The 274,525-nt window shown below is 43.0% G+C and overlaps 30 protein-coding genes, 10 long non-coding RNA genes, 1 other non-coding gene and 3 pseudogenes across 67 annotated transcripts; 25 read left to right on the forward strand and 19 right to left on the reverse strand.

Annotated features, from left to right (window-relative positions):
* Positions 1 to 9,595: 9,595 nt before the first annotated feature.
* LOC135617030 (probable E3 ubiquitin-protein ligase XBOS32) lies at positions 9,596 to 17,326 on the reverse strand. 2 transcript variants are annotated; one of them, XM_065116902.1, is made up of 11 exons: positions 16,988 to 17,326; positions 16,537 to 16,682; positions 16,378 to 16,437; positions 16,107 to 16,178; positions 15,822 to 15,997; positions 15,585 to 15,745; positions 13,454 to 13,512; positions 13,327 to 13,373; positions 12,370 to 12,510; positions 12,198 to 12,289; positions 9,596 to 10,477 (listed from the first exon to the last, which is right to left on the reverse strand). In XM_065116902.1, the coding sequence occupies exons 1-11, from the start codon at positions 17,001 to 17,003 to the stop codon at positions 9,990 to 9,992; spliced, it is 1,458 nt and encodes a 485-aa protein (XP_064972974.1). In that variant the 5' UTR covers positions 17,004 to 17,326; the 3' UTR covers positions 9,596 to 9,989. The 2 variants fall into 2 exon arrangements, with proteins under 2 accessions (XP_064972974.1, XP_064972967.1); XM_065116895.1 differs by having other exon boundaries at positions 16,537 to 17,326.
* A 6,931-nt stretch (positions 17,327 to 24,257) lies between these two features.
* On the forward strand, positions 24,258 to 25,963 carry LOC135636560 (RING-H2 finger protein ATL13-like). Its single transcript, XM_065148333.1, has one exon. The coding sequence runs from the start codon at positions 24,275 to 24,277 to the stop codon at positions 25,625 to 25,627; it is 1,353 nt and encodes a 450-aa protein (XP_065004405.1). The 5' UTR covers positions 24,258 to 24,274; the 3' UTR covers positions 25,628 to 25,963.
* A 1,335-nt stretch (positions 25,964 to 27,298) lies between these two features.
* Positions 27,299 to 32,761, forward strand: LOC135617037 (eukaryotic translation initiation factor 3 subunit C-like). Of its 2 annotated transcripts, none has more exons than XM_065116917.1 (4): positions 27,299 to 27,450; positions 27,739 to 27,826; positions 27,915 to 29,750; positions 31,583 to 32,761. In XM_065116917.1, exons 2-4 carry the CDS (start codon positions 27,803 to 27,805, stop codon positions 32,537 to 32,539), a joined length of 2,817 nt encoding a protein of 938 aa, XP_064972989.1. In that variant the 5' UTR covers positions 27,299 to 27,450; positions 27,739 to 27,802; the 3' UTR covers positions 32,540 to 32,761. The 2 variants fall into 2 exon arrangements, with proteins under 2 accessions (XP_064972989.1, XP_064972984.1); XM_065116912.1 differs by having other exon boundaries at positions 27,313 to 27,450; positions 27,761 to 27,826.
* A 315-nt stretch (positions 32,762 to 33,076) lies between these two features.
* LOC135617043 (probable alpha,alpha-trehalose-phosphate synthase [UDP-forming] 9) lies at positions 33,077 to 38,172 on the reverse strand. 3 transcript variants are annotated; one of them, XR_010488596.1, is made up of 4 exons: positions 36,003 to 38,170; positions 35,075 to 35,348; positions 34,085 to 34,654; positions 33,077 to 33,971 (listed from the first exon to the last, which is right to left on the reverse strand). XR_010488596.1 is itself a non-coding variant. In XM_065116932.1 (4 exons), the coding sequence occupies exons 1-3, from the start codon at positions 37,967 to 37,969 to the stop codon at positions 34,334 to 34,336; spliced, it is 2,562 nt and encodes an 853-aa protein (XP_064973004.1). In that variant the 5' UTR covers positions 37,970 to 38,172; the 3' UTR covers positions 33,077 to 33,971; positions 34,303 to 34,333. The 3 variants fall into 3 exon arrangements, 1 of the variants encoding a protein (XP_064973004.1); XR_010488595.1 differs by having other exon boundaries at positions 34,068 to 34,654; XM_065116932.1 differs by having other exon boundaries at positions 34,303 to 34,654; positions 36,003 to 38,172.
* Positions 38,173 to 41,640: 3,468 nt separating this feature from the next.
* Positions 41,641 to 44,410, reverse strand: LOC135636567 (uncharacterized). The gene is made up of 2 exons (XR_010495923.1): positions 44,061 to 44,410; positions 41,641 to 41,859 (listed from the first exon to the last, which is right to left on the reverse strand). It is a non-coding gene; the product is annotated as an uncharacterized LOC135636567 (long non-coding RNA).
* A 521-nt stretch (positions 44,411 to 44,931) lies between these two features.
* LOC135617052 (uncharacterized) lies at positions 44,932 to 48,736 on the forward strand. Its single transcript, XM_065116952.1, has 7 exons — positions 44,932 to 45,310; positions 45,954 to 46,016; positions 46,183 to 46,319; positions 46,943 to 46,980; positions 47,089 to 47,137; positions 47,519 to 47,683; positions 48,428 to 48,736. Exons 1-7 carry the CDS (start codon positions 44,976 to 44,978, stop codon positions 48,622 to 48,624), a joined length of 984 nt encoding a protein of 327 aa, XP_064973024.1. The 5' UTR covers positions 44,932 to 44,975; the 3' UTR covers positions 48,625 to 48,736.
* A 796-nt stretch (positions 48,737 to 49,532) lies between these two features.
* LOC135617050 (cyclic nucleotide-gated ion channel 17-like) lies at positions 49,533 to 62,745 on the forward strand. Its single transcript, XM_065116941.1, has 7 exons — positions 49,533 to 49,938; positions 50,377 to 50,884; positions 51,599 to 51,802; positions 51,943 to 52,253; positions 52,956 to 53,067; positions 60,279 to 60,515; positions 61,713 to 62,745. The coding sequence occupies exons 1-7, from the start codon at positions 49,880 to 49,882 to the stop codon at positions 62,424 to 62,426; spliced, it is 2,145 nt and encodes a 714-aa protein (XP_064973013.1). The 5' UTR covers positions 49,533 to 49,879; the 3' UTR covers positions 62,427 to 62,745.
* A 2,143-nt stretch (positions 62,746 to 64,888) lies between these two features.
* LOC135617062 (protein SMAX1-like) lies at positions 64,889 to 69,490 on the forward strand. Its single transcript, XM_065116965.1, has 3 exons — positions 64,889 to 66,857; positions 66,942 to 67,215; positions 67,298 to 69,490. The coding sequence occupies exons 1-3, from the start codon at positions 65,647 to 65,649 to the stop codon at positions 68,861 to 68,863; spliced, it is 3,051 nt and encodes a 1,016-aa protein (XP_064973037.1). The 5' UTR covers positions 64,889 to 65,646; the 3' UTR covers positions 68,864 to 69,490.
* A 2,414-nt stretch (positions 69,491 to 71,904) lies between these two features.
* Positions 71,905 to 80,860, forward strand: LOC135617072 (uncharacterized). Of its 5 annotated transcripts, XR_010488604.1 has the most exons (5): positions 71,905 to 72,043; positions 73,607 to 73,713; positions 78,946 to 79,393; positions 79,597 to 79,679; positions 80,169 to 80,704. It is a non-coding gene; the product is annotated as an uncharacterized LOC135617072 (long non-coding RNA). The 5 variants fall into 5 exon arrangements; XR_010488602.1 differs by having other exon boundaries at positions 78,946 to 79,679; positions 80,649 to 80,860; XR_010488605.1 differs by having other exon boundaries at positions 78,946 to 79,679; positions 80,671 to 80,860.
* Positions 72,417 to 79,207, reverse strand: LOC135617065 (glutamate receptor 2.7-like). The gene is made up of 5 exons (XM_065116971.1): positions 79,075 to 79,207; positions 75,804 to 77,134; positions 74,899 to 75,211; positions 74,228 to 74,634; positions 72,417 to 73,681 (listed from the first exon to the last, which is right to left on the reverse strand). Exons 1-5 carry the CDS (start codon positions 79,196 to 79,198, stop codon positions 73,145 to 73,147), a joined length of 2,712 nt encoding a protein of 903 aa, XP_064973043.1. The 5' UTR covers positions 79,199 to 79,207; the 3' UTR covers positions 72,417 to 73,144.
* Positions 80,861 to 81,890: 1,030 nt separating the features above from the next.
* Positions 81,891 to 96,343, forward strand: LOC135617097 (uncharacterized). 5 transcript variants are annotated; one of them, XR_010488612.1, is made up of 4 exons: positions 81,891 to 82,128; positions 82,334 to 82,471; positions 83,715 to 83,794; positions 96,154 to 96,343. It is a non-coding gene; the product is annotated as an uncharacterized LOC135617097 (long non-coding RNA). The 5 variants fall into 5 exon arrangements; XR_010488613.1 differs by lacking the exon at positions 96,154 to 96,343 and adding an exon at positions 92,278 to 93,345; XR_010488610.1 differs by lacking the exon at positions 96,154 to 96,343 and adding an exon at positions 85,345 to 85,589.
* LOC135617084 (glutamate receptor 2.7-like) lies at positions 85,517 to 89,252 on the reverse strand (annotated as a pseudogene).
* Positions 96,344 to 96,411: 68 nt separating the features above from the next.
* On the reverse strand, positions 96,412 to 100,316 carry LOC135617090 (glutamate receptor 2.7-like). Its single transcript, XM_065117001.1, has 5 exons — positions 99,811 to 100,316; positions 98,110 to 99,416; positions 97,709 to 98,021; positions 97,211 to 97,617; positions 96,412 to 97,137 (listed from the first exon to the last, which is right to left on the reverse strand). Exons 1-5 carry the CDS (start codon positions 100,100 to 100,102, stop codon positions 96,598 to 96,600), a joined length of 2,859 nt encoding a protein of 952 aa, XP_064973073.1. The 5' UTR covers positions 100,103 to 100,316; the 3' UTR covers positions 96,412 to 96,597.
* A 5,801-nt stretch (positions 100,317 to 106,117) lies between these two features.
* LOC135636571 (protein GLUTAMINE DUMPER 3-like) lies at positions 106,118 to 106,779 on the forward strand. The gene has a single exon (XM_065148348.1). The coding sequence runs from the start codon at positions 106,161 to 106,163 to the stop codon at positions 106,644 to 106,646; it is 486 nt and encodes a 161-aa protein (XP_065004420.1). The 5' UTR covers positions 106,118 to 106,160; the 3' UTR covers positions 106,647 to 106,779.
* A 976-nt stretch (positions 106,780 to 107,755) lies between these two features.
* On the forward strand, positions 107,756 to 114,221 carry LOC108952375 (uncharacterized). Of its 4 annotated transcripts, none has more exons than XR_010488617.1 (5): positions 107,756 to 107,941; positions 108,044 to 108,398; positions 111,445 to 111,581; positions 111,706 to 111,842; positions 112,502 to 114,221. It is a non-coding gene; the product is annotated as an uncharacterized LOC108952375 (long non-coding RNA). The 4 variants fall into 4 exon arrangements; XR_001977209.2 differs by having other exon boundaries at positions 111,736 to 111,842; XR_001977208.2 differs by lacking the exon at positions 112,502 to 114,221 and having other exon boundaries at positions 111,706 to 112,392.
* Positions 114,222 to 122,199: 7,978 nt separating this feature from the next.
* Positions 122,200 to 123,792, forward strand: LOC135617125 (mitogen-activated protein kinase kinase 5-like). The gene has a single exon (XM_065117063.1). The coding sequence runs from the start codon at positions 122,451 to 122,453 to the stop codon at positions 123,495 to 123,497; it is 1,047 nt and encodes a 348-aa protein (XP_064973135.1). The 5' UTR covers positions 122,200 to 122,450; the 3' UTR covers positions 123,498 to 123,792.
* Positions 123,793 to 125,383: 1,591 nt separating this feature from the next.
* Positions 125,384 to 126,299, forward strand: LOC135617138 (pathogenesis-related protein PR-1-like). The gene has a single exon (XM_065117081.1). The coding sequence runs from the start codon at positions 125,661 to 125,663 to the stop codon at positions 126,219 to 126,221; it is 561 nt and encodes a 186-aa protein (XP_064973153.1). The 5' UTR covers positions 125,384 to 125,660; the 3' UTR covers positions 126,222 to 126,299.
* Positions 126,300 to 126,446: 147 nt separating this feature from the next.
* On the forward strand, positions 126,447 to 128,090 carry LOC135617119 (myricetin 3-O-rhamnosyltransferase UGT77B2-like). The gene is made up of 2 exons (XM_065117054.1): positions 126,447 to 127,081; positions 127,158 to 128,090. Exons 1-2 carry the CDS (start codon positions 126,592 to 126,594, stop codon positions 128,045 to 128,047), a joined length of 1,380 nt encoding a protein of 459 aa, XP_064973126.1. The 5' UTR covers positions 126,447 to 126,591; the 3' UTR covers positions 128,048 to 128,090.
* A 264-nt stretch (positions 128,091 to 128,354) lies between these two features.
* Positions 128,355 to 132,389, forward strand: LOC135617144 (uncharacterized). 2 transcript variants are annotated; one of them, XR_010488625.1, is made up of 5 exons: positions 128,355 to 128,654; positions 128,730 to 129,053; positions 129,145 to 129,237; positions 129,336 to 129,469; positions 132,163 to 132,389. It is a non-coding gene; the product is annotated as an uncharacterized LOC135617144 (long non-coding RNA). The 2 variants fall into 2 exon arrangements; XR_010488623.1 differs by having other exon boundaries at positions 128,359 to 128,654; positions 129,340 to 129,469.
* A 396-nt stretch (positions 132,390 to 132,785) lies between these two features.
* LOC108952293 (uncharacterized) lies at positions 132,786 to 134,631 on the reverse strand. Its single transcript, XR_001977059.2, has 2 exons — positions 133,275 to 134,631; positions 132,786 to 133,183 (listed from the first exon to the last, which is right to left on the reverse strand). It is a non-coding gene; the product is annotated as an uncharacterized LOC108952293 (long non-coding RNA).
* A 1,418-nt stretch (positions 134,632 to 136,049) lies between these two features.
* LOC135617113 (AAA-ATPase At5g57480-like) lies at positions 136,050 to 138,687 on the reverse strand. Its single transcript, XM_065117046.1, has one exon. It carries the CDS (start codon positions 137,657 to 137,659, stop codon positions 136,151 to 136,153), a length of 1,509 nt encoding a protein of 502 aa, XP_064973118.1. The 5' UTR covers positions 137,660 to 138,687; the 3' UTR covers positions 136,050 to 136,150.
* Positions 138,688 to 138,977: 290 nt separating this feature from the next.
* LOC135617131 (beta-1,3-galactosyltransferase pvg3-like) lies at positions 138,978 to 140,119 on the reverse strand. The gene has a single exon (XM_065117073.1). It carries the CDS (start codon positions 139,950 to 139,952, stop codon positions 139,005 to 139,007), a length of 948 nt encoding a protein of 315 aa, XP_064973145.1. The 5' UTR covers positions 139,953 to 140,119; the 3' UTR covers positions 138,978 to 139,004.
* A 953-nt stretch (positions 140,120 to 141,072) lies between these two features.
* On the reverse strand, positions 141,073 to 142,206 carry LOC135636573 (beta-1,3-galactosyltransferase pvg3-like). The gene has a single exon (XM_065148360.1). It carries the CDS (start codon positions 142,170 to 142,172, stop codon positions 141,225 to 141,227), a length of 948 nt encoding a protein of 315 aa, XP_065004432.1. The 5' UTR covers positions 142,173 to 142,206; the 3' UTR covers positions 141,073 to 141,224.
* An 864-nt stretch (positions 142,207 to 143,070) lies between these two features.
* LOC135617153 (histone H4-like) lies at positions 143,071 to 143,713 on the forward strand. Its single transcript, XM_065117107.1, has one exon. The coding sequence runs from the start codon at positions 143,086 to 143,088 to the stop codon at positions 143,473 to 143,475; it is 390 nt and encodes a 129-aa protein (XP_064973179.1). The 5' UTR covers positions 143,071 to 143,085; the 3' UTR covers positions 143,476 to 143,713.
* Positions 143,714 to 145,626: 1,913 nt separating this feature from the next.
* Positions 145,627 to 145,697, forward strand: TRNAG-CCC (transfer RNA glycine (anticodon CCC)). The gene has a single exon. It is a non-coding gene; the product is annotated as a tRNA-Gly (tRNA).
* An 8,030-nt stretch (positions 145,698 to 153,727) lies between these two features.
* On the reverse strand, positions 153,728 to 155,593 carry LOC135635908 (flocculation protein FLO11-like). Its single transcript, XM_065147375.1, has one exon. It carries the CDS (start codon positions 155,591 to 155,593, stop codon positions 153,728 to 153,730), a length of 1,866 nt encoding a protein of 621 aa, XP_065003447.1.
* A 1,562-nt stretch (positions 155,594 to 157,155) lies between these two features.
* On the forward strand, positions 157,156 to 158,795 carry LOC135635916 (uncharacterized). The gene is made up of 2 exons (XM_065147384.1): positions 157,156 to 158,574; positions 158,760 to 158,795. The coding sequence occupies exons 1-2, from the start codon at positions 157,156 to 157,158 to the stop codon at positions 158,793 to 158,795; spliced, it is 1,455 nt and encodes a 484-aa protein (XP_065003456.1).
* A 1,285-nt stretch (positions 158,796 to 160,080) lies between these two features.
* LOC135635929 (uncharacterized) lies at positions 160,081 to 162,243 on the forward strand. Its single transcript, XM_065147400.1, has 2 exons — positions 160,081 to 161,396; positions 161,481 to 162,243. The coding sequence occupies exons 1-2, from the start codon at positions 160,081 to 160,083 to the stop codon at positions 162,241 to 162,243; spliced, it is 2,079 nt and encodes a 692-aa protein (XP_065003472.1).
* A 16,072-nt stretch (positions 162,244 to 178,315) lies between these two features.
* On the forward strand, positions 178,316 to 181,289 carry LOC135617157 (AP2-like ethylene-responsive transcription factor AIL5). The gene is made up of 9 exons (XM_065117120.1): positions 178,316 to 178,760; positions 178,850 to 179,156; positions 179,273 to 179,355; positions 179,492 to 179,500; positions 179,606 to 179,694; positions 179,783 to 179,856; positions 179,993 to 180,043; positions 180,133 to 180,209; positions 180,314 to 181,289. Exons 1-9 carry the CDS (start codon positions 178,673 to 178,675, stop codon positions 180,973 to 180,975), a joined length of 1,440 nt encoding a protein of 479 aa, XP_064973192.1. The 5' UTR covers positions 178,316 to 178,672; the 3' UTR covers positions 180,976 to 181,289.
* A 5,023-nt stretch (positions 181,290 to 186,312) lies between these two features.
* Positions 186,313 to 190,324, forward strand: LOC135617161 (VIN3-like protein 2). Of its 4 annotated transcripts, none has more exons than XM_065117140.1 (5): positions 186,323 to 186,559; positions 187,003 to 187,342; positions 187,473 to 188,157; positions 188,459 to 188,766; positions 188,860 to 190,324. In XM_065117140.1, exons 3-5 carry the CDS (start codon positions 187,664 to 187,666, stop codon positions 190,041 to 190,043), a joined length of 1,986 nt encoding a protein of 661 aa, XP_064973212.1. In that variant the 5' UTR covers positions 186,323 to 186,559; positions 187,003 to 187,342; positions 187,473 to 187,663; the 3' UTR covers positions 190,044 to 190,324. The 4 variants fall into 4 exon arrangements, with proteins under 4 accessions (XP_064973207.1, XP_064973212.1, XP_064973197.1 ...); XM_065117125.1 differs by having other exon boundaries at positions 187,003 to 187,117; XM_065117131.1 differs by having other exon boundaries at positions 187,003 to 187,117; positions 188,863 to 190,324.
* Positions 190,325 to 191,156: 832 nt separating this feature from the next.
* On the reverse strand, positions 191,157 to 193,539 carry LOC135617173 (uncharacterized). Of its 2 annotated transcripts, XR_010488631.1 has the most exons (3): positions 192,911 to 193,539; positions 191,403 to 191,473; positions 191,157 to 191,245 (listed from the first exon to the last, which is right to left on the reverse strand). XR_010488631.1 is itself a non-coding variant. In XM_065117153.1 (2 exons), exon 1 carries the CDS (start codon positions 193,500 to 193,502, stop codon positions 192,933 to 192,935), a length of 570 nt encoding a protein of 189 aa, XP_064973225.1. In that variant the 5' UTR covers positions 193,503 to 193,539; the 3' UTR covers positions 191,276 to 191,473; positions 192,911 to 192,932. The 2 variants fall into 2 exon arrangements, 1 of the variants encoding a protein (XP_064973225.1); XM_065117153.1 differs by lacking the exon at positions 191,157 to 191,245 and having other exon boundaries at positions 191,276 to 191,473.
* Positions 193,540 to 194,096: 557 nt separating this feature from the next.
* LOC135636578 (replication protein A 32 kDa subunit A-like) lies at positions 194,097 to 197,953 on the reverse strand. The gene is made up of 10 exons (XM_065148370.1): positions 197,754 to 197,953; positions 197,576 to 197,686; positions 197,378 to 197,475; positions 197,244 to 197,285; positions 197,060 to 197,137; positions 195,656 to 195,734; positions 195,378 to 195,470; positions 195,175 to 195,257; positions 194,409 to 194,477; positions 194,097 to 194,331 (listed from the first exon to the last, which is right to left on the reverse strand). The coding sequence occupies exons 1-10, from the start codon at positions 197,859 to 197,861 to the stop codon at positions 194,247 to 194,249; spliced, it is 846 nt and encodes a 281-aa protein (XP_065004442.1). The 5' UTR covers positions 197,862 to 197,953; the 3' UTR covers positions 194,097 to 194,246.
* A 484-nt stretch (positions 197,954 to 198,437) lies between these two features.
* Positions 198,438 to 201,575, reverse strand: LOC135617182 (formin-like protein 3). 2 transcript variants are annotated; one of them, XM_065117179.1, is made up of 4 exons: positions 200,768 to 201,575; positions 200,593 to 200,690; positions 198,884 to 198,961; positions 198,438 to 198,787 (listed from the first exon to the last, which is right to left on the reverse strand). In XM_065117179.1, the coding sequence occupies exons 1-3, from the start codon at positions 201,432 to 201,434 to the stop codon at positions 198,899 to 198,901; spliced, it is 828 nt and encodes a 275-aa protein (XP_064973251.1). In that variant the 5' UTR covers positions 201,435 to 201,575; the 3' UTR covers positions 198,438 to 198,787; positions 198,884 to 198,898. The 2 variants fall into 2 exon arrangements, with proteins under 2 accessions (XP_064973251.1, XP_064973245.1); XM_065117173.1 differs by having other exon boundaries at positions 198,438 to 198,790.
* A 906-nt stretch (positions 201,576 to 202,481) lies between these two features.
* On the reverse strand, positions 202,482 to 207,529 carry LOC135617178 (adagio-like protein 1). The gene is made up of 2 exons (XM_065117167.1): positions 207,049 to 207,529; positions 202,482 to 204,247 (listed from the first exon to the last, which is right to left on the reverse strand). Exons 1-2 carry the CDS (start codon positions 207,378 to 207,380, stop codon positions 202,642 to 202,644), a joined length of 1,938 nt encoding a protein of 645 aa, XP_064973239.1. The 5' UTR covers positions 207,381 to 207,529; the 3' UTR covers positions 202,482 to 202,641.
* Positions 207,530 to 212,471: 4,942 nt separating this feature from the next.
* Positions 212,472 to 216,434, forward strand: LOC135617194 (uncharacterized). 2 transcript variants are annotated; one of them, XR_010488637.1, is made up of 3 exons: positions 212,472 to 215,657; positions 215,746 to 215,913; positions 216,145 to 216,434. It is a non-coding gene; the product is annotated as an uncharacterized LOC135617194 (long non-coding RNA). The 2 variants fall into 2 exon arrangements; XR_010488634.1 differs by lacking the exon at positions 216,145 to 216,434 and having other exon boundaries at positions 215,746 to 216,141.
* Positions 216,435 to 216,832: 398 nt separating this feature from the next.
* Positions 216,833 to 219,576, forward strand: LOC135617210 (uncharacterized). Of its 3 annotated transcripts, none has more exons than XR_010488647.1 (3): positions 216,833 to 217,259; positions 217,520 to 219,220; positions 219,317 to 219,576. XR_010488647.1 is itself a non-coding variant. In XM_065117223.1 (3 exons), the coding sequence occupies exon 3, from the start codon at positions 217,827 to 217,829 to the stop codon at positions 219,054 to 219,056; it is 1,230 nt and encodes a 409-aa protein (XP_064973295.1). In that variant the 5' UTR covers positions 216,833 to 217,259; positions 217,403 to 217,483; positions 217,632 to 217,826; the 3' UTR covers positions 219,057 to 219,576. The 3 variants fall into 3 exon arrangements, 2 of the variants coding, with proteins under 2 accessions (XP_064973295.1, XP_064973289.1); XM_065117223.1 differs by adding an exon at positions 217,403 to 217,483 and having other exon boundaries at positions 217,632 to 219,576; XM_065117217.1 differs by having other exon boundaries at positions 217,520 to 219,576.
* A 3,644-nt stretch (positions 219,577 to 223,220) lies between these two features.
* Positions 223,221 to 227,911, reverse strand: LOC135617201 (probable E3 ubiquitin-protein ligase RHG1A). Of its 3 annotated transcripts, XM_065117194.1 has the most exons (7): positions 227,299 to 227,627; positions 227,096 to 227,193; positions 225,281 to 226,639; positions 224,939 to 224,989; positions 224,770 to 224,868; positions 224,064 to 224,222; positions 223,221 to 223,513 (listed from the first exon to the last, which is right to left on the reverse strand). In XM_065117194.1, exons 3-7 carry the CDS (start codon positions 226,589 to 226,591, stop codon positions 223,364 to 223,366), a joined length of 1,770 nt encoding a protein of 589 aa, XP_064973266.1. In that variant the 5' UTR covers positions 226,592 to 226,639; positions 227,096 to 227,193; positions 227,299 to 227,627; the 3' UTR covers positions 223,221 to 223,363. The 3 variants fall into 3 exon arrangements, with proteins under 3 accessions (XP_064973266.1, XP_064973282.1, XP_064973275.1); XM_065117210.1 differs by lacking the exons at positions 227,096 to 227,193; positions 227,299 to 227,627 and adding an exon at positions 227,659 to 227,911; XM_065117203.1 differs by lacking the exon at positions 227,096 to 227,193.
* A 1,607-nt stretch (positions 227,912 to 229,518) lies between these two features.
* On the forward strand, positions 229,519 to 244,994 carry LOC135617231 (uncharacterized). Its single transcript, XR_010488654.1, has 3 exons — positions 229,519 to 229,656; positions 230,234 to 230,367; positions 244,597 to 244,994. It is a non-coding gene; the product is annotated as an uncharacterized LOC135617231 (long non-coding RNA).
* Positions 232,592 to 234,745, reverse strand: LOC135617220 (RING-H2 finger protein ATL43-like; annotated as a pseudogene).
* A 1,440-nt stretch (positions 244,995 to 246,434) lies between the features above and the next one.
* On the reverse strand, positions 246,435 to 247,427 carry LOC135617228 (uncharacterized). The gene is made up of 2 exons (XR_010488653.1): positions 247,287 to 247,427; positions 246,435 to 247,194 (listed from the first exon to the last, which is right to left on the reverse strand). It is a non-coding gene; the product is annotated as an uncharacterized LOC135617228 (long non-coding RNA).
* Positions 247,167 to 248,465, forward strand: LOC135617223 (probable xyloglucan endotransglucosylase/hydrolase protein 23). Its single transcript, XM_065117241.1, has 3 exons — positions 247,167 to 247,598; positions 247,687 to 247,880; positions 247,972 to 248,465. Exons 1-3 carry the CDS (start codon positions 247,167 to 247,169, stop codon positions 248,351 to 248,353), a joined length of 1,008 nt encoding a protein of 335 aa, XP_064973313.1. The 3' UTR covers positions 248,354 to 248,465.
* Positions 248,466 to 256,574: 8,109 nt separating this feature from the next.
* Positions 256,575 to 260,961, reverse strand: LOC135617244 (uncharacterized). The gene is made up of 2 exons (XR_010488658.1): positions 258,868 to 260,961; positions 256,575 to 256,877 (listed from the first exon to the last, which is right to left on the reverse strand). It is a non-coding gene; the product is annotated as an uncharacterized LOC135617244 (long non-coding RNA).
* A 2,791-nt stretch (positions 260,962 to 263,752) lies between these two features.
* LOC135617234 (probable protein phosphatase 2C 59) lies at positions 263,753 to 269,966 on the forward strand (annotated as a pseudogene).
* LOC135617239 (AAA-ATPase At3g28540-like) lies at positions 269,958 to 270,732 on the forward strand. Its single transcript, XM_065117266.1, has one exon. The coding sequence runs from the start codon at positions 269,992 to 269,994 to the stop codon at positions 270,706 to 270,708; it is 717 nt and encodes a 238-aa protein (XP_064973338.1). The 5' UTR covers positions 269,958 to 269,991; the 3' UTR covers positions 270,709 to 270,732.
* The last annotated feature ends 3,793 nt before the right edge of the window (positions 270,733 to 274,525 follow it).

Genomic DNA, 274,525 nt, shown 5'->3' on the forward strand with positions numbered 1-274,525 from the left:
CTTGTTCTGTATTTATTTTAGTTTATATGTTTTCCAGGGACTATGTCGTGATTTTGTTGGTATCGAAAGCTTCATCTGTAAGTACAGCATAGAATGATGAAAGATCACTGTTGACTAACTAGGATTATATATATAATATTTAAGAGATGAAATTGCAGATCTGTTCATTGGCTTCTATCACGGGATGCTTGCAAAAAGGACTGTTCTGCGATCTCGAGTTGTAGCTTTCGATGGATTATAAGTGCTAATTTCCTATTGGCAAACAGTGAATCCGACATAATTCCCTTTGATGATCGAGTCAGTCGGCAATTTGGAGTTTCATTCTATTATTAGGTAGCCGGAGAAGGATTCGGTCCTTTAAGTGTACCTGTCGCGTTGCAATCGCTCATCACTTCACGGTTTGGATGAGCGAGCGAAAAAAGTCTTAGGACCTTACCGTCCGGCAGGCTTCGATCGATCTCTCGGTCCATTTCTATGAGAATGAAGACGAATCGACACAAACAATTTGGATTCAGTGTGTGTGACGGTAAGAAACCCTACTTTTTTGTTAAGCTGATATGATATATTTGGGCATTCTACTTTCTTGCTTTGCGCAGATTTCTTGGTACAACCTATTCACCAGGGAGTCCAGGCCTAGCTTGTAGGAGGAGGCTGCAAACCATGGGGTCTATGGTAACATTAGAGGGAGAAAGAGACTTGGAGGACCTCAGGGAAGGGATGAACAAACTAATAGGAAAGGATGTAACAGGAAACCAGTGCCTTTGTGTTAAAAGGCACACCACATGCTTGCGCATATGCTGCTTGGGGGTGGATGGGATTGCACTAGGTTGCTTCTCTTCTTATATGTGGCAATCCAAGAGCTGGCTGAGATCATGGTTGAGGGACATTGGCTGTCTGCCTTGTTCGGCTATGGACATGCCTTTTTCTAATAGTTTGACCCCTTTGATTGCCGAGAGGCATGCAGCGTTCTGCAGCCTTTTTACTGTGCCTGAACTGGTGGGACTTGAGATAAACTCCTGAGACTAAGCATAGAAAGGCCGTTAATTTTAAACCCTACATGTTATAGATCTTAAGCACCAACTGATGTTATTTTGCTTGCACTAGCCACTAGGCACCATAAGAGATGGAAGAACCTTTTGGATATAATTCCACTCTTGAAACAAGGACAGGAGTAGGTAGATTTCTTCTTTACAGCCTAGCAACAATTAGATGTGTTGCTTTAGATATTTCCTCAGTTGCTGCATGTGGTTTGGTTGTAGTGTAAGCTGTTTGATTTGCTCAAGTTACAAGAGATGCTAGAGAATGTATAATTTAATGATAATATATAGTATGTATGATGCACAGATTCTAACTAATATTCCAGGTGTTATGGATGAGACTATGATCAGGTCAGTCACAGAGTAAGCTGTTTTTGGCGCATTGAATAGGAGTATGAACTTCAAAAAGATACCTGATAGCTATCATCTGAATCTTGACCAAGACAAAAAGAGCTCCACTTTGTCCTGCAATGATTCTTAGTTTGTTTTTTAACTTTTTTTATTAACAAGTAGTTGTTTCTCTGACAGATCTTCTTATGATTTGTGCATATGTTGTCCGTTCACCACATCATTTAATTTTGGCCATGAAACTCAAATACTCAAAGCCAGAATATATACTCTTACTACTGACCTCAATGATTTTGCTTCTTTAGCAACTGATCCAACCATGAAATTTTGGTGGCTTTATTTTTTTTTCCTTAAATTTCAATTTTATTCTCAAATCATTTACTCTTATGGTTCAATTAGCTTTGTCCAATGTTTATAATGAACCACCTTGAGTTATTTGTGGACATCTTTGTTCATACTAATCATGAACCAAAACCTATTAGTGCTGAACATGTATGCTTGCTGTATCATTTTTTGGCGATGGTATCTTAGCAGCTGTTGAGGATGGTCTCTGATGCAAAACCAAACTTATAGCCATGCCAGACTAATTTTGTCATAAGTAGATGAGAAACAAAAATCTTCAGGTTCTACCACTTCACCTCTTTTTCAGGGAACTGAAATCACATGAACTCAGTTCACTCCATCATGATATATTTTTTCTTTTCTTGTGTGAAGAGAAAACATTTTGTCATGTGTTTTGTTTACCATAACTGCCATTGTTTCTTGTCTGTCTAATGGAATCACATTTGCACCCAGATTTTTCTTGCAAACATCTTCTTTTCAGTCACATCAGGTCAAAAAAGAGTCAGCTCAATAGGAGTTCAAACATGCATTTCCAGTTCAAAATGGCTGATTCTTAGATTTTCTCTTTATGGATTAAGATTTGGCTGACTGCCTCACATGAAGACGGCATGAGAAATATCAAGTGTTACATTATGTTGCATCTCTTAGACATTCTTTTTCAATCAGACTATCTTTGTAGTTGATTGTGAATAATCACTTTAAAATAGTAGTGCATGAATTCCTTGCATCACCTTTCTAACTTTAAGGCTTAGACAGCTGAAAAAAGCAATTTGGAGATCTGGAAGAGTAACACTAGTTTCTTCTCGATTTATAGTGCTAATAGATCATGATGAGTTTCCGGCTGATCAAGTGTTACACTAGTTTTTTTGTTTTTCTTGAAAGTTGTGTTTCTGCTTAGGTGAATGATGAGTTTAATCATTGTAGGTGATCCCATCAAGAAACTATGATGACAGAGGAAATGGATATATTATGAGATAATCTTGCCAAATATCTTAGTAGAGTTGCTAGCAGGAATTACAACAGAAAATAAAACTTACTTTCTATTTCTTAACCATATAGCCTGGATTAGCCTTTAGAGAAACTATAGCCTGAATCACCCTGAAGGTTTGATATTCTCCTCAGAATAATTACTTGCAGCTCCAGGAAGGCAATATACTCGGCTGTTCTCTGAAGCAGTTCTTCTAATTCAACTTCTTGGCACCCTGGGATGATCTTCTTGAGCTTCTTTAGTTTCCTTGTCACCATAGCTTGAACATGGCTCTTCCCCCTCACTGGAACTGTCCCTCTTATTCTCCTTCTCAGGGAAGTTGAGGGAACTCCCATTGTTGATGACCTATCCATGCAAGAGAAAGTTGGTGAGCCATAGGGAAGTAGGATGGAGTATAAATAGATATGAAATAAGGTGATTTTGCTTGGCATTTGGGAACAATTATTAGCCTCCTACCCCATGCAAAGCTTATCAAGTCAAGTCATAGCAGTATTTGGAGCTCACCTAGATCACCAGCTGACAAGATGACATGTAGCAGCAATCAAGAGCATGCGGGCCATGCCTTCTTACTTTTAAATGGCAAGTTTGCCTAATTTATGGACCACCCAGGTAAACTTAGTGGCCAAGTGGGGATGAAAAAGTACTGACTTTGATATGATACAATGATGCCCTGAGTTTTAGCACCATCTTGACCTTTTTATCAGAGTATAATATTTGTAGAGATATTTTAGTTTTGAAGTAGCAATTAACAGTGTCAGATCTGAGCTAAAAGCTTATATGACAACCAATAATAGTACCTCATTCTTGTTTGACAACATACTGAGTTACAATGTGTCTATCGGATGGTTTACAAAAAATTCTGAATCTTGGCTCTGTAAGTATCAAATGTTGCAAAAGACATTATCTATGTTATTGATACAGCTGGCGATGTATGCCACTGGGAATGAGGTGGTAGCCTTCTCCGGGTTACAAGACAGCAAAATAGATTTGTGGATAGGCATGATATGAAACCTCATGTTCAGCATTGTCTGCATAGCCTTCCTATTCATGTGCCCATCTATGTCTATTCTATAAGAATGGTTCTCTTGCTCAAACTTGGATTCATGCTGTTTGAAGATTTTCTGCAGCAGACAGACGCAACTCCTTTTCTAACAAGTTTAAGGTTTTCATGTGCATGGAAAGTCTCTCAGAACTTAATGATTGACAGCAAATGAGTACCGTGATAGAAAGGTGAATTGAAGCCATTTGGGAATACTACTTGCCTGTAAACGAGTACTTGGTATGTTGTCTGTAAACGAAAGTTGATGGAATCCACCTTCAGAATATTGGAAAAAATAATCAAACTGGATATAAGTTCAAAATTTTCTAGGTTGGCTTTGGGTTATATATCTAAATATAACCTGTGTTTTGTTGAACTGCATTAATTGGTTCCTGTCTGCTTTTGGCCATGTTCTAACTTGTCATGATCATATCTTGTGATGTATTGGGTGAGTAATACTTCAGGTGCATAACATTTGGATCTGGTTGAACCTTTCAGGTCCAAAAAGGGACAGTGGTCATCTTTATCCTCATCAGTCAAGGAGAGGGCACAAGCAAAGTTCATCTGCAACATTTGCTGAATTCACTAGTCACAGATGGGAGGCAAATCCAGCTTCCCTTTCAAGCATTGATGGAGCCTATTCAAGGTTAGTGGGCATGATCATGGGCACCCCTTGAGACATGGAAGATTGCTTTTAGACCTGCTGACAAATCTATTTAGTCAGTCAAGGTATCCCTGTGCATATATTGCTGGAATCATAAAGAATATAATCCTACAGTATGAAATAAATATCCATCACAAACAAATATATACATAGATCCAGGATATCTTCTTTTAATAATGGCTATTCCTTCATAACAATTGGAATATATAATCCTTGTACGTTCAGTATGGGCTATTCAGCTGATCATTTAATGCACTTAAATTGCTTATATGATATCATTGCTTCCAGAAATGTAGTCAAGATAATGTTGGTATACATTGAATATGCTAGGAAGCTATAAGTTGAGTTGTGTCAGATAATCTCTTCTGCAACATTCCGAGCTTTGTTTGTGTCTGATGCTGCTGAAACAAATGAAATCAAGTAGAAGTTGACCATTCTGTGTTAACCTGATTCACTAGCATGAGGAATATGAAGAAACTTTCTTCTAGGATAGCTTTTGAGAGAGAGAGAGAGAGAGAGAGAGAGAGAGAGAAGGACACGTAGGCGTTTGGTGAGGATAGGCAATGCCGAGACAAGAGGCATGTGAAAGTCCCCAGCCCCTCATGGGTTGCACCAAGTTCCATGGTCACCCATGCAAGGGAGGAAAACTCCCCTGTGCATGTGGGGCTTCACAAATCGGTGATAGGATGTTTGGATTTGAGCTCATAAGATTGAGCTCTGTGTATGTCGGTGGAAGAGCCAAAAGACTTTGATTTCTTAGCTTAGCAGTTGCAGACAGACCATTCCAACAGCATTATGCCTGCCATCTCCTTTCAAGAGAAACTGAGAGAGTGCTAGGAGACATGGACAATCCATCAAACATCTCCTATTTGAACTTCTTCTTCTCGTAATATGTATGGTGGTACTAAGCACTAATCATCCCCCGCCTGTTTGGCTGTTGGTGTACTGCATGTTTACTGTTCCATGTGGGTGCAATACTAGGCTGTTTCAGCCAGCAGCCATGGCATGTCCTGAGAGAAAAAGTCCAAGTCCTAGATGTACATCCAAGGAAGATAAATCAACTAGTAGGGCCATCCCAACACATGGTGTGTGTTCTCCTACATCACATGTGACCACCCTTGATTTTAGCTGCAGGAGTTGTAAGTACACTGATCAGTTTGAGGAGTTTTCAACTCTAGGCTTTTGGACAGTTCAAGAACAGTGTCTCTATCAGATTCATTTCAGCACCTTCGTGTTGATCTAGCAACTCAAAGCCTGCTTTAATCTTTCCTGCTTGGCTGGGGTCTGATTCAGAAGGTCACAGTAGATTTACCAAACAAATCTTAGGTTATATTCATGAATTGCTTCACAAGTTCTTCTGGACACTCTTTGGAGGCTACTAATTCTCCTGTTTTTAACATATAGACACCAACTAAAGCTGAATGCAGAGTTCTTCACATGCAAGGATATATCTGTAATCACCTACATGATCGTGAAGACACGATGGTCTTTGCAGGGAAATTGCAACCTGCAATGGGGTCTTCATCAATAAATGGTTGAAGTAAATGCAGCAGCAGCAGCAGCAGCAGGGAGCAAAACGCTTGCAGAGAGCAGAAGTGCTTGCAGCAGCACATGAAGCTATTGCACCAGATGACACAGAAGCCAGCAAGAAGAAGTCACTGAAAGAGCGCGCAGTTGCCACTGCAGCTGCTTTAGTCGCAGCTCAATGAGCCCAATTTGCAGAAGCTGTGGGGTGCAAAGTGTCAGCATGTCTTCAGCTATTTAAGAAGCTTGCCACAGATGCAAGTAACATCATCAATTAGCTACTACCGCAGCAACAAGTAATCTCAATAGCCTTACCTATTCTATTTGAAGCGTACATAGACTCATAAAAAAGTACTATGATATGAACGTAAATATTTTTCTCTGCTAGCAAATTTTGTAGGTAAACAATAAGCTGATGCCATCCCAGCTTGCAAATGTAACGCTTCTTTTTTGTGTCAGCAATGGAAGGTGTAGTCACACGCAAGAGGAAGACAAGATCACCAGAAAACAAAGGGGAGTTCACCTACACTTCCTTCTGATGAGTTCAACTTGACTTTGGGAGGTGCAGGGCATTACTCGCAAAGGGTGATGATGATGATATCCTTGTTGCATCACCAGATGGTAAATAACATTATACAGTTCTGATTTCATTTTCTGTTCTATGAAATCCAGCTGAAGCTCAATCATATCTATAACTAATCTGGTGATGACCCCAGGAATCATACTTGACATTTACTGCCACCAAAAAAAGCTTCTACATCCTAAATTTATTAGCTTCTTTTGAGATTGATATTAACATTTCAAACCAGCTGACCTGGAAAAATGGGGCCTCAGATATAGCCCTTCATCATTCTCTAGCCTCCACTATCAACAGTCAAACATCTCAAATAGTTTGCCTCACTTTATTCACTGTTGAGCTACTCAAAGTAACTTACTAGAATGTTCTCCTTGATAACTCTTATATTTATTATTTACAGCATTTTCTCAATTTCTGATAGATGAATTAGTGACTAATGATGTCAAATGCCCAAAATCCAACTAGAAATAGCAGAGATGGGTTTTATGGTCAGTCAAACAATTCATCATCAGTCAGTTTTCTTTTATGATGTTGCTCATATTCCATATTGTTTCCTCTTCATGTTTCAAAGCAGGTAAATGCAGATTTAGATCAGCAACAGCTCTCTTAAACAAGGATGCCAATATAAAATCAAGAAGAATGCAAGTTGAATATTTCCTGCCTCACTGTGCCACATAAATCCATCTGGTTGGTTCTACATAATGCAGATACTGTATATGAGCCTCTCCAGGTTGCAGGTGGAACCTATTGCATTGAGCAAAGGGAAGTTTAAGACACAAAAATGAATGACTACAGCAGACAAGCTGAAATTTTCATGTTCATAACAATGATAGCAATAATCAATAATGTATCCAAAATTTTCTTCATACATGTGAGTATCACTTACATTTTTCTGATAAAACAGGTTTGTTTACATGAAAATGAATTAGAGCTATTATTCTTGTTTCATGATTGTTTCTTGAATCCAAATTGTTTCTGAACTCTCAAGCTACCATCTTTTGCAATTCAATGTTGTCCTCTTACATGTAGCAATTCAAATGATTCGAGGATTCCATGCACATCAAAATAACACACGTAGCTAAGACAACTTCTCTGATGTCAAAGCATTCTATCACTCGGACTCAGCAAAGTCAATGACGCAGGGCTTCTTCGTCCTCGTAGGTCAACAACACTAACTAGCATCACCTATCAAGAATCGATGAAAGGAAACAGCGCCCTGCCGAGTGGCAGACCCCAACACACACTGATCTGATCCCTCCCCATCCATTTCTTGCAGAAACGAAAGCAGCTTCGGCTGATATGGTGGTTGGAGCAGTGATGAGATCACAAGAACAGTAACTCTAGAATTGAAAGCAAACACTGCCCCTCTCTCTCTCTCTCGACCGAATCCGAGAGGACTTTGTTTGCAAGCCTAGCTTCGTCTCCGCCTGTGTTGTCACTTCTGCCGTGGATGGGCATAGTGATCATGAAGCGGTGGGTGGTCGTCAAGTCTCGCAGGGATTCTCTGTGCCCTCGAATAATTACGCCTAGCGTAGGCCAAGCTCGCTAGGGCACAGAAATCTTAAAGAAAGCAAGAACGGAAAGGAAAACCTAGAAAGCTACACCACAGCGTGCAGGCTTTTGGGAAGATCTGCTGATTGTTTCGCCTCAACTGAGCAAAAGATTTGGTCGCGAGGCGAGCCGATTGGATCTGACGAAGGGAGGGAGACGCAAGTAAACCTCCGCCACACCACAGTATCTGTGAAGGGATGCATGCATGCACATGCAAGGTGGCCGAGAGTCTTACGTACGTCGACTGCATAACCATATCAAATATTAACCCACACATCGAAGTCAAAAGAGTCTTCATCTCATGAAAAGAACAGCACAATGGCACTGCCGCAGTTTCCGATGGCGTGCAAAGTCCACAGTTATTGGCTTTCTTTCCTCCTATAATTCGCATATGACACATCTCCATCTCAAGTTGCGTGAGTTAGCAGCTAAGAGATGTGGTATTTTGTGATGTGGAAGTAACACTAACCACAGCTGCTGCACGAGACTGCACCTCTCATCGGTACTTTCCCCCACTGTGAGCGACTGTAAGCATTGGTTGCTGGTTGTGTCATGTTTGACTTCATTGTCTGTGGAGTGGAGGGTGGGAAAGGCTGACTCTTTTTCTCTGCGGCAGGTAAAGGAACACAGATATGGGAATGTTAGGATAACTCTTCTATCGCATCACATCACATCAATCCTCACGGTGTTGTTTTCCTATATAAGACGACTCCATCCCTCCACCATGCACTACAGCTTTTGCCGTTTTCGAGTGCCTACGGTTGGGAAGAGCCAACATGCAGTTTGCCTCCGGCTGCAGCCTCTCTTCTTCTTCTTCGCCTGCTATGATGTGTTGCTGGAGATGGAGAGCTGCTTCGTTTTGGCCTCCTGGCTTTGAATGGTATCAAAGGAGGAGATCGAAGGGTTTAAATGTCAGCTGTGCCACTTCTAATGGGTGCTATCCTTACCGAGCTTTTCTCTCTCTTTTTTATTTTTATTTATTTTTTTCATTCATCCTCTATATATGATTTTATTTTTATTCAATGTTGAAAGGATTGCATGTCATTTTCTTGACCTTGCAAGACTTTCTAAACATGAGATAATATTTCTGGCCGCTCTCTACTCCGTTTTAATTTACTTTGAATTTTTTTATTCTTGTGAATCCCTTCTTCTTTCGCCTTTCTTTCTATCCCTTCTGAGCTTTAGTTTCATGATATGAGAACTTTGCATTCAACTATTTGTGAGATGCTTCAGTCTTTTTTTTCTTTTTGATATGTAGTGATATTTTTGTTCTTTTTGATGTCTACTTGATTATAATTTTTTTTCCACTTTTGGATGGTTTTCTTTTTTCTGGATTTCTCTCCAACTGAAGCATGTTAGATCAGTAGTTGAATCTGCAGTGACAAGATTTGCCAGCAGTAGAATGTGGAAGTGGTGAGTTAGCTGAGAGATGCAATTGCTGTACTTGTAATCTTAGGTGGGTTTTAGCTATAACCAGCCATTATCTTGCTTGTTGAGCTTCTATGGCTACACTCACTCAAAGCACTATTTCAAGTTGCTTGCAATGAATTCCAAGGTTTGGATGCCACAGATACAATGTTGTGATGGTTCACTCACTTCCAAAGTAGTAAATGTTCATATAATTGTGTTCGGCCTCACTCCATACATCACAGTATAAAGATTGATGCCATCCCAAAACTTTGAAGCCAAACATTGCTGATTCACAACGGCAAGAATTGCATTTTGATGGTTGCAGCAAAGCTGAGCTCAACGACGCAGCACAATAAGAACTGTGATCGAAGCAACTAGCAAAATGCCGTCCATACACAGCACACCAAAAGCACAAAACAATCTATTCACAGATAATAAGAATATTTCTATCAAACCATTCACGCAATGCAGCAGCAGAAGAGGATGACATGACGCGGCCATGCACCAAGTCAACTGCTGTCGGCAATATGGCTGAAGGCAAAAAGACACGATCTCCCACTGCTCTCCCCTTGAGAGGCCGATCGCCTCAAAGACCTCGAGCATCTCATCAGGCATGAGCTCGTCTCAGGAACTCCCATGCAGAGCGAGGAGTATAGCTTGGTGGGGGGGAACCTTTGGCAGCTCAATGACCAGAACGAGGAGGAACCCAGAGGAGGGATCCGTGTGCAGTGGAAGTCTGGCTTGCAGAGCTGAGTGGCCATGGGAGTAGTAGAATCCGATCCGTCCGCGGCTGGGCATGTGGCGCAGAGAGACAAGGAGAGGCTCGTTCTTGGCAGCTCCCTCATTGGGCTCATCCCTGGGATCTTGGCAAACGATACGATGGCGTGCCGGCAGAGGGGGCAGGGTATTGATCCCGGCGGAGAAGACAGGATGGTGGATGTGCTGTTGGTGGAACACAGGTAGAGAGCACATCTGGTGCAGAACTCATGATTGCAACCTGCGATGTGAGAATAATTCTGCTATCAGTATGCTACAGTTTCTCTAAGCCAAAGCTTCTTTGTGCCTAACAGATGCATTAGCCAAGTCTTAGCACCATTTCTATCCATGAATTGGACTACAGGTGGAGAGAGATTGACTTGTAACATCAGCTAATGTAATCTTGTTCGTAGTCAGCGAATACGACTAATATGTTAATCGACGACAGGTTGTTAACAAATACTTACGACTAACATATTTATCGACAACAGTTTGCCGCTCATAGTATCATTAACAAATAATTGCGACTTACAAGTAATATGTCTATCGACAACAGTTTGTGACTTTACGAGTATCATTTACAAATAGTTTAATAAATAGTTACGATTTACGACTAACATGTTTATCGACAACGACTTACGACTAACATGTTTATGTTTATCACGGTTGTCGCTTATAGTATCATTAAACTTATGACTAACATATTTATCGACAACAGTTGCCACTCATAGTATCATTAATAAATAGTTGCGACTTATGACTAATATGTTTATCGACAAAAGTTTGTGGCTTTAGGAGTATCATTTACAAAGAGTTCGACTAATATGTTTATCGACAATAGTTTGCGGCTTCTCTTACGACTTACATACAACAACGGTTTGTGACTTTAGGAGTATTACTAACAAATAGTTACGACTTACGACTAATATGTTTATCGACAACGGTTTACGATTTTAGGAGTATTATTAACGACTTACATACAACAACGGTTTGTGACTTTAGGAGTATTACTAACAAATAGTTACGACTTACGACTAATATGTTTATCGACAACGGTTTACGATTTTAGGAGTATTATTAACAAATAGTTATGATTTACGACTATCATGTTTGTTTATCGACAATAGTTTACGGCTTTAGGAGTATTATTAACAAATAATTGTGACACTTATGACTAACATGTTTGTTTATCGACAACGGTTGCCGCTTAGAGTATCATTAATAAATAATTGTGACTTACGACTAACATGTTTGTTTATCGATAACTGTTGCCACTCAGAGTATCATTAACAAATAGTTATGATTTACGACTACCATGTTTGTTTATCGACAATAGTTTACGGCTTTAGGAGTATTATTAACAAATAATTGTGACACTTACGACTAACATGTTTGTTTATCGACAACAGTTGCCGCTCAGAGTATCATTAATAAATAGTTGTGATTTACAACTAACATGTTAATCGACAACCGTTTGTGGCTTTAGGAGTATCATAAACTAACAGTTGCAATTTACAGGTGCATTCATAAACAAATCATTCAGCACAAAAGAATTAGTTCGAGTAAAGTGTCATGATCAACCTAATGTGATAACTGATTCATTAACTTAGTAACAATAAACCCTTATGTTCAGTTAATAGATCAACTTAATCAGACTCCAAAATGCTTAACCTAAAGATAATAGTACTCATCCTGTCCTATATATCAACTTAATCCTACTTGAATGGTGACTTTGCATGATGTATGCATCTGCAGTTTGGTTCACAAATAATCCTCTCTTGATCCATTAATTGTCATCATCTGACATCTGACCCAATGTGAAAATTGACTAATTAACTCCAAAAATCTGAAACTACATGATTCACTTCAATCTATTGAAATCTTCATATCTGAGTGATCAGGTAGGTCCTGACTGAAAGCATTATTAGTACATGGAATCTGAAAGTTTCAGAGATGTGTACCTTCAGCAGCAACTGTGCATCTTCTTTCCAAGCAAACAACACATGGATCAATGCATGCAGGCGACTGGATTGTGCTTCTCCAACCAAATTCTCTGCAGGAGATTAGATAATTAAAATAAAATACATGAAATTTAGCAAACAACCAAAACAAAAAAAAGCACAGAACACTTACCTAGCAATCCTCATGATGCTCATAAGGGGAAGAGATATATACGGGGAAGGAAGGATCTTTACGCGATGATCTGGTTGATTACTTAAGATGCCCTCAAGCCAATTTCTATGCCATGAACGGGCTACCATTAAAGGAGTCCAACTGTTGAGCAAAGCAGCACTATATAAGATTATCCATGCATTCCAATTTGACAGAGAGATGGAAATAAGTTGAACATAAAATAGAAGTAAAACAGTAAAAATGGGTAAGAGAAGGCATCAAGTTGCAGTATATCTAGAGAGCCAGCATCAGCTTATGCCATCAATCGGCAATGATATGGTTGACACTAAAGGATCCCCAAGGAAATACATGGACAATTCTTCAGAGCGATTAAGAAAAGAAAAGAATATTGAATTTGGTTGTTTGATGACTAAAAAAAGAGCTGGGATTAAACAAGCTAAATTTTCAGAAACAACTAAGAGCTCAAGCTTATTTATTACATTAGGTAGGCTACTTAACAAATGCAATGGATCAGTATATATTTTGTTATTGTTAACTATGTGCTATGTACTTCCCCTTACTATCTTTGAAGAATTAACAATCGGCTTGAGCCATAAAAGAGGATAATTGAAGTCCATATGGTCAAAAAAGGTGTCAACACAACAAAATTCTCCAATGTATAGTCAAGTTTGGCACTTCATTAGATAGTGTGCAACAGAAAATCAACTGATTCAATCCCCCTTTTAATTACCATGGAAATGTATCATCTATTTGCACTTTCATCAGGATTTGATTAAAGTCCAGAGAGTCAGACAAGGTATCAATCCTGAAATGAATTTTGCCAAACTTGTTACTTAGATTAATTAAGAACAGAAATTGCAGTTGATAAAGCATCTAATTAGTCCTGCAGATTCTAGCTCTATCTAAAGTTTAAGTTCCATATCAACCTAGAAAGCTTTTAGCATATCAGATACATACCCATTCGAGTTTTCAGCATCCAAACTAGCTCCTCTGGCAATAAGAACCTGAATGCCCACATCTAATAAGTAACCACAGTAATTAGCATACCAACAGACAAAACCAAATAGACATGAAACCAACTTACCTCACAGCAAACTGCACTTCCACCACAAGCAGCATAGTGGAGGGGCGAGCTTCCAGCACCTGCAAAATGAGTTTATTATACTTGTTAAGCTAAACGCGACATCAATATGGTCACAATTTGTTCATACATCACGCATTAGCTCTATAATTTGCAATATGGAATAAACTTGCATTGTTCTAAATTATCGATATCTTTGGTTGCTAGATCAGGTTAAAAGATATGGTAATTGAAATCGGTAGTGAGAATTATCACTCTAATAAGCTGAAGTACAATACAGTGTACAGAAACCTTTTATTGTAAAGCAAGAAAATTCAGAACTACTTCTTTCTCATGGTATTCAAAAGTGATGACTGGAATTTGAGAACCGAATGGAAGCAAAGAAGGAAAGACTGAAAGCAACAGAGAGCACTCCGTATAAATGAGTTTACCCATCAATCCATCAGCTAAGTGTAACATTTCTTTTCCACATCATTTGCAACTAGTTCCTACACATCGCCAAAACCTTATACAAAAACCAGTATTGTCTTCCTTTTAAGTCATGCTAATAGTATGTCCCATCTGAGCACAATTAAAAAATGAACCTCCATCAAATCTCTCCTCCAAATTATGTGCTGGAAGTGCAACAATCACAAAGACATCGTTTGGCTGGTGCAGATTCTGGAATTAGTTTCCCACAGTACTAGCACTGCATTATGGGTAATGCTCAGTCTCAACTACAAGCATCAACATGTAGTTCCTCCATGATCAAGTAATTATGACTTGTCTTTCTTTAACCTTGTTTCTATCCAGTGACTAATGCTTCCTTTATGCAAAAAATGTCATCAACACCATCAACTTATAAAATTTCTGTGTATATCTCAGGTGAATTATTATTTTACTGCAACTTGTGAGACCTTAGATGCAATATCAGATTATACGCAATTGAAAGCATTATATGCTTCATGAAGTTCTTGATCTATTCTCATGAACCTAAACTCCCAGCCATATCTACTATGACTACTCTGTTCTGTGCACGAACTTTCAACACTTCCTCATATGCCAAGTATCTATCAACCTAGAATCTAACATATGCACCCATCCATAACCTAGATCAGGAAAATATGAAGTTCCTTTTGTATGGCAGAAACATTAAACATAAGCAATAGAAGAAAAAAGTTTAAAGACAAAAATAACCACATAAAAGCACGCAAGATAACCACACAGAAATATTTTAAAAGGATTTTTGTTGTAGGAACTAAAATACAACAACAGTTTGTTATGACAGCACAAAGAAAGGTCCAAATGGAACATCTCATCTTATCATGAGCAGAGAACTATATTACACGAGCACATAAATAATGCCTAAGACAGACAGACAAATGAAAACAACCATTATCATTTACAAATTTTCCTGAACAGGTTAAAACTTAAGACTATTTGCAATAAAAGAATGTGAAAAAGAAGAAATCATCCCTCCTAAGAATGTTAGCGGCCTTTGTGTGAATTAAAATGATAGGAAGTGAATTAAGTAGTAGGCCCACTTAGGTTAATACTAGGGATGTAAGGATGGATCTCACAACCAAACAATACCAGTTCTCATTATTCCAAAACAATATGAACAAGCCCAAATTTTCTTGGTAGGCATGTGGTCACATATGTTGAGTACCTCTTCCTACCTATCTATGGATCAGCTACATGGAAACTTCTTCTTTGCAATTGAACTGTTGAGTGCAACATAAATAATTAAAACTAAGAGCCAGCAAATCCTTTTTGTTGTTTCCCAAATATTATGATTATATCTCCATCTTCCAAAGCTCTCTAAAATGGGACTAGCATGCATCATTCTAATAAAATCATGATTCTAGAACCATAACCGGTGGTATGCTTACGAGAATAATTTAAAACAACCAGAGTTACTAGAAACAAGAACTGACATGCAATTAGAGAACCTAGACACACCAGTGTTGTAGTAGGATTATAACTGAAACAATAAGTTTAACAATGTCCACATAGATACTGGCAATTCCAAGATATCTGCAACTAGTTTAAAAGCAGCAACCACATGACTGTACAAGAGACAACTAAAGGTATGAAGCTTTTCGGTGGAATCTTAAAGTGACCAAGAATGAGGATGACAACAAAAGAAACAAACCTATCAGATCAATTGTTGACCCGTCTTCCACCGTGACCTGGGAAACAGAAGCACCCAAGTCTAAGAGTAAGTGCATAGTCTCCGCATGCCCATTTAGTGCTGCCATATGAAGTGCCGTGATGCCTCCATCTGCCTTTTGGTTAACTAGTTTAGACAAGGAACTGCCAAATACCAGTAGAAGATATAATTTTTTTTCTAATAAAGATTTAGAGAATGTCCATAAGGATAAAAACGTACCTCTTGTCAAAGTCAGGAATAGAGGATTCATGGGTTGATTTTCCCCTCATCATATTCCAAAATTCAGGTATGCTTGGAACATAGTCGGTAAGGAGAAGACGGACGCAACGAGTGTGCCCATTCAGAGCAGCTAAGTGGAGAGCTGTTCCACCATTGAGATAATCTGTTCTGTGAATCTATCATACAATTTCCGAATACTACCTGAGAGTTATTATGAGACCACCATGGAACAAAGAAACAAAAAAACAAGCACCATGGGAGAAGAGAAAAAGAAAAGCAGCTTACATTAGCTTTGAAAAGCATAAGAGTCTGAACAACCTCCCAGTGACCATATTGACAAGCTTTCATTAATGCAGTCTGCAACAGAACACAATTGTTGATAGTAATAAATGTGAAATTTAAACTTTTTCTCCTTCCTGAAGACAAAGAATGTACACTAACTAATTTCAACATCCACTTTTCCAGAATAAAAGATCACCAGATATTTAACAAGTTTCCGGCCATGTAACACACAACAAAACAAGAACAATCAGAGGGATAAGGATCTAGGTTTCACCTGTCCGCTTATGTTCCTCAGGTTAATGTCAACTCCAGATTCGATCAAAAGAGAGACAATCTGAAGACCAAATGACCAAATGAGCTTCTACAGAAGCCATAGATTGACATAAATTCTGATAAAAGACATCAAATTGAACAGGAGCCTGTGAGAAATTACCTCATGGTGGCCCTGAGCTGCAGAATAATGAAGGGGTGAGTTCCTAACACCAAAGGTCGAGTACCGGGCAAGCCGGGGATTGTATTCCAGTAGCGCTTTGGCCTCCTGAAGGTCCCCATCTCTTGCCGCGGAGACCAGTCTCTCCCCTGATGCAGAGCACCCGAAGGAATTCCCCATAATACTTAGAAACCCCATAATCCCCAAAAGCTAGCAACCAAATCGGAGAACAATGGACAAAAAATCGCTACTTTTTTTGTGGCAAGAACACCTTTCTAAATCCACCAAGAGCAATCTAATAGAAAACTCTCAGGATGGGGAGATTACCACCCAAAACAATCTCCACCAAGATTCAAGAACTCAAAGAAAAAGAAAAGAACAAAAGAATCCTTCTGATGACTAAAAAGACCCCTTTTTTACGAGGAAAATGAGAGCTCGAACGCGAATCCCCCACCATTGGCATGCATCATCGAGAAAACATGTCCCCAGTCGCCATCCTTTGTCGCCCGGGCCTGCTTCCAGATGGGATTCAACCCAAAGACGACGCCTTTTTCTTGGCTTGTTGCAAGGAAAGAACAATGGAATACCAAACGGCGCTTACAACAAGAGGAAGGAATAATTGTTTAGAACAACAAGGACATAGGAATGGTAGAAGATATTATATATATAGGATGAGAACACAAGAAAATAAAAAAAAAGGCCACAAGAGGAATGGAAAGGAGAAGAGAAGGGAAGGGAAGGGAAGGGAAGAGAAGGGAGAGAGAGGGGGAAAAAAGGAAAACGGGGGAAGCAAATGGTAGAGAGAGAGAGAGCGAGAGAGAGAGAGTTGATATTGCAAGCAAAATGATCCTGTAAAGGAAAGCACGTCTCCATGATCGGCGTGGACAGCACCAACTCAAGTCAAATTGCCTGGTCAACTCCTGTTTTCTCCAGTGAAGATATAGGAAGGTTGACATATATCTGTAGATCCCTACAAGAGTCAACTCCTATTGAATCACCCAAGAAACGGTTCAGGGTTGACGTGGTCTCTCGGTCACGAGGACTGTGCATGGTTTAACAACAACCATTGTACTTGTCAGCGGTGATTCAGGCTGCCTGCAGACTAACTTATCTTTCCTAAGAATAAGTAGAGGATTTAATATACATATATATAAGAAATCTTGGGCATTGATAAATAAAAAGAATATAGGATAAATGTTGATACATATATCATCAATAAAGATTTCGAGGGTTACATTTTTATCATGGGAGTGGGGCATGATTGTGCCTGACCACATCAGCCCTGAAAATTTTTAAGGGTGAGATATCCCCATGTCCTATAACCAAATGTATGGAGATTTGCAAGATAAAAAATAATTATATATATATATATATATATATATATATATATATATATATGTATATATATATATATATATATGTATATATATAATGCATTCACCTCTAGTGATCACATCTAGTGTCTCATATTTTCCATTCACCTGGTTCATGATTAATTACAGATTATTGAACATCATCATATCCTAGACTTGAACCTCTCAGGTGAGCTAGAGCTACGAGAGAATTGTCTCGTACTCAATTTCGTTATTATATATTTTAAACTCGAATCGAAGAGCTTGCTTATACACTTGTCTGTTCGAGCCTTTGAAAACTAGTTCGACGTCGCCTCCATCCGAGATGACAGTCATCCACAAACAATGTCCTTATAAGAGGAGCGTGCTTGTCAACCTCGGACGAAGGAAGAGTTAGTTCTAACATAAAGTCCGTCAACGCTTAGGTCTTTATAATAATCATTGAGACATCGGATATCGTACTCCCCTAGCTCTACTAACCACCTTAGCAGCCGACTTGAGATATCAAATTGAGAGATAACCTGTATAGCATGTGCCCGAAAATAGAGGTGAATATTCCTTGTATTCAAGACTAGCACAAATGTGAGCCTTTTAATACAGGGTACCACTTCTCGGATCTACTCAAAATGTGACTAGTATAGTAGATGAGCCTTTAAAGTACTGTATCATTTCGTACTAACACCAAACTGATAGCTAAGTTGGTGGTAGCGAAATAAGAGACTTAGAATATCACCTAAGTTAAAGGAAGTGGACCGTGGTAACTCAGTGATATGGTCTTTCAACTTCTCTAATGCATCTTGACACTTCTTGATTCATAGAAAATCCTTCAAGTCCTTCAATGCCCAAAAGAATGGCAAACATATATCATCGAATTAGGATAAGAATTGACTAAGTGGTGCTAGCCAATATATTAATTATTGAACCTATTTTACTGACTAAGGTGGATGCATCTCTAATAATGACTTATACCTTCTCGAGGTTTATATTTATTCCTCTCTGATGTATGATGAACTTGAGGAACTTCCTCGAGTTAACTTCGAAGACACATTTGGTTAGATTGAGGCACATGTTAAACTTTTTCGAAACTTGAAATATCTCAGCCATATCTACCAAATATGAGTTGGTCATCTTGCTCTTCACCATCATGTCATCCACATAAGTTTTAACATTTCTCTCGATCTGATGCTTAAATATTATATTCACTATCCTTTGGTATGCTGATCTTTTATTTTTTAACCCAAATGACATGACTCGATATAATATATATCGTAGTTTGTGATAAAGGTAGTATGTTCTCGATCCTCCAATGCTATTCTGATTTGGTTATACCATGAGAATGCATCTATAAAGGTGAGGAGCTCAAGACCTGAGGTAGCATCAATCAATTGATTAATTTAAAAAATAGGTCAGTTATCCTTTGGGAATACTTTATTATGATTGGTACAATCAACACATATCTTTTAGTTTCTATGAGATTTTTTTAACGAGTATAACATTAGCGAGTCATTGGGCTACTGCACCTTGGTAATAAACTCTACTCCTAACAACTTATCCACCTCCTCACCAATTGCTTGCTGGCAGTTAAGGGCAAACTTACGAGGCATTTGCTTTATTAATCGTGTCTTAGGAAAAATATTCAAATGATGCTGAACTAAGTTAGGGTTGATTCTCGACATGTTTCGGTGACCATGTGAATATCTTAGAATTTTTTTAGTAGAAGTTAATAGGCTACAATTGATTCTCCTCAAGAAGGGTCGCTCCAACCTTGATAGTTCAGATATGTCAGGCTTTATCTATGGGTACCTTGATCAGTAGCTCTATTGGCTCGAGATGTAGGGTGGACCTAGTCAAGTCTCGAGGGTCCATAGGTGGTGTCTCGGGTCGGGATTTCAGAGATCACTATTAGGTAGCACTGGCATAAGTCTCTTGGCTTGCTTTTTAGCTCTCCGATACTAGCTCTCATTAGGAATTTCATCGTTATATGGTAAGTCAACACCATCGCTCTTAGTTTACTCGGTGTGGGTTGGCCAATGATCACATTGTATGTCGAGGGGATATCTATCATAATGAATTTAATCAATATTGTATTAGAGCAGGGCTTACCTCCAAATGTGATGTGTAGATTTATAGCCTCGAGAGGCAAGATAGAGTCATTGGTAAACCCCATCAGTGAAGAAGTTAGAGAGGTAAGATCGTTGGTTGACAACCCAAGTTTTAAGAAAATATCAAAGTAAAGGATATTAGTAAAGCTATATATATAGATCATGACCTTTTCACCCAAGCGTTGATCATCCTTATAGATACTACTAAAGCATTATTATAATTTTGGTCATGGTGCTCTACCTCTTCTTTTTTAAAAGTTATTTTCGAGTCACCCGCTATCCTCAAGTATTTTTCAGTGGTAGCTCGAGTATAAGTCTTATGGACCGAGAAGTTGTCTCTCCCTAGGGTTGGTCTACTAATAATGATATCAATTTGCCTCTCTACTAGCCCCTGAGATCAGGGTGAGGGTTCTTAATGCTTTCAGATGAACTACCCGAGGTGTCCTCGATGTTTAAGCTTTTAAATTTGCTCTTTCAAGTTGTGACAATCTTTAGTGTCATAGTTGTAATCTCGATAGAACCGATAGTGCTTGGACTTATCTCTTTTCGTCAATGGGGTCTTCGTTAGATCGGGGTCCCATAAGAGCATTTTTTTCTTTTATATGGAGGAAAACTTTAGTTCTAGTTATATTTAGATGGGTCAGCTCAAACCTCTAACGAGATAGCTTCGGTCGTTCATTTCTCTTCTATCAAGGTGACCTCGGGATTGGGGCTGATTGTGGCTACTCCTGCTTTGGCCTCTTATGTGACTATTCACGCTTGCTCAAGACCATTGTCTCAGCGACAATGTATTGATTGGTCTTTTGAAATATTTTGGGTACAATTGTTAGTAGTTTTTCTATCAATAACCAAAAGAAACGAGAGAGCCTAAGTCCCATCATAAAGGTCTATATAATAAATGAACATCTAATATACCTCGTATCTTATTCGCAAATCGAGTGATAAAGTTTGTAAGCATTTCTTCTTCCTGCCACATAAGTCCAAGGAGTGTTGCCACTGAAGGCCAATGATGTACGTTCCTAAGAAAATGAAGTTCAAACTCCTTCACTAGTTGTGCGAAAGAGCATATAGAAAGTAGCTTTGAGCGAGTGTATTGTTCTTATGCTAGGCTTGGACGGAAAGGTATGATATATTAGGGTGTTTGAGGTGCCATATAGTGACATTTGGGCATAAAAATTGTAATGTTCTCTATCAGATCAGATCGATATTATCGTCAAATACCTTCAAAGATGGGAGATGGGAGATGAAAGTTTTCTAAAATTAGTTCCTCCTAGATGTTTGAAGTGAACAGTGATTGACCCAATGTGGGGTTAATAAGCACTTCCCCTTCTGGTTGTTGGAGTGTTCATCGCATCTCATCCAAACGTCAATCCATCTGTTTATTGATTGGGCCTTAGATTCAGGTGAGGCAGACCGAGAGTGGTGTGGTCCGTTGAATTCCATGATCATGGACTATGGTGCCCCCTTAGCCGACGATTCGATAGACCTCAAGCGCTCTTGGAATGTTGATATCACATTGAGTTGGGGAATCTTGACGGGTGTCGGTATAGCTGGGGAATGAGGTGAGCTGGTGGCACCACCCGTTGGGCTTGTATCAAGCCTGATAGCATATGCACTTGTTAAATGAGGTTTAAGAACACATTGACAGGGATGAATAGGTGGATCGAGGCCATTTTTAGAGGTGAGAGACCTAGGTTGTTGAATAGGCATTAGTAATTCATCTATGTCTATATCGAAGTGGATGCACTAATGTACGAAAATGATAGCTACTGCTCCCCTTAGGTGAAAGTACTTTGGTTTGGGGGAAAAGCCTCTTTACTCAAGTGTTCATTGAGATGATTGACGGACGGGTGTAATATCGAGCTATTCTTCTAGCATTGAAAATGTTATGAGAATGTGTCATTGACATCTTGATCTGCTTGACGTAATTTTGACTCGTATGCATAAGATTGTCCGAAGTATAGTCGAGCTGTCTCCGAGATAGAAACGTCGAGTTCCAAAGGTGCCACTTGTACGAAGATTGAGGTTGAAAGAGGTTTTCTAATTCGATCTCTTTCACGTGCAAGTTAGTAACTCAGGTAAATGGATATCATAACCTCCAATAATTATGTTAAAAAGTAAACTTTTATAACTGATAGTGAATGGATAATATATTTTATTAAATATTCTTTGAGAGAATAATCTTTAACAGTCTTTAAAAATGTTGTTATCATCTAAAACGTTGTTTTCAGTGTAAGAGATCACTAGGAAGAAAAGACCACTGTGGAGTATTTCCAGAGAAAAAATTGCAGTGTTTTCTGTATGGAATTGAACTTGAAGATGGCAGGGAGGAATCTGCTGCTCTTCTGAAGAGGAATGAATGATACAACAGAAGATAGAATGTGTGATGTTGATGAACACACTGTTCCTGTTTGGTTCAAAGTTTCATATTGAGACTGCTCGATTCAAGGAAAGGAAAATACTTGATGGATTCAAATTAATTATATTTCAAGTTGCAAATAGGTTTGACTTCAGATGAATTTCTTCATCTTTATGAGGAAAAAAAAAAGAAATCAAGTAAAAAATTTGAGATTGTTTTGCAGACACTTCCAAGAAAGCAAGTAAATTTTCGAGTATCAAATTGCCTTCTTGAAAACCATCTAATATTTTGGTGACAATTAACTTCCTAAATTTCTCATCATAATATTATTGAGTCCATCTCACCATATCAATGAGTTTTTATTCTTACATCTGACAGAATAAGATATAGTAACCAATTGATGAGCATCCTTTGTGACAGAATATTATCATTATTGTTATTTCTGTGAACTACTTTTTGTTGCTCACATGATATCTGTAGTCATTGAAGGAGGTAGGGATCCTTTGTGATGCAGAAAATAGCTGAGGAACTCAGAGGCAAATCCATATTTTCCTACTTGCAGAACCACATTGTTCATGCTTTAAAGGTCATGAATTGGTCCAACCATGCATGGTTTCTTGGGTGGGTCTGTGGATTCAGTAAACACCACACACTGTGTCTTGGAAGATCAAGAGAGACAGCCATATAAACAAAGATGAGGACAGGGTAGCCAATCCCTTGTACAGCTTTCGTTTTCTGTCCTTTGTTTCATCACATGATCATGAGTGTGACAAGTCTACTGGTCCATTAAATGGTTGTAAAGACAGGCTTACAAGATTCAAAGTTAAAGCTGAGTTCTGAATCTGAATTTGAAGTAAATGTTTGCATCTCATCTGCTGCATGAGACAGGTGTTCTTTTCTTTCTTCTCTTTCTAAGCTGAAAAATCTTGACTTCAAGAAATCAAGTCTAGTGAGATTGAAACTAAATGATAAAGATAAAGTGCACTTGGAAGAGAACAAGAACTTGGATCAGCACTGACAGAATAATACTTGTTATTAACAAGAATACAAGTCTCCTATTCAGAAACCATATAGATGGAAGCTTCAATAGCATTGGAAAAGGAACCACTGTGGCTATCAACTGACATCACTTGTTCTTCTTCACCTAAAACAATGCCACACTCATGGAATTACAAGTTAGCTATACTTCAAATCTAAATGATAATCTTGTTGTACCCTCCTAGGCTGACTGATACTGGAATTTAGCAAGAACTGTTTTCTTATTGGAATTCAGATACTTTGTGGGTGAGTGAAGTAGATTCTTTACTGATCTTTCTCTTAAACAAATCAATGGCAACCACAAAATTCTATTTAAATGTCAGCTTTGTGTTGAAGACTCCATGATCCCATAGCACACAAGGCCTCCCATGAGACCCCAATCCTCCTCCTTGCTCAAAAGCCATGAGCTTTCTCACCCCCAGTTATGTATGCATTACACAGTGGTGAAGAGGAAGATGAACTGCCATGATCTCCATTTCCAGTCTCATGATCATGTGTTGAACAAGTACCATTAGGCGAATAACTGTACATGTATAAACACATTCAATTCTATTTGACCAGCTGGGGGCCTTTCTTGTGGTGGTCTTACCTTCCCTCCCTGCACAGTAATCAATTCTTGTTTATCAGGTCCCATCAGCTGTCACCTCTTCATTTTTTCCTCCCGTTAAGGATCACATCTTCCTAAATTGACCTGCAAATTCTGCTTCTCTTTCCTTCCACGACCACAGAGATCAAGTTTCGTGAGCCTAAAGTGCTCAATTCAGAAGAGAATGACAGGGGAATTTCGAGATAAAGATGATCCAATTGAACTGCAGACAAGATAACAAAGGCCTGGTGAGTCTTATCTTTCTCTTTTCTTTCAATCTTTGTGCCTTTGCCAATACCAAAACATGGACTGGGTCTTGCATGAAAGCATCAAAGGAGGGGACTTTTCTTCCCCAATCCCACTCCCATTACCAGTCCCACCACCTCCTCCTCCTGTTATTAATTCTGAGAGAAGGATTAATCTTAGTATCCTTATCATATTTCTCATACTAGCAATCATCTTCTTCATCACTGGGCTCCGCCACCTCCTTGTGAGATACCTTCTCAGGCCTACCAGCAGGGAGCGAGAAGACTTGAACAACGTTACAGCACTGCAAGGACAGCTGCAGCGGCTGTTCCATCTCCATGATGCAGGGGTGGACCAGTCCTTCATCGACACTCTCCCAGTCTTTCTCTACAAATCCATCATATACCTCGGGGACCCATTCGATTGTGCTGTCTGCCTCTGTCAGTTTGAGGCTGATGACAAGCTCAGGTTGCTCCCAAAGTACAGCCATGCCTTCCATGTACAGTGCATAGATACTTGGCTCATGTCCCACTCCACCTGTCCTCTTTGCAGAAGAAGCCTTCTTCCCGACCTCTCTCCCACCGACAGTTTTGGTCCCGTAGTCCTTGTTCTTGAGCCTGGAAGTGAGAGCTCAAGAGAGACTGCTTCTGAGAGGGAGGACTCTATGCCCAATGTTGACCTTGGTTCTAATGGAGACGAAGACACTGGGCCTTCCATCGTCCACACTTCCCAAAGGGCGGTGGAGATGGCAGAAAGGGAAGAAGTTGGTATGGCACTGCCAGTTTCAGAGGCTTCGGAGACAAAGGTAGTGCCCGTCAAACTTGGCAAGTTTAGGAGCGTGTATGTCGGTGAAGGAAGCAGCACTGCCAACGGTAACTTGGACCAGAGGAGGTGCTTCTCCATGGGTTCGTACGAGTATGTGATGGATGATAGGGCATTGCTTCAGGTTCCCATCAAACCACCAAAGATGAAGCCCGAGCACCGGTTTGCGGTGTCGAAGTTCGGTTGCCATTCGAGAAGGGGTGTGTTTAAAGGATCGGATGCACTGAGAGCTACAGAATTCAGAGGTGACGCTGGTAATGTCGGTATCAGCAGTCATCTGCACATGAAAGAGAGCTTCTCGGTTTCCAAGATATGGCTTCAGTCCGAGAAAGAGAAATCTATGGCCGGGGATTCTTCCCGGCGGGCCCTTTCTTTCAGGACTGGCGATGAATTGTATCTAATAAACGGTATCAGCCATGCTGCTACTGCATCTGAATTAGATCCCACAGCTGGGGAGAAGAGTGCAAGCGAAGTAGATTTAGATGTGGAGGTAGGAAGATGCAACGACGGCGTCGGATCTTGGTCTGATGGGGCATTCTCATTTGCCAGGAGAACATTGCTCCGGTTAGCAGGAAGGCAGAATTTATGATTGTCTGTGCCGAGCATTCTTGCATTTACGAGATGCAGGAGGTGATCAAGAAAGACAGAAAAAAGATCATTGCACACACCCTTTGAGATTCCCTTTCTTTTTTTTTTGTCTTCTGCTTGCAAATTCTTCAAGAAACTGATGGAATGTCATATACATGTTTCTCATCAAAATCTGAAACTGATGTGTTGCAGGAAGTGGAATTTGTTCATCAGTTTGACTGTAAGCAAAGTTGTCATGAATTGTGTTATGTCACTGAATATGTGATTAGATCCACTTATTCTGACCAAAATGAAGTAAATAGCTGCAAGACAAACAGCAGAAAATTAATATGATATATGCAGCAACATTATTAGACTAAAATAACCAGACTTCTTCATGAAAAGAAAGACTCATTCATGAAAAGAAAAAAGATGCAGCAAATTCCACTCTCAAATTCAAATGTGCTTCTCTTCCTTGTCTAGTAAGTTGGTACTGTTTCAACTTAGAGCTAGCAGAAAGGAGCTCTCCATTCAACTTACAAGTTTCACCTCACTGTAAACATCAGTTATCACTGTACTCATGCAGATGAAGACAGTTCCCCATGTAATTCTTTTTAGCTAGAAAGGTTGCTACACTTCAATGTATTCTCCTATATGGCAATTAGAAACTTATGTACATTTGTCCTTCATAAAAATGTTCAGATGATTATGATCAAGTGAAGTAAAGAAGGATCAACCAAACTCTTTTAGTGTAAGGCTGATCCTTCTCACTATATCATGTGTACCAGTGAGATCAAAACAACTTCATGTTCATATCTTGTCATATGGTTTAACCAGAATTGAAGGATCAAAAAACATGAATGCACGTAAAACACTGTGAGTTTAATGTTTGCTGAAGTAGTTTAAGGTTTTGAACTCTTTTCTACTCAAATAAAGAATGCAGCAGTGAGTAAACAGAGGTACTTCATGTCACTTCTGGATTGTTTCAACAGCATTGCAGATTCTTACTGAGGAATAAAGACAAAGTAGATATCAACTCACAGTCTCATTTTACCAATGCCATTGGAACTCAGAATTAAAAGAGGGAAGCTGCTCCTGAAGGTATTGTGATTGAATTAAGTGAGGATTATTCATAAACTGGACTGATAGAATTGATTGCTTGAGTTATCAGTGCTAACAAAAACCTACTTCAGGAAATTAATTCTCTTTTCTTTCTTTTCCTTTCCTTCATTCTTAAATACCAAAATCTTTCAAATTATCTATATTCAAAGTATTTTATTCATATTGCTGATTCAACATTCATTTTATTCATTTATTTTATGTTTTTAAAATACATTTATAAGATTAAATTATATCATGTTATTTTATTTTTTTTTCTTTTATAAAATTTTTTATATCATTTTAGTTATAATTTACTTTATAAATAATGAATGATAAGCTTGAGGTCAGATTTTTTTCTTTTTGCTAGGTTGAATTTAATTGGTTGATTTGGGTTATTTGTTTTGCATGATAGGGAGAATTAGCATTTTTCTTATTTTTCTATTATTTCAATATATTTTATCGATTTATTTATTCAAGTCCGGTCTGGCGCGGTCCGCTCCGGTTTATTTTTATAACGACAGACCGGACCATGTTCGTTCCGGTCCGAATATCCGAAACCCTAGAGCATACACACGTGAGAAGCACGTGATACCAGCATCTCCGTTCGCTTCCTTGTCATATAATTCTTTTGGCCGACTCGACGCCGCCGCCCCTTCCTTCCATTTCTCCTCTGCTGTCAGTCGCCTCGTCCCCCGGTCTCTGCGGATCTGTAACGAGAGCGTCGTGGTTTGAGCATCCTAAAAGGTCGGAGTTCAAGCCTTTCTCCGTTCGATTTGATTTCCGTGTTGTTTTCTGTCGTAGGTTCTTTCGAATTCCTTCGCCTTTTTCTCCGATCTGTTTTTCTCTAGCTTCCGTGCCAAGGGTTTATCAGAAATTCATCTCTCTTAGGTTATTTTGTTCTTTTTCGGCGCTATTTGGGGTTTCTTCCCCTTCCTTCTCGATCCTGTCTTTTTCTTGCTGATGATACGGTTCATTTCGACGCAAAAATTACCGCTTACTAATTAATTTGGAGATTGGGCTTATTATCGGCAGATCGTTTCCTGTGGAATTTTAGGGTTCTTTTCACGGTTCGAGGTAGAAGAAATCAGCAAGAGCGATGGCGTCTCGTTTCTGGACGCAGGTGCGATTGGGTTGCGAGATGCGAGTCCTAAGACATTCCTTTGGTTTGTTGTGCTTAAGAACCTTTTTTTTTTTTTTTTTGGTCTCAGGGCGGTGACAGTGACACCGAGGAGGAGGAGGAGAACAGCGAATATGAGGACGGGAGTGAGACTGAGCAGCCGGCCGGCGATGGTGCCGGGGCCAACGCCAGAAGCCGTTACCTCCGAGATAATGCTAGCGATAGTGATGACTCGGACGGGCAGCACCGTGTGGTCAAGTCGGCCCGCGACAAGCGGTTCGATGAGATGGCTGCAACTATCGATCAGATGAGGAATGCTATGAAGATCAATGACTGGGTTAGTCTGCAGGAGAGTTTTGAAAAGATCAATAAGCAGCTTGAGAAGGTCATCCGGGTTACAGAGTCTGAGAAGGTCCCGAACCTTTACATTAAAGCTTTGGTGATGCTTGAGGACTTCTTGGCTCAGGCCTTGGCTAATAAGGATGCTAAGGACGCTAAAAAGAAGATGAGCAGTACCAATGCTAAGGCTCTCAATTCAATGAAGCAGAAGCTGAAGAAGAATAACAAGCAGTATGAGGAGCTGATAGCAAAGTACCGGGAAAAGCCAGAGAGTGAGGATGAAGCAGCTGAAGATAAGGATGATGAGGAGGAAGAGGAGTCAGGCTCGGAGGTTGAGGAGGATCTGTCAAAGATCACAATGTCTGACGAAGAGGATGATGAAGAGGAAGATGACGATGAGCAGGCTGAGGGTGGTGGGACCTGGGAGAAGCAGATGAGCAGGAAGGATAAGCTCATGGACAAGCAGTTCATGAAAGACCCTAGCAAGATCACGTGGGATATTGTCGACAAGAAGCTTAAAGAGATTGTGGCAGCGAGGGGTAAAAAAGGAACAGGGAGGGTAGAGCAGGTTGAGCAGCTTACTTTCTTGACTCGTGTTGCCAAAACACCTGCTCAGAAGCTTGAAATTCTTTTCAGTGTGATATCCGCACAATTTGATGTCAACCCAAGCTTGCTTGGCCATATGCCTGTAGGTGTTTGGAAGAAGTGTGTTGGTAATATGCTTCTTGTGCTTGACATCCTTGAGCAGTATCCTAATATTGTAGTCGATGACACAGTTGAGCCTGAAGAAAATGAGACACAGAAAGGTGCAGATCATAAGGGAACAATCCGGGTCTGGGGAAATTTGGTTGCATTCCTTGAACGTCTTGATTCAGAATTTTTTAAAAGTTTGCAGTGTATTGATCCACACACTCGTGAGTATGTCGAGAGGCTTAGGGATGAGCCTTTATTTTTTGTCATTGCTCAAAATGTTCAAGAATACCTTGAAAGGATTGGAGATTTTAAGGCAGCTTCTAGGGTAGCACTTCGCCGACTTGAGGTTATATATTATAAACCTCAGGAGGTCTATGATGCAATGAGGAAATTGGCAGAGCAGACTGGGACAGAAGCTGGTGGGGAGACGGGAGATCCAGATGAAAGTGATGAGAGTCAGACGGTGGAGGAAAATAGGGGCCCACCAGATTTTGTCCCAATCCCTGAACTTGTGCCTAGGAGGTCTACATTTCCAGAAAGTAGTAGAACATTGGTGGATGCATTGGTGTCTCTTATCTATAAGTATGGTGATGAGAGAACCAAGGCCAGGGCTATGCTGTGTGATATATATCACCATGCTATATCTGACGAGTTTCCTGTAGCTCGTGATCTTCTGTTAATGAGTCATTTGCAGGATGGGATTCAGCTCATGGATATATCTTCGCAAATCCTGTTCAACAGAGTAATGGCACAACTTGGGCTATGTGCCTTTAGGGCAGGGTTGATCCAGGAAGCTCATGGCTGCCTCTTTGAACTATATCAAGGTGGTAGAGTAAAAGAGTTACTGGCTCAGGGCATGTCACAAAATCGTTACCATGAAAAAACTCCTGAGCAGGTTTTTTTTCTCCGACTCTCATTGATTTCTCTGTATTTTACATAATATGAGCATCTCATCTTGGAATGTTGTATGTATCACAAAGTGAATTCTGAACTCAAACTATTTATTTTGGTGTATGTGTGGATAAAATCTTCTAATGTGCTTGTAAATTTATGTTGTATGTACTGATCAACAAAGGCATGATCTAGCTTTTGATTCTGTCATCATAATGTATTATCATAATAGTTTAGAACATGTTAAGTACTATTAATAAACATACCAGCTTATATGAACTAACTAATTGTACATAAAATGTAGACGTTAGATTATAGAATGATTGCAATGCCAGAACACCAATCTGATCTGTTGATACATGCATCTAGTTGAACATTAACCTACCTATTTCTGATTGTTGTAATGTTTTTAAAAACCGATGAACATCAAAAACTGATGTGTACTACTCTGTGCTAACTACATTTTACAGCACAGTCTGTAGTCGCTTTTTGAATTAATAGAAATTCTTTTCTTATTGGGAAAAAAAAGTTAAACATTAACCTACTTCTGATTGTTGTAATGTTCTAAAAAACCATTGAACATTAAAAACTGATGTTTACTACTATGTGCTAACTACATTTGCCTGTCTTCTAAGCAAATGTCATTTCAAAGTAGGTGTGGATAGTAGAATTAATCTATTAACATAATTATTTAGTGAATACCTTTAGCCATTGGATTCCAAGTGGTTTTTTTGAAAGTTACAAAGTATACAGTAAGTGTTCTCAGATACACATCCAGAATATATCCTGAAAGACTTCTGTCACAATCCGACTCAATGGGAAATTGACCCATTACTTGAGTTTGGACCATTGATTCAAATGCTTAAGCTCATGTTAGTAAGCTTTGATTAATAGGAGGACAACCAACTAGTCTTAAAAATCAATTTGAATCTTCTCCTGCTTCCGATGTGACACTAAATAAGGGTCATGTAAGAGCTTAACTTATTCATCGAGAATCAGTATCTTGGCATGGTGTATGTGAGGCCTAGCCTAGCAAGGTGTCTCCACATCATTTCATACCTTGTGCTTCTCTCATAGGGTTGATGTTTTCTATTTATCTCTATTGTCTTGGACTGCTGCCACTTTTCACTATTGACTTACCAATTTTCATCATCATTCTTTGTCCCTCCAGTTAGATTTCATGTATTTTCTTTATTAGCTCATTCAAGGATATCCAGGGAATCAAAATGATATGCTTCCCCAGTGGAGTAGCTTATGGGTGCATGTACCTATGTGGTAACTGCAAGATATTATGGGAACCAGAAAACCGTATGTTTCCTGCTGTGACAGTTATCAGCTTAAAGAACTTTGGTCATCCTGTTTTGAAGTTGAAGCAGCTGGTGAAATGTTAGTCATAATTGGCATTCCAAGTCTCCAACAAGATATATTTAATCTGTTGCATGTACTTATATGATATCTTTTGTAAATCACTCATTACAAAGGTTTTCTTTTGCTTTTCTCTCTCTTTTAGGCCAGAGTTGGAACATCTGCTAAAACATAATTTCTTGCAATAAAGCTTGCACCTCAACTTGCTTTTCTTTCTAGGATATCTTGTTTTGAATGTGCAGCATTATTTGATCGTTCAATAGCTATCTTTCCCTTTACTAAATCTCCATTAGCATTGTGGCATTCCTTATTCTTGTTGGCCTAATGATGATTGCGATAGCATTATATGCCTGCTTGAGATTTCATAGCACAATGATTTTAGTTCTCCTTTTGATGATTATGATAGCATTATCAGCCTTGGTTGAACTCAACTTTTCTTGTATGTCGACTCATTTAGTTTTATTTCATCAGGAAAAGGCTGAGAGGAGAAGGCAGATGCCTTATCACATGCACATTAACCTTGAGCTCCTTGAAGCGACTCACCTGATATGTGCAATGCTTCTTGAGGTCCCCAACATGGCTGCTACCACATATGATCCAAAGCGCAAGCCTATTAGCAAGACATTCAGGAGGCTTCTTGAAGTGAGTCAGAGGCAGACATTTGTTGGTCCTCCTGAGAACGTAAGGGACCACGCCATGGCTGCCACAAGAGCCTTGACCAAGGGAGACTACCAGAAAGCTTTCAATGTCATCAACTCTCTTGACGTCTGGAAGCTCCTTAGAAACCGAGAAAGTGTGCTAGAGATGGTGAAGTCCAAGATCAAGGAAGAGGCTTTGCGGACTTACCTCTTTGCATTCTCGTCCTGCTATGATTCATTGAGTTTGGGCCAGCTTACTTCAATGTTTGACCTCTCTGAGGTCCATGTCCATAGCATCGCTAGTAAGATGATGATTATGGATGAGCTGCATGCTAGCTGGGACCAACCAACAAAGTGCATCGTCTTCCACAATGTGGAGCAAACCAGGCTGCAGGGTCTACTCTTCCAGATGGCAGATAAGCTTGTAATTCTGGCTGAAAACAATGAGAGGGCATTTGAGGCGAGGACCGGCGGGGGCCTTGAAGGTCTTCCACCAAGACGTCGAGAGGGTCAGGACTATACCGGCTCAGCATCTGGCAGATGGCAAGACGGCTCTGGTTCTGCCTCGCAAGGTAGGCAGGGTGGTGGCTATGGAGGACGCGTTGGATATGGCGGCAGGACAGGGGGTTCTGCACAAGCAACTGGCGGAGGTTATCAGAGAGATCGCAGCGGACAGGGCTCACGGGGTGCTGGTGGCTACTACGGGAGTGCTGGGAGGGCAGCTGCGAGAGGTTCACAGTTGGAAGCTTCTGCAGGCATGGTCAATCTCAGCAGAGGTGGTAGAATTTAGTGCCGGAGACAATACAGTAGATCGATCCAAAAGAACGTAAAGCAAGCCCCCCGGTTTTTGGTCATCATTTTGCTCCTATTGCTTGGAAGATACTCTCATTGACTGTTATATTACCCTACCCATTAGGTTTCCATTGAACTAATATCTCTTTTTTTATTCGATGTACTGTGGATCGTGAGAACTTATTATGACTTGCGTTTTCTTGGTGAAATTTGTTGTTCATGTCTGTTCTCAATATTCATAATTTCCTTTACTTTTTCTGAAATAAATCCTTGATGCCAACATTGAATCTAAGCCTGCTTTTACTTGTGCTGAGGTGGGTTAAGAAGATCTTCATTACGGATAATGTTAAGAAGATCTTAAATCCTTGATGTCAGCAGTGACTGTTCTTCATCATGCATCTTTTGATTCCTTAATTTGGTAGTCACCGGAGTAATTATTCCCAGAAAAAAATATAGATAATTAATATTGGGTTCAGAAGAGATAAAAGTATTCATTTAATGGTGCAAAAAGGTGATTGATATAAAAAATCTCAGATGATTGGAACAACTTATCGTGTGTTATTGGTGACCACAAAAACTATATATTACCGCTAGAAGAGATCTGATGTCATGATTATGGTCAGTATGAGTACCATCAATCGAGTATTTGTAACTCTACAGAAGAAGAGTTGGTGGCAGGCAGCCATCGCAAGTCGAAAAAAAATGTAACACAGTTTGTTCTTTCTTGCAGACTTAAATCTTCTACGGGATCTTTTTCCTCCATAATATTCTTCTTAGCAGTCAATTCATCTTCAGGCAAAAGCAGCCTTCATTTTGAGATGTGGCACGGCGTGGACGCCGAGATGAGATCAGGAAGCACAATGGCATATTCCAACGCCACTATTGGCCTTTGCCATGATTTCTCACGACAAGGATATATCTATAGTTGACAGGTCTCCCACGACTCTCCCATCTCCAATATTCTCCGGTCTTCTCGCCAAAGATTCGTCCAAGGATCTAAGTGGATAAAAAATAATAGAGTTGGATCTCCTCACGTTTCTCCTGTCGCCCCATTGGACAAAGACGGTAATGCCCAGTGGCCAGTGGTTAGGGATAAAGATTTGGACCTCACCATGGCAACAAACACTGCACTCGACAAGAACACATGATTCTTTTTCCTCGACCACAACAGCACTACACTGCACTCATCTGTTCAACTTGTTATCCTCCTCTGTGCAAATGGGGAGGAAGACCAGATGCAGAATCTGTGCAAGGGAAGAGAACCATCAGATGTGCATGCCTCCTGCTGCCAAATTCATGTTGGGTTTAGGGTTTCATGGACATGGAGGAGGCTGCTGTTCGATGAAGTGGTCCTTGTCTCTGAAAAGTTCCTGGAAAATGATCCATGGGGATGAATTTGCATTCTAGGGTTCCAAATGCATGGGGTAAACCTAGAAAATGACATAACGTTAGAAGGAAAACATGAGCCGTGTCGGATTATGTATCTGTTATGGTCTACAAAGAAGAGAAAAGGAAGAAAGAAATACTTTTAGGGGATATTTACAATGGAAAGGATGAATTGATTTCTGCCTACCAACTCTGCTTAAGGTGTAAGTCGATTATTTAGACATCTGAACCATTATGATTATTTTGTTCCTCGTAAAAAAGTTCCTAAAGCTTTCCACAGCCGGTGGTGTCTCCACTTCTTCATGCAATAAATCCTCCTCCTCGATTACCAAAACCCAGTTCAGCCAATTTCCGATACTTCATGCGAGAACTTACTTGCTCGGCTCCTGCAGAAGAGATGTATCATTCAGAGAGCCCCTTCAAATGACACTCCAAGGTCTGTATGTTTGTGTGGCTCTGCTGATGCATGGACAAGGCCTTGAAGCAGTTTTATGACATCGACTATATCATCAAGATAGTACTTAGCCTTGCTCGGCTTCTTGCCAACAGTGCAGGCAAAGACTTCAGCTAATGCTGGAACCAATGCCTCATTTGTGGAACTAATGATGCTCTCAAACATGTCTTCATCAGACTGGTCATCACCAATGCACAATATGAAATCCGGTGGCTTTCCGGTTCTCAACATGGTCGACAAAAGGTTTTCAACCACCACGCCTTTGCTTATCCCCTGCAAATGATCCCCCATATGATCTAGTTGTTAGTTGCTGTTGTCCAAATCAATTTAACAGAAGAAACAAGAAGTCATGTTTAAAAAAACTGCATCTAACTAAAAAAAGGAAGAAACAACTGAACCAATTCAACACATGGCTCTACAGAGGTCCTGATTTGTTTAAAAAAAATATGGCAACAAAAGGTGTGGGCACAATAAGACTGTCATATGCATTCAGATATATGTTTTGCCACACATGGTGATGGACAGAAATTGTCTGAAGTCAATCCTAATCCATACCCCATTATTTGAAATTGTTACTTATTAGACCGTGAACATGTTATGGATGTGACATTGATGGTTATTCTTTTGGTTGGACTGGAAGCAAACAACTAAAGCAAGGTGGCAGAACCAAAAATCCATGTTACTCCTCCATACCTGGGGGTTCACCTCCACTATATGCTGGCCCCTTTTCACAACGACAGGCTCGTTGGCAAGCACGTTTTCTAGGTGATCAAGGAGTTCTTTTGCCTGGCAAGATCCAAAATCTGGATCAGCATCTTGGTGATGCCAAACTAAGCCGCTTTCTTTGAATTCAATGCTGGATCCATCCGTTGCCTCAGTGTACAGCCTCATTACAGGTTCCGCAATCTTCTTCCAATTAAAATCTGTAGCTAGCATGAATGATTCCCATGGAGAATCCCGATTCCACCTAATAGCAACGAAACATAGCCCAACAATAATCTGTTAGCCATTAAACAGTGACAACTCCATACAAATTTTATAGCCTGGAGATACTTAGCAATAGCATTATAGTGCCACCAATCAGTTCAGTATCCTCCATATATGGTTAAACATAATTTATTTCACAAGACAGTTCATAATGTCGTTGGTGCTTATGTGCATAGTTTAAAGGATTTTCAAGTATTTCTTATGTTCCACTTGAACTTCTAAATAGCAAACTATGACCATGTCATCTAATTTGATTACATGGAATGCCAAAACAATATTTGGTTCACGACAATCACAAGAATTTGCTACGATCATTCTATATGATTTACATCATCATGCAATCTTCCATGTACATATCAGAATGGAAATAAAGTGATAATTTAATGTGATTTTCAACAAGCACATTACTGGTCTAGTAGACTTATAACTCCCTATAGAGGAATATATGAGTTCCTGTAAGTCAAATCAGTTTGTATCTGAACTGTCTACCTGTGTGCAAGACACTGTACTTTCTTTTTTAATATCTGATTTTACTCGGTTTCAAAATTGAAGTGATAACCAACAAAAAGATCAGTATAGAACAAGGTACTAAGGGTACTAAAAATTATAATAAGAATTGAATATGAGTGATTACCTTGTAAAATAGCCATGTTCAGCAGAGATTCCTAACTTCTCACAAGGGGCAAACCACTTGCTCAGCTCATCCTTCCCTCTACCACTGACCACAAAGACTATGTTCTTCGGGTCGCTGCATAATTCATTCAAAACTGAAATCACCTCGTCACTTGGGCCTTTGTCGACGGAAGTCTGAGGCATCATCGTCCCATCATAATCAAGCAAAATGAGTCTACTATTTGTATTCCTGTATGCTGAGACTATGTGCTCGACTGATAGCTTTCTGAAATTGGGACCCAGTGCAACTACTCGGAAGCTCATCCCAAACCCAATGCCCCAACATCTCCTGAGGAAATGGTCCTTGCAAGCCCGCTGCAAATCCTGATCAAAAGACCTTGCCCAGTAAGAAACATCATGAGAGCTAACATACTTGTAGTGTTTCTCGTGCCGCAACTGCTTCTCAACCTCTGGCATTGTGATGGCCAAATACATTGCATCTGCTACAGCATCCACGTTCCATGGATTTACCCGAATAGCTCCGCTTAGGGACGGTGAGCACCCGATGAACTCTGAAACCACAATCACACTCTTCTTTGGAACACCTCCAGGAGCAGGGCTGCATTGTCGACACACTGTGTATTTGTAGGGTACCAAATTCATACCATCCCTCACCGGGTTCACCACACAGCACTCTGCCATGGCATAGAAGGCTGCCTTCTCATGTGTCTGCACAGTGCGATCGATCAGCACAATGGGCTCATATCCAGGCTTTCCAAACCTTTCGTTGATCCTCCTTGTGATGGAACGGGCCTCTTCCTGGACCTCCTGAACATCTCTCCCTTGGCTCCTGGGAGGGTTGGCGATCTGGACCAGCACAGCCCGTCCCCTTAATTCCCGATGCTCCTCCAACAGCTGCTCCATCGCCAAGAACTTCAAGCCTATACCTTTGAAGAGATCGACGTCATCAACCCCAAGTATCAAGATCTGATCTGAATACTTCTCCTTGAGTTCCTGAATCTTTGCGGTCGTCTCCGATGAAGATATCACCGATTCAAGCTGGCCCAAGTCAATCCCGACAGGAAGGATCTTGACGGTGACAGTCCGGCCATAGTACTCGATGCCGATATACCCTCTCTTGGACTGGTAGTCGAGGCCAAGCAGTCGGGAGCAAGAGGAGAGGAAGTGGCGGGCGTAATCGAAGGTGTGGAAACCGACAAGATCACTGTTGAGGAGGGCCCGCAGGAGCTCGTCGCGGACCGGGATGGTACGAAAGATCTCAGAGGAAGGGAAGGGAGAGTGGAGGAAAAATCCAAGCTTTACTCTAGGAGAGCGCCTGCGTAGGAAGGTGGGGAGGGCGAGGAGGTGGTAGTCGTGGATCCAGACGAAATCATCGTCCGGGTTGAGGAGCTCGATGAGGCGCTCGGCGAAGAGCTTGTTGGCAGAGAGGTAGGAAAGCCAGAGGGTGCGGTCGAAGGCGAGGCCACCGGTGGAGGAGGGCGACAGGGGGAGAAGGTAGTGGAGGAGGGGCCAGAGGTAGTGCTTGCAGAAGCAATGGTAGAAGCGGTGGTGGAGGTCGGCAGGGAGGAAGACGGGGAGGCAGCGGAATCTGGCGTAAAGGAGTTGGGAGACGGCGGCGCGGTGGGCGGGGCCGACGGCGGCAGGGAGGGTGCCGACGTGGAGGACTTCGGCGTCGGGCGGGAGGCCAGATCGGAGCTGGAGCCCGAGAGCGTCGGGGTCCCAGGCGAATGCCAGCCCGGAGGACTCCGCGGGATCAGCGGCGACGCGGAGGGGGAGGCGGTGGGCGACGACGATCCGCCGGTCGCGGGCCGGCGTGGGTGAGAAGGAGGAGAGCTGGTCGTCATCTCCAGGAGCGGCGTCGGCGTCGGCGTCGGACATGAGGAGAGCGGGGGGCAGTCGGGGAGGGCGGCGAGGGTCGGGCTCGTCGGCAGCGACGTCGAGGAGGTTGGAAGATGAGATGGAAGGCATGGCCGTAGTGCCGCGATTAGGGTTCGCTATCGGTGGGTGTTACAGAGGGGGAGGAGGAAGGAGAGAGGCGGAAGCATTTGATGCGACGAGGTTTACCACAATGTGTCATCTCTGGGATCACCGTGATATATATATATAGGAAAGGGGCGGATAGGCGGAATAAGGTATCCCTGCGAGGATATCTCCTGCATTGGAGTCATCTCTGAAGGATGGATAGAGGAGAGGCGATAGGAATACGGAGGCGGAATAAAGAGGGAAAGAGGATAAACTCGGAAGACGCTATCCATCCATCGATGCATCCATCCGATACAACTTCTCCATAAATTCGGTAAAATTGTGCCCTTGCATGGATCAGATTTGCCCTAATAAATCCAAAATCTACATAGAGGTAAGAATTGACTGTGGCTCATAACACGCACTGTTTGGTCCGGATTGGGTAGAGGGAATCGATGTGGGGGGATTAAGAGTGTGGATGGAGCCGTGTGGGACAGGCGTTAGGAAGGACCCGTGCAATGTTGGGCTGGATGATTCATTAAAGTCACGTGTGTTCTCATTGTCCAGTTGTCTCTGTCGCATGCTTTGGGTTTCCCACCCGTCCATCGATTTATCATGCCATTTTTATCCTGCATCTACCACTCCATCTATCCACGTTTAATCTAAACAATTACAATTACAATGATTATAATATGAGTTCCAAACTCATTTCTTAATTTTTTGTTTTCTGTAAAATGCGTTGGATTAAGTCCTTAAAAGGACACAAGAGTGAGAGGGGTGGTAGAAGAGTCGGGAGGGAGGCGCGCGGATAATTACGTGCACCTCCTCGAAGACTGCGCACCTTATCCGACACGTGTCGGTGGGGGTAAGTGTGCAAAGGACGCGTTCGGTGAAAGTACGTACCTAATTCTCCGCGAGAGAGCCACGTAGGACGGGAAGGCTTTCGGGTCGTGGCAAGATAGGATCGGCCGGCCGAGCAATGGGACGATCCAAGTGGGCCCAGAGTGGTGGACCCTTTCCTCCAACATCGCGTGCCGGGATCGGATTGAACGGATAGACTTGCGCGTCCGTTCCGCGTCCCCGCATAGAGCTTCTATGCGGGAAGCATTGCTCGCCTGGATCGTCGAAGTCGTCGAGCAGGGAAGAGGCATCCTCCCATTCGCAGTCGACGGTGGGTTCACGAACCGGAAGATGCCATGTTCCCTGGCTCGGCAGTGCACGAGGTAGCCGCCACACGCATCATCCTCATCCTTACCCCGCACGGCACAACACGTCACCACCGATGAGGCCTACCCACGTTATCCATAACAAGGCTTCCATTTCCTCGAGGCAAAATACAAAAAACACAACATAGTAGGTTTGAGATATAAAAAAAAAATGATAGAGGAATTAAGTGAAGAATAAATTGTAATACTTCAACGATTAGTCAGATCCAGACACGAACAGCGATTAGTCTATCATTTTCATACATGACTTTGTAAATCCTAAGGTAGTTATGGCAAATTCAGTGAAAAAAAATGCATCGGATGACCAATTAGGAAGCTGACGCTTGTCCATGTTCTTAATCGTCTTCAGAGGTCACACATTTGTTTGGCGATTTAGGTGGTATGTTTTACGAACTACATATCCTACCTAACACACCTACCTTTCTTATGTGTCGTATGAATATCTTCGAAATTAATGGAAGAGGTAGAGGTGTGCATTGGATCAAATACCTTGTGCACCTTATTAGTCTCTGTCGTTTTCGACGACATCGAGGGTAAGATTAAAGAGGAGGCAAAGTTACATAGATATTATAAATTATAGAAACCCTACATGCTACGTTTCGTCGCCGGACAAGGGACACGAATCCCCAAACTGGTGCACTCCTCGTCCACTGGGTGCGCGACACGTCTCCCATTCATATCAAGAATAATGGCCGGCAGGATTAGGTCAAAATCATGTGTCACTCGATCACGGAGAATGCATGCACTTCTCAACTTCAACTACAAATTATGACTTTCATACGAGGTCATACAACAATCCTTTTGATTTATCTCTCGGGAGAACACGCTGAGAAAAGAGACTCAAGATAAGGGGGCATGAATGATAGATACGAGACGAGAAAGTTGGATGAGGGGGAGACGGTTTCGTCCACATGTCGAAGTAAAAGAAGTCTCAGAGATAAATATTGACCGCTTTCCAACCTCATCCAAGAAAAGATGGCCCTGCGAATCTTCCACCAGCAACAAGTCAACAACCATGTCGTGAACATAAAGACAAGTGCCGTTCTCTGTTCTTCCACCATTAAAAAGTGCTTTTCACTTGTGCACGTATCGACCACTGCTCCGTCGCTTTTTACGTTGTACCATTCATTAACTTGGGATGATTTTATTAACGTGCACACCTCCTTCGAACATTGACACCTATCGACTTTTTAGGGTAGTTCCTATGTCCTCATTTTTAGGAGGGGGCATCGATATAGGTTTCCCAATATTCGATTCGTATCCAAGTAGTTTAATTAGGACGAATCTGCCACTTCCTATAAAAATTATTGGGTCAAACCTTCACATGTCAAAATATTGGGTCAAACCTTTCTTGCACTCGATATTTACTGATCTGATCAAGTACTGGTAAAGAAATCATAACTCCTATATCACTTGAAATCTATAATTATCATTGGTACCAAGATTAGGAGTTGTTACTGGACAAGTATCAACAATTTTGGTGGACCATTTGGATCTATGAAGTCCAAGGACTACCCAACTTTACAAAGGACTACAGGCGTCATGTACTTAAATGTGATTTAAGATAATTTTCCTGATAAAACTTCTGCCTAATCCTCCTCAGCTCCATACCCCTCATCAAGAGATTAAAACAAAATAAAAAAGGGAGTGGCCATATCTGCAAATCACAAACAAATGTCATGAAAACCACCCGAAAATCATGGAAAGCGTGCAATGCCCACATACAAGATCCCCACACTCTACCCACCAGTTCCCTGGTCATTGGCTATCTAGCTTTTGTCAACAAATGATTCAACCTCCTTGCCGCTTTTCATTCTTGTTCAAATCCAAAGAAGATAAGACTGCCTACTTGTCCGGGAGATTCAACTCCCATGTGTTGGCATTAATGGTGGAGAAAAACGTGGACCTTTACACTGTCAGGGTGGGGTTCCTCTCTCTTCCCCCCCATCCCCCACCCCCCACCTCCCCTCCACACATCTGATCCATGGAGGACTTGTACCGAAACCAGGAAATATCTGGAACGGAGCTCGCATTCGTGGCTTAACAGCAGCAAGTGAAAGGCAAAAAGGGACGGAAGAACAGAAACAGGTTGAAGTGCCTAACTTTTGGGTGTCACTTGGGGCATGGTCTTAACTTGTCATGAAAGATAAGAGCAAAGTGTAGAAGTCCAAAAGCCAGTAATGTATCGGAAGCTAAATGTTCAAGACAAGCACGATGGGAACATGGGCTTTAAGTCCAGACTAGATGGAAATTAAATGTTGAAGCTAAACATCCGAAAATACTCCAGCTGAGTCAATAAATTGTGTTATAAGACTTAAGTTCATACTAGACCTTGGGAAGAATTTGCTACACCAGAAACAGATATAATTGAAATTTCTCATGAACTCCAAACCCAAAACCTTGAGAGCAAATAATTAGCATCAAATCAGCACAAAGAGGAATTTCAATACGTGGCATGAAATTGACAGATATCAGAATTCCTAGAAGTCAATGTAAACAGAATCTAAGAAGTCAACGCCTAATTGATATACTGAACGAACTCACCTTCATTGCACTGGTCGAGCAGTCTCCAGAGAGTCGCTCACCACAAACTTGTAACAGTAGCAGCTCTTCGTGGTTGCTGTCCACAACTGCAGCTAGATGTCTCTCCTGTTTACCACTTTCAATCACCTGGATGCATAAAGAATCACAAAATCATCAAGCAGAAATTCAAGCTGCTTATAGAGGATGAGTGGAGACAAGTTAAAAAATAATGTAATCATATCAAAAGAAAAAGTCAGGAGGAATTCCAGTAAATGATGGAAAAAGACAGATAAAACAGAAATGCTTGCAACTGCCAGAAGTCTCAGCAGGAGTACGACCCACTGTTTCAAAAACAAACGGAAAAGAAAATTTATATTGCTTGCTTCTGCAGAGATCATTTGTCAATTTATTTGATAAATGGCATGACATATTATACATTATTTGTCAAATTTATCGTAGAGTGATGTACTATTGTTGACTAAAACGATATAAGTTGGTAGCTAACAGAACATAGATACACTTTGGTCTGTAGATTTTGCTTCTTCAGGACCCAGTACCGTGAGCCCTTACAAATACAATGTTCCATACGGATCTTCAATATCTTTCAATGTTTGCCTGGACAGCAACCAAATCTCCAGAGAACATTTACACAGGACCACATTGAATCTTTCTATTGTTTGCTTAGACATTAGCCAAATCTATGTGAAGCATTCACATAGGACCACATTCTCACTTGTCACTACCAAATATTGGTGAAGCTCCACAAACAACTTATAGTTTGTAATAATAACAAAAATTTATCTGCCACATCAGCAAGCAAACAGATACCCTCTTTTCTTCTGATGAGATAGATGAGCTTAAAGACACTAAAGGTGTTGATGATTTAGCTTCATGGTGAGACCTGATAGAGTCTTGGGACTTAAACTATGCATGAAATGTATATCCTAAAATATATTTTCCAAATTAACCACCAATCTCCGCTTCATCTTATCCTGAAGTGCATTTCCTCATGACATTCTTTAAAGTTTAATCTGAGCTTTTCTCTTAGCTATGTCAACCAACAAATTTCTGATATCAGCAGTACCTTTCTAAAATCCACTTTATGAGCCTTTTACTTGTCTTAATTGCCGAAGATATTCTTGATACAGTGATCAGCTCAGACCCACTCCTACAACTATGAAACTGAAATATATAACTCATTCACAACGCAAATGAATTCCAGCACACCAACAAAACGTGGGCATTGAGTCCTTTTTATGCCAGTCATTAGGTGTCAGTTCAAGGAGATGAATTTATCACTTTCTTATTATAACACACTGACCAAAAAAATGTCTATGCAAGGATTGTCATGAAATCAAAGCTTATATTACTTATCAAACCATTTATGATGATCTAAATACTTTTGGTGGTTCCTCTGTCATCTGTAAGTTTGTAAATATTCTCAGAAATCCATTAGGTGAAGCAGAATACTCAAAAGGGTAACAACTTTTGAAATATTATACTCTCCAATACAACAATTATAGATTGATGTGGGCACCCAAATCATTGATGTCCAATGAACACTTCTAATCTCAAGCATAACTAAAAACAAGACTGTTTAAAATGACAAGAAGCAATTCTAGAAGTAATAAATGCTCAGATTTATATCAAACATTGATCTTACCATGTTCTAATAAAATATAGACAATTAGATCAATGAAGGCCAGAAATCATCTACCAAGTACGACCTTAAAGGGCCAATACCTAATAGTCAACCAACTTTATGAACCCAAACAAAAGACAGGGCAGCATCATCTCAAGCAAAAAAATTCAAAAATGAAATGCAGATAGAAAGATTTTGGAGGTCTCATATCTCAACTTAAAAAGGGTAATAATAATGACAGTGTGCATCCTGTTTCATAGCCCGTAGTGTATGGGCTTCAAGTTAAGTTCTATTATGAGAACAAACCAATCTGTCACTTGACAACAGTAAATATCGGCTTAATCATTATGTCTAATTAGTGTTCTTTTATTTCTCCTTTCTTACTAAGAAAAGAAGTTTAAAATATGCTTGCAAATATCTCAGCCTTCTTTCTAAACTATGGAGCAACATACAAGAATGAAACATCAATCTGACTAAACTTCATACATATTTCTGCTTTGCATCAGCAGCTTTTTGTTCCATTGGATAAATTTTGGAGTGAAAGAAATACTGTAATCTAAGGAAATTCATGGAGACACACAGGGTTCAACGATGCTACAAGTGATCCACGCCTCGTGATGCAAACAAGGCACGAGAACGTGTTCGGAAATGAGATAGAAGCACTGGTTGAAAAGTTAAGTATCATGTGGCAGAATGAAACACCAACCCAAAGTCCTTTCGTGGAGGCGAACGCTGCAACACCGTAGGATGAACCCTCTTCAGTCCCTCACACCGCAACGCCATTGCCTATGTCATCCAACCCCCTCACTCTCGATGTCCGTCTGATGAACCCCGGTCGGGATTAGGGTTTCGACAGATTGGTGGACGGATACTTAACGATCTTGTTGTTCTCCACCTACTCCTTAATCTTCTTCAGCGTCTTCTTCATCCAGATCGGAGAGCTCCAAGCCCTCGCGATCGTGTACATGGCGCAACAGAGAGATTTGAATTCGAGAGGAGGAGAACGGCGAGCCGGGAGTTGGGCTAGTTTGGACCTTCGTCATAACAACTATCTTGACGGTTAAGCTCACTAGGTCGGTGCGTAGAACATCAGAGGTCTTATTTAATGAGTTACTTTATGTCTCGACCAGTGGTTGCTTTGTCTGGCTTACGATTTCAGGATACAGTTTGGGCCACACTTCTCCCAATAAAAATCTAGGTAACTACTTGGGTAACATAGGTATGGGTGTCAAATATAGATTTGTTTTTATTCAACTCGCAAACAAGCAAGGCGGTCATGTTCTCACCTGTGGGGCTCGCATGGACCTCACGGTTACGTCCAATGACAAGGCAGGTAGAAGTGACAAGTAATGTCTCAGTGGTCACTGAGAGCATTTTTCTAGTCAGCGAAGTCGCTTCGCGTGACACCAGAAGTGTGGATAGGAATCCACACTTTAATTTTTTATGATCCAATGGTTGAAGGCATTATAATAGGTGGGGTCCAACTTAATGGACGGTTGGATATGAGATTGGACGATTCGTCAACAAGGTCTATTGGAGAAGATCCGCCCCAAGAAAGCATAAGAAACCCCACTGAGGGTTTTGGGGAACTCCGATTGAGCGCAAAATTGCGACGCATGAAATGGGTCACACCGTCCTCTCTCCTGCCACTCTCCCTCCCCGAATCCAACTGCAAGCCTTCAAATTAGGGTTAGGGGGTCGAGAACCCCCGGCTCGTCCTCTTCGTCTCGCTTCGCGCCCGAGATTTCTGCTCGGCTGGAAGCCTCTTCGCCTCAAGGCGGTTCCGCGGGCGGTGCGAGAGGAAGGCTTATCGCCGTGGGACGATAAGCCGTACGAGCTTCTTCCCGGTGGAAGGAGGTCGTACCTTGACGAGCAGGACGTCGTGAGCTTCCTTAACCCACCCAAGGAGTTTATTCCCATCGATCCCGCTTCCTACCACCCGGCCGCTTATTTGTGGTGAGATTCCGCTGGCAGCATCATGCTTTCTTGTTATACTTTGCTTTCTTATATTTTTGGGGTTGTATATATGATTTTTTTGTACTTGTTTTATTGGGCACAATGTGTTGATGAAACTAATCATATGAAAATAATTAAGTGCCTCCGTTCTAGTCATGCTCCATATGCCTCAACAGCGAGAAAAGCTATAACTATTGAACCAACAAATGAAGCAAATAAGTAATTGTTGCTGAAGACAATAATCATACTTTATTTGTAAGAGTGTGTAAGGGTCTTGTGGTCTTTGCATATTGTCGAAGATTATGTAAACTTTATATAAGTGAGATTTTTGGCACCTTGGCGCCTTCTAGTGTCTAGTGCCGTTGACTATACTGGTATAAAGAGACTATCGAGAGGTTAAATGTGTATTGAGTTTGCTAAGGACAATGAACTGCAGCACAGATGTAGTCAATGCTATGTTTTCTTTTTATGAAGCGCAATAAGTTGTATTGCCAGGCTGGACTATATGTGAACGTCGGTGTTACTATATGTTAAACACTTTTGCATTGAGGTGGTACCATTGATAGGCTCCTTTGCAGCTGCAATCACATTTTTTAATAGTGTTTTCATTTAAGTTTTGTTAAATGGTTTGACTTCATAACAGGAAGAAAATCGGAGATATTCCTGAAGAAAGGCGACATAGGTTGCTTTCTATTGTTAAAGGAAGGTATTCCACTTAAATTATAGTTGATTGCCGAAATCTATCCTTGTGCATAGAAATAATGATCACCTTGCTGTAGCTATCTATATTTTATTTCTATAGTGTGGTGTAATCTCATGTACTTTTAGACAAAAAATATAAGTAATTGATACAGATGCTTTTTATAGTGCAGACTAGTATTAAGATGTTGGGAACTAGCTGGAACACGTTATCAGGATGCTAAATTGGCAAAACAAAGTGCATCTGCATTGTTGACCTTTGAAAATAATTCAACGGCATTGGAATTTTGGAACTGTCGAACAAGTGGAGGTACTTTTGCTTGATAAAGTGTAAATCTTGATTTCAAATATTACTTTTGAACTCAACTCCATAAAAATCCTTCTGTCATTATTTATTTATTTGTTCTAGTCACGGATATCAAGGATTTGTTGTGCCAGCTCAGCTGTCATGCCTGTTATGGGCCCATTGGCCATTAAAATAGGTTAACATGATATGCAGATCACAATGGCATATTGACAATTATCCAACTTGTGCTGTACTTGTGTCACCTCAGATCTGAAATTATATGCTTAATACTGTATGTAGGTGTTCGCTCCACCTGGCCTTGTCCAGCCATGATAACCCACGTCTATGGGTTGGACAGTTAAAACATTGTAGGTTATTACAAGGTTGCTTTTACTTGACACCAAAATTTGTCATAGCCTACTTGAATTTATGGCATGGAACATTTCTTTTGTTAGCTATACATTCATCTTAAAGTTTTCAATTGTAATTGCACTTGCATTTGTATTTGTCATTACTAAGCTATTAATCTGATTAGTTATGTTTCTTTGATGTACTTTCTGTTACCTCGTCTTAACACCTGGTAGATGAGGAAGACCTCTTATCTGCCAAGTTTCACTTCCCTCACATTCTTGTTTACATTGAACCAGGTCCTTTGCCTGTTGATTGGCTTAATGACTTCGGAAAGGTCTGTGCTTCCGTCCAACATCTCAATTCTTTTCCTTGCTATAAATCTTGGTTCAATTTGTATCGGTTGTGTGCATAAATTCTTATTGTTCTTTATCACTTAGTTCAGGTTATCTTCCATGCCAAGGATGGGGATACATATGGACGAATAATTATTGGTATTATTTCTGCTGGTGGATATGTTCCAATTTACACCACGTTCTGTATATCAATTGCATTTGTTCTTGTTATTTCCTTTGGATCCTTTTCGCTGAAGAGCAAGCAGCAAGATGACTGAGCCATCTCAAATCAACTATGCAACTTGCATATTGATTTACTGTTACTGACGTAACTCCTGAAACTGTTATTAAAATTTTACTAATTTTAAAAGTTTCCAAGAATTGTTGTTCACCTATGAGATTCATGCAATTTAACTAATATTTGTTGGGATGACCTGAAAGTTTTTAGAATTTTGTATATCTCATCGAATATTGGTGCTCTGTACTTCTGTTAGTGGTCACTAAAACATAGTAATCAGTTTATGCTTTTTAACGCTTCAGGTGGATCAATACCATTCGGTTTGGGTAAATATTATAGTCCTCTGTACTTCACGGTGACACCACTCATGGAAGTTATGTCAACGGAGCAGCCTTGTGATGTGGCTTATGAGTTTGGAAATGGGCTTTTGGATCCATGGAAAATTCCTGCAGGCTTCCCGAAACCAGGTAAAACTAACCAATTAGTGGACAACAAACTACTAAATAGCATCGGTTCTGGCATTTGATATGATATGAACCACTGTGTTAGATAATTAGGTTTTACAAATTGCATCTTGTATAATGGCAATCACACTGTACTTGACTACAGGCTCTGTTTCGTGTTGTTTGTGGTGATGTTAGCTTTACAAAAGTTTGTTGGTTATTTCAACTTTCGATCCATATGCTTACACCAATAAACACCATACGAATTTTTAACAGATCTGATTAGACCAGAAGTGAGGTCTGGCAGCTACATACAACTGCAAGTGTTTCTATTTGCAACATCATAAGACATAACTGTTTTTAATTTCTTTGTTGATGGTATTCTCAAAAGCTTCATTGCAATCTCGATCATATATGTTTGTCTGTGTTGCAGTACATTATATAGTTCCTCATAACTTATGTTAACGTCGGATTTTCATTGCAAAACTTACATGCCATCAGTGCTATTTCTGCAAGCTCATAAAGATTTTTAACTTGTACATCTGTAGATCATGCTTGTTTCTTTTTTTCAAAGCCATATTTAGTTCTTTGCTGCTCTCCTTGTAGTATATTTTATTTACTTCCATCCTTATAGGAAAATTGATGTGCTCCTATACAATGAATACTATGGTTGAAATGCCACTTCCCTCGGTACCTTATAAATGCATGTCTTATGACTGATATACGAGTAATACCACATGGTTCTCATTTTCTTCTTGTTGTTGACAGCCGAGCATCCGTGGCCATTCAACGATCATTTGGTTATTTATGTACGCCATGCTGGACCAGGAGTGATGGTAGGGCAAGCATGGCAAGAAGGGAAAGAGTTGGAACAAGTGCCAAAAAAATTATGTGGTGAGATATTGATGGTAAAATATTTTGCTGCCGGTGGTCAGTGGAAAGAAGGTTGTGCTGAATCTGATTGATTAAATCCATTTTTCAATAGATATCAAATTGTGTACTAATTTGAGGACCTTCCATGAAATTCTAAGGTACCGGTCGATTCTCTTTTAATATAACAATTATTTTCATGCTTCATTCATTCTCCGTGATGTACACGTGAAGCCGCATCCATCCAAAGCTCTCTATTTTCTCGGTCTTTCTTTTCTTGATGGGGTTGATTTGTCCGTCCTTCTCTGTTTTGTGCACGGATCTCAAGACTGATCGGACGGTGCCGCAGAGGATAGCAATTCCTACTACCCGCACGCTCTGAGGCCCACGCTCGAGGTACCTGTCGGCACTGAGCTGTCTTTTGACGGTAGCTTTACTGGCGGAAGTGGGTGCTCGTCGGCAGGTCGCTGGAATTCTGCCTCCAACCCTGACACAATTAATGGCCGTCACGACCACTTCCGCAAACCATAAAAACTCTTCCGCACACTATCACTTGCCATGTCGTTGCCTCTGCTTAGGTGGGTCCCAAAACCGACGGTTCATTCCTCACGTTCTCCTGCCATCACCGCGGCGGAAGAACACTAACACTTTTCTCACCTTTTTCCTTACCTGCTCTTTCTACCTTCTTACGAATAGAAGGAAGTTGGGACCCACTCATCACCGCGACCGAAGAAGGCCATGACTTATGCACCTTTGTTTCTTATCCATGTCATTTACCTTCTTGTGACCGGAGAAAATATGGGACCTACTCAGACGTCCCGAATCACAGGGCGATTGAAAACCGAGTATTTGACTTGACAGTAGGAAAGGCGACATAAAAGAAGGGAGAAGGTTTCGAGCTCGAGTCGTTTCCGTACATTTCCTTGTCTCTGCTGAGCTAAGTTTACAGTTCACGATAAAAAAAAAACAAATTTATTGCAATTAAAAATCCAAAAAAGCTTTTTCTCGGATTAATTAATCTTGCGTCGTTCTAAGTCTCCCCTCGGTCTTCCCCATCGGCCGTAGTCACCGTTGACGGGATCCCTCTCTCTCTCTCTCCCCGTCGGCGTCTGGATTAGAGTCGGCCTGAAACATTCTTTCTTCTGCTGTTCCTAAGACCCCGCCGAGAAAAAGATCCGGCCTTGGCGGTTTCGGAGGTCCAATTGAAGTGAAAAGCGAGTCTTCTGTGGTCTTGTACGTTTCGGTCGCTTTTGGTCGCGAGCTATGAGGAGGCATGTGATTTCTGAGATCGCCGGTTGATTGCCGATCGGATTTTGTGGTTCTCCAGTGGCCGAGACCGGATTTGGAGCCATGTTTGGGTCGAGGAGGGTTGACGACGAGATGGAAGTTAAGAAGGAGCGGGCCGTAAGGTCAGTTATCGTTTCTTGTTTCTCGTACTTTCGAGAAGATTGAGTGAAAAGATCTTATCTTGATGCGGTCCTCTGTCTAGGAACAGAGGTGTATCTGAACCAAGGATCCAGTTCTTAGCTAATAGATCATGAATGAACAAAATTTTAGTTTTATTCTGTTATAATTATGGATTTGCTTCGAAGTTTTGCTTGATGAAGCCTCGGGCCGAATCATGATACAGAAACCCTTGCCTCTGCTGTTCCTGATATTATGGGTTGTTCTCTATGATTCCCATCCAAAATTTCGTAGAGAGATGAAACTAATTCTTTAAATAATCCTATGAGCATATTCAACCTTTCTTGGTTTCTGGTAACATAGCAGAACATGACCACTTCTGTCATCTTCTTGATCTGTTAGTACTTTTGCCGAGGCTTTTAACTTGCTGTTTGTTTATGCAGGTTCTATCCTAATGACAAGCAAAACCCAGCTAAATCCACGTACCAAGGACTGAAGCCTGATGGTTACATATCCAGTAGAGTTGGTAATTTCAACACCGGGAAGTCCATAGTATTTGCCGAGGACCACGAGCCTTGGAGGAAGCGCATACTTGATCCAGGAAGTGACATTGCATTGAAATGGAATCGGATTTTCCTCATCTCAAGCTTGGTCACTCTGTTCATAGATCCATTGTATTTCTATTTGCCTAAAGTTGAACTCGAGACAAGCAACAATAGTACATGTATGAAGATGGATGAGAACGTAAGTGTAGCTGTGACCATTTTCCGGACGCTTGCTGATCTATTTTACATACTACACATAGTGATAAAGTTTCGGACTGCATATGTGGCCCCAAGCTCAAGAGTGTTTGGACGAGGGGAGCTTGTTATGGACCCTAAAAGAATTGCTATGAGATATCTGAAATCAGACTTCATTATAGATCTAGCAGCTGCTCTTCCTCTGCCGCAGGTTTGTGCTCATGCTTCTTTCAAAGTCAATCTCATCAAGTGAGTGATGATTTATGATCTTTTTAGAGATTTTGCTGAAACCAACACTAATTTTCTTAACAGCTAAGATTTTTTTTAATTCAAAGAAAGGTAAATATTTCGACATTAGTTGGTTGCTTTATGTTGCTGGTAGATCAAATTAGGCATCCGGTGATATGTAAATTGAGATACAAACACATAATTCTCATCAGCAGGGGATAAGGCAAAGGTTAAATCCTAGAGATGACATTATTATAGTTGTTTTTTTAAATCCTATAGTCAATTCTTATGAACCGGGAAGGATGTTTTGTTCTTGTTTGAAGAATTAAACATGTTTAGTATTTGTTGCAATGAACCTACATGTTATCATTGCTGCAATGAACCTATCTGAGGATGGCAGAGCAAATAATGGTATCAGTCAGTGATCTGGGGTTTATAGTATTGTTAGTTGCGATGATGTAGTGCTTCTGAGGTGATGGTCTGGTGATGAAGGTCATCGGTGGTGGAAAGGTGTTGAAGCTGGATATGTTTTTGGTTTCTGCCAACCTTATAGATTTGACAGTTCGATGGTTTCAGAAAGTGAATAGTTCCTTTGCTATACTTATGTAAAGGTTGTTAAATTATTCATGTTTTTTTCTTACATCAAATTTTCTGTTATTTGAGATCACAACTTTTCTGACATCTTATTATCTTTCAGATTCTTATTTGGTCGGTTATTAGGAACTCAGGAGCTGATCATAACAATAATGCCCTTGCTTTGATTGTTCTTGTACAATACATACCAAGGCTTTATCTCATATTTCCTTTAAGTTGTCAAATAGTCAAAGCTGATGGTGTTGTCACGAAAACTGCTTGGGCTGGTGCTGCATATAATCTACTCCTTTACATGATTGCTAGTCATGTAAGTCCATATTTTCTTTTGTCAGTCAGTCACTTGTGCTATCCTTGAGAATCATCACACAATGTTCTATGAACACATGTTATAAGCATGTCCTTTTGTTTCCTTTAGGCTTATTACTGAATTGCTTTTCAATGTTGCAGGTTTTAGGAGCTTCATGGTACTTACTGTCAGTTGAACGTCAGACAACATGTTGGAAATCAGAATGCATGAAGGAAAATGGCACTGATGGGCCATCTTGTGTTCCTAGTTTTTTGGATTGTAGCTCCTTCAATGAATCAGTTCATCACAATTGGGCTAACCTTACAAATGTGTTCCACAATTGTGATCCTAGCAATGATAATATCACTTTCAAGTATGGTATTTTTGAAAGTGCATTAACAAATGGAGCTCTCTCTACAGCTTTCATCAAAAAGTACTTCTATTGTCTTTGGTGGGGTTTGCAAAACCTGAGGTATAAACTTTGATACACTCCAAATTTATGAACTCGAATACATTCCTAAAAAGACTTTAATAGAAATTATAAGTAAAGATTTAAGTACTCTGAATTTAACTAAATATATGACTTTTTATACATCTCAATGGCGGCAAAAAATCCATGTAACCGATCCCAAATAGTTAAAACTTACGGCTTTGTTATTGTTGTTGTTATAGGAAACATGATCTGCATTATCTATCTCAATTACCATCATTGGACTGTATGTTTGACTTTGATTTAGAACTCTTTGTCTTGGGAAACACTATAAAGTCAAGCTGAAACTCCATCCTGACATGCTTGTATCAATCTGAATCGACCATTTGTGTATCTGGGTTGCATCCAGAGCACAGGCATCCACATACTGGTGCAATAATTAGTCTTGCTACTAACCTTGACCACAATCGATCCCTATGTATTGAACCATTGCCAGCCTTACAAAAACCCCATCAGTTTTAGATGTCATTTAGCAGGGACATCTCGTGCAGGGTTGTTTGATGTGTTAGTGGTATGGTATCTTCACTAATTAGTACTCATAGTTAATGTACTGTCTCATAATGCAAATATTAGTTTTATTATAAATCTCCACATTCTTAAATGCACATGTCTTGACAAAAAAGTAGATGGTTTAATGTTTCAGTTAATAGTTGTTCTCATGAGGCATTACCTTTGTTTTATCAGTTCCTATGGTCAGACTTTGACAACAAGCACTTTCATTGGGGAGACATTGTTTGCTATACTCATCGCTATTCTTGGACTAGTTCTATTTGCACACTTGATCGGAAATATGCAGGTACTGCATGAGGCTCTTTCTTATATTTTAATGCGTTATATAACGATCTAGTGCAATACCAAGTGATTTGGTCTGTCTTTTGACTTGGCATGAGAAAGACTCGGCTTGTACAAAAATAACTATTGTTATGAAAATGATTAGTTGATTCGTTATAGTTCTAGCATGACATCAAATGCTTTTTTTCCTAAAAAAAAGAAGCTTTTCTTCTCTTTATTTTCAAATTTGGCCTATTTAATTGGTCTTTTGGCATCCACATATTGCGTCATTATATACTTTACAGAGAAAATTTTAATTCGGTTTTTACTAGAGTGAAGGGTTTCTATATTTTATCTTATCTTTCTACATCCTGCATGCTTGCCATATCAACTCAAGTTTTATATTCTGATGACATGCTTCACTGCTGTCTGTCTCCTAAAAACATGAGACCTTTAGGGTCGGCTGCTGTTAAATTTATATTCACCTCGGTGGTAATTAAGATGTAGACATAGCTTCGTGATATCATGTGTGAAAACAACCAGGGAAATATCATTTTTTATGTATATTTCCCTCTCGCTGCACTGATACCATGTTTGTCTCAGCTTGATACCGGGGAGGGTAGAATTACAGAATGGATTTTGAAAGAACACCGATAGAACAGTTGTTCAGATAGAAAATGTCACAGAAGGTAATGAACGAACTCGTGAAGAAACTTCGGTAAAACGTAAAATAGTTCACCACCAAGTTTAAAAATCAAAAGGGATACAGAAGATCACCACCCTAATGATAATAAGCAAGGATACAGAACTGAAAGCAAAAGACTCACCACTCAAGGACACTTTCAAGAGATACAGAGTTCACAAGAGCACTCCAAAAGAGCTTCTGCCAATATCCTTAGTTTTTCTAAAAGTCCTTTCTAAGTCCTAAACACCAAAATAAATACTAGTGCATGAAACAACCCTTCATGCATAGGAAATTTCGAAATTAAGTGTTTACAGCTACTAACCAACTATTTTAATGCACTCATTGGTAATGAAGAAATGTTCACAGCTGTCAACCAACTCCTTTAATGCATTCCTTTGTCTTGAAGAAAAGCACCTTGAAACAGCTTTAACTTTGTGCAGAGAATATGGTGATGAGCTGTCATATTAGAGTGTGCTGAGATAAAGATTATGAGGCATCATTATTGGCTGAAAAAGATACTAGATCATAATCAAGGCTCATATAATCAGATTGTAGTAAATTAGACACTCCCGTGTCAATCTCCCCCGGTTGAATGAAACTTGTCCTCAAGTCTTCGTTTGATTCATCAACATGATTATAAAAAGGACTCAAATCAGCCACATTAAATGTTGGGGATACTTCGTAATCTTCAGGTAGCTCTATCTCATAAGCATTTCGACCAATTCTCTTAAGCACCTTGAATGAACCATCAGCCTTTGGTTTCAATTTTTCAAATTTTCCCGGCGGAAACCTCTCCTTCCTTAGATGAATCCAGACCAAATCACCTGCATTAAACTCCACAAGTTTTCTGTGTTTGTTAGCAGCTTGCATGTACCTCTCATTTTGTTTCTCAATGGTTGCTTTCACACCCTCATGTAGTTTCTTTATCTGCTTAGCTCTTTCATCAGCATCTCCACTAAATTGCTTTGTTGTAGAATGAGGGATTAAGTCCAAAGGACCAGCAGGATTAGCACCATAAACTACCTCAAAAGGACTCTTACCAATACTGATGCATAGAACGATTGTAGGCAAACTCAATTTGTGGAAGAATGACATCCCATTGCTTAATATTCTTGCCAACATAGCTTCTAAGCAAATTTCCCAAGCTTCGGTTTGTTACCTCAGTTTGCCCATCGGTTTGTGGATGATGCGAGCTGCTGAAATTCAAAGAAGTATCCAGCTTCCTCCAAAGAGTTCTCCAAAAATGACTAACAAATTTTGAATCTCGATCAGACACCATAGTTCTTGGAATACCATGCAATTTAACAATCTCCTTAAAATATAAATCAGCAATATGAGATGCATCATTTGATTTATTGCATGGAACAAAATGAGACATTTTTGAAAATCTGTCAACAACAACCATGATAGAATCCATGTTCTTTTGAGTTCTTAGCAGTCCTAAGACGAAATCAAGACTCACATCCTCCCATGTAGCATTTGGCACTTGCAATGGAGTGTACAAACCATAATTTTGACTTCTTGTTTTTGCCAAATGACACAATCGGCATTGCTTCACATGTCTATCCACATCTCTGAACATTTTAGGCCAGTAGAAATTTGATTGAACAAGAGCTAGAGTCTTGTCCCTGCCGAAATGTCCTCCCAAAACACCACCATGAGCTTCAGCTAGAATTACTTGTCTCAAAGAACAAGATGGAACACATAAAGCATTAGCTCGAAAAAGAAAACCATCAAAGATCGAAAATTGTTGACAGGAACCTGATTTGTAATTCTGCCATATCGAGCCAAAATCCACATCATTCTCATATAGATCTTTGAATGTGTCAAATCCAACCACTTTGACTTCCATTGCTGATAATAAAGAATGCTTTCTACTCAATGCGTCAGCAACTACATTTTGAACACCAGATTTGTGCTTGATTGTAAAGTTGTAAGATTGTAAGAACTCCACCCAAGCTGCATGCCTCTTGTTTAGCTTGTGCTGATGATTAATGAACTTTAATACCTCGTGATCAGAATATAGAACAAATGGCTTGGCGAGAAGATATTGACTCCAATGAGACAAAGCTCGATAAATCGCATAAAACTCCTTTTCATAAGTAGAGTATTTCTTTCTCGTATTATTCAACTTTTCACTAAAAAATGCAATGGGCTTTCCGTCTTGACTCAAAACAGCACCAATTCCCACATTAGATGCATCACATTCAACTTCAAACACATTGTCAAAATTTGGTAGAACTAAGATAGGAGCTTCAGTAACCTTTCTTTTCAAAAGCTCAAAAGCATCATTAGCCTCGTTAGTCCATTTGAATTTATCACATTTCAGACATTCGGTGATTGGAGCGACAATAGAGCTAAAACTCTTGATGAATCTTCTATAAAAAGATGTTAAGCCATGGAAACTCCTCACATCATGTAATGAAGCAGGTGTTGGCCAATTGAGAATAGCTTCAACCTTGCTTTGATCCATCATGATTCCATCTTTTGAAACAACATACCCCAAAAACACCACACTAGAAGTAAAGAAATCACATTTCTTTAGATTAGCATAAAGTTTTTGCTGCCTCAAAATTAGAAAGATCTCTTTCAGATGACTCATATGCTCCTCTTCACTCTTGCTGTACACCAATATATCGTCAAAATAAACTACAACAAATATTCCAATGCATGGCTTAAGTATGTGATTCATAAATCTCATGAATGTGCTAGGAGCATTAGATAGTCCAAATGGCATAACCAACCATTCATATAAGCCTTATCTAGTTTTAAACGCTGTTTTCCACTCATCTCCGGGCCTCATTCTTATTTGGTGATAGCCACTCCTCAAATCAATTTTAGAGAAAATATAAGCACCACACAATTGATCAAGTAAATCATCTAACCTTGGAATAGGAAAGCGATAGTCCACTGTGATTTTGTTGATGGTGCGACTGTCCACGCACATTCTCCAAGAACCATCCTTCTTAGGCACTAACAAAGCAGGAACCGCACAAGGACTCATGCTCTCCCGGATTAACCCTTTTTTAACCAATTCATCAACTTGCCTTTGAAGTTCTTCATGCTCCTTGGGACTCATTCTATATGCTGCCTTATTAGGTAGAACAGCCCCAGGAATAAGATCAATGTGATGCTGGATATCTCTCAAGGGTGGAAGGCCATGTGGAATCTCATCCGGTATAACATTTTGAAATTCTTCTAGGATTGTTTGCATGATTTTCGGTGTCTCCTTATGTTGTTCGTTCTCCTCTACTACCATTAGGGCCAAAACATGACCGCCCTTGTCCAATTCATATCTGCATTCTCTATAAGAAATAAAAGCACTAACTTCCTTCTTTGGCGCACTGATTTCGGAAGGTTGTAACGGAGCTAAGATAATCTTCTTTTCATTCACTTTAAAAGAATAAGTATGTTTATAACCATCATACAACACTCTTCTATCATAATGCCAAGGTCTTCCCAATAGTAAATGACAAGCATCCATAGGGGCAACATCACATCACACTTTATCTTTATAATACTTGCCAATAGAAAATGAAACTAAACATCTTTTAGTTACCTTGATGTCATTTCCTTATTGCAACCAACATAATTGGTATGGATGTGGATGAGAGATCGTATCCAACTTCAGCTTTTGCACCATCTCCAAAGAAACCACGTTCTCAAAACTGCCACTGTCGATGATCACCAAGCACACCTTGCCAAGAGAAGTGCATTTAGTGTGAAACACATTTTTTCTCACCCAACTTTCATCGTCGGTCACATATGACACTTGTAAACTACGTTGCAATACAATAGACAAACCATGATCAGCATAAGTAATCTCTTCCTCATCATCATCGTATTTTGGTTCGTCGTCAGCTTCATCTTCGCCTCCATCACTATGATCTTCAACCAAAGTTACAATCCTCCTATTTGGACAATCCGAAGCAATATGCCCAAAACCATGACATTTGAAGCATTTTCGGCCACTTGGGGTAGAAGAATTAGGTATTTTTTTGTTGCCAGCAGACTCTTCACCCTTTTCTTGCACCTTCGATATCACCTTGCTTTGGACAGTAGGCTTGGAACTTCCTCCTTTTGTGTAGCCTTCTTTTGAGCCATACCGAAAACTCTTTTCAAACTTCTGTTGCTTTTCAACTTTTAATGCCAGCTTGCTCACATCATTTAAAGACCAATATGGCTGTAGCTGAACAACTTTAGAAATCTCATACTTCAGACCTCCTAAGTATCTTGCAATTGTTTGCTCTTCCGGTTCCACAAGCTCTCCCTTTAACATCAAATTATCAAATTCTGCAGTGTACTCCTCTACACTAAGATCTTTTTGCTTGAAATCATGTATTTTGAGAAAGATCTCTTGTCTATAATTATCAGGTAAATATTTTCTCTTTAGCTCCCTTTTCATTTTCTCCCATGTAACGATCTTACTCTTCCCCTCATGTTCTCTTTGTTTCTTCAGATTTTCCCACCAAAAAGATGCATTCCGCCTGAGTTTGAGTGCCACAAGTTTGACCTTTCTTTGTTCTGGTGGTTTATGAAAATCGAAAATTCTTTCTACTGTATTAAGCCAATCGATAAAGTCATCAACATTTATTTTACCTTCAAATTCGGGAATATCAAATCTGGGATTATATTTATTCTGCCACTCGTCTTTGACTTCATTTCTTCTCCGACAGCTTCTTGACTCCCTTGGAAGATGAGGTGTTTCATCATCAGAAGTAAACTCTCGAGCATCATTTTCATGCTGGTTGTGTCTACTTTGAAGTTCGACGATTATTTCATTTTTTTCTTGTAGGCTACGCAGCAATTTTTGTAGCTGCAGCCTCAACGACTCAGCGTCATCTCCATGGTCGCTACCTTCACTAACTACACCTTTTCCATTCCGCCTTGCCATGATCTCTAGCCTTTAGCTCTGATACCAAACTGATACCGGGGAGGGTAGAATTGCAGAATGGATTTTGAAAGAACACCGATAGAACAGTTGTTCAGATAGAAAATGTCATAGAAGGTAATGAACGAACTCGTGAAGAAACTTCGGTAAAACGTAAAATAGTTCATCACCAAGTTTAAAAATCAAAAGGGATACAGAAGATCACCACCCTAATGATAATAAGCAAGGATACAGAACTGAAAGCAAAAGACTCACCACTCAAGGACACTTCCAAGAGATACAGAGTTCACAAGAGCACTCCAAAAGAGCTTCTGCCAATATCCTTAGTTTTTCTAAAAGTCATTTCTAAGTCCTAAACACCAAAATAAATACTAGTGCATGAAACAACCATTCATGCATAGGAAATTTCGAAATTAAGTGTTTACAGCTACTAACCAACTATTTTAATGCACTCATTGGTAATGAAGAAATGTTCACAGCTGCCAACCAACTCCTTTAATGCATTCCTTTGTCTTGAAGAAAAGCACCTTGAAACAACTTTAACTTTATGCAGAGAATATGGTGATGAGCTGTCATATTAGAGTGTGCTGAGATAAAGATTATGAGGCATCATTATTGGCTGAAAAAGATACTAGATCATAATCAAGGCTCATATAATCAGATTGTAGTAAATTAGACACTCCCGTGTCACAGCTACCAAGATTTGTCTATAAAGTATGATAGATGTTTTGATGTGGATGCATCTGGTTTGTACATGAACTTCATGTCAGTAAATACTAAGTGGAGATTTTGGATGTTTCTGTCATTGTTATTAATTGCAAAAAGATAAAAACATGGATACTGACTGTGTAAAGACACAAATTTTGAAGTTAATAAAGGTCATATTTGAGTGCTTGTGTTAAGTGTCAATACAATACGAAGAAAGTTTATAGGTTCTGAACTTATAGCTGCCTATAAGCATATCCTTTTCGATCATGACAGCTAAGAGCCAGTCAAATTCTTAAACCAAATTAATGCTCCAGACATAAGAATCATTGATAAAGCTAAGAGTCAATCAAATAGTTAGCCTACACTCTGATTTTTCATGTTACTAAATGTTTGACTGTATTATGGTTTTCTACTTTTATCTTTAGAATGAATGTTTTGATGATTGTAAGTCGAAGCTGGCTGTTGGTACGTTGTAGCTGGTGGAGTAAAGAACAATGCTTCCCGGAGCAGAGAATCCTGGTTTAGAAGACTCGACTTTGGGAAGATAAGAGTTAATATAATTGTTCAAAACTATTTAGACTTTCTCATTTAACTCATTATTGATGACCTTTCTGGTTTAGGGTGTTAATAGAGTCAGAAAAAGAGATAGGAATATCTTGTCACGTAAAATAGAAAACAAGGATGATTACCAGATCAGATCTTCTGTTCTAAAAATTTCATCCAGATTCAACATAAGTATAATCTAAGCGCCATCAGTGAGCCATTTCATCCATGTAATTCTGAATTTATTTATGAACTGGCTAAATGATGCTCATCTTTTCTACTATTTCAGTTAGTAACTTACTTCATGAAGAGATTTGCCTTCTGGTACAATTTTTCTATGTAGTTCCTGGAAAATTGCATAGACATATCTGCAATCCATAACTGATTGTACCTTTTTTCTGTACCTTAGACATATCTGCAATCCATAACTGTAAGACTTGAAGAGTGGAGACTGAAGCGGAGAGATACAGAAGAGTGGATGAGGCATCGCCAACTTCCTCATGATCTGCGGGATAGGGTTAGACGATTTGTTCAATATAAATGGCTTGCTACACGTGGAGTGGATGAAGAATCTATATTGCAGGCTTTACCTGCAGATCTTCGTCGAGATATCCAACGTCATCTATGTTTGGATCTTGTTCGACGGGTATAAATCTGCTTCATTTTTTTCCTCTATTTTCCAACATTTATAAACTGACATTTTGGATTATTGTGATTGTTACTCTAAACGAACCTCAAGTTAGCAATTTACCTTCTTTCTATGACAATAGCTGAAGTACACAAAATTCTTGTGGTTTCATGGTGAAACTCTTGTTTGTAATATCTTTCTTCATCCCTGTGGAAAGTAAGAAATGTAATCAGGTAACAGATAGTGAGCTGTCTCTTAAGCAAGAATAATTGGAGGAGATGGTAGGGGATAGATGCGACAGGATGTATTAAATTATCAATCATCATCTTCATCAGACTCTTCCTAGAAGAGGTTGAGCTTTAGAGTAATAAAAGAAAGGTGAAATTCAAAAAATTCCTATAGGAGATTCAATAAACTTTGTGCCAAGTTCCTCATCAAGGCAAATTGGGTCAAGAGAATTGCCTGCTTGGAATATGGGGAGCAATCTCTGTATTTGCCTATGCCTAGGAATAATTAAGTAGAGGAATGATATTCTTTTGACCATGGAGCATGGTGTAAACAGAAATTAGCTAACCAAACACAACCACCAAAAAAAGCCAGTGTATTACACTTCAATTAAGTTAACCTAGATCCATTTTGTACATCCCTATTTTTTTATACATTCAAAAGAAAGAACCACCCATTTGTTTTACACTTCCCTCAAAACATTGTTCATTTTTGTATGACCTTTGATTTTGTGTAATTTCAAGTGTTTAATCAGACTGCAACCCTGACAGAGATAAGTGAATGCTATTGTTCAATTTTCAAAAAAGAAAAAAACTGCAAACTGATGGCTAAACAAAAATTTAAATGTATAGTGTATAACTAAGAGGTGTGTCATAATGTTCATTTTGAACATATCAATCATACCAAACACCAGGAATATTTTAACTTCTTTTCTACTGATCCCACGATGCAGCCGGTTGAGAACTGGTTTTTGTTGAACCGGTTTCTGGTTTCTATTCTTGTATTGGTTCTTTATTGATGTTTTTGTCCTTGGCAGACTCCTTCAAAACAATTGCATCCATAAAGGACACTTGGAGTTCATTTTATGGCTTTGCAATCTTACTTCTCTCTTGCAAATTATCCACATCTCGAACATTCCCACGATTCTGCAATCTTTAACGAAGTTCTAAGTTTTCGCTAATGCTTTCTTTTCACAATTCCAAATTGCAGGTCCCTTTTTTCTCACAGATGGATGATCAACTTCTAGATGCCATATGTGAGCGTCTCGTATCCTCTTTATGCACAGAAGGCACCTACATTGTTCGAGAAGGCGATCCTGTGACGGAAATGCTTTTCATTATCCGTGGCAGATTGGAGAGCTCTACTACTAATGGAGGTCGAACAGGTTTCTTCAATTCCATAGCACTCAGACCTGGTGATTTCTGCGGTGAGGAACTGCTTGCTTGGGCTCTTCTTCCAAAGGTCACGGTGAACTTGCCTTCCTCCACAAGAACTGTAAGAGCACTTGTCGAAGTCGAGGCCTTTGCTTTACGGGCAGAGGACCTCAAGTTTGTTGCAAATCAATTTCGGCGTCTCCACAGCAGAAAGCTGCAGCATACTTTCCGGTTACATTCTCATCACTGGAGAACATGGGCTGCCTGCTTCATTGAGGCAGCTTGGCGCCGCTACAAGAGGAGAAAGATGGCAAAGGATTTGAGCATGAGAGAGTCATTCAACTCCCAGACAGATGAGCAGACTGCTGAGGAGACAGTGCTGGAAGAAGATGAAGTAAACACATATTCCACAAGTACTTCTCAACCAAAACAAAATCTTGGGGCCACAATTCTAGCTTCTAAGTTTGCTGCAACCACTAGAAAGGGAGCTCAGAAGATCAAGTTACAGAAGCCAGAGGAGCCCGACTTCTCCACAGACCCTTATGATTAGTTATCGCTGAACCTGTTATGATGGCAACTGCTTTCTGCTCACTGCAATTACAATTACAACACAAACTGGTTTGAGTTAGGGTTTCTACCTTGTAAATTACGATGCTAGGGATGTAAATCTTCACAACAAACCAATCTATACACATGGCTAATAGGATGGTCCATCATCACCTTAACTGAATCAAAGAAAGTGTTTAATCGGCTTCGCATATCTTGTATTTTAGCATGGGTTTTTTTGGCTTGGTGTTGTATAATCATGTCTAGGATGCCAAGAACAGTCCATATTTGTTATATGATGACACCTATTCATTTCCTCCTTTTATCTTTGCCCACTTTTGATTTCTATCTATATCTTTGGATAAGAGTTAAGAGCAGCATAAATGAGGGTATAGCTTTGACAAATTGGTGAAACATGGAGCATACTGTTGACTGAGGTCTACAATTCAAATCTGATGATTCCAAATGAATCCATCACTCCAATGTGTGCAAGAATTATGGGTGAGTGACAACTCCCATGAAACATGGCCATCACCTTTGTAAAATGTCTGTGACGTTGTCTGCATTTGTCCAGGATTCTTGTTCATTGCATATGCTTGCTCCTCACCAAAGGAATCAGCCTTTTCTTGTGCAAGGTGGGTTCCTTGTGTTGTCAAGTTTTAAGGAATCCAATGGCACAAAAGCTATGGAGCTAATAGGGATGTGAATGAATGACTTCATAAAGAGAGAAAGCATAGCTTTTTCTGAGTGCATCCCCACTCAGAGATGGTCATGATGCAGAGTTCCTTTTCCACTTTAACCTTTTGTGATGATGGTTCCTTGTTCTCCCAAAAGGAGTTCCATGTTCATCAACTGCCTAACCCTTGTAAAAGGCAGGACCTTTATTTGTCATGATCACAGATATTGGCACAAGGCCATCATAGCCTAGTCAAGTCCTTGCATTTTCCCCTCCATGGAAGATTTGTGAAAGAAGTTTTGATGTGAGGCATGACATGACCTTTTCCTGAGTGGGGGAAGTGATCATTAAAGTATGATGGTTTAGATTTGGTTTGGTAGAGATGGAATACCAACTCTCAAGGAAAGTTCAGACACCCTTCAAAGCAACATGCTCAGCTGCTAACTTTCATAAAAATAAAAAGTGTTCTTTTTCTTCTTCCCAGGACATCATGCAGTATCATCTGAGCTCATGATGGTGTTCATGGACTGAGTCTATTCTTCTTTCCTTCAAAGTTTCCTTTTAATTATTTCATCTTACCTGTTCTTTTTGATGTTTGCCATTGTCTCATTCTATATGTAAAAGTGACAAAAGAAAAGCCAAATTTATGCCCCCACTTTTTTTTTTTTTTTTGCTTTTTTTTGGGAAAAAAACAAAGAGGACATAATGTCTTTACTTGGAGAATTATTTGGACAAAGACCTTATTTATGCAAATAAAGGGAATGTATTGTTTCCATTTCTACAATCCATTTCATTGACCAGCAAGAATAAAAAGCACAACCCCCTACTAATTAAATGGAAAGCAGGTGTTAGTTATCATGTCATAAAGACATAGGTAGGGCACAATTGTTGGGAACTTGACTTGATCATATCCATCTTAGTCTCTCTAATAGATTAGAAAGATTTCCTTTATTGTAGATAAATTAATGCTATTGGGCTTGGTCAAACATCCAATCCAAACAAATTAAATAGCAATAACAAAATGAAAGTTCCAATAGCTTTAGCATTATGTGATGAGATTGTTTCTTTTGTTCCTTTGGCAACTAGATGATCATGTTTGAATTAACTTCTATTAACTGCATCAACCTGACCTTATTTCAGCCTGATTTAATCCATTTCTAGCTCAAGCTTTTTGGAATGGTATGTTTGGAATATTAGGCATTGGAAGCAAATTTATCTATTTTTTTTTTCTTGCAAATGATAAATTCTTGGATTCAAATTTAACATACATCATATTGGGCACAAATTCAACTAAAACACTTAAATGTTTAAGTTACAAGTCAATTCTAATATATATAACTTGATTTCTTCGATCCTTAGTGTAATATATTTTTAATATATATTTCTATGCACGTATAGGTTGTTTGTTTTTCCCTACTTAATCTATACATGTTTTAGGGCGATTTACTCGTCAACAAATATTCATCATCGTTATGCGACTCATCTTCGTCTAGATAAACCCTAGTTCAATCGATACCATGTTTTTAATTTATTCAATCAAACAATAGCTTAATTTTGGCTAGCAAATCTATCTTAGTTCGATCATTTTTTTTTTTATGATTAATTCAAATCAAATTTTATTCACTTGTGTCTAATGTCAGTCTAAGTCAAACTAGTCAACATGATCATCAAATCAAATCTATGCGCATGTTATGTATATACAGGTAAATAATAAATATTGCTCATTTAAAGGGTGTTTCCAGTGAGAAAGAGATCTCAATTCATGTGGTGGTGTGGTAATAATTAAAAGCTAAAAGTGGAGCTTTGACAAAAGCTGCTCACCGACTAATAGAGAACTCAAAGCGAAGTGGTTTACCTCTTTACCATTTACCAACCCTACCGCTGCTCGAGAAGCGCGCAGCCAAAAAGCAATGGCAGGGCAAAGCCAGCGGGCGTGCGAGTCACGTCTCGGCGACGCTCATCATCATCTCTCGTACTACTTTCCCCTTGTAATCGAAGCCTTGGCTGCATCTCTCCATACAAGTACGAGATCGATGCATGGACTTGTTTGCATCTGAAGTCTGAGAGGAAGAGCTCGGTGCAGTTTGGGTAAGTAAAGGACTGATGGAGAAGGGCCGATGGGAAGATGTCAACAAGGCTCTACAGAGTGCTCATGATGGCTGAAAGCAGACTTGGATTGCAAGTTCCCTCTCTCACTGTAGATTTTGTGCTCATACATAGTATAGTGGGGTTATCCTCATCACGAAACACAAGATTAACGTGTAATCTTAGGCAAAAAGGAAGAAGATTCTTGTTGGTCCTCTCTCTCTCTCTCTCTCTCTCTCTCACTGTGAACTACACCTGCGGTTAATCACCTTGGAACGGGTACATCATCTCTCTTATTCAAAGCTGCCTTCTATACTGTGTAGGAGAGACTGTGTCGTACGTCCTTCTTCTATATTGTCGCACTGTATAGTTCGGATTGGTTGGGGCTGCAGAGACCGAGAGGTGTCCTCGTTTGTGGTAGTGTGTGTACATATTGGAGAAGGAGAAAAGGGTGGGGGAATCGATGAGGACGGAGGTGGCGACGATACAGCAGATGCTGACGCCGGAGGCGGCAGCGGTTTTGATGCGGTCTGTCGAGGAAGCGCGCCGCCGACGCCATGGCCAGACGACGCCGCTCCACGTGGCAGCCAACCTCCTCGCAGCTCCCTCGGGGCTCCTCCGCCGAGCCTGCGCCGTCTCCCACCCGCTCCTGTCTTCCTCCTCCCACCCCCTTCATTGCCGGGCCCTCGAACTCTGCTTCTCCGTCGCGCTCGATCGCCTCCCGGCTAGTGCCAGTTCAAGCAGCGCCGACGCCGAGCAGCCGCCACTCTCCAACGCGCTGGTTGCGGCAGTCAAGCGCGCCCAGGCCCACCAGCGCCGTGGGTGCCCCGAGCAGCAGCAGCAGCAGCCCCCGCTGCTCGCCGTCAAGGTCGAGCTCGGCCACCTCGTCGTCTCTGTTCTTGATGATCCCTCCGTCAGCCGCGTCATGCGCGAGGCCGGCTTCTCGAGCCCCGCCGTGAAAGCTGCCATCGAGCACTCGCTCTTCTCCGATTCTGACGCTGCCGCCGCTTCGCCGAGCCTTCCGGGCACGAGGAACGTATACATCAGTCCTCGGTTGCAGCAGAAACAGGGGAGGAGCAGGCCGGACGCAAAGAAGAGGGAGGAGGTCAAGAAGGTGTTGGACATAATGACGAGGGTGAAGAAGAGGAACCCGGTTCTCGTCGGCGACTTCGAGGCAGCGTCGGTGATGGAGGAGGTGCTAACGATGATCGAAAAGGAGGAGCTCGGCATGGACAACCCGGCAACATTACGTTTGGCTCAAGTCGTGTCCTTGGAGAAGGAATTCTCGTCTTCGGAACGAAGCTTGATACCCAGAAAGATCAACGAATTATATGGCACTTTGGAACACGTGATTCGTGCTCGCTCCACCAATGGTGGCATGGCAGGTCTAGTTCTCGATCTGGGGGACTTGAAATGGCTTGTGGAGAGCCCCGGCGGATCCGGTGCAAGCTCGGTTCAGCAGATGGCCCGCGCCGCACTGACGGAGATGGGGCGGCTACTGTCCAAGCTCCGAGAAGGCGACGGAAGCAGAGGCCGAGTTTGGGTGGTCGGGACTGCGACATGCGCGACGTATCTGAGATGCCAAGTCTACCACCCGACGATGGAGGGAGACTGGGACCTCCAGGCCGTGCCCATCCCGCCGAGGTCGCCACCGATGGCCGGCTTGTTCCCAAGGCATGAAACCGAGATTACACTCTGTTCCACCTACTCTGTTGCTCTGCTCATTCTGATCTTGCGACAACTCTTGTATGATTCCAGGTCCGGAGGCAATGACAGCGCAAGCAGCTCGATCATGGCAGCTGGTACCGCTGCCATCGTCCTGACTCGACCATTGGAAAGCAGCAGTTGCTCGCAGCCGGCAGCTTTGTGCCAACTTTGCATGGCGGGCTATCAGCATGAGCTTGCCAAGCTCGTACCAAACGAATCAGAGGGCCGCTCTTCAAAGCCCGGACAGCAGTCAAAGGGAAGTCTACCCCGGTGGTTGCAGATCGCGGTTCCCAGCAGGACACCCGCATCCGATCACCACCTTCAGGTTTGAACTTTGAATCGATTGCGAGTCTCAAATTCATCTCCATGGATTCAAGATACGAGCTAAGGTTACATCGTTTGCACAGATCGAGGAGCAGGAGCTTCTTCAGAAGGAAAAGGCTGAAGAGTTGCTGAGGAAATGGTGTGGCAGATGCACTCGCCTCCACATGAATCTTCGTGCAAATGTTATCACCTCTGGAAGAACTCCGGCCCCAAGTCTTCCGATGCTAAGCTCAAGAAGCTGCACCATTCTTCCACAGCAGCATCTCGAACCAACTCCAACTCGAAATGACGGTGATGGCAGTCTGAAGCCGAACTCACTGGAAGACCATATAAGCCCGGTGAAGACAGACCTTGTTCTGGGGCTCTCGCGGCCTCTCAGTGCCCCATTGCAGAAACCCCATGGCGAGCGCACGGTGGCCTTGTCGAAGAGATCTTGGGATCAATTTAGTGACCAACGAAGCAAAACAATCACAGGTATTCCAGATGCTGATTCCCTGAAGAGGATCTCTAATGGCCTGACCAAGGCCGTCAGCTGGCAGCCGGAGGCCGCCTCTGCCATCGCCGCTGCAGTGGTGCGATTCAAGTCCGGGAATGGTAAGCGGCGCAGCGTTGGGGCCAGGGCTGGTTCATGGCTGCTCTTCACTGGACCCGATAAGGTTGGGAAGAGGAAGATGGCTGCTGCCCTGTCGGAGCTCATGTTCAACGCTGCACCGGTCAGAATCAATCTCGGTAGCCCATCGTCTGCTGATGGTGATGATGGAGAAATGGATGTCAAGACTTTGCTGGACCAAATCGCTGAGGCCATCCAGCAGAATCCCTGCTCCATAATTGTGCTCGAAGACATCGATCATGCCGACGATCTCGTAAGGGGGACTATCAAGCGTGCCATCGAAAGCGGTCGACTCCTGGATTCTCGTGGCCGGGAGGTCAGCCATGGCGGCATCATCTTCATCCTCATTTCAGATCGGTGGCCTGACAATCTCAGGAACTCAGAGGACTGCCATCTCCAATGCAGAGGGTGGCAACTGGAGCTCTCGTTCGGGGAAAAGAGCAGGAAGCGACATCCCGATCCGCCATTGAAGAATGAGCAGCCGCCGAAACAGAGAAAGCAGTCTTGCAGTCAGGGCCTTTCTCTCGATTTGAATTTGGCTGTCAGCGAAGATGATGATGATGGCGAAGAGGGTTCGTGGAATTCCAGTGACCTCACAGTGGAGCACGAGCACAAGTACGGGCAGCTCGCCGTCGACTGCCCAACATCATCGTCGAATGCCTCTGAGCTAATCGATATAGTGGATGAAGCCATCGTGTTCAACCCCGTAGACTTTAGCACATTGAAGAAGACACTCTCCGAGTCGATATCCTCGACATTCACAAGAATCATGGGCACCGGTCGACCATTACGGATCGATGAGGAGGCACTCGATCGAATAGTTGGCGGGGTTTGGCAAAGCGGAGCCACCACGGTGTTCGACGAATGGACCGACAGGGTACTGGTGCCAAGCATCAATCAACTGAGGAGCAATTCAGAGGTCAACAACCGATCTACGGTACGGCTATCATCGGTGAAGGCGAACAACGATACAAACAAGGGAGGCTGCGCCGGGAATTGGCTGCCGAGCTCCGTCAGCATCGCCATACATGGAGCTTGAAAGCTTAGGATATAATCGAAGGATAATTTCCTTTTTCTTTTTCTTGTTCATAGCGATTACATTGATTAGTATCTCTGTTCATGTACTAATTAATGATAATGGAGTACGTTTAATTCCACGTAAATTCTCATGCACCATTGCCAAACTTACCGGATAACTACGGAGTGCAGAGTGTGGAAGACGTCGAGCATCATGTTGTCGACACTCGGGAAAGAGCATGGAAGCAAGAAGCAGCCGTGTCACTGTGTGGGTGCAGCAGCACGTCTTCCGAGAGAAGACAAGCGGGTGGAGCTGCTTCAGAGATGGCAGAGGCCATGGCGAGCACATGACCGATGAACACCGCTTAATCTTTTGACCCATGAGACGATTAAAGCGGAAGCACTCAGGATTAACCTTTGCCCAGCGAGACCAAAAGCTGCGCTGCCACATACAGTCGGTCCCCTTTCTGCACTCCAACAGTCTTTGCCTTTCCCTTTCATTCCTCGCCTTATCCTTACTTTCTCTTATCGAGTAAGAAAAGAAATATCAGAGTGACTGTGAACAGAACCTGTGGTTTTTAGTGGTCCAATTGATCTTTTCTTTTTGTTCTTCCTAAATCCTCATTCTCATTTCATCTTTTGGACTCGCTCTCATCGCTGTTCGATGGTGATCATGTCTGCAATGGACCACCAAAACCAGTGTGCATGGATACCAATTCATGGGGAAAGATACAAGGTCTCGATGGCTCCACAAAGGAACACTGGTCATCCATCTGCAGTAAATAAGAGATCGGCAATGGAATCTAGTTTTAACTCATTCAGCAATCAAACTTTCCTCTTCTTCTCTCTCCCCTCATGAACACCCATGGATTCTGCTTCTGCAAAAGGCTTGTCAAAGCGAGAAGAGGAGAAGAGCAGCTTTTGGACGAACTTTACAAACAAAAGAAGGAAAAGGGAATGTGACAGTGTCAGTTAATTGTTCCCACTTTCGTTCCTGTTTGCAAAGCCACGGCTTCAGCCCTCAACTGTGGGTTGGCAATCGATGGTGGAAGAAAGAGGACGTACTGGCAGTCCATGCGGCCACAAAAGAAGGGCACGCCCATCGAGACTGTGCTGCCGTCCCAGCTTTGTAAGCTTTCGACCTCCAATGGCGTGGTGATGGCTTCTCCTGGCAACTTCCGGCCCTCTCTTTACCTGCGTCCTCGTCGCTTTCTTCAGCTTTTCCTTGCCGTCAGACCTCTCTCTCAGATCATTAAAAGCGTAAAGGCAACATGTTCATCGCTTGGATGTGACCAACCTGACACTGATATATGTTTTCCGGCCCTCTCTGCACATCACCACAACCAGGATTTGGATGTAAAGATTCTCTCACTGTGGATGTTAGATCCAATCACATGAGATAAAATCTAAATTGTGGATCTAAAATCCACTAATATACTGTAGAATCAATGTTTAATTCAGTGATGACTTCTTATCATTTCTATCTATTGGAAATATAGGACTAAATCCAAAGCTACATTCATGATTCTGTCAGCATGTTTAACTGCAGAGAAGTAATATAAACAGGCATTAGATTGTGTGGGTGTTAAATAGAGTGAGTGGAATGGTGAGGCAAGAGAGAGAGAGAATAAGACAGATCATGGGATGCTGGAGAAGAGGTTGAAGGAATTGATTGCCCACAGCCACTTCCACCCAAAACAAGACAAGGTCTGCTTTATGACAAATCCAGTGGGTGCACACAGATGCTTCCAACACCCACCTCACCTTAAACTCCTCCACCTTCTTCCCCACACCCCAAATCTGCCTTTTTCCTGACGAAAACAACACCTCAACTGCTCTCCTCTCTTGCAATCAGTCTCCTTTGCTGTGTGGAGGATGATCATGATGACCACACATCTCAGAGGCCTTGGCCCATGTGAGGGTGTCACCCACTCTTTTCCTCTTTGGTTGTTTACTGCATGGATCCATGCATCTGTTGTTTCTCCTCTCCTCCCATTCACTTGCATGGATTCTTTCCAGTGGCCCTCCACTGTCAGTTCATATGCCTTATCTTTTTGGTTTACCAACAACAGGCACTTCTTCCCTGTTTCTTTTACTGTCATATTGGGTTCCCACTGAGTGGATCAAACCTTGCTAATATGCTTGCCTTGTATTGAAGCAACATGATAAATGGGCCTAAACTTTCATTCACTTATTTTGGGCCTAAAGATGGGTTTACATATGGGCTATCTTGGAGCAAGAACATGCACACACCTAGCTAATTACATATACCCTATAGTTACAGTTAGACCTCTTTAGCATCTCGATTTCTATACCTAAAAAACTTGTATCGAAATCCTTATTAGACCTTTTTACCATTTCGATCCTTAGAGTTAAAAAAGTTTACGGTGAAACATTTAATCCAATTAGGTAAAGCCCAATGACGTTAAGATAAATATTTTACTTTTATAACTATAAAAATTTCAGTATAAATTTTATAAGTATAGAGATCGGGATGCTAAAGGTATTTAACTATAAGAATTTGAATATAATTTTTTTAAATATAGGGATCGGATCCTAAATTTTTAACTATATGGGGTTTAAGATTGAATTACAATAATTTAATAAATATATTATTATCAATTTTAGTTTAAATATTTTGTTGAAGCTTAATAATCCCATAAAATCGGATCATGACAATTAATATGTCAAATAATATCATAGCAAAGTGGACATTGAGTCAACTAAGCCTCACATATACTATGAGTAGATTTGATTATAGACTAAGTTGGATCCTTTAGTGCAAAGACTATCATACATTCCATCACGTTGGATATTATGAGTCTAATGCTACACATCCAAATTAGGTAAAGCAAAAGATTATAGTGGAATATAGAATTTTTTTTTTAATTTTGTTATCATTTTACGGAACACGAAAAAGTGTCCATCCAAATAGTTGAAATATTATGATTTATATTTATTATTATAATTAATTTCTTTGTTGTATGATTGAATTATTTTTCTTTAATAGTTATTTAATTTTGTTCACATTTTTCGTTAATGAGAAATTGCCACGTGGATATTGGGAGGTGCGCGAGGTGAGTGCTCGCTTTCTCTTTTTCCCTTTGCTCGACACAGCAGCGGCAGAGAAGGGAATGCGAGAGAGATCAGAAGGCAGGGAGGAACAGTAGGTCGAGGGGCGAAGAAGCAGCTCTCCTGCGAAGTAAGTTTTCTTCGTGTGTCGAGAGTTGTTCTTATTTTTAGGTCTATGACTTCTTTATGTTGTCATCAAGCTCCGGTTCCTCGACATGTCACCCGAGAACCTCGATAGGTTCCTTTGTCTTGAACCACTTAGCTTGATTCGTTCGACACGGATCTGATGTGGAAGAGAATTGGTATTAGGGTTTCTTGTGTTTTCTGATTCCTATGTCAAGTTTTTCCTAGAAACAAGATAGTAAGATAGATGTTCATCTTGTGCATTTAGCTTTAATCATACTGGATGCACATTATAACATTGTGGTCTTCCAGTGGATGTAGTCGCAGACTCATCTGTGGTTGAACCTCTGAATTCTATAGTGATTTCCCGGCGTTGGTCAAAATTCTTCTTTTCACACCGTCTTTGCAAACTCCAGTTATAATGCACTATGGGTAAGAGAAATCAATGATCGTTGTGCCAGATCTTTTTATTTATGAAAAAATAGAAAGGCCAAGAAGTGAAATATATAGGAGCCCTTTGATCTTTCATCTTAGAGGATTATGGCAATTCATTCGTTTTCATTAGCGAAATTTCCATGCTATAACTTCTCATCAGCATACAACTTTTCTCCATTATATTAACTCCATATGCACAGTTATATATATAGAGCCATTATTGCAACCTTGAAGTAGGCTTCTTTTAGTTCAAAATGAGGGAGGTAAGAGAAAGAAAAAGGGGAATCACGGAAGCACTGACCCATGGCAAACAACACCAAATACTGCTGTCAGGGACTCATATGTCACCATGCATTGCGTTAAGTTTAAAAGCGTCAACTTAAATCATAGAACTTTGTTAGGACTTCATACTTTGAGCTCTTGTCGCTTGAAATTTTTTGCCTATGGTTTTAGTTAGTGGTATATGATTCTGATGGGATCATCTTCGCCTCCTTCGGTTTACGGGATTTGGAGAAATGAAGATCTGATCACTGATACTTGAAACATCTTTGAGAAACTCTTGGAGGTTTTACCATGAGAATGAGAATGAATTAGAAAATGATACATGTAGTGAGCATAATGTTCATATGAAGCTCATATTTGTAACAATTACAACAACAGTACCTAGTTGACCTTATGCAGCTATCCTGGTAATCTCTCCAGAGGAGCTTTCTTCCACTAGGGGGTAATGGGTTGCATCCGAGTCAGTCATAAGAAAACCTTGTTGATTCGGTGAGTTCTCACAGGTTGTGGCTTCAGGGTCTGCCACATCTCCATACTTACTGTTGGTAGCAGGAGATGTATTATAAGGTCCATCAGCCCGAAATGTGTAAGAGTCCATGTCCTTGTTGTTGTAGTATCTTGCCCAAGATCCAATTCTTTGCCAGATTGGCTTATTGGAATCAATACCTTTTAGTTCATGCCAATTCTTATGGAGGAACATAAGTAAGAATATGAAGAGGGCACAAGTCGATACCACTCCAGTGATCATAAAGAGTCCCCAGAAGTTACGGAAACTAAGATTATCTGAGCTGATAATGCTACCTTGTTTTAGACAAGCATTCTGATCCCCAAACCATTTCCTCTCTATCTGTAGGATGCTGTCTCCATCAGTCAAATTCAGGATTGCCCTTGAAACATCAGGAACCAGAGGGGAACCTTTGGGAAATACCTGCAGGAGTAGCAGGTGCTATCAGAATTAAGGTAAGCATTTGCACAATCATCTAATAAGCATTGTAATATGGTTCAAGTAACAATTAGTTTCCTCATTACCATCACTAAGTTGCAAGTATTTCTTTACATTTGCATTTACAGTTGAATATATAGTTCTGAAACAATTCATTGTTATACATGGAACTGTTTGATATCAAAGTAAAGTTTATTGTTTTTATCTCACTTCATGATGTTCATTTGACACAATTTTACTTGGACCAAGTTTGGTTGTGGCGGAGACTAAGAATGTTGCAGACCAATATCAGATTATGTTTCGCTGAAGAAACAGAAAATACAAACTAACTTTAATCCAATTTTCTAGGAGACAGCTCATATTCATTGCTTTGCTAATTTGCTGATAAATTCAAGCCTCTGAGAACTGTTGCATTTAATAAGTAGATCTACTTTCTGACTTCTCTTTATGATTTACTAGTTTTCTTTTGTTGTAAGTATTTCTACATGTGGAAGGCTCACAAAAGAGAACAAGAGAAATAACTGAACTCACAAATCCAAATCCTGCAGTCTTATAAATCGGTCCAATCATAGTAAATCCCGTGCAGTGCTCTGCAAGAAATAGCTTGATGTATGGAATTTCATGGACAATAGCTGAAACACCACCATTCTGACTTCCCTTTGAGAGGGCCTCAAAATATTCCCCAGTTGTCTCATAGGCCCTCAACTTTGACTCATCAAAGTTTAGTTGCTTCAAAAGACCTTCCACAAATGATCCTTTATGATATCCGACATAGTCCCCATGCTTAAGGAGCTCATGCACATCAGTCACTGTTGGTTGAAGCTGTTGCACTGTGAGCATTGACGTCAAGCTAGCAGTGTAGCTTGATGTGAGTACCAACACCACGAATACCCATACAATTACAACAAACTTAGATAAGATATTCTCTATCTTCTCTCCTGCAAGCAAGCAAGAAAGAAACATTTGACACGATTCCTTTTGTCCAAGAAAGGGAAATGGTTCAAGCACACAGAAGGAGTGTCTTTGAAGGAAAAAAGGGCGAAGCATATAGGTGGGTCAACAATATTATGAGGCTGAAAAGTTCATATTATCCAACAAAATAGAAGTTTCTGAATGCTCTTTAAATTCAAGTGACATTTTTGAGTAACTGGTGCTTGTGCTAAAATTTAATACTCGTAGGGCAGAGAAATCTCTTACGCAACTGTGCGAGAAGACTAGTGTCGAGAAAGAGAAGAAAAAGATGGTCCCAAGCTGCTGGGAGAAGGGTCCCCTGAAATCAGTGTTTATCCTGTGCTCCATGACCCAAATGACAAAGCCTGTGTAGATGACAAATGCCAAACTTCCCAGCCACATATCCAGAGTCAATGGCTTTAAGAAAACCCATGCATTCTTCTTTGTACCATCTGTAACGGGAACTATCATTGATACACCTGATTCGGTAAATGGCAATGTGAAATCCACGTACAAAGATCTATTGTGTCTAATTGTTACATCCCCCACCACAGCGTCATATTTCTGTTCTCGTCCCATAAAAGCACAGGAGAAACAAGTTATTGTAGTAAAATATTTTATGGCAAATTTAACGGACACTAAATTTGTGCCATTTAAGTGCAAGTGGAAAATTGAAAATGCTTGTTCCACAATTTGAAACTTATAATAGTCCAGAAAATGATCATCTGTTCTATTTAATAGTTCAGACAATTCTGAGAAAAGCTGATTAAGCAGTCCATTACTTGCAACGCAAAAACTTGTCCGTATCAGTTATTATATGAGGAAGATTATAGTGTAATCCTTCTAACCACGTTATGTAATTAAAGACTATATTAAGTGGATTGAAAATAAAAAAAACATTCAATATATGTAAGAATTTTTAGTTGTAACTCTGCTTCCTCAATTTGTCAGGTAAACCATGAGTGGAGATAAACCATTTACAAACCACAACCAATATCCACGATAATTTATTGAACAACTAGAAATGAATAAATCGATTGATGCCAAAGTATCAGATTCTTAAACAGCATGAAATCTGTTGTTTAATTATACTAGATGCACTACTTGTTATTATCATTAGTTAGCTACATCTTTCTTGCTCTTATTCATTTCTCACCTGAAGATAGACTTGGTAGGTGAGATCATTATATGAACCTCCTAGCTCCCCTTGTATAGTCTTAAATGGAATATACTCATAAGGAATAGAGTAGCGTAACTTCTTTATTACTGTTTCAAAAACATCGATGCAATATCCATTTCCCATGGTTGAATTTGTAACAGGATCTGTTTCTACATTCATGAGATGAGGAAATCCTTGGGTGACTGGAACTCCAATCCTTAGCTTCTTTCCACTTACCGGAATCTCCCATCCCTTTGGCACTGCATTGTAGTCCCCTGGCCAGATCACAGTATTCAGATCAGTAATCAAGGTTGAATACCCTTTAGTATTATTCAGCTGTTTTGAGATTCCATATTCTGGGGTCCAAAAGCCTATCCCTCTTTCTCCTTTACCAACCACATTAATTATTTGGAATATAGAGGATCGCAATTGTCTATCGATGAGATAAAACTCACCACTTAAACCTTTAAATCTACTCTCCAGTATTGCTTTCAAAAGCTTTGGACCATTCATCGAAGCTCCTAACGTTTCCAAGACTGTTGAGTTTGGGACAATTCTCGGCTTTCTAAAGCTAGCAACTTTGATACCGATCTTCTCAGCTGCCATTGCCACGGCCCAAACTGTATCATAAGCCCATAGTGCAAATATGCTCAATTCGGCTTGCTGATCATTGGGATGATCTTGCTGAAATCTCCGCTTCCATCTGGTAGTGAAATCATCAAGTTTTCTTGTCTTGGGTACATACAACTTCACCCCTAAGGTGCCCTGCATTGATTCAATGACAGAAGGGTCAAGTGAGTCTATGATGTTTGCGAGACCATCACTCATTATCCACACAAACCCTCCAGTCATCATCCCTGCCTCCTTAGCATTTAAAAAGAGACGGGAACCCATAAAAGATGACACGTGCACAATGAAGATCCTTGTTTGCATGGTCATCAGTTTGTAAAGTTCTTCCATGATTTGATCATCGGTTGCTGATACTGGTATGACACTGTGATAGGGTACACGTGTATCTATTCCTTGCAAGGCATTTACCAGGATAGGTATAACACCCCTACCATAGTCAGTGTCCTCATAAATCAATACCACCTCTCTCCATCCATAAGCCTTGATAATGGAGGAGATGCTGTTCACCTGAGATGAGTCATTCAATGTTGTTCTGACAAAGTATGGGATAAGGGAGGAGGTCAGTGTGGGGCTTGTTGCAGAAAAAGAGATAATTGGAACCTGACTTCTGTCACCAAGCTCCGCAACAAAAGCTGCTTGAGAGGATTTCTGGGGTCCTATGATGACTTCCACCTCAGAGTTCTCTATCAAATCCAGAGCTGGTACATATGAAATTAACAGGTTTCAGCTGGAAGAAAACTGTAGTGGAAGAGCTTAATAAAATTCTACTGGTTATAAAGCATTGAACAATATGTGAAGGGAAAAGGAACCAAAAATAAATAACCCTTTTTCCATTTGAGAAAATTTAAAAATAACTTATGGGAGTAAGATCCTTAAATCCCAATTTTGTGTCAAGACATATTATAGAAGTTTCTAGCATTATGTGTGATGGGGAACATCTAGATTTATAAAGGATTTCAGAAGAATTTATACTAGGCAAAACAAAAAATATCATTAATTAGTTGGTCTAGAAATTCTAAAAATTGTGTGAAAATGTGAAGTGTCATTTGGTCTTTTCTAGGTGTAAACATTGGAACTCTGCTTTTGTAAAGTGTGCACTTATATTAAGTGCACTCTTTTTCTTCTCTGCTATAATAAGTTCTAAAACTATTTAGGTCTCTTAAAAGTCACATTTTTGGTTTCTAGGAGGTATAAAAGTTTCCTAGGAGGTTACTCTTGGTGATCACTGCTTACATTGATTGTCCTAAGGCTTCTAAACCCCTACAAATAGTAAGCTTGTCAATATTATGAAGAAACGAAAAAATCTTGCATCTTCTCTCTTCTCTAATCTCTAATCTTAATCTTCTCTTTCTGATTTCTTTCTCAGATTTGAAGAAACACTTCAGATTTCTTTCTCTCCTCTCTAATATCTAATCTCACTCTTCTCTTGTTCTATTTCTCTTGCTCTCTCTCTTTTTCTCTACCCTATTCTACATCAATATGTTTGTCATTTCTATATCATGTTAAAAATACTGGACTGCAGACCTGAATTTTATCCTCTTGTTAAAAATACTTCATATGAATGTAAATCCAAGCGACAGGTGGATCAAGCTGTCAGCAGCATAGTATTATGTGGTACAGCAAATCCCATTCAAAATTAATGATAAAAAAATAAATTATTCGAGATTAACCAGTATTCATCTTTTGTGAAAATTATACATATAACCTTAGTTAATGTGCTAGATTTTCATTAGTAATCAATGTGAACACCTTCATGGATAAGAAGAATGTGGAGGATCTGAACCATTATTAAGTGTTAATTTTTGGTGAATAACAAAAATTGAAACACTATTGCAATTTTTTGATTTTGCTCAAAACTTTGTTCAACTTATGGTTGACTGGAGAACTTGTCCAATTACAAAAGTTCAGAAGAAAGACTTTGAAGGTTCCAGAAATAAATTTCAACTTCTTAAACTGACCTAGATTGTTTCTGATTGATGAATAAAATACTCGTAGCTGTATAAGAGTTTACGTTTTCATGGTACTCTTCCATGTTTTGTTCTCTTTCTGTTTAGTGTTTGTTTTGTTCTTTTATTTTCCCACTTTTTGCTAAAAGGGAGCAGGAGAAACGTACTGTGACAGGGAAAAACTTGCATTTTAAGCAGTGGATACTTGCTGTATCACTCTGTTCAAAGTTTGTGGTATTTATTGTCTTGTCATAATGCCATCCATAATTTATGGTCTATCTTCACATATTAAAGGCTCTTTCTTATTCTCATGGTAAGAGTAGTAGGTGACCATTGACTTTCTTTGTATGGAAAATAATAAAGAAATTGTCAGCTTACTTTTTAGAACAAATCAAAAATGCCAAGTTGACTTTCTTTGTTATGAAACTGCTTGACACTTTCCTAGATTCTTGTGAATGGTTTTCACATTGATCAAGATAATAGCAACTATACATGAGTCAGGCAAACATTCCTATATTATTTCTCTTGATTAACCTGAATGGATTCGTATTCTACTAATTTAGGTACAAGAGAGTGGGATGCATAACTGCAGAATTAGAGTTACTGCTGTTTTGTTCATCTTTTTCTCCTTGTTGTGGAAAGAAGATGGGCTTGGACTACTCAAAATGAGATATGGAAGAACAAAAAGCTACCTGCTGATGCAGCTTGGATCACATCACTCTTGGAATCCTTGGTGTGGAAAACTATCCTGGAAGTGTAGTTCCCATGCATGGCATAGAAGTCCTCAACTGCCATGGAAATACTGGTAGAACCCATCTTCCCCACCAACGTGCCCAGGTCGAGGATGACTCCTACATGGAAAGCAGCAGTCGAGTTCCTGCTTCCATTCTGAGCTGCTGCTGCTGCTGCTAGAACAAAGCATGAATAAACAAAGAGGAAGAATCGAGTTGTTCTCTCCATGAGCTATGGTTGTCCAAAGCAAACCCAAAAAGGTCTCCTTTATAGATGCTGGTAAACTCTGAAGTCAACTACCAATTTTATACCTGAACAAATTAAGTTAGGCTTTGGAGGGCAAACTGGTGATTATGCATTTTGATATCATATCGGATGGTTGAAACGGTGATTGTTGTTGGGGAGTTTGATAGATTAGATAGTATCCCTCTTTTCAGCATAATATTACATGATTCTATTTTGTTTTCCCTTTCTTGCGAGAGTTTTCCTTGAGGAGCAGAAGATGGAAGCTCTTCGGGTGGTGATTGAAGAGGAGAAAGATGAGGTAGTGCACGACCCTTAACAGGTAGGGATCTTTTAGGTTTTTCTTTCTCTCTATATTGTTGTTTTCACTGCACAAATGATTTTGGTATGATCACATGAACATCCTCTCTTGCTATATATCTGGATAAAGAATGTGTTTTCTTTTATACTATGTATTATGCATGCGAAATATTCATCCAAGAAACCTGATAGCATTCTGAATTCCTAGAGTTTCCTCCCACCATCATTGGGGTGGGAAAGGAATGTTGTTATGGCTGCGTGCAGCCATACAGCAACCCTATGAATAGGTGAAATTCTATGCATATACCTTTATATGATATCTTAGATTGTTACACATGGATGAATGCCTATCATGATGTATATGCATGTTATTGTGAAATACTTGATGTTGTTACATGAAGAGTTCCTGATGCTTGTGATATGATTATGTACGATATTGTGATGATGATTATGGACACTTGATTTTCTATCAAGGGTAGTAGGCCAATACTAATAAGGCGATTCCCTTCAGATGCTTATGAGACCTTAAGGGATTAGCGAGTCGTCAAACGTGATGATTGTTCGGTCTCCTGCTCGGGATGGAGGAGTTGTGTCGTCACCATAGCGGGTGAGACATCACTCCATCAGTTGTCGAGAGTGTGACATGATTCCTTTCTACCGGCTATCGAGAGAGTCGAGTCATCTCGATGAGTAAGACGTCTCCATCTATTATTGAGAGAGTGCATCTCGAGCGTCCAAATGCCATTGATGATATATGTGCGCAATGATGCATGATTGCATAAGTTTGATGATGTTATTTGTTATTATCTATAGAAGAATTCTTTTCTACTCTTTTTTTTTATTGACCCTATCGATTCATGCATAATATATGATTAGCTTTTACATATGATATTTATGTATATAGCATATTGTTGTTAGCTTACCCTTGACTTATTTCTTTTCTCTACTGCACATTTGTGCTTATTTTATTGTTTACCGGATTGCAACAAAGATTGAAAGGAGGATTCTTTCAGAGCTTGGGTGGAGAGTTACATGAAATGAACGAAAGACCAGACGACTTGATTGTCAGCTTGATGATATTTATTTTATAATATACATTCCTTGAAGATTATATATTATAAATGATTTGTAACTTTATAAGATGAATTTTGGGGTGATGGTTTACTCACAGTGCAATTTACTAGCTTGACAAAGTCTTTTACACGTTGGTTTGGCACATGTAATATATTACACTATCTGGATGTATTTTATTGAGCTACATGATGTCTGACTAAGACAGTAATCCCACATATTATTATTACATGTTCTAAGATCTTTGGCACCGTGCTTCGACTGCGTATATGCAAGACCTGATGCTTATTAAGCCACTGGAATGTGATATCGTCATCATTAGGAGTCGGCTCATTTTTTAATGGGAGTTAAGGAGTGATGACGGATTCTTTGTTGGTATCTCAATTGGGATCTCTTTTGCAGACTGCGACACACCATTTCCAGGCGTTTACTTTGTACATGAAAGATCCAAGAAAACAGATTGTCAAAGCGTTGACTAATTATTTTTCAGTTCCTGAGGTAAGAGGCTAACTATGATATAAGATCTATTTTTTCCCTTAAAATATTAATTTATTTTATAGATTTTTTTAAAAAAAATATATTTTGGATATTTTTCAATCAATTTGCTCATTTTATTTTTTTTTCAAATAGCGCTTCTAATTTGAAAATTACTCAAAGTGTTCCTGAATTTTTTTTTCGTTTGCTACAATATTTTTAGCATGTTACAATGTTTTGGCCATCATAACAAAAATACCATAAAACTTAATTAAAAATATTATAAATGATATAAATAGAATCTTAACATTAACCAAACTAACTATAAACCTAAAAATATAATATTATAATGATCTATAAGCTATGATAACCAGAGAGACACGATATAATATTACTTATAATATTTTTTAATATCATTTATAATATTTTTAGTATATAAAAATACTATAAATGTTATTAAAAATACCATAAAGGACCCAAATAAAAATATTATAATAATTAAAAATGATATATATATATATATATATATAATTTCTAAGGAAATTGCCCGTGAAATACATATCGTTATAATCGTAGATATTTTAGTCAGAGAACATATCGTTATAATCGTGTCCGAGAGATTATAACGCTTCGTTACGTGGACCCTTTACAACGAATACATAAAAACCGAGGCGCCGAATTCTGTTCGCCTCAAACTCTCCCGCTTCAGTTCGCGGCCAAAATACGCATCTCCTCTTCCGTCCGCTGTCCCGTAGGGTTTTCCTCATAGATCACTCCTATCGTTTCGGATTCCTCGTCAGGGATCACATCGGAGCAGTGGATCTCCGATTTCGTTCCTTTGAGGTTCTTTTTGTTCCTCTGTTATGCACTTCCTCTTCGTCGACGAATTCGGAGCGGGTTTTGTGCGAATCCCGATCGCTCTTCAGGTTCTTGGATTAGCAATCTCATCCTTTCCCGTTTCTTGGATGCACTTTGATTAGAATTTTGAGAAGGATAATTGTGGTACCAAATTTCTTTATGCTAATTTTGCGAACTGATTTGGAAATTGGGTTTTCCTTGAAGATCGAGGGTAGTATTCTCATTGTACTTTTGATCTAATTTACTGCTTTGTTAACTGATTGTATTTCTCAGATAAGCCACAAGCGATGAAAAAACCCGAGTCGGCGCTCTACTGTTTAGAGCGCTGCTCTGTGAGGATGCGAAAGCGAAGGTCTGTATACAATGCACAAATGGATCTAAAGCTTAAACAAAGATTTGAAGACCTAGGCAGTGAGTTTCATAGATTTATTTAGATAAAGCATTTGTTTGATAGATCAAAGATGCCTATCTCAAACACTTGCTAGATCAGCCTTTGAAGTTAAGTAATATGGAAAAGTAGTCTTTAAAGGGTTGATTTCATACAAAGTAGGGTCCTGAAGATTCAAAGAGAAGAACAGACTGAAATGCAAACTGCCAAAGTTCAAGTGGAAATTATTTAAGGAACTGGGTTTTGAAGACACCTGTGGAAATCTAATTTATACAACCCAATCAGAAAGTTCTTGAGCTTTTATAATTTACATCAATGAGGCTTAGAAACATAATAGGAACTCAAAAGTGTAAATTGCTGAGCACTTCAAGTGATAACTAACATAGATTATGTGGAAGTTTGCCCTATCTGAAAGATATATTAAAAATGTCCAGAAATTATGTAATATAATCACAAGTAAATGACTTGGCATGAATTGAGTTCATTAGAAGCTAAAGCAAATGTCAAATTCTCTTTCACAAGGAATGCAAATAATTTGGAAGAGTTTTGGATTTTCCTAACCAACTAGAATGGAAAAGAGAACCTATTGAAACTTTTCTTTTGCTTTATGTTTGAAAGTTCAAGAAACAGATTATTTTTTTCCCCTTTCGAATGATCTCTTTTTTTGCCAACTATCGTTTCTGCCCCCAATATTTTGGAATTTCATTAGATGGAACTATAGTTTGAGATTGTTGTTATTTTCTGTTGCGCAGAAAGACATGCATGCATGCACAAGCAGAGATGTAAATGCATATTCGATTTTGCATATTAATATTAGGAAAGGCTTATAGCAGAAAACTTAGATGGATAGGTTGATGTATTCAGATGATTTTGTTAGCTCATAGGCTAAAATGTGACTGAGTTTGTGGTTACCACAAATGATGGAAGGCTCCAATCAGCCCCAGCTTGAAATCGATTGTGAAAAACCATGCTCTTGACAACTGTACATGCTTACCAGGTTTGATTATCTAGTTTGAAACTGGAACAACAAAAGTTTGGAATTCCTTCTTTTCTTAACTATTATGGTCTTTGAAGTTATGTTTAAAATTTATCTTCTAATTAAACTAGTATGCCTTTGAAGTCTTCCTGGAGAATTTTTTTTTGCATTATAAAATCATTTGAGGATCTTGATATGCTTTATTTATTTCTTTGGATTAATTTTAAATTTCTTTTGTTGGAATTAGTTTTGGATATTACCTTTATTTTCTTTCCTTTTGCTTTTGCTAGTTTGATGATGAGGCATGGCAATGGCAAATTTAGCGAGAGCTGTGTTCTTTTGGATCTTGCTTTGATGAATGAGCCTACTGGTACGAGTCCCTAACTTGTGTTAAATTAATGCACATCGAGTTATAATATATATATTTTTTAGCTCAACAGAAAATTAATTTTTATTCAGCAAGAAAGCGAATATGGCCATCTCCTTTCTTATTAGAAGAGATCAAAACCTCCAAGTCCCAAGGAAACACATCATACCAGAATTCATTATAATGGTTTACCCTTTCAAACTTTGCTAACCAATGCGCAACACAGTAAGCTTCTCTAAAAATGTGCGTTATCCTATATATATTCACTGAAATGTTGAAGCAATCTAACAATATCTCGAAGTATGTTAGTGATCATCCAAGGAGGAGTTATCTTGGTATTCAACATCGTGATTAGGCTTTCCGCATCACATTCGATGTGGATTCTTTGTATGCCCTTATTTCTTGCTGCCAATAGCCCTTCTTTAATTGTGACAATTTCATTATGTAAGGCAGATCTATCCATGGTATCCCTGCATCTTGTAAAAACAGCAAACCCCTCATCAGTTCTCAAAATAAAACTTATATCATCATCCTGCTGTATTGAGCTTGTGCCAACCCTTCTCTAGTTTGCTAAGAGTCACATACACACTACTCTCAGATCCATTGGAACATGTGGTGCGATTACAATCTATAATGAAATTAACTAAAATTATGTAAAGGTTAGGTCTCACCCGTTGAGTTTAGCATCATTTTGGACCTTTCATATTATCCACAAAATATTTACAATAGTGACTTTCAAGATCAAGCTATTATCATGGGCCGTATCATTACCTTCCACGAGCCAACAGCCTTGCTTTCAAATATTTAAGTGCTAAAATTGTATGGCAAGCTTCTATCGATATAGTTGACACACTTCGAAAGTGACAACACATTCAAAAATAAATAAATGAAGAGGAATCTGCAGCCTGATTACACGAGGGACTGTTATAATATGCAGTTATTGTTTGATAGTCATTAATTGCAAATTGATTGCCTCTATCGTGATTGATATCAATCGATTTTGTCTTCACCATCAGTTCCCCTTGTTAAATCCTTTACAGGATAATGCGTCTGAAATTGTCCTTGTTTGCTTTAATTGTTTTTTGCTTTCCTAATATTTCCTATGGCTCTCTTGCTGAAACTTTTTTCTAGCTTATGACGTATTTTACAGTCACCTAACACAATTTCACTCGTTATATAAACTTTCTGCATAAGATATCTGATGCCTTCTATAACCATACCAAATGAATCGTTGAGGAAAATAGGTTTTGTAATGTTTCCTTATGCATTTCTTCATTGTGTTGTTGGCACCACGATGAAGTCTTATTATAGGTTTTGGTCTCCTTTCTCCACGAATAATATTGAACCTTAAGACTCATGATGCGTTTATAGAAATAAAATTTGATTCTTTAAAGAGTATTCTTCTTATTTAGATCCCTAATCTAAATTTAAATCTTAATCTATCAAAGAATTTAAATTTAATTAGGACCCTCCTAAATAGTTAAAATCTGATTAGGATTCTTAAATTATTTAAGAATCTTGACGAATCTAACGTGTGATTTAACAAAATTGAGGGCTTTAAGAAGGGTAGCAACTTTGTGTCATCACGGGGCTCCAGACGTTCCGAAGGCGGCATCCGGCAGCAACATTGCGGTTGTCTTCAGTCTTCAAAATGGAACCAGTTGTAGCCGAGTCATCTGCAAGACTGAAGGAAGCATCACATTCCATTCCAAGTGGTGCAGGAGGTGGAGAGCAAAATGTTCAGGTTATGAACAGAAGGCCCCATTAGACTTTTAAGTAGGTTTACAATTGAGTGGCATCAATGGAGTCCTGGTTAGATGCCCAGTGACAATGCATGAGGTTATGAGACAAACGGGAGCAGGACATGAACAAGATCATCACGCTTCCTGGACCTCAGTCATTTCTACGGGCTATTGGGTTCCGTAGAGGAGATTCCTTCTTCCGGCGAAGTAAAACTGAGCCGTGAATGATTGGATTTGCTCACAGGGCTCAAGGAACCCACCAGATGAGGCAGCGCTGCACAACTCCGGGTTGCGTATGTTGATTCATTTCCCCAATGTCTATAGCAGCAAAGTCATCCCTCTTCAGGGTAGGACAAGGCAGAGGCTCGTTGACATCATGATAGTACTTGAGCAGGACAACCATTTTCTTCCAAAGTGAACTCTGCCGCCCAGCTGCAGCTTGTAGCTCATCCCATTCCGTGTAGATGAATCTTGCTAGGAAGATCAACAATGCGAGCACCGAGACAACTCCTGTGATGAGAAAGAGGCCCCCGAAGCTCCTAAAGGCTAGACTCGAAGATGCCAAGTTGTTGCTCTGGTTTGGACAACTTGTCGGATCCCCAAACCATGCCTTTTCGATCTCTGTCATCCTTTCCCCTTCCGTTATGTTTAGGATAGCCCTGGAAATGTCAGACACCAGCGGCGACCCTCTAGGGAAAACCTACAGGACACAAAGATACAGATGCATGTTGGATTCATCTGCAACAAAGAAGAAAGGAGGTATAGAAACTTACGAAGCCAAAACCGTCGGTCTTGTACGTCGGACCGACCATGGCGAAGTCATCGCAATACTGCGATAGGACGAGCCTGAGATAAGGTATCTCATCAAAGAATGCATCGACCCCTCCGTTTGCGCTCCCGTTGGACAAAGCTTCAGCGTACTGCCCAATCGTGCTGTAGTTTTTGAGCTTTTGCTCTTGAAATCCCATCCTTTTGAGCATACCAGCCACGAATGATCCGTCTTGGTACCCAATGGAGGCCCCTGATTTCAAAAGCTGGTTCACGTCGGTCACCGAAGGCTGAAGCTGCTGCACGGTGAGCATCGATGTCAGGCTCGCTGTGTAGCTCGACGTCAGTATCAGCACCACAAACACCCAGATGATCACCACGAACCGTGTGAGGTTGCTCTGCAGCTTCTCCTCTGGAAAAACACAGAGCAAGACCAAACGAGTTGAATTGGTTGTCATCATCCACTCGGAGTAACGATAGGGGTCATCACGATGAGGACATACTATGCGAAAAGACGAGAATGGAGAAGGCGAAGTAGAAGATGATTCCAAACTGCTCCAGTGGTTTCCCAGCAAACTCCTCGTTCTCCCGGTGCTCGATCACCCAGACCACGAACCCAGTAAACACAAAGAAGGCTAAGCTCCCGAGCCAGAGGTCGATGGTCAGCGGCTCCAAGAAGATCCACATGTTCTTGCTCTTGTCCCCCTCCACCGGCACGATCATCGACACTCCTGATTCAGTGAATGGCATTGTGAACTCCACGAATTGAGATCGGTTGGCAAGGATCGTGGTGTCGCCCACCACTGCATCAAAGTTCTGTTCACCATCCAAATTAGTTGGAAGACACACACGATGGTAATCTCATTTACTATCGCTATTCAAGCGGTGTGGCACGTGAACCAACCTTCAGTTTAACTTGGTAGACGAAGTTGTCGTAAGATTCGGACGAATTGGGGAAGGGGATGTACTCGAAGGGGACGGCATATGGCAGCGAATCCATGACGGCCTGGAAGACGTCGATGCAGAAGCCGGTGACGGTGGTTCTGTCGGTTGCCGGATCCGTAGTCACCTTCACGAACTGGTCGAATCCGTGCTTGACCGGAACGGCGATCCGGAGCTTCTTTCCGTTGGTGGGCATCTCCCAACCTTTGGGCACGTCCTTCGGCTCGCCCGGCCAGATGACGGACCTCAGGCCCGCATCGTTTGTGGACTCGAGATCCCTCGAGATCCCGTTTCCCGGAGTCCAGAACCCAATCGTCCTCCCGCTTTTTCCGTTGACATTGACGATCTCGAAGGCTGACGACTGGAGCTGGCCGTCGACGAGCTGGAACTCTCCTGCCAACCCCCGGAATCGGGTGCCCATAATGGCTTCCAGTAGCGCCGGCCCGGTCTGGCTCACGCCAAGCCGCCCCAAGTCGGTGGAGTTATTCTCGGACTGTAGGCTTTGGAAGGCTGTGCGGGCTGATACCGCCTTTTCGACGGCCATCGCGACGGCGCGGGCCGTGTCGTACGCCCACAACTGGAAAACCGTGGGGTCGGTGGGTTCGAGTGTGGGGTTGTCCTGCCGAAATTTCCGCTTGAACCGGGCCGTGAAGTCGTCGATCTCCTCGGATCGGTTCACGTAGGGCCGCACGCCGATCACGCCCTGCATTGCCTCGGCGACCGTCCGCTGATCGAGCAGGTCGAGGACGTCGGTGATCCCATCGGTGGTGATCCACACGTAGCCGTCGTCCATCATGCCCAGCTGGTGTGCCCTCCGGAAGAGGCGGGCGCCGAGGGCGGGGAGCATGTGGACGACGAAGACGCGCGTCTGCATGGTCATGAGCCTGTACAGCTCCTTGTCGAGTTCGTCACTGGTGGCTTCGGTGGGGATGACGCTGCGGTAGGGGACGCGGGCATCGACAGCTTGGAGAGCGTCGATGAGGAAGGGGACGATGCCGGCGCCGTACTCGGAGTCTTCGTAGACGGGGACCGCCTGGCGCCAGCCGAAGTACTGCGTCACCGCGGCGATGGCGTCGACCTGGGAGGAATCGTTGGTGGTGGTGCGGACGAAGAAGGGGGTGTGGGCTGGGGAGAGGGACGGGCTGGACGCCGAGAAGGAGAGGACGGGGACCTGCGTCTTGTTGCCGATTTGGATGACGAAGTCGGCCTCGGTGGATGTCATAGGCCCGATGATGGCCTTCACTTGGACGTCCTTCAGCATCGCCACCGCTGCCGCAAAGCGCAAAGAGTTAAAGAGTTAGACGTCACGCCAAAAATGGACAAAATGCACCTTTCATTCCGCAATTTGGCCCTCGTTACACGGTGGATCAGAGCCCAAGTGGCCACATCCAGAAGGTACGATTTGCTTGTTTGTATTTTATTATTTTTAGTAATTCGAACGACGACTTTGACAAGTCCAAGTCAAACATGGTAAATTTGACTTGCAAGCATAGAACAACTACGTGACTGGAGTCATTTTTTGCTGATTGCTTGTCATTCCGAATGCAAGTTTCTTTATGGAATCGAAATCTCAATCACAGCCCCCAGTCCGTCTTTGGTTTTCCTAAGTATCTGCTATATGCCGTGAGATCGGTGGTGCCATACTGGGGAAGGGGATTGATTACCTGCTGCCGCTGCCCCGATGGCTTCGTTCTCCGAGTCCTTGACTTGTAGAACCACCCTCGTGGTGTAGTTTCTATGGACGGCATAGAAGTCTTCTATCGCCATCGAAATGCTCGTCCGGCTCATCTTCCCCGGAAAAGACTGAAGGTAGAGAATCACGCCGACGTCCACCGGCACGGTCGAATTCTGCGCCGAAACCAGTACTCCGAAGTCATAGCGGCCGGCGAAGAAAGAGAAGCAGCAGAAGAACACGAAGGAAGAGGCCAGGAAGGGAAGATGGAGGGATCTTTCCATTAACTCCAACCGCAGCATCCCCCGAGCCAACCGAGTAGTACTCCCGTCCTTTTAACGGCGGAGGTTGGCTAGAAGAAGAAGGAACAAGTCAAAGTAGGACAAGAATCTAGCGTGTCTGGTTTACAAATCGGTACGATAGCTTTGACATATATGGTTTCTAAGTGTAAGTATGCCACTCCATAAAGCCTCGGACTTTGAAGGAATCCGGTCACCGCCTTTAAAACTTGAGGAGGGGCTAACTACATGTTGCCTCTACTTAGCTGTTTTCGATCTTTATGTTTTAAAAAGTTATATTGGTATCTTTATGGTTAAAAAAATAAAATAATTAGATCTATTTACTCTAATAATATCAGGTTTTATTAATAAAAATATAAAAATAAAAGATAAATTTTTTTTAAGTTTGATAATTGATGGCATTGATGGCATATGATAATGCCACTAGTGTCGATGTTGGCATATGATAACACCGATGGCGTCGGTGGTGGCGGACCCCTCCCCCTCCCCCCTTTTCCCGATGTCGAGTGATCGTCGCCCTTTGCCTCCTCGACCACTTCCTTGTTGCTACCACTCCACCTCCCCCCTCATCCTCCCTTTCTCCTTCTCCACCCTCGCCCCCAGCATCGAGCATGTTCGCCACCTTTGCCATGGCAACTATGTCATTGTCCTTATGTTGAGAAATTTATGGTGATATCATATGCGTATGGAAAGAACAGAAACAAAAATTATAAATTTTTTATATAAAAAAGGTTTTTTATTATCGTGCAAAAATTGGTGTACAAAAACCCGTGAAATCAAAAACTACGTGTAAGATAATTACCTAAGCATATCGTATATCCATAAATTTCTATAGATATGTGAGAGAGGATGAAGGAGGTCAAGCGTCCTCCTCTCTAACGGTGATCCATGCGGTAGGGGTTTTGAAGATGCTCCTCAAATCGTTGCTCAAATCTTCTCGTTGTGTGCACCATGCAATCAAGAAGGGGCCGATCTTTCTTGTTGTCCACACGTCCTAAATATGGGTTGTTGGTTGAGGAGGAGAGGTGGAGAGGAGAATAGGAGGTGACAGCAAAAAATCTTAGCCCTTTTGGTTCTTTCATATTTATAAAGGTCCCTTATCAACTTAACCCTGATTGATCTTGTCATATTGGGTATTGGATTTTTATCTAATTACTCAAGCCTCTCAAATTAGTGAGCCTCTATATAATAATATCTTATTAGCTCTTATTTGATTTCATCTATGAGATTCAATAATTCAGGGGTTTAATGGATATCCAATAAGATAGGGGCTTTAGCGGATATCTCATATCCAAACCTTTATTTGTCGCAACACCTATCATATGCATGTGACCCTTTGGGCTCAATATCGAGCTGGTCGTGAGTCATACATGTCAAAACTCCTTCTGGCTCAATGAATTATTATCTCAATAATAATTCACTCGACTCATCGACTGCGGATGCACTAGGCTATTATGCTACAATCCCCATACGATATGAGGGAATCCAATCATTTGGATATATCTGTCTTGAGTTACCATATATATGTAGTTTTTTATCCATCTAATATCCCAAAAATTATATACCGATCATAGTGTTATCAGGTCTATACAGTTTCTACTCGAGTCTTGTTCTAATCGGATTCTTCCGGAGAACTCTTTCTCTCTCTCACTCCGAATTACCTTGGCTAAGGATTTGTTTAAGCAAGAACATATGAAATATTCCTCTTATGATACCACAAGCGGATGATCCTCTATCGACACTCAATAGCCCTCGTAAGGTTGATTGTCACTCTCGATGACCATATGTGTTATATCTGAAACTTCTAAACTTATAAGTCATGTATCAAAGAGTGGAGTACTCATACTGGACATCCTTGGTATCTTAAGTCTAAGGACCAAATACACTATTGGGACGATGGAATCGTTGTCTGACAATAATGTATCATCAATCATTCAGCATTCCATGAGTATATCAATCAGTGAACTCATTCTCTAATAAGCACTTACATTATAGTCCTAGTGTCCCCATATGAGCAGCTATGAGATTAGCCGCCTCCATTATATGGATAGATATATAACATACCGATTTTTTCAGTTATATCGATGTCTCTCTCGAGTAATATATGACCAAAATTATTTATGGTTTGTGTTTAAAGATGAATCGGTTTCATTATCGTGATCTTATCATGATTTGATTCCCATTGTACAGATCCATTGATATCATAATATATTTATATGATAAATAATATAAACTGAGAAATTATCATAATAATAATAAGTAAAAAAAGTTGATGTGATGTCTCTTGTGTTATTACTCGCATGATTGACTTGCCCGACTAACATCTCATCCACGCTCTCTCCTCCATCTGCCCCGTAGTCGTCTACTAGTCCTATTCCCTCACCTGCCCTCCTCTTCAACTTCTTCATTGGCTGATGGTAATAATTTGATGGAAAACTTAGAGCGCGAAGTCTTGGATGATGGTTATAATTCATTCACGATAAGGAAAGCCACTAAGTGTTTGATTCTTTTACACGATGGTTAAACCAACGAAGTCTTGACAACGATGGTAATAGATATTGCGATTGGGAAAACAAAAAACAGAGACGGGTGACATGTAGAAGATGCGAGGGCCACATCTTCCTCATCTCGATAATGTATCGGAAAGCGAGGCAAATACTATCCACTCAAGTCTCTATTGAGACATCTAAGTTGGTTAATATATTATTACACAAGTAATAAATCCTATATTCAAGTTTTAAGAAAAATACTACTTGCTCAACATGACCCAAGACTTTGATGGAAAACTTGGAGCGCAAAGTCTAGGATGATGGTTATAATTCAAGTTGAAGAAAGCGACCAAGCGTTTGATTCTTTTACACGAAGGTTATACCAACCAAGTCTTGACAATGATGGTAATAAATATATATTACGTTTGATTCTTGTAATGTTTTCAGCGTTGGCATTATCAAATCCATCAATTATGTTACTGGTCGGATGCACTCGAAAGACTTTGGGAAGAATGTAGAGAACTTTCTTATGCAGAAGAAGCACAATAATCTTCGTTAGTTATGTGACATGTAGGAGATGCGAGGGCCACATCTTCCTCATCTCGGAATGCGAGGCAAAGACTATCCACTCAAGTCTCTGTTGAGACATCTAAGTTGGTTTCAAATGCTACCTGCTCAACGCGGTCGATCCATGACTTTGATGGAAAACTTGGAGCACGAAGTCTAGGATGATGGTTATAATTCAAGTTAAAGAAAGCGACCAAGTGTTTGATTCTTTTACGCGAAGGTTATACCAACCAAGTATTGACATCGATGGTCAAAGATATATATTATGATTGGAAGAGAAAAACAGAGACAGATTGCTTTCTTTCTTGGGATGTTTGCAGCGTTGGCAGTATCAAATTCATCAATTATGTTGCTGTCGGATGCACTTGAAACACTTGGGAAGAATGCAGAAGAAGCACAATAATCTCCGTTAGTTATGTGACATGCAATTAATATGGTTGGAAAATTCTAAACCTTGATTTGACTCAACTCATGGAGAGAAAGAAAGGGACGAGCATGCAACAAAATACTTTGGAGTTTGGTCATGGAGAATATAGCCTCTATTCTACGTTGCTTGTGTTGGTGAAGGAATCAGCATGGTTCGGTTCGATCCCGGATGTGTAAGGTCGCTCAGGTGGAGACTCGGACAGCGGAAGTGCGTGTCGGGTGGGTTGAGCTAAGAGTCTTGTTGTTTGTTTCTGCGTCGCCAACCCCTGCACACGGGTCGAGATCGGGAGAGGGATTTTCTGACTCGATCCTTTTGAAGCTTAAGTTAGTGTTGAGTGATAAGAGTGAGTTGAATATGTGAAAAGTCCTCCTCCATCTGATTAAGGAGGGTTAGCTTTTATACTTACGAGAATGAGTTGGTCGTACGGGGTCAATTAATTATAGTCGGCTTAAGTTTCTGTGCGACCGTCGATCGACTTGCATGGATCAGCATCGTGCGGTGCCGCCTCAAGCTTTCTGGGACGATTGTACTGTGATGATATCGTTTCATATGGAGGGGGTGGCGAGCGGCTACCTACCACGTTCGTATCATTATGTCAGCTTGTTTTGATCAACGTGCGCGATACCAAAATGTGCCCTATCAGCTTGTAACCCCAATCTATCGTGAATTAGGATGCTATCAGCATTGACTATTATCCGATCACTTCATGTTTTTTATTCTGGATTAGAAAAGTCAACGATTATTTTTTTTGACGACAAGTCCAAATTAATGGAGTTGACCTCATTCATGCGTTCTTAGTGTTGAAAGAATAATGTTGTGGTGACGCGGATTGCTTTTCTGTAGCTTCATAAGTGTCATCAAACAAATTTGTTTGTCTTGTTTACTTGGGTATCTTTGGGGACAGAGACGATCCTTGTTCTTGTCGGGCACAGTGTGATGAAGCTTCACGGTGGTTTCTGCGTCTATTCATGTGTCATCATATTGTACTTCTCTAGATTATTTTGTCGTGGGAATGTGTGTCCATCAGATGCTGTTCCATAGTATTGTAATCAGTCGATGAGGAGAGAGAGGATGTCAAGTGGATTCAACGTCGTCATTGCACTGAGACGGGAGGATAGAACGACTGGCTCGTCTCTTTGAGTCCTCCTGCGAGTGCCAACTTGTTCCTATAAAGAAGTTGCCAAATGCAGAAGGTCAATGGCTGACAAGATCTCGACATTGTCATGCGGGAATAGAAGGATTTGGACTCGAAAGACAAGCAATAGATTAGACGATATAAGAATGCATCGGATGCATAGTTGTTGTGGGAAGGAATTTTCATGTCAATCGTGAGATCATCGGCGACAGGGGTAGTCTTATTGTGAGGACGTCCTCTTGTGTCAAGGAATGGCCGCCGCCCCAAGAGAGGAAGGATGTAGAGGTGGCTGCACGAGTTGTGTTATAAGATAATATAGATCGGATCATTAAGATTCATTATTGCTCGATCAAAATTTTTGGATGTAATTAATTGGAGATACCGACCAATAGTTGTTGGCGAAATAAAGAAAGCAATCATGTGAATTTTGGATGATGAAAGCCAAATATGAGTGAGGACATCAAAAGTTACTTGGCCAAATATAGTGGAGCTTCTGTAGTTTATAGGGCTGTAAACAGATTGGGATCCAAAGAGAAGAGGAAGGCATGATTCAATTTATTTTATTTCATTCTTCATTCATCATCAAAAGATTAGATAGAAATTTTCTTTTATTCATCTACCTCTTGATCTAATTACACTGATCATTTTGTACATTCTATAGTATAGTATAGTATAGTATAGTATAGTATAGTATAGTATATATATATATATATATATATATATATATATATATATATATATATATATATATATATATATATGACACCACATATCAAATAAATAGATATTTGATAATATCCTTATTAGGGATGAACTTTGCTATAGGGCTTAATGTGGAAGGAGGGTTACTCCTTATTAGGGACACTCCAATGAGGAGGTGCTACCCATGGCCCTAGGCCCCTTTGAGCAACGAGGGTATGTGCCCCCCTTCCAACAAGCTGAATGTCGAAGGAGGGCCGAATGTTGCATGAACATCCTTCCAGTACCCCTCCCAATGAGCACTCCAATGAGGAGGTACGACCCATGGCCCTCGGCCCCTTTGAGTAGGGAGGTCGAATCAAGACCCGACCACCCCCCCCCCCCCCCCCCCCCTTTCCAGCAAGCTGATGCTAAGGTATATTTGCTTTCCTACTCTCGCCTACGACGATCAAATCAAGACCCAGTACAGTGGACTAATATCAGCACTCCCACCCACGATAGTCGAATCAAGACCCGCTACAACAGAAGTCGCTATGGCAAACTGATGTTGATACTCCAGCCCATGATGATCAAATCAAGACTTACTATGGCGGACTAATATTGATCCTCTTGCTCATGCAGTTGAGCCAACACTTGCTACTGTGGACCTACACTCCCACCTAGGCGGTTGAGTACCTACCCCTATAAGTAAAAGAAGGGGTAAGCCCAAAAGAAGACCCAACCTCCCAAGCATAAAGGAGAGGCAAAAATGGAGAAAGAAACCTCTCGAAGCAGAAGGGGGGGGGGGGGTCAAAAAATAAGAGAAAATGAACTCTCGTGTGGAAGGGGGAGAACGAAGATAGAGAGGGAGGAAAAAAAGAGAGAGGTCTCTTAAGTCAACACTCATCTAAATAAAAAATTGCCCCAATAAGAAAGTACACCCCACCCCAAATGGGCCTCGAACCAACCACAACGGTGCTAGTAACAAACCCAAAGCTAAACAACGATCATGTCACTACGTAGGAATGCAAGAAAGATGACATCCTTTGATACCTCAATTCAAAGCTTTAAAGAACATCTTTTTTGGGGGCGGGGAGGAGGACAAATGATATGGATAATCCTAGACATTGCCGGCTTCCTCTGCCACATGGGCTAAAAGACAACACCCAGAACAACAAAGCACAAGGACCAAGGGTTGCACCGCTTACCTTGGCTTCTAGAAATGGGCCCACATGACCTACTCATGATTGATACATCAACAGAAGCTATGCCTCTACATAATGATTGACGGCATGATCCGACTTCACAAGCCTTTCCTTCCGAACGATCGGTAGAGGGATCACGTCCTACTTGACCCAAAAATGTAAAGGGATCAACCGGAGGAGCCCTCCCAAAGGTCCACCCTAGGCACCAGAGGACACACGCCAGCAAGCCGATCTCATTAATACCTCCACCATACAAGGTAAATGAGGCTTTGTCGAACATACATCCAAGCCACTTAGCACCCAAGTATAAAAGTTGATCCCCGGGCCAAGCACGGGCAAGCGAGCAAGAGCTCTTCACTCTCTCATTTATATCTCTCTCACTTACATTGTTAACCTCTCCCTCTCTCTCTTTCTCTCTCTCTCTCTTTTTGACTTCAGCATCGGAGGGATCAAGTCAAGATGCTCCCGACGCAAATCTATTGTGAAGGACCCTCGACGCCATCCGGTGACGTAACCAGAAAATGACCCAGGCTCTCCAACCCGACTCCACCATATTAAGGGTTGGACTGCCCCCAACAAGCTCCCTGCACAAGATCGCAATGCAATGCTAACCCTTTGTGTCAACAAGAGGGAGTCAATGTGAAGAATCTATACTTTATTGCAGAGGATCAATCGGGCCAACTCACCCGTCGATGCTTTTCGTATTTATTAAATGTTAAGTTTATGAACAGAATGCCCCCTTGGACTTCAAGTATGTTTACAATTGAGTGGCACCAACTGAGTAATGGTTACATGCCAAGTGACAATAAAAGCATGAGGTTACGAGACAAACGGGAGCAGGACATGAACAAGATCATCATGCTTCCTGGACCTCAGTCATTTCTACGGGCTACTGGGTTCCGTGGAGGACATTTCTTCTTCCGGCGAAGTAAAACTGAGCCGTGAATGATTGGATATGCTCACAGGGCTCAAGGAACCCACCAGATGAGGCAGCGCTGCACCAACTCCGGGTTGCGTATGTTGATTCATTTCCCCAATGTCTATAGCAGCAAAGTCATCCCTCTTCAAGGTAGGGCAAGGCAGAGGCTCGTTGACATCATGATAGTACTTGAGCAGTACAACCATTTTCTTCCAAAGTGAACTCTGCCGCCCAGCTGCAGCTTGTAGCTCATCCCATTCCGTGTAGATGAATCTTGCTAAGAAGATCAACAATGCGAGCACCGAGACAACTCCTGTGATGAGAAAGAGGCCCCCGAAGCTCCTGAAGGCTAGACTCGAAGATGCCAAGTTGTTGCTCTGGTTTGGACAACTTGTCGGATCCCCAAACCATGCCTTTTCGATCTCTGTCATCCTTTCCCCTTCCGTTATGTTTAGGATAGCCCTGGAAATGTCAGACACCAGCGGCGACCCTCTAGGGAAAACCTACAGGACACAAAGATACAGATGCATGTTGAATTCATCTGCAACAAAGGAGAAAGGAGGTATAGAAACTTACGAAGCCGAAACCGTCGGTCTTGTAGGTCGGACCGACCATGGCGAAGTCATCGCAATACTGCGATAGGACGAGCCTGAGATAAGGTATCTCATCAAAGAATGCATCGACCCCTCCGTTTGCGCTCCCGTTGGACAAAGCTTCAGCGTACTGCTCAATCGTGCTGTAGCTTTTGAGCTTTTGCTCTTGAAATCCCATCCTTCTGAGCATACCAGCCACGAATGATCCGTCTTGGTACCCAATGGAGGCCCCTGATTTCAAAAGCTGGTTCACGTCGGTCACCGTCGGCTGAAGCTGCTGCACGGTGAGCATCGATGTCAGGCTCGCTGTGTAGCTCGACGTCAGTATCAGCACCACAAACACCCAGATGATCACCACGAACCGTGTGAGGTTGCTCTGCAGCTTCTCCTCTGGAAAAACACAGAGCAAGACCAAACGAGTTGAATTGGTTGTCATCATCCACTCGGAGTAACGATAGGGGTCATCACGATGAGGACATACTATGCGAAAAGACGAGAATGGAGAAGGCGAAGTAGAAGATGATTCCAAACTGCTCCAGTGGTTTCCCAGCAAACTCCTCGTTCTCCCGGTGCTCGATCACCCAGACCACGAACCCAGTAAACACAAAGAAGGCTAAGCTCCCGAGCCAGAGATCGATGGTCAGCGGCTCCAAGAAGATCCACATGTTCTTGCTCTTGTCCCCCTCCACCGGCACGATCATCGACACTCCTGATTCAGTGAATGGCATTGTGAACTCCACGAATTGAGATCGGTTGGCAAGGATAGTGGTGTCGCCCACCACTGCATCGAAGTTCTGTTCACCATCCCAATTAGTTGGAAGACACACACGATGGTAATCTCATTTATTATCGTTATTCAAGCGGTGTGGCAAGTGAACCAACCTTCAGTTTAACTTGGTAGACGAAGTTGTCGTAAGATTCGGACGAATTGGGGAAGGGGATGTACTCGAAGGGGACGGCATATGGCAGCGAATCCATGGCGGCCTGGAAGACGTCGATGCAGAAGCCGGTGACGGTGGTTCTGTCGGTTGCCGGATCGGTAGTCACCTTCACGAACTGGTCGAATCCGTGCTTGACGGGAACGGCGATCCGGAGCTTCTTTCCGTTGGTGGGCATCTCCCAACCTTTGGGCACGCCCTTCGGCTCGCCCGGCCAGATGACGGACCTCAGGCCCGTATCGTTTGTGGACTCGAGATCCCTCGAGATCCCGTTTCCCTGAATCCAGAACCCGATCGTCCTCCCGCTTTTTCCGTTGACATTGACGATCTCGAAGGCCGACGACTGGAGCTGGCCGTCGACGAGCTGGAACTCTCCTGCCAACCCCCGGAATCGGGTGCCCATAATGGCTTCCAGTAGCGCCGGCCCGGTCTGGCTCACGCCAAGCCGCCCCAAGTCGGTGGAGTTATTCCCGGACTGTAGGCTTTGGAAGGCTGTGCGGGCTGATACCGCCTTTTCGACGGCCATCGCGACGGCGCGGGCCGTGTCGTACGCCCACAACTGGAACACCGTGGGGTCGGTGGGTTCGAGTGTGGGGTTGTCCTGCCGAAACTTCCGCTTGAACCGGGCCGTGAAGTCGTCGATCTCCTCGGATCGGTTCACGTAGGGCCGCACGCCGATCACGCCCTGCATTGCCTCGGCGACCGTCCGCTGATCGAGCAGGTCGAGGACGTCGGTGATCCCATCGGTGGTGATCCACACGTAGCCGTCGTCCATCATGCCCAGCTGGTGTGCTCGCCGGAAGAGGCGGGCGCCGAGGGCGGGGAGCATGTGAACGACGAAGACGCGCGTCTGCATGGTCATGAGCCTGTACAGCTCCTTGTCGAGTTCGTCACTGGTGGCTTCGGTGGGGATGACGCTGCGGTAGGGGACGCGGGCATCGACAGCTTGGAGGGCGTCGATGAGGAAGGGGACGATGCCGGCGCCGTATTCGGAGTCCTCGTAGACGGGGACCGCCTGGCGCCAGCCGAAGTACTGCGTCACCGCGGCGATGGCGCCGACCTGGGAGGAATCGTTGGTGGTGGTGCGGACGAAGAAGGGGGTGTGGGCTGGGGAGAGGGACGGGCTGGACGCCGAGAAGGAGAGGACGGGGACCTGCGTCTTGTTGCCGATTTGGATGACGAAGTCGGCCTCCGTGGATGTCATGGGCCCGATGATGGCCTTCACTTGGACGTCCTTCAGCATCGCCACCGCTGCCGCAAAGCGCAAAGAGTTAAAGAGTTAGACGTCACGCCAAAAATGGACAAAACGCACCTTTCATTCCGCAATTTGGCCCTCGTTACACGGTGGATCAGAGCCCAAGTGGCCACATCCAGAAGGTACGATTTGCTTATTTGTATTTTATTATTTTTAGTAATTCGAACGACGACTTTGACAAGTCCAAGTCAAACATGGTAAATTTGACTTGCAAGCATAGACAACTACGTGACTGGAGTCATTTTTTGCTGATTGCTTGTCATTCCGAATGCAAGTTTCTTTATGGAATCGAAATCTCAATCACAGCCCCCAGTCCGTCTTGGGTTTTCCTAAGTATCTGCTATATGCCGTGAGATCAGTGGTGCCATACTGGGGAAGGGGATTGATTACCTGCTGCCGCTGCCCCGATGGCTTCGTTCTCCGAGTCCTTGACATGTAGAATCACCCTCGTGGTGTAGTTGCTATGGACGGCATAGAAGTCTTCTATCGCCATCGAAATGCTCGTCCGGCTCCTCTTCCCCGGCAAAGACCGAAGGTGGAGAATCACGCCGACGTCCACCGGCACGGTCGAATTCTGCGCCGAAACTAGTACTCCGAAGTCATAGTGGCCGGCGAAGAAAGAGAAGCAGCAGAAGAGCACGAAGGAAGTGGCCAAGAAGGGAAGATGGAGGAATCTTTCCATCTACTCCAACCGCAGCATCCCCCGAGCCAACCGAGTAGTTCTCCCGTCCTTTTAACGGAGGTTGGCTAGAAGAAGAAGAAGAAGGAACAAGTCAAAGTAGGACAAGAATCTAGCGTGTTTGTTTTAGAAATCGGTACAGTAGCTTTGACATATATGGTTTCAAGTGTAAGGAAGCCAGTCCATAAAACCTTGGACTTTGAAGGATTCCGGCCACCGCCTTTGAAACTTGAGGAGAACAAGTGTTGTTCCAGCTTAGAACGGTAAGTGCAGTGCACGAGTCTTTATTGAGACATCCAAGGTCTTAGGTTCAAGTTCATGTGTGAACGTCACGTATATAATAATAATTTCTTTTAAAAAATACTTCCTGCTAAACGCGGTCGATCCAAGACTTTGATGGAAAACTTGGAGTGGGAAGTCTAGAATGATGGTTTTAATTCAAGTTAAAGAAAGCGACCAAGTGTTTGATTCTTTTACGCGAAGGTTATGCCAACCAAGTATTGACATCGATGGTCAAAGTTATATATTATGATTGGAAGAGAAAAACAGAGACGGATTGCTTTCTTTCTTGGGATGTTTGCAGAGTTGGCAGTATCAAATTCATCAATTATGTTGCTGTCGGATTCATTTGAAAGACTTGGGAAGAATGCAGAAGAAGCACAATAATCTCCGTTAGTTATGTGGCATGCAATTAATATGATTGGAAAATTCTAGACCTTGATTTGACTCAGCTAATGGAGAGAAAGAAAGGGACGAGCCTGCAACAAAATATTTGGAGTTTGGTCATGGAGAATATAGCCTCTATTCTATGTTGCTTGTAACCCCAATCTATCGTGAATTAGGATGCGTTCAGCATGACTTCCCTATTATTCGATTACTTCATGTTTTTTATTCTGGATTCGCAAAGTCAACGATTATTTTTTTGATGACAAGTCCAAATGAATGGAGTTGACCTCATTCATGCGTTCTTAGTGTCGAAAGAATAATGTTGTGGTGACGCGGATTGCTTTTCTGTAGCTTCAATAGTGTGTCATCAAACAAATTTGTTTCTTGTTTACTTGGGTATCTTTGGGGACAGAGACGATCCTTGTTCTTGTCGGGCACAGTGTGATGAAGCTTCACGGTGGTTTCTGCGTCTATTCATGTGTCATCATATTGTACTTCTCTAGATTATTTTGTCGTGGGAATGTGTGTCCATCAGATGCTGTTCCATAGTATTGTAATCAGTCGATGAGGAGAGAGAGGATGTCAAGTGGATTCAACGTCGTCATTGCACTGAGACGGGAGGATAGAACGACCGGTTCGTCTCTTTGAGTCCTCCTGCGAGTGCCAACTTGTTCCTATAAAGAAGTTGCCAAGTGCAGAAGGTCAATGGCTGGCAAGATCTCGACATTGTCATGCGGGAATAGAAGGATTTGGACTCGAAAGACAAGCAATAAGACGATATAAGAATGCAGCGGATGCATAGTTGTTGTGGGAAGGAATTTTCATGTCAATCGTGAGATCATCGGCGACAGGCGTAGTCTTATTGTGAGGACGCCCTCTTGTGTCAAGGAATGGCCGCCGCCCCAAGAGAGGAAGGATGTAGAGGTCGCTGCACGAGTTGTGTTAGAAGTTAATATAGATCGGATCACTAAGATTCATTATTGCTCCATCAAAATTTTTGGATGTAATTAATTGGAGATACCGACCAATAGTTGTTGGCGAAATAAAGAAACTAAATTCTACGAAATCTATAATCTGAATATAATTTTTTTAAAGTATTTTAATTCAAGAAAACAATCATGTGAATTTTGGATGATGAAAGCCAAATATGAGTGAGGACATAAAGGTTACTTGGCCAAATATAGTGGAGCTTCTGTAGTTTATAGGGCTGTAAACAGATTGGGATCCAAAGAGAAGAGGAAGGCATGATTCAATTTATTTTATTTCATTCTTCATCCATCAATAGATTAGATAGAAAATTTCTTTTATTCAGCTACCTCTTGATCTTATCACACCGATCATTTTCTACATTCTATAGTATATATATATATATATATATATATATATATATGACACCACATATCAAATAAATAGATATTTGATGAGATCTTCATCGAGAAGGCTTAGGGATGCACTTGGGAACGAGGAAGAGGAGAAGAAGATGAGACTATCGTCGTTAATGCAAGAACAGATACTAAGAATTTAATTCTTCCCATACAAGTTAAGGCAACAAAACTCAACCCATTCGTATAGCAATCGTCCTGCAAATTGGCTTACCAATTTTTCTAGGAATTTATTGGTTCACAGTGATGCGAACAAACAACAATAAATGACTCCTAAGAATGCAATGCAGTCTTTAAGCAAGAGACATGTTAGTGGAAACCCTAGAGATAAATTGCATTGTAAGTGAAGTAGCAGCAGTGAAATGAGCAAAACTTGATGGTTAAAAGCAATGGCTAAACAGGTTGAATCATCAGTTCATCATCCTGTCAAGCATGAAAGAAAGACTTAAAGAGGATAAGTAAGTTCATGGTCTCCTTCTTTCAGGAACAAACATTCTTATATGCATGCTGCTTTCCCTTTTGAATTTTATTTCAACTCTCTTAGGTCTTATCTCTGTAGCTGTGATCAATAAAATCTTTTGAAATTGACTATAATATAAATGATTGAAGTATCATATGAAAAAGCAGCTAGATTTGGTTTTGGATGCCCCATCATATCATATACTCCTCACTTGGCTACCTAAAGGTCCTCTTAAATGAACTCCGATGTAAGCTAACCATTTACTTTGCTAGATTCCATGTCTTGATGTGACATCATATTTAGTTCCAAACATATTCTGCCTTATCTGATTTGTCATTCAACATCAGGTTCTCAGTATGGACAGGTCATAGTGGTCAGTGACAATAACTCAGAATCACAACTTGATGATGCTTCCTACTCTTTCATGCTCTACTATTCTGGAAGATCTTATTCATGCATGGATGTGTCTGTTTAGCCTAAATGAAATGTGGCACCAGCAAATCGAAAACACGGTGTAGGTATCAGCTAACATAAATCAGAGAGTTGAAAGCATGAATGGGAAGAAAGGAAGGAACTCATTGCAGTAACCCTAGTGAGTGCGAGAAGTCACAACAGTAACCTACTTCACCCACTACGTGGTGCGGTGGAGAATGATGTAACATACAGGAGGTGGAGGACAAAGCTTCTTCCCCTGGCGGCCACCACCACCACCACCACCACTCTCTTGTGTGCAACACGTTCTTATCCGGGTCCGTCCTGTGGAGGCAGCTCGATGCCTTCGCCTGGCCGCTCCGCCAATCCGTGTGCGACGATGGCAACGACAACTGCCGCTGCAGCGGCGCAGATATAGAGCCAACGTCGTCGCCCACTCGGGCACCGATGTGTGCGGCGATGGCGACCGTAGCTTCTGCGTTGGTGGCCGACTGGCTGTGGGCGTCACCCACCTGTACACCCAGCGCATACAGCGTCGCCATCCACAGCCGCGATGCAACGATGCCCCCAAGCCTAGTGTCTACCTAATGGCTTCTACTAATTCAATTCTAATATAAATGCTGCGGGAAGATATGCATGATAGGTCGATGTCGTTCTTCTGGATAAACTAGAACAAAGGGAAAGCAAGCAAATAATTCATTTCACAGGATCACCAATAGCGTGTAGGTCCCAAAATGATTTGATCCGGTTGGATTTAGGAGGGTTAATTATAAATTATATTCTATAATTAGTTAACTTTAGTATTTCGATTCTTATATTTTTTAAAAGTTACATTATCAAAGTAAAATATTTAACATCGTTTCTTCTCACGTCATTGACTCTGCTGACGAAAATATTATAGGGTTTACCACTGAGCACGTACTATATTTTCATCGTCAAAATCACCGAAGAAATAAGATTAAATATTTTATAGAGTTCTTAATGTAACTTTCGAAAAGTATAGGGATCAAAATACTAAAAATAGTTAATTACAGAGGATTATTTATAATTAGCCCGATTTAAAGCATATTCATATGTTAAGATTTAGCTTCATCCAAAACATATAAAATAAGCTAAATTAGTCAACAATTTGAGTTATTATTATACCTTCAACATAGCCTTTTCTATCATAAAAAAATATTAAATTCTCATGTTGACTTCCTTTTAATTTAAATTAATAATAAGATATAAAATATTAATTTAACATTGAATCTAAGAAGAAATTAATTAGATCATAGATTAGATATTTTAATTATGAAAGAATATTGATCGTAGTAAAACTAAAATATACAATTTGTAAAGCTATCTCCGAGTAGCACAAGCCACAAGGAAACTCTCTAATGGGGAGGGATAGGAATCAAAATGCAAGCAACGAGCACAAATTCTAAACTTCAAACATTATTCTCCATGCATCATGCATCATGCATCATGCATCATGCATCATGCATCATGATCACGACAAGTCCTATCTTCGTGGAGAAATGGAGTCATTGTGTGGTCGATTCCTTAGCACAGTGGCCGATTCCCCTCCCACGGAAAAGCCTCTGCATTGGGATCCTATTTCTCGAGGTGGTGAAGCGTTCCCTCCGGTATTCCCCACAGGATGTGACGGCCATGTCGACGCCGAATCATCTTCCGTTCAAGTGAGATAGATCACTGCCACGTTGACTTACCGTGAGATCATAAGGCCTACAGTCGTATGTATTGGGGCAATTGGGTGTTGGTGAGAGCAGCGTAGATGCCGAATGCGACGACCACGATGGATCCGATCCACTCCACTCCACTCCACTCCACACCTTTTTGAGTGGGGGGGATCATACGTTACGTTGTTGGATCTTAGTTAAGCGTCCGTCCGTCTTGTGTGCAAGAGGAGTGGCCAAGTATCCGAGACTCGTGCTTGGTGTTTCATGGGATGAGTCGTCGTCAGGTGACAACCTGGACCACATGATCGTTGTCTGGTTCTGTTTGATGACACCCTGCAACATGCCCTAATCGCTGATGCCGTCCTCCTCCGGAAGAATGCTTAAAAGAAGGAGAGCTCCGTTCGAGTTGATGCCGAATGCTGATGTCATAAACCGAGAATATTCATCACATCAATATGTATACGATTAGATCTCAAATGTATGCTTTAAGTAATCTTATTGATGACGATAGTAATTATGATAAGACTCGGCTGACGTCAGTCGACGCCTCATGCCTCGATCGATGTGACTGTACTCGATCGACCGAACCGGAACACCGGCCGAGACGCATTAACGCCTACTCAGGCGTGATTCTTCACGTCACGCCAATGCCCATGTCAGACGCTATCAACCTGCCTCCTGCAGGCGGGCACATCAAACAATAGTAAGCTTCCCTATAAATACCCTCTCGTTCATCAAAGAGGGGGGGACCGAAGGGACGCAGGAGAGAACACTCCAGGGAGACATCTCAAACTTTTCTCCTTTCTACCCCCTCCATCTTCTACTGACTCGATCGTCGGAGGGGTCGGGTTGAGAGCCTCCCGACCCGACCTATGTGCAGGACTGTAGACGGAGCACGTGCCCAGCCGAGGAGTCCCCTTCGGTAGAGTCGGTCGACCCCGTCCTGATCGGACCACCGCAGCCGACCACCTCGGCAAACCCGAGGGCCGCATCGGGAAGATCCCGCCTTTCGGACCCGAACCGAGTCACGGCTCAAAGTTGTTTACTACAACACTTATAATATCGAGTTCATACATTTTATTTTTTCTTCTTATGCATGAAGTAATCTTATAATGTATGACTTGCCAACATCTTGCAGTCCCCTTCGCTTTGGTCCCTCCAATTGTTGATGTCGTCACCTTCCGAATATGATGCCCACTTCCCATCATTCATCCCCCCCACCAAACCAAACCACAAGTAATCGGAGACATGGAGGCAAAAGCGTCCCTCACACTCCTCTCTCTCTCTCTCTCTCATTATGATTAACGTAAGTGTTTGCTATGTAATGACAACTTTAATGATAACATAGTCCTCCGCTTTTCCTGTTATAAATATTCGTCCCCTCTTCCCACCTCCCGTCAACTTCTCTCTTCTGTGGACAACGGAGGGATACGTCCAGGATGAGGGCTGGGGCGGGTTTCAATGCGACGGCGGTGGCGGCGGCGGCCGCGCCGGTGGTGACGGGGGGAGGCGACCACTTGACCTGGCACTCACCGGTGCCGTACCTCTTCGGCGGCCTGGCGGCGATGCTGGGCCTCATTGCCTTGGCGCTCCTTATCCTTGCTTGTTCGTACTGGAAGCTCTCCGGGTACCTCGAGGGCGGCGAAGACACGGGCAGCGGCGTCGAGCTGTACGTCAAGCCCGTCGCGGCGCCCACGGTCTACGAGGAGAAGGTCGTGGTGATCATGGCCGGCGATGCGAAGCCGACGTTCCTCGCCACGCCCATGTCGACCCGGGCGTCCTCTTATGGTGATCGAAGCTCTCAGAACGACGATGATGATGATGATCACGATGCGAAGAAGAAGGAGGAGACTGGAAATGAGACGATGACGAAGACGAAGGACCAAACCCAAAGCCACCGTGAGAACCAGGACGCACAAGTCTGAGGCTCCTTTTCCCTTTGTCTTCTCCTTTTATTCTTCTTCGAGCCATCAAGGCTGTAAAATTTTCAGGTGAAGATGAAACAAAGAACTGACCTTTTAGCGAAAACAAATCAAAATGATCTCTTTTTAATTGAAACTATTCCGTCCGAATGTCGGATTCGATGAGGAACCGAGAAGAAGGTTGAAGCTTCGCTGACTTGTCCTCTTGCATCTGTGAATGTCACTTTTCTGGTGGACTTCTTTTAGTGGGACGGAAAAAGTTGCACGTCATGAGTTGGTGCAGCTCGTGACTCGTCTTTCTGGTGGTTCGTCTTCAGCTGGCGAACCGCACAGCGGTGGCGGTGATGGCGTTCGGACAACTCGTCGGAGGACACCGGATGTTTGGTTATGATTTGGGTTCGAGGGAGAGGGAGAGGTTGGACCCTTTGCTAACCCAATTCCATCGAATTACGTTATTTGATGGACCGCATTTGAGCATCTCCCCGTTTGGATTCACTTGCCGATGGATCGGTAGAGTACGTATAAGAATATATATATATTAGAGATTATATTGTTAGTTAATCTTTATCCGACATATGACTATCACTTGATGCTTAAGGTTGAAAGGAGAAGACAGGTTATTTATTCTTTACCCATTTACGTATATAGATAAGGGTCTAAAATAAATTATTATAGACTATCTTCTAATAGAATATTTCATGAAAATTCATCTTTAAAACAATAAGAGAGGGATTACCTGTTTGACCATTTATGTTTACACTCATATACATTGGTTACTAGTTTGAGTATCGGAGAGATCGGTCGAAAAACTTATCTCGACCATAGTCTTCATTCAGGTAATATTTCGAGAGTTTAACATTTTTATCTCGGAGACAACTCGGATAATTCTATGAATACGAATTCGAATTCGAATCATGTTAGAGTAATCAAAACATCAACAATTTCCTCAACTATATATATATAAAGCCGATACTTCCACCGGTATATGCATCATTTTGAATTCGAATTTGAATTCAAATCCGTGCCAAAATCGTACCTTCTTCGAAAGCAGTAGGAGATGGACGGTCGAGATGAGACATCGACGGGTGATCACACGAGTAGCAGAGGTGACAGCAAATCGGCGGTGGGTATGTTGCTGCCCTTTCTTGAACGCTTTCCCGCTAAGGTCTGCTCCGATTTCAATCTCGGATTAGGGCTTCCGATCCTCTGGTGACGGGTCTTTGAGGCCTCTAGTTGGTCTCGAGAAGACGCCTGTCGCATCCTCGAGCGAATCGCGAAGCGAAGCCCTCCACGATCTGGTAATCCATTCGAGGGCGTTTCCCCCACTCCACGACATCATTGTAGTTTCCGGATAGCTCTTGCAGCGCTAACTAGTCCGTAATCTTCTGATCCATTTGTAGGATAGATGGTTGATTAGCAGGAAAGTGCTGCGGATGCTTTGGATTTGTGTCGGAGTTGTTACTCGACCAGAAGATTTGGATTTTCTGATGCTCTTTTTTTTGTTGGATCTGTTTTTTCCGATGATCCTTGGAAAATTTTGTCATGGTGATTACCTTAATCTTTTTCCAGACATGAAATTTTGAGAACTAAATGACCGTATGTATCTTGAAGACTAGTACAGGAACCGGAGGAACAGGTGATGGGAACATCTGGTACCAGGCTGCGATTCTTTGCTCCGGGAAGATTCACGTGTGGGTTTTCTTGCCGACCTCCAGCATTAGTCTCACAGTCTGCACTAGCGGTAGTGCGAAAAGGGTATGTGCTGGGACTCCAATACCATCTGGATTATAGTAGTTAGGCGGGAATGATACTGTTCGGCGTGCTAGTTGGTCAGTCCTATACGATGATGCTTTTGCTGTAGAGAGGAGAATGTAGAATTATACATTCACTGGATCTGGGTCAAATGAAATCTTGTGTCCTAGAAAGTGACAGTAGCTTCTTTGAACGCCTTGATTCTAAGGTGTTTCTACAGAAAAATCCGATGCCAAAAGCAAGTGCTTGGTAACTTGAAGGGGCACTAGTAGTGAATAGATAAAATCCATCACATGTTGCAACTACATGCACAGGATTTGCAGGGGCCAGCAAATGGTTGTCTGCTTATAGAATTAGCAGCAAGACCTTCGGTCGGATGCATTGTAAGTGTGATACAGCCCCTGAGATTTACTTCTAGCGGTGGCTTATGGCCTCGCTAAAAGTTTATTCTCCAATGGTTGTTGATGTAAGGAGCCTGCTGTACAACCCTACTGTCTCGTATTTACTACAAGATAGTGTGGCTTATTGTCTTAGAAATAGCTACTGAAGGTCATATTTGCCTTGCAAGCTCTGTTGTGTAAACACTAATAGATCCATTCAAAGTTTTGACCGAATTAATCTGTTCTGTACATGATATTCACACCAGGAGTCTAAGATTTTCCAATCATATGAAAATTTTATTGTGCATTATTTCCTATTAAGAGCTTCCCCATTCATAAAAAAAATTGTGCAAGTGCCTGCTATAGTATAACTGTAGATCTTATTTTGAATCAAGGCTTATAATCTACATTTGATACTAGTTTCAATATTTTGTCAAACCGATATGGTATCAGCATATCAGATAGTATACAAATCTGTACAGCTTCTAGTACTGAAAGCATAATAGTAAAATGACTACCAATTGATGCTGAGCTGTGTACTGGTCCTCCGGATTGATAAAGGCCTCTTAGTGCATATCAGGCCAATCGGGTATTTGAAACCTTGCTTTCAATCTTTTTTTCATTCCATCCCCATACTTACTCATATGAGGTGGCTCTCTCGTGAATCTTATTTCTGCTGACCTCACCTTTAGGCTCCCACAAGTCAGGTTTAAAAGAGAACCACTTCATATGAGAAACTCTAGAAATGGAACTTTGGTATGTGGATTTTGATCTCTTTTCTAACAAGTCCAGTGGCCCCTGGGTTAATTTTTATTGTTCTATAGATCAGGTTTAAAAGGGACCAGTTAATTGTCTTTTTAGTGCTTATATGATGGCTTGTTTCAGGAATATGTGATATGAAGGTTTTCATGGTTTTGAATAGGTGATCTTTTGTCTATGAAACTTGAAAGGCTTTCACATTGTTTTTAGATTTGGTATATGCAGGAGATGCTACCGGTGAAGAGCCAAAATGTGAATCTGAAGCATTCGCTTTTACTTGATGTTATTTTTCTGAAATATCCTTTAGAATATCACACTACAAAACACAACGACAAAAAATATCCTTGTAGGTGACCACAAATAGTTGGACATGTCTAATGGGTTATACAAAAGAAATGGGGGATGCTATAAGTGTTGAGGTGGTTCTTGCAGCCTATATAGCACAATTTCCCACTGTTGTCTTACAGCAAAAGCGAATTGAAATTACATCTTTATAATTTTTATTTTTAGCTTATTGTCACTATCTCCATTTGAGTAGTAGAGAGGCATGAAGCTTGCATAAGGATCCTGCATGAAGCTTCTTGTCACTATCTCTCATCTTTGTTCTGCCTTTGTGGCCAAGAACAATAATGGCTAATTGTTTCGAGTAATTAATTGCTGCCGCCGAAGCAAATCTATCAGATCCATTTCTCTTATGTTTTTTCATTTACTATTTTAGTGGCTAAAATTGATTCGAGTTTGAGACTCTAGTCATCTGATGACCGCGGCAGATGGTCATGCAAAATGAGACCCTTGAGCAATGAAAACCTAGATGCTCTAATGATGTACCTCCTTGAAGACTGAAAAGTCTGGAAACTCTTGGTACATGAAGCGTTGGATTTCCTATAGCACATATGTAAGGCTGCACAAAGCTGCTCTGTGACCAGATTGTATTGTCACCATCTGGAACAATGCAAGTCACCAGTAGTGAAGAGGTTATTTTTTGAAAAAAATTGAGAAGATCTGTCTAATTGATTGATATTTTTTGCTTTGCCCTATATACTACTTCATACTCAACACAAGCATCATGATGTTTTGGCTCAAAGGTGCTTATAATCCTTGTAGGATTGAAGATATTTATCATTATTCCATAGGTCAGATTAAGAAAACAACAGTTATTTATAGATTGCTTTGTTCTTTTTACCATTGAAAATATTTAATATGGTCACACATGGTTGATAGCTCTAGATTGTCTTTTTTCTTGTCTGTAAATTTATTTTTCTTCCAATTGTTTCTTTTGTATATGGAGGGGGCCTGACTGTTGAATTCCAATCATATCTTTGGAACATTGTTTTACAGTTTATGTTGTCTTCTTCTGAATAATTGATTTGGATTGGCAAATCTGTATCCATATTCATCAGAGCGGCAAAACCTTTTCCATAGTGGATAATGAAATTTTAAGTGAGAACCACTGACAAGATCTTTAGCGGCCAAAGAAACTGTTTGACACCAGATCTGTACACATCATATATTTGAGATTTTATTTGCTAAGGCTGTATTGAAATATTGAAAATGACTGCTGCCTCAAACTTCGGGTAATTGTTCTTGATCAGTCTACTTTTCCTTGAGATGATTAGTTTGCTTGCTAAAGCAATATGCTGATGCTTCTTTTTGTCAACTTAAGTTTTGCACATCAATCAATTTGTTTCAAAGTTCAGCTTGATGTGTTGATATACATACTATCTTATGATATCAGACCTATAAATTTTATTTTGTTCGTAACACAAAATTCCCATGTTTAGTACTTAAAAAATGTAAGTTGGTGATGCTGACATAGTTTTAGGTTGAAATGCCCTTAAAAATCATATGTAGCAGCCTTTTGCAGTTCATATTATGTCACTGTTTGATCGGTGTTTCCTATTAAACATCAGGTTTTTGATACTGTGTTGGCCATCCACCTACAACCTAGCAGCTGATGCTGAACATTTCCGAAACTCCCAAGCACAACGGTCCTCCTGTCTCAGAATGGCTATGGGATGCCATTTGTGGTTGTGCCGCAACCATCAAGGTAATGCCTTCTAGATGTTTACAACAGCTGTTTACCTCACTATCACTTGATCTTAAGGTTTGCCAAATAGCTTTATGCCGACTTTGCAAAGCCATGGAAAAAGTGACAATGTCGTGATGCTCAGGAAACTCATCAAGGACCAAATCTTTTGCAGAGGGGACCGGTGATGCATATCTCCACGGTAGCTGTTGATGATGATGTTAATCCATGCACTCCATCATCCGTCGCCATCCTGGAATGGCACTGGAGGAGGCCCCCGCGGTACGTGGAAATGAAGTGTATCAGCAGTAGTTGTCGTTTTCATTCATATGCTTGTTGTGAGCTGGATTGAGATGAGGCTGATGATTTAAGCAAAAAGGCCTCGCGTAGGGGCACTTGGAAGAATCTGATCCACTCCCACCAATCCGATTCTCTCGTAGCCTAGGAGCTACAACACCAGGCAAGCGCCTATGAGTTGGTGGAATCTGAACCGTCCGTCTTGAAAGGTACACATGATGGACGGTCGGGATCCACCCCAATTTGATGGAACTAGGATTCTTGCATCTTTTTCTTTATGCGCATCGCCTTCCCCTGGTAGTATGAGGTGCCAGCTATCGGGTTTCTAGGCTGTGAGAAGGTAGTGGGCTCAACACAACTTGGTTCATTTTGCCGACATATCTATCAAGGATTTTGGTTACGTGAAGTAATGCGATGCACACCTCAGATCAATGGGCAAAGTGATGAATCATCATCTTTCTTTCTTTTATTGCGTCTTCTGTCACTTGTAATTACACAAATTTGTAGAAAAACTATAATATTAAAATTAGTGCAATTTCATATGCAAGCTTCAAAATATATAAATATTTCATTTCCACTAGATGCAATTATATATCCTTGATTATTCGTGCGAATTATCTAACTCTATGTATTCTTTTAATCAGGGCTGAAGACTGCTTTAAGATTTTACAATGCGTGAACTGCAGAATGATTGTCCTGTTTCTGATATGGACATTCCTCAGCTCGCGATGTCTTGTCATCGGTCATGGTTTCTTTTGAACAGGCTTCGATTGGGTATATTATATTCATATCTCAGAGAACAAAACAGGTCAGTACTTTTTGTTTCCTTAATGTTCTACCCTATTCAAAGTGGAGTATTTATTTACTTGTTTTGGCTAGAATTGCACTATTTAGATTAATTAAATGATACCAGAAGCTTTTTTTTAATGACTTAAATAACCTAATATCATTTTTCCTTGCGTGCTGGTTGCGTATGTTTATTAGCTTTATATTAGCTTTATATGGTTATTATTATGTCTATTGTGTATGTTTACATGCTTCTTATTTGTAGTGGCACACTTGTTCGAATAATCATGAAACAAAATCACGCAAATCCTTGCCTGCTGATTAATCTAAATTTTTTGGGTTTATACTCTTCATCCCGATGCATTCAAGTCTTTAGTAGTACAGAGTGATCTATATATATCTATTAATCTTCTTAAATTTCACATGAAGTTGAAGATCATATGCGTCTTCGTCTATGTCCACTCACGCAACTTCTACTTGAACACCTTAACTTGTCCTGTCTTGATATGTGGTGGGAAAAACATGTTAAAGCGGAATAATTCTTTCTCTCTTTGTGTATCAAAATAGGTTTTTTATCAAAATACCAACTTGATATCCAAATGCAAATATTAACCAGCATAGCATAAACAATAGAGCAAAAAATAAATCACACAGTGAGACCAAATCTTTTAATGTGGAAAACCCAATGTGGGAAAAACCACGGGACCGTAGTCCACCTCAAACTTCCACTATCAATAATAATGATAACGAGTTTACAGTAGGTCTTCTCTAGAATAACTAGAGCATCAGAATAACATTAAGATCATAGATCTTGGCTCAAGAAAAGCATGTCTTTATCATGTCGGATGGATCTCCTCAAAAAAGAATTCTAAGTATATATTTCCTGTTTCAAGCCCGATTCCTGTAGAAACTTTTTCATCCATAAAGTTTCCTTACAGGCTTCAGTAACTGCTATGTATTCTGCTTATGTGGTTGATAGAGCAACACATTTCTGTAACTTAGACTGCCAAGAGACTGCTCCTCCTGCAAATGTTATTAAGAATCCCGAAGTGGACTTCCTGGAATCAGTATCACCTGCCATGTCTGCATATGTGTAACCTTATAACACAGGTTCATCACTGCCAAAACATAAACACAACCTAGAAGTACCTCTTAGATATCTTAATATCCATTTCACTACTGCCCAATGTTCCTTTCCAGGATTTGAGAGAAATCGGCTGACAACTCCAACTGCATGAGCAATATCTGGCCTAGTACAAACCATATTATACATCAAACTGCCTACTGCAGATGAGTAAAGCACTCTGGACATTTCTTCTTTTTCTTTCTCACTTGTAGGATATTGTTTCGAACTAAGCTTGAAATGACCTGCAAGTGGGGAACAAACTAGTTTGGCTTTACTCAAGTTGAATCTTTCAAGAACATTTTCAATATAAGTCTCCTTAGATAGCCAAATCTTCTTTTTCTTCCTATCACGAAAAATCTTCATGCCAAGTATTTGTTTCACCGATCCCAAGTCTTTCATGGCAAAAGACTTACTTAGCTCTTTTTTAAGCTTTCCAATTTTTTCAATATCATGGCCAACAATCAGCATATCATCAACATATAGTAGTAAAATAATAAAATCATCATATGAAAATTTCTTCATAAACACATAATGATCAGATGTGGTTCTATCATACCCTTGGCTCATCATAAAGGAATCAAACTTCTTATACCATTGTATAGGTGCCTGTTTGAGTCCATATAAGCTTTTCCTAAGCTTACATACAAGATTTTCTTTTCCCTTGACTTTGAAACCTTTTGGTTGCTCCATGTAAATTTCTTCTAAATCACCATGAAGAAATGATGTTTTTACATCAAGTTGCTCAACTTCTAAATTCAAGCGAGCAGGCAAACCAAGAACAACTCGGATAGAGGACATTTTCACAACCGGAGAAAATATTTCTTCAAAGTCAATACCTTTCTTCTGACTGAATCCTTTCACAACTAGTCATGCCTTGTATCTCTATTGTGAGCTATTACCTTCAGTCTTCAATTTGTAAACCCACTTATTCTTGAGAGCTTTCTTCTCTTTAGGCAACTTTACCAAGTCATAGGTGTAGTTCTCAAGCAAGGATCTCATCTCTTCTTACATGGCTTTAACCCACTCGTTCTTATTCTCATGTAGAATAGCTTCTTGGTAAGTTTCTGGCTCTCCCCCGTCAGTAAGCATAACATACTCATGTGGAGGATATCTGATAGAGGGTTGTCGCTCTCTAGTGGATCTTCTCAATAGAATCTCAATTGGTGGTGGAGGTAGCTGTTTAGTTGGTTCAGCATCATCAACTGTAGGTGTATCATCACTGGTATTCTCATCGCAATCTTCTTGTTCATCTCCCCCATGATCATCATGAACTACAGGTGAAGTAACTGGACCCAAACTCCAAGGAATATAAATAGAGGTTTCTGGCTTCTCAACATTTTCACCATCATCAAATAATTAGTCTTCAAGAAACATAACATCTCTGCTTCTAATAATCTTCTTGTTCACTTGATCCCATAATCTGTACCCAACTCTTCATGACCATATCCCAAGAAGATACATGCTTTTGCTTTACTATCAAGCTTGGACCTCTCATCTTTGGGAATATGAACAAATGCTTTACACCCAAAGACTTTTAAGTGATTATAAGATATATCTTTTCCTCTCTATACTCTCCGGAACATCACCTTGCAGAGGAACTGATGGAGAAAGATTTATCAGGTCAACTGTAGTTCTCATAGCCTCCCCCCAAAATGACTTTGGTAACTTGGTGTGGGAAAGCATACACCTAATCCTTTCTTCAATGGTTCTATTCATTCTTTCTACCACACCGTTCTGCTGAGGAGTTTTAGGAATTGTTTTCTCAAGCCTGATACCATGGAACCTGCAATAATTCTCAAAAGGACCCTTGTACTCGTCACCATTATCTGATCGAATACACTTTAGTTTTCTGTCAGTTTCTCTTTCAACACTGACATGAAACTCTTTGAAAACATCGAGTACCTGGTCTTTAGATTTCAAAGCAAAAGCTCACACTTTTCTAGAATAGTCATCAATAAAAGTAACAAAATAAAGAGCACCTCCAAGAGTTCTAGTTTGCATAGTACAAACATCAGTATGAACTAAATAAATAACATCTGATCTTCTAGATGATGGATATGTCTGAAATGCAACTCTATGTGTTTTTCCAACTAAGTAATGATCACAAGATTTAAGAGATGTACCTTGCAACTCTGGTAAGAACTGCTTTCTAGCAAGAGTTTGAAGTCCCTTATCATTGATATGTCCAAGCCTCTTGTGCCAAAGATCTATACTTTCACCTTTTCGAATTGTATTAATCTCTCCTTTGTGTAGCTTAGCTTCCATGACATAAAAAGAGTTAATCTTCTTTCCTTTTGTCACAATTAGAGAACATTTAGTGAGTTTCCATTTACTTTCACCAAAATAGTGTGTAAAGCCCTCATCATCAAGTCTACCTGTAGATATCAAGTTAAGACGAATATCTGGAACATGCCTTACATCTTTGAGTATTAATTTGCTCCCAATACTGGTCTCAAGCAAATATCTTCAATACCCACAATTTTAGATGTACCATTGTTTCCCATTCTTACATTACCAAAATCACCAACAGTGTAAGATATAAAGAAATCACCATGAGAAGTGACATAAAATGAAGCACCAGAGTCAATTACCCAATTACTGTCCTGAGCTACAAGGCTAACACAACCTTCATCACAGATTAGTGATATTACCTTCAGCAGTAATTGTATTGGTCTCTTTCTCATTTTTCTTCATTTCATTCTATTCTCGCTTCCAAAACCTACACTCTTTCTTCATGTGACCTGGCCTGTTACAGTGAAAACATTTGATATCTTTTCTAGACTTGGATCTTCCTCTATATCCATGTGGATTTCTGATATGACTTCTTCCACGTCTTTCTTGTTTTTTAGTAACAAATGCACCAGAAGAAGATTCACCCTGTTCTTTCCTTCTGTCATCTTTATTTAGCAAACTGTCTTTAACCATATCTATAGTTAGTGTCCCTTCTGGCGTGGAGTTACAAATAGTCACCACATACGTTTTCCAACTTTCTAGTAAAGAGCTAAGAAGTAATAATCCTTGCATCTCATCATCTATATTCATTTTCATAGCAACCAACTTGTTTGCAAGACTCTGAAATAGGCTTATGTGCTCAACAATGTTACCACCATCTTTATACTTCAAATTTACAAGCCTTCTGAGGAGAGAAATTCTATTTTCCACTATCTTTTTCGCAAAGAGGTTTTCTAACCTTTGCCAAACAATATCAGCTTTGGTTTCATCTCAAATATGCTCATGTAAGTTTATATCCATCCATTTTCTAATATAGGCAATAGCTTTTCTATGTTGAACTTCCCATTCTTCATCGTCTATAGTAGAAGGTTTATCTTTAACCATTATAGGCTTATACAAATCTTTGCAATATAACAAATCTTCCATCAGACGCCTCCAAGTGAAATAATTTGATGAGTTCAATTTAATCATACCATCTGACTGCTCAATTTCAATCAAACAAGAAAAACTAGCACAAAACAATCTGATGCTCTAATACCACTGGTTGGGAAAAACCTGTTAAAGCGGAATAATTCTTTCCCTCTTTGTGTATCAAAATAGGCTTCTCATCAAAATACCAGCACAACATAAACAATAGAGCAAAAAATCAATCACACAGTGAGACTAAATCTTTTAACGAGGAAAACTCAATGTGGGAAAAACCACGGGATCGTAGTCCTCCTCAAACTTCCACTATCAATAATAATGATAACGGGTTTACAGTAGGTCTTCTCTAGAATAACTAGAGGATCAAAATAACATCAAGATCATAGATCTTGGCTCAAGAAAAGCATATCTTCATCATGTAGGATAGATCTCCTCAAAAGAGAATTCTAGGTCTCACAGAATATATATCGCAGGAAAGTACCTTAGAGAGGGTAAACTGTAGATCAACATCGTTAGGATTGTAGAGTTTGCTGTAAAGATTCTCCACATAAAATTTGGGTTGAAACTGACAACGTTTGGCCATCTATCGTCATGTAGAAAAATCAGAAACCTAATCTTTCTCTCTTTATTTCTCTCTCTTCTTTCCTACAAGTTGTAATCTGATCTATTTTCCTCACTTTCTCTCTCCTCTTTTTAATTTTTTTCATTTGTTGATTTAGGCTTAATAGGCCCGATTGTCCAAGTCCACATATGGGCTGGACCCAACAATTGATGGTGGAGGTAGCTGTTCAATTGGTACAGCCCGCCATATGAGTTGGAGGGGGAGAATTGTTGGGTCCAGCCCATATGTAGGTTTAGATAATTGGGCTTATTGAGAGAGAAGATGAGGAAAATAGATCAGATTGCAGCGTGCATAGAAAAGATGAGAGAAAATAGAGAGAGAAAGATTAAGTTTCTGAGTTTTCTGCTTAACGATGGTGGCCAAACGTTGTCAGTTTCAGCCCAAATTTTATGTGGAGAATCCTTGCAGCAAACTCTACAATCCTAACGATGTTGATCTACAGTTTACCCTCTCAAAGGTACTTTCCTGCGATATATATTCTGTGAGACCTAGAATTCTCTTTTGAGGAGATCCATCCTACATGATGAAGATATGCTTTTCTTGAGCCAAGATCTATGATCTTGATGTTATTCTAATCCTCTAGTTATTTTAAAGAAGACCCACTGTAAACTCGTTATCATTATTATTGATAGTGGAAGTTTGAGGTGGACTACGGTCCCATGGTTTTTCTCACATTGGATTTTCCACGTTAAAAGATCTCACCGTGTGATTGATTTTTTGCTCTATTGTTTATGCTGTGCTAGTTGATATTTGCATTTGGATATCAAGTTGATATTTTGATGTTAAACCTATTTTGATAAAAAAAAAGGAAAGAATTATTCAGCTTGTCGTCCTTGACACTAAGCGTGGACTTTGTTAGGTTGAGGAACTAAATTAAACCTCCAACACCGAAGAAAAGTTTAGAGGCCTCATTCGTTTGCCTAAACGTTGACACTTAGAAGTCCAATAGGGCGTCTTGAGATACTGTCCGGTGTGTGTGTATAATTTTTTTGAAATGGACAAGGCAACAGGGCTTTCGAGGTACGAACCGTGGAAACATTAAACAAATTAGAAGAAGGATGTAGCGGTTTGTGTGTCTCATGGCGAATGAGGTGAAACTTGGATAGGCGTTTCTTTGGGATTAGCCTGACACTGTGTACTGGCTTTCACATGGGATTGTGAGAGGATTCAGACTTTTTTGCTTATTATCATGTCATTCCATTTCCAGTATTCATCGACTAATTTATCCGTGAACTCTTAAGGGCAGTGGAAAATTAGTATTTATTTTAGATCCAACGACATGATTTAGGGTTTAGAGTTTACCATTTAGCTATAATATAATTTTGTTGATCAATATATAGCAAATAGACGCCGTTGTAGATCTTAAAAGTGTTTTTACATATTCTGTTTTTGTATTTCTTAAAGATTTGATTGGGTGACTAACAATCAAATCCTTAATGTAGCATAAGTGTAGATCATGAGTTTGAATGTTGTAGTTATTTTTTTCAGTGTTCAATTAAAAATTTTCTACTTTTTTTTTCATGACATAGACTTAGTTTTCGTTTACACATCAGACCTAACCAACTTAGTTGTGAGAGGAGATATTAAAACATATATTGAGTCATATCCTCATAGCTCTCATAGCATTTTGAAGATTTAATTATGCGATCGTAAAGCTCATATGCTTAGGTTGGAAAATACCCACCCCAATATATACTTCTAACAGTATTGATCTACACAAACCCTTGTAAGCCAAGTTACTCGATAGAGTCCAAATGCAGTGGTAAAACGTGTGAATATAAGCTATGTTCCAACCAGTGACACGGGTTGATAAGTTGTTCTGCAAACTTAACGTCAACTTCATGTATACCTTCAAAGCAAGAAAGGAGTTGTGTATCATTAATGGAATCTCTAGTACATCAGAAGTGGGTATCAGCCACTTCTCTAAGTATCATTCATGGAATCTTTAACTTAGTACATCGAGGGTGGGTACCAGCTACTTGTAGCTTGAGATGCATGCGCGCACACCACCTGAACACAGATAAAGGAGAGAGTGAGAGGAAGGAAGGCAAATCCCTCTGCCCAACCTCTCGCTTTTGTATGGGATTCTCCGCTTCCTTCAGCTTTCCGCAGCCCACCACGTCGCGTCCACCTCTCATCCTCTCTCTCCTCTCTCGTGGAGGAATCATCCCGTCCCCACTCCTTTTGTTTCTTCTCTTTTCCTTTTTCACATTGCATGCAGAGTTCAATGATATCCTATCACTTTATCCTGCCTGCTACTGCTGCAACCTTTGCTGCCATGAATGAAACGTTGGGATTAGATTTGGGATTGCGCGAGCATTTGCTATATCGGGCACCGTCTGATCCTCTTTGAGGAGGATCAGATGAACCAGGTTTTCATCAGGCGGTGCTGGTGATTTCTACCACCCCCAACTTTTTCAGGTTTTGGGTCCACTCGCTTCAGCTGTTTGCCAGGTATCTTAAGAGTCGTGCTACCTCGACAATCCATCGAACAGTTGCTACTCAACATCTTTTAACTTATACATGGTGTAGTTGTTGGTGGTAGGTGATAGGAAAGGTTCCCGTAGCAGTCATAGAGCGACAACTGATGGCCATGAACCGACGTGGAATGACCCGACACGTGACTAGTGGAGAGAAGCTGACTTGGTAAAGTGCATCAACGACTCAGTGTCGCTCGGAACCATACGGGTTGACATTGTGCAACAGAGCTTTGGATGGATTGAGTCATGTCGTCGGAAACATACGGGTTGATCGCGAACGATCACACTGAACAAGATAACGGTGGACATTAACAACACGCATACCCTTGGGTCATCTCATAAGTATAAATGTCAACCTCTTAACCTGATGAAATAGAATCAAACTTTTGATATTACAAGACCACCTGCTAACTTAAACATCAGAGGGATCGAATCGAAAATTCTTTTTCCGGACTTATTGTATAGGAACCTAATGCAAGCAAGATAATTTGAATCCCACGAAATGTGCAACGAAAGCTAAGAGCTAACCCCCTAACCCGACCTCCCTTGCCCTGAGGACCGTGCATGATCGAATCGTACTGATTCGTGGGATACGGCATAAAGGTGTGCAACAGTAGGTACTACTTAGATTTGTTCTCGGTTATATTTCGACTGCTCCTACTTCATAGTTCAGCTGACGATGGTCAAAAGTCAATTGGATCCAGTGTTGAATCTAAATAAGACTAGCGCATGCATAAGCTTAAGCTTTATGCCAAAAGACATGCATGTAGTAATACTTCGTTTTCTTTCGTTAAAATATTGTTCTAAGTTATCTTCTCTGTTAAAATTTCTATATAATTGATCCTACTTATTTGGGAGTACTAGTAAATATTTTTAGATGAACTGTTGTTGGAATGATTGGTCAGACTGATAGATAATAACAACTAATAACATCGTTGACACGACCAGATGATTAATATTATACTGATCTGATTGGGTGATTTGGATACATGATGTCTACATGGGATGTGACCCAAATATCCCATATCTATGAAGACAAAAACACAATGTGCACCTTCTACCACACAAGGCCCTCTAGCTGTGCCATCTCCATTGACTTTTTTCTTGTGCCGTTTGGCCCAATTCTTTTAAGATGCATGTGATGCACAGCACATGTATGGTTGGATAATCAAGCATCAAGTTGGATACGTTTTCCTTTTGGATCAATTCACACCGACTATTTTCTCTCCCATGTCTTCTTTACAAAAAGAAGCTGAATTCCTGCATCGACTTTCTTAAAGCAATATTAGGCATATGAGGATTAGATTATGGATGACAACTTGAGCTTTATTTCCCAGGCTATTTTTTATTTCTCATAATTTTTATCTCTCAAATAAATAAAATTAAGATCATTGGAAATTTAAGAAATAAAGGTGCCAGCAGGCTTACTTTGGCTGAACCAGTCGTATTAGCATTTTCTTCATTATATATATGTATATTGATCTATTTATTACTACGCCAAAGGAGGTCAGAGGCTGTTTGGCATTATCTTTTTTACTCTTATAGATAGACAAAAAAAATTAGTCTATTTCCAAGTTATGTGTAATGTGAGATAACAGTTTATAAGTGATAGATTGATTAGTCAATTGAAAAAAAAATAAATTTATAATTATTTGAATGTATCAATTAACTTAGTTGATAACAGTTTATCTTTATTTTTTTTAAGAACAATATTTAAGCTTATTCTAATGGCAAAATAAAACTATCAGAAATTTAGAAAAATAGAAGGTTGACAATTGTATAGATCGATTTTTGAGTTGTAGAAAAATGGAAAAAATAATAGAATAATGTGACGGCAAGATGACCTCTAACTTCCATCGTTCCTTTTGGCACCTCACTCCCCCATTTCTTCTCTCCTTTCCAATTACCGCCACACCCATCTAATTTCTGAAATCTCTCCTCCTCCCCTTTCTCTCATTGCTTCACACCCAACTCAATCTAATAAGAAAATGACAGCCTCCGCTTCTGTTCTCTCTAGCCGCCTCCTTGCAATACAATACAGAACAAAGAAATCACAAATCTAAACCCACCCTCTCTCAATCATTCAATCCTTTCCTCTCTTCCTCCTTACCCACCGCCCACCACGCTCTCTCTCTCTCTCTCGCTCCGTTTCTATCGTTATAAAGCGTGTGCTCTTCTCCTCTTCTTGATTATAAGCGGCCATGAGACCCGGGCCGGCACCCGTCCGGCCGGGTCATCCCGGCATCCCGAGCAGGCCACGCCGCCGGCCAGACCTAACCCTCCCCCTCCCCCAGCGTGACCCCTCTCTAGCCGTGCCCCTCCCCCTCCCGCCGCCCTCCGCCCCGTCCACTGTCGGCGCCCCGTCGGCGGAGCCCACTCTTGGCCCCCCTTCCTCCTCCTCCTCCTCCCAGCCGCCGAGCTTGTCCGACCTCGAGCGGCTACGACGAATGGGCAGCGGGAGCGGCGGCACCGTGTGGATGGTCCGCCACCGCCTCACCGGGCGTCACTACGCCCTCAAGGTCATCTACGGCAACCACGAGGACGCCGTCCGCCGCCAGATCCTGCGCGAGATCGAGATCCTCCGCACCGCTGACAACCCCTTCGTGGTCCGGTGCCACGCCATGTATGACCACGGCGGCGAGATCCAGATCCTGCTCGAGTTTATGGACGGCGGCTCCCTCGAAGGCCGCCGCATCACATCCGAGTCCGTCCTCGCCGACGTCGCTCGCCAGGTCCTCGCTGGGCTCGCCTATCTCCACCGGAGGAGGATCGTCCACCGCGACATCAAGCCCTCCAACCTTCTCATCGACTCTGGCCGCCGCGTCAAGATCGCGGACTTCGGCGTCAGCCGAATCCTGGCGCAGACCATGGACCCCTGCAACTCCTCCGTCGGCACCATCGCGTACATGAGCCCGGAACGGATCAACACCGACCTCAACCACGGTATCTACGACGGCTACGCCGGCGACATCTGGAGCTTCGGCCTCAGCATCCTCGAGTTTTACCTCGGCCGCTTCCCCTTCGGCGAAAACCTCGGCCGGCAGGGGGATTGGGCGTCTCTCATGTGCGCCATCTGCTACGCTGATCCGCCGGAGGCGCCATCCACCGCCTCCCGCGAGTTCCGGAGCTTCATCTCTTACTGCCTCCAGAAGGAACCGGCGCGTCGCCTCACCGCGGTGCAGCTCCTCCAGCACCCGTTCATCGTCAACAACCAGCCCTCCCCCTTGACATCCTCCGCCCACCCCTAATCCCAGTTCGGATACATCGAACGATGAATGCCGAAAGGAGAGAGCTCAATGGGCGTGGGCAACCGAACAGGTGCCAGTCTTTCCCGACCTTCCTCGCTGTTTGATCGGACTGGATATGAGAAGCGCGAGCTCGACGGTGCGGGAAATGGGATAGGTGTGTCTTTTATCCTGTTTTCGATTTGAAGCTAGCTTTTCGTTACCTTTTCTTCTTTGATCTCGAGTTCATAAGACATGGATTCCTCCAAACGTGTTGGCGACTTTGTTTAGATCAAGATGGATGGTTCTGTTTTCTTCATCGTTCCATTCTGTTCTTGTTCTTCCTGATATTGTGGTGGTGGTGATGGGAGCGAGTTGATGTGGAAATTAATCCACCATTTCTGTCCTTCTTTTTCTTCGATGTGTTAAGATTTGGGCTCTGCCGCCCATTTCCTCCTCCCCCCTCTGTAGCTGGGCGTATGGATTTGGTCGTTGGAGTTGCATAGATTTCCTTGTCGTCGAGAATGAATAAATGAGTGGCGCATTGAAGGACGGAACGGAGGTCGGGGGGAGCAGCGAGAGCTCTCCATTACGGGAGACATATGTCGTGGCCGGAAAGCGAGATTGTGCTGATGAGGAAAAGGAACACCATTAATGGGATGCATGTGAGGAGGAGGAGTACAATGCTTGGCACTCCCAATGGGATGCATGTGATAGAGAGCTCATGTCAGCAGCAGCAGCTCTGCACCAGTCTCTATTCACATCAAGTGAGTTGGAAGGAAGGAAGGAAGGGGACGATGCAGCACAAGCCTTCCTCTCCTTTCCATGTTAAACCTCTTTGGTAACCAGTGAAAAGGACAGAGTGATGGCTGGCTTCTAGCTATATTATCGATGAATCTAATCTTAGGGCCGCCAAACACATCTCCTGAGATTGAATTCGGAGCACTTGTGGTGGATATTCGACATAGGAAATTAGTTTGAGGTCAAACATGTTAAACTATTTTGTTCAGGTGATCAGCAATTTAATTCCCGAATCCAATGTTGGTAGCAGTTTCTACCTCAGTCTCTAGTTGAACACCTTTCTCCTCTCTTCATCGGCCCAGTAATGTTCTCTTGCTGGCTTCCGGTTGCCATGGTGGCCTTGGGCTGAAATCGGATCTGCATGGATTGCAATGTGACAGATTAATGGTCGAGATCGACTTAAAAGCTCCATAAATAACACACAAAATTTGATGTCAGAACAGCAATCAAGCTATAGGTTTTGTCTACTAGCAGTATAAATATGCAGCGCAACAGGGCATATGGATATGTCCTCTGAAAACAGATTGGAGGAACAGTACTAAAGGTGGTAATTAATGGCTATGTACGATCTCTTCCTACCAGTGATACTTCCAGTCGCTCACATGGGACCATGTGAAGTCCAGTGGCGTCATGTGTACATTCTCTTCCGCTTATATAACACGAAATAAATACGCTCGTTATCGTATTGTCATGCTATGGTTTCATCAACGCCTGACTTCGCAATTACTGGGGGGGGTGTCGTGTCGGCCCAACTACGTCCATCGCATTCACTAACTCCATTCATGTGGTTCTACGACTACGACTCGTGCCAGCCACCCTGCGTTACACCCAGTTGGTGTGGATGGAGGCGGAGCACCCGCCTCGGCTGCGCCCTGGTGACGTGCAGCACCGGCGACACCTTCTTCACATGCAACTACATTCCCCATGGCAATGTCTTGGGTCAGAAACCCTTTTACTGCATTCATCGTCTCAACCCATACTGTTCGATTCTGAGTCCACATTGTCAACTATATGTATACTTCCCTCGTGATGCCACCTCAATCAGGAGATGGTCACATGACCCGTCCAGGGGAACAAACCACATAGCAATCACGGGAGGGATCTGAGGAATGCTTTTGTTACTCCCCTCGCAATTTGTCGGGCCCCAGCAACGAAACGATATGACTGGAGGGAAACTGGGACCCATTGTGGGAACGACGCCATCGTCCAATCGAATGGCTTCCTCAGTCAGGATTGCGAGTAAAAAATGGGGCAGCAAAAGGTAATTTTGCTTTGCTCATTCCCAAAGTCACGAGAGCAACAGTCGCACGGCCGCACTTTATAGCCGTCCTCGCTATCTCCATTATAGCCGTCTCTCCTCGTCCTCGTCCTCCTCTTTCCCTCGCCATGAGCAGTCTTACGCTTCTCCTCCTCTTCCTCCACTTTTCGACGAGCCCCTCGTACGCCTCCTCGCCATTGCTGGCTTCCCCCATCAACCAAACCATCTACAACATAACGAAGACGCTGTGCTGGGGATGCTGGGCGGAGGCCGTCCAATTCCTCTACGCCCACAACGTGGTTCGGGCTACCCACTGGGAGCTCCCCCTGGCCTGGGACCCAACCCTCGAGTCCTACGCCCGGTGGTGGGCCACCCAACGGAAGGGCGACTGCCGGCTCCAGCACTCGTTCCCCGACGGCGGCTTCCAGCTCGGCGAGAACATCTTCTGGGGTTCCGGCTCGGGGTGGGGGCCTTTGGACGCGGTCCGTAATTGGGCCGGGGAGGAGCGGGACTACTCGTACGCCGCCAACGCCTGCGCCCCGGGCCGGATCTGCGGCCACTACACCCAAATGGTTTGGAAGGATACACGTCGCCTCGGATGCTCCCGCGTCGTCTGCGACGGTGGTGGTGTGTTCATGACGTGTAATTATTTTCCACCTGGAAATTACATCGGAGAGAGGCCGTATTAGTGATGTAAAAAAGTACTTGGAATCATAATGTTGATGTATGCGCCTAATAAATATGGACATATGTCCGTGACCGGTTAACTTGCTCCGACAATGACAGCGTGGCCCCTTGATGGTTGTCCGCCATCTAACCGTCCAATTATTGTCGTGATTCGAATAATAAATCTTATCATCTTCGTAAGAACATTTTGTCATAAGATGATGACACGTCGCCTCTGTAGCCTTGGAATTAGGTGAGACCGGGCAACGGCGAGAGCTCACTTATGGACCTTTTATGACGGCCGCTCAACAACACGTCTTCCTCTACCACCTGCAGTTCCCTCTATAAACATCCGTACCTCGCCCTCCTCCTCGACCAGCCGCAGTGCCCCCCATGGGATCCCCTGCATCCAAGCAGCACGTAGCCTTCGTTGCATTCCCATTCGGTTCCCACCCGGGAGCCATCTTTCCCGTCGCACGTGCCGTCGCCGCCGCTGCCCCCTCCGCCGTCGTCTCCTTCCTCGCCACCGCTCGGGCCCTCGCTTCCCTCCCCGCTGCCGACGATACCCCGAACCTCCGTTTCGTCCCCGTCGCCGACGGCGTCCCTGACGGATCTCGGCCGCCGCGGGAAGTCCTCGAGCTGATCGGCCTGTTCCTGGAGGCGACGCCGGGGAACCTGAAGGAGGGGATTGCGGCGGCGGTGGCGGGCGCAGGCGGCGCGCCGGTGATTTGCGTCGTGAGCGACGCGTTCGTGTGGAAGTCCGGGGAGGTGGCCGAGGAGATGAGGGTGCCGTGGGTCCCGCTGTGCCCGGGCGGCACCGCGGCGTTGTCCGCCCATCTCCACACCGATTTGCTCCGCCGAAAGCTCGGGGTTGGCGACCAAGGTTGGCAGGCACATCTCCTCCGTTATTATACGTGCTGTGTTTATGTATGTGGTACGATGGTTCTGTTCGTGTGCAGCTTTAGCTGGCCGCGAGGAAGATCTCCTCGACTTCATCCCCGGCCTCTCCGTGCATCGAGTCCGCGATCTCCCCGAAGGAGTCGTCACCGGCCCACTCGACTCCCCCTTCTCCGTCCTCCTCCACCGCATGGCCGACAGGCTCCCCAAAGCCGCGGCCATCGCCTTCAACACCATTCCAGGCCTTGAACCCGCCATCGAGGAGAGCTTGGCCACGGTATTTTCCAAGCCCTTCATCATCGGCCCCTTCCACATCCTGGCCCCGCCCTCCGCGCCCGCACCCGATCCGAACCGCTGCCTCCCTTGGCTCGACCGACACCGCCCCGATGCGGTGGCATACGTCAGCTTCGGCTCCATCATGACCCCGCCGCCCGCCGAGCTGGCCCAGCTGGCGGAGGGCTTGGAGGCGAGCGGCGTCCCCTTCATCTGGTCACTGAAGGAGACGGCTCGGGAGTGCCTGCCGCCGGGGTTCTTGGAGCGGACCAAGGAGAGGGGGATGGTGGTGGGCTGGGCGCCGCAGCTGGCGGTGCTGGATCATCCGGCGGTCGGAGCGTTCCTGACGCACTGCGGGTGGAACTCGGTGCTGGAGGGGATCGTCGCCGGTGTGCCGATGGCGTGCCGGCCGCTCTTCGGGGACCACCGGATGATCGCCAGGTCGATGATGCTCGCGTGGGGAAACGGCATCGGGTTCGAAGGCGAGGCGATGACGAAGGACGGGGTGTTCAAGGCTTTGGACGCGTTGCTGAGAGGAGAAGAGGGGAAGAGGTTGAGGGCGCGAGCGGCGGAGCTGAAGCAGATGGCCAACAAAGCGGTGGCGCCCGGCGGGAGCTCCACCAAAAACTTCGCTTCGCTACTGGATTTCCTTCTGCCTGAAATTAAATTAAACTCTTAATTGTGTTTTACAGTATGAATAATGTGTGATTATTGAATTCCAAGACCATTACCTCACCAATTAATTGATCCAATAAAACAACAGAGTGACGAACGACTCTTCGAATTCCATCATAATCAAGTCCAGGGCGACACGTGTCCTATCGTTCGATGTGGCAATGGGCTCCGTGTCAAAATGTGCAGTGCACATCATATATATATATATATATACATTGTGTCTTTATATGCTTGCATACGTACATACATACGTGCAAATACACGGGGAGAACATAATCCCTCGGGCGCCAAGCCTATTTATTGCTTCCAGTGCATCGCTTCGGCGTTTAACTTCCATCTCCTCTCAAGAAGCCACCGTTTTCCCTCTTCGCCGCACCTCGTCCTCCTCCTCCTTAGCGAACTCGAGGACCGATCTCCGATGCCTCACGTGTCGGATCGTCGAGCCCTGACGACGGTGGTGGCCATGGAGGTCGCAAGAAACGGTATGGTTGGCTGAACACCTCCCGACGCTCGTTGAAACCCCGTCGAAATCCTACTCGAATCCCTAGCCTCCGATGGCTCCCGTTGCTGATCGTAGATATCTATATCTCGCTGCGCGGTAGCTCGATCAGGTGAGCTTTCTCGTCCCGTTTCTTGATGGGGGTTTAGTCGGGTTCTTTGCGGTTTTGAGATGTTCTTGGGAGCAGGTCTTCCACGAAGTGGAGGTGATCGTGAAACGGTACGAGATTCGTCGCCTTCTAAAGGCCTGGTTGAAACCCTCGTGGCCCGAACCGCAGATGGGCCCAAGTTTTTGGATCATCGAGCCGTAGGGGTGGTGGCTACTTGATCAGGTGCATTGTCTCTCCCAATCTAGATGTGGATCTGTTGTGTTTTCTTGGGTGCTTTATGGTTCTGCGATGTTATTGGGGCTGTTCTTTAAGTATTGCGTTCGACGCATTCTAAAGGCCCCCAACCTCAGATGACGCACGTTTTGGATCATCGTGCTGTAGGGATAGCGGCTACTTGATCAGGTGCTTTCTCTCTTCCCCAATCTTGATGTGGATCTGTTGTGTTTTATTGGGTTCTTTCTGGTTCTGAGATGTTATTGGTGGTGTTCTTTAGTTCTTGTGTTTTCGCCGCCTTCTAGAGGCCTCCAACCGCAGATGGCATACGTTTTGGATCATTGAGCTGTAGCGATGGCGACTGCTTAATCAGGTGCGTCCTCTCTTCCCAATCTTGCTGTGGTTCTGATCTGGTTGTATATTCTCGAGCTCTTTATGGTTCTGATATGTTATTGGGGGATATTCTTCGAGGAAGTGGAGGTCGCCAAGAAACGCCATGGCAAACCAAACACTGCTGTTCTTCACGGAGGCTTGCATCTGTTGCTGGGACGTGAATTCTGCACGCCAGGTGTTTGAAGAGATGCCCAAACCGGATGGCTGTGCTGGTAAGTCTCCTACGTGATTTTGTTGAAGGTAATTGTAGCTTTGTAGTTTTATCGCTTGGTAATCTATTATTATGATGCTATTATGGAGTCATGTTTTATAAAGAAGACTTCCCAATCATGAATAGGAAAGGTCTAATGTGCTCCATAGAATTGGAAGACTTAACGATTAGGATAGTTGTAATAAGTTCTTTATGTTCAAGAAATCACTAGTTGTAATATATTCTTTATGTTCAAGAAATCATTAGCGCAACATACGAACAACCTATTGATCATATATACTTTTCATATGAACAATATATATATATATGATACACCTCTTGAGTACTACTAATAGTTGATCAGCTTGACTTAGAAAAATCTTACCAAGGCTAGTGACCATCCAATTGTATGATGTTGTTATTCCTCTGTTTTGATGATTGAGGTGCCTTGTTTTCATATGTTTTCTTGACTGGTATCATATAATTTGCTTCAAGACTTGCTAGCTTTGATAAATAAGCAGAATGTTGATGTAATGTTACTTGTGGATTGTGGACACAGCATATTACAAATAAATTTGCATTCCCTCAATTTTGTATATATAGGTCATTAGTTGTCGAGCTGGCATATGCTAACACTGTTTGCACATACACTTTAATGGAATCAAATGATTTGACCGACAACATTAACCTGAATCAAATGGAGTTTTTTAGCTGGTTTCTTCAATGTGTTTTTTAAATAGGTTCTTCCTTGCATGTAATATGAATTTAAAGGGATATGGTACATGGTATATAGCTATTTCCCGTTCTCTTTTCTGCAGATCAGTTTTGCCAATAACTTGTTTTTTTTTTTACAGTGTTTGGTTTTGACGTTGTATATGAATTTCAAAGGATATTTCAATATCAATTTAATCAAAATAGGGATCTCAATGCTAGAAACTGTTGTTGAGTTATATATAAGAAAAAAAAAGGAAAATAATTACATAAGAAAAATAAAAATAAGAAAAAAAATGTAGTTCTTATTCTGTTCTATTAAGAGACCAACCAAAGCAGCAACTGTAAATAGAGAAAAAGGGATGAAAGATGTGTATCATTTTTGGCTTAGCCCTAAGAAATGCATATTATAGTTCCTGGGGATTTAGTCTGTTAATATTAGAAAAAAGAATATATATTCAATAAAGAACTCTTATAAGACAGTTCTTACTCTGTTCTATTAAGAGACCAACCAAAGAAGCAACTTATGTAAAAGAAATTTTTTGTAAATTAGTTGTAAGGCTATTTATGTTTTATGGATCTGAAATTTGAAGTATCTAGAAATTCTTCTGTGACATTAACATAAAATGAGATGGAGATGAAGATGTTGAGATTGTTGTCTAATATTGTTATAAAAAGATCGATATAAATAATAACTTCATTCGTGGTTGCACATGTCCATAGGAAGTATTAAAAAAGATTATTGAAAATAAAATTTCAATTCCTTCTACCTTTAAATTTCATAATTATAATATTTAATATATTTCTTAACAAGAAATTTTTAATTTTTATAATTTTTAATGAAGTTAATGTCGTTTTTTTTTTCTTTTTTATTTAGTTTTAAATTTCATTGAAATAATAAATTTCAATTTCATTGGAAATTTATTTTAATGAGTTCAACAAATTCTAAATTAAAAAATTATCAGGATTTTTGTTCAACAATTTTAAATTCCAAACTGATGACTATCTTTTAAATTTTGTTTGGAAAAAAGAATGATGTCAAACAATCAAAGCTGACAGAAAGAACAAAGACCACAAAGAGAAACTCCAAAACCAAATATTTTCTTGCATCACCAAAATCTAAAAATATTCAAGTTACACCAAAGAACCCATCCCAACCAGGTGGGTTCAAGTTATACATACATCAAACTCTGACCGATGAGGATCACTTATTTACAATTTTCACTGAGATTCAAGTCTATTTTAATAACAGGAATTTGATAATATGATGAAGCAAGAACATAGAAAATCAAAGGTAACCGAGGTCAACTTGAAAGAATCATTGCAACAGTAGCACAAAATTGTAGAAACCTGCATTTGATATTATTAAAAGGTTTTTGGCCCGTATTCCCTCGATTCACATAGTCCCAGCAAAAACAAAACAAGGTTTTCATAGCCCAGCTACCTTAAAAGCTAGAAAAGGGGCGAAAGTTCAAGAAGGGAAAGGACGTATTCTTGGGAAATTAGCAAACCATTTCTCCACTTGTAATCATAGGCAGTTTATAACCCCATAAAACTTGATGTCTTTATCAAATGTTGAATAGCCCATGATCTTTATAGTCCAGCAAGGACAGAGCAATGGGGAATGTAAAGACAATACACAACTAAAAGTGCCACATTTAACCCACATAAAAGGGAATGGAAATATTCCTAGGAAACTAGAAAAATGTTTCTTTAGTTTACTATCTAATCAGCATATAATTCATTAAACCAGACCCTAGCACTCATAAGTTCAACTCTAACAAGTGAAAGGAAGTTAATAGGTGTTGTGTGTTTTTTAGATGAGGTTTTTTAGATGAAGTTAATATGGTTCGACCAAAAATAGTTTAATCATCTTTCCACCTCAATTTGCTACAGAAAGTATTATATTCAAAATGCTGGAAGAATAGTCATCTCATTTGTCAGTTATAAGCAGATTATTTGCTAATCAAAGTATATAGACTGACAAAGATCATTTGCCTGCAGTGCTGCAGGGATCAAATTAAGCATCCACCATTCCAACAATTCCAACAACTTGGTTGCCAAAGCCTGATATGACTGCATTGGATGGGCATCCTACCTACGATGAGCATTTATGGTGTTGATCATGGGCTGACCCTTTGTAAATTCAATTGTATATTATGTAAACAAGCAGCCATGATAGCCTTTAATTAAAAGAATGAAGATTTAATTTCAAAGATAAACTCTAGTTTGCTAGCAATAAGATCAGCGTTTATATCTTTCATTTACTTTGTAATGCTGATCACTGTGGAATAAACTTCAGTTATCATTTTGCATTAATAAATAATATATATTCATAAATGAATATAGTATCTTCTTCCAAATTCCAACATTACTCCAAAGCTCTCATTTGTTTCTCTGCAGCAAATATCAAACAACTAAATCGTAAATGTTGTCATGATCATTTGCAAGGTTTGGCATGCCTCGAGTGGCAGTCTATATTTTGTTGCACGGACTCTGTAAAGATGCATACACGAGACATGATAAGCTGGCATAAATCCACATAATATACCAATATCTTGGTGACAGTCGAGGCATAATTTGGTACTCACCGAAATGGCGTAGTAGGTTACACTCGCTTTGGTTGATGTAAACAAGAGCAAATGATAATTAATTATGCATTTCTTGGCAACCTCCACTTCCTTAGATAACAGCCTCAATAACATCTCAGCACCATAAAGAACCTAAGAAAACACAACCAGATCCACACAAGATTGGGAAGAGAGAATGCACCTGATCAAGTAGCCGCCATCGCTACATATGGTTGGGATCCGGTTGGGGGCCCTTAGAGGGCGGCGAAAACACAAGAACTCAAGAACAGCCCCAACAACCATAAAGAACTCGAGAAAACACAACCAGATCCACATCAAGATTGGGAAGAGAGGACGCACCTCACCTGATTAAGTAGTCGCCCTCGCTACAGCTTGATGATCCAAAACGTGGACCATCTACCGTTGGGGGCCTTAAGAAGGCGGCGAAAACACAACTAAAGAACACCCCCGATAACATCTCAGAACCATAAAGAACCCAAGAAAACACAACAGATCCACATCAAGATTGGGAAAGAGAGAATGCACCTGATCAAGTTGCCGCCATCCCTACAGCTAGATGATCCAAAACGTGGGCCATCGGCGGTTGGGGTCCGGTTGGGGCTACGAGGGTTTCGACGAGGCAGGCGACGAGTATCATTATTGTGGTCGTGAAATCATGCATCAAATTTAAAGATGCGAAACAATGATTTATCAAATCAATTTTCATTCATCAAATTAATTTTCATGTCGAAACTCACCCGTGGAGCTTAATCAAACCCCTTGTCGGTGTATCGATGTTATGCCGACGTGACCAAATGAGGTCGGAGTGAAGAGCAAGTGGGCCTAATATGTACGCTATGGATAATATCATTTTCGCCTATCACAAAATGTTCTTGTGAAAATGATAAGATTTATTATATAATTAGTTATTGAATCATGACAAAAATTGGGTCGTTTGGTGGCAGACGAAACATTTAGGGGACACGTTGTCATTGTCGAAACCAACTAGCCACGGACATGTGTCCATGTGTGCTGACCTTATTACGCGCATACATCAACGGGGTATGGCCACCTAAACCAAGATTCCAAGTGCTTTTTTACATCACTAATACGGCCTCTCTACGATGTAATTTCCAGGTGGATAATAATTACATGTCATGAACACATCCCCACCGTCGCAGACGACGCGGGCACATCCGATCCGATCGTTCCCCATGATTCCACCCCGCGATTTTAGCCTACGCCACTAGAGAAGCATCGCAAATCAAGAAACAGAAAGAGACACAAAGAAGGAAAGAAGGCGATCGCCAGAAGAAAGAACAAGAAAGATGGGGGTTAAGATTCTGATCCACGCCATCAAAATGACTTCCGAAATCAAGAACGAGGAGAAGGGGGAGAAATCACGACAACTGCTAAAGTTCGAAGATTAGGATTGAGACAATCGACCTACAAGAGAATGGATTCTATACAATTGGTGCTGGGAAGGGGATCGGCCCGGGCGGTAGCCTCCGTTTCAACCTCATCCTCCTCCATCCCGCAACGGGATCTGGTCTCGCCTAAAGGTGATGGCGAAGCCGCTTCTTGAAAGACACACATCAAATCAAAGAAGGGAAGAAGAAGATCACGAGTGGAGAGAACAACTGAGAAGGGGGTTAGGGCTCCGATCGACGCTATCAAAATGACATCACAAACGAAGCAGGGAAGATATCACGAGAACCGCTAAAGATCGAGGATTAAAGTTGAGATCAATCGACCTCGAAGAGAGTGAAGCTTACCCTACTGGCGCCAGCAAGGGAATCGGCCAGGGGCGGGGCGGGGCGGACCGACAGCCTCCACTTCACCCTCTTCCTCCTTCGTCCCATCCCAGATCTGATCTCTTCCGAAGGGTATGCCGAAACCGCTTCTTGAAGAGGGGGAGAATGAGATGGGATTCAAACCACACCGTATATATATATCAACAGAATCCACCAAAGCCCGAATCCGATAAGCTTGTGGATGCAAACGTTAGTATTAACTCGTTATCGGGTGTGGATCCGAGATCCATACTGATACGCTTGTTGGATCCATAACAATGAGCTGCAGGCCCCCATAAACTGCAGCCCCATCAAACTGTAGTCCATCACGAGCCTTGGGGAACCCACGTGATTTCGGCTGGCAATTATTGAGATGCATACTCACAAACGAAAAGATAATATAATATTTAAGATCAATTTTGTGTATCATGCGACTAACTCTAGTATTAGTCACGTCAGACTTATTTCTAGTACTAGTTTAAGTTGTCATGTGAATCACTTCTAAAAGTGGTTCCAGTTAGTATGGAAGAGTCTGTCTAAATGCAGAGGAACGTATATAATGAATCCCCAGAGGGAGGGTTAACCAACTTTGGATCCTCTTGGGGGGCAATCCATTTAGATCTTGAAAAGGTTGACAAAAGGGGAATCCAGTTGGAATGATGAGATGGGTTCATAAGGGGTGGTGGGGTCAAAAGGACCTAAAGGTTGATGATTGGCATCCAATATATATCTTGCATGCTTCCAGCTGATCACCTCCTTTGTGGTCATCAAACATGGGTCCACTGCCATCAGCTGTAGCTGGACCATGGTTGATGCCTGTTCCATTCAACTCCTCATCCCAAGTCTTTCAACCGGTGATCATGTCCAAGCAGAACATCATAGTCTCCATTGCATGTTCTTAAGCTTGTGATCGCACATATAAGAATATCGGCATCTCCCTTTCAAGCAATGTGTGTGTGTGTGTGTGTGTGTGAGAGAGAGAGAGAGAGAGAGAGAGAGAGAGAGCTGTTGCAGAGAAATGATTTGACTGCAGGAAGTGCCAACTAATTCTGGGGCATCGTTTTAGGTGGTGGGAGGAAGAGGATGAGTCCCACTAGGGGGGAGAAGAATCTCCTCCTCAGGCTCTGAAAGAGTTGCAAGGACTTCTTTGTCCGCATTCAGCAGAGGGATTCGATCGACACTGTTTCTCACACAAAGATATGCATTATCCATCACGTATCTCTCGGTAATCCATCGTTGCTGGCTGGCAGCTTTCCCTTACCAATTCTCTTTTGTGGCATTTTTATCCTTCAGTCGCTCGCGCTGTCTCTTATAAGACAAACCATTAGGTTTCGACCATCGTACCGCAAGATATGATGCTGCCTTCCATACGCGACTTGTCATCATCCTCCATTTTGCAGTAGTTGGAAGCTCAATGAGAGAGCTCAGTCATGTAAAATGGGAATACAGGCAACAAAGCGTGTAGTTGAATGTGGACATCGACAAACAATGCATGCTTGCTCATGCAAGTTGATCCAAACAATAGGAACCTACATGTTCAAGAAGAGTACAGTTTACATGCTCAGTTGACACTGATAACTTAAAAGAAAGAGAAAGATAAAAGCAATGATGGAAGGCTAATACACGTTCCTACTCTTCGTTCTCCCCATTGCACCGATTTGCTGCTTCCTTACCTTCCTTTGGGCTCCCTAATGCCCGCTTCTCCTGCTCTTCCTCCTCGTTCTCCTTCTCGAAGGCCTTCAGAGATCCTCCTCCTCTTCCCTTGTTCTTTGCTCTGTTCTTGAGCACCTCCAACAGCTCCGCCATGGCCTCAAGCTTCTTTCGTCGCCGGTTCTTTATTAGAATCTCGCTGACATCTGCTGGGGTTATGTCGACACCATTAATCACCTCTTCCAGTTCCTTCAGTAGCTCTGCATTCTTCCCCTCGTGTTCCAGCTCGACATCCTCCGGTGACAGATAATTCTGCATCAGCGTCTTTAACGCTTCGTAGGAGCAATAGCTCATGCAGATATGCATGTCCATCCTCCCCGACCTGAGGAGCGCCGGGTCAAGCTTTTCGATATGGTTCGTGGTGAACACGAAGATCCTCTCGTTCCCGCAGCACGACCACAACCCGTCGGTAAAATTCAGCAGCCCGGACAAAGTTATCGTCTTCGCAGCATTGGCGTCATCCGAGCCGAAGGTAGAGTCATAAAGGGGCATTGCCTTCTTCCAGCCGGAACTACGGTTGGTCAGATTGATCGAGCAATCTATGTCCTCGATGACAATGATCGACTTCGAAGTCGTCTTCATCAGAAGCTTACGAAGCTCCGAATTGGTATGCACCTCGGTGAGCTCGAGGTCAAAGACGTCGTAGTTGAGATAATTCGCCATAGCGGCGATCATGCTCGACTTGCCAGTGCCCGGTGGGCCGTACAGCAAGTAGCCTCTCTTCCATGCACGCCCCGTCCTCTGGTAGAAGACCTCCCTCTCCGCGAAGTCCTTGAGGTCGGCCATGATCGCCTCTTTCTTGATCGGGTCCATGGCGAGGGTCTCGAACGTGCTTGGGTGCTTGAACGGCACAGACTCCCACGGGTGAACGCGGGAGTCCATGGCGCCGCCGCGCGAATTGGTGTACAGTAGCCGGTCCTGGTTACTGCGGCGGAGCAGGGTGGCCGTGTCCATAATGTGTTGGAGGTAGGCCTGGAGGATGAGGGGCTTGTCCTTCTTCTTGATCATGAGCGTGAACCCACGTTTCTCGTCGGGAAGGGGGCGCCACGAGAAGGCCTGGGCCTGGCGCTGGGTGACCACGTGCTCCCACGTGGCGGTGGCGCCACCGAAGGTGTCGACAAGGCGGTCGTTGCTGGCGAGGCCGAAGGTGAAGGCGGAGGAGTTGAGGGGCCGGGAGACGCTGAGGCGGGAGGCGGCGACGGAAGCAGAGCCGCTGAGGTAGATCTGGACGGCGTTGTAGAGCTCGTTGGTGTTGACGCCGTCGATCTCGGTGATGTCGAAGTAGCAGGAGGAAGAGAAGCAGTGGCAGAGGCGGTAGAGGAACTTGTCGGATGCGAAACGGAGGTCGGGAGGGAATACGATGTTGATAAGGCTCTGGAAGAAGGCGAACACCCCCATGAGAGAGGCAAGAAATGCCCAAAACTCCATCTTATCTTTCTTGTAGTGGAACCCTGAAGAATGCTTTCTTCTTCCCACTCAAATAAGAATTGAACCGAATTCAGGGAACAGGGGAGAAGAGGTTCTCCTCTGGTTTAGTGTTCTCCTACTCTGTCGTTCTATAGTACTGTTCTTTTCTCTCTTCTTTTTCATAGATGTATCAATTCAGCTTAAGAGGAAAGGGATGAATGCGGTAGAAAAGAAGAAGACAGAGTTCTCTACTAGTTGGCAAATGGCAGATATCTTGAACATGTCTTTAAGAGTGCGGGGGGAGGGGAGTGATGGGCAGTCTTCCTTGTGTGGGACGGGGATTATATAGAGGTGCCTTCCACCTCCTCCGTCCAAAAGGACTTCAAATTATTTCAGAGATCTAACAAGTGGCAAAGAGGAGAGAGGATGGGTTAGAGATTTACTGTGTAGAAGTTGATGGCGATGTATGCATGTGAGCTTGCAGTGATAAGTATGGAATTCGGATGGTGTACTCTAAATCAAATCAAAAAGAAGAAAACCATGGTGGTGGTGTCCTCTGTTGAGGCAAGGGTCTCAGGCTTTTTGGTGAGATCACTTGGCCTTTCTCCTCTTTTGCTCATCATCTGTCAAGTCTTGAAGCTCTTCCTCTGCTACCTGCTACTTCAGCTTTTGATGAAGATTATGGAGCATTCACACAATTTGGTGGAGTGTACAGTGGTAAAGATCTGCTGCAGACATTACGATATCTTTCTCCCACTCTTTTTGTCATCCTTTTCGGCTTCCTGTTTTAACCAGCAAAACTTCGGGCTCGACGGAAGGTTGTTTCCTGCATGTCCCAGGGCCATTAATGGCCTACTTTGGTGGCGTGTCCTCAGTATCCCATCTGTCTCACTCTCCTCCGTTTCGGTGTAGCTCGTCGATATCCGTCTCGAGCCATTCCTACGACCACATGTCTCTTGAGAGAAGCTTCATCTCGTTTTTGTAGACAACCTCGAGATGGGATTCCAACAAAGTCCAACGAGTGGATCGTATAATATGGAACCCAAACGGGTTGCTAGACGAGTCACTCTGTACGGGGATACAAGCATGGATCTCCGGATGAACAGCGTCTCCTCGAGGGCTAAATACTATGGTCTCGTCTCCGGGCATCGGAATTTGCATGCACTGCAACTAGATTTTGCTGCAATATTTTAAGCTCATTGACGCGTTAAGATGGAGTTGGTCTCCTCGATAATCGTATATGTCCAGCGATAGGTTGCTTTCATATGGTAAACTGAGGATGAAGCGATCGAGCAAGAGAATGGCCAAAGCGAAAAAAAGGGAAACAGAGAGAAACAAATCAAATAATAGGTTGCAAGTTTTTCCTTCAGTCGATGTGGTAGAATTTGGATGGCTTCAGGCCGTCGGTGACGTTCAAATACTTGAGGGTTCTCGCCCACTTGAGGTGATCCTTCAGCCGATGCACGGCGATGGTGTCCGGCATGAACTCGTGCGAGCAGGTGTCGATGGGCACCGGGATGGGGAAGTCGTACATGGCGTACTTGGTGTTGTACCTGTTCTTTCCCTTGTTCCCTTCCCTCAGCCATTTCCCGGTCATCATGTCCTCGGCTCCGACGGTGTTGTTCTTGGCGATCTCCGACGTCGATATCCACTCCACCAAGTCCCAGGAGAGCAGGTACCCCATCCCCGACATGTACTCGTGGAACGGATCCATGCTGTCGCAGGGGATCACAAAGCCATAGTACAAGTCCTCCCTCGGCATCTTGTTCAGCGACTCGATCAATTTGGGGAGCCGGAAGTAGATGTCGTCGTCCGCCTTGAGGACGAAGTCGTAGGGCTGGTCGTCGCCATCGGCGCCGTTGAACAGCTTGGGAATGCTGGAGAAGTACGTGTACGTCTTGCCATCGTTCATGTTCTCGTTGCAGTCGAGGATGATGATGTCGTTGTAGCGCATGATCTCCAGGGCGATCAACACGCGCTGGTCCTCCTTGGTCAGGTTGCAGAAGACGAAGCGGACGTCGACGTGGGCGGTGAGGTTGGTCTGGAGGGAGTAGACGAGGCGGAGAAGGTGGCGGCGCTCGTACAGATCTGCGCGGGAGAGGACGCCGATGAGGAGGCGGAAGTCAGGCTTCACCGTGACGGGCTCGGTGAAATGGGTGACGGCAGCGGCGGACGAAGAGCGGCACGCGGTGACGAACGACTGGAGCTCGAACTCCTTCGGGTAGATAACGAGGTATATGAAAGCCAGGAGGGCGAGAGCGAGGAAGACGATACCAACAGTTTTAGGAGGTGGCTTGTGCAAGGAGGGTTTCATGGCTGCTGTGATGTGGATGGTGATCGCTCAAGCCTCAAGGGCCGGGGGGGGGGGGAGTCTGTCACAGAGCAGCACAAGGCGAAGACTTAATAGTCGTATCGTCTGCCCACCCAAACTGCGACCCAATAATACTGTATATAAAGAAATAAGTTAAAACATTGAGTTGGAATCGGATGCGACAAGGGATGCAAGGAGAAGAAGAAGAGCTTTCATGTTAGGTGCAAGGCCACAACGGATCTCATAAGCCGTGGAAGAAGAGAAGAAGAAAAGCTTCAGATTGGGTACAAAGCCATATTTGACCGTCGTGCATCAAAAACGTGTGAATCTAAGCGGAGTAAAGGCGAAGTTTGAGAGAGAGAGAGAGAGAGAGAGAGAGAGAGAGAGTTGAAGAGATCTCACACGGATTACTAAGACGGATCTGAAGAGATGGTGATCACGTGGGCTCTTGACTTGAAAGGAAGAAGAAGGTGGCCTCGGTTCTCGTGTGCGGCTACGACTTGAACGGGTATTGACCGAACCCTTCTTCCTTCGATTGCTGAGAAGGTTAATGTCTTCTTTTTGTAGTTATACGGCTAAAATCGGTAGATACATATGTCTATTGCCTCTTGCATAGATAATTCCATCTCCTCATCGGTGGGCCGTAAATAAAAGTCAAACAAAGTGAGTCAACTCGCAGCGATGGATTCTCATCTCTTAATTGGAAAGTTGAATTAAAGGGAATATAATAATAACAGCACAGTATGTAACTCCGGCAATCCATTTGAGCATCCATGACATCTACGGAGTCACCATTTATATGGTTCGAGTAAGTCGCGTAAATGGTAATGTTTTCATGTTAAGTCGAATCATAATTCGTGGCACGATTATGGCAGCCAGCATCAGATTTCGAACAATATTTTAGGTCTCGATCTGTTGCAAATTGATACGTTCCAGCAGATCCCAATGACCTCTTTCACCTACCTAAATCGATTTGTGCTCTCAATTAAATAAAAGAATACACCTGCTATTGTGTTACTTTTCCTTAAAATCTTCCATATCATCATTCCTTTTCACTTCCAACACATGTTTTAGTTAGGAATATTGAATCACTTCCAACGCATGAGATAACTGCTATTAGATTTCCGACGGAGAACTGACTGTTACGGTATCTTGCAGTTGACAATGTCTAATATGGATCTCCATCGATCGTTGCATGGCTGAGCAGAGCAAGTCATGTGGGAAAAAAGAATCATTGATGACCGAGAGAAGAAGGCAAGATAGAAGGGAAGCGCTTCAAGGAATATGATACAGCTTAGAGGGCTTCAACCCCGCAGTGACGTTGAAGTAATTAAGGGTCCGCGCCCACCTCAGGTGGCTCTTGAGCTTGTGGACCGCGATGGTGTCCGGGATGAACTCGTGGCGGTGGCACGTCCGCGGCTCCTCCATGTAGTCGTACATCGCCGGCTCCATGTTGAACTTCTTACCTCGGCCTCCTTCTCTCATCCATAGCCCGGTCTGGAAGTCCTCCGGCCCAACCTGGTTCTTTCTGGGCAACTCCGACGTCGCGATCCATTCCACCAAGTCCCAGGATAATAGATATCCCATTCCGGTCATGTAGTTGGTTTTATGTTGCGGGATCCAACAGGGATTGATCAACCCATAGTAGACGTCCTCCCGAGGCATCTTCCTGAGTGATTCTGCCAGGTTATGAAGCCGGAAGTAGGCGTCGTCGTCCACCTTCATGACGTAGTCGTAAGGCCGGTCGCCGCCGTTGCTGCCCTCGAGCATCTTCGGCAGGCTGGAGAAGTAAGCGTAGGTCTTGCCGTGGTCCATGTTCTCGCCGCAGTCGAGGATGATGATGTCGTCGTAGAGCACGATCTCCATGGCCACCAGCACTCGCTGCTCCTCCTTGGTCAGGTTGCAGAAGACGAAGCGGACGTCGATCTGGGCATTAGTGATGTTGGATTGGAGGGCGTAAACGTTTCGCATGAGGTGGCGGCGCTCGTAGCTGTCGGGGAGAGAGAGGATGCCCATTAGGAGACGGAAGTCCGGCTTCGGGGTCACAGTCTCGATGAAGGTGGCGACGGAGGAGGGCGGCTGGGAGCCGCACCGGGAGGTGACGATGGACTGGAGCCGGAACTCATTCGGGTAGACAACAAAGAAGATCAAAGCTACCAGCGCTGCTGAGAGGAGGATGAAAGGAATGGTGGATGGAGAGGAGTGCAAGGAAGGCTTCTTCATGACTTTTCCGGCTAACCCAGAAAGATGATAACAGTTGGGAGTCTTATAGTTGGAAGTGTTTCACCGATTACTCGAAGATGAGCAATTTGTCTTCCAATGACTCGGAGTAAACATGGTTCTTCAATTCCACAAGATCACATGACCGATCTACCCGCACGTGACGATGCATGGGAGAATGCGACGGTGAGGAGGAGTTTAGCCTTACAATAATAATATAGTCTTCATGCAAGCTGCTTCCTCCTGTCTTTGCTGCACTCTTTAAGGGGTTGGGTTTGACTCCTAAGATCTGATGTCAACTCTGGGAACACGAAGCAACGTTTTAAATGTATCGTGTAAGGGAGCCCTAAGGACGAGGGATGTTGTTTGCCTCCTTCACTCGGATCACAGGATGCACCACAAAGGTTTGTTCATTGCTGGACATTGTACATTACTGCTACTGTTCCTCGGGAGATCATGTATCATGGGATCGTGCACGATCTTGGAAACCGAGTTCCATCGACTTGGCTTTAAAGACACAGAATCGACATCTGACTATAGTATTGATTTCAGCGGGTCAACCACTGTAGCAAATAAAAACAAGATTAAGTGCTTCAGCAGACAGCAAAGAGAGGTGCTCAAACCATCGACCACGAAACATAAGCCACCAAGGAGAAAGAAACAAGGTTTGATAATCCGAACCGAACCACTTAAATATGGGCCAGAGAAATAGACCGTTGGTTTGGGATTTAGATCGGGTATGCTCTATTAGGCTATCGGATCCCATGGGCCGTATCAAGCAGGCTCGATCCACTCATTCCAGTTCCAACCAATGGCATACTAGATGTCCACATCGCACGGCTATTAACAAAAAGAAGGCCTTCTCACGGATCGACAACTCATCCAACGGCCATCCTTTTCCTAAGTCCTCGATATAATGAACCTCTCTCCTTCCCGTTCCAGCACCAGATCAAGGAACGTGAGGAGCGCGTGGGAAAGAGACAGCGAGAGCAAGATGTCCGGGCGAGGAAAGGGAGGGAAGGGGTTGGGGAAGGGCGGGGCGAAGCGCCACCGCAAGGTCCTCCGCGACAACATCCAGGGCATCACCAAGCCGGCCATCCGCCGCCTCGCGCGCCGCGGCGGCGTCAAGCGCATCTCCGGGCTCATCTACGAGGAGACCCGCGGCGTGCTCAAGATCTTCCTCGAGAACGTTATCCGCGACGCCGTCACCTACACCGAGCACGCCCGCCGCAAGACCGTCACCGCCATGGACGTCGTCTACGCCCTCAAACGCCAGGGCCGCACCCTCTACGGCTTCGGCGGTTGAGCTCCCCTCCCGTGCTCGTCCCATTGGCCTCCGTAGGGATTTCTTTTGGTTTCTCCTTAGTGACTGGATCGAAGTATGTCATCATGTATAAAGAGAGCAGTTCATTGGAGTTCCAAAGACGTGCTTTATTAGCGGCATTACAGATTTCTGTGGATTTAGAAGCTATACTTGTCATTGGTTTTGTTTGGGATCATAACAGCCGATAGTAATTCGAAGACGCAGGGTTGAGTTTTCGTGACATGTAGGTGTACAATATCATATGGTGGCCGTACTGTTTCAGTATGAATCCCAATCTAATCACTCTTTTATCGTGAATAAGAGTCGTGACGATTTTAATCGACTCGTCTTGGTTCAGCAATTCGACCCGGTCTGAATCGGATTTGAGTGGTTCACGCTTTAGTTCGAGCCAGTCTCGAACCTGTCGCGACGCTATGGGCCCCGTTACAGCTCAACGACCGGAGAAGCTTCCACGGGCCGTTTCTCTCCCTGTTCTTGCACCCCGTCGCCGTCGGTGGCGATCTCCGCCTTGTCTGCCGATTTCTGATGTCTTCCATCACCATGGCCGCCGGCATCCTTTTCGGCGCGAGCACAAAAAGATACCACTTGGGCTGCGGTTTCATGGCCGACGGCGGGTCCGGGTCCGACGCTGCCCTCCCTTGCCCTTGCCGCTTCCCCGCGGGACCTCGGGGCTGGCGGCTCTCGTCGAGGGATTCAGTCCGCCGGTGGACCAAAGGAAGGGTTCTGGGCGGCGGTGGACGGGGCTGGGGAGAAAGAAGCTTCCCCTCGAGGAATACGTCCTCAGCGTAGCACATATCGATGGCGGGGGTGAAGAACTCGAAGGCTTCCGGAGAAGAGGAAAGCGCTCGGTGCACGGGGGACGGCTCCGGGCCGCTGGGTCCTTCCCGGACGGCGATGGGGATGTATCGGAAGGAGAGGGAATCGTGGGAGTCGGACATCGACGGCTTCTGATCATCGACAACTGCCATGGCCTGTACTTTGGTGCGTGGGCATGGATGAGGGTATTCCGGGAAGAAGATACTTTGGACACCCGCGATAAAGAGAAGGCAAACTTGATTGGCTTGGAGAGCGGAGGGAAGCATTATTTAAAGGGAAAGGGCGCAGCATTTAGGGAATGAACGACTTTGGTGTATCTTTCGGCCTTTGGGGTCTGTCCTCATCTGTTTTCCCAAAGACATTGGGATGCGAAGGCATTTGGGACTTTGTCATGTTGCTCTTCGTCAGGGAAAAGAATATAATGGGGTGGGTGGGTAGGTGGGTGGGCCTTACTCATTTGAAGTATCAATTTATGGTGCTTGCAAGAAACTCAAGATGCCTCTGTAACATATGCAAATGGGTTGGCAGTCATTCCACGCATTAATTCCCTTTCTGTGTAATGTTCTGATATGTAGATGATGGTTTTTATTGAAATAATATCCGTTATGAGTGAACGATATTTTCATGTAAATACTTAAACTTGGAGTTCACTACAGCAGTGATTGATATGCTACCATGAGTATGGTAAATAATAGACTGTTGCTTTCTTATGTCTACTTCGGTTATCTTACGCGATTCATTCCTTAGCAGTGAGTTTTTCTACGTGGCAGGAACAAAATAGTATCGTCTATATCAGTGTCTGATCCTAGCAAAAGCAAATCACTCGTAAATCCACAGTCTAATATAAAGTCGACTCAGTGCTGCGTGCGTCTCTTGCTTTTATCTGAAGAAGTAACGCTACATGTGTCTGGCATGGAAATTGACGACAAGCTCTTCTCGTTGAATACGTACGAGACGGCAGCGAGGTGCGTGAATCGCCGTCTAGACTTCCATCTTCGTTTTGCTTCCCATCCATCGCCGCCCTCGACGCTTTACGAAGGTGGCCTTCACGAAGAACAGGAAAGCCGAGCCTTGCCGTCGCTGTCGTGGGGAGAGACGCTCACTTACCTTTTCCACGACGTTGCAGCCACCCTTTCTTTGACTCTCTAGAAGAACGAACATAAGCAGAGGCTTCGGCCGCAAGAGAACGTAAGCAGATCTGCAATATGGCGGATATTCGACTAAGCAGATATGTGCTCCTTATAATACTTGGCGTGGGTGCCATGAAGGGCCTTTATTATTGGATAATTAAGTACCACGTGTGAGACCACTAAACGAGCGCATCTGGTGTAGTGGTATCATAGTACCCTCCCACGGTACTGACCGGGGTTCGATTCCCCGGATGCGCATTATCATTTTTGTTTTGTAAAATTATAAGCACGAATACAACAAAGGATGAATTAATGAATCATAAACTTTTTTAAGATCAAGTATAAAACTCATCTTTAATATAATGGGATGAGGGACTTATTTGGATTACTCACTTTGGATTAATAACTGGGCATTGGAGATATCGAGTCAGGAAACCTCTCTTTACCTTAATCTTTGTGTAGGTGACACCTAGGGAGCTCGATATTTCCACCTTGAAGACATCTTGGATAACTCTACATATACGGGCCTTCTACTAATCCTTATAATGAATGCTTGAGTGAGGAGGCCCTACCATGGACCTACAGTATATATATATATTATGATACTTTTTTATCTATGCAATATGAATCAAATTATGATTAGATCATGATTTATATATATATAAATCATGATTACAGTACTTTCCACCTTGAAGACATCTTGGATAACTCTGCACGGGCCTTCTACTAATCCTCATAATGAATGCTTGAGTGAGGAGGCCCTACCATGGACCTACAATACTTATATATATATATATATATATATATATATATATATATATATATATATATATATATATATATATTATGATGCTTTTTTATCTATGCAATATGAATCAAATCATGATTAGATCATGATAATGAGATCGATTCACCTTTAAACACATATCGTAAATAATCCATGATGTATTTATACTCGTCCATATGATAGATGCAACTGATCTCATAGTTGCTCGTGTGATGACACTAGGGATATAATACAGGTGCTCATTAGGGAATGAGTTTACTGATTGATTCGCTTACAGAATGTTGAATGATTGATGATGCCTTATTGTCAGGTAGTGATTTCATAGTCCCAGTAGTGTATCTGGTCCTTAAACTTAAAGACACCAAGGATATCTTGTATAAGTGTTCAACTCTTTGATACGAGACTTATATGTTTGGATGTCCCAAATCTAACACAACCGGTCATCGGGAGTGATAATCAATTTTACGAGGGCTATTAAGTGTCGATAGAGGATAATCCACTCTCGGTGTCATGAGAGGAATGTCTCATGTATTATTGCTCAGACAAATCCCTGACTATAGTCATTCAGATTGAGAGAGAAAGGTCTCCGGGAGAATCCGATTAGAGCAAGACTCGAGTAGAAACTGTATGGGTCTGACAGCATCATGCTCGGTATACGATCTATGAAATATTAGATGGATGAGGGACTATAGATGCACGACAACTGAGGTCAGACATATTCAATGGATTGGATTCCTCTGTATCATTTGAGGACTGCGGCGTAATAGCCTAGTACATATACAGTCGATGAGTCAAGTGAATTATTATGAAGATAATAATTCACTGCATTAGAAAGAGTTTTGACAGGTATGACTCACGGCTAGCTCGATATTAGGCCTAGAGGGTCATACACATATGGTAGGCATTGCGATGAGTAGAGGTTCGGATATGAAATATCCATCGAAGCTCCTATCTTATTGGATATCCATTAAGTACTTGAATTATTGGATCTAATGGATGAGATTCAATAAGAGCCCATAATAGATTATTAGATAGAGATCCACAAATCTAAGAGATTGTGTAGTTGGATAAAGATCCAATACCCAATAGGATATGATCCATTAGGGTTAAGCTGACATGAGACTTCTATAAATATGAGGGTTTCAATTGTTTATAGGCTAAAGCTTTTTACTTCCTCTCATATTCTCTTCCTCTTCTCCACCTCAGAACATGCCTGAAGTTTTGAAGAGCGTCGTCGCAGCCTTGTTATTTGGATCATCACTAGAGAGGAGGGTGCTTGACCTCCTTTACCCTTTCCTAGAGATCTGTAGGGATTCAGGGATATACGATATCTCTATGTAACACAATCTATCTCGCACGTGGTTTTTTATTTCGTGGATTTTTATGTACCAATCTTCGCACAACGACGAACATATCTTTGAGAATTAGCGATTTTGTTTTTTGTTCTTTTGTTGCGCATGTGATGTCAACCCTAAGATTTTTCAACAGCAACCACCCTTTTCACACGTGGACAGACTAGTCGAATGAATGAGATTCCTCTATATCATTTGAGGACTATAGTATAGTGGATAAGTATGTTCGTAGTCGATGAGTCATATGAATTATTATAAAAATAATAATTTACTGAGCCAGAATGAGTTCTGATAGTTATGACTCACGGCCAACTCGAAATTGGACCTAGAGAATCACACACATATAGTAGGTGTTGCGATAAGTAGAGGTTCTAATATGAGATATTCGTTAAGCCCCTATCTTATTGGATATCTAATAAACCCATGAATTATTGGATCGTGTGGATAAGATCCAATAAGAGCCAATGAGAGATTACTTGGTAGAAATCCACTAAACTAAGAGGCTTAGGTAGTTAGATGGAGATCCAATGCGCAATAGAGCAGGACCCATTATGGTTAAGTTGACAATAACATCTATAAATATGGGAGAACTAAAAGGGCATAAGCTAGACCTTTTTTTGCTACCACCTCCTATACTAACCTCTCCCGCTTCTCCTCAGCCAAACACCCCAGTTTGGGGTGTGTAGATAGTAAGAAGGCCCGACCCCTTCTTGATTGCATGGTGCATATGGAAAAAGGATTATGCAATGATTTGAAGAGTATCTTCGCAGTGCATGTCGTATGGATCACTATAAGAGAGGAGGATAGTTGACCCCCTTCAACCTCTCCCATAGATATATAATTTTTTTAGGGATATACGATCTCTTTAGGTAACACATCTTTTATATATGTGTAGTTAATCGATTTTACATTTTTTTCGCACACCAATCTTCACACGACGATAAGAAACTATTTTATGCAAGAAATCTAAGGTTTTTGTTTTCTATTTTTCTACTATGCATATGATGATATCCTAGATTTCCTAATAGTATTTTCAATAATACTTACAGCAAGAAAGCTCCACCCCTATTTTTAAGCACATGCCATATAGATGATCACCAACCAACCACTTTAATAGATTTTTATTCAACGTCTCAGGTCCACTATTGAGAATGTTAGTAGAGTTGGGTGAATTCGATATTCAATATGTGGGAATACATTATCGACTAATCATCATCCAACACATCACCACCACATGATGTCCAAAGAGGAAGGAGAAGACAAAGGTCACCCCTTGACCCAATTGCCCACATGGAGGATTATCCAAAGCAGGCAATCATAAGCTTTTTTTCTTGTCCTTTATAATCAAAAAAATAATCGTAAGCTTCTTTCTTACCTTTATAATCATGTATAAAAGCTCACTTAAAATAGAGGGCAAGAAGATTTCTTTGAATGACATACATTCATATTTGTATATCTCATATTACTAATTTGACTATCGAAGGAACTGAGTCGGAAAACCTCTCTTGATCATAATTTTCATGTAGGTAACATTTAGGGAGTTTGATGTTTTCACCTTAGAGATATCTCATATAATTCTATGCATATGAATCCGGATCCTATCGAAAGGCATCAACCATATTTTTCGTAATAGATTGTTGCTTTATTATGCTCATTTTGGTTGATAAAGTAAATAATACTCTATTGCTTTTGTTGAGATTTGATTCTAGTTATCTATCTAGATTATTATCATGATCTAGTGGTTACATGATGATTTCAATAACCACTTGAATCATGATCTAGTAGTTATAAGGTGGTTTCATTAACCACCTTATGATCTAGTAGTTATAGGGTGGTTTTCATTAGGTCCTATAAATAGGACCGTAGTTCATGTAGCAAGGTATTGGTATATACATTGAGAAAGAGAGATTGAGGAGAGGAAGATAGAGAGTCTGTGTGCATTTGGTATCTTGTAAGTGTCTTTTCAATCCTCCTGCTTTTAATACTACATCAGTTTTCTTGAGTCAAAAGGATTCTTTTTACTCGTATCGTAGTATTCTGTTTTTTCCTTGCTCCTCTATCCCCAACATTTGTGGTATCAGAGCCTAGTTTCAATATGAACTGGGCATTATGGCTTTTAACGGCAATTCCGTGTCTCAACCCCTTATCCCTATCTTCTCGAGTAAAAGCTATGAATTTTGGAGTATCAAGATGAAAACTCTATTCAAGTCTCAAGATCTTTAGGACTTAATAGAGAATGGATATGCAGATCCAGATGACGAAATCAGGCTGAGGGAGAATAGAAAGAAGGACTCAAAGGCATTGTTCTTCATTCAACAAGCTGTACATGAGACGATCTTCTCAAGAATTGCAGCAGCGACAACCTCAAAGCAAGCTTGGTTGATACTTCAAAATGAATTTCAATGCTCATCAAGGGTGATTACGGTAAAACTTCAAACCTTCCGTCGTGAGTTTGAAATTTTGTTCATGAAAAGCAATGAATCGGTGCAAGATTTTCTTTCTCGAGTGACTGAAATTGTTAGTCAAATGAAATCTTATGGTGAACATCTTCCTGATCATATAATTGTTGCAAAAGTTTTGAGAAGTTTAACTCCGAAATTTGATCATGTTGTTGCCGCAATTGAGGAATCAAAAGATTTATTTACTTATTCATTTGATGAACTAATGGGTTCATTGCAAGCACATGAAGTAAGGTTGAACAGATCACTTGAAAAAAGTGAAGAAAAAGCATTTCAGATTAAGGAGGAGTTTTCTACTTCAAAAGAAGACAAAAAATCAACAGGAAGAGGACGTGGCAGAGGAGGATTTCGTGGTAGAGGAAATGGAAGAGGTCTACTTCAAAAGAAGACAAAAAATCAACAGGAAGAGGACGTGGCAGAGGAGGATTTCGTGGTAGAGGAAATGGAAGAGGTCTACTTCAAAAGAAGACAAAAAATCAACAGGAAGAGGACGTGGCAGAGGAGGATTTCGTGGTAGAGGAAATGGAAGAGGAAGAGGACACTTTGATGAACAAGGGCAATCAAATTATGATCAAAATTACAAAAGTGGAATTCAATGTCACTATTGTAAAAAGTTTGGTCACATGAAGGCAAATTACTGGAAAAGAGAAAAGCAAGCAAGCTATGTGGAGAAAAATGAAGAAAATAGTAAGTTGTTTATGACTCATTCACAAATTCATAACATCTCAAATGATATTTGGTTTTTGGATAGTGGATGTTCTAATCATATGTCAGGCATAAAATCAATATTTAGAGATATTGATGAGACTCACAAGTTGAATGTTAGACTTGGAGATAACAAGCAAATCTAAGTGGAAGGGAAAGGAACAATTGAGGTGAAGACAAAGCAAGGGAAGGTAAAATACCTTGATAATGTTTTCTTTGTTCCTACTTTATCACATAATTTGTTGAGTGTTGGACAATTAGTAAATGATGGATATTCAGTAATATTTGATGATGGTTCATGCACTATTAGAGATAAGAAAACAGGTTTGATTATAGTAAATGTTTGCATGACACAAAACAAGATGTTTCCACTTGATGTGTCAAATATTGAAAGACATGCGCTTATTACAACTCAAAAGAATGAGTCTAGTTTATGACATTTAAGATATGGACACCTTAACATTAAAGGTTTAAGGTTGTTAAGTTAAAAAGGAATGGTTTTTGGATTGCCTAAGATTAATACACTTGATGTATGTGAAGGATGTATTTATGGCAAACAAAGTAGAAAATCATTTCCTATTGGAAAAGCATGGAGAGCATCTAATTGTCTTGAATTAGTTCATGCTGACTTATGTGGACCTATGAATACAAAATCATTTGGTGGAAGTCAATATTTTTTATTGTTTACGGATGATTATAGTCGCATGAGTTGGGTATATTTTTTGAAATTGAAATATGAAACATTTGATAATTTTCGAAAATTCAAGGCACTTGTAGAAAGGCAAAGTGGTAGATATATAAAGATACTTCGGACAGATAGATATGGTGAATTTTTATCTAATGAGTTTAGTTCTTTTTGTGAAGAAAATGGTATTCACAGAGAATTGACAGCACCATATACACCGGAGCAAAATGGTGTAGCTGAGCGTAAGAATCGGACCGTCGTTGAAATGGCAAGAAGTTTGCTTAAAGGAAAACATCTTCCAAATCAGTTTTGGGCAGAAGCAGTTGCAACAGCAGTTTATTTGTTGAATATTTCACCAACAAAGGCTGTTATGAATCGAACTCCTTTTGAGGCTTGGTATGGTATGAAACCAAGTGTTAGACATCTAAGAATTTTTGGTTGTATTGCTTATGCTTTAGTGAATTCACAAAATCATCACAAGCTTGATGAAAAATCAGAGAAATACATTTTAATTGGTTATTCTTTACGATCTAAAGCATATCGATTATATAACTCTGTTAGTGGCAAAGTTATTATTAATAGAAATATTATGTTTGATGAAAGGGCAAGTTGGAATTGGGAGACCAATAAAGGTGAAACACAAATGCAGATTCCAGCAGAACTAGACACTCCGCAGAATCAAGTGACAGATCCTGCTCCAATAAGTTCATCGTCAGCCTCACCCAATAGCAGTTCAAACTCGGATTCCTCAGATGAAACCCCTCTAAGAAATTTCAGATCACTGACAGAAATTTATAACTCAACATTTACTTTGTTTATTTCAGATCCGACAACTTTTGAGGAAACAGTTAAAAAAGAGGAACGGAGAAAAACAATGAAGGAGGAAATTCGTTTCGCTTCCCATCCATCGCCGCCCTCGACGCTTTACGAAGGTGGCCTTCACGAAGTAAAGGAAAGCCGAGCCTTGTCGTTGTTGTCGCTGACGAGAGATGCTCACTCACCTTTTCCACGACGTTGCAGCCACCCTTTCTTTGACTCTCTAGAAGAATGAACACAAGTGGAGGCTTCGGTGGCAAGAGAATCTTGTGACTGAATCAATCTGGTGAAAGACCACTTTGGAGACAGTGAGACGTTGAGGATCCTGTGGCTAGCTTCTCCTGACCGAGGTCTCGGCCATGGAGAACCTCCACCCTCGCTTAATCCTTGTTTACAGTGTTCCACGTGATGACAGCTGCATCAAATGATGCATCATGACGCTGTCGACTTGATGAGGCACCCGATCCACCGACTGAAGAAGGGCAGACACCACTCGCCTAAAGAAAAGAATCCCTCATGATCACTCATTGACTTGATCGTCGGAGGGGTCGGGCCGAGCACCCCGACCCGACCTTTGTGCAGGTGCGAAGCCGAAGGTCTCCACTGAACGTACAGGCAAGGAGCTCTTGCCCGGAGGGAATAGCGACCCCGTCCCAATTGGAGCACCGTGATCGGCCATCTCAGCAATCAGGAGGAGCATCCCGGTAAGACCCCGGATTCGAACCAAACCGCGTCGGTCCCGAGGCCACGACTTAAGATTGTTTACACTAACAGTACCCTCCCACGATTCTAACCCGGGCTCGATTCCCTTGATGCGCATTATAAGTACCAACATTAATTGTATCCGGATTCGAACCAAACCGCGTCGGTCCCGAGGTCACGACTTAAGATTGTTTACACTAACAGTACCCTCCCACGGTTCTAACCCTGGCTCGATTCCCCTGATGTGCATTATAAGTACCAACATTAATTGTTTCAGGTTCCAAGTTGATGAGTCAATGCAAACCGGAACGCTGACCGAAGCGCATTAACATCCTGCCAAAGCTCAATTCTTCACGCCACGCCAACACAAAGTCAGACGCTACCAACCTGTCCCCTGCAAATCAAGAAGCAGTAAGCTTCCCTATAAATACCCTCAGGAGAATGGACAGACACACAAAAACACTTCGTGCAGGTGTGAGGCCGAAGGTCCCCTCCGAACCGAGCCACGTCGGCCCCGAGGCCACAGCTCAAAGTTGTTTCCCACAACACAAGTCAAACGCTGAGATGTCTTTATTTAATACTCAACGATGGTGGTGAAATCTTGTAGTCAACGCACATCCAATCCATGCACAATGTGTGGACAACCTGCTCCTACCAGATTTGGTATAACAAAAGATGAATGAACGAATACAAATGTCAACCAAAACGAACGTTAGATTCCAAACCCAACAGTGAGACCTTCCAAACCCACACAATCAAAACCCTCCTCCTCTTCAACCAATTCAAATGGCACCAAGGATAGCAGCAGCACCCATGGTAAGCCCAAGGGTCAGACCTGCAACCACCCGGGCAGCTGAAGAACTCGGGCCAGGCGCTTCTGCAGGTGCTGTGGACGATGGTGGTAATCCAATGCTTGAATCGGGTGCATCTGCACTTGCATCCATGACGGGGGCGGCGGCACTGGTCCTCGGAGACTCCGCTGGGGTGGCCGCGCCAGACCGCGGAGCTGCGGCCGCGGTGGTGTTTCTGGCCTTGTGAGCCTTTGCAGACTTGCTTGGACTGCTCTTTGGAGCTGCTACAGGAGTGATGGGGCTCGACTTTGGCGCTCCAACAGGTGCGCTGATGCTCGACTTTGGCGCTCCAACAGGTGCGCTGCTGCTCGGCTTTGGCGCTCCAACAGGTGCGCTGCTGCTCGGCTTTCGAACTCCGACAGTTGCGCTGCTGCTCGGCTTTCGAACTCCGACAGTTGCGCTGCTGCTCGGCTTTGGAGCCCCTACAGGTGCGCTGCTGCTCGGCTTTGGAGCACCGACAGGTGCGGCGGTGGTCGGCTCCGGACCCTCAACAGGGGCGGCGGTGCTCGGCTCTGGACCCTCGGCAGGTGCGGCGGTGCTCGGCTCTGGACCCTCGGCAGGTGCGCCGGTGCTCGACTCTGGACCCTCGGCAGGTGCGCCGGTGCTCGACTCTGGACCCTCAGCAGGTGAGCCGGTGCTCGACTCTGGACCCTCAGCAGGTGCGCCGGTGCCCGACTCTGGACCCTCAGCAGGTGCGCCGGTGCTCGACTCTGGAGCCTCAGCAGGTGCGCCGGTGCCCAACTCTGGACCCTCAGCAGGTGCGCCGGTACTCGACTCTGGACCCTCAGCTGGTGCGCCGGTGCTCGATTCTGGACCCTCAGCAGGTGCGCCGGTGCTCGATTCTGGACCCTCAGCAGGTGCGCCGGTGCTCGGCTTTGGAGCCTCAACAGGTGTGCCGGTGCTCGACTGTGGAGCCTCAACAGGTGTGCCGGTGCTCGACTGTGGAGCCTCAACAGGTGTGCCGGTGCTCGACTGTGGAGCCTCAACAGGTGCGCTGGCGCTCGACTGTGGACCCTCAACAGGTGAGCTGCTGCTCGATTGAGGAGCCTCGACAGGTGCGCTGGTGGCTGGCTTTGGAGCCTCAACAGGTGTGCTGGTGATTGGCTTGGGAGCTGCCGCGGACGCCGAGGGGCTAGTTGCAGGAGCTGCCACAGGGACGACAGGACTACCGTTGTTCTCAGGAGCCGGTGACGGTGTGACAGACGTCGCTGGCGTTGTCGTCGGTGGCGCAGCCGTTGCTTTCGAGGGTGTAGCGGCAGGCGGCGTCGACGTCGCGGGCACCGCGCTCCCGATGCCGGGCGGCAAAATGGCTTTGTCGATCTGGAGCACCGACAGGTTGTACGGCCTCGCTCCGACGACTTTGATCACCATGGAGTCGTGAGGAGCGCCGGGCGCGGCCGACCCGAACACCATCTGATCGTCGGGCATCTCCGTGTACTTCAACAAACCGGCGCCGCTGGAACCGAGGAGGGTGGGCAGGAGAGCGGACTTGTTGAGGTCGCCGTCGAGGACGTAGGGGTCGTAGTAGCCGAGAAGGATGTGGGCGGAGATGGCACTCTTGAGCTTGTCGGCGGGGAGGGAACTGAGTGGAGCGATGGCAGTGTTGTCGAGGACGAGGACGGTGACGGTCTGACGACTATTGATCACGTCGACCAGCTTCATGTCGGTGAGGTACTTAGTGAAGGTGGAGTAGTCGGGGTAAGGGCCGAGGATCTCCATGACATCGAAAGCCGCAGCTGAGGAGAGGAAGAGGGCCAGGAGGAGGAAGGAGAGGAGGGCTCTGGGTTTGGAGGCCATTTGGAAATGGCCTTGGCCTTTGGCCTTTGGCCTTCTTAGATAGGAGAGGTGTAGGGATTGGTGTCCAATGGTAGCAGAGGAGGGGAGCGTGATATATATAGGAAGAGAGATGGAGAGAACCTCCACAAGCTCGTATGCCTTCTAGCGGGAGGCGGAGAGAGTCCTCTGGCGATTATATCGGAGGATGCCGTTTTGACCGAGTTTGGATGGAGGAGACCGGTGGAACGTCACAGCTTTCGTTGGACAATTCCACCTGCTGCTCATCGCCTCTATTATTAGACCGCCAAGTCCAACCCATATGCAATGTGGGCCGGGTTTAATCGAATCGTGGGTCCTAATTAGACCGCAAGGGGTCGAATTGTGTTTTCCCATCGACCAGCATGACTACGCAATTTCGGATTCAAGTTTTAGCCAAATCTTATAGTCACAAAATGATATTAAGCAAATACTGCTATTATTACTCTCATAAATCATATCTTATAGTGGAGGTTTGTACTCATGCAGTTGCATCGACAGAAGAAAACAAGCCACTGATGGAAAAAGATAAAAGCAGTGAGCAGCACTCCATCTCTCCGAATACTCAAAACATTGAATGGAAAAGAAGAGTCTGCTGCCGCCATCCTTCAAGCCTCATGACTGGCATGCAACAATGAGTAGTGATATGGCAAAAAATGGCGGACCCCACTCCTGGCAACGTCCCCCGCACGTGGACAGGCGCGGCGCCCCAGGAAGAGCAATGAGGGTGACGACCTGCGTCCGGACGACAGCCTCGCTGAGCCCACAGCCCCCTTCAGTTGACCCTGCACAGTAGGACGAGACAAAAGTAGGTAGCGGTTGGAGCTCGCCCATACCCTGCGATTCCCCGGTCCCCTACGCAACATCCTCGACGATGTCGGACGCTATCGGAGGTACGGCCCCGACTGACGGGATGGCGCGCCCGGTAATGCCGAGTCCCCCTATAAACACCCCCGAGCCAGAAGGAGAGGGGGACTTGCTCCTGAAAGGAAAACGACCTCCACGTCACTCTCTAACTTGATCATCGGAGGGGTCGGGTGGAGCATCCCGACCCGACCTTTGTGCAGGTACCGAGCCGAGGCCCCCGTCCGGATACGCAGCATCCCCGCCCGGAGGAAGTCGCAGCGTCGCCCCGAGGCCGAGGCCGCGCCCGACCGCCTTGGCAGAGACGAGCAACGCCCCAGGGAGATCCTCGCCATTCGGACCCCCGAACGAGCCGAGACGACCCCCCGGGTCACGGCTAAGAAAAATGTGTTTACCCTAACATAATGGCGCTAGAAGGAGGGCCGGTCCGAATGTCAAGCGATCAACAGGCTCACTCCGACGAACCCCCAGCCGTCAGGTCGCACACGACCGACGCAACGGAAGAGCATCCCCAACAGGAGGGGGTTCGGGACGAGCGCCCCGCTGTGATCTCGGAGCGCTATTGGCGATCGTTCAACGACCCTGGTCTATCGCCGCCCATCGCCAATCCCGGTGGCCCGTCCCCCGTGCCGCCTGAAGCCTTCTACGACCTCACACACCAAGTCCGGGCTCTTACGGGAGTGATGCAGACCATCATTCCGCTGGTCTCTCCTCCAACGTCTTCGCACTCAACCCTGCCTCCACCACGGCAACGGTCCGCCGCCCAGAACCCCGCACCGCTTCCCGAGTCTCCCACTTCGCCTCCGGGCCAATCGACCCAACCCGGGAGCCGAGGAGCGGAGGACCCAGCGACGCACCCGACGCCCGTAGCCCCGCTTTCAGACTTGGCGGAGGGCCTGTGGGCCCAGCTACGCCTCGTAGGCCGCCGACTGGACGAGGTGCAGCGTGAGGTTCGCCGGACCAGGGGAGACCCGGGGGCCGAGCAACACCGGGGGTCCCCTTTCACCCCCGAGATTCAAGAGCATGCGATCCCGCCGCATTTTCGGCTCCCTTCATTAGACGCCTACGATGGCGCCACCGACCCGGCTGACCACGTAGCCGCTTTCCGCACCCAGATGGCGCTGTATGGGACGTCCGACGCCCTGACGTGCAGGGCTTTCCCGACAACCCTGCGAGGCCCAGCCCGGGCGTGGTACAACAATCTGAAGACCGCGTCCATCGCCTCTTTCGACCAGTTGGCCAAGGATTTCGAACTTAACTTTCTGGCTCACGCCAAGCCGAGGCCGTCGGTGGCAATGCTCCTCGGGCTCAACCAGAAGGAGGACGAGCCCCTTTCTCACTTCGTGGACCGCTTCACCATACAAATTCGCGGGCTGACTGATGCTCACCCCTCTTTGATGATGCAGGCATTCATGATGGGCCTGCGGCCTACCCGATTCTTTTGGTCTCTGGTGGAGCGACCCCCCACTTCGGTACCCGAAATGTTACAACGCGCAAACCAGTTCGTCGCTGCTGAAGCATGGATGGTTGGAAGGCGCGACGAGCGCAAGAGGGTTAAGCCAGAGCAGCCCCGGCAGCAACAGCCCGCTACCTCCCGGCGTAGGGCTGGCGGACTCGACAATGCGGTACCCAGGTCCCCTCCCCCAAGCCTGAACTCCTCCCGGACCGAAATATTTCTCCACATCAAGGAGAAAGGTCTTCTCAAAGATCCTCACCCGATGAATAGCCCGCGCGAACTCGCGGACCGCTCTAAATACTGCCGTTTTCACCGACAGCCCGGTCACGACACCGAGGAGTGTCGAGAATTAAAAAGGCAAATTGAGGAGCTCATCCGCCGAGGACACCTCGGCTCATACCTCCGGCCAGAAAAGGAGTTCTCGCCACGCCCGGAGGGACCCATCGAGCGGCACATAGATGTCATAACCGGCGGGCCAGCGTCCGGAGGGAACTCCATGGCGGGCGGAAAGGCCTACGCCAGGGCCTCCCGAGCCGAAGCTTCCAAACATGAAAAAGGCCCCGAAGTCACCTTCCCGACCGGGGGACCCGTGCCAGCCGAACATGATGACGCACTGGTGATATCAGCCAGAATCGCCAACGCACAAGTAAGAAGGATCATGGTCGACACTGGAAGCTCGGCCGATATACTTTATTGGGACGCCTTCCAAAAGCTCGGCCTGGTGAAGGAGAACATGAAGCCGGTATGCTCAACGCTCACGGGGTTCACCGGCGCCTCAATCTCGTCACTAGGGGTTATCACCCTACCCCTAACTTTGGGAGTTTCCCCGAGGACAAAGACAGTGATGACCTCCTTTCTAGTGGTTGACCTCCCCACGGCATACAACGCCATCCTCGGACGACCAACCCTCAACAAGATCCGAGCCGTCATCTCAACTTACTACCAAACCATCAAGTTCCCGACCCACGATGGGGTCGGAGAAGTAGCGGGGAACTCCTGGGAGTCCAGGCGTTGCTACTTAACCGCCGTATCACTAAACAAGAGAGCGAGGATCCAGTCCCCGCTGGAGGACCCCCGGGAGGGAAAAAAACCGACCCCCCGCCCCGAGCCGAAGGAATCCACCATCGACTTACCACTGATCAAAGGCAGGCCCGACCAAACAGTCAAGATCGGGTCAGGACTGCCCGAACAGGAGCAACAGCAGCTCGTCGGCCTTCTGCAAGCCAACGCCGACATCTTCGCTTGGACGCCATCTGACCTGGTAGGAGTCCACCCGGAAGTCGCGCAACACCACCTAAACATCTCGCCCGATGCCCGTCCGGTGAAACAAAGGCCCAGGCGGCAGGCCCCAGATCGGCAACTTGCCATCCGAGAAGAGGTAAGCCGACTTCTGGCGGCCGGTTTCATAGAAGAGGCCAGGTACCCACAATGGCTCTCCAATGTAGTCCTTGTCAAAAAGCCTAATGGAAGCTGGCGGATGTGCATTGACTACACCAGTCTCAACAATGCTTGCCCAAAAGATTGCTACCCCCTACCGAAGATCGACCAGCTAGTCGACGCCACAGCCGGCCATGCCCGTCTCTCGTTTATGGATGCCTTCTCCGGGTACAACCAAATCAGGATGGCACCCGAAGACCAAGAACACACAGCTTTCCTCACCGAGCAAGGGATATATTTTTACAAAGTCATGCCGTTCGGGTTGAAAAATGCCGGGGCCACCTACCAAAGGACGGTGAACAGGATGTTCGCCCACCAGATTGGACGAAACATGGAGGTATATGTCGCCGACATGATCGTGAAAAGCCGAACAGCCGAAGCTCATCCTTCCGACCTGGCTGAAACATTCGACACCCTGCGAAAGTTCGGCCTACGCCTCAACCCTGCCAAGTGCGCCTTTGGCGTAACCTCGGGAAAATTCCTCGGATTCATCATACACGAGAGAGGGATTGACGCCAACCCGGAAAAGGTCCAGGCTGTCATAGACATGTAGCCCCCTCGGACGATCAGAGACCTGCAACGCCTTAACGGGAGGTTAGTCGCCCTATCACGCTTCCTTTCCCGATCGGGAGATCGCTGCCTCCCCTTCTTCAAGGCCTTGAAGTATCCAAAAAACTTCCAATGGACGGCGGAATGTGAAAGGGCCTTCGAGCAGATGAAGCAACACCTGGCCAACCTCCCCCGACTCGTGTCAGTCTCCCCAGGGGAGAAGTTGAGCCTCTACCTCGCCGCCTCTCAGCACGCGGTCAGCTCGGTTCTGGTCAAGGAAAACTCCGGCGACCAACTGCCGGTCTACTATGTCAGCCACATGCTAAGCGGACCAGAGGGACGCTACCCGCCAATCGAAAAGCTGGCACTAGCGCTCGTCCTGTCAGCGCGAAGGCTCCGCCCTTACTTCCAGGCCCACCCGATAGAGGTAATAACTGACCGGCCGCTTCGGCTCGTTCTGTCTAAATTCGACGTTGCAGGGCGCCTCCTCAAATGGGCAGTGGAGCTCGGCGAGCATGACATACAGTACACGCCTCGGACCGCCATTAAAGCCCAGTCCGTGGCAGACTTTATCGCGGAGCTGACCCCGAGTACAGGCGAAGAACTCGAGCCACCGCGTGACACGTGGACTCTCCACGTAGACGGGTCGGCCAACGCAAAGGGCGCCGGCGCAGGGCTGGTGCTGGTGACACCTGATGGCCGCTCGATTGAGCGCTCCTTCCGTTTCGGGTTCAGGGCCACCAACAACGAAGCAGAATACGAGGCTCTCCTGGCAGGGCTCCGATTGGCGCTGGAGATGCGGGTGACCGACATACGCGTAATCACCGACTCACAGCTGGTGGCTAGGCAGCTCGACGGCGAATACGAAGCCCGGGACTCGACCATGGCGAAATACTTGGCACAGGTAAAAAACCTTGCCACCAAGTTCATCCATTTTGAATTGTCGAATGTTCCTAGGAGCGAGAACCAGCGAGCCGACACCCTGGCAAAACTGGCGTCCGGCTCGGCCCCCAGGGCTCGACCCGAGACCGAAGAGCTCCCCCACCGAGCCATAGAGGTCGTCGCCACCGTCACGGACGACGCGCCGGCCACCTGGGTACAAGAGATGCTACGCTTCAAGCGAGACGGGACCCTACCCGACGACGAAACAGCGGCTCGACGCTTGCGTCGGACGCAGGCATGGTACTCTGAGGAAGGAGGACGGTTGTACAAGCGGTCTTTCTCGCGCCCCTTGATACGCTGTCTAGAGCCGAACGAAGCCCGGACAGTTCTGTCCGACATGCATGAAGGGGCCTGCGGGGAACATATGGGCGAACGAGCCCTGGCGCACAAGATACTCCGACAGGGGTATTACTGGCCGACCATGCGCCAGGACGCGAAAGCTTTCGTGCGGCGATGCAGCTCATGCCAGGAGCACGCCCGCATCGCCCGACAGCCGGCGGTCCTGTTCACCCCCGTCGACTGTGCTTGGCCATTCGCGCAGTGGGGGCTGGACATACTCGGGCCTCTCCCACCCGCCTCCGGCCAGCGGAAGTACATCATCGTAGGAGTGGACTACTTTACCAGGTGGGTCGAAGCCGAGCCCCTAGCCACCATTACGGAGTCACGAGTGGAAAGGTTCGTGTGGAGAAACCTCATAACACGGTTTGGCCTGCCCCAGTCCATCGTCACCGATAATGGACCTCAATTCGCCGGCAGGAGGTTCCAAAAGTTTTGCGCCGAGCACAAAATTCAGCTGAGATTCAGCTCGGTGGCTTACCCCCAGGCGAACGGGCTAGCTGAAGTAACCAACCGGTCTATCGTCGACGGTCCCAAGAGGAGGGTGTCCGCTGCCCGATCGGCTTGGATCGAAGAGCTCCCGAGCGTCCTGTGGGCGCTGCACACTACCCCCAAGACCCCGACCGGGGAGTCTCCCTACAGCCTCTCGTTCGGGACCGAGGCCGTATTACCATCCGAAGTAGCCGTCCCAACTCCGCGGACAGCAGGCTACAGCGAAGAGGCCTCGTATGAAGGACTCCGATCCAACCTGGATCTGCTCGAGGAAAGACCGGCCAGCGCACACCAGAAAGCTCTTTCTTACAAAAGAGCCGTGGCAAGGGTCTACAACCGGAGGGTGCGACCCCGGTCGATAAAGATTGAGGACCTGGTCCTGCGCAAAATCGAGGTCAGCCACCCAACCCAAGTAAGGGGGAAACTGGCCCCGAAGTGGGAAGGACCCTACCGGGTCATCGAAGTATCCCGACCGGGGACGTTCCGACTCGCAACAATGGATGGCGACCCCGTGCCCCGGACTTGGAACATACAGAACCTTAGAAAATACTTCATCTGAAGACGCGGGCACTACGCAAACACGGAAATCAGAAGAAAAGAGCATTTTATTAAAAAGGAGGGGATACAGAACCATAACCATGAGGAACAGAAACCAAAACTCATACAGAAAACCCCTCACACCCTCGACCTCGACTCCGACATACAAAAAAACAACGCTCATCACTCTCCTGGAGTCTTCGGGCGGTCGTCGAATGGCACGTCCTCCGGCATGTCCACCTCCAGATCCACGGGATGGGAGGCAAAGGGATCCCTTTCCACCTCGGAGCCAGGAGGGCATGAGCCGAAGCGACCTAGGGCGATTCTGTATCCGTACTCGTAGGATACTCGCCCCATTCGGGTCAATCCAAGCTCGAAGTTCTCGGACTTCTTGTAAGCTTCGATCGTCTCTTTATCCTTCGACGGGCGAAGGCGGACCTCCTCGGCTAGCGCGTCCGAAGCTGCGCGGGCTTCAGCCTCGGCCTTTTCCGCCCTTTTGATAAGGCCAAGCGCCTCCGACCTCAGTAGGCGCAGCTCCGCCCGATCCAAACGGAGAAACTCTTCGAGTTCCTTGACCAAACTGCCCGATTGCTCGAGCTCCGCCTTCAGGCGCGCCACCTCCTCCTCGGAGTCGGTCGCGCGTTTTTCCGCGGCCGCCACCGTTTCTGGGCCCGACCTGGCCCGAACTTCCTCTAGCTGGTGGCACAGCTCGGAGTTGCACTCGCTGAGGTTCCAGATTACCTGGCCAGCATCACGCACTCGGTCCATCAGCGCCATCGAGTAGTGGAGGCCCTACCGCAGAAGAAAGAGGGTCAACGCACGGTCACAAAGACACTTGAAGTTAACAAAACACTTACCAGTGTCAGAAACCTCCCCGCCTTGTTGAGCATAGCCTCCGAGGGCAGGGTGTATAGGTCCCGAGCCAAGTCGGGGTGGAGCACGCCTCGAAGAAAAGCGGCCGAGGGATCTCCCCCGGCCCATACCTTGTCCCCCCGGGATAGCCCTTTCCAGCGGGCGACTAGCGGGTCGGAAGCCTCCCCCGGAGGAAGCTCGCCCATAACCAACGACCATAGAGGCTCGTCGGCCCCCGTGCGTAGCCCGCACAGGTCGTCCACCGTAGGCAGGCTCGACCTCTTCCCGGCCGCCCCTTGGCTAGACCCGTCCACTTGGGAAGGCCCTTCATCCCGAACGGCCCGCTTTATGCCAACGGTTGTCGAAGGGAGGGCCCCCGCCTTGGCTTTCCCGGGACCAGCTGTTTTCGCCTTCTTTGACGGGCGCCCCTCCAGGATCTCTAACGGAGCGTCCGCCAAGCCGGGCAACGGGTCGGCTGAGGGATGCAGAGAGAGAGCGACGGACGGGCGTGGGGAAGAAGCCGACGACGAGCGGCCACCGCGTAGTGACAGAAACTTCATTCCTACAAAGGAAAACAAGCAAACTATCACAAACTGTGGGAACAGGCGAGACACGAAGAACACCCGCTATAAACGTACCCCCGAAAGCCGGGCTAAGACCCGCCTCGGCCAGCCACTCCTCGGTCATAGCTCGGATGGCCTGAGAACCGGGAAGGATTGCCCGAAGCCTCTTCAGGTCCCGATGCTCCTCGTCGTTCAAGTCCGGGACTGTGTTATCTATTACCCTCACTGCCCACCGAACTCCGAAGCCCCAATCCTTCGACCAGCTAACGTAAAAAAACCACCCCTTCCACCCTTTGTTATTCGAAGGGGCCCCCCCGACGCGAAAGCCGGTCCGGGCTGACACGAAATAGCCCCCCGGCCCCTTGAGAAGGCGAAAACAAGAGAGAAAGAGGTTTCGGGTAGGGGTGATGTTAGCGTAATAACATTCCCCTAAGAACGCTACTAGGTAACGCCATGAGTTAGGCGCCACCTGGGAAGGCGAAATCCGCCACAGAGAAAGACAGGAGACAATGATAGGGTGAAGGGGAAGGCGCAACCCAGCCTCTAGGGCATCTTGAGTCAGCGCGAAACCTCGAGGGACCGGGTCGTACGACCGCTGCCCCGGATCGGGTGCGACCAGAACAAACTCCTCCGGGATGTGAAAACGCTCCCGGAGCTTTTCCAGCAACGACCCGCTCACCGCCGAGTCGAGGTCGTGCGGCCACATTAGAGCCTCAAGGGCTCGCGCCGCCTCCTCGTCTGGGGAGGGCGGAGGCGTGCGCTCCCGGGCTCTATCGAGGGACAAAGGTGGAGAGACAAGCGAGAGGGGCATCCTTACCGGCTTGAGAACGAACAAGAGGGACGGCGAGAGAGCGATTGGGGCGTGACGGCGTAGGAAAGGAGAAAGCGCGATGACAGAAAGGACGACGAGGCACAAGACTCAGCAACAAGAATCGAGAAACGGGCCGAGTGCGCCGTTTACATAGGAAAAATCCCGCCGGGAGAGACGTCCCTTCGTCTCCCCATAGCGGCCAACAGCTCATTCGCACACTCACTCATCGCATCAGGAAAGGTCAACGAACACCCCATCATAAATGCGGACCCAAGGTCGCTGCAGGGAAGGACAGGGAGAACGGCCACTGCGACTCCTCGACGCCTAAGAGGAACGACGATCTTTTCGCATGTTCCCGAGACCACCTCCTCGGCGCGGCCAGCCCGCCCGAGACGTGCTCCTCGGCTGCATGTCCCCGAGACCACCTCCTCGGCGCGGCCAGCCCGCCCGAGACGTGCTCCTCGGCCACATGTCCCCGAGACCACCTCCTCAGCGCGGCCAGCCCGCCCGAGACGTGCTCCTCGGCCGCATGTTCCAGAGACCACCTCCTCGGCGCGGCCAGCCCGCCCGAGACGTGCTCCTCGGCTGCATGTCCCCGAGACCACGTCCTCGGCGCGGCCAGCCCGCCCGAGACGTGCTCCTCGGCCGCATGTCCCCGAGGCCACGTCCTCGGCACGGCCAGCCCGCCCGAGACGTGCTCCTCGGCCGCATGTCCCCGAGACCACCTCCTCGGCGCGGCCAGCCCGCCCGAGACGTGCTCGTCGGCCACATGTCCCCGAGACCACCTCCTCGGCGCGGCCAGCCTGCCCGAGACGTGCTCCTCGGCCACATGTCCCCGAGACCACCTCCTCGGCGCGGCCAGCCCGCCCGAGACGTGCTCCTCGGCTGCATGTCCCCGAGACCACGTCCTCGGCATGGCCAGCCCGCCCGAGACGTGCTCCTCGGCTGCATGTCCCCGAGACCACCTCCTCGGCGCGGCCAGCCCGCCCGAGACGTGCTCCTCGGCCACATGTCCCCGAGACCACCTCCTCGGCGCGGCCAGCTCGCCCGAGACGTGCTCCTCGGCTGCATGTCCCCGAGACCACCTCCTCGGCGCGGCCAGCCCGCCCGAGACGTGCTCCTCGGTTGCATGTCCCCGAGACCACGTCCTCGGCGCAGCCAACCCGCCCGAGACGTGCTCCTCGGTCGCATGTCCCCGAGGCCACGTCCTCGGCACGGCCAGCCCGCTCGAGACGTGCTCCTCGGCTGCATGTCCCCGAGACCACCTCCTCGGCGCGGCCAGCCCGCCCGAGACGTGCTCCTCGGCTGCCTGTCCCCGAGACCACGTCCTCAGCACGGCCAGCCCGCCCGAGACGTGCTCCTCGGCTGCGTGTTCCCGAGACCACATCCTCGGCGCAGCCAGCTCGCCCGAGACGTGCTCCTCGGTCACATGTCCCCGAGACCGCCTTCTCGGCGCGGCCAGCCCGCCCGAGACGTGCTCCTCGGCCGCGTGTCGCCGAAAGCACCTATGCAGCGCGGCCTATTTGCCCCGGACATATGCCTCAATCGTTAACCGCGAAGAGAACCATCGCTTACCGATCAAAGCCACGCCTCGAATCCCCGCCGTCCGATGCCGAGCCATGGCTTCCTTTGGGGGGGGGATATGATATGGCAAAAAATGGCGGACCCCACTCCTGGCAACGTCCCCCGCACGTGGACAGGCGCGGCGCCCCAGGAAGAGCAATGAGGGTGACGACCTGCGTCCGGACGACAGCCTCGCTGAGCCCACAGCCCCCTTCAGTTGACCCAGCACAGTAGGACGAGACAAAAGTAGGTAGCGGTTGGAGCTCGCCCATACCCTGCGATTCCCCGGTCCCCTACGCAACATCCTCGGCGATGTCGGACGCTATCGGAGGTACGGCCCCGACTGACGGGATGGCGCGCCCGGTAATGCCGAGTCCCCCTATAAACACCCCCGAGCCAGAAGGAGAGGGGGACTTGCTCCTGAAAGGAAAACGACCTCCACGTCACTCTCTAACTTGATCATCGGAAGGGTCGGGTGGAGCATCCCGACCCGACCTTTGTGCAGGTACCGAGCCGAGGCCCCCGTTCGGATACGCAGCATCCCTGCCCGGAGGAAGTCGCAGCGTCGCCCCGAGGCCGAGGCCGCGCCCGACCGCCTTGGCAGAGACGAGCAACGCCCTAGGGAGATCCTCGCCATTCGGACCCCCGAACGAGCCGAGACGACCCCCCGGGTCACGGCTAAGAAAAAGGTGTTTACCCTAACAAGTAGCTTACTTAGCCTTCAAAGCAAAGACACTTAAAAGGTCTCCTCTTACGAGTTCTACACCCATTCTCCACTATATAGTTGCACCAGAGTTCAGCTCATATGCAACATAAACTATGAAGGGAACGAAGGATGTCATGCAGGACTCCGAGGTCTTCTGTGATCGCCTTTCTTCTGGTGATTCTGCTAGATCTGTAGGGCGTTCCTCCAGGGTTTATTACAGAGCCTGTGGCCAAGTTCCATTTGAATGGGAAATAGAACCTGGGCAGCCAAAGAACCCTGCTGAATCCGTGCCCCTACCGCCGCTGAGTCCTCCTCCGGCCATGCAGAGCGCACGGCTTGCGCGGTGGTCGAGGTTGGATCATCCGAGTGCTCCTGCAAAGACAAGGAGAAGCAAGCGTCAATGGCGTGCAGGAGAGAGCAAGTGCATCTGGAGCAATGGCCATCCGACATCTGCAACGCCGTCGCCGGGCTGCTTCCTCGGGACTCTGAAGCTAACGGTGTCCGCATCGGTGAAGAGGTGGGATTTGTCGCGAGCGATTCTCGGCATGTTTGGAGGAAGGTGACCTGCTCCTGCACTGCTCTGCTGCTGTGGCTGTGGAGAAGACGAAGTGGTGAAGATTATGCGATGCGATTCGTTAGATGAAACAAGAAATAGCGATGTGTTGATATGATAAGACACATTATTATGCAATATTGTCCTGAAACTAATATGATCGCTTGCTGTTAGTGAACAAAGTATGAGCCCGCACTGTCACGGACAAACTTCGAAACAGGGTGTTTGATGTAATGTTTATGTATGTCCGTGTCGTTTGGCATGTTCATGCCTTGTACAGCAGGTAGAGGGGCGGCCGAAGGCTTAATAGTCCCATGTTAGTTGGGTTGGTGGCCTCTTTAGGCTTGTAAATAAAGGTTGTGTCATGTGGACACGTTCGAGAGCTTTTCGGTATGTAATGGACCATTTTACCCTTTGTTGTGCCACTGTTCAGAGCTTGTAAAGTCTGTTTGTAATTTGCATTGTCTATGAAGTGTTTTTCGGAGATGTTTGCTTGTGGATCTCGATTAAGGCGTTTTCTCTAGCCCGTTCTCTCTTTTGTTGGTCCTAAGGGACGATGGGAGGCTTCGGGGAGGCTGACCTTTGCGGACGGACACGCAAGGGTGCCGCACGCCTTAGGCAAAATCAGCTAAGGTCGTGACATTATGGTATCAGAGCGGGACAAGCACTCATAGAAACACTTAGCATGCAAACGTGGGGGACCTAGCGGGGCTGCGTTGAGTGCAGTCAGCACACGCGCGACCGTTTGGGGGAAAACGGGCATGGAGATGTAGGGAAAAGGAGTCACTCGGAGGAGCGGGCATCTAACATTGGCATTCAGAGGAATGGCCAACCCTTCGCGCAAGAGGCACCACGAGAACAGGCAAGCTTGGAAGAATTTGGAGCGCACAAAGGTTGAGATGGCTGAGTTTGAGCTATGGCTCAACGTTGACAACTATACTTGATGGTGCTCTAGGCAAGCGAGGCGCTTGGCAAGAATGAGACCATGCAAGGTGGAATGAGTTGCTCAACGACCAAAAGAGTTATGCAAAGCTCACAGATGTGAGGGGAATTGCTAACTCGAAGAATTTGGTACTCATGCATGGGCTTATATGCGGACGATGGAATGTTCGTGGCCATCCCAAGGCGACCGAGACTCGGCGCCATGGAGCATTGAAACTTTCTCTTCGGCATGTGAAGGATACGTCCGTAGGAGGCTGAAGTGTGCAACGAGTTCAGCATGTTGCTAGGCCTTGAGGGGTGCAGTGGGGACTGTATTGACGGGGAGTCGCAATCTAGCAAGTGCGTTTGCAGGAGGCAGAACAATGCACAGTTTGTTCAGCAGATCGGAGTAGTCCAAGGGGATGGTGGTCTCCGAAACGAAGAGAGATGTTACTCCAATGGGACAGTTATCCAGGATGGATAAGTCCCGACTCTCCAGAGGGAGAATCATGTGCGACGGACTGCACATGTTGAGGAGGAGTACCTCAACAAACAACAACTCCACGAAGCTCGATGGACTGAGCAAGCGGCGAGGAGTCATCGCATGATCTCGCTTGAGAGAATGCATTGGTGGATGCATTGCGAGATCAAGTGGGGGAGCAATCCAAAGCAACTCAAATGGAGACACACTTGGAGTCGATATGGAGATCGGACTCAAGGAAGGGTTGACCCGTGGAATGGTGGACTCAAGGGCCACCATCGACTCAATGCAAACACGAGGAGCGGAGCAACTTGGGTGTAACTTGGCGAAGTACTCAAGCCGCTTGAAGGGAGCCAGCATAGAAGTTGGAACATGGAGCTGAGGCACAGTGCTTTCCCTAGACAGAGGTCAAGGACATGAACTCTTACAGAGGCAGGAGTATAATCATGTTGTTCCATGGGTCCTTCATTCTGATGGAGCGGACTCATCTTGCATGGTGCCAAAGACGAAGGGAGCTTCGGGGCACATGCACCTTATCTCGGAGGAGCATTTGATGGAGGAACTAAGGCGACTCAATTTGCGGAGGCGAAGTTGGGTTCAGAAGGCCTTAGCACGGGGCAAGAGGACAGAGAGGCAGGTACTCTTGAAGAATATGCCATAGTGTTGCCATTCAAGTTGCCATGAAGGAAGCGGTGCGCAGCGGAGATTGTGCTGGTAGGGGCAGAGGCCCAGGATCCAGACAATGGTGCACTAATTGCAGCGAAGTCGGGGGACTTCGGGAGCTACTAAGCGACGGACTGTCCTAGAGCGGTGCTTCATCTAGGTGTGACCCAAGAGTGGGTGGATGAAGGTCGATTGCCAAAGGAGCGAACAAAATCGAAGGTGGAGGAGACCCTGCGATGTATTGGCAGAGGCCACACATGGAGGGTTCACAATTCGAGTTTATTCCACAAGGATCAGAATGCAATGGAGATGTCACCAGGAGGCGACATGGTGCAGCGGATCGTGGTGGAACAGTTCATGGCAATGCGACACACACGACATAGTCCCATGAGGGATGAGATCATATGGAGGTATGATCGGGAGCTACTGGGAGCTCCGCTTTGGTGAACAACACGACGGCAAGAAGGGCTATGGATTCAATGAGTGAAGGCCATGGTACCGCAGAGGCGGGTCTTCCGTGCGTGCATCGAATTTTGCATCGGATGAAAACCTTGGTCATCAGCATATGGGGGCTGTGTTCTACCAAGGGAAAAGTTCGAATGCAAGTACCAGAAGGTCCCATGGGAGGGACTTGATCATGCAGAGGTATGATCGAAGCAGCTGGAGAGTTAGACTGCTCCAGAGTTCATATTCGCTTAAGGGAGCCCGACAAGTCAGAGGACAAGGTCGAGTAAGCGAACGTTGCTACCAATGAAGCTAAGGAGAACAGAATCGGTGCAAACTCTACAACGTGATGGCAGAGGCCATGCATGGGAGTTGTAGTCTGTCTTTCCATCGACAAAACGGACTGCTTGGAAAACACAGAGGTGTTGAAGCAGGGGGTCGAAAGGGGCGAGGAAGCGACGACGAGTCCAGAGGGACTTAGCTACCCAAAATCAAGCATCAGTTAGAATGGAGGTGGACTCAGAGGAGTGCCACAGAGACATATCTACTGATTGTGAAGAAAAGGGATTCAGAGGCGAGGCGATGGATAGTAGCGCCATGGTACCGCAGAGGCGGGACTTCCGTGAAAGTCATTGATCCCTTGCTCTCATGGAGGGAGAGCGCTTGGTCGTGAAAGGGGCCGAGGAGGTGGAGCATGCAGAGGCAATCTCCAAGTACCGAGACAAGGCTGAAGGGCAGAGGCCAAGAAACTTCGTAAGACCGGTGTCAACAAGTTTCTCATCAAGATAGCCATAAGTGAAGGACTTCGGGTCATGCAAGAGTGCACAACCAAGGAACGAAGCAAGCCGTACGCGGTGCTGTACCTTTGCTACTCAGTGGAGTAGGCGGCAGGGTTGATGGAGAAGACGGTACAATCCCAGAGGCGACCTTATCTATCAGAGAATTACTCCAAGTTGGGGTGAAAACTTCCTGCATTCCAGAAGTTCAATGGCATTGAGAAGGTGAATCACAGTAACTAACTCAACGCAAGGAGTGCAAACACTTCAAGTGCTTCAGAAGTGTGAGCAAAGAGCAAGCGAAGGCCAGTAGCCAGCTCGATGCATGAAGTACAACCTCGAGGAGGCGGGCGAAGTCAAGTAACCTTTGCCTTCTCAACTCTTAAGAGAATGGGCGAAACCGAGTACCCCAATTCTCTTATCTATCCAGCAGAGGAGCTCTGCACAAGTTCAAAGACCCTTCGAAGAGAATGGAAGATAACAGTTGCCAAATCCTCACCAACGGTGATCAGTGCTACTGAGAGTAGATTGTCCGCTTCATTTCCCAACGAAATGCCAATCGAAAGCGGAAGTGATGCGAACCTACTTGGATGTGACAACTAACTGAAAGAAGAGTCAATGAGCAGATGTTGTGGAGGAAGGACCCAAAACTTCAAAAGTTTGCGAGGCGATGCTCGTTAAAGCTCCAACAAGCATCCACCCAGTTCAAGCAGCATGTGGAATTTTTGAGAGACTGGCGCAGGAAGGATGGTCTTTTCCTTCATTTTGGTGGATCCGCAGGAATCAACGAGGATCAACATAACTCAGCCAACCCTACACCAGAGTCAGAGTCATTGGCGAGTTGAAGCAGCATGGCGGATCAAATGTTCGACTACTCAGAAACAGCAGCGGAAAGCGGCTGGGAGCCAGGAGGCGCATTGCAGCTGGAGCAGAAGATTGAAGACTCAGCAAAGGCGAAGAGTTGCAGTGTTCACAAAGGCTTCGACGAGGACGTCGAAGGGATAAGTGGGGGAGAATGTCACGGACAAACTTCGAAACAGGGTGTTTGATGTAATGCTTATGTATGTCCGTGTCGTTTGGCATGTTCATGCCTTGTACAGCAGGTAGACGGGCGGCCGAAGGCTTAATAGTCCCATGTTAGTTGGGTTGGTGGCCTCTTTAGGCTTGTAAATAAAGGTTGTGTCATGTGGACACGTTCGAGAGCTTTTCGGTATGTAATGGACCATTTTACCCTTTGTTGTGCCACTGTTCAGAGCTTGTAAAGTCTGTTTGTAATTTGCATTGTCTATGAAGTGTTTTTCGGAGATGTTTGCTTGTGGATCCCGATTAAGGCGTTTTCTCTAGCCCATTCTCTCTTTTGTTGGTCCTAAGGGACGATGGGAGGCTTCGGGGAGGCTGACCTTTGCGGACGGACATGCAAGGGTGCCGCACGCCTTAGGCAAAATCAGCTAAGGTCGTGACAGCACGGTTAGGTCTGCGGGTCAATGTCGGGAGCTTCTTGCGGGGTGACTAGGATGGTGAGGTGGCTGCGCTCTTGCGAAGGAATGTTGACCGACGATAGTCGGGATCCGGGTCAGCTCACTGCTCTCCTTTGGGCGATGGAAGGTATCTCTTGGGTCGAGACGTTCGTTGCTCGGGAGTGGTCGTTTCGGAGCAACTCGGATAAGAGTCGGGCCGGCGAAGTTGGTTGGGCCCTCATGAGAGAATGTTGATCCGAGCTTCTTAGTTTGTCGACCCGGGCGCCGTTTGTGGTGGGATGCGTCTCTCCGACTCTAGGATGAATGGCAATGCGTCCTTATGTACTATATGGCAATTCTCGAATTGAGGTGCTCGTCGTTCAGGGGCATCCGCCTTTCTGCAAAATGGCCTTCGTCGGGTGGTTCCCGACTTTGTCCCCTTCGACGAGCAAGTCAGTGGAGTATTTGATAACGAGTTTTTTTTCTCTTCTTAGCCAGGCGTCGGCCACGGGTTTATATACTATTGTGTGAGGATTGGTTGCGCCTCAGTTCGGTGTGGTCGTCAACCCTTGTGAGATGGAACAGCTTTTCTGACGAGCTGGTGTCTTGGGGGATGCCTGAGCGGCATCAGACGGCACTGCCCCAAGCCCTCAGGATAGTCGTGTCGCATAGTGTCTCGATACGGAACCTGGCTTGACGTGCGTCACGGGGTTTTGATGGCGTGCAGCGTTGGATTCTGACATTGGTTGGGACGTGACGTGTGACGTCGGTGATGACTCATCTGGGGGCCAAAATATGCCATATCACTTACTATTCATCACACTCACAAGTTGCATGCAACTCATTTCACGTCAGTAGTATCTGTCAGCACAATGCATGTTCATGAAAATATTTTAACATAAACAAGTAATTATTTGAAAAATAAAAATAAAAATCGTTAACATGCAACTCATTCTCTGTTCTTCCTTAATTTGATTCTGAAGCTTGTAACTTGCAAGACATGAACGTCCCCTCATTTTTCACTCCACAAACATGAATGAACAGTGCATGAGGAGCCGATCATGATCACATGTTACCTTTGCTCTCTCTATGGCTACCTAATCTTATGAAATATTAACGTTTTGACTCGTTTTAATTGCCAATCTTACGCTTGCTTAGTATTAACACTATCCAACCCAATCTATATAGACAATTACAGTATCTATCCTGTTAGAATCGATAAATATTTTTAAGAGTTCTAATTTTATTTAAATTAATTAATAAAAAAAATTAATATTTTCCTAAAAAATTAAGATTTATTTCTATAAATATACATTGAGTCTCAGGATTTTGGTAAAAAAATAATAAGACATGCTTTGAGGGTCACCTCTATATTTCTAGAAAGACTGAGAGAAAAATTGATAGGTGTACGTGAAAGATATTAAGTAGTAAGGATAACTTAAAGACCTTGTAATTAATCTCAGATATTGAAGAATTTGAATTTCATTGTACATATGGGTGGGATATGTTGAACCATATTAATCTTTTATTAATTTTTTGCTATACTTTTGATTGTTGATCTCTTGGTTTTTTTTTTTGGTTTTGGAATTCTCCTCTCCCTCTCAAACAAAATTATATCAGAGCTCAAAAGATTCATTAATTAGATATTTTTCAACAAGGATGTTATTGGTGGTTTCTATTGATTTTATTATTAAAAACTTTGATGGAAGAAATAGTTTCACCCTATGACAGACGAGAGTAAAAGATTTTCTTGTTCAACAAGGTTTAGTAAGAAAGTTGAAGGGACAACAAATAAACTAAAAACAATAAGCAACGAAGATTGTGACTAATTTCAAATAAATTGCATGAGTACTATTCATCTTTGCATCACTAGTAATATTATCAATAATGTAATTGATGATGAGTACATGTTGATAAGGTATATTTTGCCCCCAAACACGTCACAACTAATGCCACACGTCACGTCATAATCTGTGCTCCCAAGACACTGTTCGACACGTCTGGTCCCGGTAATCCCGGGACGGCAACGCCTCGCACGCCAAGCCAGAATTCGTACTGATGTCGTGCTATGCCCACAACGTCAAACCGCGTACGACCGACCCTCTTACGGTAATATAAAGACCTCGATCCTGGCCTCCAGTAGGGGGCAAGAGAGAAAAACAATAAAATCTATTACTAACTTGCTCGTCGGAGGGACCAAAGTCGAGGATAACCCGACGAAGGTCGTTTTTGCAGGAAAGCAGCCCAACCTCGGAAGCCGAGGACGGGCGTCCTTGCGGCGGGCCATCGACCAAACCCGACTCTAGGACCTAGTCAGCGTTGATGGCCAGCTCAGCCGGCAAGAGGCTCCCGACGTCGACCCGTGGACCAAGCCGTGTTGGCTCATCAGCCACGGCACATTCGTTCACTAACATTTCAGCCCAACCTCGGAAGCCGAGGACCGACGTCCTCGCGGCGGGCCATCGACCAACCCCGACTTGAGGACCTAGTCGGCCCCGATGGCCAGCTCAGCCTGCAGGAGGCTCCAACATCAACTCGTGGACCAAGTCGTGCTAACTCATCAGCCACGACACATTCGTTCACTAACTATGATTATTTGGGATAAGTTAGGATAAAAAAAAACTTAACTAATAAGTTATATATAAAGTAAAAATTATATAAGTTGAGGATGGAGGAAGAAGAAGACTTGGTAAAACATCCAAGCATATTTAAAAGAATATTAAATTAATTAAAAAAAAATATATGAAGAATTATGAAGAAGATAATGTATTATTGCTTATTACATCACTCATCGACTCATATGAGAATTTTGTGAAGATAATACTGCATGGGAAGGATACAACAACTTTGGAACAATAAGTTTCGATATCTCATGCTATTAGAAAATATAATAAATTTGATAATATGGATTATGAGATATTGGCTGGGTGAAGGTTACCGAGGAGGGGATTTTTTAACAATGATAGATCTGTAGGTTGAGATCAAATGACAGGTCTTTAGATAATGTTTAATATTATATATGCAAAGAGTTCAAATATTTAAGGTGAAATTATTATTATTATTTTTTAAAGGAAGAAGAGACTAGTGAATGCTCTCTTATGATGAATGGTGATGGAGATATCCTCACAATATCGAAAGGTAATAATATATCTTTCCAAATGAGTTGATTTTAGATTTTGCTTGTGTTACTCATGTTTGTTCGAAGAAGGATTGCTTTGATTCACCAAATCATATGATAACTAGTAAATTGAGTTTGTGTGAGAACACTATATTGGAGGTCATGAGTATTAGTAAAGCAAAAATCAAAATGATTGTTGGAGCTACATACATTGATGGATATGACTTATTTTTCACAAATACATAAGAATATAATTTCTTTGAATATTATATATTCTCAAGGTTTTGGCTAAAAAACTAGAGCTAAACTAGAGCAAGAAGTATAATAAAACCTCGAAGGGTTGAAAATATGTGGAACGTGTAATGGATGATAAGTACCCATGACAAAAAGCTTTGTCATGGTACAAAAAAATAAATGATGATATTTATGATGTCTAAAGCATAAACAATTATGACAAGAAAAATCCCGATGGTGAGATGAAGGTTTCTCTCTAGAATTAAGTTGCCCCATTGATTCAGTTCCAACTATGAATAATGCATTAGTGAATTTATTGGAATGAGATGTTATCATGAACTGATTCGATTTACATAGCTATTGGTGAAAATTTTAAACTAATGGTTCAATTTCAAGATAAAGATTATTATGGTTGCTAAGTATTTTTAAATCTTAATTAAATGTAAATTAATTGATAGAGTTCTAAATTAAATTAAAACTCAGTAATTAAGATTTATTCTTATAAATATACCCTAAGCCTCATAATCATGGTGAGAGAAAAATATATTATATATATATATATATACAAGTTTTATTAAAACATTTTAATTTTATATTAATTTATTGATAAATATTTTTATTATTAAATTTTAAATTTTTTGATTTTAAAATTCGCGTCTCCCTCCCTAACGTGTCCATACTCCAATCGTTTCTATCATCTTTAAATGCTGAAGAAGTCAGACCATGCACTCCAAAGTTCTCAATAATATGTTTGAGCCACAAGCATACCTGAGGAGGATAAGTAAACAATTCAAAAGCTTTACGCATCTTTCGTGTTTATTGTATGCTCCTACCCCTTTGAGCTCGATCTTATCCTCCCCCCCGTGCTATATAGTTAGTATGTACAAAACGCAAAGTGGCACTTGCAGATATGCCTAAGCATGCAGCAAACCAATGAAGCTGCAGTCAAACACATTAATGGCGGAAACAATAATACGGCAAGCACATGGCTACCCCTCCCCACCCCCCGAAACGAGCTTATCTCACCCTCGAAGCAAAGCTGCAGTGCCTAACCACGTACACACTTGCATTAAGCTTTGTCCATAAGATTCAGTGTGCTGCTACCAAAGATATCTTTGAACGTTCCCATCCACGGCTTCTCGTCCTTGTGACGATGTGTCCCACCTATCACCCCCCACCTCCCCCATGCTTCGTGGTTATCCTTGGCTTCCTTGTTCCCCACCTCGAGCATGCTTCCTTTTCACCTCACTCCATTTCTTTTCCCACCCCCCCCACATGACATCCACCATCCCCACCCCCGTCACTTCCTTTTGACCGGATTCCTCCGCTCTTCCTTGGATCCTTTCCCGGTCGCACGTGGGCCAGGCACGTGCAAAGCCCGGCGCCGACTCGGGGCGCCCCCTCTCACGTGATCTCCGCGCGGTCCGGTCTCGTGCTCCCCGACGCGGTCCACCCACCCCCGGTTCGTACACGTGCAGCAGCGTAGGACGCATGCCACCTAGTTATATTAATCACTCTCCCTAATAAGTTAATGACACGCGGTGATTAGATTAAGCAAAAATTTGCCTTCCACATTCGCACGTACCAATCTCGCCTACCTGCCTTACGACTAGGGTTCGTGTGGGACTCACCTGTCCTTCCCAATCACAAAGTAGATAGCTGCGACGAGTGGGAAAGCCAAGCTCATTCGAGAGAATGATTCGTTTCACTGACAGGGGCCATTATTTTAATCTCGCTTTGACCATCGGTTCCCGTCACCGTCCCCGCCAGCTCTCGAACTCTTCATCTCGTGGTAAACGTCACTTGCCGGTGTAAGGATCCACCTCCTCTTTCGACCGTCCGATGTACACGCCAAAGTTTCATCGAACGGTGGCGCATGATGGTTAATGATAACATGGGGCCCGTGGTACGGTGGACCTGCGCTCGTCCGCTTTGTCTTTTGGGGATCGCATGATGACGGAGAGATAAAAGGGCGACCCGTCACCGTCTGATCTCTTTTGGACCGTGATCCTTACGCCGATTAAGTTCGGTGTCACCATCACCATGTGATGAGAATCAGACGCTGTCGGACGTGGGTTCCACGGCTTCTTTTTCTTTACTTTATTTTTATTATTTTTATTTTTTGTTCTTTTACCAAAAGAGAGCAAAGCGATACCGTTATTTTGGACAGCCCAGGGTCCCAGATGTAACGTTGACCACTAGATTCGCTGATCCGACGGCCAAAATTCACCGCCTCGATTCGACCCACATCCGCCATCCGATAGCCATCGGACGCGTGGCCCTACGAGAATCCGGGCACGACGTGGGACGGTGAAGGGGGTCGGGCGAGGACAAAAGGAGGCGAAGGGGCGAGAGCGGGGGAGAAGGGACACGCGGCGAAATGCCATAGCGCGATGAGGCGGCGAGATAGAGCGAGAGCGGGGAGATGGTGGTGCGTTGCATACGAGGCACCATTTCTTATAGAGAGAGAGAGAGAGAGGTGGGGTTGATCGTGTACACTCGTCTGCCCGCTTGCTTGCCTCCCCCACTATATACACGCATTGAATCTTTCTTTCTGTTCTTCTTGCAGAATCTTATTCGCTACCAAGATCCACCCTTCGGATCCGGATCGCACTGTTAGATGTCCGTACGGACGATGGTTTGTTTGGTCTGTTTGTTCAAACCCGAAACAACTTTGATCCAAACTCATCGGTGATGATTGAACGTGAATCATTTTACTTTTCCTGAATCTTTATATCTTCCGGTCGCATACGGTCGCTTCAAAATATCTTTTATTTCTAAATGATCGATTCAGATGTGATCTGATATGTTGTGGAAAAAAGTGGAGAGCTAAATCTATCGAGTTATCAGCCGTGTGAATCTTTGAGTCTATAGCTACGCAAAATCTAAATGTCAGTTGTCGAATTCGGATTCAGATTGAATCACGATTTCTTTTTTTTGTTTGTCAGATTTGGATATGATCTTTTTGAGTATTCGACCCTACAGAACATCAACTGTTCAGTGGCAACGGGTTCCGAAGGAACAGCATACGCGAAAGCCTTCTATTTCCTCGGCAAGCGGTCATGCGGAAAGCCTTCCACTTGCCCCCCTCAACCTTTTCTCTTTGCTTTCGTTGCGTTTCCATCCTAAAACAAATAAGTAGGAATTTGGAAGACCTCTTTTCTCGTGCTATCGCTTCTCTCCTCCCTCCCTCACCGTCATCATCTTCTCCTCTCCTCTATATGTGTGTCCGTCTTCCCCGTTTCTTGCCCTACTCTTCAAGCCAACCACCTCTTCGGTGTTCCGATAATAACCCTGCAATTTCAAACCATGGACATGGACGCTTCCGATAGCTGGCTCGCCTTCTCTCATTCCCAACAGCCCTACTTCCTCCAAGCCTTCTCCTCTTACCACCGTGGTATCTCTGCTTCTTTACCTCCACCTCTTTGTTGTTCCTTTTTTCTTATATCAGTTCTATGTGTGACCGACGCCCGCGTTTGGTTTCAGGTGGTGTCGAGGGAGCGGACGAGGAAACCAACGCGGCGACGGAGCTGGTGGCTCTGGCGGGGATGGGGCCGAAGCTGGAGGACTTCCTCGGGGGCCCGCTCGGGAGGTACTCCGGCGGTGACGACGCCCCCGGCGCTGAGGGTGTCTATGACTCCGACCTGAAGACTATCGCGGCCGGGTTCCTGCGCGGCCACCCGGCGGAGCAGCAGGAGCTCCAGGCAGCGAAGGAGGCTGCGCCGCCGGCGGAGTCAAGGAAGGCGGCGGAGACCTTCGGCCAGCGGACCTCCATCTACCGAGGCGTCACCAGGTAACAGCCCAACGGAAGTCACTGCACTGCATACTGTGGGTGGGCTTATGGGAAAGCAAGATTTCTTCCCGTTCTCTCCGCATGTATTTGATACCATGTTGGGGTATTTTGAGCAGGCACCGGTGGACGGGAAGGTACGAGGCGCATCTGTGGGACAACAGCTGTCGCCGGGAAGGGCAAAGCCGCAAGGGCCGACAAGGTACTCCGGAGACACTAACCTCAACCCGCTTTCCAACGCCTTGGATTTTTTATCCTTCTCATATTTGCTTACATGAGCTCCATTTCACGTTGCTGTTCTTCTGCCTTGTGCTCTTCTCTTCTCGCTGCCACCGCAGTCTATTTAGGTGCGTCCCTTTTTGTTCTCTTCCATGACTTTTAACATTTTCTGCAAATGGTTATGATGTCGATCGTAATTAAAGTATCTTTATTGTTTGGGCGGAATATTGTAGGTGGGTATGACAAGGAGGAGAAGGCCGCAAGGGCGTACGACCTGGCCGCGCTCAAATACTGGGGTCCGACGACCACCACCAACTTCCCCGTAAGTTAACCGGAATCACAGAAAAGCCTAACGTGCGTAATATACGTGTAGTAACTGATGTGCGTGAGCGTCTCGTACTTTGTGGTAGATCTCTAACTACGAGAAGGAGCTGGAGGAGATGAAGAACATGACTCGTCAAGAGTTCGTCGCGTCCCTCCGAAGGTGAACCACCACCACCTCCTGGTTTCGAAGCTTGAGACGCATGCAAGCATGCGTTGCGTTGCATCGGTGTTTGAACTGATCTTTCTTTTGTCCCGAGGAATCAATCAATGGTGTTGATGCTTAGTTGTTCGTGCAGGAAGAGCAGCGGGTTTTCTAGGGGTGCCTCCATCTACAGAGGAGTCACCAGGTTTGCTACTCTTTGATACTAATTTATTGTTAGACTCAGCTGTATACCTTTCATATTTCAGATTTAGTATGGTTTGCTTGTGTTTGCAGACACCATCAGCATGGCCGATGGCAAGCAAGGATCGGAAGAGTGGCCGGCAACAAGGACCTTTACCTTGGAACCTTTAGTGAGTACTTCCAACAATACTGCTTGGCCTGAGAACGTTACAGTAAGCACAATAGGTGGGGATTGTGATGCATGATAAATCGGATTGGATTTTGGTGCGTTTAGGTACGCAGGAAGAGGCGGCGGAGGCGTACGATATAGCCGCCATCAAGTTCAGGGGCCTCAATGCGGTGACCAACTTCGACATGAGCCGCTACGACGTCAACAGCATCGTGAACAGTAATCTCCCCATCGGCGGGCTGTCGGCCGGGTCGTCAAAGGCGTCGGAGTCGTCGCCGTCATCCTCCTCGGATACCATGAGCATCGATGTCAAGCATCAGCTGCATCGCTATGACCCTTCGGCCTCCCTCGGGCCCGCCACCGTCGCCATGAAGCAGGATCGCGACTACTGGTCCCTGCTTGCTCTCCACCATCACCAACAGCAGCAGCAAAGCAGCCAAGCCTCAGGCTTTAGTCTGTTCTCTTCTGGTTCCACCATGGACTTTGCCACTGCTGCTTCGAATAAGGTCATGAGCCAAGAGACCGGTGGAGGTGGAGGTGGAGGTGGAGTGGCGTGGAACGATGGGATGTTAGAACAACAGCACGAACAATCTCAGGGCAGCAGCTGCACCTCCATCCCTTATGCTACCTACGTTGCGTGTGGAGGTGGCTATGGTTACGAGGGCGCCACCGCGAGTGGCTGGGTTGCACCGCCTTCTTCCTACTATCAGCAGACTTCCAACCCGAATGTGGCAGCCTTTCAGACAGCAATCTTTGGGATGGAATGATGGGAGGGTGTGAGACGACGTTCGCAGCTGCTGCTTAGGCGATGGCTAGCAAAAAAGTGTGGGAGACATAGTGAGCTGATGTGAACTGACAAGCTTACACAAAGGAAGGAATGAGAATAGGGAGAGAGGGCTGACAGAAGAAGTCTAACAAGAGATTCAAAGTTCTGTTCATGGTCATGCTGAAACCTCTTTTACTTTTTTTTTTGTTTTGTTTTTCTTTTACTGACATGATTCTATATTGTCGTCGTCGTCGTCATCATCATCTGTGTAATGGAAACAAGAAGCTTTTTGTAGCTTTATCTTTTCCGTTGTTATTTTCCAAGTTCAGCTGTTATCTTCTTTTTTCTATATATATCTTTTTTGTAGAACGATGTCTTCCTTTCACTGATGGGCGAGAGTCGAAACCATGTCAGCCTTTTGAACTCCATTCCTCGTAGTAGTAGTTGTTAGGATGCGTGTCGAACATGCAGTGGATATTGGCATGTGTCTCAACTTGTGTCGATACAACAATAAGTGTGGTGATCTAATCTACGTCTATCTGTATGGTTGTTGTACGTGATTCACCGAGATCATCTACAATGTATTGTATGAAAGATGAAAAGAGAGAGAGAGAGAGAGAGGTGGGAAACCTAAAAGCAACAAGAATGACTGTCCAATCATAACAGGATGGGATACGTATGGATCATGATGATAAGATAAAAGATGGATACCGAGGCAATGATGCAGATCATAAGGAATACGCAGTGTTCTTTCATCTAGTAATGCAGCACTTTTACTGCTCAGGTGTGTATCCGACTAGAGCGCATCGATCTCATCGGCTTCACGAGTTCTCCTCATCTCTCACGTAACTCTCATCTTCGTTTCGCTCTTTGAAACGATCGCAAGTGGTGATGCGAATGCAATGCTCGACAGGAAAAGTAGCTACTGCAACGACAAGGGGTTTCTTCTTCCCCATGTTGCCAAAGGGTGGACGGAGCGGGGTATGAGTGCGTGAGAAAGTGCCACACGTAGAACGTATTCATACGGGACAACAGCCGTACCTCTCACCATGCAGCAGAACTCACAGATTCAAAACGCGTGTGGTGCTCCGCGTTCTAAAGCTTGCTAATAATCGAAGGAAGAAGGAAGGGGAATAAATAATCAAATGCTTCGTGCAGCTGTAGCCGCTGTCCAAAAAGATGGAAAAGATGAAGAACACAGCAAAAAAACTAATCAGAATGGAACACCACCACGCTGAAATGGGGAATATTTGGTGCTGTCTTTTGGGTGGCTTCGGAGTCTCTTTCATGCCTCATCTCCGGAATCAGCCCTAGGAAGATGGCTATCGGGTAGCTTCTTTCGGCGCTAGTTGAAGAAACCACTGTTGCAATCTCCTCCCCAAGGATTTTGACTGGGAACGACAAGGGTTAGTGTACTGCAGCTATAGCTGGCCGGGTTAATTATATTGGAGTTTGGCGATCACAGATTCTTACTGTTGGATATGAGATGACACTCGCATGTGACGATGCGGCTTTTGGTCAAAGTTTGACTCTTCATGCCTCGCTTGGTTCACGAAGCGGTAGCCATTATTATGATGCTGCATCGAGCAGGAAAGAGATGGAGTTCTTGGATGCCCTACAATCACAAACCTGTTCATTACTACTGCTTGGCAGTTGTGGATGCAGCTCGTGGAAGCAAGTCAAACGCACAAAGTAAAAGGAAAAGAAATGGCAAACAATCAAAGCTGGTCAGAAGGGAAAAAGAGCCAAACAAAAAGCAATTAGTCAAACGCACAAAGTAGGGAGGAAGGGGGGGGGGGGGGGAGCAAAAAAGAAGAGCTAACATTTAATAGGGTTTCAGTGCATCTGTTTCATGGAGTTGTTACACTAATGGCTATTTGAGAAGGAGATTTCTTTTGTGGTTTCTGCTCAACCATTCATCAGTGCCTGTCACTCTACCAAGAGACCACTTAGTGAATCAAGGACTGTGTTCATTGACCTTCTCTCTCTCTCTCTCTCTCTCTAGCATCATCAAGTGTGGGAGACAAAATCCCAACTCCTCTCATCAAATGCTGTCATGTTTTGCTGAAAACTGGGACCATTGGGTTCACAAAAGAGATCATCATAGTTTTATGTCAGAAACATGCATCGTTTGAATGTGCACATTTGGTGCTGGTTTTCTTTTCATCAGCTTTGGTAACTCGAGTAATCATGAAAAGTCCCTCTCCAACTGCAGCAACTCTCACCGATCCTCACAAGAATGACTAACTAAAGCTTACATTGATACAGAGTTGTATTTGAGGGCATCCTTTTCCTAATGTATTCTCATCTTTGAGATTAAATCCATGAAATCACATATATTATTGTGTGTTCCCAATCCAATGTGAAGAGCCTCAGAAACTGCCATGAGCTTCCGATCCCAAGCACACCTGTTTTGGGCCCATTCTCGGCCCATTTGGGTTTACATCTCAAATTAAACTTAGAGAGCCAATAATTATACGATTCAGTATTATTTTGACATCAACAACAACTACAATAATAATAATAATAATAATAATAATAATAATATATTTTGATCAAAGATAAATGAACATTAAAATTCAATAATTCATAAAAGAAAGATGAGAGAGGCACTACACAAGAACACAAACCAAATCTAATTATAGAATTATGTTTGGGGATGCTTGTTTGAGTGATGCAGATTGGAGGACATCATGGTTGTGCAGACTAAGATAGAGGAATTATGTGACACAGAAAAGGAGTGTCCAAATGTTAAAATATCAAATAATTGTAAGCAAATTGCTAAAAATATAATGTAAATAATGACAGTAAGTTCGAGTTAGATCTAACATGCAAAATAAATCAGATGAGTTGATATGTTTGGCTAATCCAATCATGAGAGAAGCGATAGACTGCTAAAATGGTGGCTACGAATCCATCCATTTTTTGTCCTCTTATACATGTCGATGATAATGGCAGAGGCAGAGCGACTAAATAATGCATTGAGGATGTATGAGCATCACGTGAAATGAAATATATCACGTCCATTATGTTCGTCTTTCTTCCTTTACGTTCTATTGTTTGTATCGATGGGATTTGGATATGGTGTTGGGTGGGGTTTCAACCCACATGCTGTGTCAAAAAATAAATAAATAAAAAGAAAAATATTCTATCTCGTCAAAAAGTGTTATAAAAGATAAAGCAAGGATTGTGAATTAATGCATCGATCTTAACATTTAATCAAGATTTTAGCTTTAATTAATATTAAAAACCATGTTGAATAAGTAGATAATGATCGACACCTCAATATTATATTATCGACATATCGTTATCACGTGGTTGATATTTCGATGTCATGCGTGACCAACACGATGATGCTATCTGAACATTACCAACTATATTGGGTCAATCATATTTTCTTTGAATTCAATACAATACTATTTTACCTTTCTAAGAATCATCTTTGACATTGATGTATGTCTCCGAGCATAAAACAAAGAGAAAAACTTAAATTTAATTAGTACCTTGGATTTGATTGTTCTTGACACTTTATCGACACCTTAACTCTCAATAGTTTTTTTAGGTATATACTCTTATAAGATTTAACATCTTTCGAATTCAATCTGATATCGATAAAAGAAAATTATCGAATTGCTCAAAATTAGTATCTAATTTGAAATTTCTAACTTAACAATATTCAAGAATTGCTTTTAGATCAACCCATGTTTAATTAATTGTGTCATAAAATTGCACCAGAATCATTATCATATATCGTGCAGGTGGAGCCACATGAGTTCACATTATTTTATGGCCCAAAAGATCCCTCTTATCTTCCCAACTAAGAGACAAAAGAGGAGTCGTTCAATCGATTCAGATGGAGAATAGCAGCAGTGGGTGAGTGGATGAGGCCTTAATCGACCGCTTCTCTCGCTGTCACAAGCAAAATAAATGCCGTTCCCAATTGCTTGTGACGTCGATTCACAATAATACCACGAATAAGACATGCATGTCAATCATTGTAGCGATTAGGTTTGATCATATCCTCGGTGATAGGAAGATGATGGCGATCGGACTACTGTTGGAGATAATGTCCGATCTTATGTGATGTTAGTTTCATGCAATAATAATATTTCTTTCACGACAATCAACTATGTACTTGTGTTAATAATACATTCTTCTCAAAGATTTCAAGTCAAATTGAAATGAAAGATGTCTCACTTATTCTCATCATCCGTGCACACAGGAAATAGACAAAATATTACAGATAATATAAATTTCCAAGTAATAATAATACAGGTGGGTTGGGTTGTCTGTCCTTTTTGAAGTCAAAAGGATTATGTCATATTTCACGAGGAATCAAACTTAAACTAGTCCGAGACCAAACACTCCTAACATGTATTCAAGTCGTAGGAATAGAAGAGAAATAAATGTGTCAAGTTGGAGTAGTATAAACAAACACTATTATTCATATATTTAACAGCAACCCTTATTCTATGGGTTCCACCAACCCTAGCGAGATGAGAGAAAGGTTAGTTGATTATTTATATAAATAATTCGAGAAGAGTTTTGGGTTTCGATTTGGTGCTGACATGCGAGAAAATTAAGGTTAGGTGAAGTTTTCGACGTGATCATTTCGACGGTCAAATTAATAATAAAATAAAGTAAAAAATAAATGTCTTATAATTTGATGGGTCTTTTATAATTAATACCATCGAAAAAAATATTTTGAATAAAACATGTTTGATATATTTGATATTTTAACTTGATAATTGATCGAGAGACTTGCTGACTGGACAACCACGTGTCGGACTAAGTTGCATGGGAATCGAGACCTCGCTCCAAACATATCCATCCAACCAAGAGTGGCAGCGTCGATGGAGCCGTGTTATGCAAGCCATGTAATGACAACAACACAACGTGACAAGCATGTAATTCCAGTGTTCCATGTCGGCATCATTAGAAATCTATAAAATTGGATTGAAATATGTGCTATTTATTTTAGTTTATTTAGAAGGCCATGATAAATAACAGTGTGTGTCTAAAAATTATTTCTGAACCTTTAATTTTTAGTAAATAAATATAGTATATTATTCTCATATTAATATTTTTCATATTAAAAATATCAAATAAAATTTTAAATCGGATTTAAGTTTATTAAAACATATGTATATATAATTCAATATTTTATTAAAAATAAGCATAAAAACAAATCATTAAATCATTAATTACCACGACATATAAGCTAGTCTGTAACAAAGAATGGTGACGTAGATTGGTCCTGCACACTACGTCAGCTAAAATAGATTCATTACATCATACACTGCGTTAGTTGGCACGACATATAAGTTTCCCTCTCTCTCTCTCTTGCGCCTCCTTCCCCGCGACGTCCCAATCTCGACGTGCGGATTCCGTGCTTTGTATTCGTCTCCCTCTCTTTCACTTGGTTGGGTAGAGTAAACGTGACGGCAATTTTGATGGGAACACTGCTGTCACTCGATTTGGATCGGCAAGCGGCGTCCCGGGGGCGGAAAAAGGTTCGGGCTTTTAGGGCAATGTGAAGGGCGGAGGAGCTCTGAGGTCGCCCGCCATGGATCCCCCTTTCTCCGGTAGCCGTCTCGTCCCTTTTCCCTTGCCGTTTATGATTCCTTTGTTGCGTTTTTTTGGCGATTGTTGCGCGGGGCGCTCCCGATCTGCTTGTTATAACGGCGGATTTGACGGGGTTTCCGTCGAAGTTGGAACTCTCAAGGGTCTTCCGCGTTCTTGTGTGGTTCCTGCTCTGATCGAATTGGGATGTTAAGGGGCTCTTTGGCGAGATAAAAATTGGATTTTTATGGGGTCGCGAGTGGTTCGCTTTTGTTCCCTTTCGTGTAGTTCCATTTGCTTGTTTGCTATCAAATCGATCAGCGGTTTGTGAAAGCTCCATTGGGAATGCTTATAATTGCCTAAGGAAAATAATAAACTCTTTTTTGCCTTTCTTCAGGAAAATAATAAAATGTGGTTTTAATTCATGAGGAGTTCTTTCTCTGATTACTTTTTTGCCTTTCTTCAGGTCCTGAAACATTTTGGGGTTCTGTGATAGATGGAGTATCTTCCACTTCCACACAAGACTTCAAGTTTAAGCCATGCGTTTCCATGCTTCCATCAAATAGATAATGGTTTTATAAGTTGAGCATTTGCTTGCATCAAATAGTGCATTTATTTCACTCATGCACTCGAGCAGGAATGTACTGTTATTATCTTCAAATTACCTTTAATTTTCTTCAATAAGTTCATTTTGACCAGAGGTTTCTGCTTCGGTGGTATGATCCTCTGCCTGTTATACTACAGTTCTACAGTACTAAGGAAAAAAAAATTGCAGTCAATAGTTAGTCAGGGAATTCTACAGTAGTGTAAGTTTCATGAACACTAGATGGATCATCTTCTTTTATCATCCTACATTTTGGTTTCCTTCAAACATCGTATGCCATCGACATGTTTTAGATGCATCGATCTTTCACTAAATCTGAGTTCGCTCTTCAGGATTTGCACTTGACCCATCTAAATGTAGCAAGTTGAGCATAGAGGAGAAGAGAGATCTCGTCCGCGAATTGTCAAAATGGCCTGAGAGTGCCTCTGAGAAGCTGCAGACATGGAGCCGGCGTGAGCTTTTGGAGATCCTGTGCACAGAGATAGGAAAGGAGAGGAAGTATACCAGCTTAACAAAACAGAAAATGATCGAATTCCTTTTCAGAGTTGTCTCTGAAAAAAGATCTGAAGAACCTGCAAAGGACGGGGATTTTGCTAAGGTTCCATCTACACTTGGTCCTCAAACTCCAGCAGCTAAGAGACACAGAAAGAACGAGCATCCATCGCGTTTAGCCTTCATCATGAACAACCACCTTCGGTCAAGTGACGCCGAACAAGTTCCAGAAAACACAAGACACTGCCTGAATTCAGCCTGCAGGGCTATTCTTAACATGGAAGACGCGTTCTGTAAGCGTTGCTCGTGTTGTATCTGTCGCGAGTATGATGACAACAAGGATCCTAGCCTTTGGTTGTTTTGTGGCTCAGAGACTCCTCCCCGAGCTGACTCTTGTGGCCTATCTTGTCATCTTGAGTGTGCTCTTAAGCATGAACGAGCAGGTATCATGAAGAGTGGGCAGTGTACAAGATTGGACGGGAGCTATTACTGTACAAACTGTGGAAAAGCTAATGACTTGATCGGGTAATTCCTTCGACATACTGCTAACTTGTTTACAATGATTTCCTTTACATGCATTTAGTCATTCATAATCGACGTTTCTTTGCAGTCTTCGTCTGAAAATCTCAGAATCTGTGTCTGATTAATACTGATGATGCATGCCTTTGATAGAACACAATAGCTGTCTTTGCACGAACAGTTTTCATCCTATAATAGCTGTCTTTGCTTCACAACTGAAACATATAGCGCTTAGCGATATGTATGTAGGTCACATATCGAACAATTCTGATGGTTCACTTATAACCTTTCCCTTTTGGTTCTGCAGATGCTGGAAAAAGCAGCTCATGATTGCCAAGGATGCGCGTCGGGTCGATGTTTTGTGTTACCGGATTTCTCTTAGTCATAAACTTCTCGGAGCAACAGAGAAGTACCAAAGTTTGCACGAGATAGTTGACATGGCACGAAAGAAACTGGAGGCTGAGGTTGGGCCTATCGATGATTCATCAAACATGGCACGTGGAATTGTCAACCGGCTTTCTGTTGCCGCTGAAGTCCAGAAACTTTGTGCCCTTGCAGTAGACTTACTAGATTCGATGCACTCTAGTTCCTCATCAGCTAATGCTATAGTTCAACGTAAGCTTCTCAAAGCCTCAGATTTCTTGAACCTTTTCGGTATCTTTTTGATGCTATAGTCATTGTTTCCTTATAATTGTTTGTTGTCTGCAGAAGCCGGTTCGGTATTCTCAAGCTTTATCAAATTTGAACGGATATCATCAACATCTGTTACTGTAGTTTTGGAATTAGAGAATAACACACCATTAGCTCAAGAACTAGCTGGTTTCAATTTGTGGCACCGAAAGGCTGCCATCTCAGAATACCCTGACAAACCATCATTTTCTCTATTGAATCCAGAGAAAAGGTTGGAAATAGCAGAACTTTCTCCAGCTACAGATTATATGTTTAAGGTAGTAGCTTTTAGCAATACCAGGGATCTCGATACATGGGAAGTTGGAGTTAAAACTGAAGGTATTGCACTGGAGAACTCTATCAACTTGTCATCGGAGATGACTGCATCAAAACCACACGGTCAAAGCCCAAAAACAAACGGTAGCGGATCGTCTAATCCTTCTGAGGGAGACGAATATAATGCAAACACTACTGCATGTGCTGACTTGAATAAGCTGCCCAAAATTGATTTTGATGACTGTGAGAAGCCTGAGATCCTCGAGACAGAAAAATCATCAGGTCATGGCCACCAAATGAGCAAGGGATGCATCGGTGGAGCCAGAGTTCTTCAGCCAGAGGAGTCACTAGGGCACTCTGATTCTGCATTAGATGAGGAACCAAACTCAACTGTTCTGATAGATTCCACTGACTTCTTGGAGAATAACCAGGCATCCGACGTCCAGAAATCAGAGAATGAATCTAACACTCGGGCTGTTGTCAGCGATATGGTGATTCTCCCTGCCACCCCATGCGGGGTGGAAACAGGAACACAAAGCCTTGAGAGGTGCAGCAAAGGGAAATCTGGTGTTGAAATATATGAGAATGGCTCGACGAAGGCAGATCGGGAACCAGGGAGTTCATCCGAGAAAAGAGGTGCAGGGAAAACTGAAGGCATCAACGTTAAGGACAGGTCATTGGAAGGGGCATACGAGTACTGCGTGAAGGTGATCAGATGGTTGGAATGCCAAGGGCACATCGAAACCAACTTCAGGGTGAAGTTCTTAACTTGGTTCAGCTTACGGGCAACCCTACAGGAGAGAAGAATTGTTAGCGTTTACATCAACACTTTGATCGATGATCCTGCAAGCCTCGCAGGGCAGTTGGTGGACACCTTCTCGGAAGCCATCTGCAGCAAGAGGCCACCCACGACACCGACTGGCTTCTGCACAAAGCTTCAGCATTGAGACAATTGTTAGATGCAGATCATTGCATTAATTTAATTATTCGACAAATATGAGTATTCGTGGATCAGCAGTTTCAGGTCCATTCATATTGTTGCCCATTGACAATCACACTTTATATGCACTCAGGACTAGTCTTCATTAAGAGGACACTACTGTCGTCTTAATGCTCTTCTGTTCGTATTGACACTATGGCACTGCTCTTCGTTAAAGGTCCCAACTTTTTCTGTATGTTGAACCAATCCCTAAACTTAATGCAGACATCCATCGTGCTGGTTGACATATCACAGGTTTACATCGTACCTCAGAAAAAGATTATTTCTTTTTTTTTCTTTAGATATATGTTTATGCTAATCAACCATTGTGGATATCCTATTCTATTTTCTTCAGGGTTTGATCTTGTGTTTAGCTAAATTCGCATTGTTAAACGAGAGACCCCGAGCCCATTAGGTGTTTGTCGGGATGCCAACCCGAGCATCTTCGATGATCAAACAGGTAAAAAAGAACAGCAGAAAAAAAAAGATGGAAATGGAGTTCAAAAGAAGATGAGATCGGTACAATTCTTAAGGCGCAACAAAGGCATGAAAGTTCTCCAAATTACATCTACAAACAAAATTGAAACACAATTCAGATAAATTAACACTAAAAACTCCTTTCTTGAAAACAAAAAGAATTTAACATGGTTCCCTCAATCACACAGGATCTGAAAAAGGATTATTTTCTATAATATAGAAACTTCCTACGCCATGCACGAAAATGAAAAAGAAAAAGTGCTGCACAAGACAAGCGGAGACATATACATGTTAAGTTTGAAAATGATGTGCTGTATGTCAGAGAAATATTATGCTGAGTTCCGATACATCATTTCCTATAAGTTAGGCATTAGGTTAGACAAGAAAGAGACTAAAATTTTCATCAATGAACATGTCATGAAATAGGCAGGAACTTTAACAGTGTTATTTTCTTGAATTGCAGAAATCCCAGATAATTCCACTGCACCTGATGATTACTGAGTAAATGACAATGGGTGGGTGTCAGCTTCTTACCTCTTTAGGGCTGGGTTCTTGTGCAACGGATCGGAATAACAAGCAAAATGTCAGCATTCAAAAATAAAGATAAAGCCACACCAACAATTTCTTAGGACTCACCAAAATATATGAAACAGCGGGCATCTTGTCCAATAGGTAAGACTGACTTGAACACATCTGCAGTCATGAGAGGCAGAGGGCAGAAGATGAAACAAAGCAAAACTCTTAATCTAGCATCCTATAAATGTTTCAACAAGTAATAACACTAAGGCAAGGCTTAAATGTTATAATATATATAATGGATAGAAGATGATATCACACAATCATGACTGACCACATCCCTGGATCAAATTCAGAAAATGAAGACTTGCAACTTTTCCCAACTCAACAGCTTGATTTCAGAATCTGAAATAACAGAAATATGAAAATCAGTAACTTTATGAAAAACAACATCTTTTCAGGTGGTAAGGAAACCTATGCTAAAAGCAAAAAATGCAAAAGGGATCAAATTGAAGTATTTATTGATAAAGCAAGACAAGTATAACAAACGAAGTTCTTTTAGTGATGCCTTTTTTAATCAACAGAACAAATACTACGAAGAAAATAATGATAAATAGGTTCCAATAGTGATTGTAAAAAATTTGAAGGAAAGAACATGTCACTTAATGTTAAGTGATTGGCATGCATCTGTTAAGGATGAAATAAGAGCACAATACAAAATTTCCTTTCAGTCTTGGAATAATGTCAGGCTACGCATGCGCTTCCACCATGTCTGAACAAGCTCAAGACATAACCAGTACATACAAAAGACAAACCGAATTAAGCTAAAGGTTCAATACTCATATTTATAAGAAAGCTTAGTTAATAGCTATAATCCCAATCGAAAACCATAACTGATGAAACAAACACAACTCTCTCCCGAAAGGGACACTTATATAACCCATGAAAAAAAGTCTCCCATGGGCTAGGAGCCTCAGTTGAAACTGTTACTCTATCAGTGTCGACAGACGCCTCTTCCCACTGTTAACTTTATAAAATTGTTGGTTCTAAAGTGTAAGGATTAAACAATCTACATTTTCTGTTACTGGTTAACTGCTCTTCTCCATGGATATATGCCGTATATAATATTTATTTTCACACTAAAACTTATATGATACATATTTCACAACAGCCTCAATAACATGGAAACCAAATTTCACTTATCAATATCTGAATCAGACAGCAATTTACAAGGGACATTGGTCAAAGCATTACTAGAACCCCTTTTGTTTAGTATGTTCTCAAATCTACTTGTGATGTGTTGTGAACTCACAATCAACTATAGTGCACTCATAGATCTTGATGTCGCTCAAGAAAGTGTATGCCCATCCCTGAACTAATGCTATGTATTTCTAGTTCCTGTGTCAAAAGCTTGTCCAGAAAATTTGGAAGTGTATAACCAGAGTAATTATATGTATTACACAATCCTAGCAATTTGTGCCGCCGACATGCTACACAATGAATCTAGATTAACACACTTGGTCTTCACAATGTATAGTAGTGGCTCTATCTAGCGGCCATTGCTCCAGAACATCAAAAGATCGATGGGAAAAAGCACATCAACTCCTTACACCAAATGCAAATCCTATTTCAAGATTAAATTCACAACCTAAGATACCTCAAGCAATTTTTTTTTTATAGTAAAGAACTCAAATAATTTCATTAACTCTATGGAAAATCACACAATTTAGTAGCTATATAGCAAGAAGAACCAAAATGTTACGGATTTAGAAACGGAAGTAAAAGTTCAATGGCAAAGTAAATAAATAAAAACTGAAATGAGGGCAAGACACAAGCCCTAACCTTTTCGGCCGGATATCAGATTTTAGCGGTTCGGCTCCGGGGGCAAGGGCCGATTAAACCCTCCCCTCCTATTCATGTACTGCCTCGGTTGCCGCTTAGTCACCGCCCTCACCCCACTCACGTCGTTGCCTGCCACCGGCTTCCCTTTGGTGGAATCAAACCCTAGCGGGATCCCTAGCATCTTCATCATCTCCACCTCGTCGGGGTCCGCGTCCGTCGGCGCTGCTGCCTCTCCGTCCCTTTGATCGTCGCCCGCCTGCTTCTTCTGCTCCTTAGGGCCGCCTTCGGCGTGTTCCGAGGCGGAGGAGCGGCGGCGGTCGCGATCGTCATCGCTGCCCTCCCGGCGGCGCTTGTGGCGGTGGGTGTCTGGGGAAGGTGAGCGGCGGTGGTGGCGGCGGCGGTGGCGCTCGGCCGAACGGGAGCGGGACCTCGACAGGGACCTGGATCGCGACCGCTTCCGGTGGTCTCGATCTCTGTTCCGTTCCCTATCTCGATCTCGGTTTCGATCTCTCTCGCGGTCGCGATCCCTGTCCCTGTCCCTCTCTCGGTCGCGGTCCCGAAGCTTCTCCCTCTCCCTTCGCCTCTCCGACATCTCCCTCACACCCCCGGAAGGAGTTTGAGCTGTGGAAATGAATACAGCGCTGCTCTTTTTATCGAAGGAAAGCCGCGCCAAACACGAAAAACTATCGGGGAAACGGGTCGGATGCGAATCCAAGACTGGAGAAACTATACCCGGGTCCGATAATGATCGGCCATGAGCGTGGAGTTATTACAGTGCACGGATACCAGTTTTGTATTTTATTTAATTAAAATGGATGACGGTTATATATCAATCAACATGTAAGTGAATAATTAATATTCCTGCCAAAGAAGCCTTTCTAAGTATATATGGAAAAGGGAAAGATGACAATAAAATAAAATAATTCATACATACTCATTTACTTAGTTTATTAAATACATAAACTTTCTTTTGGTACATATTTATGTAATCACATCTGACTTAGAAAACAGAGGAAAAAGACTTCTTTTTGCCTATCTCATCGTCAGCCCAACACTTCAGCGTTGATACAAAGACATCCTCTGTAGACAAACACTGTATCATATATATATATATATATATATATATAAACAAATCAATTTATCTTTTGAGAATCATGTCACTAAATCACTTGCAACACTTGCATCTTTATTTTGCAAATGATCACATTATTCCAACTTCCAACAAAATTTGGCAGGGGAATAACAAAGTGGATGTATATGTTCCTGCAAAGAGACCCTATTTACACCTTTTCTTGTTTTTTATTCAGTCAAAGGTTAAAAAAACATCTGACGCATATCAACCATTGTATGCGGACTTGAAATGATATTCATCAACTGTAGAATAAATGTAGCCCACATCCACAAGATAGTTAATTGCATTGCTGCATTGGAAGATGGAAAATAAACATCACAGATCCTACCTTGGAATGTTGAAATTAAGATGAAATAAGAGACTCACATGACCGTATTCTTCGGTATCCCCAATTTTCTGACAATCTCATCAACGTGCAAACCATTTTCACGGCCTCTGATAACATAACATCTTTAGGTCAGGAAATCAAAAGCAACGTCTGGGATATAGGGACGGGTACATCTACTAAAGTAAGTCCACAAGAAAAAGAATTTAAAGGTAATTACACAAGATTTGTGTCTAATGTCTCTGCGGTAGTCATACAGAATACGAATTGTCACAAAGAAGAGTGAGACTATTGAGTTGCTGGATAGAGACTTCAAAAAGAAATTAAGGGAGGACAGAAGTGAAAACAACCAAATACAAAAGAACAAATGCATTAATTTCCATGAGATGGCACAAAAGAAAAACAATAATACTATAGGAGGTAATTGCTTATATGCTGGCCTTCAGCGGGTGACAGATAACCATAACTAATTAAAAAATAGAAAAAATAAGTGAAACGAACAGTTCTCTTGTAGAAAGAGCCTACTAATGCAATTGCTTCCAAATCACAATGGAGAGACCAGCGAGTATAAAGCACTACAAATATACATATATCCATATCTAGATAATAAGGAAATATCTACACACAGCACAAGCAACAAGTTTTGCCTGCTTCGGCACCTTAATGACGTTTTAGAATAGAAGTTAATGTAGAGAGAGACCATAAGCAACATTGCAAGAAACAATTTATAATAGACTTCTTCAAGATTTCATTTTCTGCAGGCTCATATATATATATATAACAACGCAGATGAGTAGCATAACTTACAGGTTTGCTGGCTCTTGGAAAACCCCCCAAACAATGTTGCAAATGTTGTTCCCAGGTCCATCCATGGCTACATAAGCAGAAAACTGACCAGGAAAACTAAGGATGGTTACCCTAATTGCTAGTGTCTCATGAATCTTTGGTAAACTAATAAAGCTCAGTCATACTAGGAAGAAGAAAAGAAATTGAGTTTTAGGACAAGTCACTTGGTGGGAAAAAGGAGCTGGGTATTCTTTTGCTCCATTAGGAAAAGATGAGGCCGCAGTTAGATTTGTTGGTATCTGAGCAGAACCTCCTCCCTGTTCAAATGAAAAGAAAAGGACATTGATTCAAGCTTTTCAACCATTTGAACGGTTAATGTCTAGACACACAGGCATCACCACAAAAGATAGGATATATTGCATATCACTATTTTCTGTAAGCTACATGGTGGATATGTTAGCACGAAGGCATTGTCACAATTTCAAATGTGTTTCGCAAGTACCATTATTTTCTTGACATCCATATGTACAAATATGCATTCGATGAAGTGGAGCACAACCTCATTGAAGTCATTCACAGGCCTGAAAAGAAAAGGTATCCCGAGGGTGTAATTTCTCCCAACAAAATGATGCAACAGATTGAAATTGCATGGTTCTGTAAATAAGGTTTTTTTTTCTTTGAACTGCAGTATGCAATTCATGATTTCCTCACTAATAGAGGAATATCCACTAGTTGAACTCTTAAAATAACAAACCGTCAAGAAGAACCTAAATACAGCATAATCTACCTGGTTTCTTTACCCTATATTTCAACCAAACTAAGCAAGCAAGCAGATAGTGCTAAATAAGTATCCTAATGGAAAAAAAAAGGAAAGGAAGAGGCTGATCATGATTGAAGAATCTAAAATTCCAGCTTTTTATCATAGTTGTTCGGCTACATATAGACAATTCTGATACAGATTTCCACAAACCAAGGGAAGATGCCATCACTCAATCAAAGTAGGCAAATCAAAATTATCAATATCCTTGGGACTGTGTGCATTGAATTTTTTATGGTCTACAAGCCTCAAAGTTTGAAATGGCACTAATGAAAGATTCTCTTTACTTGAGACTGCCAAACTGAAGATGGATGTGATAACTGTAGGTTTATCAAATTAAGTCACGTCAAACATTAATCATGGCCAATGCTTAATCAACTTAAAAAACAGAATACTAAGATTACAGGGCCTCTACATATTATCATACTAAAGACTTTGTTGTCAATTGGTTGATTACAAGTACATCTAGTCTTACACAACATCAACATTGTTGTCTCATCAAATTCTAGAATCATGGAGCACAACTCAAAGCCTTCCAGAAAAGGAATGAGCACTGTAAAACCCATTATCTAACTTATTACCATTTAGTAGTTATGTGAATTTCCTAGTCTCTGGATCATTCAAGGTATATGTAGTAAATTAGTCTTTCATCCTTCTGAGTATTACGTAACATAGGTTTACCTTGTTATAACAGACAGATTTGAGAAATAAAGGTGAGAACAGACAAGGAACATAAGAACAACTATACATACTCCCTAGGCAGTTCATTTATTCTATACCACACATATAACACAAGATCCTTGTATTGACAGGGATAGACCACCAGGAAGCAAAACAAATAGCAAGCCCTGATAGGGCTTATGGTTTTTGTAGCATGTTTGTAAGCAACAATTATACAGCAAGCAGAAGCTACATGGAGTCAAGGGAATATAGTTAAGACTTAATATACACCAAAGGAATGTAGCTAAATTATAGCATTCAACAAAAAGATAATGGTTAAACCAAAGTAAAATACGAAGGCACTGTCTTAATTGCAGATTAGAACAGCACATAAACGTCACATCATACAAGAAGATTCAGGTGTCTTACCGAACCGAAAATGCAGATGCATGCCTTTTGCTGTGGAATCCTTTCAAATGACCATGAACTTTTACATAAATCCCATTTCTTTAGCATCAAAAAGAGTATACCAACATAAAGTAAGGCTCTTATTAGAAAGACTAAGACATTAAAATATTCTTAATTCGAAAAAGAACCATTACGCAGCACCTACTGGATAGCTGTCACTTCATTCGCATCAGGGGCTTCATTAATCCTATAGAATCGGTCAGCAAGAAGTACGTACCAACATCATTGTTCAGTTTATGAAAAATAAATTAAACAAAAATTACATGAGAAAATGATCACCATCTATTGATGTCAATCCGACCGGTTCCATCATCAAGCGTGAAGGTGACATCAGTGACCCTCTCCACCTTATTCATCACCAATCCCAAAAGCCGAACCTACAGTCGCCCAATCAAACCCCAGTCGATTCACTGTTAGCTCCGGATAAGGGGTTTTAAGAGGTAGGGTTTGATCGAGAAAGAACAAGGATCGGATCACATTAGTGACATCAACTCCATCAATGGAGAGCGCGGATTTGTCGACGCCGGAGTGGTAGGCAGCGGCAATCTGCTTCGCCGTCAGCGGGAGCACTCCTTGAGACCCACGATTCTGCGACGAGTAGCGGCGATGGGAGTGCTAATGCCATAGATCGAGAAAGGGAGGATCCGTGAGGTACCTTGGCGGGGTATGAGGGGTCGGCGGCGATCTGGGTGCCCGGAGTGGGCATGAAAGCGGTTCCGGTGAAGAGGCGAGGCGGAGCTCCATGGAACTGCCTCTGGATCATTGCCGCTATTTCTATGTAGAGATTCAACGGAAAAGCTGCGCCTAAACGCAGGTTGTTAGGAAGAGGAACGACGAAAAACGATCGACTCCTAAAATGCGTAGGCATCGGATGGCGGGAGAAGTGGAGTATTTATTTTATATATAGGAGTGCAAATTACTTATATACCCCTCTACATGTATACATACATATATATATATATATATATATATATACACTAAAAATTAAGAACTAAATATATAACATCACCAACCAGTGCAAAAAGGGACCAATAAACCCAATCAAACAGGGTTAAGTAGGCATTCCAAAACCTCCACTGAGTTGAGACACTAATGATGCAACACAAAGAAAGACCAACAGTTTGTATACTTAATGTTTAAGGATATTAAACACACAGACTTCATATCATTAATTACTTACAACCATGACACAATGAAAAACTGCAACCATGATTGATGGCAGCCAAAGGCCAAGTAGCAATGCATTTTTCTTGTCACTATCTTAGCAATGATCCATAGTAGCACTCGAACTCTGTAAAAAGGCATAATATAATAGGGAATCAAAGTATTTAAGAAAATATTAAGTAAATAGGATATTCATATTACAGGGAAGAGCTGTTTATGTCATACAAAAAGCAAACTGTGACTATTTTGATTGCTTTTGGAGAGATGAGTTGATAAATTTTCAAAGACAGTTCACATCACTGATACCCAAAGGAGCAAATATCAACATGCAAACAATGGAAAACATTTGCAGAGGAACTTATTTATTGTATATTCTATCCCCCTAAAATGGACTGACCACTGCCCAAAGGACCAATTTGTCAGTAATGCATTGACTGCTTCGAAGCATTGATACACTATCATAAACTGCATTCATCAGACATGTTTTTAACTCTATAATCCACACACCAGTGTTGAAAAAGTTTGCTGCTGCATGACAAAAACACAATAACAGTTTCAGAAATAAGCAAATGAAAGGAAGAAATGGAGATAATAATTTACTTCACTGAGATAATAATTTACCTCACTGGTAAGTTATTAGACAGAATGTCCTCTATCGACGAGCTCTTTTGGTTTATTGACTTTACTACTTTCCTTATCCTGCAACCAGAAGAAATTTGGAAACTCGACTCAAATCCTTGAGCCATCAAGCTGTGCATATTCATATAGGATTTGTCTTGTTTCGTACATCTAATATCAGATTAAATCATTCATCATACAGAGGGATGATATATGTTACAAGTACATCTAAACCCAAAATACAAAGTTGAGGATCGGACAATAACATCCATTGGTCCTCAAAGATCATGCAAGATACATTTGGGAAGGAAACTTTGTGGTAAAAGAAAAGGCAAGCATTATGTGCTGCCTGTGCCCTCTTGCCTAGGTACCTCAAAATTCTCAGACTTATCGCTCTGCACTTTATTAAAAGCTGAAAAAACATGTTTTAATTACATACATAAAGCACAAGAAATCATGAATACTCATCACAGGAATATAGTTAATGATTCTAAGTAAATGGAACCAAATGAATATTGCAAATGCAGACACCTCAGTTGACTCAGAGACCTTCCCATAAACATGCATGGGAAACCAAGAACTTGGGTCAAAAGAACATCAAGTGTTACTTAGAATACAATTAGATCAAGTACGCAAATGCACTACTTTTGTCATAAAAAACATGATATGCCAACACTTCCATATTGCTTTTATCTGACGTTTCACGCATCAAGATGGACAAAATCAATAAAATTTCTGAGATGTTTATGAAATCTTTGCTCATTCAAATTTAACTGGAAGTCCATCCAATACTGACCTCTCCATGCAGGCTAAAAACCTCCGTACTTGTAAACTTTTACATGAACATATTGGGAGGAAATCAAACTTCCCTACTCCAACTGCTAATAAACCAATCATAGATTATATATACATATGTGTATGTATGCATGGATGTGTATATAGATAGATGTATACATGTCTTTTCATTTTTTTAACTTTCCCAAGCACATTCACAAATTGAGATGCTTGACTATTTTAGAACTGCTTTATTTACTTCAAGATGCATGGCCATATTTGTCCCACCTCTAAAATTTCTGTAAATTACAAACAAAAACAACTTGGCATATCTCCAGGCAAAACACACATCAGACAGTACAAAGGCACAGTAATTGCATTCACATATATAGATAACAGCATGAGATGTTTTTCTTATCAGCATATTATCAGCTCATCAACCCTTGCTGATCACTGGTGTGTGGAAAATATATAAGATCTCCAGATTTATGAATTTGCACTTCATTTACCAAGCTTGAATACATTGATGATGTTGTCTCAATTATGAATGGTTCTTTTCTTCAAATCCTCAAATGAAAAAGGGGAAAGAACAAATAAAAAAACCACATGATGTACCTCGAGCAAGAACTATTGATAGCATGAGATACAAATTATCATAGCCAAGGCATTTGACCATATACGTGAACAATCAGAGCAAGTTGCAAACATCTGTTTGTATAACTCAAAAAAGATTTCTAAATTGAAAATAAATCGAGTAATTGCTCTAGGAAACAAGTCCAAGGAATAAAATTATAACCACTGAAGAGAATAACAAATTAAAAATCAGCATACACAAAGCAAAATAATGACAAATATTAATTAGTTTAATAGCATATCCACATCCACAACAACTAAAAGAGCATTACAAGGCAAGAGGCAAGAGACAAAAGAGCAATAACCTTCTCATTGTGCTCGTGGTATTCATTCAACGCCCACTGGTACTTGGAATGGTTTAACCCAAACCAATCCGCCAAGAAATCGTCCAACTTTGAATGCGCTGTGAGCCAAAACCAAAAAATTATGGGAATGAAAGAACCTATTATACCACCGAAGTTAAATAGTTCAACAAGATACCATCTTGTACTTCGGCGACGGCGTCCCAGAAGAACCCGAACACGGACCCAGATGACGTGGAGACTGGCTTCTCGAACCGCAGAGGTGGGACCTGAACCGGTGGCGGCGCCACGATTGGAGGCGTCGGCAGCAGCGGAGAAGGAGCCTTAGCCGGCAAAGGAGCATCCTTGTCAGGGTTGTTGGCGCGAAGGCTCGGGGCAGGGCTCGCAATGGGGGATCTTGGGAGCTCGGATGGCGTCGGAGTCGTAGGCGGGGTAATGAAGATGGTGTAGCACCCGGCCTTCCCGATCAGCGGCGGCGGCGGCGGCGGTGTCCGCGGTGCGGCCATGACGACGGCGAAAAGACCAGCAGGTAGCGATCGAAGGCACGGTGGAAGCGAGGGCGGAAACGAGGGTGTCGCGTTGTGGGACCGGTGTGGGAGAAGAGAGGGGAAGAGGAGGCTCGCGGGTAAGCTGAAGCCGCAATTGGCGAAGGGTAGAGAGGCAAAAAGCGTGACCTTTTCACCTACGTTCTCTCGCTCGCTCGGTCGCTCGCTCTGGCCGTGGGACCGAAGATAGGGTTTGGCTTGGCAAGAAATAACGAAAATGTCCGCTGATGGAGGGATTTGCGGAATTCTATGCGTTTCACCGTGGTGCGGATCGCCTGTCTCATCTAACGCACGGAACATCTTCTCTAACCAATCGCCAAGGTATTAGACACCAACAACCGTGTAGGGCCCGCTGCTCCTTGTGAGAGCAAACTCAGCGTCTGCTGCCCCGGGCGAGGCAGGAAAACCCCTTCGCAACGAGGGTTCCCCATCTGTTGATGAACTCGAATCAAAATGGCGAATGTATCTGAACACAACAATTGAATGACTTCCAAAACCAAATGAAGTGCATCGTTAATTTCTGTTTACAAATCAAATTCATGATAAAATTAAACTCGTCCAAAGGTTTCAAAAGAGAGGGATAAAAAGTATTATTACTCCAGCAGGATTGAATCAATCAAGGTGATTATTGATCTATGAATCAGTCGCATGATAGTTTGGCCAAAGAACAAGCATAGAATATATATATATATAGACTTGCAAGGAAACAAAGATCAAACATGCAAATGGTTTACCGGTGGGTAGATCGGATGAGTCATGTTAACGTAGACTACTAATATACAGAGGCATGCGTGAGACTTCCAGTGTGGTGGAAAGCTCGGGTTGGGCCCAGCGGAAGAGAATGAGCGGTCGACACGCGACCCGACGACTGGCAGACCAAAAAGATACACCTAGAAAATGTGGCCAAAGGCCATGTGATGGACCCCCATCATTTCACATTCACTCATGTGATGGTTGCCAAGCTAATGCAACAAAGAACAGAGAAAATAACAAGCGAAAAGAGTCACCAAGGCATCAATTTTGTACAGAGAGTATAGTATAGGGAAACGATAAAAATGATAGCACACAAACATTAAGAACCGATTCAGCATGCATATGAAACAAATAGATTTGTGATTCAAAGAAGTGATTACTTAAAATGACACCGTAAACAACAATATATAAACATCAAGAAATGGAACTCAGCCAATGGACAGGACATGGAGGACAGTACTGAATGTGCACGGGCAAACCGCTTAAGTTTAGCAATAGAATAGTAGAGGTACGAGAAATAAAAATTACAGCAAGTAGTAGTTAGAGAACTATAAAGATGTTCATAATTTCTACACGATATCTGACAGTAATGTCTTATGTCCGGACTAAAAGGGAAACTAATTCAGGACTATAATTTGTTTCATGAAGATGCATAATTTCTTGTGAGCAGGACATGATATTTGTTTTCATCTAGTGAATGTAATGCATAAGCTATTCTAGTAGACCTTCAAAATGACTTACAGAAGATCTCTTATTAAATGGTGGAGCTGAAGAGAGACAGTTCGTGCAACTCGCTCAGCATCCATTCTTCTCCGGTTTGGCCACCGAGTACTATCGCTCTTGTTCCTCCAACAACACAAGTACTGTGTCCCCAAGCAAATTGAGGTGGTCGACTGGGTACATCGAGTATTCTCCATGTAGGTGTCTCTTCAGTTGGATCCAAGAGATAAAGTTGTGAAGCTGAGTGAAGGCCTGCAACAGATCCACCGAATATTAGGATTCGACTGCCAGGAAGGCTGACAGCTACGTGATCAAGGCGTGGTGGCGGACCAATTCCAGCAGGATTTCCGGCACCTGGCATTCCACTACCAGTAATGGACCTCCAGCATGGTTCATCTTCGCTGAGATCCATGGTGAACACATCACTTGACCGCAACCTGAGAGGCCCACTCTTGGCCAGACCACCAAACATCAGTATTTTCCTGCCATCATACACTGATAGCGAGTGACCCAACCTAGAAGGAGGTGTCCATGATGCCGGTATCTCTCTCCATACAGGTTTCTCCATGGTGACATCCAATAGGTATGTGTCACTAAGAAGTATACCAGAGTCAGCACAGCCTCCTGAAACAACCAACTTTGTGCCGTCGAGGGTGCAAGAGCTGTGCCAGGACCTGGGCACAGGTGGTGCGATGCCAGAGATCTCACGCCACGCTGGATGTTGGGCATCCAGATCCAATATGAAGACATCATTCAGCAAGCCCTGCCTGCCGCAACCACCAAATACAACCAGCCAAGATCCATTTAAGCATGACAACGTATGGCCCCACCGACCAGGAGGGGCAGACGTCACATTGACATGTCTCCACTCTGGATTACTGACATTTAGATCCAATACAAAGGTATCATTCATCGGCTGCATATTAACACCTTCCCCACCAAAAAGAACAACTCGGTTCCCAACAGCACAAGCACTGAAATTGCAACGGGATGGCTCCACAGCACCTCCAACTGTCAATTTCCTCCATGAAACTGCTTCAAGGGTGGTCAATTCCCTTGCAAGTCTTCCCCATCCAAGTCTTCTGGCTTCAGGTATGGTCTCCAGTGCAAGAGTAGTTTCGCTGCCCCATGCATTCTGACATACCATTCTCCAGAGATCCTCGTTCTTTGTTAACTCGTAGAGCTTCGTGCAGACAGAACCAACAGATGCAATATCTCTTGGTGACAACCTTGACAGAATCTTCTGACATAATACCTCATCACCCATTTGTAATAAGCTGCAAAATTCACGACAGATGTGTCCATGCCCTGTCGAGATAGGTCTGCTCAAGGGGTTGGTGGTAAAACGATCAGAAGGTTTCACAACTGCCTTTGTCATAGGGCTAGGAAGAGATCCCAGATCAACATCTGTGTCAGTGAAGAACTGAACGCACATATAATGGGTTATTGTCTCATCATCACCATAGATCGGTGTTAGCTGTAATCTGTTCATCAATGGGGAACCATCCTTCCTAAAGTTCAACAGATCACCTTGGAACTCAATGCCCTCCTCAAGACATCTTCGTATTTCAGCAACCACTGCAGCATCTACTAAAGGATGCCTCCTTTGAGCAAATGGTCCTCTGCATTGCAAGAATCGGCTGGAAGAATACATTGAAACAATACTTTTGAGTTTATGCTAATATATGCAGGCAGTCAGATATACTGTCAATGTGCATATTCCCTAAAAAAGATCAATTAATTTTGAAAAGAATGTCTTCAATCTAAAAAGAAATACATATAGACATACATATACATATGTATATGTATACATGTACATGTATATGTATACATGTACATGTATACATATACATGTACATGTATACATATACATGTATATATATACATATATATATATATATGTACCTGGTAAAGAACCAACATGAAATGTGATTAATAAAGTGAAAAGTGGAAGGGAAGTTGACTATAATTTATATTGACAGAAAAAGAACAAGAACTAAATTTTGATGACATATAAGAGCGATACAGTGTGAGTGTGCTTCCCACAAAACATTCCAGCAGGAACCTACCAGAAACAGAAATCTAGAACTATTCCATTGTTTGGCATCCAGGCAATTACAACAAAGATATGTAATAGGACAAAATGACCAAAAAGATCAGAAATGTTAGAAAAGAAGCACAGACATGCTTCTGGCCATGACCAGCCATGATGCCAAAATTATTATCGTAACAATCATCTGAAGCACATTGAATCTGATGCAGACAAGAAAACAAAGGAATTCACAAGAAAGACAAGACCTGCATATTCCTCTAGATAGCTACCATTATGATGGAACTTGTAGAGACACACCAGAATCTGATCTCATATAACACATGCTGATTGTACTTAGATAATACAATCTGATACCCCACGATAGCGCAGATGGGCATAGGTTGCACATTTCAAGTACTCTATGGGAACTTGGCCCATGTTGTTACGGACTGGGGTTGTGACATTCGATATGTTGTGACTACCATAATCTTATTCATATCTACAGAAGCATTGACATTCTCCAGAATCATTTCATAATTCAGCAACAAACTTGAAGACTTGAACATAAAACTCTCAGGAACCATCTATTACACTTTACTATTTTGTAACTTTCTCAAAGCACAAACATGTAATGTATAATTTATATCGTTAACAAGTTGCAAGCCAGAAAAATAAAAATTCTGCCATGATGGATGAAGGAAAGAGAGAAATTTGTCCCAAAAAAAAAGAGAAAATTTTCAAGAAGTGCTCTGTAAGAAATGACCAAAGAAACTCCTGTATAATCGCTAGAAGGTGTTGCTTTCAAGGCCAAGCCTGTGAGAGTCTGTCATAATTCACCCTGAAGAAGCTGAGAAGAAATGGGGAGAGAGTTTATAAGAAAAAGTATCTGGCCTACATGAGCTACCCTCCCATCACCGTTTACACGCCTCAAATGTTTTGTGTCTGGTCATAAGCACTCGCTACTTGACGACTAATCCCTCCCAATGGCTCCACCCTCATACCTTCATCCCATCCCTCCCTCCAAGCCATGCCCACAACTTACCTTGGAACGAAATAAGGACTCGAAGTTAAAAATGAAAGAATAATAAAAAAGACAAGAGAGGAGTATAGATTATACCATTTTGGCGTGCAAGATAAAGGAAATGCAAGAATGGAAATTTTCCAATTGACATAGATCCTATTAGACATTATAAGCCAAACAAACTAAAGAATAGCATATCATAATCCTAAGGCCAATAAAGAAGTTTAAGAGGAAGGGAACTTAAGTACTATGCAAAATAAGTTATGCCGCATTTTCTTACAATCCATATTATCAAATTTTCCCATAAATCTTTAGGACTCTTAAAAGGCATTCATCCACAATCAAATGATAGTAACAATCATCGTTAGTTCCACCAGTGGAATACTAAAGCATATGCTTCAACAAAAGTGATCAAAACCTATACCCTATATTAAACACAAGAACGAGTCAATTATGTCAAGTGGTCTTCAGCTGCAAAAAGTGCTGCAATGAATGTCACTATAATATCACAACCTCTTCATCCTTCAAATTTATGTTCTTCTACCGATTTGTACTTTTAAAGGTGTAGTTATAATCATAGTTTCTTTTCTGATCCAAGTATTTTGGAGGATAAAATAACTGCAAGTGGCACACTATTCTGCATCCAACTTTGGAGCAAGAAGTATGGAAAAGTCACAACCAGCTAACAAAAGTTTAGACTGCAGCAATTATCCCAAGATACATATAGGGCCATCTAGACAAGTTAACACATGCAGTCTTTAACTCCGGTTCCAGGTCCCCAATAGAACGTAGACTCCAACTTGATTTTGGATATTATTTAACAATCGGTGCAATAGTGAGACGATGTTTCTTAAACTTACAAGTTCCAAGTTCTATCATTCATTACTCTAATGATCCAAGGCAAAAGATCATCCTGGTGTCATTTAATTCTTCCTCCGTCGTTCGGTACGAGAGACTATTGATAAAACCACATCTTTCTTTGGATGCTGAGAGGCCATAACATGTTTCGCCATCGGTGATTGATAGTGTGGTTCATTCAGTAACTTCGACTTTTGGCCTAACTAAGGATATCAAATTCAGAAACTTCATCATTCATGTAACCTAGGCTAGCAATCATCAAGCAGCTAATTTTCTTCATTCCTTATCCTGCAAGCTCCATCCGACAACACAAGTTTGTGTTCGTCATAACCATGGTAGGGCAAATCAAAATCAAAGTGCAGAAATTTCAACTACTAACGACTATAAATTAGCAACTACATATGCTCCTCTCATCAATTGATCATCATACAGAACAGTAATCACCAACAAGCCTCAAAGAAAGCAAAAATTGAAGGATCTAAAGAGCATAGTTTTCCTTTTACGAAAAAGAAATGACATGGGGCTCTTACCAGTTCCTTCCGAGCACCTCCTCGGCGCGATACCCTGTGGCCTCCTCGAACCCGCGATTGACGTAGATGATGGGATGGTCGAGCTCGAGCGCGTCGGTCACCACCAGCCCGCACGCCGCTGCCGACTGGAGCATACTCTCCACGGCGAAAGAGAAGACCGAACTGCCATCGTTCACCAGGAAACCCCCTTCCTTCTCCACCTCCCCCTCCTCCTCCTTCGCCTCCGCCTCCGCCTCCTCCTCCTCCTCCTCCTCCTCCCCCTCGCCGCCGCCGCTCGGCCTCCCCTGTTCGCCGTCCCACTCCATCCGCCGACGCCGACCCGGAAGCCTCATCACCCCATGTTCCGTCGAAAGGAGACGTCCCTACCTCGCAATCCCCTTCTCTCGTCGAGGGTTTTGGTGATTCCCCGAGCTATCGAAACAGGTCTCAGATCGATCGAGGCTAGCGAGAACAAGGGCGGGTGAGGGATGGCCGCAGATCGTCGATCTAAAACCCAAGAGGGCTGGGTGGTGGTGGTGGAGGAATGCTCCACGAGCTCGTAGTGATCCATTGTGCGAAGGTTGACGGTTCAGATTTGCTGCTGGGACAGATCGACGGCTGACATGAATGTCTCGACGAGAGTCGTGTCCCGCACCGATGCCGGAAAAGGCCGAACCGGGAGGACGTGTTCGCGTTCGTGTCGGTAAGATGACTAGGCCAAAAAGGAAAACCCTTATCGGCATTCGCAGCTGTGCCGAAAAGTGAACCCTTTATGACAAAAGAATCCCCGCACCCGAATCCGATAATTCCTGGATCCGCTTCGGATGTCCGAATCCGACATACGTGGCACGTGTGTGCTTTTCGAAGTAACAGAGTCCTCTACAGGCCCCCAAAAAAAATTTAAATACCTAAAAGGCTTATTATTATATTCACCCTCATAAAAGATTTGAATGTGATTTATAATTTTAACCTTTTAAAAAATAAAAAAATATTAATATTCATTTTAGCCTTATAATTTTTATCATACATCTCTTAAATTGTTATAGTTTACTCGTATCTAAAATAATCTTTATATTTTTAAAAATATAATATATAAATTCATTTCGTCATATCTGAATTAATAGATGTTAGACTTTATTTACGTGATATGTTGACTCATAATAAATTATTAATATAATGATATGTACAACATTAGTATGGTAGAGGCTGCATGCGACGTCTTACTATGCAACAATGACTTGGTGCTGATATTGGTAGTGGCTTTCATGACTATGTCTCTTTATATCATTGATGAAGATCTCAGTTTTTTAATTTAAATTACTCGTATCATTATATTAATGATTTATTGTGAGTCAATATTCTATGTAAGTATACTCTAACGTTTGTTAACTCAAACTTGACAAGATGATTTTATATATTATATATTTTTAGAATGTAAAGATTATTTTAGATATTAATAAATCATAAGAACTCAAGAGATCATTTTCAAAATTACAATGACTAAAATAGATAAATAAATATAAAAAAATATACCTCAAAGATATATATATATATATATATATATATATATATATATATATATATATATATATATATATTGGCATGCTTTGTTTTAGTAAGGCTTATCCTTTTAAATTAAACATGAAATGAATAATTGTTTGCGTAAACAAACTTTGAGCCGTGGCCTTGGGGCCGACGCGGCTCGGTTCGGGTCGGGACGACGGGGATCTCCCTCGGGCGTCCCTCGAGCTCGCCGAGGTGGTCGCGTGTAGTGTCCGATCGGGACGGGGTCGCCCGTTCCTCCGGGCAGGAACTCCTCGCCTGCGTGTCCAGCGGGGACCTTCGGCTTCGCATCTGCACAAAGGTCGGGCCGGGGTGCTCGACCCGACCCCTCCGACGATCAAGTCAGATGATAGTGGAGGGGGTTTCAGATGAAGAAGTGTTTTTTGTGTCTCCTCTCCTCTCCCTTCCCGTTTAGAATGCGAGAGTATTTATAGGGAAGCTTGCTGTTTCCTGATATGCCCGCTTGCAGGGGGCAGGCCGATAGCGTCTGACATTGGTGTTGGCGTAGCGTGAAGAACCGGGCCTGAGCAAGCGTTTAATGCGCCTTGGCCGACGTTCTGGTCCGTTTGACCAGGTGCTATCGCGTTGATCGAGGCGTGAGGCGTTATTTGACGTCAGCCGAGTCTTATTATAATTACTATCCTCATCATATTCCCCCCCCCCGGAAAGAAGCTATGCGTCGGTCGTTGTAATGGGAGTCCGAGGCATGGCTTCAGCTTTCAGGCGGGCTGGCCGCGCAGGCGCGGTCTAGGGGAACATGGAGCCGAGGAGCACAACACGGGCGGGCAGGCCGCACTGGCGTGATCTCGAGGAGCATGGAGCAGAGGAGCACGACGCAGGCGGGCTGGCTGCGCAGGTGTGTCTCGGGAAGCATGGGGCCGGTAGGTGTGTCTCGGGAAGTATGGGGCCGAGGAGCACGACGTAAGCGGGCTGGCCGCGTAGGTGTGTCTCGGGGAGCATGGGGCCGAGGAGCACGACGCAGGCGGGCTGGCTGCGCAGGTGTGTCTCGGGGAGCATGGGGCCGAGGAGCACGACGCAGACGGGCTGGACAGGCTGGCCGCGCAGGTGTGTCTCGGGGGCATGTAGTAGAGGAGCACGACGCAGGCGAGCTGGCCGCGTAGGTGTGTCTCGGGGACATGAAGCCGAGGAGCACGACGCAGGAGGGCAGGCCGCGCAGGTGTGGCTTCGGGCATCATGCGGCCGAGTAGCACGATGCAGGCGGGCAGGTCGCGCAGGTGTGGTCTCGGGCAACATGCGGCCGAGTAGCACGACGCAGGCGGGCAGGTCGCGCAGGTGTGGTCTCGGGCAGTATGGGGCCGAGGAGCACGACGCAGGCGGGCTGGCCGCGTAGGTGTGTCTCGAGGAGCATGGGGCCGAGGAGCACGACGCAGGCGGGCTGGCCGCGCAGGCATGTCTCGGGGGCATGCAACCAAGGAGCACGACGCAGGCAGGCAGCGCAGGTGTGGTCTCAGGCAACAAGCGGCCGAGTAGCACGACGCAGGTCGCGCAGGTGTGGTCTCGGGCAACATGCGGCCTAGTAGCATGACGCAGGCTGAGGCAGGGCTTAGATTTCTTTTCATGAGGACTACATTGGGTAGCCACCGTCGGTGCTTGACCTCTCTTATGGAGCCCGCGGTCGGGAGTCGTCCCTCCTCCTCACGACCGCCCAGGCCTCCGCTGCGATGTACCGGTTAGCGTGCTGGGGAATCTATGGCACCGTGGTGGGAGGTTGCTCCGCGAGGGACTAGAGGAATCTGGAAGGTCGCAGGCCTATCATAAACGCCTACACTAGATGAGAGGGGTGAGTGTCCGGTAGGCCCCGGATTTGCGTGGCAAAACGATCCACAAAATGGGAGAGGGGCTCGTCCTCCATTTGTTTGAGTCCAAGGAGCAGTGTTGCGGAAGGCTTCGGTCGTGCATAGGCCACAAAGTGGAGCTCGAAGTCCTTGACGAGCTGGTCGAAGGAAGCGATCGTTCCGATCTTTAAGCCGTCGTACCACGCGTGGGCTGGCCCTCTCAGAGTGGTAGGGAATGCTCTACACATCAAGGCATCAGAGGTTCCGTATAGCGCTATTTGGGCGCGAAAAGCAGCTACATGGTCCACCGGGTCGGTGGAGCCATCGTAAGCGTCGAGAGATGGGAGTTGGAAGTCCGGGGGGACTGTCTGATCCTGTATCTCGGGCGTGAAGGGAGACCCTTGGTGTGCGTCCTCCCTTAGCTCTCTCTTGGACCTGCGGACCTCTTTCTGCACCTCGTCGAGTCGCTGACTGACGAAGCACAATTGGGCCCATAGGGAGTCCGAAGAGAGTGCCTCGGTCTCCGAGCGGCCGCTCGGGTTTGCCATCACTGGATCCCCGAGTGGGGTCGGTCGGACCCGAGGCGAAGTGGGGGGCTCCGGAGGTGTCATGTGGGCCCGAACGGGGGCCTTGCGTTGTCGTAGTGGTTCGATCGCAGGCGGGTGCGCCGGATGAGAAACGAGCGGGATAATGGTTTGCACCATACCCATTAGAGCTCGGACTTGACGGGCGAGGTCCTGAAAGGCCTCGGGTGACATGGGCGTCGAGTCGGCGGCGGTGCCGTCGGGCGGCGACAGGCCCAGGTCGTTGAATATCCGCCAATATCGTTCTGAGGTCGTGGCGGGGTGTTCGTCACGATGGTCTTTGTGCGGGGGATGTTTCCCTGAGGCTTAGGTCGGGTGTGACCTGTCAGCCGTGGGCTCATCTGAGCCGCTCAGGTGATCACCTGACATTCTGGGCCCTCCTTCTAGCGCCAAAATGTTTGCGTAAACAAACTTTGAGCCGTGGCCTCGAGGCCGACGCAGCTCGGTTCGGGTCTGGACGACGGGGATCTCCCTCGGGCGTCCCTCGAGCCCGCCGAGGTGGTCGCGTGCGGTGTCCGATCGGGACGGGGTCGCCTATTCCTTCGAGCAGGAACTCCTCGCCTGCGCGTCCGGCGGGGACCTTCGGCTTCGCACCTGCACAAAGGTCGGGCCGGGGTGCTCAGCCCGACCCCTCCGACGATCAAGTCAGATGATAGTGGAGGGGGTTTCAGATGAAGAAGTGTTTTTTTGTATCTCCTCTCCTCTCCCTTCCCGTTCAAAATGCGAGAGTATTTATAGGGAAGCTTGCTGTTTCCTGATGTGCCCGCTTGCAGGGGGCAGGCTGATAGCGTCTGACATTGGTGTTGGCGTAGCGTGAAGAACCGGGCCTGAGTAGGCGTTTAATGCGCCTCGACTGGCGTTCTAGTCCGTTTGACCGGGTGCTGTCGCGTTGATCGAGGCGTGAGGCATCATCTGACGTCAGCCGAGTCTTATCATAATTACTATCCTCATCAATAATCATGATCGATCGATAAAATAATATTAATTTCGAATAATATATCTAAAATATTTAAGTTTAAATTTATAATAATGCATTCATCAGATTCTAGTTTTATCCTACTTTCAATATAAAACTAAATCATAATATTATAATGCCCCATTTCTAATAATATTTAAATATAATAAAAATATATTTTTTATAAAAAATATTATAAAATAATAATATTATAATATCCCCCATTTAAAATATTATAAATAATTTAAAATTAATTTTATAATAATAGATTCAACAAAATTTAATTTTATCTTACTTTCGATGAGAAACTAAATCATAATATCACAATATCCCTGTTGAAGATCTTGACAACATACATCAAACCTAAGATTTAATATGATATATATGAGGTATAGTCTTGTGATGACTCAATATTCTCTGACCAGTTTACGAGTAATCATTTTTAATCTTTTACTTTGGTTTAATATTATATGGACTTCGATATTAACTATCAATTAACTTCTATTTTAGATATGCTCTTTAAAGACGATATACAATTATCTCGGATTATAAATCACTTAGATTTTGATTTCACAAAAAAGAATGTTCCAATGCAGCCACATCAATCAAGGATTTGACAAGCCATGCTAAATAGAACAATGTTTCCATCGTTAATATCTCGTCCCGAATGGAACCCATCGTCGATCACTTGATTTCGAGCTCCGCCTCCGATATCAGCACCGCCGGCCGTTCTCTGTGCCTGAACATCGGGACGCCGAGCTTGTAGGCCATCGGCGCAGGTGCTTCCGCTTGCCATCCGAGGAACGAGTAGCTTGGCACGACCGCCGGCGCCGGCGCCGGCGCCGCCGTCGGAGAGCTGGGGAGGAAGCCGGACACCAGCAGAAGGGCCACGATGACGAGAGCCTTGGCCATCCTTGCTGCGGGCACAGAGGGGCTTGGAGAAACGCACCAGGGGGAGATGACCCCGGTTCTCATTTAGAGGTCGCGGCCATGACCTATTATTACCGTGAGGCAGCGCCAGTTGTGTGGCTGAGGACTCGGTCTCTGTCTCTGTGGCTGTTTCTGCTGTTGCCGTTACCTGAGTGCTTGACATGACTGAGTGCTTGACATTGCCGTTAAGCCAATACGTCCTTAACACTTGCGAACTCGTCTGTTATTATTATTATATAGGAAGACATTTATACGTATGGGATGTACTTTCACTGTCGAATGTTCTCTTCTGGGAGGAGTCTTCGCCGTTCCCCGCCTGCTTCGAGGGTTCGGAGGAGGAGGAGGAGGAGGCGAGACGAGAGAAAGAGGGAGCGAGGGCGAAGGCGTTAGGGTTTCCAGTTACGGGGATGTGGGCGATGTCAGACGAGAAGCCACCAGCGGAGATCTGCAAGGGCGTGAATGGGTTCGACAAGGCCGTGCTCAGGGAGGACAATCGAAGATCGGCCGAGGTCTGATCCGACTCTCCCTCTTGTTCCCTCGCTGGCTTGAGTACTTTTCGCTGTTTTTGTTTCCTCTTTGTTGTTTATCATGCTGGAGTTTGCAATACTAATTTTGTTCGAGATCGTTGCCTGCGGCCTTCTTAAAATGGGGATGGATATGATTCGTCGATCTGATACCGGATTTTCCGAGGGACTATGCCGAATGCTTTGTATCTTTGAGCAACTTCATCCTTTTGGTGTCAATTCCTGGGATATTGGATACGGTGCCGTGCTTTATGTGTTCAACCGGAAGTTGTATTGTCGTCAATGCTTTATGGCAAACCATTTTGTGTTGATTTCTATTGAGTTGGTCTAAATAGAGACAAGAAAAGAGGTGCAGAATAGTTCACTCTAGGAATGGTTGAATGGTTGATCCAATATGGTGAAGTAGCAAAAGGATTAAAAGATGTAGATTTGCTAGCTATGTTTTTCAGGTCTCTATACTTGGTCCACGCAGAAGCATCTTCTAATCCTGGTTATCATCTTTCAATCAACCTGTCATGCTATAGTCTTCCAACTTGCTATTTTCTCCATTTCTGCTTAGTAGACAACTGAAATAAGCTGCTCTGGAAATGTTGTGTGGTATAGTCTTACATATGCTAGAATATAGTTAAATTTTATCAAGGATGCTATTGTTCATAATGATAAGACTATCTGCTCTGGAAATGTTGTGTGGTAGTCTTACATATGCTTGAATATGGTTAAATTTTATCAAGGACATTATGTTCATAATGGTAAGACTATTCGTCTAACTTTTTGGGCAACTAAAACCTTTAATTAATTATAGATTAGGTGTTATAAATAGAAGTAGGGTTCTTCTATCTTTTAGCTGTCTGTCTTCTTATTCCATCAATGGAATAGGGCTTAAGTCATTAAGCCATGTGTGTCAGCAAGCCTCATGGATTTGTGGATCGATGGTTGTGATCTTATTTAAGAGGCGTTTTGGTTCTATTTCAAGTATCATTTCTACTTCAAGAAAGTTTGAAACTTTGCCCACCATGTTGGCACATTGATCACAAGGCAATTATAGATACTTAGATGTTGCAATGCTCAATTAGTATTATGGATGTTGTTGGTTGAGCAAGGATCTTCTGTTGACAATTGTTTGCAATTCTCAAATAGTACATTGCAGCCGACTAACACAAACATCCTAATTTTGGAGTTGAACCTGTTCCGGTCGCTGCTTTGGTTGGAATTGACGGGGACAATATACCAGGCAACACTTGTCACGGGGAAATGAAAAAGAAGAAAATAATAGTAAGGGATGGTTTTCAGGGAAAAGGGGTAAAAAGGAAACTAGAGTGGAACATAATTGTGACCTTTGGGTTGCTTGCCGCTGAAACCTTCTTTAATCTCAACTAACAAGGCCTCATTACCATAGCATGATAGTGGAATCTATTACCATCTTAGACTCAAGGATGGTTGTACTTGGCTTTCCTCATTTTCTTCTAAGCCATTTTGAAGCCTCCAAAAGTTATAACATGGGGAAAACCCAATATGCTTCCTCAAGAATGACATTCTTCTTATTGTATTTGTTATTCCTTTTTTTTTTCCTGTTGCTGGATTTATTTATAATCCTCACCTAATTTAAGAAAAATGCAGTTTGGTAGTCATGGAAACTTCTATCAGCATGAATTTGCTAGAAATAGGCTTTGGAGTATTGACATTGATCCTCCTTTTCCTATAGTTAGCTCCACTATTTTCACTGATTTGATCTTTAACTCCCAAGTGAGAAGATATCAAGATATAGCTTCATAGGGACAATCAGTCAATGGACACCAACTTTTTATTCTATTTGAGCTGTAAGAATGTATGTCAAGTTTGTTTGCTTGATTATACTTTTATCATTCCAATGACTTGGTAAATTTTTTATCTTTGATGACTGTAGTTTTTTAAGCTCATTGCACAGTGCTGCTACCTCTTTTTATGCATTTATGATTTTCACCTTAGAATTTTTGCTGACATAACACATATGAAATAGCTGATGAAAAACCATCATCCTTCACATTTGCCTTACACACCCACTTTTCCGATTCTATTATCAGGTAAATAATTTGAATTATCTTTGCTGTTTGAAATTACAATTGGTATTTAAAGATGATTTATCTGACATTGAGAACATCTTATATGTCTTGCAAATTTGATTGGCTGAGGAATCTTATTAGTCTTAGGTTATGAAGGGTGATTTTTTTATTCGTTCTGGTGCCAAAATCATTTTGGGCCTCGACATCAAATTAATGTTTCTATGGAGTGACGGTATTGGGTAAGCTTATAAAAGAATATAATTCTTGTGGATTTGATGACCAGGTTATTTTATGCATTTGGGAAAATATTATCATGGTTTTTGTCAGTGGTATGAAATCTGTGGGAGAAGAAAGCCAAATCTGTGGCAGAATTTGGAGACTGTGAATAAACCATTTGCTATGTGGAGATTACGGTTGTTGAAAGGAACATCACTCTTGAAGTTTGGCAAGGAAATAGAAAGGAACGTTGGAGCTATCTGCTGTTTCTTCTTTATGGTGAGGTTCTGATGTGTAGCTTATCATCACACACACACACACATATATATCCTTTAATCACAAAGGGGTATAACATAATTACTGAAGCTGATGGTAGGTTCACAAGGATCTGGGTGATTTTTGATGTGCCTGGAGTGCTTTTGCAGACAGTGATCATTTTGTACAAATGTGATATGACCTTACTCTTCTAGCAGAGATTCATGTTTATTTGATTATGTTCATTTGTTATAGGGTGTGGCACCTGTGGTTGGAACTTGGAAACCTTACCGATTTAAGCTGTAATTGTAATATGCCTGCATGGATTGAGTCACATAGTTACCCTCATGACAGCACAATGGAAGGAAAGATCAATGCGTTCCATCCCAGATTGCTGGGACCTTATTAATTGTTCCTGTTGTTGTCTTAGCTACTGCTTTTTACGTCTTCTCCTATTGCCATTTGTAATAATTAAGATATCAAATCTTTTTGTAAACATCGTTTGTAGCTATTATACAGTTTTAGCTTGACATAAATTATTAGGAGAAATCTATGAGGTGTCGATTTTCAATTTTCTTTTTTTTTTTGGGTAAATACAGCTTGTCTATAATCATTAAGATATCAGATGATGATTTCTTTTTCTTCGTACTGGCACAGTTGCTGTGATGTGAACAGATTCAAGATGATGATCATGCCGTTAGTGCCTGTTATTCATTTGGCATCAGATCAGAGTCTTGTGATTCCCAGAATTGAATTGCTACAAACAAACAAAGGGAACACCTGAATTGATCTCAAGTCTATTTCCCATGTCGTAGTGCTCTTCAATATCGTCTATTTCCAGTGGTGGTCAACCATGAAAGCCAATGATTGTTGACGACGTGTATGTGGTTACAAGACGCATTTGGGCACTCCCATGAATCCAATGTACTCACGTTGACCGTTTCCCCACCGAGCTCACGAATCAGACAGCGATCCGAAGACGGATCCTTCCCACCCCGTCAGGCTGAGCCTCGCAAGTCGCACACCCCGTGCGGCGAGCGCACACGGGCGCACGCAGCGGCCAAAGGGGAGCGCAAGCATCGAACGAACGGAAGAAGCCCCCCCCCCCCGCCCCACCAAAGGATAGCCGCGAGCCTTCGTACTGTCACGTTGGTAGATCACCCCAAGCTCTCACCAAGTACTTCCAGCGGGCGAGAGTAAAGGGGGGTGGCGAGGGGGGGTGCAAAACGAAAGATAGCAAGCCCGCTCTATCGATCGACCGACCGATCCCAATTCAAGTCGCTGAGAAAAAGGACAAGGGAAGGAAGAGACGAAGCGAGGGAGGTCGAATTGGATAGCTCCCGATCGAAGCGCTCTCCGAGCTCCGCGGGGTTAGTTCAACTCATTCCCCTCTTCTCCATTCCCCGTCTCCTTGTCGATATGGATTCTCTTCTTCTTTTTCGTTGCCGCGCTTTGGTTCAACTGAGATTCCTTTGAGATCCGGTTGGCTCAGCTTTGGACTCTGCCATCGCAGACCGCAGAGCGTATCGCCGCCCGCTTCCGTCTCAGAATTGCGGCGTTTGACGAGAGTTTTCTTGAGCTACAATGTGCTGAGGTGGGTTTTGATTTTGGTTGTTTCTCGTTGTCTTAGGGTTTTCGATCTCCGTCTTTGAGAATTGCGTCTGCGAGTTAGCGTCTTTGGACGGGTTTTCAACTCGGAGTCTCCGTGTTGAGGGCGCCTTCTTGATCTCGCCTTGCTTTAGGGTTTTCCCGGTGGGAGATGATGTTCGCGCCTGCATTGCTCCCTCTCAGGCGGTCGGCATTGAGGATATGTTCAATTCTCTGTAAAAGAAGGTGCAAACCCTAATCTTGACTGAAACCCAAGATATAGAATAGGATCAGCGGAAGAAGAGGTTAAATTCTTGGTGGTTGTCAATATGGACACTGTTCACTGAGAGATGCAGCCGTTGCCACAGCCGCAGCTTTCGCCACAACCGTCATACTCTCGGACCAACCTCAATGACCTCAAGTCACAGATAGCAAAGCGATTAGGCACGGAGCGAGCACAGCGCTACTTCATCTATCTGAATGGATTGTTATCACAGAAGATGAGCAAGCTCGAGTTCAACAGGCTTTGCCTTCCGACTCTGGGCCATGAGAATCTCCCCTTGCACAATCAACTCATCCGATTGATCCTTGAAAATGCCTGTCGAGCTAAAGTTCCACCACCAGTCAATCAGGAGAAGGGTGTGCAGAAGCCGGTTGTAGATGTACTGAAGAGAACCCCTCAGATCGATGATGGATTCAATTCATTACGTGCCCCGATTACATCGATGCCCAGCTCATCAAATGGCCGGCATGCCAAAGATTACGCAGGCCATCTCGGACCAAATGGGAGAGCAGAGATTGCTTCCTATCAGTTTGTGGCACCTTACGATGAGATTGTCAGCAGGGAGAATGGTGACTTCATTCCATCTGAATCGAGGAGGCTGCAGCATCAGCAAGTTGGTCCTGCAGAGCAACAGGCAAAGAGACCACGGTTGGATAACCCATCACTGCATTACCAGGGTTCTGTGAATGGCAAGGGGTTGGTTGAAGTAGCAACTGTGGACGATCTGGATAGACTGGACCACTTGGACTCCTGCAGAGGATCTCTTCGGGCCCCACTTGGCATTCCATTTTGTTCTGTGAGCACTGGTGGGGCAAGAAGCCGTCCACTGTCAACAGCCGGTGCTAGCAGTGGTGGGTTCGGTAGCATCTATGGTCGTGGTGAACTGTTCCATACTGAGATTTTGAAGAAACGGATGGAGCAAATAACTGAAGCACAGGGATTGGGAGGAGTATCTATGGATTGTGCCAAACTACTAAATAATAGTTTGGATGCTTATTTGAAGCTGCTGATTAGGTCATGTGTTGAGCTAGTTGGAGCAAGAACTGGAAATGGACTAACAAAAAGGCCAGTCTCCAGATTGCAGCTATATAGGAATTCTATTGTTGATAGTTTTGTTGGAAACAATATCAAAATGCAAATTGTAGGTGGACCTTCAGAAGGCACACATGAACTGAAAAACAGCTGCTTGATATCTATGCAGGATTTTAGGGTAGCGATGGAGCTAAATCCACAACAACTTGGAGAGGACTGGCCCTTGCTACTTGAGAAAATATGCATTCGTTCATGTGAAGAATAAGACAAGCCCAGTTAAAGTTTTTGGTTTGTGAAAATTGTTGGCAGCTGGATTGCTCCGGTGACTGAGAGCTAAAGGTGTCTATGTGGGCATTAAAACTTCTCAGCTTTAGGATACACTTTGGCAGGTTTTGTGGGATCAGAACAAAGAAATTCCATTAGATCCAGGTAAGGAGCAAATGCTCAAACAGCGACACATTTGTTTGACTCATCCCGTCAAAAGAAAAAGAGAATCCCAGTTTGACTCACTTGTTGTACATTTAGCGTTTATGAAGGGTGTCTCCAATGGTACCACGAATCTCAAGCATAATTGTAACTCCGAACATGGAGGACCCAAAGGCAGTTTTGCAGGAATTTCATTTGTAACTTCTGTAAGTTCGAAGGTAGCAGTGTGTATTATCAATTGGCAGAATGCTTGGTTGATTTACAAGTGTCATTTCATGAATGCTTTCATTTAAAAAAAAAAAAATGTATTTCTTACCATTTGGCGATTAAATAGGGGAAGTCTGACTTTTTTTTTTTAATGTTGCTTATTGTGGTTCTATTTTATAAGGAGATGATATTCTCATGTAGTTTTTACATAACACAGCAGATTGAGGAATTAGTATAATGGGGCTTGTTGAAAAACATATCATGCACCAAATGGAGAAATTGGAGTTAACACAGCAAAATCAGATGTCATTTCTATCTCATCCACTTTAAATCCTGTAAACAGTGTTTCTTTTATGTAGTATAGCATTGTGAGGGATTAAAAAAGTGGGGCTCATTAAAAATGGTTTCAGGCACTGGAGCATCTGAGGTAGCAGACAACAAAAACAGATGTGATTAGTGTGCATATCATTGTGCGATGCTGTGTGAACTACAAACTGACTACTAATTTTTCTGTTATTTCTGCTTACAGTTTATTTTTTAGAAGAGAGTATGAGGTATTCTGCCTTGATTTAGCAGGTATGTTTGTCTACATTTTGTACCTTTCTCATCTCTTTGTTTCACCTTGTCTACAGATTTCCTCCCAACACAAAGGGATTGTGTTTTGTCGGTATGTCCTGTTGCGATGTGTGAGATAGGTTAGGGAACTCCAGTATTGTTACTGAAAATTCTTATGTGAAAACTAGGAAATGGTTATAATAAAACGTTGATTTGTCTCTTATTTTATGTTGTTTTTTCCTTGAGACAATTTTCAAACAGCAAGTTGCACTGTCACTGAATACCTAACTGTTTGTATTGTCCAATAAGAAAGGAAACAGTCTCCTAGCCTATATTTTCTCGTACAAATAACTGACTACCTCCTAATGTCAGCTTATTTGTGTTGTCAGTACAAGGAGAGAGAGAAAAAGGGGGGCAAAACTTGATCTCACTTGGAGCTGCTAAGTTAGATTTTTTTTCCTGTATTTATTATTCTTATGATCATTATCACTACTCTGACCTTTCGCTTTCTTTTATCTCTATGCTACTGATGTGAATCACATTATAGTGAATTGCTCTGGTTATTGGTATCACAAATTTGCATCTTCTTTATGACAGTAATAGTTTTTTGCAATATTTATTTAGCTTCACATTTCAGCCAGACTCATGCTTGTTCTTTCATTGTATTATTCCGTATCAAAAATAAATTATTTGCATCGTCAAGTTCTTGTGATCAGTTATCTCTTTTATGGTCAATCTCTCTTGCAAAGGATATCTTCTTGTGATTTCTTTGATTATTAAGACAACAGGATGGAATATTTTCTCACCAAGGAACTTTCTCCTGGCATTCCTGTTGGGTTTGGGTACTTTCTGGTTTTCTTTGTAGAAGCTGCCACCAGAACTTGAGGGCCGATGCTGCAAAGTTGCTATATGCTGTATTAGAGAGAGCTGACTTAATGGTGATCCATCATTTGAGGCTCTACTAAGAAAAGCTTTCGCATCCAAGTTGCATAATTTTACTTTTATTTATTCATTGTTTATGCATATTTGCATGTTTATCATTACTTATGTTGGTTAACTGCTGACTGCAAAATGAAGAGGGAAAAATATCTTTGTTATGTAAAACTAAAGATGTTTTTCCTCTGCTTAATGTTTCAAGTTTTGCCAATGTGATATTATTGTTCTTGTACTAATTCATAAGCTCTATGCATAAGCTATTTCATCCTTAGGACCATTCGAGTATTTATCATCTCTTCTCATTATGCTGAGTTAAACCATTATTGTTGTGACTAAAGGGAAAAAGTTACAGTTGGAAAATGAAACATGGTGGATGGTTTGAAGATAAGAGAATCAGAGTGCAGTAGCATTCAATTCTCAAACAAAGAATGGGAAGTATTGCCATACACTTACATTACCTGAAGGTAAACTTATTTGTTACAGTTCTTTAAATGTGCTGTCTTTATATTTGTGGTAATTTTCTTCAAAGATAATTTTTTGTCTGGCCTTACCCATTGTTACCAAGAAATCCTCCTATATTTTCATTTTCACTAATGCACCTCTTGTCGAAGTTTTCCATAAATATTGCCTTTGGTTCAGTTGTCTACTGCACAAGAATCATAGATTAATTGTAATTGTCAAGAATCATCATTAATTGCATTACTTAATTGTCTTAGTTTTTCATATAAATGAAAAATATTTTTATTATATTAAATGATGTACATGATGCATGGATTCAAACCTGAGACCTATCAATGCACTAACTTAACCTGATGTCTCAACTCTCAACGGAGACAATGGTAGGCTTTTACATATCATGACTTTTGCAGGAATATGTAGGCAGAAATGGCATTTTTCAGAGATGTGTAGTAACAAAAACCTCTAGTTTTACAAAATATCTTTTTCATTTCGTGGAAGTATTTTGGTAATACAGACATCAATTCAACTTACCTTGTTCATAATTTACTCTCGATAGAATTAGGATATGGTGGATTTTGCAGTGGGATATTAGTATTTCAAGTGCATATATCCTCATCGATATTTGACATGCCTTTAAGGTCATGCAAATGATATAAACATCCTGCATTTGTGTAATACACAAAATTACATGGAGATAGTGTCTGTAAAGTGCCTGAAATGACCAAGTATTTTACAGTGTTCATGATCCATCACATTTGGTGACACCATAATTGTATCAGGAGAGAAGCATTATGAGAAAGCAAAGAACAGGCTGCCGTTTAGAGCTGATGGTGCAATGCAGTGAGATCAATAAGCTTAGAAGCTCGCTGGTAAACATTTTTAAGATCTTAACTTTGGCTTCATGAATAGCTTAAGCTTTTTAATTTCTCTATTTGGCACATGAGTTTTGATTAGCATTCTGACTGTTAATTTCGTTTTGTTTGTTGATAAATGATTTTTATGTTGGTAGACAGATCTGTATTCCTTTTGTCCTCATTTCTTTTGGATGAACCCCTTCTTTTCCTTTCATCTGTTGACATCACCATGTAAACGGGAGTTCTTAAGTTCTTTGATGATACTGTTTTCTCTCAAAAGTTGCTCTCCACATCTAGAATAAATATATCATTCAATCTTTAGCTGCTCTTGTGATTTATTTGTGTGCAAAGTCTTACAGGATAGGATTCACTATATTTAATGGAAACTTTTGGTTAATAGATTTGAGGAATCAAATCAAGTGCTGTATGAAACGGATGCAAAGATGAACAAATCTTGAATCATAAAGAACGTTAGATTCCAAAGATTCAGGATATGGAGCTTGCATCATGGAGAGTAATGGATAAGCTTATTTTCAAAGGTTTATAATGTTACTAACCTCTTAAGAATTTATTATTGTAAAACAAACATACCCAGATACTCTCGTCAATGAAGAGTTTCGGGAGAGGGCCAATGTGCGCAACCTTATCTCTAACTATAGAAAGATTATTTTCATGATTCAAACTTGGTCTCCCGAATTGTACCAAGACCGGTCCTTTTAAATAATAGCTTCTTGTGATTGAAAGAAGCCTGGACTAGTAGCCGGATGAAGTTAAAATTGATATAATGGCTATTAATCATCAAGAAAAGCAAATAAAAGTCATTGAACAATAAGAGGTCAGTAAGAAGGTCCAGTTAGAGTTGGCTAAAATGGTCAAGAAACTGCTGGGAAGGTTTTTTGAATCATACAATGGGTTACTAAGGTCTTGCTCAAACTTAGGCACACAGCTTATAACTTGCAGTAGGTATCCTGATATATCTGCAAAACAATACACAACACAGAACTCGAAATGAATTGTTCTAATTTAAGAGTTTCCAAGATAAGTTCCAACATTTGTGCATTTTATTGCATGACAATGGAGACATTTCATGTACAAAGAAGATGCTTCTCAAGAAGTAGCAGAAGTAATGGGACACTCAGTTTTGAGCTGTTTCCTTGGAGGGCAAGGCAGACGACTTGCAGATTGGGCACCAATTCTTCTGCTGAAGCCATTGATCAATGCAGGCAACATGATATAGATGCTCGCATGGCAGCCTGCCGACCTCCTCTCCATCTATATAATCCTCCTGAAAGGGAAATAACTCAATCCGCTTAGAACAGAATGAAAAAAATTCGTCTGAAGAGATATTGCGTCGAGTGCATGCATTTCTGAGGATTAGGTGTTCCCGAGGGCATTTTAAGAAGAGCACATGTAGGATTCATCTATAAATAAGCCTCCAAACTGTTCATAATACAAAAGTTTGGTAAACATTCTGCAGTATAGGCTACAAGCGAAAAAAAAAAGAAGTAATCAGGTAATTACACACGTTATTTGTGTCGAGAATATTTTCGCATAAGTTCCTGATTTTCAACAAATGGCCCTAAAGTAGACCGTCTCATGAATCAGGCAATCTGAAATTTGCCAAAGACTTGTTTCAGAGTTCTAATCAAGACATGTTTCGGAAATCACAAACCCAAATTCAAATTGTAAAAAAAACAGTTCAAATTATGTGAGGATTATTTTTCTGAAATGGACCCAAATAGCTTAGCTAGCAGGAGACTAGATGTATCAATTGACATGTACATTTATCAGGAATATCAGAGAATGATGAGGAATACCAGTGAATAATAAAGTACCTGACATATGCTGCATTTGGCATCATCATTATCATGAGAAGTTATTCCAGGGACCAGGGAGGCACATGCATATGTGATTCTCTTGAGACATTTTGTCATCTGCTCTTCTGTAAGAGCTGTGCTAACAGTACCCATTTTCTCCTCCAAAGCTAATAGTTCCTATCCATTATATATAGAGAGAGAATGATTTAGCAAGATAAGGCATGAAAATAAAGTTCCTTAGCTAATTAGAAATAAATGGCATAATGCTTATAGGACAATCTTTTTTGTATTCGACAACCTGGAAGGAACTAGGAAGAATTAGACTAATCATTAAATCCGATCCGAAATATAATAAACCATCAAAGGTATATATCATGAGCAAATATTATTAAGGATATGGGACAATTTGCAGGCTTGCACAATCAAAACTACTAAAATGATGACATGGGCACTGTATCATCTAGCTTAAAGTGAGTGATCAAAGATTTTTAAAAAAAAATTAAAATTATACTATTTCCATAATAGTTATTTAAATAGATGACAAATGTAGGAAGATAAAGAAAAAATTGAAACCAAACAATCTTGACCACAATATGAAAGAACAGGCAGTTCAGCATTCAACACTTCATTTTGAGCCTATGGCTGACCAACTGGAACTCAATGATCAAAAATCTTATATTGGAAATAGTCGTTAATCACAATAATATTTAATTGGAGATGGTACCTCATAGGACATATTATCGATGTCCATTCTCATGTCTCTGTGCTGATCGTGGAACCTTAGTGCCCCCCACAATACATTTGTCTCGAGAACCAATAATTGCTGCAAGAACACAAACCTATTTTGTTATCCAGATCAAAGTGCAAGGCTGAGAAAAACAGAGACCAATTACCTCATATGTTAACTCTTCATTGCGTTCAATCCGCTCTAATGCCAATAGCACCTGTATTTGCCACCAAAAAATGTAAAAAGAAACTTTACATTTCTAAAATTTCATTTTAGGTGAAAAGACATGTAAACGTTACTACCATTACAAGATTAAAACGCATGGATCTCTAATATCATTTTAGATGACCCCAAAATATTGGGACATTATGGCTTATTGTTGCTGTTGTTCTTGTTCTTGTTGTTATTGCCGTTGTATAATATCATTTCAGGTTTCGTTGCTTCTATCATGAGTTCACAAGATCAAAGGCAACAAATAGCTAATTGCTAATTAAATTATGTCAAAGACCTCTGCAACTCCTTCCATGTTGAGGCGTCGGTGGCCATGCCGATCTCCAAAAAAGCGATGGGTGATTGGTGTGCTGCTACTTTCAGGGCGGGAAACCGATCTGCTTCGAATAACACAGTTGCTTGAACTTGGTCGTCCAGATGAATCATTGAAGACATATGGCAAATCTGTGGTAAATGCTGTTGTCGAACTCTCATGTACTGCTTCTGGTACAGAAAAATGCATCTGCTGAAGTTGGGGGGTTGGAGTAGGGTCATCAAGTGCAAGGGTGCTACCATTCCCTTCTTCAGATGGCCTCATTCTATTATCTCCAGGAGAAGCCCGCTGTGTTCTAACTGAAACTGCTCCATCCCTAATGGTAAGCCGGCTTCTGGACCTTGAAACTGATTGATGCATGATTCGGCCTGAAATGGGCAGATGTGGGACAAAAGTCTCAGAGTAAGTGGAACCCGAGTAACCTCCACCCAGAGAGGCATTTGACCCCCTGCCACTGGTTGCAGAACTCTCTCCATCAGATTGTCTCTTTCTTACCATAACAATCCTCTTATCACCAGTTAAATCAGAGGAACAACCTGAAGGACAAACATCAGATATCGATGTGCAACTTAGATTTTGAAGACCACATCTTGGTGACTCGGTGTCCAGAACTTGTGAGAAGGATTTGGCAGCACTAGCGGAATTCCTACTGGATACAGCAAAGGAGCGTGGAACAAAGGAACTCGAAGAAGCTTCCTGATTTCCTGAAACCAACTGTCCACTGATCTGTTTATGCATTTTTGAACTTGATGCACTGCTGCAACCATTGGATGACTTAGACTTGGCTGTGGAAACCCCCTTGAGAAATGAAGATTTACGACTGTTGGTTGTTAAGGAAACAGAATCTGTATCTTCTTTCCTCGCTTGTCTACCTTCGGAATTGAAATTGTTTGCTCGAACCTGTCGATCATTGCTGTCAATGTCATCAATCTGTTGTCTGGTACTACGTTCTTCCACAACTGATTCCTGTAGAAATGTCTGGTCATGCTGTTCCTGGAATGCTTTTCTATGGCTACCAGAGATAGAAGATGATTTTGAAGTGCTTCCAGCTATTGCCTTGCCGCTCGCAGAGCGAAAAGGAGCCCTCACATGTTTGTGCCTTTCAGGAGTCACAACTTGGGGACCCCTTGTCGAACCAACTCTGCTACTGCATCCCGACCTCCTGTAGTTCTGGACATGTCTATCTTCTTGGCTATGATCTCTGAAAGATAAGTTGGATCCCCTTCTAGCAAAACTCTCTCCTCTGCTAGTTCTGTTACTCACATATTCATCCATGTGATCGGAGTCGAACTGTGGATTTCAGCACACTGCTAAGGGATGGTTCTGCATATCCAAATTCAATATCATTAGTGTGTTACCATATAGAAGTACCAAATGGAAGCCTAAAAGCATGGAAATAAAGATTGTAATCCATCACCAGCACCGAAAAGATAGGATGATTGAATAGATGATATGAATGTTACAGAAGCACTCATCATAATCGTGTTTATCTTTGTACAGATTTTGGAAAACCAACAAAAAGATAGCAGGCATTTCTTGAAGAATTAGATATGTGAATGATCCATGTATGAAATTGTCGATACAGTGGTGAAGGACAGAGGAGAAAAAGGATCATCGACAATCACAATAACTACAAAACCATAACATAGGATTCTTATTTATGCAAAGAGAATTATGAAGAGAATAGCATCAGACTCAAAGATCGTATCTTGACATCCAGGAAGAAAAGGCGAAACCACATGCTTCGACACGAGAAGAAATGACAACCCAGAAAGCCACCTCTGTCTAGAGATTTGAGCTATTCCAACTACATCGACCGATGCATGCGCTATTATAAGGGAGAAGGCGATGAACCCCTCAATTTTCCGCAAACGCAGCTGCAACGATCGGACCTTTCGATCAAAAGCTGAGATTATGGAGCAAAGCATATCTAAAAACAGCATAATCGAAGCCAAAAATAGCTCCGTTTCCGTCGCTTATACCTTCAGAGGCGGCGTAATAGACGCGCGAGATGAGAACCCCGATCGATCGCTCCGAAGGCGAGGAGAGAGAGAGAGAGATGGGGATGCGCGAGAACTGAAATGAGACGTGATAGAGGAAGATCCGAGGCTTTTAATACCCCACACGGCCACAACAATCCCCCCACCAACTTCACGGGGGCGAGTGAAACGGCCCCAGCCGAAGCGGAAGAAGCCGTAGATCGACTTCTAGCCGTTCGATTCTCGTGGAGATTCGGGAAGGCGAGGTTGGATGCCATTTGCGTTTCGTCCTCCCAAACGAATCATTTAATGCATACGAATAAAGAACGAATTTTTACCCACCTTTTCCTGCTTCCTTCGTACCTTTTTAGCGTCCTCCCGACCTTCTCCCCTGAGGAGAAGCAGAGGAACCGATCGATGATCGATCCCCGGTGCTTCTTTGCCTTCTCGGACGGTTTCGAAAGGGAAAATGATCGAATTTTTACGCCTTTTCACAGCCCGCGAACGTGATCTTGGACCCGAGAACCTTCGCTCTGCATCGATCGAGCTGAAATCCTTTCGTCTCTTCTCTCGGGAAGGGCGAAGTTTCCGTCTTTTATCGATTCATTTCTCAAATCCGGGGGGGGACAACGGATAAAGCGCAGAAACCAAACATCTTTAGCGCTCTTGGCCGAGGAAAGGGAGGGGGATTGGAATCATTGCAAATGGACGAAAAGGAAAATGGCATCCAATGAGCATTCTCTGCCTGCTTTGTCTCCTCTGTCTTCAATATCAATCTCTGATGCAGAGTCATGCTGATATGGGAAAAACTTGTGATTTCCAAGATTTGGAGGAACATAATCCCTTATTTAGGGATGAATCTGAACACAGCCACATTCTGAGGAATAAATAATTCATTTTGTTTTGATATCAGAGCGAACAGATTGTTAAACCATTAGAACTTTGAAGTAGTACATGAAATCACTGTAGTCAGTGGTTTCAAGTACTCAAAGATTACAAAAGGGTAGAAAGATTTAGCTCATGTCAAGAGATAAATGAGCTTAGGACTCCTCCTCCATTGTGATCCAATCACAGGTCCGATGGCCAACTTGTGATGCATTGTAGCTCAACAATCCATCAAGGAAGTATTCCAACTTGCAGAACATTGGAAAACTACAAGAATCTCACGAGATGAGCCGAGTCTAATCATTGCCAAAGTAGCCACTGGCTACTCCTAAGCAGTTCTCTCTCTCTCCTCATGGTCACTTCCTGTGTTCATTGATCACTTGTAGGTGGAGCAGATGCCTTTATTGCTGGAACATTGAGTACTTAAAATGAGAGGAGGACATCTTTTAATGGAGGCTTCACATTGCTTTTAAGAAAGCTCGAGGAATTCCTGGAACAAGAGTACCTCAAAAGCTCCTCCTCAGTAGAGTAATGGTTGCAAATGGAACAGTTGCAATTGTTGTAAGCTGAATTCATGGCCATATCAGATTAATCTGTGCTTTGCATGCTAACCACTGCATACAGGTTGGCTCTGCACATCTCTTATTGAACTTGAATGAGGTTTATTATTAGCTGCTCAAGTGCTGGAGTTGTTGCATGAGACTTTTGAGTTTCTTAGTAGGTCAAATGCTAAAGTTGGGAGACAGAAACACAATTTTGATCCACAAACTTCTTGAGTTTATGATTAGAATATGATAGGGATTTATTGCAAGTTAAAGCACAAGTCATAACATCATATTCCAAGATCATCACAAACCTAATGGGATATATATATATATATATATATATATATATATAATGTAAAGTAGAAAGGGAATTTATCCAATTAGTCGACACAATAAGATTTATAAATGATAACAATGATCATAATAATAATAATATAATAATAATAATAATGCAATTTATAGTTTTAAAATCTGATTAATGAATATTTAGTCCATCTCATAAATACAAATATCCGCCCTACTTACATCAAAATTGAATCCAACGGTCAGAACGTCACTAGATCAAAATTATCTGCTGTACTGGTGGGGCGCGGTCGGCTTCATCCCAGCCGTCTGATTTCGCGCGATTTCGTCAGTCCTACGGTCGCGATTCGTGCGAGGAGTTTGCCCCGCAGGCACTTTGTTCCGCCGTGTTGAACCGCTCAGATCTATCGTCGTCTAAATCAACGGTGGAACACGCATTGCATATAGGTTTTAAGTTGGGGCGCCAACCCGTTAACCAAAACGACTACGTGTGTGTACATATATACATCAACGAGACCAGATCTGGAAACCTCGAACTTGACGAGCGAAGGAACCGGAGGGGGCGGTCGACGGCGGAGTCGCCGATGCGATCCTCGTCAAGTCGAAGCAGTTCGATCGACTCGTACTGGTCTGTCCCTCCTCTTCTTTTCTATTCTTTTCGCTCCACGCTGTGACTTCCCTTTCCTTCCCTGATTGTTCGGTTGGGAGTTCGAGATGGAGGGTTGTCGTTGGCGTGATACATTTCGTCTTGACACTTCTTTTCTGTGATCTTCGTCGATCTGGCTTTTCTTGATTTACTTGGGCGTGGATGCCAAATTGAGCGATTCTGATGCAATTGTCGCAAGAAAGAGGGATTGTGGTTGCCTGATTTGCCCTTTCGAGTTGTAGATTCAATAAACAGTTGGGGCAAGCAAGTGGACGTGGATTGACATTTCTGACAATTGCTTCCTCGCAATTGCAAAGATTTAGGGTTCTCGAATACTCTTGATTGTGTGCATAGATTACTTCAAATGATAATGCATCTCTTATCTACGAATGCTGATTTCTACAAATCACATAATGACGATTTCCTTTAATGATGTGTGTTTTCCTTTACCTATTACATGAGCAAAATTGAGATCAATGGTGGAGCCTTCCTTTTCCGATATAACACTAATTGAACATACTGTTCACCTTGCTAATGCTAGAGTTACAATCTTCGGCAGGCAATATCACTGAAGACCAGATGTTGATGGTAGATGGCCATCCAATTACTTTTTATTATCTTGTAAAGAGCCGCTGGCAATGCATGCTCAAACTCCTAGAAGCAGAGATGATAGACTCGAACAATTTCATCAAGGTAAGCAATTCAACCTTTCTTTTTCTTGGTTGGATCTGCATAGGCATATTCCGTATTTCTTTTTAGTTTCAGTACATTGTCAGTAGCTGAATTTTCTTTCCGTAATATCCTTTTATGTCCTTTGCCCCTCTCAAGTATCTGACGCAGCCAGTTGTAGGGTCTCCATGGTGGTTCGGTGCAAATTGAAACCGAACCAGGCCGAAATCGGAAACGAACCTGGTCAATGGTCCGGTGGTTCCAAATCGAATTGGAACCATCGCCATATAGTTCGGTTCTGGTTCCTAGATTTAACATAAATAGGTTTCATAATATAGCAGTGGTTAATACTTTAGATTTGGAAGTCTATTGATCTGGATTTGAATCTTGGTAGAGTACTTTATTATTTATTTATTTATTTGAAATCAGTGAATCAGAACCGGAACTAAACTTACGATTTCAGTTTCGAAACCGGAATCGGCGATTTCAGAATTGGAACCAGTTTAGTTCTAGTTCCAAATTTGGTGGAGTCAGAACCGACGATTTCAGGACTGTAGGCACGCCTAGCAAGTTGATTGTCCATTGGTTGCACATAGCTTGGTAGAAATATATTTGCTAGTTCGGCTGTAATTTTGCTTATTCATTGTTCACAGAATTAATTGTTCGGTGCAGTGCTTGTTCTCTATGGTTAACAACTTTTGTTGGAGGCCTTGAAAGATCATACCAGCAATATTTTGACATTCTAGTTGGACTTGCTAGTAACTGATCTTTAGACCACCATGGCCTTGGATTCTTTGATTTGGAGATTCCTTTAGCTCTTCTCTGACTTTGGAAGAAAGTCATACCGGAAGGGATTATATCAATGTTAGTTTCTTAGGTATAGATCACAAATAGATAGAACATTGGTTTCTCTTAGTAGGTAAAATGTAAGAATGCTTCCTACAGGTATGAAAAGGAATATAGAGATTTTGTTTCCACGTTATTGAGGGTAATGACACTAAGTGAGAAGTGAATTCATTTCGTAGATTGTCCTCAATGCAAACTAATAGGATTTTTAGTAAGAGCTCAAAAAGTGAAGCCTGCTCTGTGCAACAACAGATGGGATCCAACTTTCTGTAGAAGGCTTTAGCTGCCACCTCCCCTTGATATGAGGTTGCAGATATTGACTCCTAGGATGATCACCCATATGTTTCTTAGTCCTAATTTTCGAAGAAGGCATTGTCCCATCTGACGCTCAACTCATAGAAGCCTTTGTAAAAAAGCTATCCTGCATTTTGGAGCGGAGATGATTTTTTTCTTACAAGTAGGAGTGATAAGTGGGACAAGAGAATCCAAACATGCGATCAGAGCTCGACCACTCATGCAATATTAGTAGATGGCTTCCTCGAGGCTCATAACGCGAATTTGGATCGTGGTAATAACAAAGTGAACTTATAGTAGGAGAAAGAAATATTTTCCGACGGAAAGGGCAACGTACACAAGATATTACTCTGATATATAAATGAGGCTATATCGATTAAGAAGATATAGAATTGACCTTGCCGAGAAGATATTATGGCACGATCCATCTTATTAGTCTTGTAGTTATGGATAAATCGTTGTAGATTAGTGAGATGAAGACGTCAAATGATATATGTCGAGGGAGGCGTCAAATTCTAATGTGTCAGGTATTCTTTTCTCGTTAAAAAGAATTTAATTTAATAATTAGAGATTGAAAGGAAAAACTTTTTAATTAAAAATTTTATAATGATTAGTCTGAGTCAAATTGTTAACATATATGAGGTCAAATATTAATTTAATCTAAAAACTAAGGCTTATGGATTATGGGCTAAAAATAGTATATGTAACTCAACTCTTTTAATCGTTATAAGACTATCCCTCATTCCATCTCTTCTTGTCTCATACACAAATATTTTTAACATTTTTACTCTTAATATATATTATTTTAATCATTGAAAAGGTTTAACTAATTAGAAGTATATTTAGGAGTGATATACACTTAGCTATACGAGACCATCCTCCCATTTCATCTCTTCTTATCTTAGACACATAAATATTTTTAACATCTTTACCCCTGATATTTATTATTTTAATCATTAAAAAGGTTCATCTGATTAGAAGCATATTTAGTAGTGGTATACAGTAGCTTTTTCTCCGGATGTATTAGGACAAAACATCCGTGATAGTGAAGCTATTGATGAAGGGAGAAGGATAGTAACCTGATAAATAGATTGTTAAGATGAGCATATACGAATAAAAAATTGCAAATCGCAATTTTTATTTAAATAATTGCGAATTGGCCTATTTCAAATTAGGAAAACTAACACAGCCGAAAAAGTAGACAAAAAGGACAAATGTATGACAGTTCTGGCAATTGCGAGAATTTGGCCATCAATAATACGATTTCTTTTTTAGCTTTATATCGTGTCAGGGAACTGCGTCAGGTGGAGAGCACCCTCCTTCACGGTCGCGGCCGCGCTCACGAAAAGCGCCGCCAGCGCAGCTGCCGAGTTCGGTGTCGCTGCCCACTTCTTTTCCTGTCCGCTAAAGAAAGGGAAGGGGGGAAAGCCCACGTCGCCATCCCCTTGACCGTCCGATCTCGTTCCCCGAGCGCGACAGACGTATCACCGCCGTCCGAGGCGCCTCGTCGAGGGTTATCGGAAGCTCCCTCCAAGTTCCACCCGGCAGACATGCGAGGCTGCTGTCAGAGGGCGTCGCCAGTCCCGTGATGCGAGTTAAAATGACCACCTCCCGCCACGGCGGTCACGTGACCACCGCATCTTTGGGCGTGTCTCTCCTCCGTGGGCACACCCACGTAACGGGAATCTCCGTGGTATCAGTTCGTAAATAACCGACAATGTCCGAGGGTGTTATCGTCGATTTAGGTCTCCGGCCGGTTCCCGCTCTCCCGCCTCCCCAGACCGCGCCGCCGTCCGCATCGCCGCGAAGCCCATCCACCGCCTCAGTGTCCGCTCCTCCTCCGCTGCCCGCCTTGCTCCGCCAGCGCCGGTGGGGTTGGCCCTGCCGCTTGGCATTCGGTGCACCCCCGCGATCTCCGACGCACATCTGGAGGCGGCCGCATCGGCGTCGCCGGGGGCGGTCGAGGACGACAGGGCGCGAACGGCCTTGGACGCCGAGAACCGCCCGCTCTCCGTGATGATCATCTCCCTCCGCAGGAAGAGCAGATCCGTCGGACGGAGGTCGCTCCACCGGTCCAGGCGGAAGTCGACATCCGAGACCACGATCCGGTGGCTGTGCCGCCGCTCGAAAGCCTCCCTGTCCTCCGTCGCTTCGGTCGGCAGAAGCTTGTCCTTCCGAACCCTCGGCGCCCCGGCAACGGCAGCGTCGACGCCGGGTTTTCCGAAGCCGGGTAAATCCGCCGAGCGCCTCCATCTCGTTCCGGCCGGTTCGGCCCGATGGACCACGATCTGGAGGGGCTCGCTCGACCGCTCACCGGCGGATGAGTGCCGCCCGGATATCCTGCGCCCGAAGGGGTTCGGTGCGACAGTGGTGGCCCCGTCACCGCCGCCCTTGGTATCGGTCTTCTCCCCGCCACCCCCGCCGTGGGACTCCGGCACCGGGCGGGGGACGAGGAGGACGTCCTCCGGGTCGACGCGGACGCGACAGAGAGGGCAGGTGGAGTGGGCGTCGAGCCACGTATCGACGCATTCGACGTGGAAGCCGTGGCGGCACTTGGGCAGTAACCGGAGCGCCTCCGTGGGCTCGAACCGGCTCAGGCACACTGCGCACTCTAGCCCCTCCTTCTGCCCCTGCAGCGACCCGAACCGGAAGACCGGGAGCGACTCGACCACCGCTCGATCCACCCCGGAGTGCCGCCGCTCGGAGGCGGAGGGCGGGAACCCCCCATTGGCGCTCCTGCCGGCGCCGTAGGAGGCAGCGCTGCGCTTGCAGTGCCGGGCATAGAGGAGGAGGAGGAAGGTGAGCGAGAAGATGATGGTGAGCACGCCAACGATGACGGCGATGCCAGGCCGGAACGGGGCCACGAAGGAGGAAGGGTGGAAGGAGGGCGAAGGGCTAGGGGCGGCGCCGACGTCGAGGTCGTCGGCAGCCGCGGTAAGGAGGTGACGCGGGACGAGGTGGGTGACGAGGTCCAATTGGCGGTGGTGGAGCGACATTGTCTCGCGTGCCTTCCAAGCGGGACGGTGATGGTGTGTTGATATAACGAAGGGCGGTGACGGGACTCCGTCGGTGACGAGTGTGGCGCGGGGAGGATAAGACGACAAGGCCATCGGCCCCTCCAATCTCATAACCGAATGGGCCCGGCCTCGCTTTTTGATTGTCCTGTTTCGCCGGTGAGTGTAGGGGACCGGTGCGTCGCCTGCTAAAGCGTGCGCCGAGGCAGCCCTACGAACCCGGTAAGCGCCACCGCTGATGTCGGGACACCGCCACCTGAGAGGGGAGCAGAGACGTCCGCAGACACTACCCCTGTTTCGAGCATTAAAAAGGCATTGAAGGACTTCAGTGGCCGTCGAAATTACTCTTTTGTCCTTACCTCCTCATCGATCTAATTAGATCGGTGATCACATCAATTAAATTACATGCTGAATTGGGGGCAAAGTGTGATATGAACTGGCTGGGTTGGGTAGATGTTGAATTACCAGAGTACAGGTGGAGGGTGGTGATGACTGGTGAAAGTGTGATGGCAATTTTGAGGGGGGAGCGAAGTGCGCGCCGAGCGTTTCTTAAATGCAGGCATTAAAAGAATGGCGCCCGGGCAGTGCACGTGAACTCCTTAATTATTAGGAGTTGGAGCTCAACACTAGTCGATGAGTCCTTGGCATTTATCATCCTAGGGGTCGGAAGAAATAAGAATCCGGGGGACGAAGAAATATGTTATCGAATTGCATTCACCCACCCCAACAACTGATGGGGGGGTTTCACTAGCGATAATGTGCCTGCGCGTCGTCATTGGCTGTTTAATCTAACTAGTGTGGGAATAGAAAGTTTTGGATGCTGCGAAGCAGAGATCTGGAAGGATGCTGTCTATTTGTTTTCAGCTCTCTCTCTCTCTCTCTACTCGTCTCAGAGACTTCACTGATGTTTGGTTTATGCAGTCACATCAGTCAAATTTGTTGGTTGGGTCTTGTTGAATGATTACGATTTGATTCGTGAAATGCGTCGGGGTGGGGTTGAGGAAGCCAGCAGGACGGTTTTGCACGTTAGTTGTCACCTCAAATTTCAAGGAATAGGACAGGTTGCATTCCTTTCAAAGACTGTGACCTACATTGACCACAATTTTAGGGAGAATATGTTTTCTTTTTCGAAATGGAAATGATAGGGGGGTTTCAAAGAGTTTAGGGACTAAATATACATTGGTTTTTTCCTTGAAATTGGCCACTTGGGATGCTCGACTATATTTGGTCTGAGATGTGGCTTCATCTCAGGGTGTGCTGTTGTGTACAACTAAAACGTCTGAAATTAATGGTTATGTATAAACCCATTGCTATATAAATAGTAGTCATTAGATACGGATACAAATGACTTATCCATGTCCACTTATTAGTAATTCAACCTCTTTTTTAGATTATATATTATAAGTTAGATTTTGATAATACTTGGATCTAAATTATTAAATATCTAATTTAATAATAATATAACTGTTATCATTAAGATTCATAATTGATTATCATGAATTTCTTCATTAATTATGGTTTAAATGATTTCAGTTTTTTATTCTTTAAACATGAAACCGTTATTATTAAATTAAATATTTAATATTATTAAAGTTCTTCATTATGGTCCAAACATTACAAATCTAAATTAATTCTTGAACGTTATGATTTGGTGATGATAAATGTTCTTGATGGGAGAACATCTATATATACATGAGGATTTTGGTCCCTTGGCTCAATCATCTCTTTGAAGCGAAAGGCTTTCCTACACCATCTAAAGTGAGAGTTCTGAGCCGAGAAGAACCAAAGTTCAAGAAGAAACCTCTGCAGAAATTCTTGGCGACAATAACTAGAGGTACACTATTTCGTTTCCGCATTTGTTTTATTGTGTTTCTATTACAATGATTTAGAAACACAAGTTGGCTTCATCAAAATTTCTTACATTTGGTATCAGAGCCGAATGACCTCTGCATTGATATGAAAAAGTTTTCATTTTTATGCCATGAAAATGAATTGATTTTGGTTTCTTCTTGGAAACTTGTTGATATATTTTGTTGAAAATCATGAGGAAATATCATTTTCAACATTTTAGTTGGTAAAATGCTCATATTACGTATGCATATTTAGTTCTATTAAATTATGTTTATGAGCAAATTTTTTATGTTTAAAATGTCTAGTGATCCATATAATCTTAATTAATTAAGAATTAGCCACAGCATCCTTAATTAATTAAAATTATATATAAAGTTAAAATAAGGATCACATAAGTAATTAGACATCATATTGTGATTGATTATATTTCGTATAATAATTGTTATCCCACAGGATCTTTTATTATATTTAATATAATTAATCAGGATAAAATATCAGATTATTTTCATAATTTACCCACAGGGATTATGAATTGGAATATAATTTGATAGTTTTATCATAAAGACCATATGAATCTATTTGAATTAAGAATTTAGCCCACAAGCAATTTTTATGTCATGAGATTCATATTTTTGGCATGTTTCACATTGGTAAAACATGTAATTTAGTCTATTAGGCTTCAAATTTTGACATAAGCATGTTTGATTTTATGCAGTTTCTCAAACTATTAATTTCTCTGATATTCGATGTGATATTCTCGAACTTAGTGGTGATAACTATAAGATATGGAAGGAGAGGGTTCTCCTCCATTTAGGGTGGATGGATATTGATTATGCTATTAGAAAAGACGAACCACCTATAGTCACTGATACCAGCACTCTAACTGAGATCGCATTATATGAGCGATGGGAGCGATCCAATCGGCTCAGCGTGATGTTTATCAAAACTAAGATAACTGCTGGCATACGTGGTTCTGTTGACCAGCATGAAAATGTCCGAGACTTGCTAAAGGCTATCGATGAACAATTCATCACTTCGGATAAGGCACTAGCAAGCACCCTTATTATGAAATTTTCATCACTTAGACTCACCAACATAAAGGGTGTGCGTGAGCACATAATGCAAATGCGAGATATTACGGCTCAACTTAAGAAACTTGAGGTTAATATGTCAGAATCCTTCCTGGTGCACTATATTCTGAACACCCTTCCACCTCAATATAGCCCTTTTAAAATTTCATACAATACACATAAGGACAAATGGTCAATTAATGAATTAATGACCATGTGTGTTCAAGAAGAAGAGAGGCTAGTAATGGAATTGGGTGAAAGTGCATTGATGGTAACCACTCGAGGGAAGAACAAAACTGACAAACATCAAGCCAATCAAAAAGCTTATCAGCAGGGAAAAGGTAAAATACCACCCCAAGCTGATATCAAGAAAGAAGCAAGGTGTTTCTTTTGTAAAAGAAAGGGACACATGAAGAAGGAATGTACGAAATTCCAACAATGGCTTGAAAAGAAAGGTAAACCAACCTCATATGTATGTTATGAATCTAATATGGTCAATGTTAATATTAACACCTGGTGGATTGACTCTGGATCAACAATCCATATTGCAAACTCTTTGCAGGGTATGCAAAACCTAAGGAAGCCAGTGGGAAGTGAGCAAAGCATCTTATCAGGAAATAAGATGGGCTCATATGTGGAAGCAATTGGAACATGCATTTTAACTTTAAGTAGTGGTTTTGTTTTAAAATTGGAAAGAACCTTTTATGTACCAAGTTTCTCACGAAACTTAATTTCTGTTTCCAGACTCGTACCATTTGGATATTCCTTTAATTTTAAAGACACATCATTTCGTTTATTATTCAAATCTGATTGTGTTGGGAATGGTATTTTGTCTGACGGTCTTTACCGTATTTTATTACAAAATGATAATACTCAAGGTTCAATGCATGTTCACGCTGGCATTAAGAGGTGTAATATTAATGAGGACTCTTCTATATTATGGCATCGGAGATTAGGACATATCTCCATAGAGAGAATTAAGAGATTAGTTAAAGATGGGGTACTTAGTACTCTTGATTTTACTAATTTTAAGACTTGTGTGGACTGTATTAAAGGAAAACAGACCAATAAGTCCAAAATGGGTGCTAATAGGAGTTCAGACTTATTAGAAATAATTCATACTGATATATGTTGTCCAGACATGGACATACATGGTCAGAAATACTTCATCTCCTTTATAGATGATTACTCACGATATATGTATATATATTTGCTTCATAATAAAAATGAAGCATTGGATGCCTTCAAAGTCTTTAAGGCTGAAGTTGAGAACCAATGTGGTAAGCAAATTAAAATTGTGAGATCAGATAAGGGGTGGAGAATATTATGGTAGATATACTGAAAATGGACAAGCATCTGGTCCTTTTGCTAAGTTTCTTCAAGAACATGGGATTATTGCCCAATACAATATGCCTGGTTCTCCAAACCAGAATGGTGTTGCAGAAAGAAGAAACCGAACATTATTAGACATGGTGCGGAGTATGCTTAGCAACTCCAATCTTCCTAAATATTTGTGGACTGAAGCACTAAAGACGGCTGTGTATATATTAAACCGAGTTCCAACCAAGGCTGTCCAAAAGACACCATTTGAATTATGGAAAGGTTGGAAACCGAGTTTGCGACATATGCGCGTTTGGGGATGTCCGTCTGAAGTCAGGATATATAATCCACAAGAGAAGAAACTGGACCCGAGGACTGTTAGTGGGTATTTCATTGGATATGCCGAAAAGTCCAAAGGTTACAGGTTCTATTGTCCATCTCACACAACTAGGATTATGGAATCAAGAAACGCTAAATTTCTTAAGGATGATGTGATTAGTGGGAGCGATCATTTCAGGAACATAGTTTCCGCACATGATCATATAGAATCTCAACCTTCCACATCAACTGATAGATTGGTTATAGTTTATAGCACTCCTCAAGTACAAACTAGTGCTGAACAACCAATCATTGAAATTCCACAAGTTGCTGATAATATTCTAATAGATCAAACAGTTCAGGAATTACAACAAGCTCCTGAACAACTAGTTGAACCACAAGTTCCTCAAGGAACCATTGGTACAACATTAAGAAGATCTACTAGAAATAAAAGATCAGCAATTCCTAGTGATTATGTTGTATATCTACAAGAATCTGACTATAATATTGGAGCCAAAAATGATCCTGAAACATTTTCACAAGCCATGAGTTGCAAAAAGTCAAATTTATGGCATGATGCTATGAAAGAAGAGATGAATTCCATGATGAGCAATGGAGTCTGGGATCTTGTAGAGTTGCCTAATGAAGGAAAGGCCATTGGTTGCAAATGGGTCTTTAAAACTAAGAAAGATTCGTTAGGCAACATTGAGAGATACAAGGCAAGACTTGTTGCAAAGGGATTTACTCAAAAAGAGGGAATCGATTATACGGAGACATTTTCTCCTGTATCTAAGAAAGATTCTCTGCGTATTATTTTAGCATTAGTTGCTCATTTTGACCTTGAGTTGCAACAAATGGATGTGAAAACAGCATTTCTTAATGGAGATATAGAGGAAGAGGTTTATATGAAACAACCTGAAGGTTTCTCCTCTAGTGTTGGTGAGCACTTGGTTTGCAAGCTTAGAAAGTCTATATACGGCTTAAAACAAGCCTCCCGCCAATGGTATTTTAAATTTCATGAAGTGATTTCTTCATTCGGATTTGTTGAAAATCTCATGGATCAATGCATATACCAGAAGGTTAGTGGGAGTAAAATATGTTTCCTTGTTTTATACGTAGATGATATTTTGCTTGCAACCAATGATAAGGATTTGCTGCATGAGGTGAAACAATTTCTTTCTAAAAATTTTGACATGAAGGATATGGGTGAAGCATCTTATGTCATTGGCATTAAGATCTATAGAGATAGACCTCGAGGCATTTTAGGTCTATCACAAGAAACCTATATTGATAAACTTTTAGAAAGATTTCGGATGAAGGATTGTTCACCAAGTGTTGCTCCCATTGTGAAAGGTGATAGGTTCAATTTGAACCAATGCCCAAAGAACAATTTTGAAAGGGAATCAATGAAAAACATCCCATATGCTTTTGTCGTAGGAAGCCTTATGTATGCTCAGGTCTGTACTAGACCTGATATTGCATTTATTGTGGGGATGCTAGGTCGATATCAGAGTAATCCAGGTATGGACCACTGGAGAGCTGCAAAGAAAGTGATGAGGTATCTACAAGGAACCAAAGATTACATGCTTATGTATAGACATACAGACAATCTGGATGTGATTGGTTACTCAGATTCAGACTTCGCCGGTTGTGTTGATTCTCGTAAATCAACATCAGGATATATTTTTATGATGGCCGGTGGAGCTATTTCTTGGAGAAGCGCTAAGCAGACCTTGACTGCTACTTCTACCATTGAAGCTGAGTTTGTCTCCTGCTTTGAGGCTACTTCACATGGTGTATGGCTTAAGAGTTTCATTTTTGGGCTTAGAATCATGGATTCTATTTCTAGGCCATTAAGAATTTTCTGTGACAATTCAGCTGCTGTCTTTATGGCTAAAAACAATAAAAGTGGAAGTCGAAGTAAACACATCGACATTAAGTATCTAGCCATAAGAGAACGTGTAAAGGAAAAGAAAGTGATCATTGAACATATTAGCACTGAATTGATGATTGCTGATCCTTTGACTAAAGGCATGCCACCTTTGAAATTCAAGGATCATGTAGAGAAAATAGGACTTGGTTCCACTTTGTAATGATATTGAAACTCTTATATATATTGTGAAATTTTCTCATTCATGCGCATATTATTTTGAGAAAATATATTGTTGCTGGACCAAGAATAAACATAAGGTTTATTCATTAAGTAATATTACCATATTAAGATTAAGAAACTAAATACATCGTGATACATGGATGATAATACTCGCTTTTAGAGGACTTATCGCTATGATTCGTGTATTTATTTCTTAAGAAAGTTGTTCAAGAAAAATTAATTCAAATTATTAAGATAGACGTATGGACCAAGTGGGAGAATGTAACCGTTATTATTAAATATCTAATTTAATAATAATATAACTGTTATCATTAAGATTCATAATTGATTATCATGAATTTCTTCATTAATTATGGTTTAAATGATTTCAGTTTTTTATTCTTTAAACATGAAACCGTTATTATTAAATTAAATATTTAATATTATTAAAGTTCTTCATTATGGTCCAAACGTTACAAATCTGAATTAATTCTTGAACGTTATGATTTGGTGATGATAAATGTTCTTGATGGGAGAACATCTATATATACATGAGGATTTTGGTCCCTTGGCTCAATCATCTCTTTGAAGCGAAAGGCTTTCCTACACCATCTAAAGTGAGAGTTCTGAGCCGAGAAGAACCAAAGTTCAAGAAGAAACCTCTGCAGAAATTCTTGGCGACAATGACTGGAGGTACGCTATTTCGTTTCCGCATTTGTTTTATTGTGTTTCTATTACAATGATTTAGAAACACAAGTTGGCTTCATCAAAATTTCTTACATGCTCGACTATATTTGGTCTGAGATGTGGCTTCATCTCAGGGTGTGCTGTTGTGTACAACTAAAACGTCTGAAATTAATGGTTATGTATAAACCCATTGCTATATAAATAGTAGTCATTAGATACGGATACAAATGACTTATCCATGTCCACTTATTAGTAATTCAACCTCTTTTTTAGATTATATATTATAAGTTAGATTTTGATAATACTTGGATCTAACTTATGTCTAACTTCCGATCTTGTCACGGATTAGGTGTCGAGAAAATAATAAAAAAATACGGATAATCCTTCAAAAATTATGCCAAAGGCGTGTCCGACAAGGATCTATATAATGCTTAAATTGATTAGAAGTTTCGAGAATTATAAGAGAGTTTATTTTATTAGATAGAGTAAAGCATGTACTTGAGATACATCAAGGTGACTATTATAATGAAGAGTTAATTTTGAAAATGGTTAATGATTAAGCAAAGTAGTTGATCATCGTAGAGCTTCGAGGTCATACACCAAATTATGAAATGTTTACGATTATGGAGCAATGGTTCATACAAACATTGGGGTCACATTGATGTTGGGAATCACTAGTTATCGTTGTGGTCGAATGAACCATCCTATTGGTGTGAAATCATCATCCACTAGAACTAGGATTTGATTATCATATTGGGTTCATTAGATAGTATAATGTATCTAAAGATTACTTATGTGTCATGACCTTATGCCAATGTGTTAGGATATTTTTCGATTGTTTGAGCTAGATGTTGATTCAAATCCAACTTCGTTCCTTTCTCGAGTCAATCTCAAGATAAACTCTTCCAAGTAGTGTGGAAACCATGCAAAACTGTCAATGGCACTTTTGATAATTTTCCTCTGAAGTTTAAGTTAGCAATCTAGTCAAACTTCAATCGTACTATCTTAGGACGTGCTTACACACCCCCTTTTATAGTGGGTGTTTAGGATTGTTACATTGGTTTATTTCGTGATTCACGCAGTATTAGGGGCGTGAAGTTCAATCGTAATTGTCAGTAGCCTATGTTGAATTTAGGGTTACATAACTATCCCTTGCATGACAATCATCGAAAACTTTTCCTCGAAAGGAGTTTGTAAGATGTTGAGACGATGATGAATAGTTAGCTATGTGACTTCATCATATCGAACATGTGGAGCCCATTGGTCAGCTATATAAAGCTGACATGTCATCATGTGAAAATGATGTATCGATCACGTGGAACATATGTTGATCATATCGAATCGGTTCATCGACCACGTAATCCGATCGTATTGATATCAGTCATAATTTTTGTCGAAACATAATGTAATATTAGTTTATCAATTAATATTTTTATCAGAAAAATGAAAAAATAATGATATGTTTGTTTCTCACCGGTAATAATAAGCCAAGTTGAGCGTATTATAGGGTGATTTGTGCATGAGCGAGCATATTGGCATGTACAATATCCATAGACAGAAGAAAATAGAGTAAAGCTGGGTCAAGTGGGTGCAGCGATAGTGTGTGACAAGAAGCAATTAATCAAGGTGACGTTTGGCTGACCAGTGATCACGCATTCAGCTTCCAGATCATCAATGCAAGCATGGAAGCAGACAAATCCCACGGTGAATGCACAGTAGAACCGTTGAAGCAGTATAAAAGCAAAGGGTGAAGAAACACAGAGAGAGAGAGAGAGAGTGAAGGTAGCAAAATTCCCTATATAACTCTGGTGTCCTTTACGTTCACGCCACCCGATCCTCGTGTCAACGAAGTAAGAATAAGTCAAATCAAATCAACATTACGAGTTCGGTGGGTCCAGTACGCGGATCAATGAATCTATCTCGGCTTCCGGACGAGCATGGAGAGAGAGAGAGAGAGAGAGAGAGCTGGTGGTGGGGAGGGACAAGTAGGAAACCGACGAGGCTACCTTTACTAGCATCCGTATCATTCCCCCAATTGTAGCAGCAAGCAGATAGGATTAACTCCACGAAGCTATGCATTAGGCTCTCGGTAGGTGAAGACAGTGGCTCGCATGTGAGGACATAATCCTTGCCATGAGAGACTCACCTAATTCCATGTACTTGCACGCAGGCAGATCATAAAGAAAATTTGTTTTGCCAATTTATCACACATACCCACGACATGAGCCTCCATGATCCATCCGCGGCCAGCTTGTTATACTATTACTCACTGTACATGCTAACAACTTATTTCATACGAAATGATTTATGTAGCTAGTATTGCATGATTTTACCGGAAACACCACATTACTAGTTAAGCATATATATATATATATATATATATAATATAAAATATTCAATCATGAAGTGCAATGATACGTCACATCGGTCAGGGATAGCATGAAACCCTTTTTGACTGATTAAGTGGTTTGCGTTTATTCGTCTTAACCAGTTGATGGATCCAAGGGGCTACAGGGGAACAGCTCCCCTTTCCCGGGTCCCACCGAATACGTCGGCACAGGTTTAGCCAACAGGGTCAACCATCCCCATATATTGATCCTTTTAGTGTAGGGGGATTTTGCATAGAAGCAAAACATTCCCCCTACCCTTTTTGTAATTAAAAAAAATCTTTAAAATAAAAGCTTATCATTTGTTATTTATTGAACCATGGCCGACACTATCACTCTTCTTCTTCTTCTTCTTCCATCAATTCCAATATCAGGAATTGAATGCCTTAAAGAAGAAACAGTAAAGATAGCAATGCTGGTGACAGCGCGGCTCTTTGTGAACCGGTGGCTTGGGAAAAGAGTAGCGGGACCCTACAAGTTTACAAGACCGGGCGGTGGCCGCACATCCGACAACATCTTGTCATGGCGCCATGAGATTTTTCTCGAGATATCAGGCGGTCCTGCTTGGGCCTCAGATCCAACGACGGTGTTTGCGCACAGTCCATGACTATGGGGGTCCTCCCCCATCACATGGAGGTGGATCGTCGTTTTCAGCTAGGTTGGCTGAATCGATCGGACACCAGCCATGGCCTTCTTCTACTGAGAAGGCGTTTTCTTTTTGTTGTGGATATATTATGATTGGCACTATCACGATGGTGCAAACAAATATCTATCACGCCAGACATATTTGCACCTGTCGGATCTTATAACGTTGGCTTAAGAGACTTATTAGGTTTGGATCATATGAGTAGACAAATAAATATCGTAATCAAATTTCACCGGATCTAAGAGTGAAATTTACAAGTATCAAATATATTATCATCATTCATTCTGAGATGATAATAAATTTGCAAAGTTTTGAAGGTACTATGGGTGAGACATATAATTCGAATGTTCAAGAAATGACATGTTATCACGTTGAACACCATGTGGCTCTCAGTATAGATGTTCGCCCATGAGCTTCGCAGTTGTACGTGGGCTATCATATCATCATATCTAGAATTTACTGAAGGATTAGACCTCGTCAGTTCGAGCTTCGTCCAGTATAAAACCTAAATCGATCAGACTATGTTATTAGGTCAGCTGAATACACCTTTTTCTCTTTCAAATGTTTTTTTATTTGTATGAAAGTAAATATGCATCTAAAGATGCCTAATTTGATGGATTAGTTCAAGGTGGTAGAGGTTCTAAACAATTTTAACTTGCAATGAAAAAGCAAGAAATCTAGGGTGGATTTATGTAAAGAGTCACATATATAGCCTACAATAACGGAAGGTGACTTTTTCCAAAGTACCAATGATAACAAATACAAATCACCCTAGTTGATGGGAACAACTTATAACTTAGAGTGCATCGTAAGTCTGACTGTTAAGCTAACCTAATTTGGGAAAGTGAAGGAAACTCTAAATCATGGTAAACTTAATATTCACATTTTTATGTCTCAGATAAGTTACATAACAGTTTCTAATAATGTACTTATTTATGTTATTAATGATTGTGTCGTCGTTAAAAAAAAAACTTAGGGGCAAAACCCCTAAATAATAAAAGTCCGGTCTTATCAACATCCATTTGAAAATATTTATGTACAAAATAAAAAGATACAAAATAAAAAGATAATTTCATATAATTAAATATAGGAAGAGTCAGGTTACAGGTTTGGACCATAACTAAATTGACGTGTGACCTGATATGCATTAATCTTGATAAGATTGACCCAAACTTATAATTATTCGATTTCTGACAATCTATTTCAAGAAACAAACCTTAAAATACAAATTAATGTCACTTCAACGACCAACAATAGAGAAAAAACATAGATAAAAGTATGAAAAATCTTTATATATTTAAAAATCATTGGTCACTTTATCAAATTCTCTTGATAAAAAAGATATAGAAACCAAACTTTATATTACTCGGCTTATTTCTTTTTTATGATTAAAGTTATCTGTTATGCCTCCAAAATGGTCTGTGGACTAATGATTCAGGTTTTAAAGGATAAAAAGTTTTGACGTATTAATGATTAAAACACGTTACATTGCATTTTATTTGATGATTATGCTATTCAAAACCTGAAAGAGAACTCATTAAGTTTTCTTCAAGTAAGAAGGTAATATGATCAAAATGTGACTCGAGATGAAAATCTGCATGTTCTAATCCGCACTACCAAAAGGAATTAGAGCCTGCCAAATTACAAGGGAGAGCGGGCCGAAGGATCTTTTCCGCATTGATTAGGAAGGCAAGCAAAATATAACTCACCCATGACAGCCTAAACGCACTCGGCGTCATAGCTTAATACATACCATCCGGCCATGCCTTGATGCGGCTTGAGATCGCAGAACGAAGCTCATGAATGCACGGCAACGTTCTAAAGTTTCCTCTCCATGGAGGCAACTCCTTTAGTTGGAAACCCCCTCGTCACTTCCTTATCGCCCGACAACGGCATGATCACAACGCGTCACGGTCAACGTCGGTCTCTAAAAACGACACTCTAACAACAGCTGGAAAATCCAGCCACCCCGATGTCTCTCCTCTCACCCAACCCTTCTACTCTGCACCCGCCGACGCTACTGGCCTTGTGATTGAACGGACGGCCGGGACCATGGGTCCCAACTGCTCTAAGTGCAAGGGCAACATATAAACCGGTGGTGAAACGTAACTTCACATTGTTGTAGTGCTTGCCATGCACGCTATAAAAGAAGAAAAATGAGCTTTGTGGGGATTGCATCGTACCTGATGACGCCACCTGGCCAGTCGCATTCAAATATCGGAGGAGCCGCCCGCTTTAGTGGACCATGATCACGAGGCTTTCGTCCGACGCCGCTCCACCACTTGAGACAGCAGCACCATGGCCGCGTCCGCCGACCCCGCGTCTCCTGCACATTGCCAACCCATAGATTATTATTTAGCATACAGCAACGCCACCATCTCATCTGCTATATATAACGCCCCAAACCCCATTGCTTACATCGTCATCTGCTTCCCCCTCCTACGAAGCTTGTTAACGTTTCTGCTATTGCATACCATGGCAATGAGGTTTTTTTTGCTGGCTTGCTCCTTGGTCGCCGTTGCCTCCGCTGGTAACTTCTACCAGGACTTCGACATCACCTGGGGCGACGGCCGTGCCAAGATCCTCAACAATGGTCACCTCCTTACCCTCTCCCTCGACAAGGCCTCCGGCTCCGGCTTCCAGTCCAAGAACGAGTATCTCTTCGGCAAGATCGACATGCAGATCAAACTCGTGCCCGGGAACTCTGCCGGCACTGTCACCGCCTACTACGTAAGCTCTTCCCCCAGACATGCCTTCGCTTTCATGGCTCTAGTTGCCGGAGCTGATGCCTTAAGCTCGGCCTGATTTGTTATTGCAGTTGTCTTCGCAAGGACCGACTCATGACGAGATCGACTTCGAGTTCCTCGGGAATCTCAGCGGAGACCCTTACACTCTGCACACCAATGTGTTCACCCAGGGGAAGGGGAACAGGGAGATGCAGTTCAAGCTCTGGTTTGATCCCACCAAGGATTTCCACACCTACTCCATCCTCTGGAACCCAAGACACATCATGTAAGACCTCAAAATTCTGTATGCGGTAAAACGAACTTACCACAGGTGAGACATGAAATTGAATCTTACCGCTGGCTTGTGATGGTCTCAGCTTCATGGTTGATGGCACTCCCATCAGAGACTTCAAGAACCTGGAATCGAGGGGCATTGCATTTCCCAAGAACCAACCCATGAGGATCTACTCCAGCCTCTGGAACGCTGAGGACTGGGCTACCAGAGGAGGGCTCATCAAGACCGATTGGACGAAGGCACCCTTCGTCGCCTCCTACAGGAATTTTAATGCCAATGCATGCATTAAGGCTTCCGGTAGGTCCAGCTGCACGCCTGCCAAGAGTGGGTGGTGGAACCAAGAGCTGGATTCCGCGAGCCATGCGAGGATGAGATGGGCGCAGAAGAACTACATGATCTACAACTACTGCAACGACGTCAACCGGTTTCCTCAGGGCCTGCCTCCAGAGTGCTCCATAGCTTGAAGAGAATAGACAAACACGAGGATTAGATCATTCTTTGGTTCATTTTGTACGCATACCAAAATACATTCTCTAGATGCTGTTTTCGAATAAGCAATATACTAGTCTCTCTGTCTCTCTCTCTCTCTCTCGCTCTCTCTCTCTCTCTCTGTTGATCAAGCAGTCCTTTTACTTAAATTCTAACTAAAAATTCTCCACAGTATTAAACAAAATTGAAGCTAACGTTTAAAGCATCATAAACCTAGACTCAAGAAAGGAAAACAATTATAAAACTCAAGTAATGCATCTACAACCAACAGAGCTACCGATGCATGCAAACATATCTTCACAATATCTGACTCCTCATTATATCTTTTAAGTTTCTGTCCAACAAACTTGCTTGTTTGATTTGCTACCTCTATTTTCAGATGCAACTTTCTTTTCTTGATGGTCTTCTATAATTTTTTTTTTTTTTTTTGCAATAGATACTGCGAATGTTAATGACAACTAAAGGAGCTTTTACTTCTGATGGCTCTTTGTCATTAACATCAGTGATAATCCATGACTGTAACTTTATAAAAATGCTATCTAGAATGGCTTCCTATAGACTCTTGTTCTCATCCTGGTTAGGTCAATTATCATCACGCCCATGTAGGACAAAAATGATTTCACATCCACCTCTGTTTAAAAAGCAAGCCAATCATACTAATGCTTGCTAAAAAAATCATATTAATAATTATATTCTACTACAGATACATGGGCATCTGTTTCCCAACCTAAGACAACATGATGTAACATGAACAACTATTCTATTAGTTCCACATTCATAAAAAGGATACGACTTGAAAGAAACAAATTTGGATAATCAAATATTTCTGATGTTTCATTAGGACAGACAAACTTGAGTTGGTTAGCATACAAAGAGCATGTCAGAGAACCTCTCTAAGCTAACAACACCAAATGTTCTTTTCTTGTTAATTTACCATATGTTTAACCTGTATTGATGTACTTTTTTATCTGTGTCAAAATTAGTCGTATGTCAATAGTGCAGATCAACCCAACAATCATGAACTATTCACACATCTCTTCTCAAAATCGATTAAATGGGGATTAGAGATCGATTAAATTAGGTTCTAGTTAAATCGAGTTCAATTGAAACGATTGAGTTATAATACAAGTTGATTGATAGCTAATTGATGTTATTTAACATTAATGATATTTGAAAGATAACTTTAAATGTTTCAATGTATTATTTCATCTCTATATAGACATAACATGTTATAAGACGATTTTATTTTCCTACTAAGGACAGGTAGGGTGATTCCCTTTGAGGATTAACAGGTTATAAGACATGACGATCGGATAGTTATTATATCTATTATTGGATAGAACGTGTGTTATGATTGAGTCGGTACTAAGAGGGGAGGTGAATTAGTGCTTTCGTTAAAATCACTGGTTTTAAAAATTTTGTTCGATGAAAAACCGTATCGAAAAAATATTAACTTGGAAAGCGTACGGAAGCTTAGTGAAAGTATGAATTTAGTTTGCAATAAAGGTAAATAGTAAGAAGTAAATTCAAACCAGATTTTTATAGTAGTTCGGTCGTCGTGATCTACGTCCACTTCTGATTCCTCTTTCGTTGAGGCCACCGACTTCCATTATCAAAGATCAACTACCCGTACAACTCAATTCTCTTTTTGACAAGCTGAGGAGAGAACCTTTACACCCCCACTTACTCCTCTCTTAAATAAAAATCAACCTTAGACTACAGAAGGAGAACTCTCATAAGATTACAACAGAATTTTTCTTTGTTTTTGTTCTCAATTCTTGTGTGATCTGAACAGGGATGATAAAGGTATTTATAGGCTCCAAACGGATTAAAAATTGAAGCCTAAAAGTGTCTCATTCTCAATTTTTGGGGTATTGGCGGTACCACCACTTGACAGAGCCTCGGAGACTAGGCTCTAGTGGTAACATCGCTTGATAGCTTTTATTGCCGATGATACCACTGTCAACTTTGGGCGGTACCATCGACTGGACCTCCTCGGAGGTTGAGCTTCAAGTGGTTCTATCACCCACCATGGGTGGTGCCACTGCCTAGCATAGTTCTAAGTGGCTGAGTGGGTATTTCATTCGACCCAACTCAGCCCTAACTTATGCCTAATTATCCCCTAATTGAGTTGACCTAATTACATTCTAAATCGACTCAATTAGACTCTAAACTAACTCAATCTAGACATAGTCGATTACAAGCGAATCCTATGTTGTCCGACATGTCATTGGTTCATCTGACACTTCGTCCAATCCTTCGATGTATTGCCCAATCGACATGTTGATTCTTGCAACTTCCAATCTCCTTGGCGTAAAGTCTGATCCTTCAACCTGATGCCTGAATTCATGACACGAAGCCTTCTACCGACACGTCGATCGATCCTCCAGCCGACGTCCAATCTTCTAATATGTTCTCTCTGGCCTAACGTTTGATTTCTCCTACTTTAATCAATTTGCCTTTTATGATCGAAGCTAGTCATGCGTTACTTAAATGCATATTAGATCACAAACACATCAATTGATTTCATCATCAAAATCCGAGATTCAACAACATGTCCTTACTTTGACGAGTAAGAGATACTATTATTTATGTTGTTAGGAGTGTAATATGAATTTATTTTCATTCACTATTGTGAGTTTATAAAAGTTCCTCCGAGTATGCCTTCGAGCATTTGATATATGTCAATAGGATGATTGACTTTTGAATATATATTTATTTTATAGTTGTCTTATAAAGGTTCCTCCTCGTATTACGGAAATTTTTTACTTTATTTTAAAATTTTAAAGTAACCAACCAATAATACTATACCAAATTTCAATTGAGAACAAATATTCCTTTAACTAGGGCTAGTTGAATTTTATTTTTGAGTTATTTTTGAGTTAGTATCACTATATTTCTAAATAAAACCTATGACTACTTTTAATTTATATTTTGATAAATAAAACATTATAATAAATATTTATTATTTATATATATTAATAATGTGATATTTATTTATTTGACTTTTGATATATGGAATGATGTTATAATCCTATGAAAAAAATCCTAAATGTGGTAATATTCTTTCTTGTATAATGTAACAATTTATAACTAAAAAATTAATATAAATAAAATATTCCTGACTAAATTCATCATTTCGGCTTCTCGTTATCCAAGAAACAAAGATAAATTATTGTATATTGGTCATCATGCATAATTTGATTTAGTTACCTCATTTGAATAGACAACTAACATTCTAATCATCAAGTTATCGTTGAATCTGTAAAATTTTACAATCAAAATCAGAAATAAGCATTTTATGGGGAGGAATCATGGTTTAGAATTTATGTAACAACTTGGGTAATAATGACATAAATATAAAAAGACAAAGGTTCGCTACTTTAATAGCTCTAAGGTCAATTTTCAGAATGAATGAATGAAAGCATATCGAGGGATAATAAATAATTTATCATAAGTTTTTTTTAAAATTTTTATTTTAATTATCACTAAAGGACTTTTACACTAGATTTGTACCTCCAAAACAACAATCTCCTATGTCGATAGAATATTCTCTTAAACGTTGGCTAATTGTAAAAAATTGTTTGCCCATGAGAGATAATTTGGGGAATAAAAGTTCAATTAAGATTTTAGGAAGAATTTTATAATTTAAATTATATAATAACATTGATTAAAAACCACTTATAACTTTATGAGTCTTGCATAAGTAAAAGAAAAAGAAAAACTTTAGTCAATCATCAATAAGCATACACCTATGATGAAAATGATGAAATTAAAATCAGTTGGACCATTATGATATTCCAACATCCACTAAATAATTCAATTATGTAGTCATCTAGATCGAGTCTTTTTTACCAAAATCCATAGATCTTAGAAAATCTTAAATTTACTTATATTCAAAGGGTATGAAAAGTTAAGATTAGAAATTATATGTAGAGTAGGCCAAGTTTGAGCAATCGATTAATTCCAAAAATTGGAGTAAAAGACACAACTTCGACCCTAATTTGATCATCCTTGTAACAAATCTCACTATCTTCCCGAATACATTGGATTTTGCTTTTGTCCTACACTCATGTAAGTCACATTGCGATAAGATTTGGTGTTATGGTCACCCCTCATTTGTCCATTTTGTCCGTATCATAATCTACCATCTCAAATTAATTTATCTAAAAATGGTTTGAAGTGGATTGATTCTTAAGACTCTTAATTAAGGCTCATATTGGCATTCTTAACTTGGAAGTCTTCAATTTACTCGAGTGTCGAATGTTCTTTTTTCAAGATTCCTTAAAAATTAGCAATTCTATAAATTAAAAATACCCTTAAACATTCAAAATCAGTAGTAAAATAATCCCTCACACAACTATTGTATCTTTAGCATCCTTATGTTTATCTGAAAATTTTGAAACTAAAAATGGCTTTTTTTTTTCAGATGATTATTTTCTTTTTTTGAATTATGAAAAAGTAGTGATCAGAGGCAACGTGAGCAATTTAATGATCTTTTCACTATCTATTGATCTTAGTGATAACTAAGGCTCTTAATTCAAATCAATTTTATCATTTACTTGGCAAGTTAGATATCATGGATAATGTCTAACAGAGGAGAGTGCTTAGAAGGATCACACTAAATCTAATAATTAACTACTATTTTCATATGATGTCTGAAATGGTAATATTAAATGTAATTACTTATTGTCATTTTCACAAAAATATATGAAGATGATATGTTTTTAGCTTTATTGTAATACAATAAATATGAATATATATATATATATATATAATATACAATATATATATATATATATAATATACATATATATATATATATATATATATATATATATATATATATATATATATATATATATAATTTCATGGAAAGAGTCCATGAATATGGTAATCGGTCCTCGAAACATTTCTCAGTTTCAGATGATGAAAGTTCGATATCTTCTCACACTAAGAGTCATCGGCCTTCTCTATTCTCTATATAATGGACAGTTGTACTTTTCCAAATCTCTGATGGTTGGAATGGATGGTATGCTCAATAGCAGTCATAGCATCAACCTCGGAAGTAGCGGTCGTCCCCTTCCCGATAACCTGCTGGCAGAGATCCTCTCCTACCTCCCAGCAAAGACCTTCTTTAGGCTCCTCTCTGTTTGCAAGACCTTTCGCCAGCTCTCATCAGATTCTCATTTTCTCCTTTCACAGACGTACCACAACAATGTCATCTCCGGCTTGTTTCCCCACATCCGCAACATTCCTGGGCCCTTCTTCCTCATTGACCCCTACGCCGGTGTGCCCAGAAGCAGCCTCGAATTCTTGTCCTACAGGAAAGTCGTAATCCTTGGGTCAGCGGGTGGCCTCGTCTTTGTCTTGCATAACAAAGATGATGCCTTATGCGTCTACAACCCGGCCCGTGGGACTCGGTGCCAGCTGCCCTCCCCGCCGAGCAAGTATTGGACATGGGGCGGCATCGGCATCGCGGTGAGATTCATGAACGATGGAGATGGGGTGACGAAAAGCTACAAGTTGGTCTACCTTTCACGGACCCCAGCAGGGAGCTCGTTGCACCGCTGTCAGGTCTATGACTCGTCTGCGAGGGTGTGGACGATGGACAAGGAACTCGACTTCGGTCGGATGGAACTACATTTGGAGCACCCGGTGGTCTGCGACGACGTCGTATTCTGGGCATCGTCACATTCGGAATCGTACGAGAGGATCGACCACTATGTCGTCGCCTTTGATGTGACGAAGGAGCGCACGCAGATCATCCGTCTGCCGAAACAAGCAGCCGTCGCCTACTTGGACACGATCGGAATAGGCAAGTGGGAGGGGAAGTCGCTGTGCCTAATCCATTACGAAATGTGTACTTGGGTGATCGGACTGTGGCTGCTGAGGAAGACAAACGACGGTCCGCCAGGATGGGTAAGAGTGCATGAGGTGAGCTTGGGCCAGATAGGGTTCAGGGAACCCCCCAACGTGAGCTGCGTCATGCTGAGAGAGGTGGCGATGACCACGTCACTTGTTTTCACTGTAGATAGCGAGGCATATAGCTATGATATAAAGGATGGAGAACTCAAGAAGCTGGGATCGCTGGGATGCAGTTACCCACTATTGATCCCTTACTCTAATACGCTTCGGCCATGCGGTGAAGAAGAGGAACTGTTCGTAGATAAGAGAAGAGAAGTTGAATGAAAATTTTTGTCTTTCATGTGTCCAATGCTACGATTAAATATCATGAAATAGAGGGTTTTCTGTTAGTAGAATTTTCTGCCATTGTGAATGAAACAGCAAGAAATGATTTCTTGGGAGACAATATTAAAATTGTTACGAGAAGGTATAACATATCGTAGACAGGTTCAGCAAAGTAAACAGGTTGTGCAAGAAAAAGTTCATATGTCCTGAAAGAGAAGAGGATTGTTTAGTTGATTCATATGCATGCATGCATGCATGAGTTCCCTGTCGAGCAACAACATCTTGTCATTCGGCAACTATAACCAATCTGCACTCTATACAACGTCGGCAACGAATTCATATGCTTTGAAATTTAAGAAAAAAAAGAAATATAACATACTAAATAATACTTACCGCATGCTTTAAGTCATAAAAGGAACCTCTGCATTATTCTCATCTTCATCTCTCTTTTTTATTTTATTTTTTTGCCCTTAATTGCCAATATTACAGTTTCTCCTTTTTTTTTTTTTCTTCTCAACCTCGTCCACAATCGTCATTGTCCTCTTTTTTCAACCTTACCTGCACACGTTTAGATTAAAAAAGTTAGGATTTATGTTAAAAGAAAAGAAAATACTAATATGAGCTATGAGTTATTAAAGCATTATGGGCTGAACTAATGCGCTATGTGCCCAACAGATAAGAATCTTTAATGGAATTATATCTGTAGTTAGATTTGGAAAGAAAAAAAACTCATGCAACTTCATAATTAGATCACTCGTCGGTTAATTCAGTGGTCAGATCTCAGGAAGTCTTGTCCGGCAAAAAAAATACCGAAATCTTGATTCAAATGAGATGATGCTAAAACCCCGAACACCAAGTAACCTCTGCTTCCTTTTCCCTCTTCTTTTCTCGACATGTTAGATGTCATGTGTTAGTGCAAACAACTTTACGTCGTGGCCTCGGGGTCGACGCGGTTTGTTCTGGGTCTGAATGGCGGGGATCTCCCAGGAGGGTTCCTCGGGACTGTAGAGGTCGTCGGCTCGGGTCGGTTCAGTCGTGGAGGGGGGTCGTCGTTTCCTCCGGGAAGGGGCTCCTCGCCTGTGCGTCCGGTGAGAGGCGCCTCATCTTCGTTCCTGCACACAGGTCGGGTCGGAAGCTCGGCTTGACCCCTCCAACGATCAAGTTAGTGATGTGGAGTGGAGTGGTTTTGAGGGTGTTTTTGTGTTGTCCTCTCCCTCCTTTTCTCCCTTGGCATGCAAGGGTTTTTATAGTGAAGGTGACGTGTAGGACTGCTAGCAGGGAGCAGGATCGTACTCCCGGTAGCGTCTGACACTAGTGTTGGCGTGGCGTGAGGGGCTGGGCTCCTGTAGGATAGTGACGTGCCTCGGTTGGCGTTCTGGTCTTGTTTGACCAGGTGTTGTCAGGTCAACCGAGGGGCGATGCATCATCCGAGGCAGCTGATGTCAGCCCGAGTCTTATCGCCATTATTACCCTCATCATATTCCCCCCCCAAAGGAAGCTATGCGTCGGTTGCCGTAAGGCGAGTCCGAGGCATGGCTTCGGTTCTAAGGAACCGTCTCTGTCGGGCGGAGGCCGGTTCATTGCCAGGGGTGTGGGAATCATGGAGCTTGACAATTGACGAGGGTTGGATGAGCAGTGGTGGCTCTGGGTGGCCGAGGAACCTCAAGTAGTGGTTCGTCGGTCAAATGGGGCTTGGTTGTAGGGGTGGTAGGCCCCTCAGGCGAGCAGTGGCCGAGGAGCTACTTAGGCGGGCAGGCCGCGTAGAGGAAGTCTTGGGCAAGCTGTGGCCGAGGAGGTCTCGGGCAGTATTGTCATGCCCCCTCAAATAAATATCGATAATATTAAATTTTTTTCTTTTTTTCATCACAAATCCATCCAGGATCCAAACTAACATTTGAGGACACTGAAAAACATTCTATCAAATTTACATCTATAAAACCTGTGCAGTTTATAATCATATATCACATCACTCGATAATTCACATTTATGGCAACCCAAGCCAACTTAATAAACCTGAACAACATTTATAAATCCACAAGCTAAGTAAATTATACAATCAGAACTCCAACTATTCACCACAAGTTCATATCATCATAAATTAGACTTAACCTTCCGAAATTCCAAATAAGAGAGATCTTCTAACACTTTTACACAGTATATCCATTTCGATTCATCAACAACATTTCATTACATACAAAATATGCTTATACAACGATAACATAATAACCAACAAGACTTGCCCATAATTCTGAATAGCTATCCACTGCCTCAGCCCAAATCAAACATCTCAAAGAGTGATAAGCTGACCTGAAAGATTTATATAACAACGGAGTGAGCTAAAAACAGCTCAGCAAGTGACAAAGCATATTCAGAACAAAATGAATGGTTTCAAACAAGTAAGGTATCATAATGCAAAGCAGGATACAAGAATTCTCAAGGATACCATCTCATTAGATACAAAATCATATGTATCATGTCATTCAAAACATATTTGATTCATAACAAATGGAGCACAGAGTAATTGGAGCATATCAATGGCAGATAGGACATTTCAGAACATATTAGTTCATAGCAATTGGAGCACAGAGTAATTTGGAGCATATCAGTAACGAATGAAACATTTCGGAGTTTATCAATGGCGTATGAAATGTTCCGGAGCATATCAACGGCATATGGAACATTTCGAAGCATATCAACAGTGAATGAACCATTTCAGAGCATATCAATAACAAAATACCGTGCAGAAGCTCAAACGTCGTCCTTGACGTTGCAATCATATCATTCTTATCCAAAGCATGTACAGAAACACATAACCAAAGCTCTGGATATCATATCAAACATACAGAAGGTGTAGTGGGATCTCAGTCAGAATGTGATTCATCCATTTCTGAATGACCACCTGACAAAAGTCTCCCACGTCTAGGAGCTCCATCCACCCACGTCTAGGTGAAGCCAGAGGGGGCCGGCAGAGCATCGCAGGCTCTAAGCACATACCCTTTACCACGTCTGGCAAAGGTCTAGAATATCCCATAAAGCGGGCAATAAGCACATACCCTTTACCATTTCTGGCAAAGGTCCAGAATAACACCCTTTACCATTTCTGGCAAAAGTCCAGACAATCCCACAAACACCAGAGTACAAAAGGGCAGTATGAACAATAAATAGCATATATCGGAAGCACACGCGGAACAACAAACGTACATGTGCCTTTACGAGTCAAATACGATACAAGCAACAATCTCTCACAAATATATTCAGATTTGAAAGGAAATGGAATAGGCACATATCGAAAGCAAATGCGGAACAATAGGATACACATGTGCCTATATGAGTCAATAGGATATAGCATAAACGTTACACAATAGTTTTCAAGAATGCAAATAATTTTAAGGACAAGAGCATACAAGAATTCAAAGTAGTAATATAAAGCTCAATAGAATAAGAAGGCTAAAGGATATCAATTTCCAAAGGAATGAAACCAGAATATGCGAAATCGACCAAAGCTCGATTTCTGGCAGAATTCAGATGGCACATTGAACAAATGATTCAAACTATCAATCGTGCTCCAATTTACCCAGAAATATATCATTGGATTATACTTTCAGATAAGACAAGCTTCATATGAATTGAATTGTCCAACAGAGAGAGTTACAAATAATTCGGTAAACAAGGGTCGCAGAACAAAATCTCTGTTTGGCAGAATTCATAATGTCAGATTCAACAGATAACTGGGTAGGTGTTTGGATTCCAAATCTTTCAATCTATATATCAAAAGAAAGATCTACGAGTCTAGTTTCCAATGGAATCAGTTTTGAACAAATCAGAGTTTCCAACAAAGACTTATAGGCAGCTCGGTATCAAAAGGTCAGAATCTCAGAAGTTGCACAGATTTGAATCGTTACGTCTAAACAGGAGATATATCAAATGCAAGGCTAGAACAATTCAAAGTTCCTCATATTCAAAGCAAATGTAGAGATAAAAATGACAGTGAGGAAAGATCAGGATACTTGCAATAGGAAAGATTAGAACAATTATAAGAGAAACGATAAGGGAACTTGCAATAAAAAGGATCGAAACATTTGCAATAGAAAGGATCGAAACACTTGCAATAGAAAAGATCAAAACACTTGCAATAGAAAGGATCAAAACACTTGCAATAGAAAGGATCGAAACACTTGCACGAGGAAGATCATAATACTGGCAATAAGAAAAATTAGAATAATTACAGGAGGAACGATCGGGAACTTGCAATAAGAAAAATTAGAGTAATCATAAGAGAAACGATCAGGGAACTTGCCTTTCAAAGATTTCGATCCGAAGATCCAAAGAAGGTGCCAGCCCAAATCCTTCTACTTTTCCTTCATGTCCTCTCTCCGTTTCGTTTTGTGCTCTTATTTTCTTCCTTTCTTCGCAACTACACCACGTGTCGAACATCGAGGCACAGTCACCTGCTCTTTCTTACTCTCATTCCTTCTTTTTCTTTCCCATCGAGGCACAGTCACCTGCTCTTTCTTACTCTCATTCATTCTTTTTCTTTCCCAAACGCAGCTGTCACAGCCGCCGCCGCTGCCGCTGCCACAATCACAGCCCCTTCCACCGCACTACCTTCCTTCCTCCCTTCTCTCATAGACATAACTGCTGCATACGCAGTTGCTACCGCGACGGCCGCAATCCCGTCCGCAGCTCCTTTTTCCCCCCTTTCCTTTCTTTTCTTTCCCAGCTGCAACTGCCGCAGTCGCAGTCAGCAGCCATGGCCGCAGCCACCACAACCGCAGCCTCATCTTCCTCCCCTGCTCTATTTTCTCTCTTTCTCTTCCGGCTGCAGCTGCCACTACCGCAGCTGCCACCCCTTCTCCTCTTCCTCTCTTCTTCCCTTTTCCTTTCTCTTCTTCTTCCTTTTCTTCTCTTCTTTCCCAGCTGCACTGCTGCAGTCGCAGCCTCAGCCACGGCCACAGCCTCTTCTTCCTCCCCTGCTCATCTTCCTCTCCTTCTTCTCTTCCAACTGCAGCTGCCATCGCCGCAGCCGCAGCCCCTTCTTTCCCTTCTCTTCTTCTCTCCTTCCCTTCTTCCTTTCTCTTCCTCTTTCCCTGCCATAGCTGCAGCTGCCACAGCCGCAGCCGCAGCTACTTCTTTCCCTTCTCTTCTTCTCCTTCCCTTCTTCCTTCCTCTTCCTCTTTCCCTGCCACGGCTGCAGCTGCCATAGCCGCAGCCGCAGCTGCTTCTTTCCCTTCTCCTCTTCCTTCTCCTTCCTTTCTTCTTCTTCTCTTCTTCCTTACCTTCTTTTCTTCCTCTCCTTCTCTTCCAGCTGCAGCTGCCACCGCCGCAGCCGCAGCTCCTCCTTTCCCTTCTCTTCTTCTCCTCTTCTTCTTCCCTTCTCCTCCCCGGCGTCACACACACCCTCTCCTCTGTTTCCTCTGCAGGAAACAGAGGTATCACAACCTCTTCTCCTGCTTCCTCTTCTTCTTCTCTTCCTCTTCTCCTTCTTCTCCTCTTCTCCTACCCGACACCCCACACCTTCTCACTGCGGCCCATGCTGCAGCCATCCTTTTTTTTTCTTCTTCTTCTTCTCTTCTTCTTCTTCCTCCTCCTCTTCTTCTTCTTCTCCCCGAACGCCCCACACGTCTCCTCTGTTTCCACCTGCAGGAAACAGAGGTGCTGCAGCCCTAGCTGCTGCCACCTCTCGCTCCTCTCCCTCTTCCCTCTCTTTTCCCTCTTCTTCTTCTTCTCTTCTTCTCCTCTTCCCGTTTCCTCCCCAAGGCCACACACCTCCTCGCTGCAGCCTTGCCGCAGCTATCTTCTTCTTCTTCTTCTCTTTCTCAACGCCCCACACATCCTCTCCTCTGTTTCCACCTGCGGAAAACAGAGGTGCTGCAGCCCTAGCTGCTGCAGCTGCCTCTCTTTCTCCTCTCCATCTTCCCTCTCTTCTACTTCTTCTTTCCTTCTCTTCTCCCTCTTCTTCCTCTCTTCTTTTCCCTCTTCTTCTTCTTTTCTTTTCTTCTCCCTCTACTTCTCTTCTCCTTCTCCCCACACCCCACGAAAGAAACAGAGAGAGTGGGAGGCGGTGGGATAAAACAGAAACATTTCGGTTTTTCTCTTCTTTTTTTTTTCTTTTTACAACTTAACAGTTTAGTCCTTGAAATTTCTATATTTACATATAGGTCCTCCAATTTACATATAAATCCTTATTAATAAATTTTTAAAAGTGAGGGATATTACAAGTATGCCCTCCTTCTAGCGCCAAAATGTTACGGGGAATAACTGTATGCCGTGGCCTCGGGGCCGACGCGGCTTGGTTCGGGTCCGAATGCGCGGGGATCCGACGCGGCGCTCCTCGGGGCAACTGGGGTGGCCGGTCACGACGGTCCGAATGGGACGTAGCGTGGGGGGTGAAGCCTCGTCGTGGTGACTGGGAGATGCGACCTTGCCTTCGTTCCTGCACACAGGTCGGGTCGGAAGCTCGGCCCGACCCCTCCGACGATCAAGTCAGATGATGTGAAAGGGAGTTTTCTGTCGTGGAGAAGTCCCCCCTTTCGTTTAGAACTCGGGGGTATTTATAGGGTAGTTTAGCGTTACCTGATGTGCCCGCCTATGGGAGGCAGGATCGTACCTCTGACGGCGTCTCACGCTGTTACTAACGTTGCGTGGAGAACCGGACTGTCGCAGGGTATGAGCGAGGGTCGGTCGTCGTCCTCTCCTGCCGTGGTCAAGCGCACGGGGTCGGAAGTCGTTGCTTGATAGCGGATGACGTCAGCGCGTGTCGAGTCAGCGTTATTGCCTTCCTCATTGGGCAGAGTGGCGCCCAGGTGGGACAGTCGTCGTGACACGTCATGCCGCCATTATTACCCCTATCATCATGGATAATGTCTTACTGAGGTTTTCATATGATGTCTCAAATGGTAATTTTAAATGTAATTACTATTTATCATTTTCATAAAAATATATGAAGAATGATATTTTTTTCACTTTATTTTAATACAATAAATATGAAATATATATAGTTTCATGGTCAGAGTTTATGAATATGGTAATCGGTCCTTAAAGAAGAAAGTTGTGTCTATAGAAGACGCAGAGGACGACAAGAACGTGTGTATATATATACATACAAGCACGGTGGTGGGACGCGGAAACTTAAATAAGAAAGCTGAAAGGGAGGTGCCGTCCGCGAGCGAACCACCACCGCTTACTTAGCATATAAATCAATATATACATATATTGATTTTAAAAAAAGAAACTTCTCATTTTTCAGATTTTTAATAGCGCTTAATTTTTTGCTTAATCCTTGAAATATCCAATTATCTACCCTTTTTTTTTTTTTTTTTTCTGTGGACTAGTTGGATGAATCGATCCAATTATAGTATTTTCAATAATACTAAGAAACAATCGTCAATGCAATAAAAAATATAGTTATAATATTTTATATTATGAAAAATACTATAACATAAAATAAAAATACTCTAAAAAATAATATTTTCAAAATAATTATATTTATAAATATATTATATTATATTATTTTTTGGGTATTACTAAAATACTATAACATCGTATTAAAATTATTGTAATCGGTATTAGGTTAAAAAAAAAATTGATGTCGGAAAATTTCTGAAAACGTGAGACTCTTTTATGGAGAAAAAAAAAAAGAGACTTCCCTCACATTCATATGCATTAAATTGCTGTTCGAGGGGCAAATGACAATCGACTTACCGAGATTGACTGCATGGCTAAATCTAAATAAACATAGTCAATAAATATAAAAATTGTTGTGTTTATATATAATATCACCAAATTAATGCAACAGGAAATTTGCATCGCATTCATCCTCGCTAAAAATTGGTGGATTGAGGCGTTGACTTGCCAACTGCCTGAGTCATTTCGATCCTCGTCGCAGCTTCCGATCGAAATCAACGACGTGCTCGTCTTCCCCACATGGATTTCATCGGAAATCCCCCAGAAAACAAGCACTATCATGTTAATATACTATGCCCGAGAAAATGTCGGTGTTCATCACGTTAATTCCATCGGGAATTAAGCTGCATTATATTATGCTTCCTCTCGATATATATATATATATATATATATATATATATATATATATATATATATATATATATATATATATATATATATATATATATATATATATATATATATATATATATATATATATATATATATATATATATATTGCCAATCCTTCCTCCTTTGGTATATACAGTCTTCAATTGCAGAAATTTCAACCCGTTTGACATTTGTTCATCCAAATTCTCAAGTTTTTATCCATAATAATTATAAATAGTTTTAACCAGCCAAGATAGATGAATACAAAGTTCAATTGTTATATATAATCTTCAAAATCCAGAAGTAAAAATATTTTAATCGGTTTGGTTAAACCAAAAAATTGTTATAATCATATTTAAAAATTGAATTTAAATGAGAAACTCACAAAAATAAAGTTATTAGATGTCGATTAAAAAAATTATTATTATTTTAAAATAATAAATTTTAAATATTTTAATTTTTTTATTTTTTGAAGTCTTAATTATTTAGGATCGATTTTATGAATCTTTTAAGAATGATATATGTAAAATCTTTAAAAAAATACATATATCATGAGAAATGCAATCATGCATCGAAAAGAACACCCAAACAAGCGACAAGTGTCACGATGGCATGCGGTTACGTGATGGCAACCACATAAGCAATGCAAAGCACGCAAAGAAAAGATAGAAGTGACCTCTCACACACAAATGTATGTATGATTTATTACAACCTTTAATTATAGCATTGTTATGTATGCTCATATATTGCTAATTTGATCTTCGATTTAGTCAATTAAACTTAATTACTTATACTTTAACGCTCAATTAAAGTTATTTTTCTTGACACATGTGTATTTATTTATTTAGGGTTCCAAATGGAGACCTAAGCATATGCGCATTCATACATTTTAATCTCTAGAAAACCCACCGCCTCCCCCCACCATTAATCCGCTGTTTCCTCCCTCGACGTTTCTTCCCCGTTGCCAGCGATCGAAACCAGAGCTCGGCGTCTCCTCTCTCTCTCTCTCTCTCTCTGTCTCTCGGTGAAGGATCTCTTCATCTGCCCTCTTTTCTTTTTGGATTTCGAGATTGCTTCCGTCGATCGACGTGGTAAACGTTTGTGGGAGGGGGGGGGGGGGGGGGGGGGGGGGAGGGGGTATTGGATGTCGATTGCAGGGGGTGAATTTGGTCGCGGTGGGGATCGACGGCTGATTCGAGTGTGAGGAAATCGGGCATGGGTTTCTTTCCAGGCTGATTGGATCGGCCTTCTTGTTTCGGTGGTTTCGGTGGGATCTTCCCTCACTTTGGTCTTTGTTTGGGGGGCGAAGATTTCGGAGGGAAGATGGGGTATCTGAACTCCATCAGCGGGCTTCAAGCAGACGGTGCTCCGGTCAGCGGGGGAGGACTCAGGTCTCGTTCGTTTATTCCTTGTGAAGTCGTATTAAGGCTTACGATATTCTTTTCTAGATTTGTTTATGTTTCGTATCTCGTGCGATTTTCGAGCTGATCTTATGCTAGCATTCGCTTCATATGTTTTGAGTTCTAATTCGAAGACAAACTAACTAGTTATCGGAAGAGATTTATTTATTTTTTTTATGTATAAACAGTCATTTATTCCTTAATAATTCAATATAAGTTAGATCCTTAATAATTGACAAACAAATTATGAGATGGTTCGTCAGATATGGATGTGTGAACTTACATGGGAAACATGATTCTTTTACGCTGAATAAACTCATAGAACTGCTTCCTATCAGTTAATTGTGGTGCTTGAATCTGCAGTTGAATATGTTGCCTAAAGTAGACTGTAAAGAAACATCCTACTCTTGCGTGTCAATCTAACAGTAAAACTCATGCTTATTTCTTTCAAGACAGTCAAGATGGGAAGTTTGGTTATGGGTATGCAAGCTGTCCGGGGAAAAGATCTTCAATGGAAGACTTCTATGAGACGCAAATTGACAGCATTGATGGAGAAATTGTTGGCTTGTTTGGGGTCTTTGATGGTAAAATTTCTGCAGTATTTTGTTGTCTTTGTTTATGTTTAGAATGTCTTATCTTTTTTTCTTTTGTATTTGAAAATTTTTGGTAAAATTTACGTAGAAAACCCATTCATTAACTTGCTTCTTTCAATCCTTTTCTAGGGTAAATTTCTCTCGTGGAGAGTTGCTTATACATTCAATATCCTAACGTTAGACTTTGATGCTTTGATGAGTGGTTGTGTAGGTCATGGCGGTGCCCAAGTAGCAGAGTATGTTAAACAAAACCTCTTCGGCAACTTACTCAGGCATCCAAAGTTCATTACCGATACAAAATCAGCTATAGGTGGTGCTGATTTGCATTTAGTGCGATGAAAGAGCTTTTAAAGAAATATAATATTTGGCTTATGAAATTCATCTGTGCTGTTACCTTCAGCTGATGCATACAACCACACGGACGCAGAATATTTGAAATCTGAGAACAGCCAGAACCGAGAGGCGAGTTCAACTGCATCAACAGCTGTCCTTGTTGGTGATCGTTTGCTCGTTGCAAATGTTGGGGACTCTAGAGCTGTCATATGTAGAGGAGGAGATGGTAGGCCCCACATCCTGAAATCAGTTCTCTTATCATCAATTATGTGTAATGGATTGCTGTACTTCATCTAGAACTAAACCGGCTTAATTTAGATGGAGTTTACTGCATTTTTTGCTTACTAACTGTATTTTGACAACCCAACCTATTTAAGAGCAATATTTAGAATGTGACTCCGGTGACATCTAGGTTCTTAGGATATATGTAGGTTCTAGACCAACAAAGTTTTGTGGCCTTCTCTTGATCCTGCCAAATGCTATAGTAGCTCTGTGTCTCCGGTGTACTGTACACATTGAAACAAATAATCATATAGTTTCAGATTCTTCAAAAATCTGGTAATATAAAAAAGTATATACTGGAAGGAGAAAGAGAACATATTCCTGTTTGGATTCGCAGAATTTAAGCCTCGATTTGGAGAATTGAACCTGTAAAAAAATCTTCAGAAATGGCTGAAACTGCACACTTATGATGATAAATGAGGATTTAAATTGTTGATGATGGATGAGGTACTAAAGTTCATCACGCTCTCGTATTGCATATACTCGTTTTGAACTGACATTTTGGAGATTAATAGTTTACTAGAAAGTTAAACAGGATTGGAAACTTAATATTAAGTTATCCAATTTTTACACAGAATTATTTAAAGAATAATAATCACTTTTTTATGCTACTTGTATAAGCCATTGCACTTAATGTCTTTACAGCTTATCGATGCTACAGTGATTTGATAGCTAGATACTTCTGGTGAAATTGTATACTAATAGTTTAGTCATGTTATCTTGCCTTTAATGTATGATCTAAGAACTATTTTTTGTTCATTGCTCGAGTGTTGTTCCTTAATTGATGGAACTTTCCATTTAGCGCCATACATGGTAGGTTTTGGTGCCACTTTAGATGTATGACATGTCTTGAAATCTACAAATGGGATTTTTATTGGTGTGATTTATTATTCTAGGGTCTTTTATTCTCCAGTCCACATTTTTTTGGTTATATTTCTTGCATTCTGGAATTCACCCTTGTCAAAACCATCTAATCGTAGACTTCAACAATTAGGAGTTTAATTATTCACGCCAATGACAAAACAGGCTGACAATGGAAGTTGATGTTTCCTTAATCTTGAAGCTAGTTATAAGCATATTTCTCCATTATTTGTTTTGTTCAGTGTTAAAGAATATATATTTTATACGGAACTTTAGGTAGATATTATTGTGTCTCCATTATTTTTTCTTGCCAAATTTACACATTTTTATAAAAAATCATCCCTCATGTATGTAGAGCTTGGTATTTAACATTTTATATATTTCCATAATCATTATCCGTGATCTACCATTTGCTTTTGTTTGGATGTTTGCTTGCCCATTTGTTCATCTCATGGTTCAATTATACTATATGTGGTCATCTTTAGTTTGTGATTATTGCCTTCTAACTAGATTCAAATTTCTGTTTGATTTATGAATGGCAATAAACAGTACTCTGTGGTGCTGTTGACATCCTTGTTGTCATTGAATCCTGTTGTTTATGTTTGTTCTTATGCCCGTTGTGGTTGTTCTGTATTCTTTATAAGATATCCATGCAATCTCTTCTCATTTCAATTGATTGGGTCCAAAAATCAATCTAGAATTTGTTGCATCACTCGATCCCGTTATCTTGAAAATTGTAACTATTTAAGATTTTTTATTTAGCATATTAAAAAGCTGCTCGTGGTTCTAATTTTCGTTTTTTTTCCCCACATTTTCTTTGTTAAATCGAGTTTGGCATCTCAACTTGTGCTCAATTAATACAAAAGTTTATGTATTCTATGAACCTCTTGATACAAACATCTGATTCTTGCTTTTTCAATGGCATCAGTTGCAAAAAAGTCCTTTTCTGAGGCAAACAGTTGTGGCAATTTCTTGTAGAGCACCCATTTTACTTGCAAGTTCTGTTTCTTGGTTCTTACAGTATGTTGCAAAAGCAATTTTCTGATCATGATAAGAGTAGTTGACCGAACGAACTTCTGGGTGCTTCATAATTTAGAGAGAAAAGTCTTTTGTTCCCCATATAGCAAGTTTTGCTTCTAGCTCGTCCAGTAGATTGCAACGGCAATTCTTCTGATTGCTTGGTAATTTAGAGAAAGAAACCTTTTGTCCCTCGTGCATCATGGTCAAAAGCCAGTTCTTGGTACTTTGAACAACAGAGACCTGGCAAATCAACCTGTTGTGGTACTTGGTTGATGTGAGCTCTCATAATTAAACCGATCACTCTATTTTGATGGTGATAATATGGAGATGATTTTCTCTGGATGTGCTTGAAGGTTCTGTTTTTAACAAATTCAGTATCTGAAATAGAATACAATCACCAGAATCTTGTATTGAATTATTGATTGAGCCTCTTAAAAGTTTAGTTCTTTACTAGGAACTCGGCTCACGCTATTTTTTGTTACTTTTGCAGCTATAGCTGTCTCAAGGGATCACAAGCCTGACCAAACAGATGAGAGAGCAAAGGATTGAGGATGCTGGGGGCTTTGTAATGTGGGCTGGTACTTGATCTCCTCCCTCAGTTTTTATCAGTTTAGATCATTTCGTTATTTAAATACTGATCAACTGTAACTGCAGGGACATGGCGTGTCGGTGGTGTTCTTGCCGTTTCTCGTGCATTTGGTGATAGGCACCTGAAACAGTTTGTTGTCGCAGATCCAGAAATTCATGTTTGATCTCTGACCTGTCACTTTATTCCTACAATGTTATTGTCTTCAAGACTCGAGACATATCATCATCTGACAGTAATGCCTTTGACTGCTTCGACTACTGTTGAATGCAGGAGGAAGCGGTTGATGGATCTCTCGAATTCCTCATCCTTGCAAGTGACGGATTGTGGGATGTTGTCACGAATGAGGTACTTTAAAAGAAGATAATAATAAAAAAAAAAAAAAGGTACCTGAAATATCATCTCCGAAGATTGAACCCTTTCTTTTTCATTTGGTTCCAAATTCAGGAGGAGGTGGTAGCTATTGTCAAACCCCTACAAGATCCAGAACAAGCAGCAAAGAAACTGTTACAGGAGGCCTATCAAAGAGGTAGTTCTGACAACATCGCTTGTGTCGTGGTACAGTTTCTTGGCTAGCCTTGATAACACAACCGAGCAGCAATAGGTACAAATTGTCTGCTTGATCTTTGTCATCGCTTTGTTATCTGTAATGGTTTCATGGATTTGGAAGTCAATAAAAAGATACCTTTGCTTTAACCAAAACTAGTAGCAAAAAGAGTATATTTGTGATGCTTAGTGGAGTCTGTATCATGCTGTTTTCACTTTTGTTAGAATAATCAATAAGATTGTTTGGTTAGAGTGCCTAAATTTCTTCCTGAATAGTCGTTTATATATACAAACCATTTTTACCATTTGGAATTTACTCCTGCAATTAAAGTAGCTCAAGTTTGGTAATTTAAGCCTTAAGGAACAATTTTGATATGCCCCCTATGAAAGCAAAATGAGACCCATGAAAGAAGGTCTCTTATTGAGTTTGTATTATAAATGTTGGCAGGAAGATTAATTTCACATGGATACAGAATTGAAGAGTCTAATGATACATAGTGGAGTTTGATTGTGATAGTTTCCATGGTAACTTTGACCATTTTGACGTAGATTCAAAGGTAAAGCCGTATAACCATTCTTCGTGATTGATCCATGAAGGGTCATGCCCATGTCTTATCTAGAGTGGCAGATGCGGATGTGTTTGAATAGAATAGAACCTAACCTATTAATTTGTTGTTTGCGCCCCTTAACAAAAATTATAGGTCCCATGTCATCCAAGAAGGATAGGAACATCTAAGTTACTTTTTAACCCTACACAGTTTGCCTCGTGCAAAAGAGTCTACCTTAGCCTTCATATTCTCCTCGTCTGTTGTGGACACAACCTTTCTTGACTCGGACACAAAAAAAGGAAGAGAAAAATAAACCAAAAGAAGGCTAATGGAGTTGGAGACAACGACCGATTGAATGAACAAGTTGATCGAGTATGGTGCCTCTCTCTCTCTCTCTCTCTCTCTCTCTTTCCATCCACACTAACCTGTTATTTAATGCTTTGTTGTCGTCCGCAGCCCACTGCCGACGACGCTTTCAGCAGAGCAGCGAGAACAGAAAAAAGGAGATGAAAAGTTGGTCCACCGGGGAAATGGAGGAGGGTGCCGAAAGCGGCGTTAAGACGTGGATCCTGGCATTTCTCTTTTGTCGAGGACTAGCGTAGAGATGCCGCAACGTCGAAGCTGCTGCCTCGCTCCTCCAAGTAAGTAGCTCTTTTCTTGGCCCTGCCTTCCCGTTGCACGGTCTCAGATAGAGAGACCGGCATTCTTCCTCCGTGCGCTCCACTTGCAGTCTCGGCACGGGCTGAGGCCGTTTCTCAAGTACAGGAGGCTGCGAGTCAGGTGCACATGGGTTGGGTCGAAAGTCCCTAGCGATGTTGCGATGGCGACAAAATGGCACCCGCAGACTGTCTCTCAAGGTGGGCCAATCCCAGTGTTCCACGATTCTGTCAGCTGTCCGCCACTTCCGGCTCGTCGTCATCGAGCACTCACTAACGCGACCGTGATGACAAAATGCAGTCTTCCCGATCGCGACGTATAAGAGAAGAAGGGCGATAGATTGATGGATGGAGGAATCGAGAGAGAGGCAAGTGATGGCGTTCGAGTGGGAATGGAACTCGATATGGCAGTTGTTTGCGACGCTGGTGTTCCTCCGGACGGCGTACAGGGACTTCCTTCCCCCGGAGCTCCACCACTCCGTCGGCTTCCTCCTCCGTGGCCTCATGACCCGCTTCGACACCGACCTCAAGATCATCGTCGATGAGTACGACGGCTCCTGCAGCAATGAACTCTACAGCGCCGCCCAGGCTTACCTCGGCAGCCACTGCCTCGACGACGCCCGCGTCGTCCGTCTCGCCAAGCGCCACGACTGCCCCCTCCCTCCTCCCCTCCTACCACACCACCCACGACTCCTTCCAAGGCATTCCCCTCCAGTGGAGCTCCGTCGTGGAGCGCGCCTCTGCCTCCTCTTCCCCCATCCGCAGCAGCTCCCTCTCTTCGGACCACCGCTACCTCGAGCTCTCCTTCCACAGCCGCCACCGCGAGGCCGTCCGCTCCCAGTACATCCCCCACGTCCTCCCGGAGGCCGAGCGCATCCGCCTCCGGGCCCGGGAGCGCCGCCTCTACACCAACCGCTCTGTCGTCTTCGGCGACGACCACCGTAACCCCTGGTCCCCCGCGCCCTTCTCCCACCCCTCCACCTTCGACACCCTCGCCATCGACCCGGTTCTCCGCGACGACCTCCTCCGGTTCGTCAGCCGCCGGAACTATTACTCCCGCGTCGGCCGCGCCTGGAAGCGGGGCTACTTCCTCTACGGTCCGCCCGGGACGGGCAAGACCAGCCTCGTCGCCGCCATCGCCAACCTGCTCGAGTTCGACGTGTACGACCTAGATCTCACCGCCCTCCGCCGCCTCCTCGTCTCCACCAACCCCAAGTCCGTCGTCGTCATCGTTTGTACAGCCTCGTCAACTTACTAAAACAGCCTTTGCTCCCTTCGTAGATCTTCTTGGTGTTTCTTTCTTTCTGACTTGAGCACAACGAAGACATGCCTCTTCCAGATTAAGCTTTTCATGCGTAAAATCTCACACCACCATCTGACTTATCTCCTCTAAATTAGCTTCTCACATTGGATCCTTCCACACGACGAACACGATTGTTGCATGTTAAGTGGTCATGTCTCTTCTCGATCTAAATCATTCAGATTATTGCATTGGGAGCTTCGATGCATGATGGATGGAGGGCAGTATTCGTCCCACCACTTGTAATCCACTAAAGGAAGGGGTGGACTAATCTTAAGCAGGAGGCTTAGACCCCTCGGACCCGGCAAAAGCCACGTGGGTCGAGCAGCCTTTGCCTACCGCTCCGCCCGGAGATGCGGAACGCGAATCATTGAAACTTTCAACGAGGGAGTGGCACCCCATGCAAACTTGTGGAATTCCCTCTTAATAGTTGTTACAGTCCATCAGTGTCTGTGCAGAGACAGATGGGAACTTAATTTAAATAAGAGTTTCAATGTATACATATATTATTGATTTTAAAAAAGAAACGTCTAATCAAAATCTACCATATCAAATTAATTTATCTAAAAATGGTTTGAAGTCGATTGATTTTTAAGACTCTTAATTAAGGCTCATATTAGCATGGCGCCGTTCCGCGCGTCCCGAGCGGCGATCGTACAAAGGTACCACCTCACCTCCCGAGAACCAATCGCTACGCCCGCGTACGGTCGACCCTCGTACAGTAGTATAAAAACCCCAGGCCGGCATCCGACCTGGGGAGGGAAGGGGGAGAAAAAAGATCATCCAGCCCGTCACTGACTAAATCGTCGGAGGGACCAAAGTCGGAAGACACCCGACGACGATCTTTTTTGCAGGGAAGCTATCATCCGCTGGCTAGAAGGCACTAATCAAACCCTGCCAACGATCAAAGTGGTGGTCGATCGATCTCAAAAGCCAACTCAACCAACCAGAGACTTTCGACATTGCCTCGTGGACCAGGCCGTGCTGACTCATTAGCCACAGCGCATCAATCCACCAACATTTTTGGCGCTAGAAGGAGGGCCATGTCGCAGGAGCATCTCACGGGAGCCCTCTAAGAAGGAGAACCATCGATCGGTCACCCCTCTGCCGGACCCAGAGATCAGCACCTCCCCATCCTCAGAGACGGGGGAATCTCGACTTCAACGCCAGATCGTTACTGGCGCTTGTTTAATGACCCGCGGTTGTCGCCCCCCGGAATTACTGCAGGACCCTCGACCGTGTCGCCCGAGGCGTTTCTCAGCCTAACCAAGCAAGTACAAGCAATAACGGGGATGATGCAGACTCTCGTCCCACTCATCCCCCAGATCGTATAGTTGGCAACTACCCCGACCGACCCTACCCGGCAAAGGCCGGCCAAGGAGCAAGTCGGGACAGGAGAAGCCCGAGACAGAACGACAGGCCCGAGAGGATCGCCCGAGCAGAGTGCACATGTGCCCTGCCAGGTCACACCGCCCCGCCCTGAGCCTGACACCATATCATCCGACTCGGCGAATGACTCGTTCAGGATGCAACTATCCCGGGTCAACTATCGCCTGGACGAGTTCCAGCGAGAGCTTCAGAAGTCACGGAGCTAGCCGATCAAGGGCGACTCGGGCGGATCCCCCTTTATTCAGGAAATACAAGAAAAGCCTGTATCCCTCAACTTCAGGCTGCTAGCATTGGAGACATACGACGGCGGCTCCGACCCTGCAGAGCACGTCGCCGCGTTTCAGGCTTAGATGGCCCTCTTCGGCACTTCCGATGCATTAATGTGTCAGGCATTCCCGACCACCTTCAGGGGACCAACACGCGCGTGGTTCAGTCGGCTACGCCAGTCCTCAGTTTCATCCTTCGATCAGCTCGCCATGGAGTTCGAGCAGAATTTCCTCGCCAGCATGCGACCCAGGCCTTCCATGGCCACCCTGCTTGCATTATCCCAGCGTGAGGACAAGACACTCTCCCAATTCGTGGCACGTTTTGCCACTGAAATCCGCAGATTCCCGGACGCTCACCCTTCTCTAATCATGTAGGCGTTCTTGATGGGGATGAAGCCCTCAAGGTTCTTCTGGTTGCTGATCGAAAAACCCCCAACAACCATCCCTGAGATGCTCCAGCACGCCAACCAGTACGTTGCCGCCGAAGTACTAGTGGCAGGAAGGCGTGTGGACGGAAAGAGGCCAAGGGTCGAACAATCCCGAAATGCTACCTCAGCAGTCCCAGCGCAACCCCGGCGGAGGCCCGACCGACCCGAGCTACTGCTCCCGAAGCCCCCGCCTCTCCCGCTGAACACATCTCGTACCGAGATCTTCCTCCAAATAAGGGAGAAGGGGGAGAAAAAAGATCATCCAGCCCGCCACTGACTAAATTGTCGGAGGGACCAAAGTCAGAAGACACCCGATGACGATCTTTTTTGCAGCGAAGCTGTCATCCACAGGCTAGAATTCGCTGATCAAACCCCGCTGCCGATGATCAAAGTGATGGTCGATCGATCTCGAAAGCCAGCTCAACCGACCAGAGACTCCCGACATTGCCCCGTGGACTTGGTCGTGCTGACTCATCAGCCACGGCGCATAAATCCATCAACATTTTTGGCGCTAGAAGGAGGGCGGTCAGGTAATAACCACCTCGCCCCCTCCACAGTCGAAAGCAGGTCAGGAATAGAGCCCTAGATGGTTCTATCCCGACCGCACGACATTCCCCAAGGAATGCCACCAAATAGCGCCAGGAGTTCAGCGCCATCTGAGACGGCGATATACCCCATGTACGGAGGCAATCCTCTATAATGAGATGAAGCGGGAACCGCAGCCCCGCCTCAAGGGCACCCACCGTCAGCCCAAATCCCTGGGGAAACTAATCATACGACCGCTGACCTGACCGAGGGGCAATAAGGCCATAACACTCCGGGATGCAATAACGATCCCGAAGCTCCCCCAGAAGCTCCTCGGTCACCACCGAGTCTACATCATGCCACAGCTTGAGACTAGCAAGCACGTCAGAACCTCCCACGGCCTCTAGAGGCACACCCCCGGAAGAAGAAGAAGTCGAAGAAGAAGAAGGCGAAGACATCCCGACCTCGAAGTAGGGAGGGAGAAGCTGGGTCGCTGAACGGAGGAGCAAACAAGGCTACGGCGGCCAAGCAAGGTGACAGCACTTGAGCAAAAATGGTGAAAACCCCTCTGGAAGGAGCTTATAAAGAGCATGTCGATCCACCATGAGGGTGACGATTGAGCTTTCCAAGGATAGAGACAGTCGCGACATTCAAAGCCATCATGACTCCTTGGATTTCCCAGATTCGCCAGTCTTGGAGATCATGCCAGAAATGCCTCGTCACCTAATATCTCCCGCCAAAAGGCAACTCACAGCAAGAGGTCTCCCGCCAGAACCAGTGCCGCCCCGCTTGGCATGCCACGTGGAAAATGGCTCCATGCGTGAAACAATCCCCCGCCAAAACCAGCGCCGCATGGCGAATGGCTCCGCATGCGAGTCTCCCTCCAGAACCAGCGCCGACCCAGTTTACTGCCCGAGTCACTCCAGATCGGTTCCCGACTTGCGACTCGCCAGCCTAGTTCATTGCCCGAGTCGCTCCAGATCGATTTCCGACTTGCGACTCGCCAGCCTAGTTCATTGTCCGAGTCGTTCCAGATTGGTTCCCGACTTGTGACTCGCCGGCCCAGTTCATTGTCCGAGTCGCACCAGATCGGTTCCCGACTTGTAACTCGCCCTTTCGGTTCATTGCCCGAGTCGTTCCAGATCGGTTCCCGACTTGCGACTCGTC

Source organism: Musa acuminata, chromosome BXJ1-3 (genome assembly GCF_036884655.1).
Source record: "Musa acuminata AAA Group cultivar baxijiao chromosome BXJ1-3, Cavendish_Baxijiao_AAA, whole genome shotgun sequence".
Lineage (NCBI taxonomy): Eukaryota > Viridiplantae > Streptophyta > Magnoliopsida > Zingiberales > Musaceae > Musa > Musa acuminata.

What these genes read in the sequence shown, in the direction of transcription:
- LOC135617030 (XM_065116895.1), bottom strand. Translation starts at nt 16,731, where the DNA reads ATGGGGTTTCTAAGTATTATGGGGAATTCCTTCGGGTGCTCTGCATCA. An exon ending in GATGCTGAAAACTCGAATGG is followed by an intron (nt 12,511 to 13,326) that starts GTATGTATCTGA and finishes TTTGCTCAACAG; the next exon opens with TTGGACTCCTTTAATGGTAG. An exon ending in AGCATCATGAGGATTGCTAG is followed by an intron (nt 12,290 to 12,369) that starts GTAAGTGTTCTG and finishes AATCTCCTGCAG; the next exon opens with AGAATTTGGTTGGAGAAGCA.
- LOC135636560 (XM_065148333.1), top strand. Translation starts at nt 24,275, where the DNA reads ATGGACTGGGTCTTGCATGAAAGCATCAAAGGAGGGGACTTTTCTTCC.
- LOC135617037 (XM_065116917.1), top strand. Translation starts at nt 27,803, where the DNA reads ATGGCGTCTCGTTTCTGGACGCAG. An exon ending in CGTCTCGTTTCTGGACGCAG is followed by an intron (nt 27,827 to 27,914) that starts GTGCGATTGGGT and finishes TTTTGGTCTCAG; the next exon opens with GGCGGTGACAGTGACACCGA. An exon ending in ATGAAAAAACTCCTGAGCAG is followed by an intron (nt 29,751 to 31,582) that starts GTTTTTTTTCTC and finishes TTATTTCATCAG; the next exon opens with GAAAAGGCTGAGAGGAGAAG.
- LOC135617043 (XM_065116932.1), bottom strand. Translation starts at nt 37,969, where the DNA reads ATGCCTTCCATCTCATCTTCCAACCTCCTCGACGTCGCTGCCGACGAG. An exon ending in GAACATGGCTATTTTACAAG is followed by an intron (nt 35,349 to 36,002) that starts GTAATCACTCAT and finishes CGTTGCTATTAG; the next exon opens with GTGGAATCGGGATTCTCCAT. An exon ending in TAGTGGAGGTGAACCCCCAG is followed by an intron (nt 34,655 to 35,074) that starts GTATGGAGGAGT and finishes GATCATTTGCAG; the next exon opens with GGGATAAGCAAAGGCGTGGT.
- LOC135617052 (XM_065116952.1), top strand. Translation starts at nt 44,976, where the DNA reads ATGGGTCACACCGTCCTCTCTCCTGCCACTCTCCCTCCCCGAATCCAA. An exon ending in ATATGGACGAATAATTATTG is followed by an intron (nt 47,138 to 47,518) that starts GTATTATTTCTG and finishes TTAACGCTTCAG; the next exon opens with GTGGATCAATACCATTCGGT. An exon ending in TGCAGGCTTCCCGAAACCAG is followed by an intron (nt 47,684 to 48,427) that starts GTAAAACTAACC and finishes TGTTGTTGACAG; the next exon opens with CCGAGCATCCGTGGCCATTC.
- LOC135617050 (XM_065116941.1), top strand. Translation starts at nt 49,880, where the DNA reads ATGTTTGGGTCGAGGAGGGTTGACGACGAGATGGAAGTTAAGAAGGAG. An exon ending in CTGCTCTTCCTCTGCCGCAG is followed by an intron (nt 50,885 to 51,598) that starts GTTTGTGCTCAT and finishes ATTATCTTTCAG; the next exon opens with ATTCTTATTTGGTCGGTTAT. An exon ending in ACTTGATCGGAAATATGCAG is followed by an intron (nt 53,068 to 60,278) that starts GTACTGCATGAG and finishes TCTGTACCTTAG; the next exon opens with ACATATCTGCAATCCATAAC.
- LOC135617062 (XM_065116965.1), top strand. Translation starts at nt 65,647, where the DNA reads ATGAGGACGGAGGTGGCGACGATACAGCAGATGCTGACGCCGGAGGCG. An exon ending in ATGGCCGGCTTGTTCCCAAG is followed by an intron (nt 66,858 to 66,941) that starts GCATGAAACCGA and finishes GTATGATTCCAG; the next exon opens with GTCCGGAGGCAATGACAGCG. An exon ending in CATCCGATCACCACCTTCAG is followed by an intron (nt 67,216 to 67,297) that starts GTTTGAACTTTG and finishes TCGTTTGCACAG; the next exon opens with ATCGAGGAGCAGGAGCTTCT.
- LOC135617065 (XM_065116971.1), bottom strand. Translation starts at nt 79,198, where the DNA reads ATGGGTTCTACCAGTATTTCCATGGCAGTTGAGGACTTCTATGCCATG. An exon ending in GATCCAAGCTGCATCAGCAG is followed by an intron (nt 77,135 to 79,074) that starts GTAGCTTTTTGT and finishes CATATGTACCAG; the next exon opens with CTCTGGATTTGATAGAGAAC. An exon ending in CCTACCAAGTCTATCTTCAG is followed by an intron (nt 75,212 to 75,803) that starts GTGAGAAATGAA and finishes GGACGAGAACAG; the next exon opens with AAATATGACGCTGTGGTGGG.
- LOC135617090 (XM_065117001.1), bottom strand. Translation starts at nt 100,102, where the DNA reads ATGGAAAGATTCCTCCATCTTCCCTTCTTGGCCACTTCCTTCGTGCTC. An exon ending in TCTACCAAGTTAAACTGAAG is followed by an intron (nt 98,022 to 98,109) that starts GTTGGTTCACTT and finishes GATGGTGAACAG; the next exon opens with AACTTCGATGCAGTGGTGGG. An exon ending in AGACCGACGGTTTCGGCTTC is followed by an intron (nt 97,138 to 97,210) that starts GTAAGTTTCTAT and finishes TGTGTCCTGTAG; the next exon opens with GTTTTCCCTAGAGGGTCGCC.
- LOC135636571 (XM_065148348.1), top strand. Translation starts at nt 106,161, where the DNA reads ATGAGGGCTGGGGCGGGTTTCAATGCGACGGCGGTGGCGGCGGCGGCC.
- LOC135617125 (XM_065117063.1), top strand. Translation starts at nt 122,451, where the DNA reads ATGAGACCCGGGCCGGCACCCGTCCGGCCGGGTCATCCCGGCATCCCG.
- LOC135617138 (XM_065117081.1), top strand. Translation starts at nt 125,661, where the DNA reads ATGAGCAGTCTTACGCTTCTCCTCCTCTTCCTCCACTTTTCGACGAGC.
- LOC135617119 (XM_065117054.1), top strand. Translation starts at nt 126,592, where the DNA reads ATGGGATCCCCTGCATCCAAGCAGCACGTAGCCTTCGTTGCATTCCCA. An exon ending in GCTCGGGGTTGGCGACCAAG is followed by an intron (nt 127,082 to 127,157) that starts GTTGGCAGGCAC and finishes GTTCGTGTGCAG; the next exon opens with CTTTAGCTGGCCGCGAGGAA.
- LOC135617113 (XM_065117046.1), bottom strand. Translation starts at nt 137,659, where the DNA reads ATGGAGTTTTGGGCATTTCTTGCCTCTCTCATGGGGGTGTTCGCCTTC.
- LOC135617131 (XM_065117073.1), bottom strand. Translation starts at nt 139,952, where the DNA reads ATGAAACCCTCCTTGCACAAGCCACCTCCTAAAACTGTTGGTATCGTC.
- LOC135636573 (XM_065148360.1), bottom strand. Translation starts at nt 142,172, where the DNA reads ATGAAGAAGCCTTCCTTGCACTCCTCTCCATCCACCATTCCTTTCATC.
- LOC135617153 (XM_065117107.1), top strand. Translation starts at nt 143,086, where the DNA reads ATGAACCTCTCTCCTTCCCGTTCCAGCACCAGATCAAGGAACGTGAGG.
- LOC135635908 (XM_065147375.1), bottom strand. Translation starts at nt 155,593, where the DNA reads ATGGCCTCCAAACCCAGAGCCCTCCTCTCCTTCCTCCTCCTGGCCCTC.
- LOC135635916 (XM_065147384.1), top strand. Translation starts at nt 157,156, where the DNA reads ATGCAGACCATCATTCCGCTGGTCTCTCCTCCAACGTCTTCGCACTCA. An exon ending in CCAGAATCGCCAACGCACAA is followed by an intron (nt 158,575 to 158,759) that starts GTAAGAAGGATC and finishes AGTTTCCCCGAG; the next exon opens with GACAAAGACAGTGATGACCT.
- LOC135635929 (XM_065147400.1), top strand. Translation starts at nt 160,081, where the DNA reads ATGAAGCAACACCTGGCCAACCTCCCCCGACTCGTGTCAGTCTCCCCA. An exon ending in TGTGCTTGGCCATTCGCGCA is followed by an intron (nt 161,397 to 161,480) that starts GTGGGGGCTGGA and finishes CTACTTTACCAG; the next exon opens with GTGGGTCGAAGCCGAGCCCC.
- LOC135617157 (XM_065117120.1), top strand. Translation starts at nt 178,673, where the DNA reads ATGGACATGGACGCTTCCGATAGCTGGCTCGCCTTCTCTCATTCCCAA. An exon ending in CTTCTCCTCTTACCACCGTG is followed by an intron (nt 178,761 to 178,849) that starts GTATCTCTGCTT and finishes GTTTGGTTTCAG; the next exon opens with GTGGTGTCGAGGGAGCGGAC. An exon ending in CGACCACCACCAACTTCCCC is followed by an intron (nt 179,695 to 179,782) that starts GTAAGTTAACCG and finishes ACTTTGTGGTAG; the next exon opens with ATCTCTAACTACGAGAAGGA.
- LOC135617161 (XM_065117125.1), top strand. Translation starts at nt 187,033, where the DNA reads ATGGAGTATCTTCCACTTCCACACAAGACTTCAAGTTTAAGCCATGCG. An exon ending in AAAGCTAATGACTTGATCGG is followed by an intron (nt 188,158 to 188,458) that starts GTAATTCCTTCG and finishes TTGGTTCTGCAG; the next exon opens with ATGCTGGAAAAAGCAGCTCA. An exon ending in AGCTAATGCTATAGTTCAAC is followed by an intron (nt 188,767 to 188,859) that starts GTAAGCTTCTCA and finishes TGTTGTCTGCAG; the next exon opens with AAGCCGGTTCGGTATTCTCA.
- LOC135617173 (XM_065117153.1), bottom strand. Translation starts at nt 193,502, where the DNA reads ATGTCGGAGAGGCGAAGGGAGAGGGAGAAGCTTCGGGACCGCGACCGA.
- LOC135636578 (XM_065148370.1), bottom strand. Translation starts at nt 197,861, where the DNA reads ATGATCCAGAGGCAGTTCCATGGAGCTCCGCCTCGCCTCTTCACCGGA. An exon ending in AATGAAGTGACAGCTATCCA is followed by an intron (nt 197,138 to 197,243) that starts GTAGGTGCTGCG and finishes TTGATGCTAAAG; the next exon opens with AAATGGGATTTATGTAAAAG. An exon ending in ATACCGAAGAATACGGTCAT is followed by an intron (nt 194,332 to 194,408) that starts GTGAGTCTCTTA and finishes CTTCCAATGCAG; the next exon opens with CAATGCAATTAACTATCTTG.
- LOC135617182 (XM_065117179.1), bottom strand. Translation starts at nt 201,434, where the DNA reads ATGTTCCGTGCGTTAGATGAGACAGGCGATCCGCACCACGGTGAAACG. An exon ending in CGTCGCCGAAGTACAAGATG is followed by an intron (nt 200,691 to 200,767) that starts GTATCTTGTTGA and finishes TTTGGCTCACAG; the next exon opens with CGCATTCAAAGTTGGACGAT. An exon ending in ACCACGAGCACAATGAGAAG is followed by an intron (nt 198,962 to 200,592) that starts GTTATTGCTCTT and finishes TTCTGGTTGCAG; the next exon opens with GATAAGGAAAGTAGTAAAGT.
- LOC135617178 (XM_065117167.1), bottom strand. Translation starts at nt 207,380, where the DNA reads ATGAGGCTTCCGGGTCGGCGTCGGCGGATGGAGTGGGACGGCGAACAG. An exon ending in GAGGTGCTCGGAAGGAACTG is followed by an intron (nt 204,248 to 207,048) that starts GTAAGAGCCCCA and finishes GTATTCTTCCAG; the next exon opens with CCGATTCTTGCAATGCAGAG.
- LOC135617210 (XM_065117223.1), top strand. Translation starts at nt 217,827, where the DNA reads ATGCAGCCGTTGCCACAGCCGCAGCTTTCGCCACAACCGTCATACTCT.
- LOC135617201 (XM_065117210.1), bottom strand. Translation starts at nt 226,591, where the DNA reads ATGGATGAATATGTGAGTAACAGAACTAGCAGAGGAGAGAGTTTTGCT. An exon ending in ACATGGAAGGAGTTGCAGAG is followed by an intron (nt 224,990 to 225,280) that starts GTCTTTGACATA and finishes TGGCAAATACAG; the next exon opens with GTGCTATTGGCATTAGAGCG. An exon ending in CCAAATGCAGCATATGTCAG is followed by an intron (nt 223,514 to 224,063) that starts GTACTTTATTAT and finishes TTTCCCTTTCAG; the next exon opens with GAGGATTATATAGATGGAGA.
- LOC135617223 (XM_065117241.1), top strand. Translation starts at nt 247,167, where the DNA reads ATGGCCGCGTCCGCCGACCCCGCGTCTCCTGCACATTGCCAACCCATA. An exon ending in GCACTGTCACCGCCTACTAC is followed by an intron (nt 247,599 to 247,686) that starts GTAAGCTCTTCC and finishes TTGTTATTGCAG; the next exon opens with TTGTCTTCGCAAGGACCGAC. An exon ending in TGGAACCCAAGACACATCAT is followed by an intron (nt 247,881 to 247,971) that starts GTAAGACCTCAA and finishes TGATGGTCTCAG; the next exon opens with CTTCATGGTTGATGGCACTC.
- LOC135617239 (XM_065117266.1), top strand. Translation starts at nt 269,992, where the DNA reads ATGAGTACGACGGCTCCTGCAGCAATGAACTCTACAGCGCCGCCCAGG.